This window comes from Cyrtonyx montezumae, unplaced genomic scaffold (assembly GCF_038088225.1).
Source record: "Cyrtonyx montezumae isolate F1298 unplaced genomic scaffold, pur_monq_1.0 scaffold_8, whole genome shotgun sequence".
Taxonomy (NCBI): Eukaryota; Metazoa; Chordata; class Aves; order Galliformes; family Odontophoridae; genus Cyrtonyx; species Cyrtonyx montezumae.
In genome coordinates, this window is record NW_027072089.1 from 8,194,701 (window position 1) to 8,483,058 (window position 288,358).

Consider the following 288,358-nt stretch of genomic DNA (forward strand, 5'->3'; position numbering starts at 1 on the left):
CAAGCTGGTGCTTTTTGATCTTCACCTTAAACAGCTGCAAATTTGCTGTTCCTTCCCCCAGTATTTCTGTACCAATTCTAAGTCATAAGGCATGGAAATGTCTGGCTTCTCCTGTTTGAGAACAAAATCTACCGAAGTTTAATGAATTGATATGAAGTGTTTACAGATTTTCTTGAATAAATGAAAAATAATAATTAAAAAAAATAAACAGAAAAATGCATTTCTCTTTTGGTCACTTTTAAATGGGAAAAAAAAGGAAATCATAATTTTTAAAATGCCACAACCAGACAAACACTTTACTCGGTGGTTACAGAAGCCAGTCAGGAGGCAGAAGCCTGGGATTCAGTTCCTACTTTTTACACAGAGATGTGAACCTTAAGAAGGAAGTTACAGCTATTGCACAGAGGAATATTCTGCTGAGAAATACTTGTTTTCTTTTTTTTTCCCTGTTGATGCTGTTCCACTCTATATAAAAATATTGAAATATTCATTAAGCCAGAGGGAAAAACTCTATATCATGGTGTTTAGGCTCTGCAGCAGAGAGGCAGGATATCTCTCTCATGAATATTTCAATATTGTAAACAAAGCAGAACATACTCTACTGGAGGTATTGATAAAACAACCTTTCTTCTGTCTCCCTCCTGCACTGGGAGATACCTGACAGACAGCGTGGTGATTACGGGCCCTTCCTGGGAAATTAGGCTCAGATCTCCTCAGGCAGATGAGGAAACTAAAGCCTTACTTCCTGCATTTTTAAATGAATTCCCTTGCCCAATGAACTACTGAAAGAAAGGGGACAGGTGGCTCTTAAGTAAAGTAATCAATCATTTATTATCTCATTCTCTTTTCTCCCTCTTTCCATCAAAAATGACAAATGAATTCTGGCTATTGAAACAGCTCTAAGTCCTCTGAAATGTTGCTTTGGGGCAGAATATTTAACCAAAATTTACTCAATTCTGAGCATTTTTATACTCTTACAGATTCAGGTGCAACTCAGAAATTAAGATTCTGCTTAATTCTACACCTCCTAAATCTTGATCAGTTTCTCATCCCTTATCTAGTGTGTGCTGCAGATCTGATTAGCAGACAGGAATGGAAGGAATGGTCCATTTGGAAGTAGAAATCTTGCATTTGGTGGAGATGTAGATGGATGAGTTCCAGGAAAGGAAATAGGTGCACTATTTTAATATGTAGCCACATGCATATTACTGTAAGTAAACAAAATTTTTGGAACTGGAACTCATGAAAAAATTAAAAAATGAAAATCATCTGATTTCTATGCTACAGAATTATAGCCTTTAAGTTGAAAGCAACTACTAACTTGTGCCAGAGGCTGCATATAGCTTCAAGAAACATTTTCCAGATATATTCACCTAGTTTTCAGAGAGCTTTTTTTAAGGATCCTCAGTGATAGAAGTTTCACATACATCTTCTTACTGCAATTTGCTCACCAGAGAACAGTCCCCAAGTTTATAAATAACAGAGAAGTCACTGATATTCTGGAAGACAAACTGTCATGTGGAGGCAGTGAACTTGCACATTTGCATGTGCTTCTTAGAGACGTACACAGCTTCTGGCTACGTCTGCATTTACAAGTGAGATGGTGCAACAAGAGCACCCAATTATCCTACTGCAGACCTAATACTGGACCTAATAGCCATCCTGCATTTTTTCTGTGGTTTTTAGAACAACTCTAACTTGATGCTCTGGACCACATGCCTTTTAATTGTTGGAACACCTTAGGTGCTGGTCTGGAGTGTATCTTTTCCCCTACTTTCAACTTAAGGGATCTGTCTGTTGTGAGGGCTCCATGACACATAGCCAAATATACAGAATGGGAGCAATAAAGAGGGTCAAAAGCATGTTCCTTCTCAAAGCTAAAAAGCTGAAGTAGTTGCAGCCACATGGTGAAACAAGCTTTCTTATTATTTACTTCCAAACTGTTGTATATATACTGTTCATTTTCATCTCAGAAAACTGCGTCCTTCATGAAAATATCCAATCTTCTTTCTCTCCAATCTGAATATAACCCAAGTCTTTGGGTTTCACTGAACCCCCTGGGAGTAGATGCCCATGCTAGCTGTGAGATGTGAGTCCTGAATGCCTTTGAGATGGCAGCTAAATTATTACAGGCTCCAGGTTGGGACAGATACACGTGGTGCTTCTCACTGGGGAGGACTGGATGAATTCATTCATGCAAAGCTCTCTGCTGAAATACACTGATGCTGGAGATGCCTCATCACACTGAAGAAACAGTTTAGATATTCTCTCAGGATTATCCAGGTATGTGAAGTCAAAATCCCAAAAGGCCTGAGTGTGGCTTTTCTGGTCAGTGAATATCCAAATGAACCTCAGACCAAATATACTAATGTGGAAAGAGAAACTATTAAAATTTAAGCTAATTATATTACAACTGGGACATGTCTGATGGCAAATTGGTGGTGGCTGTGGTAGTGGGAGTAATACTCCAATCAACACTTATCTAGTGGTTGTGCTGAAGGACAGAGTTCGTACTCTGGCAAACAGAGCCTTCCCTGTAATTCCTGAAGTGAGGGAATCAGATCATTCAGGCAGAATGCACTCTGCACTCAGCAGAAATGAAAAGAATCAAAATCATTTTCAGCGGCTGTACATCATGCACAGTAAGGATCAGATCTGACTTGCCTCTGGATGACGGCATCTTATAAATATTAAATATTAATAGTACTTTTATTGTTAATTTGGCAAAATGTGATACTGTGTAAATGGAAGTTTGTCTTCTTTGGCTGTGCTACAACAAGGAAAACACATGTTCTCAACATTTCTAGCTGAATGGCTTTCTCTTGCAACTGTTTGCTTTTCTTAAATTAACATACATGAGTGGGCTGGGAAGAGCTGTTGCCTTTACCTGAGTTCTTTCAGCCCCTTTTTTTTTTTTTTTTTTTTGTGAGCTGCTTTACCCCTATTGGAGATTTGGGCTTCAACAAGAGATTTTATTCATCGGATAAAAACTGGAGAGGACTATATAAACACTTTTATTTTGTGTGTCTTAATGCAGTTCTTGACACAAATATATGTCAGAGACCAAGTCTAGTGGCTCGAGAAATTAAGGGTTGTATCCAAGGCTATTGAAAATTAAAAAAAGCAACGCTCAAGTTCAGCATTATACACATTTTTCTTATGTTTTCTATGTTCTGTGATTGTGAAGTATTCATTTTCATGAAATCTAGAGCCACAATTACAGCAGTGATAAGCAATGTTTTTGAATATGACTATCAAGGTATTTGCCAACATTCTCTCTCCTTTAACATCATGAAAATGATTCTGCTTTACTTCTTGGTAAAGGTACTCAAATCTTGAATGATGAAGTACAGACTACAAGAAGAAGGAGTCTAGGGGAGGTGTCACTGTCTCTAAGTACATGCAGCTGAGTATGAACTGTACTCTTCAATAGCTCTGCTATTAATAGCTGTCTGAAAGTATGGGAGCATAAATGTTATTAGTTGCAACATAGTGCAAAAAGGTGAGGTCTTCTTGGCCCTAGGATGGAGACAAAATAAACAGAAAAATACTGGAATAGGTGTGACCTCTATAAAAGAAAAAAGAAAAAGGTTAAGGCATACTACAGAAGTGCAAACATGAAAAGAGTGAAAGCTTGTAGTGACTCTGTATTGTAGTGACGTTGTATTCAGAGCTCACAAGTGAGAAAATCATAGAAAACTCCTTTATTATCTCAGTAGGGAGAAGGAAGGAAACAACATACCATGGAAACAAATAACACTGTTTGAGGAGATATGTCGCAGATTAATCAGCCGAGATAACACTTGGGCACTTTGCAAACATGATGAGATAGAAGCAGCTGCCAAAATTGAGTATCCTTTGAAATGCCCAGGATCCGCAAGTGAAGGCCAAGCAGGGCATCCAATGATGTTTCAGACAGATACAGACACATTTTGATAGCAAGATAGCTAAATTTAGGTATTTGCTGGTGTGTTGGATGTCTAAAGTCCTACAGGACTTTAGTGGAGGATGACATGTCCCATAACTTTTCAGGTTCTGTGGACTATTTGGTGTTGTCTCCATTTGCTGCTCTCTGTCATATTGGCCAACCCACTGAAGATGTTCTAGATTTCCTAGGGGGTTTCACACAGCACTAGGCTAGTTTTAAGCAACAGCATTCCCTCCTTTATCACTACAGTAACATTGTGCTACACTGCAATGGAGATTGCAGTAGAGGTTGCCATTCAGTTGCTCAGCCTCAGAGTAGGTTCTCAGAGCTGGTCACCAAGTCCTTCTTTCAATTCCATTGATTCCAAGGACTGGACCTTCATTGATCATGAACCTTATATATCTGATGAACACATAGACACCTATACGTAGTGCACATTGAGGTGTTTTACTCTTGAGTTGACCATAAATAAACAAAAGCTTGGAGAAATAAGCCAAAATCTGGTGCAAATCTTGGAAAATTTTGAGGGCTGCTGATCTAACCAAGGGAAAGGATCAGACGGCAGCAGACATGAACACAGAAAAGACAGATTAAAGGAAAAGCTACTTAAGACACACAACAGAGACCAGAGTCAATTTGGTTGCCTTATGTGACCTCACATTGCCGGGAGAAGAAGGCTGCCAGCCACGCAACCACTACACCCACCACAAGGCTGCAGGATCAACAACTGATTCATTTCCATGCAAACAGTGAAGTCAGCTGCAGTGCTTGTCCTAGAAATAATAAACATCTATATAAGCTTGCAGAAATGTGGCTATGTGTTGGTGACACACAAAAAAAGCCATTCTAAAGCCATCAGATGAATACAAACCCCCAGCACGAAATTCTGACAGGGTGTACTGCCTGGGTTGTATAGCAGCAAGCATAACACCCAGCAGGAGGCAGGATGAGAAACACTGATCTGGTACAGCAGAGCCAGAAAATATCCTCAGGGAGAGACAGCAGCCACTGCAGGTCAAGCACTCTGAAGGACAAGGACACAAGACAAGGAAGTTAAGCTATAAATAGGATATCTGCAGCCAATGAGACTTGAGAAATGCAGAGGGCAGTTGCTGAAGAAGGAAGTTACAAGGCTACAAAGAAGATGGATCATTACACCTTTTGAAGCTTGCACAGACTGACTCACCAGTCTGATAGCACCGAAAGCCTTACAGATACTCAGGGTACTGCACTGATCCACGTACAAGGAACAGCACTGCAAAAGAAATGTCACTGCTGATTACTGATGAATGAAGCCAGAGCACTCGACTTGTTCTGTCTGCTGAATATTGCACCAAGAAAAGTCTTTTGGGGAAGGGCTATGGATAATGAATTTCTATGGGCTTGAGCTCAGCCTCAGTTAGCCCCAGGGAGGGTCTGGTGAACACTGAGTCCCTCACTGGGGGAAACTCAACTGGCAACATATACACATCCCTCAGAGAGCAACCAAGAGTTTGCTGTGCACAGGAATAAAACTCGATGGGATAACAGCAGAAGCAGTTGGCTACTTGGAATTATATCCTAATCACACAGAGTAATCCTCCTCGTGCTGACAGCATACAGAAAGAGAAAAGCATGCAAAAAATGTCCTAGCTTTAAAATACCAAAAAGGTTCCTGGAAAAGATCAACAAAGACTTTTAAGATGAGAATTACATCATAAGAGAGAACTTTCCCAGCTTCAAGTAGGTGGATAATTTGGAAAACATTCAGTCTAAACTCCGATGGGGAAACAGAAAACACATTTTGCAAGATATGACATAAGCAGGTTCAGTACTCAGGCAATTGAGCACATGACACAGTAGCAGAATTCAAGTGACTCAGCACTCCAGGAGAATTTTAATACAAAACCTCATCTCCTGGGTACACAGAAAGCAATAGGAAAACCATATCAGCACTAAATGGCCTGAGCTCAACATCCATCTGGACAAAAGAATAATCGTGCAGGCAGATCTGGCAGATGAAATAGCAACAGACTCAGAACAGCAGATGAAACGAAACCAGTAGCAACAGCAGAGTAATGCAGAGAGCTGGAGCCCTCGCACAGCCAAGGCCAGGAAAATGCTGCAAGATGCTCAGCAATCAGCTGAGCCAGAGGAAATGAGAGATGTGAGAAAAGCAGACCCAGAGAGGACTGCATTGAACTGCATGGGGTCACACACAGGAGGCCAAATCCTACACTGAAAGGGAGAAGTGTGAGTTGCAAAAGCAGACATTGGAGGAGTCACCAGAGAAGGCAATCTAGGTGCACATGACTGGGGCGTTGAGACAAAAAGAGGAAAGGAAACCATCTCAGGACCTCTAAGTCCCTGAAGATCAGATGCCTGTTTTCCTCTTCCTTTCTATATTCCCTCTTTGCTCTTGCAATGTGTGCTGCCTGGTTGTATGAAAACACAAATTCTGCTGGTCAGTGCACAAAGGCAATGCCACGTACTGAGCTGGAAATGCTGCTGTTTCTCATCTGCTGATAAAGCCACAGTAATGCATTCATTTTTTATAGCTCCTCTGCTTCAAACTGTGCTGAGGCACATCAGCACAGCCCTCTCTTGCTCAAACATCCCCTATTACTCAGGCACATTTAACTGCTTATTGGGCTGCTGCTACCTTAAGGTCAATCATGATTATGCTGTTTAAAATTTCCAAGTGTTTCTTTCCTATTGACTAACCACATCACACAACAGACTAATTAACCCACCAGGTTCTCATTAAGCAGTATTCCTTCAGTCTCCTCCAGGACCACCAGCTGTGCTGCAGATTTCCTCTAAGTTTAAGAAAATAACAAGATTCATTTTCAGAAATGGATTTCTTTTTCCCTTCAACATGTCACGTGGCCCATGGTTAGGTTTAAATTAGCAACCCCCAGATCCGTGGGTTCGGGGTAGGATTTAGACAGCCATGCACTGGAGAGAGAGATGATATTCCATCAACTCAGAGAGGAGTAAGGATGACAAAGCACTGGCACAAGCTGCCCAGAGAGGTGGTGAAGTCTCCTTCTCTGGAGATATTCAAGACCTGCTTGGATGCCTACCTGTGTAACCTGGGCTAGGGAGCTGCTTTGGCAGGGGGATTGGACTTGATGATCTCTGGAGGTCCCTTCCAACCCCTACAATTCTGTGATTCTGTGGTTCTTTGATTCTGTGGAAGGATGCCAGTAGAAGACCTGGTTTCTTCCCCACATGCCCACTGTGGAAGGGTAAGCATGATGTATACACCTCAAACACCAGTGCTTAAGGCAAACATTTCACTCTGGAGACCATAGCAAGCCTCCAAAAAACTTGGCCTGCTGTTCTTGGATGCCCACCAATCCCCTTGTTTTCCAGAGGAAAAATTGCAGTTCAGCTACCTGAGCCTATGAACAAGAAAAGGTGCTGAGCCCAAGCCAACCCCAGTTTCCTCACCCATTAGAATCATAGAGTCACAGAGGATGGAAAAGATGTCTAGGATCATCAGGCTCTACTATTTATCTACCACTGGTACTGTGCACTAAATCATGCCCCTAAGTACCATGTTAAGAGTGTGTAACAACTTCAGACACATCTCAGTCAGTTCACCTGAGCCATGCTCAGCCCATGGATGCATACCCAGCTTCAGGTCTTGCAACACAAATCATCTGGACAACAATGTTCCCTAGTTGGGAGGTTAAAATATTTCATTTTCGTCATACTTAACGCTGGTGTTGTACAAATCAGACACCAATGTGTTAATAGGTGTTGTAAGTATGAAATAGCTTTAGAACTGAAAAAAAAAAAAAGATAAGAAAAAAATTACAAAATCTTACTTATTCAAAGCATAATGGACATTTTTTGTGGTGTCTTCTCAGCTCCTAGGTCAACATGGCCAAGGTTTTTGCTATTGATTATAGGCAGTTTAAGAGAGGAAATTTCTCTTTCTCAAACATTAGCTTAGTGCTGTTATTTGGGTAACAATAAGAATGATTATTTGCCATTTAAAATAACACCAGTGTGTTTCTGTAATGAAATTATATGTTAATATGCATTAAGTGAAATAAAATACCTGCTGTAAACACAAATTTGTATAACTCTACTGTAAGAAAAAGGAAAAAAATGGGCATAGAAATGGGTTACTGATTTCAAGAGAATCAGAATCAATAAAAATTATGCAAACAGAAAAATATTGCATCAGAATGCAATAAAAAGGGGGGGGGGGAGGAGTAGGACTTTTCACTAACATACAGGAAAAAATGACTTTGATCCAACATGTCACTTCATCTCAGTTGCTTTGAAATATTTAATTTAAAATGTAATACTTACCTGTTTATGAAAATATATTATTTAAATATAAGAGTTGTGAAATAATTCACTCTCAGAGTATTTTCCTTATGAACTTTTTGTCTCTTTTTTCTTCTTCTTCTTCTTTTTTTTTTTTTTCTGGATACAACTCTTCTGAATGAATGATTTCCTTTATTTATACTATAACAGCTTTTTTCCCTATGTGAGTTATGAGAAAAGGGATACTGGGAGAATACAAGCCCATTTTTATCACCAAGAAAAAAACAGTCAGGATCAAGTAGTTCTATTTGAGAAATTTCTTGATCAAATGACCCCAGGGTGTGATCCGTAATAACATCAAATGCACAGACAATTCTTGTAAAAGTAGAATACATAAAAATGCAGTTCACTTAAACCAGACCAGCAAAAGGTGATGAAGCTAAAAGCTATAGTCTCTTAATTTTAAATGACAGTGGTTCACTTGTGCACCCTTAGAGTCACATCTAACCCAAATGGTGAACTCTGCTCCACTCTGATTACAGCATATTCTCCTTTACTACTTCATCAGCATATGGGAACAAGGATGGAGGAGGAGCCAGGAACATCTGCTCTCCTTGTCTTGGGCTTGCACTGTTGATGGTACAGATTTCTGCCTTGGGAGACTGTCGAACCTGTGGTAGTCATCAACCACTTGGATACAATGGTGTGCTCTGATGTTGTTGTTGTTTGTCTTCCTCCTGTGACTAGCACAGGAATTCTCTGCTTTTGACAGACTGTAGATGTGCCCAGCAGTTTGTTTGCTGCTGGCAGGGCAGGTGCCCAGGATCTCTGCACCACACATCCACTAGCCACCTTCTCTCCCATCGCTTTTACTGATGAAACAGCTATTTCTTATTAAAGTTGTCCAATTAAGTGATTTGGAAAACAAGTTTGTCAAGATCTACTCCTTTGCTGGCACTTTCTACATACATTTCTGAGGTAAGAGCATTATTTTCAAGAAAAAAAGCAGCACTTTCATTTCAGATGTGGTGGCGTGAGAGGGGAGGCAGCCAGATGTGGTGCTTGGCTTTGGAGTGCAATAAGGCTTGTGTCCAGCAGACAGAGCAGAGGTACAGCTCTATTTTGTGCTGCAGAGACTGGCTGGCTTCTGTCCAAAATGGAGATGTTGTTTACAAACTGTTGTCTCAAGAAAAAAAAAAAAGGCACAAATCTTATGCAAACAGCTTTTAGGATCTTAGAGAAATCTGGGTTTGATTTTTGCTGCCCTTTCAGCAGACAGTGCTGAGAGCAATGTGGTTAGTGTGCTGCCTCTTGTGCTCCATGGAGGTGGCAAAGAGCAGCTGACCTCACACCTGTACTACCATGGGGTTAAAGAAATACTCCTTCCATCTAGCCCTTGTGATTACATCTGTGAGTTCTTATCCTCAAAAATATCATTTGTTTGGAGGGTAGGAGGAACTTGGCCTTTGATTGATGAAACTGATGCCCCTGCATATGCAAGAGGAGACCACTCTGGTTTGCTTTCCATGGAGATCAATTGTGAATTCAGCCTCCCAAGGCACAACAGTAAGCACCAACTTACGTGTTAATTCACCGCAACAATGACCAGGAGAGATGGCTTTGAAGTTGCCAAGAGCACAGCTGACTTAAGGGTAAGAAAATGGAGGAGCTTCTATATTTCCCACAGGGCCAGACCCTGCCACCTTTCTCATGGAGGATCACTGCACGTAGATCATTAAAGAGTCAGCAGCTGACTTGGCTGTGTAGGTGAGTGGTGAAGCAAGTCAGGGCTGGGGAATAACCTTGAGGGAAAGAGGAAATTCATTCCTCAGACAGAAGCTCACTTGCAGGCTGCAGGACTGGGTTGTTCAGAGAGATACCCAGTGAGAAGCACCAGTCTGTGAACTGGAACTGATGCTGATTGTCCCAGGCAGAAAAAGACCCTTTCCTCTTTCTGGCCATCCTACTTCCCAGAGCGATTATCTGGGGCCTCTGAGCACCACGGGGTACCCATGTTCAGCAGGGAAATGGGATGAACTAGAAAATGGTTCTGTTGCTGCTACCAGAATGTTTGTGCTTCCCAAAGCAGTTTATGCTCCCAGCCATTTAAGCACAAGCTTGTCTGCTGCTCAAAACTATCAAAAGTCACTATTAATGATTGTCTTCAAAAAATGCTGCTATTTTCTGTCTTCATTTTGTGTCTCTCTCTCTTTATTTTAAATCTTTCTGGGTCACACACTGCCAAAGGATGTTATTTTGGTTGTCTTGCATGTTTTCTCTTAGTTCAGTGGATAAAAGTTTGCCCTAGATGCTGTCTTGTCCATAGCTTTGTCATTTTTCTGGCAGGTTATTTTCCACATTGCAAGGTCATCCTGTACTCTTCAAACCACTGAGCTGAAGGAGTGTTTGGTCACCACTGTTCCAGTAAGCAGCAGCTAGGATTGCAGCTGCAGAAAAACGAGCCTCTCTCAGGCTCTCCCAGCCCCAAACGGAAGCACTTTTCTGAGTGAAAAGTACAGACCAGGACACTGCCCCAGATGGTGTCATTTTTGTGCTATTTTTCACACGCTGTCGGAGAAGCAAATAACAAGGCAATGTGCTGCGCAAGCCCTCACTGAGTGTCATGACTCTGTCTTCCTGTCTCTCCACATTAAATTCAAGCTTCAAAACCCTGCCCTTCCTCCTGGCATATCCCCTCTTCACACCTGTGTGGGATCATATACTTCTTTTACATTGGTGATATGAAAACAGTTTCTCTGCTCTCTGTTTGTCAGCTTCTGGGGTCTACTGTACCTGAAGGAGGAGTGGGATGAGTCATGGAGATCACAGCCTGATGGATCAGGTAGAGCATAGTATTAGTGAGAAAAAGGATCACAGCCAAGAACTCCATCTTCAGTCTGAACTGCCTTGCTCCTGCATCCTCTCTGACTTTGTCCATGTATTCAAGTAGGTCTATCCAACAGTTTTCCTGTTAACAATTATCTCTCCTGTATTTTCCTGAGTAATTGTCTGAGTTGATGGGCTTTGGCACTGAAACAGCCAGCTCTGTTTAGTGATTATCACTGGGTTTCCTGAAAATGCATCTTTTCTTGGACTGTTGGAGTACATATAAAATCACAGTAAGAATTGGGTAGGAAGAGACATTACAGGCTCCCAATTCCAACCCCTTTGCCTTGGGAAGGATTACCACTCACAAGATTAGGCTGCCCAGAGCCCGATCCAACCTGCCCCCAGGAATGGGACTTTGGGCAGTCTGTGCCAGATCCCCACCATCCTCTAAGTAAAAAAACATCTTCCTAATATCTAATACAAATCTCCCCTCTTTTAGTTTAAATCCATTCCCCTTTGTTCTATCACTTTCAGACCATGTAAGTAGTGCTTTCCATCCTGTTTCTAAGCTTCTTTTAGGTACTTGAAGGCCACAACGAGGTCCCTGTGTTCACCCTGTGAGCCCACAGGGCAATTTCAGACAAATCTAGGAAGGAACAAAACATCCCAATGTTATCCATAGTAGAGGTGAGAGACTGAGCTAAGGAGAAGGCTGCAGAGCATGACCAGCTCTTGCTTGATACAGGAGGAACAATTCATTATTGCTTGAACCAACATCAAGAAATAAATACCAGTAAGCCCCAAGGCAGAAGAGGAATTTAGGCTTCTGGTCTTGACATTGCAACTTGCTTTTAAGTTGTTTTCAAGAAATCAGTCTCATCACAGCCCACTTATGATGTGCAACTATCTGTCTCTGTGATGACAAGACTGACTGCATTCTCACCATTCTCCCAGCACTGCTTTCTCCCATGCCCATCACACACGAGCTGTGCTGGGTCTGTCACACAGAGCACAACCCCACAGCCACCCCAGTAGTTCCTAAGTCCAAGACATCTCCACCTGCACCCATGGACCCCAAACAGTGCTCAGAAACAGCTTACACAGGATCAGTGTTTCACATGGGTTGACATGAGGATGTCAAGCTTGACACAGCTGCCAATAGAAGCTTTGCCACCTACCTCTGCAGGTCTGGGATTTTACCCTACAGACCAGCCAATTGTTACCACACACATTGCAGTACAGAAACCAGCCATAGGATAGACCTATGAAACCAGATTTTCACAATACAAAACTTGGCTCCAGTGATCTCCAGGCTTATCTGAAGGATTTTTCATTTTGTTTTCCACAAGGAATTACGTTTGGCTTCCTGTACTCTTGTGAAGGGGAAATCTGCTAGTTAGAAATGCTTCTAGGGAGAATGACAAATGAATATTTCTTTTCTGTCAACATCTTGGTTTCAGTCTTATTTAACATCTTTGAAATTTTCAGAGATGTTCCAGTTTTCAGCCCTTTCAGAGTCTTAACTTCCTTTGACGTTTTGCATCTCATTTTCTGCAGCCACAGTGGTAAGTGGAAGGCAGTGGGGAGGAAGATTGCAGATGATGACTGCAGAGTCTAGCACTCTTTGTTTCTCTTATCTGCAGTTATTTAATCACCTCAGTCCTGGCATTTCCTTTTTAAATAAGATTTTACTTATTGCCCAATGGTAAAGTTGTAAAAGAGAGACACTAAGTGACAAGGATTTTTCTCTCCCTTTCAGTGCCCTGCATGAGGCATTGATCCTTCTGTCCAGAAGGTGCTAGGTCTCAACAGGGTGTTTCCAAGCAACTAAATTACACACCAGATTGCTGAGAGTCAATGAAAAGAATGAGATCTCTCTGCAGCGAAAGCTCCAGCTTTTACTCACCAGGTGGGGAGTCACCAAAGTGAACCAGTCAGTAAAACCCCACTTCCACTCAGTTGCTCTTTTTTCCATGAAGATAATAATCTTTTATGAGAGTACTGGCAATCCAGGTTGAGGTTTTCCCTGGATCTGGGCATCCCAATTATGCAGCCATTAAATTATAGTAGTCTGTTTCTGAAAATTCATTTCCTATCCAGCATGTTTGTCTTTCCATCCTGGATGCTACGCCTGAACAGTGTGTGAACATTAACTGTTCTCTAAAAATTTTCTCAAATAATTTCACAAGCTGAATGACAGAGAAAAAATGCAAAACATTCTGACTCAGTCTGTGCTACCCTGAGTAAGCAACAGAGGAAATTTTGTAGCCTTAAGGATTTGTCAGATAATGAATAAAGCAACACGCAGATGTGTCCTCAGGAATATCTGCCGGTCTCAAAAGTTTGTGCATTTCTCCATCATGGTGGTTTTCTGACACCTTCAATAAGATCCCACTGTGTTCCCATGAGTAACTTCTACTTTTTGTACTATCTTTCCTTTATAACGTATCAAAGCCAGGCTGTTTCCTCTGCAGCCAGTGAGGAGGCATCTGAGCAGGCTTCTGGAGATATGGCCTGAGTCTTCACATTTCCCCTAAGGAAGTGCCTTTATCTGGACTGTTTTTTGAGCTTATACACTGGTGAAAGTGCATCCTTGGCCTTGGATTGGAAGGAACCTTCAAGATCATCTAGTTCCAACCCCCATGCTATCGTCAGGGAAACCTCCCACTAGAGCAAGTTGCTCAAAGCCCCATCCAGCCTGGCTTTGAACACCTCCAGAGAGGAATCATACACATCTTCCTGGGGCAATCTGTTCCAGTGTCTTACCACCATCACAGTAAAGAGTTTATTCCTAGTATCTAGTCTAAATCTATCCTCTTACAGTTTAAAGCCATTTCTCCTTCTGTCAATACACACCCTTTTGAAAAGTCCATCTTTCCAGTAGGCCCCTTTCAGGTACTGGAAGGCCATTATAAGGTCCACCAGAGCCTTCTTCAAGCTGAAGAGCCCTAGGTCTCTTCTCCTGCCCCCATAGGAGAGATGCTCCATCCATCTGATCATCTTCACTGGACTCCTCTGGACCTCCTCTGGACCCACTCCAACAACTCCGTGTTCTTCCTGTTCTGGGAGCCCTAGAACTGGACACAGTACTCCAGGTGGAGTTTCACAAGAACAGAGTAGAGGGGCAGAATCACCTCCCTCAACCTGCTGGTCATGATTCTCTTGATTTACCCCAGGATACAGTTGGCCTTCTGGGCTGCAAGCACACATCGCCGGCTTATGTTGAGTCTTCAAATCCTTCTCCTCAGGGCTGCTTTCAAGCCATTCTCCACCCAGCCTACTACTCCTGAACTAATGAGTTTGCAAAGCCATTTTCCAAACCAAGTAGAACTACTACCATGAAAGCAAACAAAGTGGGATGCTCTTCACTTGTACCAGAAATTCGATTAAACTTTCAGAGAAAACCAGCACCTCTGTGAACTGCAAGAAAAATATACAAAGAGCGCATAAATTACTGAAAGCAAGGTTTGACAGTAGAACAGTTCTGGTAGCAAATAAAGATCACTGCAGCTGTGTAATGCAAAATAATTATTTGATTGAAGATCCCTGTGCAATTCAAAATTTATTAAAAAAAAAACAAAAAACCCCGTGGTCGAGTTAACTTCATCTTGACAAGCTTTAGGCCAGAACAAGTAACCATCTGCTTAACTAGATGACAGATCTCTGCCATCTCAATGCCAAGATTTAACCCAAAATGAAAACACAAAGGCAGTATGAACTTCATGTTGGGTCCTCAGTTAATTCAGTGGAAAATCTTTCTCATGGTTGTATTTTTTTTTTCTTATTTCTTTCCTCTAATTGGTCTCAATCAAAACCAGTGCTGCTCAGTCATCCCTTAATGCAGGTTCTTAACAGTAGTGGGGCTGTGGGCTCTGTGCTTTCCTAACTCTGTCTCTGGTTTTGAAATAGTTGACATTTTTTTCCAGGGAATACTTTAGAAACATAAAGTGAACCAATGCCAAAATAGCAAGCAATTATCTTCACCAAAATTTTATCTCAGACTAAGGACTACATGGCAGTGAGGTGGATCTGCTGCTGTTCAGATTTTCCCCAGAAAGTTCACAGATGAAAGCCAGGGTTGAGTTAGCTGGTACTGTGCCACCTCACTGGCACAGCACTGAGTGAAAGCCACTTCCGCAGCATCCTATTAGCGTGCTCGAGCAGCCAGGTGATGAGAGAACAGCTGGCAGTTTAATGGACAGAGCGGGAGCAGAAGAGCAGAAGATACTGCTCAAACAAGCTTTTTAACCATTTCTGCCTGCAAATTTCTTCCTTTTTGTTCCCTATGGTAACGTAACTATTTTGGGAAACAAGGTAATGGGAAATGTGACAGACACCCACTGTTCTGCTGAGGTCCAATGTTTTTATTTGCAATCAAACTGTATGCCAACAATACATAACTAAGGCCATCACTAAAGTCTGAGAAAGCAGGAGCTCTTTGCAGTCTATAACAGTATTTTTCTCTTCCCAGGCCTCTATATTCAGTGTCTCAATGTCAGAGGTTGTTGATTTCTTCTTCTTTTGCCTGGCAGAGTGCAGGGTTACTTCTGAGATCAAGCAGATAAGTTCCTTTGACTGCCACCTGCCAGTAGAGCATTTCATAGGTAAAGAAAGATAAAAATCACACAACAGTTGGGAACTGTTCTTTAATGGATTTTGTTATCTAAACAGTTCATCCTAGGAAGAAATACAAATGCATTTTTGGCAGCAAGTGAAACTGGAATGGGCTATTGGACTCAATAAGTTTGATTTGGTTTATTCAATTTTGTGAAAACTGAGTGTGTGTGCAAAGCCCCTACAAGAGAAACCTGTTTAAACACATTCAAGTAGCTACCCTCCACCCTTCTCTTAGCTATTGCTTTTACCCCATCTCACACCATTTGCTTTTCCTCTATTCTTCGAGCATTGCTGGTTACAATTGCACTTTCCAGTTCTTCAGTAGAGCTGTGTGTGTGCTGTGTGTATGCTGCCAAATGACAAAGTATTTGGCAAATGAAAAATTATATGGGCATCTATGTTACCAATGAATAAGATACTGTAGGAGGGGAACATTGGAGGATGGTATCTCACTTGCAGGATACTTCATCACTCAGTTATCCCATTTCTAATGAGTGCTATAAACGATTAAGAAAACTTTTCTTCCACTGAAATATTTTCAGGAACTCAGAAAAATATCTCTATATGATTATAGAAAATTTGAAATTAATAGACAAAATAATAAATATGATTTATAGACTAAAAATCCTACAAATCTTTAGGTTGATAAAAAGATTTATTCTAGCTATTTAAAACATTTTGTATAATACTGACCTTATTTTCTTTTACTTCTTTCTTTTTAACCTATTAGTGCTCCATTACTAAACAATAATCAGTTACCTTATGTATGTGATGTACCCGGGAACTTCAGAAGAGAGCATCTCAGAAGTAGCTGTTTTGTGCAGCATGGTTCATTTAGTTTAATGCTACTAAAAGTATAAACAACAAAGGAAAACAGCAAGCTGGAGACTGATGATCAGGAGAATGCATTACTGCCATTATTAGTCAAACATTTAGCCTTTTACTGTTTCCCAATACCATGAATTTCCTTCAAACAATTCAACACACCTGGACCCAGTTAGAAAGAAAAATATAAAACACCTCCCAAGTACTGCAATTAGGTTTGTTCTGGCAATTTCTGCATCTGCATTTGAGTGTCAATTGGCTTTTGGTGTGAAAATTCAAGCCAAATGTAATGGGGTTTTTGCATACAACGTATAAAGCTTTTTTGTTGAATTCCACCAAGCAGCATGCTTCTGGTAAGGCAGCTGTCAGGCTTTAATTTCTGCTGGTGTTACCAAGGTGTTATCAGTGCTGCTAAAAGAGGAGAACAGCTGAGCCATGATCATAAGTCAGCGAAAAGGCTTTAAATGTGGTCAAAAATATTTGCTATTCAGAGGCTTCTATCAGGAAAATATTCTGATGTAAGTGTGACGGCTTTGAGCAACCTCAAGCCCAACATGTAGGGGCAGGGAGGAGATACTGAAATGTAACGGAAGGATAATTCTGAATTTGGAAAGGCTTGCAGACTGAGGCTGTACCTGAAAGAGGAAATCTGTGCATCACACTGTACATAGCACTACTTCTGGCTGCTATGTATGGTTTTGTAGTGACAAAGCCAAGGCCTTGAACACAAAAGATTTTCCTCACAAAGAGCTTTCAAACCACACAATGATATTGTTTTCAAAATATTTGCAGGGTTTCTGTTTCCTCTTAAATTTAAAGCACTTCTGGAGACCATTTTCAGGCTTCATTTATAATGCTGTCATATTAGCAAGGTCAATCCAAAGCACTTCCTTAGTAAAATTTTTTAGAAAATAAAAGTAAATTGCCATGAGGCAACATCAAAGCACTCATTCTGTTCTCATGTTTTCTCACCTGAGAGTGGCAAATGATCCTTGGAGGGGAAGAAGTATCCTGCCCACTCACCCACCTTTCAGCTGGTGATATTGGGCCTGAGGAACTTTGGTGAGATGTCACTTAACAGCTGGGTCCAGTTAAAGCAAACTAAATATGTTAAGAGCTTTGTTGTCTTTCCTCCCAGGCTGACAAAAACTCTGCTTTATTGATAATTTAATGGAAATGCACTTGTGGGAGTTAGCCTGACGCAGACTGGAGTGGTCCCAGATTGATCTGGAATTCCAGAGGAGGGAGGCCATAGTATTATAGAATCATTCAGTTGGAAAAGATCTCCAAGATCATCTAGTTCAACCATCTACCTACCACCAATATTGCCCATTAAACCATGTCCCCGTGTACCATGTCTACATGGTTCTTGAACACCTCTAGGAACAGTGAGTCCACTGCCTCTCTGGGCAGCTCATTTCAGTGCCCAGTCACTCTTTCAGAGAAATTTTTCATGTCTGCTGAGATCTGGATGAAAACATTCACATCCAAAGGTGGGAGAAAGCCTTTAAGAAGAAATCGGGGCTCTAGAAATGGTAGAATGGTCTGTCTGGAGAAAAAACTCAAGTCATTCAAACAGCACATGAAACAGTCCTTTCATGTCCAGAATCTGAGCCAGCCATTCCCAAAGAGATGTTATGAGTCAAATGGGAATCTGAAAGGCAGTTTCAAGATCTGAGGACCTTCAGGGAGTTCAGGGACAAAACCAGCGTGTGTGGCCTAGATGTGGAAGGCAGAAATGCCAGAACAAAGGCCTGGTCAGCTCAGTTCAGTAATGAGAAATTTGTTCTTTACCAACCCATCTGCTACAGCCTCTTTCTCTCCTGCAGGAGAAAGAGAGATGGAGCAGGAACTGATGTAGGCTGAGGAGATGTTAAGCCACAATGTGACGTTTGTGTTCACGTAAAGAATCTAGCAGTTGGCTTAAGAAAAGGAGTAGTAACAGCAAATGGAGACATAGCCATAATTTCCAAGTAATTTCAGTGACTTCCTAACACCCCTACAGAAGTGGTTTGTGTGTTGCTCCTTTGCAGGTGGAGTTTTCCGGTGTATGCAAAGCATTCTGTGCTGCAGAAGTAGGAAGCCATATTTTTTTCTGAGCAAATTGGCCTTTTTCAGACCTCTTGTTTGGCCTTGATTAATGCTTCAGTGGACACAACAGGCATCTCAAACAGTTCCAGGGGCATAAGATCTTCTGAAGGGCACCCAGGTTATATTGTATGTCCCTAGCTGCCTGGCTGAACTATCTTAGTCAACATATTTGGAAAATGCCATTTTATTTGTAGACTTTCAGCAAAAACAGTCTCATCTTCAGAATGTTTGCAAACCTGGGACACAGAATGGTTGGAGGGACATACAACAGAGAGGAGGAGAGAAAGCTGTACAACTGCTCCCTCTATATGGAATTTTCTAAGAGCTTCACTAGGGAGGGGATTTGATATCTCCAGACTTTTCCTGTGCAAATATGTGCATTAAATTTAAATTTTGTTTGCCATGCAGAGTCAATACAACAAAGGATTAATGAATCCAGTCTCAGTGAGATGAATGTTTAGCCTTTCTTCCTCTCTTTTTGTTCTTTTCTTTTTTTTTTAACCCCCAAATTTTTCTTTTAACTCCTGGGTTGGAAAAATAAGCCAGTAATGTTCACTTTAAAAAAATTGGCACAGTTAGAGGATAGTTTGAGAGTCTTAAAGCAGAGCTTGGCCTCAGCTCTGTTCCAGACCCCTTAATATTGCCATTGACTGAGGTAGTTTTAATAGGCATTTAAAAAAAATAAATACAAGAAAAGGGATGTTTTGATCAATGCACTATCTTTAATTCATCCCAATTGATTTTCAGTTCCAGGTCTCACTTCTGTATGAAACACGACATTGTGCTAAGGAAGTTGTGGGAAAACTTGTAGGTGTTGGCAGCTGGAGTGAGGGGAAACTGTGGTTTTTAGATTAGAGGAAGGTGTGGGAATCAGCTCTTCAGCTGGCGGTTAGAGCAGCAGGGTTTGTACATGTTTTTTGTGCGCCGTTTTGTTGCCAGTGCTTTGGAGCTGTCACCCTGTGGAGGGGAGCAGGATGCAAAGGCAGCCACTCACCCCCACTTCAGCCCCACCAGGCCCCACAGAGCTGCACCAGGATGAGGTTCCCTGTGCTGAGCCCCATCCTGAAGCACAGAGCAGGCAGAATAAACCATGAGAGCTAATACAAAATCTCCAGAGCAAATTGTTTTCTGGGAGCTGATTTCCAACCTGACTCCATGGCAAGAAAGGCCTTTGGCCTGGCCACACCTTCAGCCAGGTCTCCAGCAATGTGCAGGCTCACTGGGCAGGACAGTACCCTGCACAGGCCCCATTTCCTACAAGCCAAAATCCAAACCAAGCTACAGCCATGTCGAGATCTGCTTCATTTCCAGGTTGCTTTGATTTTTCCAGTCCTAACTGAGACCCCCTTCCTTCAGGCCAGGCCTTGGTCACTGTCCGCAGCAGCAATGGCACCAAGCCATCCCCACATTCCCAATCTGCTCCACAGTACTCCCCTGCCTCTAAATGAAGGCAAAGAATTTCCAGGCGCCATCCCAAACCTATGCCCACATCATCTGCCTGGGGAAAAGAAATCCCATTTCCCAGCTGGGACATCTCTGTTTACAAGGCTGCCAAGCTCCTTAGAACTGCAGCTCTCGGGCAAGCATATTTCCAGATCTTTTCTGCGGCTGTGCTATATACTTTGCAATTCAGCCTCATGAGATATGCAGGGCTTTCCATGGCAACCACAGAGATAACTTTCTTCTTAAAGAAACAGGGAACAACAGAAAATGAAAAGTTTAAAAAGCAACGCGTTTAAAGACATCAGGAAGACTATGAAAACAAACCCTGCTCCCAGGAACACAGCTCTGTCCCTGCAGGGAGCAGGAGGAGAGGAACTGCATGTGACAGATGGTTTCTGTGGTCCTGAACATGTTACAGAAAAAGGCAAACTGAAAGCAGGAGGAGCCAAGCAAACATGCCTGTGCCTCTCCTGGCTCCATACCTCCTCACCTCACAGAGCTCAGCCCATCCCAGTCCTTCACCAGCATCCTGGCATCTGCTTTTAAGTAGCATTTACATTCATTCCACAAAAAGCATGCTTTATTTGTGCTTCACTGTGATTGTCCAAATGCCAATTCAGATTGGCATCTTCATCATGAACCCAAGCAATCTCCATCTCTTCTTTCACAAACCATAAATAATCTTAATTTCTCTCTATCACCTTCAGAGGTCGCTCTTTGTGTGAAGCTCAACAACCTTATCTCAGCCACACCAATAGCTGTCATGGCAATCTCCAAAACATTTATAAAGGTCTGTGTAGTACTTTGCACTTTGCAACTCTGCTTATTTAATTAGAGATCCTTTGGAAAGGTGTCTGTACTTTGGGGTTTAGTGATAAAGGGAGAGAGCAATAACTCCTGAATGATTCTTCTGCCTGGTGTATAAGCTAGATATCATTTACAGCAGTAATGGAGAAAGGAAGCGCTAACAAAACAGACGGAAATTCAGAAAAGGACAGGAACAAAAAGAGACCAAAAATGGCTAATTTAAGATTACTGAAAGAGTCATAAATTCATAGAACTGTAGAATGGCCTGGATTGAAAAGGACCTCAAAGATCATCTAGTTTCAACCCCCTGCCAACCACTAGACCAGGCTGCTCAGAGCTACATCCAGACTTGCTTCAGTGATGGGGCATCCACAACCTCTCTCGTCACCACCCTGAGTGAAAACCTTCCTCCTAACATCCAACCTAAGTTTCCCATGTCTTATTTTAAAACCATTCCCCCTTGTCCTATTACTATTCACCCATGTAAACAGTCGTTTGCCCTCCTGTTCATAAGCTCCCTTCAAGTACTGGAAGGCCACAATGAGGTCTCATCTCCAAGCTAAACAAGCCCAGTTCCCTCAACCTTTCCTCACAGGAGAGGTGCTCCAGCCCTCAGATCATTTTAGTGGCCCTCCTCTGGACCCGTTCCAAGAGCTCTGCATCTTTCTTGTGCTGGGGCCCCAGGTCTGAACGTAGTACTCCAGATGGGGCCTCAGAAGAGCTGAGTAGAGGGGAACAATCACCTCTCTCTCCTTGCTGGACACCCATTTTTTAATGCAGCCCAGGATATAGGTGGCCTTCCAGGCTACAAGCGTGCACTGCTGACTCATGTCCAGCTTCTTGTCCACCAGGACCCCCAAGTCTTTCTCTGCAGGGCTGCTCTCCAAAGCTCTAAATATTCTCCCCAAGAAAGAATGTAGAAATTATTTGAGAAGTTTTCTAAGTCCAGAAAGTTGTAAGGGGGGCAAACAGGTGGAAAATATATAGAGTGAAGCTTGAAAAGCAAGTGAATTTTAGAGTATGGTATTAAGAAAAAAAACCTTAAGAGAAACTTTCCCCTTACTAATCTCTAGCAGCTCAAAGAGTTGTCACTATGGCAAGTAACAGGAATGTTCCTAATGATGCATTTCCTTATTACCAGTTTAAGGGTGTGATTCTGAGATGCTGTCCCTTGCTAACCAGATGAGAATCACAGCAAAGCCTTCTAGGATGGCACATCTTCAACCTCTCTTGTATGAAGCACATTCCTATCTGTAAAAAATGACACAAATTGACTCAATGATGTGAATTACCACTCACGTGCTACTGGTGCAGAGTACCTCCTCTCTCACGTGACACTGTGCTGTGCTGCAACTCAGTGCTTACTTCCCCCAGGGAAGCTCAGGAGTGAAACTCCCATGTCTGAAGTTATTTATCCTCCACCAGTGAGAGGTGAGGCTTCACCTAGATGGCTTCTGAGAGTGCTCTGCCCAAGGACTCAGCTTTCCATACCAACCTACACGTTATGAAGACCTTGATTATCTAAAACAAGAGCTTCCACAACTACACTCCTCCTTAAGGTAGCTGCTCTAATTTCACAATAACAGTCTCCCATATCCATAGATGCAGAGGATCTGGACCTAAAGTTGTCTGGACTGTACACCTGGAAATGAAATCTCAAGCTCTTTAGGATGCACCCTTACAAGAATGAGACCCCAAATTTCCATATGAGGCAAATAATCACCCTCCCTGCATACTTTACCTTCATAATATGGATGTTCTTGTTTTGGGGGTCAATCAGATAATCATTTTTCTACTCCAGTCAATGGATGCAGTTGCAGGATGGAATGGCATGACACACCAAGTGCTACCGAGCACTTTGGAAAGCAAGTTGCGCCATTTATTCCACATCACGTTAAAACCAGGATCAGGAACAGCAGCAGAACCCTGGCATCCCAGCTGCCAAATACAAGCTGTAACCACAAAACTATCCTTCCTTCCTCCCACAGCTCCTCTATGCAGCTTCACTGGGGGAGGGAAAAAAGCAGTCAGTGCTCCTAACCGGAAAATGAACTCAGTAGCAAAAGAAATTTTGCTTCCAAGTTTTAAACTGTGGAAGGACAAGGCAGAGAAGAAAGTAAATCTACAAAAAAAAAAAAAAAGACACCAGATAATCTAGAATGTTCTGCTTGCTGGAATATTTTATAATCTTTATGACACAAGTGTTTTCCAGCTACAATATTTATTTGTTCATTCTTACAAAATATCTGGAGTGAGAACCACAACAAATTGTTGCAGCTCCTTTGAAGACCACACAGCTTTTGCAAGCTGGGCAGGCTGAGGAGCAGCTCTGGAAAAGATTCCCTTCATCTGAATATTAAGAGGGCTAATAAAAGAACGAGGACATGGCAACTTCTGGAGGTTTTTCTTTAGTTGCCAAGGGACAATTTGGAAGCTAGTGTGGTTTTAAATAGTATTCTTCACTCTAGTCCGCTAGGCATACTTACAGAACAAGTCTCAAAGAACATCTCCTGCTGTTTCACAGATTAATTACCCAATGTTTGCATGAAGTGCTGTGTCAGTGCTAAGTGTTATCACTTCCAGTAGCACCAAACTGCAATGATTGTGAGCAACCACTTTGAGAGGAATTGCACTTCTGCAATGACTCCATGTTTCTCGCAGTTCTAACAATAACATGCTGCCCTCTGCTCCAGCAAGTGGCATTTCTCCAAAGAGCTGGAGGTCTGGATGCTTGATACAGGCAACCATGTGGTTGTACAGCCTCCATGCACATGGACAGGCTGACTACCATTTATCCAGGGTCAAAGACAGATGAACCAAACCCTGCCTCTCTACTGTGGTTGTCCGGGTTAGCTACCCACAGTGCTTTTGTTCTTTCACCTTCCATTTTCTGTGTAATTGGACCCTATGCAATCTTCTAAATAGGTTTCATACAGCCAAGGGGTCCAGCAACACTAAAATGTGAAGGGTGTCCTATATCCAGTGATGAATGCATAAATGCCATGGCTGTGGCTCCCTGCAGAATATCCCCAGTGCCTGAAAGCACTGAAAGCACAGAAAGAAGAATTATAGGGTATTTGCTTCTTACTGCCTAATGAGAACCACAACAAAGAATAATTTTCATTTTTCCCCACAGTTCTTTGGACAGCATGATCTTTTTCTGCAGAAGTGTGTATGCGTGTTTGCACAGTGAGAGAACATAAAGTCTTCTCTGCCCTTACCTGTTTTACTCAAAATCCAGCCATCACTACATCCTACATTTGAGGGACATGGACTGTGGTCTACTTGCATGTCCCCCTTTCTCCAGCCACCCTGAGCTCCTGTTTGCACTGATACCCTGGTAAGGCCTCGGGCGGTGCCACTCCACTTCTTCCATGTCAGACTATTATTTAAAACAATCTTGTTGGCAATTTTCTCTCCTCCAGTTGCTATGAACGAAGCTGTGCACATTCATCATAATTTCCAAGATACAGAGGAGTTGGGTATGGAACAGATCAGAATCTCTCTTTGTTTTCTTGCCACCGCTATAGCAGAAGTCTGAGGGAAAAGAGGAAATAGTTCTGAGACCTGAGGTTCCTCTTTATGTTTCTGTAGGAATTTCCTATATAATGAGAGTATATTTTCCAAGGAAATGAGTTACTCACTCAACACTTCCGATGGGAAAATCCTATTGAGAAGTAAGATGGAAAGGGAGCACTCATACATATCCATGCACAGAAAGCTTGTATTAATAAAAGGTCACAGCCTGTTGCTGAAATACATGTGGAAATAAAATCATATCACTTTTATACTGCTTGCTGATGATTATATTCCTAAGAGGATCATTACAGAGAAGATGGATCTAGACTTCTCTGAGGTGTGCTGCAGAAAGACAAGAGATGTTTTGATCCATCGTTGAAGCTGGCCCTGCTTTGCAAGACCTCTGGAGGTCTCTGCCAACCCCAGTTACTCCACAGCTCTATAATAAATAAAAACAAAATGTACACTACATAGAATGTCTATCAGAAGGTAAAACATGCCTTTTTAAAGATGTCTGATTTTTTTCACTACTTCATTACTCTATTTAAAATCATCAAATGTAAAAACGAATCAGCTGTTTCTGCATAAGAGCATGAGCTCTTTAAAAATGCCCTGATGCATCAGACCTGCCATCCATCTCCTCCATCAGTGATGGTAAAAGATGCTATTTAGGGAGAATACACAAGCCAGATACTCTGTAAATTTTTCCCCTAATACTTCCCCAGTCTCTACATTCTTTTGAATAGAAATGTTTAAGTATATATCTGTGCCTGTCCCCTCTGGTTGCTGTTCATGGACTGTTTCACTGTCTACCAAAGCAGTAACACCTGAAGCTCACTATGCCCTGCAATTTTTCTTCTATATGTTTGTAAAAGATCCTACACTGGTTTCAGTGAGTGCCCTGTAGTTCCAGTATTGTGGTATGTAATCATTATCAGTTCTGCAGTCACACTGCTAACCACCTCCCTGCATTTGTAAATCCTGATCCGATTTCCCTTCAGCCTTCTCTTTAGACAAAAAAGTCCCAGTGCTTCCTCACAATACAGCTTCTTCAGGTTATATTGGTTGCCTTCCTTAGTAGTTCCCCTAACACTTCTGCCTTTAATATAGAAACCATGATTGCAATCAAGACTCATGAGTAGGAGCACCAAAAATGTAATAGCAAAAATGACTCTTTGTCATGTTTGCAATATCCTTCCTGATTATGTCCAATATTTTATTGACTGTCTCAGTTAGAGAGAGCTGTCATTGATGGATCCAAGATATCTTTCCACATCTATAACACTATATTTATCTTTTTTTTTTTTCAAAAATACATAAAGATACCTAAGAGAAGAAAGGCCCTGTGAGTACACGGTGTGAAATCAAGACTTCACAGAACTACCCCACTCATTTTAAAATAGTGAGCTAATAAGATGAATAATTAAAAATTATTAGCTTATGACTACAGTAAGAACAGCTTAGCTGCACACTTTTAACTCTGTCCCTGCCTAAAAGGACTTGATGGTACTGGTGGATGGGAAGCTGGACACGAGCCAGCAAAATGCCTTTGAAGCCCAGAAATCCAATCAAATCCTGGGCTGCATCAAAAGCAGCATGGCCAGCCGGGAGAAGTAGGTGATCCCATTCCTCTGCTCTGTGCTGGTGAGGCCTCATCTGGAGTACCACATCACTTCATTCAGATGTGGAGTCTTCAGTACAAGGCAGACATAGATCTGTTGGAGCGCATCCAGAGGAGGACCACAAAAATGATCCAAGGAATGGAACACCTCTCCTATGAGGAGAGACTGAGAGAGCTGGGACTGTTGAGCATGGAGTGGTGACCTGAGAGCAGCCTTTCGGTACCTGAAGGGGACCATAAGAAGAAAGGACAGACTCTTTAGCAAGGACTGTTGTGACAGAACAAGGGGAAATGGTTTCAAACTTAAAGAAAGTAGATTTAGGTTGGATATATAGAAGAAGTCTTTTCACGTTGAGGGTGGTGAGGCACTGGTATGGGTTGCCCAGAGATGTGGTTGATGCCCCAACTCTGGAGACTTTCATGGTGAGGCTGGATGGGGCTCTGGGCAACCTGATGTAGTTGTGGATGTTCCTGTTCATTGCGGGGGAGTTGGACTATGTGCCCTTTAAACATCTCTTCCAACTCTAAGGATTCCATGATTCTATGATTGTATGGCTTGGTCTTTAATAACATTATCATGTATTACCTCTCAAGCACTACATTCACTTTGTTATTCAGCTTGTGTTTCCTGGAGATTTCTATTTTGTTCACTATACATTTTCCTTCAAAGTGTTTTCATACTTTACGTTCTTACAGTATTTAGAAGAAGTTATACACTCACTGTAAAGATGCTTAGAGTATCAACCTTAATCTGTAGCTTGTTCAAGCCATGTGCATTTGTTCTACCTGGACAACAGGGATATTTCTGTACATTGATCTGCAACATAGGCTATTTTTCATATTTGGTTACCATATGTTTTCTCTTTTCAAGCTCAGCACTTAAGCTTGATGGACTTATTTCTCCTGCAGAGTTTAGACTAAATAGTTGTCGAGTTAAATTTAAAAAAGATAGAAAATATGTACAGATATGTGCAGATCCACCCCATGACTGTTCAAAAGAGGATGGCCTTCTGGACACACACAAAAAAAAAGAGCAATAATTATAGACACCAAAAACAATATTAGAAATGTACTGCACACAAGGGCATGTGTAAGAAAAGCTAGACTAATACTCAGATAATAGACAACTGTAGCAATATAGAAATAAAAGAGTAGGAAAAGCTTTACAGAGCAATATTTACAGCAAAACTGAAGTAATGTCTTCTCTTTTGTGGTTATCACAGAATCATCATCCAGCTTGGGTTGGAAGGGACCTCAAAGATCATCTAGTTACAACCTCCTGCCATAAGCAAGGCTGCCAGGTACTCTATCAGACTGCCCAGGGCTTTATCTAGCCTGGCCTTGAGTATCTCCCTGGATGGGGCATTCCATCACAGTGGCCTGCTAATTGTGCAGGAGATATTCACCCTCCATTTTTGGCAACTACTGAGTTTTGAGCAGATCAGATAATGCAGCATAGTTGTTTTAGTGACTTTTGTTTTGCCATTGCCTACAATTATGAAAAATTTGTTCTGAAGAGATCTTAGTAGCTTTTCTCACTGCTGTCTTTCAGGAACATACACAACCTAAGGGTAAATTCTGCTCTGCGTTGGACGATATATAAGTTACTATGGAGAAAGTTGTGTCTGCAACTCATTTCAAAACCTGCCTCCAGGACCCAAACACAAATTTTAAAATGTTCTTATACTGATTTATCAGCTTGCGGAATAAACATGAAGGTGGGTGAAGGGCAGAGTCATCCATCCTGTGACTCAAACATCTCTCAAGGTAGTCCTGGTACAGCAAAACTGCAAACCTGAAGGTTGGTCTATCAAACCTTGATGCAGAAGCACAGCAAAAAAAAAAAAAAAAAAAAAAAAAACCATGAAAATAAAATCCTCCATGGTCTTCAGCATCAATGGGAAAAGATAACTCTTGTATAACCCAATTTTCTTTCTCCCCTGAGGAAGTCCAGCTCAATTCTGCCCTGGCAGTGTGCTGTTATGGCAGCAGCATTTCCCTTGTGCTGGTACACATGAGCACTCAGAGCAAAGCCCTCAGGGTCGGAACCCCTGAGGTCTCTAAATCTGTGCTCTGATTCCCGGTAAACTTCTTTGAAGTTGCCCTAATGGAGAATGACTCTGTGATATGACAGCAAGGAAAAGCACACACCCAAGTTCCCCAAGAGACCAGAACAGAGGAGTTATCTGTGATTGCTGCTAATTATGTCTCTGATGACAAGAAGGAGCTCAGATAACACAGAGGCATTAAAATCCTTGATGACAAATCACTTGTCTTTCTCAGTCCGAACTCCCAGGCTGGGGTCTCACCTGACCCTCACTGGTGCCAAGTATTGAACTTGGGTTTTGTCCAGAGGGGCTAATGTTCCCCTAAAACTCCATTTTTTGAAACAATCCTATCTTTGATAGGCAGCACACTTCTCTTTTTCATCCACTGGGCAGCATTCACAGGCATACACAGCATGCTAACACTGATCCTAGAAATCAGGCAGTGCAAGAAAGGGAGCTAGGACCTGGAGCTCCCTGATAGGCTGCAGTGAGGCTGCCTAAAAGCAATTAGCTCCTGCCTGAGCATGGATCTTGTCTCCTCTGTCTTTGAAATCACTGTTGGCAAGGCCTGCTTGGGCTACCCTTATGGCAAATAGCTTTAAAAAAAGATGATGATAATAACCACATTAGCATATTGACATGATAAACCCAGCTATATGTGAATGAAATACATCCATCCTGAAGCTGTGAAGTTACTTAAAACCACTGCACCAGCAAGGGGAGGAAATATCTATATGATCAAGACCTGGAGTGGTTGCAGCAGGCACTGCTGCTGCCATGCGAGTCACTGATTAAAACAAGATGATGGTTATTCAGAGCCAGCACTGAAACATGCTGTTTAAAGGGGAAGTTTGTTTACAGCACTGTAGTACCTGTACTCCTCCTGAATGCATTCTCTTTTCCAGGACCCATCTGCTCTGCAACTCAACATGGGGATATCCTGCTAGGAAGAGGTGATCCTCCCCCTCTACTCTGCTTTGATAAGGCCTCACATGGAGTATCGTGTCCAGTTCTGGGCTCCCCAGTACAAAAAAGAGAGGGATCTCCTGGAAAGAGTCCAGTGGAGGGCCACAAAGATGATAAAGGGTGTGCAGTACCTCTCTTACAGGGAAAGGCTGGGTGATCTGGGTCTGTTCAGCCTTGAGAAAAGACTCAGAGGGGATCTAATCCATGTGTATACGTATCTAAAGTGCAGGAGGTAAGGGACAAGGCCAGACTCTTCTCAGTGGTGCATGGTGAAAAGACGAGGGGAAATGGCCACAAACTGATGTATAGGAAGTTCTGCACAAATGTGCATGGGAACTTCTTTACAGTGAGGGTGACAGAGCACTGGCACAGGCTGCACAGAGAGGTGGTGGAGTTTCCTTCTCTGGAGATGTTCAAGGCCTGCCTGGAAGCCTACCTGTGCAACCTGGTCTAGGGAGCCTCATTTGGCAGAGGATTTGGACTCGATCTCTGGAGGTCCCTTTAAATCCCTACAGTTCTGTGATTCTGTGACCCCTAGCCCATCTCTTGGTATGAGGAAAGATCTGGCCATTTCAGCTTCACAAACTTTTTTTACGTCTATGTGCTATCCCTGTTTTCAGTGTACCTTTTGCATCGTAAGTTTTTTTGCATTCATGACTGCAATGAGAACAGAACAACAAGCCTCTTCAGAAACACAACTCCATCTTCTACTTTTGATTCGTTCACAACTCCATCTTCTATTTTCTGTTTATTCTCTGTATTTCAGTGCCATTTCAGCAGTGTAACATGATAATAGCCATCCTAAAAGATACTTCAGCTTTGTTTTTCTTTGCTTGGAGAAACGTATTTTGATTCAAGGGCTAACTATTGCGTGGTAGAGTCAACAGTTCTGCAAATAGCCTTTGCTGTATTTCCATCAGATTCACTCTGTTCTTACGAGGAAAACCATTTTTGTCTTCTATTAAACACCATTCTGTGCCTTGCCATTTACAGGCATGCAAAAACAAGTGATGTTATTGCACAAGCCCATATCATACCCAGCTGTGGACACTGTTCTAGTTCATTTAGAAAAACATACAGCACATCTGGCAAGACTGATATTCTTTTTATTAAAAACAATGAGCTATATTTTGGTCTGACTCCTGTTTCGCTAAAAATGTGCAGCTGTTAAATATAATGTATGTGAGTATTAAATAGTGCTTTTTCTGTCCTACTATGAGCAAATGCAATTGTGGAACTGGCAATTCACCTTGCCTTTTTTTTTCTTTTTTTTTTTCTTTTTTTTTTTTTTTGTCTTTTACAGACAAAAGGAAATGATTTTAGCTTAGGACAACTCAAGAAGAATTTGGGCAATTGAATGAATTTATGAGCAAGAGAGAAGTTCTTCCTGCTGTTCTGGGAAGCGTGGCCAGATAGCCTTGGGCAGACTTGTCACTATAACATGGAGAAAAACAACCCATCGTGCCTGAACTCAGTCATAATCTTTATCTGGCAAAGTAACATTCACCATATAAAATAACTACTGACACCATTCTATATTACCATAATGCAGACAATAGCCCTCAGAAGTCATGTCTGACACCAGGTGGTGGATGAGATAAGCAAAATGCTAGATGAAGACATCCCACGTCTGCCGTAGAAGCCTTTATGGCCCTTCTGCAGCACTTCCTGGCAGCAACAAACTCCAAAATAAACCAGGCTGCACATGAGAAAAAGTTCTCCAAGATTGAGCAACACTCTGCATGCCCATTGTGATCATATTCAACATCTTTGCCAGGCCACTGACTGCAGTGTCTTGACGTAAGAGAAGAGTCTTGGATTACCTCTACCTCAAGACTGATTTGCTTGTCAAATCCTCTTATTCTGATAGGTTTGCTGTCAAAGTTATCTTTATGTTGATGTAATAAAACAAATTCCTTGAGGAAAATAGCCTTTACCCTTTGAAGACCAGATTTTTCCAGGATAAAAATCCCTTTTTATGGTCCACTCTTTAAAGTCATTGCTTGAAATAAAGTCCTAGGCAACGTTTGGGGCAAAATATTCCATAAAACAGGGTCTGCTGTTCCCACTGCCCTATTGTTCCTTGCCTTGGGCCATTATCAGAAATGTACTGTCCTGCTGTCTAGACCTACCAAATAATAAATCTAGACTGCAGAAATTAAACATGAAATTTCTGAAGAAAGTACGTTCTTGGCCCAAGCAGCTGAAAGCAAAACTACTCCACATGTGATCCTCTTTAATTGGACTGCATCCTATATTCAGATTAGATATTTTCTCCTCTTCTAATCTCATCACAATAAAATATTAAGTTACATCTAACATAAATGTCAATTCTATTAATTCTTTCTGCACAGTCTAACGTAACAGAAACCTTACAATAATTTTATTATTATCATGGGCATATTCCTCACTGCTTAATTTCTTCTCATAGTTATTGCACATCCAGAAATCTCAGTCTCCCCTGGATCTCTGCAATGCTACCATGATCATGCAGTAAAAATACTGGGCTCAGCAGAAGTGCAAAGCAAAATATCTAGGGCAGCTTAGAATTTTTGAAACAGAAATAAGGCTTTGTTTGTCAGCCATATGCTTCTTTAAACTTAATTCTGAGGAGAAGAAAAAAAGCCTTACTGTTTAAAATCTTGCTCAGTCTGTGATCTGCCACTTAGGTAAGCTTGGTAAAGCAAGTATGTGGATAGAGAAACTAGGTCAAGTTTCTCTGAGATGTGAGCAAGGCCTCAGATGTTATTCTGCATCACAGGAGTCTGCAGTACTTCCAGACAGTGTGGAGGGGAGGGGACACAGAGGCAGAGCTGCTCTCCATGGGTACCACAGCAGACAGTGGTGGTGGCTGGGGAAAGTGTCGACAGATCTTTGATTTGCATGTCTCCCCTCCTTGACCCCAGAAAATCAGCTGCTGAGAGCTGTGTTGAGGTGCCTGCCCGGAAGAGCTATTTTGCATCTAGCAAACAGCAATAGAAAATGGAGATTTTCAGTTGCTTTATTTTGGTTTCATATGTCACCACCGGCTTAATCCAGAAAATAAGGGCAGCATGCAAAGCACTGCAAGGCTCACAGCAATATGGAAATGAGTTTCTTCAAAATGAGTCAAGACACATCAGATGGGACATAGCCCAGACAAGGACTACTTTCTCTATTGGAGACATGTGTCTCTCCTCTAACAGCTAGAAGACCATTATGAGGCCTTCTGGGCCTTGCACTCACTCTGCATGGCCATAGGACGGCCCTGAGAAATAGCCCTGGACACCTTCAGCCCAATCAAAACCTACTCCCTTTCACCTCAAACAGGAAGCTGGGTCATGCTGAGAGCAGGAGAGATGCTGTGATTTGACTGCAGAGCAACCTGGTTCCAAACAAAGCACTCTCCTCCAGGTTTCCACACAAGGATCAGAAGGACAGTAGAAGGCACCAGTGCTTCTCCAAAGGCACCAGTGCTTCTCCAGAGTCCCAATACAACTACCTGCTTCTGCTTTTCTGAGTTGCAGATGACACTGGGCTACAACCACCCCAAACTTCAGGGCATGTCATACTGTGACATGGATGTCAGATGTGCTACCCGTGCAAATTACCCAGGGAATCATATAATCATAGAATGGCTTGGGTTTGAAGGCACCTTAAAGATTGCCTAGTACCAATCCCACTGCTGTGAGCCAGGTAGCAATCTACTAGATCAGGTTGCCTAGGGTCTATATAACCTGGCCCTGAACACCTCCAGGAATGGGGTAAGGATAAGGGAACCTGAGCTAGAGGATGTCAGGGGCTGGACTGTGATAATTAAAAGATGGAGGAGCAAACACTGACTGTCTGTTGGGCCAAAGACTCTTTATAGAAGGGCACTGCCTCTGAGGACTGTTGTTTCCAACCCATTTGAGCTGACAGCTGAAGGATCTGCTCTTACTTCAGCAGCCTTTCCATTCAGGACTTGCTGACCCAGCCATGCTGGTGATGCATTTCCAGGCAAAAGCACTTTCTTGACTTAAAACCCATGACAGGAAAGCAGAATGAGCCTGTGAGCATGACCGTTCTTCATGCGCATGGCACATGACTCACCTTCTTTACAGATCTCTTTCCCAGAATAAGAAGAAAAAAAAAAAAGAAAAAGGAAGTACAGCAAGAAGAAACTCTCAGAAACAGAAAGAAAATAAACTAACGCTGAAGACATAAAAACAACTGTGTGTTACTGACAGCTCTACAAATCTTCATTACAATATTGTCACCTAAAATTATTGTGAAAAAGCACTGGAAATACCAACACCAGCATGGTGTAATGCAAGTTAGTGTATGCAAGGGGGGTAGTGGATCTCAGCAGGCAGAAGTCTGCTATTAATAAGGTATCTGTCAGGCCACATTTGGACTGCAAACATCTTAGTGACCTGCAAAAAGCATCTAAGAGAGAGTGTAAATGAGCTTCTGAGCTTTGTGTCACTGCAACTTATATCCTGCTAGCAGCAGAGTTAAACTAAGCTGAGTGCCTCTGCCAAGCCCCATCTCCTGCCTGCAGAACTCACACAATCAGCAGCCATGAAGCTAGGAAAAGCCATATCTCACCCATAGTGTTGTTGGTTGTAATAAAGGTTTTGGCCCCATTTTAGCTAGACATTTATTTGGAAAGGAAGACTGGGATTCACCCAAAGAGGTAAAAGTAAGCAGTACCCAGAGAAGTGCAACTCAGTTCATCAAGTCTCCTGTATTAACAAAAAGAGAGGAACTGGTGCTTGGAGGTGGTAGCTCACCCATCCTAAAGTAGGCAGCAGATCTAGGTGAGTTTGAGGAGTTGATGTCTCCCCATTTGTGATGCAGGGAGGCCACTCAGAAGCTCAGGTACAGATATTGAACAGGACAGGAGGATCCCCACGTGCTGGAATAACTTGCAGTACTGTTGCCTATGAAATCACTGACCCTTGCTCTGAGGAGATCCCAGTCACTAGGTTTCCATTTCAGTCAAAGGCATCAGTGATCTAGGGGAATGGAAATATATTGCTAGATGTGTCTGTTTTCATAATTTCCTAATATCTCTGCCAGTTTAAGCTTTTTCTTTATTCTATTGCTTGAAGCAGTGGGGTTTCCCCTCCTCTGCTGGGTCTGGAATGGGACACCTATCCAAAATCCAACATGTAAATCGACTTGCTGAAAGAAACTCAGTGGAAAATTATGGAGGGGAAAGAAAACACAGTACGGAAAAACAGCAAAATGAAACTGCTTCATCAGCCTTGAGCTTTTCATACTCGTGCTTGGAAAGATAAATCCCCTGGTCAATTCCAGAGTGCTGAGCAGATAGAAAGGGCTCTTTTTACCCTACACCTGAACTAAGTACAGATAAACACCAGCTGTCCCTTATGTAAGTCCATGGTCTGAGGAAAGTGTCCCTTCTCATTACAGCATCTCTGAGGATTCTGTACAGAGCAAACTTGCACCAACTATTGTGATCCTTTGGGAACCATGGAGGGTGGGGAGAGAAGACCTCTGCTCTCATTAGAATGGCAGAATATACTGCATTTATCCCAAGAGGAGAAAAACTCCCTAGACACCTTCCCCACTCCCCAAAAGAGAAAACAGCTTTTCCTCTAATAATGCTGCCTTGTGGTTTGGACTGAAATCCTGCAGCCTCCTCCTCCAGCAGCTGAGCAGACAAACCGCAGGCCAACCACTTTCTCCGTGTCTCCATTTTCCTCTTAGCAGAAAGGATAATAAAATTACCCAGCACTTGGGAATGCTGCAGCTTTATTTCATCAATATCTATAAGGAGCTTAGAGATCCTTTACAGTCAGAGGCTCTGGAAATGCCAGTGGAAATGCTATTGCTCTGTTTCGACTTTCAGAATTTCCCTACTGAATCTACCGGTTCGAACAATTTGAGTTCTGAATTTTCTGACTCGGCAAATTTGAATCAGCTTTTCACTGTGATCTGAGGGGTGAAAACATTCTCTTTGTCAGTGAGAGGAAATGGGGAGCAGCGCTAGTCTCTCTGCATGCCGCATGAGTCAGCCACAGTTTATGCACCTGCTGTGACTTACAGATCTGAATGCACTGAGTGCACTCGGAGATGCTGGCTTTGCAAACAGACGGATTTTGCAAATCCTGTTAATGTTTTCATGTGTAAAATCTTCCCAGCAGAAAAAGAGCATGTCCACATGAGTATTGGATCAACTTACCCTTATAGATTTTGAAATCGTATCTTCATTTTACTCAGGCTGGAGATATAAATAGATTCATTGTAGAGTGGGCACCCTGCAGAGTGCTTGTGAGAATGGTGACTTTCAGGAAATTAAATTTTAAATTGGCTGCTCTAAGCTACAAGAGAGGGAAAGTAGGAAGTATGTGTGTCTCCACCAACACATCAGCTCAGGAGGGCTCAGTTTAACCATACCCTGGCAAAATAACCAGCTTGGAGACAACGCAGGGTCTGTGTGCGTAAACGGCTTGTTGTGCTCTCTCTTGATCACAGGGATTTATTCCAAAAAAGTTACTGGAATGTGTTGTTCTCACAACGTGTAAGCAGCTTAGGCAGGGAAAATTGCATAACATTTTTCCTACGTAAGCTTCAGTATTTCACATGTACTGGACTGCTCTTGTTCCATGCATCTACCTCATGCATCCATTTGCATGGGAAGGGGCCAGAGAAGTAAACAAGGAAGTTGAACCTTCTTATCAAGAATGGGAAAAAGGGCTTGGAGCTGGGAATGCAGGAGAGATGCAGAGGGATTGCAGAAGTACAGCATGTAGATTCTTCCATTCATCTACCAGAAAGACTGCCTTAGGCCAGGGCAGGCAAACCCAAATGTACTGGCTGTCCTGAATTGACTCCGTAATACACAATAAAACAAGATAGAAATGGAATGCTGCAAAAATTAGCAATCTTCATCAGCCACAGCAAGAAAGTCTGTCACCCAAAGTGGCCCCTCATGGCTAGGAAGACTCAGTCAGTGGTTTAAGTTTGTCCATGCTTTGGGAAGACCAGGTGGGAATTTCTGGAAGACTTAGCTTTTTTTCTTTACTTAAGGGATCTTCATACCTCAGAAGGCACTGAGAGTGAGTGCTAAGGCAGGGAAATGGCAGATGGGTTGCGGTCTGACAGTGAAAGGAATAAGCAAATGTTGCTTCAGGTATTGGTATCCAACTGACAGAGCCCTCTTCTGAGACTCCATTAGGGAGATACAAAGCCCCAGTACTTCCCTTCATTTCTTGAAACCTGCTGTATACTGTAAAATCCTGACTGTTATTACTGAAATTTATTATATGGGCAATTAGTGTAGGCAATCCCATTATTGCTAATGGGATTTATCTGACTAAAATCTCACATGTTATTCTCCTAGAAAAACAAGCCATCAAGTTTTTGGCTTGGCCTAAGTTTCCAAAGATAAATGTATTCCCTCATTTATTACTAACTGCACAGCTTGTGGCCATGTGGTGTGAGTATAAACAAGCTGAACAAATGTCTAGTAGGGGAAGGAATAAAATGTTAATGCAAATAATTGATTTGGTGATCTCTTTGCAGCCAGTGAGACAGATATTTCATTGCCAGGAATGCCTATGTCAAGTAATGACTGTGAGAATAGTACTTAATGGCTAGTGATTGTTTCTTTTCCTTCCCAATCATAAAAGCTGTGTGAATCTACCCAGAACATACTGATAACTTCTAAATAGTTACGCAAGCAAATCTGAAAGCTAAGCTCAGGCTGTATTTATTTCTGTGCACTGACATGGAGCAGACCTCGGTGATAAAGATATTTACAGCAGAATGGGGCAGAGGACAAAGACCAAGGAGAAGGGCCAGCACTTGTGTTTTCACCTCTCAGTAATACAAAGTCATGAGGTTATATCCATCCAGAGGAGGATGGATGGGGCAATGCTTCAGTAAAAGTACAGGAATAATGTCATACACAGCTGCTGAGCACACAGAGCAGCCCTCGCTTGCTGCATGTTACATGTAGCTCCCACCCCCGAGCACAAATGTTAACCACATGGAGCTGTTGCAGCAAATCTCACCTGTGCAATACCCAAAACACTTCTCCAATACATTCTTGGCCCCCCAAAAAAACTTGCTTTGAGATGTGGTTTCCTGGTTCAACCCTCAAGACTTTCTGCAACATTTCAAAGCTTGCTGTGCAAGGCTTCATGCAAAGGGCCCAGTGTTTGAACTCTGCCTGTTAGCAACACCCTTCAGAACAGCATGGCTAGAGCTATTAGTTTGCTTTTGACTACTTCTGGAACAATTCCCAGTCCTGAAAGATCTGACCTTTCACGAACACTCATGCTGCTACAAGTGATGCTAGAAGTGTTGAGTACTATGTTTGGGATTTTTGAACATGTGGAGGGCTGGGTGCCCACCTCCTCATGCTTTTCAGAGAGAGAGGACAGTTCTGCAGACAGCATGTGACAAGGATGCACTCAGACATGCTGAGAACTGACCTATGTGAGTATGCTTACATTCTTACTCATCACATGGCCCCGGGGGTTGTGCCAAAATCATGCAGAGCTTCTTGTTCTGAAGGAAAGAAAACCTCAAAAAGGAACAAGCTAGAGGTGTGGATAAACATTCATCTGGTATTGAAAAAAAAAATACACAGAGGCATCTAGATTTGGTTTCTATCTGGTAGTGATGATCCAAGTATTGGCATTGAAAGCAGAACTCAAAAACCATATCTGATCCTATTGCATTATGTCTTAAATGCTGAAGTAAGAAAGCCTGTTTCCTGACTCAGGTCTGCCTTACAAGGTGAACCAGCTGCTGGGGTGATGGTCTTTGTTAGTGCCAATATTTTGGGAGACAGTGACCTCAGCAATTAGCAGTGTGGCATGGACAAAGGGACCCATGCATCCCTCATGGTCTCTTCAACCCTTCTGCAAACACTCATGAGTGTAGGAGCCAAACTCACCATGTAAGTTTGAAGCAGTGCTGTTATACAACCTTGATGTAAAAAGCAATGGCTGGGTTAAGGGAAAAATCAGCATTGGTAAAAAGAACAAGACAGGATGCTGTGGGTCCAGAGGGACACAGAAATGATCAGAGTGCTGGAATATCTCTCGCACAGAGAATGGCTGAAAGAGATGAGGGTTTTTAGCCAAGAGAAGAGAAGGCTCCTAGGAGACCATATAGAAGACTTTCAATACTTAAAGGGAGCTTATAGGAAAGATGGGAAGTGAGAAAGTGACTTTTTACTGAAGTCCGTAGTGTTAGTACAAGAGGTAATGCTTTTAAACTAAAAAGTATACGTTTAGATATGAGAAAGAAATTATTTACTATGAAGGCTGTGAGGAACGGAACAGGCTGTCCATAGAAGCTGTGGATGCTCCTTCTCTGTAAGCATTCCAGGTCAGGTTGGATGGGACTTCAGATCACCTTATATAGTGAATTATGTCTCTGCTTATGGAAAGGGGAAAAGGGGGTGGAGGATTGTTAAAGGCCCCTTCCAACACAAACCATTCTATGGTTCCAAGGGTTACATGTTCTTAAGTGCAAATGAGTAATGTAGCTTGTGTCCATTAAACTCAGCACCTCCAAAACAGAATAGGCACTTCCTTGCTACCTGGTGGCCCCTGAGCTGTGTCACTAGTCCTTGGGCAATGCTGATTGGGTCACATCAAAGCTTTTCAAGTGAACATGCTAATTAATAACTGATCAGGGACATTGTCTAGCTTGTGCCCTGGCCCTGAGTGGCTCTCTAGGTGTAGCTGAAGGGCCTGACTCAGGAATCACATCCAAAGCTCAAGTTTCTCAGCACTGTGAGTTGTGCTGAGGCTGTTAGTCTAAAGTGGGAATTCCCAGTGGGGTCAGAATTCCCCTGCACTTAGTGAGAGTCTAGAGACCATGTACTGTCCTGTTTACAGTCTATTTCCACTGGACAGGCAGTGAGCCCAGATGGCTGGTTTTGATACAGAACATGTTTTCCCTATTTTTGTCACTCCCTCTCTGCTGTTTGTGTGTTTGCTTCACCCAGCTGTGACTCCTTGCTCATTGCAGTCACGCAGATGTAATGAGACATCCATACATTCGGGACTTAATACCTGAGTTTGATCCTATGCAACTCTACAGGGCAGTACCAATCAGTAACATAAAACTGGGTACATAGTAAAGGAATTTGATAGAAATATTCTCTAAATTCATCCTTAGAAAACAGGAAAAAAAAAACTTGTGAATGTCACTTTTTTTCTGGTTTTCCATTTTCAATTGATACATCTGTAGGTGGACCTGCAAAAAATTGTAGGTGTCCTGCTGAATCAATTTTGGAGGCAACTGGTGATGCCATATTACATTATAAGTAACAACTCTCTAAAGCAGTTGAATTCATTCTTATAATGTGGTGGGTTTTTTTTTTTTTCTTAAAATGCTGGTGCCATGCTCAATGAAATGATAGAAGAACTCCCACTTCCTTCAGTGAGTTTTGGATGAACCCCTGCAGGATCAGCCCACGTGAGCTTTACAGAGCAAGCACTTGAAGACAGCAGCAACAGATTAATGAGGCCATTTCTGTGACCAAGTGTTTGCTGACAGGGGTTAAGTTTGTATGGCCAAGCACTAAAAGACTTAAGTCATCATCTTAATAGCCTGCACATTCATTACATTGAAAGTGAAATGAGCATATCTGGGGGCCTAGAATTGCAAATGCAAATGATTAATGCATAACTGAACATGTAAAGTGAAGGAACTATATGAAGAGTATGTGAGTGTCATTCAAAGAGTCCTCCTCAAAGCTTGGGAGTCTGTGGGTCCAATGAGTGGCACGTATTATTGCACAAACATGTCCCAGTGACATAAGCCCAGTGTTTGATGTCTATTTGATCTCTGGTATCAATGCTCACACAGAGATACTTTTCACTACAGTATGAGCTGCCTATACATAATGGACAGCAGAGCTTGAGCAGTAGGGCCAGTTTGAACCATCTAATGCGAGGAAATTGGGAGTTAACTCTAATAACTGACTGCAAGCACAGAGAGAAGGTTTAAATAAATACGCTTTAGTGCAGGGACAAGCGTTATGTTTGGAAATCTGGGCAGACTCTTTCTGCCGTCTGTGTTTTGTTTCTGAATCCAATGCTATCAAAATGAATAAGCTGTTTGCTCTTTCGACTGCACACCACATGACAGCTAGTTTCCATCCAAAAGCTTTGGCCCTTGCATGTAAATTGATCCTGTAAAGTTAACTCCTTTGTTCAAGAGGTTAAGTATGTGATGCATCAATTGAGATTTTTTGAGTAAAAGCCACAGGGCGATATACTTTCTGAGCCATATGTATATTGTGGAATAATTTGTAGTAAAGGTATGTGGAGGAGCAAAGAGGGATCATAGAAAAAAATGCAGGCTCCAGTTCAAGAAAGTATCCATTTAGAGCAGAATTTAAGCATATGCTTAACTCCCACTGAAATATGGCTTCTAATCACGTTTCAGGTTAACCATGTAGTTAATGCTGGCCCCGAGGGGAGGGATTTATGCAGATGCTTAAAACCTCTGAACTGGGCAGAGGTTGCAAAAATGCCTCTAAAATCTACACTGACAAGATTAGGGATCCAAACTCACACCCAACCTGTGGCAAACCAGAGAAAGCCACAAGGGAAAGAAAAAGTCTGAAAGAAGTAGGAACATCAGGAGACAGTTCAGAAAGTCCAAACATGCAAGCTGGGTTTGACCCTGACTGCAAAACACAGAGATTACTCCTTCCCAGGATGTAGCAGCACAGCTAGAAGATGAGGACACCAGGGGCTTCAGCAGCGTGCATGGAACCTTTGCTTACAGTCCGTGCCGGCTGAATGCTGAGGACACCAGCCAGGACTCTGGAGATCCATTTGTTTCTCTTACTCACACACTGGACATGACCTTGGGCTACATTCCCTCTGCATCATGGCAACTCTAACATCTATCCCAGACACCCATATGGTAATGGAGGACCAGGAGGTACTCACAGGCACGGAAGAGCTCAGAAGTCCCTTTTGTAGATGGAAAAATACCTCCTATCCTATATCCTGGTTGCTATCACCATAAATATATCCCAGGGAATACAAAGAGCTTCTATAAAAGTAGCTTTGCCACAGTGAAGAACCCAGAATGTAAGACAAGAAAAAGGAATCTTCCTGATAGGAAACAGCACTGTCTTTGCATTGTCTTCTTCGGTGAAATCGATGTTGCCTAGGTAGAATGACGTCTCCTCTGACATCTTAATCCCCACCGCCTACCCTTCTGGCAGTGGGATCATAAGCATCTTTGGCAACAGACAATTGGCATTTTCAAAACATGTTAAATTCTTCCCTTCTGCTGCAGTGCATCTGGACACAGAACATACTGGCAGACTCGCTCAACATTATCATTTTATTAGAAACTCTTGAAGGAGTATATTTGTCTTATGCCTTCAGATTTTTGTTATTTCTCTCTGGTAGCAAGAACCAACGGTGCTCAAGGTACTTCCCAAAGAAAATAAAGGCACAGCCTCTGCCCTGCAGAACCATCAATCCCCTTAAGATCCTTTGCAGTATTGTGAAATAGGAGAACCAGAAGTCTAACGTCAACGTTGTGAAAATGTGAAAGGTACTTTTAAATTTTCTCTTTTGTATGTCTGAGTGTGTGTGTGTGTGTTCAATCTTTATCTCTGTAATAATGAGGTTTATTTTTTTCACTTTAATGGGGTAGTCTTAGAGAAGTGATGCTCTCCATGATTTCACTGCCTTAATCCTGCTCCTGGTTCAAGGCAGAGCACTGCTGTATTGCTGAGCACCTACTGTGGTCTTCCTCCTTGGCACCTCAGACACCAGAGCAAAACCTGGGAGATTGCACTGACTCCATGAGCTTGCATTGATTTCAGGAGTATTATCAGGCTCTGGTCTGAACTGATACAGCACAGCTGCAATGCCTGCCAAGAGCCCTGCCAGTTCCTCTCAGGTGAAGATCTAGCCCTCAGTGTCCATTAATTATCAATATAATTCACAGATGCAGAATAAGTTTATCACAAAGCAGAGAGAGCTTGGTCAGCTACATGTGCTGACAAAAGGAAAAGTGCTCATCTTGGCTCCAAGGGGCAGCACCTCAGTGACACCGAGCACAGGTCTGCCAGGAGTAGGCTGCTCTCACTAATGCTAACCGGAGGCGATGGAAAGAGGCTACACAGCTCCTCTGAGCCCCACCCTGCCCTATATTTCTATGATGGCTCTTATTTAACCAGAAATCATGTCTTCCCTGTTGGTACCAATTATTTCATCTGTGGCCAGGCAGTGCATTACAGAAGCAGAGGGCTCAGCTCAGGCAGAGTTTTGAGAATGAAGTTCAGTTTCTGGGGCCAGGAACTACGGAGGGGGTTACCAGGAGCAATGGGGGGACTAGGGCTATGCATGATGAAGGCAGTGGGCAAATTCAGGCCAGCAGAATTTCCCTGTGCATTTCACTGACTGGTTTGCGAGGTTTTGCATGGATTAGGGTAGGATTTGTCAGGCTGCAGTGCCAAGCCAGTGTTGATTCACAGAATCCTTTTTATTTTTTAACTGTGTCAGTGTTCCCTAGCTGGCATCTCTCTCCCTGAATCTGCCCAGTCAGCAGGAAGATTTATTTCCAGCCTTTGTATTGTAGCAGGGGGTGAGGGGAGGCTTCTTTTGTCTGCTTTTAAGGAGACACCCCCTCCTCTTCAACATCCCGGGCTAAAGTAGGCGGGGGATGCTGGCAATTGTCCCTCAGCATGAGGGCATGGATACCAACACAAGGCCTCCCCAGATGCACGTGTGGCTGTCTGATGACTGCTGTGGGAGCTGCCTGCATATTTTAAGAGACAATTAGGCCAAGGCACTGCTGCCTTGTCTCCACCCCAGGGAGCAGGAGAAATTATTTCTTAAGGGAACAGACAAAGTCTTCTGGCTCTGATCAGCTGTGGTGTGAAAATAACTTCATTGAAGGCAATTAGTATCAAGCCCTAATTAAAACCAAAAGTGCAATAGTGGCTAGAGCGTGACCTCAGAGTGGGTGGGAAACAGGTGATGGGCAATGGGCAGGAGCAGAGCAGCAGCACAATAAGGTGGCTGCTCTCCCCCAGCACATGTGAGGGGAAAAGGTGGGCAGCCCCAGCCATGCTCATGTCCTCTCAGGGGCTTCTGCAGAAGAGGAAAATAGGAAAGCATCCACACTTGCTCTGCGGCAGCTGGCAGTGACCTGAAAGTCTGGAAGGAGTCTGACTAGGGTGGGCTGCCTGCATACATCCAGAGTAGGAGAGACTAGTGCTGCTCTCCACTCCAAATCCTCACTAATCCTCCAAAGGCAGAGACAAAAACTAAATAAGGGATGCAGCCTGACCTTGCTTGTGTGTTCAACTTTTGCTACCTGACCAAGAGGGGCTGGGTAATCCTCCAGGCTTCCTGCAAGGTTTGCACCAGCAGAAGGCCTGGCTTCTCCCAGGAACTGTGATGAGAATCACTGTGATAGAGCTCAACCCATTAAAAATATGCTTTTTCTGCCCTTGTGCCTGGCCCTGTGTCAGGTTCTTTAAAAGACAATGATCAAAACAACTACAGAGAGGGTGTTTTGTGACTTCTGTTTGGCCCTCCGAATCACTGTAACCTCTTCCAGGTGTCCTACTGCGAGGGGTGGCTGACCCACGCTAATTCCCAGGCTCTGCTGGGGAGTTTTCTAACAATATAACAGTGCTGACAAGTGCCAGCCCTAGGACAATCCCCTGGCAATGTATAATTTATTAGTCAAGATGTAGATTAGATGTCTTCAATACATTCGGGTCACTGCAGGACTTTTGTGATTGAAAGAGCAGCTCTGCAACACTAATGGTTTTGGAGAAATGTGTAGGGCAGCTTGTCTGGGGAAAGCAATCTTTGCTTGAGACAAAGCCACCATGTGCCCTCACCTCCCATGTCACCCCTTTGCACTGCACATGAAAAATCCCATGCATTCACCACACGCCAGACCTGAGAGTGGGCTGAGGAGGAATCCAGGGCAGTCTCAGCCTCCACGCTTTACAAATTGCTTCACGTAGTGGAAAATAAATTATTCCAAATGCTAGGGAAATTTATAACTGAAGTTTGCTTCTTGAGGTAATTTAGAGCTATGGTAAAATATTTCAGCTAAGTGTCTGTTTGCCTCATTGTAGCTTAGTAAATCAGATAACACATTGCAGTCAATTAAACCGACAGTAAACAGTAATGTACAGTGTGCAGTAGTACAGTATGCAGTCATGTCTACTGTGGTAAGAGAAACTCATCCACAAACGTGAACTAAAGCAAAGGCCTTCTGGCAAGATTTCCATATTAAGAAGAGGCTTCCTTATTTGAGGTTTCAATTATTAGGTTCCTGTTCCTAAAAGGATGTATGCCATCATCCATCCAAGTTATTCTGAGATGTTTTTCACTTCAGATCTGCCTGCATCTCAATGAATCATTTCCCCACAATTATGTGCATGTATTAAAAAAATGTTTAGTGTATTTAAAAACTTGAGCTAATTGCCAGTCTTGGGTTCCTTCAGCATAGATTACCAAAAAGATTTTTAAGATTAACTTTTATTATTATCAAGGATTGGCTCTTCAGCTGTATAAACTGGGCAGTATCGTTGCAAATTCCCAGATTCGATATTTATCACTCTAAAGCATGTTTTCAGCCTTAAGCAACAGTGGCTTTTTCCACATCCTGGGAGAAATGTACTGGGATGAACAGCATTCCAGTGTAGAGGAGATATTGTGGTAGCACCTGTGCTAGAGCCAATTGAAGAAAATAAAAAATGGTGTTTGAGTTTTAGGATCATGCCTAAGCTTGGTACAGCAAAGCACTGGTCAAGCAGGTAATAAACTTTAACCATGTACCCCAATTTCGGTGACTTCAGCATGAATTAGAAATGAGATTCTGGGAGGGAAGTTTGTCATTTTAATTTTAACAGGAAATTACTTTTAAAATGCTATTTAATAGAACAGAAAATGTGCTGATTTCAGAGGGCAGTTTTGATTTTTTTACAGTCCCTCATCCTTGAAGATCCTCACAGAATCACAAATATTAAATCCCACAGAGGAAATCTGTCATTTATTTTCTTTATGGTCCTTACTGAGCAAATACAGAGAAAATAAAGTTTACCGTGGCACAAGGGAGATTTATATTTGAAGTCCCTTTTCAATCATTAGATGTTAGAGATCTGGACCTGTGACTGATATCTCATGCACACAGCTGAGCATCTTTCTTGAAAAAACCCATGCTACATGAGTAAATGTGAAGGGGAGAACATGTTACTCAATTTACTTTTCTCTGTGTGTGTTTTTTTTTATTTCTTCTTTTGTTTACCTTGACTTCTGAGTCAGAAAAAAATATGCATTCGTGTATCCTCAAAATTATTATGCTTGGTCCAAACTTCAGCCATGCATGTTCTTCCTCCAAGTCTCAGAGTTTTCCAGGTTCAGGGTTGTGATTCAGACATGTCTTTCTATCTGGATGTGTTTACCTTTGAAATCAGAGCCCCTATATCAAAGCTGGTAAATAATGACAACTAAAAGAAAAATCAGATTCAAGAGCAGATTTTATGCCTAACATTCTCACAGCAGTTCTGGGGACCATGCATCGTTTATGAGTGCCTGCTTCAAACTGCATGTTTTGATTTACTGCCATGGTATTTCAAGTCTGCAGCTAACATTTCTTTTCCATTTATTGCTGTAAGTGGATTAAAATCTATTTTAATATCTTTGTGTTAAGAGTCTTACCTAGAAAGAGGGAGATATTTCCACTGCACTGCAAGATCATTACATTTATTTGCAAAATTCACTTAACTCTGGTCCGTGATATTGCCAGAAAACCTTGATGGAATTATAGTTCCATAATTATACCTTTATAAATTATAGGCCTTAATAACTTAAGAGCCAGGTACTCACTTGCAGTAAATCATCAAGACTTCATTGATTTTATTGAAGTATATGGAGGTATGTCAACTTATACCAGCTGAGAAGTCAGGTGAGCTCTTCATTCTTTGAAGTCACTGGGAGTTCTGCCATCAATTTAAAGGCAGCCAGAAATTAACCCTTGGTCCATGACTTTCATAGACACTTTGCTACCACTAACTGAATTGATACGATAAATTGTTGGAGATAAAGATATCACAAACCAAGATGACGTTGCTAATTAAAATCTATCATCACCTTTCACGATGTAAAAGGTTGAGCACTAATAGGGTATGATTTTCAACCACTCCGCAGCTTAGTCTCCCTTTGTACAGATTGAATGTAGTAATATATCCTGAATTCTAATATCATTTTATGGATGTTAACCATGCACACATATAAGTTTCAGAGTACGTCACTGCTCACTCTCAGCTAATTTATTGTTCATCCACGAGTCTAAGGGAGGGGAACAGATTAATTTCTGGAAGATAGCCAGCACTTCAAATGGCCAGCAAATTGATGTATCAGTGCATTCTGACTCCTCTGACAACCTGCACAGCCTTCTGCCAAGAAGCCAGACAGTGGAATAGATGCCAAAATACAGAGTACGAGAGAGGGCATCGCAATGGCTGAAATAAATGTAATGTATTTATTTATGTAGTGAAAGTCATTCACTGCCATGGGTCATATCTGACTTAGTGGTGATAATTCAGGATGGATATAACTATCATCCTCTTAAAGAGTAAGCAGAATATACTATTCAGTGTTCCTCATTAAAACAACATCTATAGCATTTATGTAGTGTTTGTTTGTTTTAATGACCAGAGTGCTTCTGTAGCTGAAATTTGGCTGTCTGGACATTCAGTTACAGAAACAGAGCTACTGAAATCCCAGGACATCTATTGACTTTTTGAGACCTAAAATTTGCACACTTGTGCTTTGCCCAGGATTCTGCAGAGAGTCAGTTTTGGCAGGCAAATCAGAGACCAGTGGTTCCTAAGTTCAAACACTGGATACTTGATCACAGTTTATTTCCTCTGAGTGTAACTCCCTTAAATATCAAAACAGATTCTCCAGAGTAGGATTATTAGGAGTCTGTTAAGGATAGGAAAGTATAGGCTTGAATTTGCCAAGAGATGAGATGGCTGTGGTGTAGGTAAAAGAAGGTATGAAATATTTATCCCTTTAAGCCAGAGTGACTGATGAAAGGTAAGCTTGAGAGAGTGCTCTCATAAGACTGTTCCTGTATTGCACTTCTCCAGGTTGTTTTGTTGTTTTTTTTTCCTCTCTGCTTACAGTTACAATTGTATTATTTGCCCCTCAGCTAAGATTAACATAAATTCCCCACTTTTGAATCTGTTACAACAAATTTACTGGTTTCACTCAGAAAAAAAAAGCTATCTGCTGCTTCTTGATAGCTTCACCACAGAAAGATAAGGGATAGCTGGTAGAAACATTGAGCTTCTCAGAACAACAATATTGATGGTCATATTTAGGCAGGCAGGCATATGATGACAAGCTCCTTGCCCCAGGGCAGGCTGTGCTCTGCTTGAAGGAAGCTGGGGCAACTGTTACACCATTTCAGCTATGATGCACCAAAGGTGGCATCTGGGAAAGTCATTGCTTCAAGTAGTGTCAGGACCATGACAAAGAAAAGCAGAGAGATAGAGTCAGGAAAACTGTAAAGAGCTGCAGCCAAGCTGTATCCAAGGAGTGAATAACTGAGAAGTTAATAGCAGGTGGCAAGATAGGACATTCAGTGGACATCTTAATTTAGACAACAACGTGCTAATGCCCTGAGCTAGGAGTAGAACGGCTTCATTGTGACAGGTCGCTTGAACCCTTCTGAATCCACTACAGCAACAAAGGCAATGACTTTGAGGAACCCACTCCAGGAAGCGGTCCTGAACACGTTTTCATATTATCATGGCCCTAGAAATAACATGACAATGATCTCAAAAGTGAATTGATAAAGTCAATCTAGAGATCTTCAAAGAAACACCTGAATGTGGTCCTGCTCTAGGTGGCCCTACTTGAGCAGGGATTCAGATGGTACCAGATGGACCCAGAGGTCCCTGCCAAACTGTTTGAAATTCTGTAATTAGGGGTCTGAGTTCTCCCATCAGTGCTTGGAGGATGTACTGACCTCAGTTTCATTTCAGTTTTTCAGTACCTACACATGCCTATTCATCAGAGTAGAATACATTTGGATGAGAGCGGAGTTTTCATGCAGAGATCACAGTTTCTCTAAACTACCTGCAAAGCTCTGATGAATACAAGCAAAAAGGGGGAATAGCTTTAAATGAAAAGATTTATGTTAGACGTTGAGAAGAAAGTTTTTACTCAGAGGATGGTGAGGCACTGGCATGGGTTGCCAAGAGAAGTTGAGGATGGCCCATGCTTGGAGGCATGCAGTGCCAGGCTGAATGGGACCCTGGGCAGCCTGATCTGGTTAGTGGCGACCTTGCTCATGGCAGGGGGGCTGGAACTAGATGATCATTAAGGTCCCTTCCAGCCTAAACCATTCTATGATTCTATGATGGTTCTATGAATACAGTTCCAAGGATTGCATTTTTCTTAGAACAGCACATTAATCAAGCATTAACCAGGAGAACACTAATTACACATTGTTGCTATTTACTCAGAAGGAATTCATTCTGGCAAAACACCATGTTAAAATGGAAGGCATTGGAACAAATGTATGCTTTTATGACATACATAAATGCCATTTTCATCCTGCCTTTGAAGGCTCCACAAGACCTGTGGGGCTTGCAGCTGACTGCCAAGGTCTCCACAGCACCATCAAACACACCCTCAGATGATGGTCCAGTGACTCTGATTTCCACTTAATGAGCACAGGCAGGAAGATCGGAAAAAAAGCCAAAATACAGTCTGGTAACTTTTCTAGAATTAAAACCTCCCATTCTGAAGAAGCCATAGACTTGAGCTCTTTTTCTCTTACTAATTCTGTTTTAGTCAGGCTTCAACTTTTCAGTGAACATGGGCCAAAACATCTGGGTCTCTGGGTTACCAATATGTTGTGAGTGCATGGCTGTCTGATTCTCTGCCCAGTTGCATCCCCAGAGCATCCCAACTTTCTTGAGTCCTTCTGTCTGCAGACAAGCCAGCGCTGTGCAACCCAGCCACCCATTTGCACTCATCCACCCTCCAGGGAAAGAGACAAAGAGGTCAGAGTCTGCCTAAGATGTCATGGCATGAGGAAACAACAAAGACTCCTCTCAGTTATGGAGGAGTACATTTGGTTTCTGCTCAGACCAGTTGTCTAATTGAACAATGATGGCATCCATCTCCAAGGCACTACAAACAAGACAATATCTATCATCACCACCACTACCAGATGGTTGAATTGCTCTTCAGGGCTGCAAAATGACTTACATTTCCAAATCTATACAAGAGATGCAGGAAGTTATGTTCAACAGCTAGCTGCTTTACCAAAATGGGATCATTGACAATTTATGCACATCCCCAGCATGCAGCCTGGTGTGAGTATTGTGATTTGGGTTAAAGCCACCCTCACTTTATGAACTGTGCACAGTCACTAGAAGTCTTTGCAAAATACAAAGTACAGTTTGCTCTCTCTTGCCTATTCTGCACAGCTTTCATTACAGAAACATCTGTTAGAAGCACTTTGGCTAAGGGTTTGTCAGAGTTTCCATTATAAACCCCTATATTCGAGGGGTTACTGCAACTCAGCCGTAAAAATTTGCTCCAGGCTCACACTTAGCATAAAAGGTCTCCAGAGGGAGGTTTTTTGTTTTTTGGTTTTTGTTTTTGTTTGTTTGTTTTTTGTTTTTTTTCTTTCCTAAAACCAAAATGTTAAAATACATGCAGTTAAACAAAAGAAATTAACTTTCCCTCAGAGACTGTCTCTCCCAAATCTGTATTAGGCATATAATATATACATTGTGTATCAGGCCTTAAATGTAAGCTATTTATTAATTAATTTATATAGCTATTTATTAAAACCCAGTCACTACCCTCATGGGCTTATGAATTCCTTTAAAAAAGAAGCAGCCAGGTGATTTCCAAAAAAAATCAACAACTACATAGAAAAGAAGACCAGTGTATGCTGCAAGGGCAGCGCTTTTTCATCTTCATCTGAAACTAACTTTCCTTTTACAATGTGTTTATTCTGGGCTGCCAGTGTAGGGTCTGCTGACCAAGATGACCCAAGGGTGAGCAGAGACAATATTTCTTTTAAGAGTCGGTCTGCTCCAGCAGGATGGAGGAGATTAGCAGAAAGATGTTAAGCGGGAGGAAATATCCTTGTTTAGAGAAGATAAGCAAGGAGGAAGGGTTCCTCATACTGCACTGATCAAAGTAGTTAAGGTGATCCACGAATAGTGGCAGACACAAAAATCCTCCATGAAGCCTGAGGCTGAGGAAGAGGCAGGAACCAAAAAAGACTTGAATTAGCTTTGCAGGTAAGGGGAGATTAAGTTAGGTATATTCAAGAGACCTTAGAAATGAGGTTTCACATTTGAGCTCATGAGCAATGAGAATGTTCAGCCAGTGCAGCCTCCTCAGTATTCCCCGAATTTCAAGCACATGGGAGAGCCAAGAGCCTCCGAGTCCAAAACAGTGGGGCAGCAGCAGCCCTTCTTCACCAAATAAGCAAAGCTCTTGTTACACCATTCATTGTGCAACGGGCAGCTGCAGCCTCAGAGCTCAGTGCTGATCCTGCAGGAATTTAAACCCAGGAGTAATCCCATTTAAATTAATGGGATTATGCCTCAAAAGTGTAGAGTTAAGCATATGTGTATTCATCTGCTGGAGCAGGCCGTGGGCAGCACGCACACTTTCAGAGTGCTGGGCCTGCAGTAATGTCCTCCATGTGTTCATCAGAGTGCCTTCTATTTGTCAGGCAGGATGGCACTGGAGTGAGTTTTGAGGTCTCTAAGGAATATCCTTAAACTGAGGGAAGTCACACAGTGATTCATCCAGTGGCACCCTTTCCTCTGAGTCAGTCCTGAACAAAAGTCTCAGCTTGGTCTTAAAGATGGGAAAGTGCTGTTGGATGTGCCGTCCCCTGGAGGAGATGGAAAACAAACATCCTGCCCATGACTGCCACTTAAGGTCTCAGCAGATCTCTCAGAGTTCAGTTTTTAGCCCTACTGCTTCTGGCCAAAATCCAGCTGCTATGATTTCAGCTTTCTGGTTCACGCTTTCGGTGTGGGTTCCTGTTCTCTCATGGCTTCGTCTGGATTTTTCTGAACACCAATAGGCAGCTACTGCAGCTCTGATGGATGAGGAAATTGCCTCTGGATACACAACAGATGACCTGGGATTAATCAAAGAATGAGCACGATATGAAGAAACAACACTACTAACCTCACTTGCACTGATTACTGCTTTGGTATACATGAAAATCAGATACTGATCAGCATGCTTGCCTCCAGCAGAATTGCACCCCAGCATTCACTGATGTTGGAATAACTGCTATTCTACATGTAAACGGTTCCATTCAACCAACTCAAAACAGTACAGCATCTTACATGGGTAACACATATATTGTGTTCTTCTACTCATTTATATAAGAGGAAAATTTCTCTGCTGCATTTTGTTGTCAGCATGCACAATACTTGGGAGACTTCTGATTCCTGGGAGCTGGCCAGCCTCCTTCAGCGCTCTGAAGTCAACAACACCATCATCTGATGCCCTGTTGCACAGCCCTACTTAAGCATCAGGATCCCCTCAGAAGGAAGAGCTCAGATAAGGAATCAGCCACTTAAGTCATAGTAACCTATGAAGTTAAGTTAACCTCTGAAGTTAAGGGACCCATGGCTTCCTTCCTTTTGCCCGTTTTCTGCAATCCTCTCATAAATCATCATCACATTTCTTAGATCAGTAATGCTTTGATGAACTCTCCTCATATTATTAATTATTCTTATAAGCTCATGAAAGTTTTCTTCATTAGAGAGAATGTCCCAGATGCCAAAGCTTTGACTGGATTACTTTTAGCTTTTGCTTTACTCCAATGATATAGGTACACATCTGGACTGATACAAAAACGATTCTTTAAAACATAAGTAAATATAAAAATTCTGATAACAAAGGTTGACATTAAGTAGCTGAGGATACAGAACAGCTAATAGGAGTTCCCTGCTATTACTACATGTACTGGAGCTTGACATTTGATCACTGTCACATTATTTTCTTATCCCAGTTTATCCTACATGGCATCAAAGGTTCAGACATCTGACAAGCCTAAAGAAGCCTTCTAGAATTGACCAGACAGTAAAGATTTGGCATTGTAAGAAGAGAAGAATGTTCGTAAAAATTATATTCATTTCCATGTAGTAAAATATGTTAATGGACAATCATAGCTAATATCAAGATGTGTATCTTTTTTTTTTTTTAATTTCCAACATGCCCATCTCCACAAGTCCAAGAAAAAATGTCCTTTTTTACACATTCCATACATAAAATGTATGAAAGCGCTGAATATCATGTATTTAAAATGAATGGGGGTTGATGTTAATTTGTTATGTTAACAAGAAACAGTTAGGTATTTGCATGTAATTAGACTATATTAATAGTCTACAATCTATCATGTCATGAAAGAGCAGAAGTAACATCTTAACTATATAAAAGTGTCAGGAATTTTGCTAGTGTTCCTTCAGAGGAACAATAACTCACACGTCCATCTGGATCCAACTCAGCTGCTCTTTCAGAGCAGCATCTGCAACCAGAACAGCAGAAACAGCAGAGAGTCAGAGTTCCAGTGCCATCCTGTTGTTTCCGTGAGAACAAGGATAGCGATACTGGAAAAATACAGCAGAATGCATCAGGAACAGGTATTACACTTGGCTGTAAAGTGCTTTCTGAAGTAACCACTGGAGGTTTTCATTTGCTTTTCTTTTATTTTGGTTGTTAAATATGATCTATGATTCTGTTAGCACTTTGCATGTCACATGGAAGATTCACAGCAGAGCAGGACTGGGAATTCGATTCCTCAGCTGTGGTATACAGCATGCCAGCGAGCTCACTGTTCTGTGGTATGCTGGCTTTCATCCTGGACTTCACCTGGGAGGAACAGAGCCAAAGGAAGGAGAAGAGATGAGATCAACAACAAAAGCAGAAACCATGGTCAACTTTTACGAGGGGGTCAATACCCATATTCCTCTAAAGATCTCTTAAGGAGAGGCCCAAATGCTTTTTCAGTACGCTTTTCCATGTAATGTCAATTGCATGGATGTTACACGATGACTCGGAGGATAAGTGGCCATGTGACAATTTCTTTATTGAGATGGGGAGCTCATCACGGAAAAATCTGGAAAACACCTGTAGGCGTGGGAATAAGTTTCTGCTCTTACTGGAATAAAATAAACCCTGGACATGGCGCAGGATTTTCAAGGCCCCATCATACAGCATTTATTCTGTCCTCTGAAAGGCCTTTTTTATTTTTCTCACCAATGAGAAAATTGATGTGGCTTCTAGCGGAAGGAAAAACACTGAACCACATAGTTAAGGTGACCCACAGCGAAGAGAAACTGAGTAATATTAGCAGTGTGGGGCCATGAAATGTATGAAATTCAAGTTTATGTGAAATACAGTGCTAGATTTGGTTTTTGATGTGCCAAGCTATTTTCTCCAACAACCATATTTGTCGTTTGCTCATGAACACAATTAAAAGCACAAAACAAAGAGGATTCGGACTGCGGACCTGAAGATCACAGAAGTTGAGGAAGAGATTCCTGCTGACTCCAGTGGCCTTTGGATGATGATTTTTGCAGGGAGCACCAACGATCAGTCAAGTAGCCTCCACTGCATCAAAATCAAGAGTAAATTAATTCACTAAATGGAATCTACTTGTGTCACATTTTCTACATTAGCTGCCTGTCTCAGGATGATCTATTTTAAATAGTTATTTTTCTATGGAAGTTTAAAAGCTTGAGTCATTCCAGATGATGAAGTTAGAGGGAAACCTCCCTCTCCACCCCCTCTCCACACCTCCATGTTCCATCCGTTAAAAGAACCTGAAGTTTGACAGTAAAATGGCTTTTCAGACAGGACTGGGTCTTTTGTCAGATCTTTGAACACCAGCATAAATGTAGCCAGAACTAGGTTGTAACAACCAAAATTGCCCCAAATACTTTTGGTACATAGTATTAGCTGGGTACTTGTCTGAGAGCTGCAAAACTCACCTCTGTCAAGGGAAAATCGGGGATGATACAAGGATTACAGGTGTGCATAACCAACAGGGATAGGAAGAAACTCAGTGTTCAAAGATAGGGAAGAGATGGGTTTGTAACAGCTCTGCCTGCACAGCTCCAAGCGTCCGGCCTACTCTCCTTTACAGCATGGCTTTGGTATAGAGTGTTCCACTGCGTGCATTGAATCTACATTTGTCAGTGCAGATTTTCACAACCTTTACTTCCTCCTGTGGCTTTTAGTACCCAAGAAGGAGTCATCTTGGTGAGGCAGCACAAAAAGCTGCAAACTGAAGGGAGTGTGGGAGTGACAGGGTTTATGCATGCTTTGATTTCAAAGCTTTGGCCTGAAAAGAGATATTTGCAATAACAGGCTACAGAAAAAGGATGATTTGCTGCACTGAAAAAGTTAGTAACTCCTGCAACGTCAACACAGTTCGTTGAAAGTTAAAAGAGGGGGGCGTGTTATTTTTAGGTGCTAAGTAATTCACATATTGTGTTTAAAATAAAATATTCAGCTGTATCATTATGAGTCATTTTTGCTCAGATAGTTTACTAAAATATTCTCCTTATGTAATATTATCATCCAACTTACCTGCGATCTCTGTTTTATTATAAAGTTAGCATACAACAGAAAGTCAACTGATGATCTTGTAGTCTACTACAAGTAGGCTACTAACAACGCAAAGCAATATTTCAGGCATAGTCACCATTAACAAGTTGTAAAATGTTGACTTCTCTAGCTATATTTTCAAATACTCTGTGTCTTCTCTATTATTGTTTTTCTTCTGCAGTTTATGTTCTGTATGCCTGCAGCCAGGAACATGTGTTTCCAATTATCTGAGCTTTCCAAACCAGCTTTGCATTCAATAGCAACTTCTTTTTTTTAAGGTACAGCTCCTCCTCCCACAGAAGTTAATATTCTTCTCCTTTTTCACGCAGCAAACAGCAGTGGGTCTTGATTCCAGGCCCATTTTAGAAATCATTTAATTTAGAGCTCCCCTAGACAAGAATGCATTTTTGTCTAAACTTCTTATACGTCTTATGAAACAAAAGCAAGTTTTCATATTGAATGTATACAAAGTGCTGAAGCAAGAGAGGGAAAACTGATGTCATCCAGACTGCCTTACATACATTTTCTCTGGTTTGCTAGTGAAGAATCATTTGACCATTAGAGCAGTAATAGCAGGAATGTTGGATAGCATCTCATGCTTACAGTACTTGCTTAGGCCTCACAAACCCCGTCTCTGGAGCACCTGTCCAGCCTGTGACCTGTAGCATACCTGAGTCACTCCTTGTAAGGTCTTAAATTGTGATAATCCCCATTTGTCCATAGAGAATTGAGACAAACACATATTTATGTCTCTGTGTTGGCTCAGGGCTTAAGTTTGTATTTGATGTTTCTGATCATCTGTATCACTGAGATGCAAGTCCAGCTTTGATGTGGTGGAAGAACATGGGTTCATCACCAAGAGAAATTCAGGCTCAAAGATGTGAATTGAAATGTAGTCCCTACTGACAGCTTAAATATAATCAACATAAAGCACAAAAGCAGAAAATCAACCTATCCCTGAGGCATAGTTAATAACGGTAAGAGACAGTCAGAGTAACCAGTGCCCCCTGAGCAGGAGGTATGGGGCTGTATGAGAAGTGTGTTAGTGCACATCACTGGATCTGGTTCTGGGTTAGGATGAAGCTAAAACGTAACTGGACACAAAAGATTAGAGGTGCCCTGAGGTGTGCAAGCCTAAATGTCTGAAGGTGTGAATCTGTTAGGAACAGATTGTAAACCCTTGGCATTTGGTCACTGAGTAACCAAAGATCAAACTGCAGTTCACTCATCTGACCACCATGTGAGGAAAATTGTATGATCTCTCATTTGTATGAGAAACACTGCATGAACGCTACTACGTGATTGCTTGAGCACCTGGGATACAGGAACCTCCTTCTTAAGCATGAAGCAAAAAAAGAAAAAAAAAGGTAGAAAAAGAAGATATTTACCTCAAAAGGAGTCAGTGTGTTGCTCAGCAGCAAACATGCTAACACAGCAGGTTGCAGAATGGGGTAATAAGCAGCCAAAAGGAGACTAAATTCGAGCATGATATCGCATGGCCCTCCTCCACACATGTGCTATATAGCCCTAAAACAGACACACAGTGAGTATTGTACACAGCAGTGTTTGAATTTTCTGATGATAATGCAGCAGAGTACAGATGAGACAGAGACATGTGTTTCCAAATGAGCAAGGATGTTCACTTCAGCCAGCAAACAGAGGGCAAGTGAGTGAGGTGAGGGCAGCCACTGCCTCCTGCAGACCTGAAGGCATCTTAGTAGCATAGAACCAGAGCATGACCAGCCAGAATAGTGAAGCAATAGGGTTGAGCAGGGAAATGAGACATCTACAGAGCGTGTTCCTCCTTCAGGGAAATGCTGCAGTCCTTCCATGACAGTAACGATGGTCATCAACTATTTCCAAACAAAAGCTATAATTGGGAGAGGAAGTCTCTTTTTTTTCTCTCTTGTGGCCTTTCCTTTTCCAGATCCTACTAATGTTCACTAGGCTAGTAGTCTTATATCCAGTCTGTGCTGTATACAAATATACTGTGTTTGTAGCATTTGAAATTTGTACTGCTTGTAGAAGTGACTCTCACAGCTCTATGACAAGTCTCATGACACCCGCCCATGCTTTTAAATGTACAGCTCATGATAATAAGAGATTTAAAGCATTTTTAGCACTAATTTCATGTGTCTCTCCTCTTCATTCCTAAAAAAAAAAAAATGCTTTAAATTGTTGCTCATATGACTTCCAAAGGCTCAGATCATGAGAAATTTGTATTTCTGTTTTTAAGAATACTCTAATTGCTACACCAACCCTGTGATCATCTGGGGCTTTGTCATAGTGTTTATTCACGAGTTCACATGATGTGTTTGTCATTTATCTGGATATAAAGAAAAAGTATTTTGCAGTGAGATTGGTCAGGCACTGGATCAGGTCACCCAGAGAGGTGGTGAATGCCCCATCTCTGGAGACACTCAGGGTCAGGCTGGACAGGGCTGTGAGCAACCTGCTCTAGCTGTGGATGTCCCTGTTCATTGCAGAGGCATTGGACTAGATGCCCTTTAAAGGTCTTTTCCAGCTCTAAGGATCCTATGACTCTATACATTTCCTGCCACAAATCAGTAACATAGTGGGAACGCACCTTTTTCACCAGTTTTTTGCCATGAAGCTGAGGAAAACATTGGTGGCAAAGTGGAAATAACTCAAGCCTGATGAAATGCTCATGGCATCCAATATATCCTAACGCGGCCCTTTCCGCACAGCTGCCAGCCTGGAGATTGATAGAGAAGGATGAAGAATGATAGTCAAAATTTCAGATATCAGATTTTTACTCATTCAGCAGCTTTTAATTGCTACTAGTACGTGTGGTGTAGAATCCAACTCGTATCTCAATATTATCTGAAATTTCCATGTACAATGAATGATGGAACCAGCAGCTGTGCTCACACCAAGAGAATATTGTTGTGTGAAAGCTGTTTCCTTATTACCTTTCATTGATTATACACTATTTTGAGCAGAATGATTGAAAAGAGGTGTGGCTTTTTGTGAATTTGACTTCAGTTCTCCCATGTCACTTTGGAAATGCAGGGGAAAAAGGGCATACTGTGAAAAAAATTCCCCCTTTTCTGTCGTTACACCAAAGAATGAAAAGGAAAGGGAAAAAACATAAATGCTTTGGATCTTCTTTTTTTCCTATGAAAAAGAAAACTATTAAAACATAAAAACAATTTAAAATGAAGTGCACACAGTCCTTGTGCATTGGTACAGCCTATAGTAACCACTGTGGGTCAAGTGCTTCTTGTCAAGGCAGTTTCTAATTCCCGGACCTTCTCCTAACATCAAGAGGTGTTATTTGCTTAATAAATGTGCAAACATGCTGTTAAACCTGTTAGCACAGAACTTCTGCTATATTTCACTGAATGAACAGTGGGGAAAACAGCAGTGTCTGTTGTTTAATGTCAGAGAACATGGCTTGCTGATGGATGATGGGGCTCAAAGCCTCAGTGGCTGCAGGAGTGCCAGCAGGGATGCAGATCTCAGGAGTAAACCTTCTTGACTGCGTTAGGAAGGAGCAGACCTTAATGAAATTGGCAGGGATCTCCAAGCAAACATGCTCAATTGAACATCAGCTCAATTGAATGGCCAGAAGTCTCTAAACTGGGTAATTACTGAAGTCGTGTGAGAAAAAAATAGTGTTTATAGCTTATGGCAGGCTGTGTCAGTATCAGTGAAATCCTTTTTGTTAGCATTTTCTAACAATTTGTTCTAATGTTTGCTAAGACAAATGTATGTGGTTGTAAATACAGATAGAGTGTGAATGTGGAAGTTGGTGGAATTGAGCTGCAATATTTCTCTGGCATCCAGTTTCTGGTAGCTATCAAAAGATGTGGTACTGCTGAGTGCTCAGGGAATGGCCCCACTCAGAAGGAAAAGTCAATTAGTTTCATGCAAATATATGAGGTCATTTTCTCAAGGGTATAAAGCCTCTGTGTGATGGAAGGGTGAAGAATGACAAAGCTGAGACCACTGATTTTTCCTCCAAATGTTTCCACTGTTCTGCCAAAGTCTTCTCCAAATCCAATTAGTAAGGTGGTGGAAGTTAAAGAGATGTTCTTTGTTTCTGATCTACACTGAAGAAATTTCCCAGTTTTTTATAATGATAAGGTTTGTGATTGAAATACAAAATATAACAGAGCCTCGCAGGTTAATGATAACTCATCTACAAGCATTTTGCTCACAAACTCAATTATAATTTCCTGTGCTTCACATACATTGCTAAACCCTTTTAATCTTTAATGAACTGATTTGTCTTAATTCAGTAGGTTTAGAGCTCTCTGCTGAAAAATGAGATTTTCATTCTCAGCTGTTGGTGTACAGAAGTTATATCCCAGGGAAACACATCCAGCTAGCAGGGAGCTCAGCTGCTGTGGATTCATTAAGGGAAGACAAAAAGTTTTTTCCAGTTTAAGAGTAAGCATCTCCATGTCTGCACTGGGTAAAGCCACTGCCTTTTTTTTTCTCAGGTGATAGTGGAGATTTTGCAGCTGCTGTGCCCTCTCAGGACTCCTCATCCACTTTTTAAGCTTCGATAACTGCTGGCCCGAGTCTGAAGTTTTCTTTCTACTGCTTCTGCCAAATATTTCTTTTAAGACTTTTTAATAAGTTGATAGTTGCCCGTTGAAAATAACTGATTTTTTTTCCCACTTTAAAATTTTTAAAGACAGAAAACCAGTTCTGCAGCAAGCACTCGCTCTTCAGCTCACAACCCATTGAAGGTGGCTGGAGGACGCTGGGCTTTTAATTACCACTTTATCCCTCTCACCTTGACCTAACTGTGTCCTGGCAGGGAATGTTTGCCTACCTTTAACTGATTTACAGCAGATGTTAGTGGTAATAAATTATATCCCACTTCCCCCAGCTCTTTTTTTTTTTTCCTAGAGCTGCTTGAATGTTTTCAAATGAAAAGTCTCTTCAACTTGAAACGGCGATTTCATACAATGTACATTTTGGGGGTTTATATAACTATTTCTCCTTTTTTTTTCCCAGTTAAGATGAAAATGAAGGCAATATTTTATTCTTTTTCTCTGTTTTTATTTTCCTTTGGTACTGGAAAGAGCGGCAATAAAAGGAGAACACAGAAGGAAAGGTGAAAAGTGACAACAGAAGAACTTCTATAGGAATAAGTGAATAACTGAAATAGCTCTCTGGCAAAATACATGGAAAAAAAAAAAAAGGAGAAGAAAAAAAAAAGCCTGAGATTTTAATTTTTCCCTGTTTTTCCAGCAATTCACTCCTGACATCATCAAGTAACCATTCAGTACTTGTTTCATGTAGCACGGGCTAGGCAAGGGGAATGACTTCATGCCTCCAAAGCAATGTCTTTGTTCTACCAGTACTGTGCACAGATGCTGCTGCCTGAGCTTCAACCATGTTGGCAGGGGTTGACCTCCATCAGCGGTATCACACATCCTAGAAAATAGTGGGAGAATGACCAGGAATGAGAGGATCTGACCTGGAAGTTGTGTCTTGACTCAGAGCCGGGCTGGAGACCAGAGGAGACAGGAGGCAGAGATGTCTTAAAATCCTGTTTCCATCCCAGTTTCACTGCCAGGTTCCCCACAGTATCACCTGGCCCATACAACCTATCTCAGCGGAGCAGGGGTGGTTTCCAAACTTGGCCACTTTCAGGGAACACTGTAACCAATGCTTGTGAAATCTTCCTGCAAACACCAAGAGGCTTTGTTTGGGGTTTCCCTATGGACTTCAATGGGGCGACTCTTAGGTAAACTTGATTTTATGAATTATATCTGCGGGAGTGAGGTGTCGGTTCTACACCTGTCTATCCACAGGTCATGGATCTACACAGGGAGGTGTTCAAGAATTGTGTAGATGTGGTTCTGAGGGACATGGTTCAGTGGGCGTGGTGGAGATGTGTTGATGGTTGGACTAGATGATCTTAGTGGCCTTTTCCAACCTTAATGACTCTATGATTCTATTTTGACAGGAAGAGCTATTGTATTCCCTTATTGTTGTAGCTGATAGAGCGTTTTACATTTATAGTTTAACCAAGGTAGATTATGTACATAAATAAAGCAAGTAAAGAGACTCAAAGGGAAACAAAAAAAAAAAAAAAAAAAGGATGTTCTTAATGTTATGGAGTGAACCAGAAGACACAAAGAGCCAAATCCATACTCAATAGCAGAAACAAGCAACACGCTTCATCTTAAGTGTCCTAAGGACTGCAGAGCTTGATCCTAAATTCCTTGACAACATCAGAGTTTTCAAACTCCTCTCCTCCTTTAAGAGCCCATAACTTCAGGGGTGCTCTTCCCTCCCCTGCTACACCAGCTCTACAGTAAATCATGACTGGGACCTTGCAATGTCCCACAAACAGACACATCAATCTTCTGTTACAGCCAAAGAGAGGGGGAGAAAAAGGAGGGAGAAACACAACTGGTTCAGGAGTCCCAGGTTGACGGCACTCAAATGTGCATTTGCACCCTGAGTGCAACATCACCCCCAGAGAAGGAAACCCTACCTAATAAGCACCATCTAGGAATAAAGAGAGGAAACTAACCCCGGCAGGATGTGAGGCTGGACTCAGCAAGGGGAGGGCTGGGAGCCCCCAGGGCAGCTCAGTGTTAGCAGGCACTGCAGCCAGGACTGCAGCCCGCCACGGGCAGCCGAAGGGTTAACCAGAGAGGCAGCACGTTAGCAGTATCTGTGGAGATTATGGCGTGTTTATCCAGTGTTCAGATTTCCTGTCTGAGTGTTTGGATTTCCTGAAATCCTTGCTATCAGCCCAAGTGCTGTCCACTGAGCAGACCTTATTCTCTCTCTCTTTTTTTCTTTTTTTTTTTAGAAAAAAACTTCCATTTTTTTTTTCACTTTGCTCACATGGTTGGCTTTCCTTCCTGCTCTCTTTCCAGTTGTAGTGCCTGTGTCTGCTCACCGGTCAGGACATTTATGGATGCAGAGCAACACCCTTAGCCTGCAGAACTCTGGGCTCACCGTGAATTGGATTTCCTCTCTGTTTCTTTGTCGATTTTTACTTTTGACTTTTATTTCATCTTTTTCATTTTGGGGGAAATAAAACTTGAAGAAACATGGTCTTTTCCAGCTAACCATGGGAGAATATTTTTTAGTCTAAGATGGAATAATGGCCTTAGGTCTGAGGAGCACATCTGGCATGGGAATTCAGCCCGCACACATCCCGGTGAGTCGCAGGCGTGGGCTGGGAGGGTGCTGGGTGCCGTGCAGGACAAAGACTGAGCGGGGCTGCAGAGCTGCAAAAAGCAGATGGGCGAAGCTGAAGGGAAAACTTTTTCAAAAGGAATCATTGAAGTCCATTTTTCATTCCTAAAAATGCATGTTGCTCTTCAGCCTAGATAACATCCAGGTAAGCTTTACGTATCAGGCCACATTCTACGAGTCCTAATGCATGTAAGAAACTTTTACTCACATAGGAAACTTCAGTGACTTTAGGAAGAGCTCTGTAAGAAAAGTTGTGCAGCATTAGTGCCACATGTAGTAAACTGCAAAGTCTCAATGTCTGTAAAAATAATCTTAAAAGAGAATTTTACGAGTGGTATTGTGTGCTTCCTTGGTATTTTGTGTTTTATTCTTGATCTACTTTTATATTTTAAAGAAAACTCATGTTCCAACTGTTTCTCCTATTGTCTCTTAACTAAGTTTGAAGTAGGGCTGGAAGTATATTTCATGCAGCAGTGTGCTGGGAGGCCAGAAAGGGGCTTTCGCTGTAGGAGGGAAAATGCTGAGTGCTGTGCTGCCCTAGCTGGAAAGTTGCATTCAAACATCAGGCTTAGCTGAGGTTTTCACTTTATTTTCAGATGTGAGAGCCCCTGGCAGCATTATTGCTAGCCTGAAGTGTTCTCAGTTAAACCATGGCCACAAGTGCAATGTGCTGACTGGTCTCAAAATCAGTGAATCAGCATTGAAAAGGAAAAAAGGATCTTCTTTTCAGACCTCTTGGCAGCAGATTTCATTGCCAGCACCCATGGAAGCACTGTGGCAGCGTGATGTGGAAGATAAAGCATCATCACTGCTGCAGCTTTTGTTGTGTCCCTCAGCTGGAGGCCGTGCTTCCACTTCATATTCCTGAGCTGCTCCCTGGACACGATCCAGGGATTTGGTTCTCTAATTTTAGGGAAAAGCCTCAATTCAGAAATTGCTTATATACTCAGAAACATCTACAGGGAAAACAGCTTTTATTTTAGCCCTGATTTTCATTAGACTACTGAAAATGTCCTGACCTCTACCGTATAATACTACATGTACTGATGCATTCTCAGAAGACTTTAAAGCTTCGTTTTCTTTTCAGTTCAACGGGACTCAATACCTTACTTTTTCATACCAACAAAGAAAAGAAACCATTCTACAAATTATTTCTGAGGCTTCCAAATTTGAAGTTTTAAACTTCATAACTGCCCGACTCCTGCACAACCCTTTGAGTGTGATCCTGCTGCTCTTCTTTAGGATTTTCTTCAGAATCTGAGGAAGGTTTGTGTGAGACCAGTCTGGCAAAGCTCACGTTTTGTTTTTTTGGGTTTTTTTTGCCTACAAGCCCTCAAGAATTTAATTATTAACATGGGGCAATACTGAAACTGATGGTATTTTGTGCATTGAAATGTTGGTTCATGGTGTGTACATAGGTGGGTACACTCAGGGTAAGGGAGTTGCCCAAGGCTGTAACTGAAGCGGATAGAGCTTGTCTAAAAGATGCGAAAAGGTTCAGAACATCATAAAACATCAGTTAAGTGCAAAACCAGAGTACTGATGAGGACAGAAGGGGAAATATAAATACTTCTATAGGTCTTCCCAGCTCCAGGTATGGACGTTTGGCTGTCTGATGAGCAGAAGCATTGTGACTGGCTCAATTGGCTTTTCCCTCCTTTTTGCAGGACAGTCAGAGCTTTCTGGTTTAAGTCAGATTGGAAATGCTGTGGGAACAGTTTTTCTGGTGGTATTTTGGTATTTCCTCTTCTGCTCACGCCCAGACCAGGAAGTGCAGAAGCACAACCTTCAGCTCATTGTGTGCAGGCTTCTTTTTATAAACGTGAATTCTCTTTCCTCCTTCCCCCCCGCTTTATTTTTTTCCTGTCCTAGTAGCCCTCACAAAGGTTTAAGTCTTCCTTTGATTTAGGCTGTGGGAATTCTTGTACTTTTAAATTGTTCCCTAATAAATTATTATCACATTAGTTTGAACCATCTAAATGCAATATTCCCACCTCAGCTCTCCATGCCCATGGCTTCCCATGCCAGTGTGGCCAGGCAGCTCTTTCCATGTTTCTGCTGCCATTCACTCCCATCCCTTCAGCAGCAGGATGAGGTCTGACTGGACATGAGGATTTATCTGTTCAGTTGCCAATAGAAATGTAGTGAAAAGCTGTTTTTTGATGACCAACTACACCATTAAACTTTCTAAGATAGATATGTCCTATGCTTTCTTTCCCTCCTTCTTCTTCCCCTTCTCCATCAGTGAGGAGTTTCAGCTGATACCTTCCCTCCAAATGTCTAACCCATTCACCATCACAACTGCCAGCCCTTCTGCCTTCTGTACTGATGTTGGCATGTGCAGATAGACAGTGTTGACAGCAACAGAGTTCTGCAGAGCTAACTTCATGCAGGTTTCTCTGCTCAGAGATGAATGGACCAGAGGAACTAAACCTCTTTCCCTGAAATTGTTCCTCACATTGTGAGGTTCTAACTCCTTCTTTTCATGTTATTTTCTGGAAAAAGCAAGGAATACAGTTTTGTCTCTTACCTAAGCAAGTAGAGTAAATTACTTGTGGATTGTTTCTTCAAACCTCTTCTAGACACTTTAATCAGCCATTATAAACAAAAATAAACTTAATCACGGAATCATAGAATCATTTGAGTTGTAAGAGATCCTTAAAGGTCATCTAGTCCAACTCTCCTGCGATGAACAGGGACACCTACAGCTAGAGCAGGTGCTGAGCCCCGTCCAGCCTGACCTTGATTGTCTCCAATGATGGAACATCCACCTCTACAGGCAACCTGTCCCAGTGCCCCACCACCCTTTTATTTAAATCTTCCTTTTAATCAGTCTAAATCTCCCCTCTTAGTTTGAAACCATTTCCTCTGTCCTGTCACAGCAGACCCTGCTGAAGAGTCTGTCCCCTTCCTTCTTATAGCCCCCTTTAGATACTGAAACATCACCGAGGAAGATCTTAAAGGTACATGGTGAAATAATTATCCGTATTTACATTTGGGTCCACTCTCATAAGCACTACATGAACAGATGTGCCAATCACATTTGAAAGCTGTCTCATATGGGACCTAGTTTGTAACACAATTTCTTCAGTGGTTTCACAGTCCTCAAAAATATGAGGAAATATAAGCAGAGAGCACTTTTCATAAAATAATCCTATAATTCTAGAAGACCTAAGTAGGAACAATGGAATTGACAAGGATTTTAGGGCCACAGGCTTCTTTGGAGTATTTGTTTTCCCTTTGCCCTTGGCTTTAAGGATTTCTCTCCTGCTTTTGGGAGCAGCAGTACAGAGGGTACCAGGTGAAGAGGGAAGAACTCTCCCTCTCATTATCCAGGCACTAATTAGTGCAAGAATGAGGAACAGCAGGGCTCAGCCTGGACTGCATACCATACCAAAGCTCCTCGCTCAGTTCCCCCAAACCACAAAGCCCAGCTGAGCCTTCCCTGAGACACAGCGATGTTTTCCCCACATCCTCCCCTATCTCAAGGCTGGAGTTAACAAAACCCATCTGCCTCTGTGAGTCAGCAGAAAAGTATTCAGCTTTTATAAGAGTTAAGGGATATGGGATAGGGCAATGTCAAAGTGCAGAAGTCTTCCCCCAGCTTTGGGTTCACACAGCACACACAGGGAGGAGGTCGTGTTTTTCGTTACCATTCACCAGGCAGGATGATTTACACCAAACTGACAATGCAACCCCCAGTGTTCAGGGACAGGGCTGTCCAACAGCCTCAGCAGCAGGAATTGCAAGCAAATGGGAAAATGCCAACAAGCAGCACACATCCCAAAGAGGAAGCCCCTATAACTGCTCTTCTGTCCCCTTTGCTATCACCCTGTCTCGAGCAAGTCAATCTGTAGGTATTTGTGTGGGGGGTTGTTCTCAGTGGTTAACCACAGAACAATTCCAAGCATGTGGCTAGATCAGAAGAAACTGCAGCAGTGGTAGAGAGAGTGGGGGGCTGCAGCAGGAAGCCCTGTACACCCCGCAGCACAAGGAGGAAAACAAAACAGAAGTTGTTTGTCTTCAAGCCTCCCTGCTGTCACTACATGGCAGCACTGGGCAGATGTACCCCACTCTGTGATTCATGTCTTTATTGGTGTACTGGGCAAAGCACCCAGCAGGAAGCATGAGGCAGAGAAACGAGGTGACAATCAAGGGGACAGCATTTCAACACTCAGCTTTCATAAATAAAGCAGGGGAAAAAAATAACAAACAAGTTGGGAGCTTTTGGGGAGAAGCAGAGCACTCTTGCAAGCATTAGGTGATCTCCGAGAGAAGTGAAATCAAGGTGGCACTGAGGAAGGTGCAGCAAGGGGAGTGCTGTAGGTTGGGGTGGTGAAAATGCCCCAGTGGAGATCTCCTGTCCCTAAAAACCTGAATGAGTTGGACAGAGAGGATGGGCAGGAGGGAGGATGGGCACATAAGAGGTGGAAATCACAGAATCACAGTCACAGAATTGTATGGGTTGGGAGATACCTCCACAGAGGTCTCTAGAGGGATGAGATGATCTTTGAGGTCCTCTCCAACCTAAGACATCATATAATTCTATACAAAGGAGGGCCTCTCTTTGAATGCAAACATACGTGTTTCTAAGTGATACTTGCACAAACAACGTAGTGCAACTAACCTTCTTCACCTAACTGCAAGCCTTATTTGTAATTCAGAAGGTAAAAATAACACATTTGTACCATCACCAGAATTGCCCTTAGACCAAGAAAGAAATTAACTTCAATTCAGGCCCTAAGGCTGTAAATTCAGTCTGCTCTGGAAAAAGGGCAAAAAAAGCCAACTGTTAAATCAGTTGAGCAATGCTCAACTGTGCATTGGAGCAGTTTCTTTGTGGCATGAAGATGGGGTGAGATTGCAGCTGGAAGCCAAGCTGTGTCCTCAGGGTCCTGAAGAGCCTACAATTGCATGCTCTTTGCCATTCATATTCCCCACTCTGGGGAGAAAATAGATCAGCTGTTAGTGGTCAAACCACAGCCCGCTCTCTTCACATTCATCCATGTAGTAGCCAGAAGGGAGCGAGTAAAGTGAGAAATGAGAGACACACAGCTGAGGTGCTCCTCAGCACTACTGGGGCAGGAAGAGGAAGATATCTCCTGCCAATGCTGGTGCAGCTGCATGCTCTTTTTAGTGCAGTTGGCCAAATGCATAGAAATCAATGTTTTTCTGGCCACAGCTGCCAGCCAGAGAGGCAGTAGGATGTTTCAGTCACTAGGACAATCCTTGTGGTACAGAGATTTGGTGTAACACCAAGGCCTTAGTGTGACATTATGGATCCATATCAGAACAGAAAACAGTCAAAGTTCAGGACTCTGTCCCCATAGTGGCTGAGAACATATGCAAAGGAAGCAAGAGCTGAGCTGGACTACATGCAGTGGTGTTTCCACAGATGACAATCCCTGCTTCCCAGAACCTTGTCTGAAGGATTTCTGGAATTAGAGATTGTGTTTGCATTGTACTTATCCTGGATAGACACTTGCAACATGGATTTGTGTTATTTTTCCCTTAAACTCAAGACATTTTTAGCACCCATGGAAAAAGCTTATTTGAGTTCAACATGCAATTAGACACATTCATGGAAGAAATTTCATCTTGAATTTACAGATGTTAAATCACTACTAACAGTAAGGGTCCAATCCTAATCTCCTACCTGATTTATAGTGCTGCTACAAAGTGAGTTTTGTGGTAATATTCCAGATTTATTTGTGAGTAAATAAGATCTATGCCAGCATCGTGGAGTGCATAGATTTATTTTATCTAATTTAGAGTGTAACTATGTTGCTGCTTTCCTTCTGCTTTCCAATCCAAGTTGCTTAATAGTCACACAAATTAGCATACTTACTGATATAATCATTTACCTAATGGTACATTTCCCATAAAATGTGGAAACTGCATTCTCTGCTGGTGTGGGATACTGCCTCCATCCATCTGATCAGTGGCAGGTTATAGTTGCACATCCTTTAATAATTATTTCAGCAGGTGTCTTTTTATTGCTGTTCATAATTAGTAGCTGAGTACTTAGCAAAACTTGGTAGGATCAGAAATTCCTACGGTTCAGAAGTCATCTATATTCATGAAGAAAGAAGATCTCTGTCTTGATAATTTCTGAAGGTATTTTATTAAGACTAATGGGTACTGTAATTTTGTATCGAAGGTACAGCTTTTAAATTAACGACCATCAAGGCAAAATTTTGATCTTACACTTGTCCTAGATTAATGTCACAATCTGAATCCAGATTTAATCAGTGGTATCAGCCACAGTCCTAATCTCATGGGTCACTTCTACTTTATCTTCTTGCTTTCTGTTTATGAAGTCGTGGTTGAGAAAGAGCCACGCGTTCACGTGTTGAATCCACTTCTGGCACAGGATGATCTATAGCTGTTATTTTTTCACACCACCTAGATCAACAAAGGAAACTGGACTCACAGATCTAATTTCATTACTATTGAGAATATCAGACTTAAAGGGAAGGTCTAAGGATTAAAAGGAGATTGCAAGTCATGTTTTCCTGCTGTGTGCTGAAGCCTCATGACAGCCTACCTGGCTCCTGGACTGAGCAAGAGAAATCACCTGGCTATTGGGATTTATCCTTTTCTTCTCGGGGCTCCCGTGGAGCTTAGAACAGTAATTATACTGTTACTTCTATTGGGTAGTAGATGCATGCACATGACTGTAAACTCTTGTGCTTCAAGCCTTTTAATACCTTTAAGTGCAGAGAACAGCCTGGCTGTGAGATTACTCTTCAGCCAAATCCCTCCCTGCCCCAAGGATCATTTCTAAGGCTACTTCTCACCCTTTGAAATCTGATTCTTTTCCCAAACAGACAGAAGCCCTAGGTTCTAGGCAGCTCCTTCTCAGGGCTGGGATATGCAAAGGGCTCATACCCCGTGAGTCATACTGGAGCCTCCCAAGCACAATTCTTCAATATCTGCAGCCTGAGTAAGGGTTCACAGACAAATGCCAATGATAGATCTGTGCACTGGGGAGAGGGGACATAACCCTAATCTGGGACTAAAACAGGAAGTCTTAGACAATGATTCTGAGTGATGCTTGATGGTGATGTACAAATTCTCATTTAGAAGAATAGAAGAGAATTTTCTTGTCCTTTATGTTCTGAGAAAAAAAAAAAAGGAAAAAGAGGAACTTAAATCACAGAAAATGTTGAAATGGAGTTTAAATGACATGTTAATGAGAAATCATGTGTTAATTGGAAATCTGTAGCATTGTCTGATCTCTGCACATGAGGCTGGGGCAATAGTACCATGTGTGTATGTACTCTTCAGTGACTTTGAGCCCTTCAGTCAATTCTGATGGAGGATCAGAGGACCCAAGTGCTTCTACATATTTTGTGACAACAGGCAGATGGAAATACACAGTTTGTGACCTGTGACTATCTCCTCCCCAGTAAAAAAGCCACATCTATGTTAGAAAATAAGAGAAAGAGAAGAGAAAGAGAAGAGAAGAGAAGAGAAGAGAAGAGAAGAGAAGAGAAGAGAAGAGAAGAGAAGAGAAGAGAAGAGAAGAGAAGAGAAGAGAAGAGAAGAGAAGAGAAGAGAAGAGAAGAGAAGAGAAGAGAAGAGAAGAGAAAAGAAAAGAAAAGAAAAGAAAAGAAAAGAAAAGAAAAGAAAAGAAAAGAAAAGAAAAGAAAAGAAAAGAAAAGAAAAGAAAAGAAAAGAAAAGAAAAGAAAAGAAAAGAAAAGAAAAGAAAAGAAAAGAAAAGAAAGGAAAGGAAAAGAAAGGAAAAGAAAGGAAAAGAAAGGAAAAGAAGAGAAGAGAAAAGAAAAGAAAAGAAAAGAAAAGAAAAGAAAAGAAAAGAAAAGAAAAGAAAAGAAAAGAAAAGAAAAGAAAAGAAAAGAAAAGAAAAGAAAAGAAAAGAAAAGAAAAGAAAAGAAAAGAAAAGAAAAGAAAAGAAAAGAAAAGAAAAGAAAAGAAAAGAAAAGAAAAAAGAAAGGAAAAGAAGAGAAGAGAAGAGAAAAGAAAGAAAAGAAAAGAAAAGAAAAGAAAAGAAAAGAAAAGAAAAGAAAAGAAAAGAAAAGAAAAGTAAAGAAAAGAAAAGAAAAGAAAAGAAAAGAAAAGAAAACAAAAGAAAAGAAAAGAAAAGAAAAGAAAAGAAAAGAAAAGAAAAGAAAAGAAAAGAAAAGAAAAGAAAGGAAAAGAAAGGAAAAGAAAGGAAAAGAAAGGAAAAGAAGAGAAGAGAAGAGAAAAGAAAGAAAAGAAAAGAAAAGAAAAGAAAAGAAAAGAAAAGAAAAGAAAAGAAAAGAAAAGAAAAGAAAAGAAAAGAAAAGAAAAGAAAAGAAAAGAAAAGAAAAGAAAAGAAAAGAAAAGAAAAGAAAAGAAAAGAAAAGAAAAGAAAAGAAAAGAAAAGAAAAGAAAAGAAAAGAAAAGAAAAGAAAAAAGAAAAAAAAAGAAATTCCATGGGATCAAGGCACTGTGCTCACCTGTGCTGGCTGCATTAAAGTGATCATGTTTTGTTCAGACAAGCGGTACCATAATAAGACTTTTCTTTGTAGATAAAAGCTTAAATAAGAAGCTGGTTGCCTAATATTCAGAGCCTCAGATTGTACCAAAGTCCTGGATAAATTATTTCAATATTCTTTTGAAAGTGTGGTTGTTATTTCAGCTCAGTAATTAGAATTTCAGCAGGCAAGGGCACACCCTCTCGAGTTTTCCAGTGCAGAACAATGCAACTCAATACTGAACTGCAAAACATTCATTTTTATAATCCAAATCCTTCCTAAATTGAAATCATCACCTGGTCCAGATCACTGAAAACAAGTCAACTTGTGCCTTGGAGAAAGACCCTTGGATCCCTCCAGAACGTGAACTTAGAAAGAAAAGCAACCCAAAGCCCCCAGAATCACACAGAATCACAGAATCATAGGGGTCGGAAGGGACCTCTAGAGATCATCAAGTCCAACCCCCTGCCAAAGCAGGTAGGTGTCCAGATGGGTCTTGAACATCTCCAGAGAAGGAGACTCCACCACCTCTCTGGGCAGCCTGTGCCAGTGCTCTGTCACTGCACTGTGAAGAATACAGTTCAGTGTTTTTACTCCTTAGCACCTCCAGCTATCTGCAACTTAGATTAGTTTACTAGATTAAGCAGGAGATTAGAAGTGGTCATGAAAACTAGAACTGTGAAGTCATACCCAGCTCCCACTCCAGATGCAAACTGCAGGGGATTTTGCTCTGGTTCCTACAGGCAGGAGAAGGGTAGATGACAGTGACCAGGCAGCATCTCTGTGAACCCCGGCAACACACTCTGATTTTGATTGCAGTCATTATGAGGAAATATGTTTCGGTTTGTCCTTTCCTGTGTGTATCAAAGACAAATAAGGTATTTGTTGGGATTTCTTCCCAAGGAGGAAATAGGTTCATTCTTGAATGCACTAGGCAGATCAGGTTCTTTTAAGTCTCAAAAGATACATATATGGGATTTCAACATTTATAAGCCTTCCTAGGATATTTGTTCAACATTATTTGTGTCTTTTACTGTGCTGGTATTACAGCAAAAAGTAGATCTAGTAGATATAAAGAAACCTGGCCTAATTTATGCTGTTAATAGAGTCTGTCTCAGAAGCAGAAGCTATTTACAAGACCATAATTTCCCTCACAGACACTATTTTCAACTGGAGTTCTCTCGGAAAAGTAATAGTCTTATATCTGTGTAGTATTTTCCCAATCAAGAGAAAGAGTTGCTCAAAGATCTGAGCAACTACTTCTTTAAGTAATAACGAACATAGAGTTTTACAGTAAATCATAACATACAATAAAATTTAAAAAGAAAAAATTTGGCGGGAGATTAATGACTGGAATGGGACTAACTGAATTAAATTGGATCAGATGTTTCCCGGAAAAAAAAATCTGAGTTAGATTCACAACGCTCTTTGGTTTTGTTTCTGTTCTCAAAGGAAGATTTAGCTTGATTGCTTCAGAGCTACTAACAACTTCTAGACCTTGTAGAAATGCTCTTAGCTACCTGCTGTAAATTTTGGTCTTGATCAAGCACGGCAGAAACAGAACTCAGAGCCTCCATGGCACACAATTTAATTATCTGTTGGAGTATGATAGACGACATTAAATATTTATAAGATATTAAAGGCTTGCTTTGTTTTCTCCATCCAAGGGCAGGTTCATATGTTTTTGTCTGTCACAAAGACAGAGTCCCCTGAATTGCTGAAGACTGCAGTCAAAGCCCAGTTGTGCCACTCATGGTCACTGTTCAGTGGCTCAGGTGGCTTTTCAGTGGTCTTTCTCTGTGAATCCCCTTTCAAGTGTCTAGCCTTCTTTTGGCTCTACGACAAAGGAATCTGGATCAAAATTTGGCTTGGTCTTTCAGTCCCAGATTTTCTTCATGACTCCAACCTCGAGCAGCAAAATATTTATGCTTCTAACACAGTTCACTGAAGAGACAGACTTAAAACTCTAAGCCAGGAACTGGGACTACAGCTTCCAGTTGGTGTTGGTGACTTTTTAAAATCAGAGATGTCTGTTCTTTTGTCAAGATTCAGACTCAATTCATGAATGTAATAGAGACAGAAAATCAAAGCTGCATAAGTCACTGACTGCGCTAGAGATATGAAAACTTTTTCTCCAGTTAATTAATAATTTTTGCTGACCCAAAAGTGAAGCATGTCCATAACCTGGCAGATAAAAAGGCTCAGTCAGGAGGTGCAGAGCTGGAGGTACTACACATCTGCCTCCTCATCTGTTCTTGTGCACCTGGCAGCTCTGCAGCTCTTGGCATAGTGGATCTGCCTTATTCACTCAGTTTCCTTAGGCTTTTGTAAAAAATGGACCTAACAACAGTTGCCTAGAGGCAGAAGAAGAGGAGAAAGTCTACATTATTAAAATCTGGAATGTAACACCATTTTAAAATTCATCAAAGTGCTCAGAAACAAATTCTCCTGAGATCAAGGGCTTAGTCATCCCAGGTTTCTCCAGCTCATTTAGATAATTGTCTCTAGAAATAGTTGTCTTTCTCTATCTTTCTCTCTTTTTATCTTTTAACATCGGTACTTGGCAAGTATTCACTTAGCAGGCAGCTCAGCTCTACTGCTGCAGAAGAGCAGAAGAAACCTCAAGGTTCACACCGTGTACATCTCTGCCTTCTGCAATCAGAAAAACGTGTACATCTGAGTGCATACAAAATACTCATCTCTCTGTCACTCACTGACAAAGTAGCTATGCGCCATCCAATTAAGCTAATTAATACATTGGTCAAATTTATTTCTCTGTGAAGCAATTTATTAAATAATAGGAGAGGCATGATGCATGAGTTAATCAGTATTTTTAACTATCAGGGCCTGGAGAGACTAAGCCTTGATGCTTTCCTATCTTCCTTCTTCAAGTTATGTGACTTGATTGCTTCTGTCTCAGCATAAATTCATGCTGTCACTAAAAAAAGCACTACCAGCATAGTCATGTGAGCTGAAAAAGGAAACTGATACAAAAGAAACTGAAAAACATGAGGTTTAACTTTCAGCTGCATCATTCTTCTCTCAGTAAAAATATCTAAATGTATATTACATCATATAATTTAATTGTATTTTATGAGTGTAATATCTTCTAGACAAATATATATGTGTGTGTGTGTGTGTGTATATATATATATATATATGCAAGGCCATTACAAGTTCTCAGCAGTTTGCCACTGGAAGATATGGCAAGATTTATGGTAGCATATTCAACAGATAACATTATCAGATGATAATGGAACCATTTGAGTTGAAAGAAACCCTGGGCAGGCTGGAGAGTTGGGCAGAAAGGAACCGGTTGATGTTTAACAACGGCAAAGGTAGAGTCTTGCACCTAGGGAGGAGTAACCGGTACAGACTGGGGGTTGACCTGCTGGAGAGGAGATCTGAGGAGAGGGACCTGGGTGTCCTGGTGGATGACAGGTTGGCCATGAGCCAGCAGAGTACCCTGGTGGACAAGAAGTCCAATGGCATCCTGGGGTGCATTAAGAAGGGCGTGGCCAGCAGGTCAAGGGAGGTGATCCTCCCCCTCTACTCTGCCCTGGTCAGGCCTCACCTGGAGTACTGTGTCCAGTTCTGGGCTCCCTGGTACAAAAAAGTCAGAGATCTCCTGGAAAGAGTCCAGTGGAGGGCTGCAAAGACGATAAAGGGAGTTGAACACCTCCCTTGTGAGGAGAGGCTGAGAGACCTGGATCTGTTCAGCCTTGAGAAAAGAAAACTCAGAGAGCATCTGATCCATATCTATAAATATCTAAGGAGCGGGAGGCCAAGGGACAAGGCTGGACTCTTCTCAGAAGTGTGTGGTGATAGGACAAGGGGAAATGGCCACAAACTGATGCATAGGATGTTCTGCACAAATGTGCATGGGCACTTCTTTACGGTGAGGGTGACAGAGCACTGGCACAGGCTGCACAGAGAAGTTGTAGAACCTCTTTCTCTGGAGACATTCAAGACCAGCCCCCTTTGGACACCTACCTCTGCAGCCTCCTGTAGGGAGCTGCTCTGGCAGGGAGATTGGAGTCAATCATCTCTAGAGGTCCCTTCCAACCCCTACAATTCTGTGATTCTGTGATTCTTAAAGGTCACCTAGTCCAACTCCCCTGCAATGAACAGCAACATCCACAGCTTATTATTTCCTGAGGGCTTCCATTAAAAGCTTATGGTTTAATTATTTTCCCTTTGTTTTAGCACCTCTTCTTGAATGTAGGATGAGGGCTATAGTCCTATATGTGCTCAGTTTATGGCTTGGGCAAGAAATAAGAAAACCCTGCCACATTGCACTTGGCACAAACAGCACCTTCAGGGTAGGTGTCTACCTTTGGGCTCAGTTCCTCACTCTCTCTTTTAGTCAGTAGAATGAAAGAGACAGTTTAGGCTGTGATTCATCCAACCTTTGTAGATATCTCCTTTTGTATCTGTATTTTAAACATCTGCTCTTGAGGGATGAGGTGAACTGCAACCTATTTTCAGTAACTAAAAAGGGAACTTGGGGAGAACAGTTCAGATAAAGGCACTGTGTCAGGTATATCCCATTCTGAAGTCTAAAAGTTGAGTCAGAGCTTACTGAAGTGGGTGTAAAGAGCCCCATTTACATGGACTCAGTCTGGATCAAAATTTAAAGGCTGTTCGGTCACTTGGTTTGAGATAATCTCATTTTTCAGTGCAAATAGTACATATAATTACAAACGACGTGCTCATGGATCTGTGCATGTCTCAATATAGCTGCAGATGTAGACAGGAGGAACAAAAGAATATGATACTTAGGAACATCTTTGTGTTCTTGTGGTGAGGTTTCCATGGGCCTTGTGTTTTATGATATTCCATAGAGATTCTTTAATAAATCTATACTTGACAGCCCTCAGCTGAAAGACCAACAGCAGTGTTAGCTGAAGGATGTGACACTGTCACAGGGTCCATAGCCAAAGGGGAAGGCAGGAACAACTTAGCAGTTTGAAGGAGTCCTCCTTCTGCTCAAAGCTTGGCTATGAGCTTGAAAAATGATCTGAGCACATAGGGTTCTGGTTCCTGGCTCAGACACAGACTGTCTGTGAGGGACTTGTCTCTGGAGGAGAATAAGCAACGATCGTTTCAGGAGGAAATACATTCATTAACTTTTGTGGGGTGTTCAAACAATACCAGACCAGATGAATGCCTGAATAATCCATAGTCAGCAAGTTGTGCTCCCTGCTCTGCTTGGGAGCTCCCACCATAGAGCAGAAAAGCTGCTATAGGGAGGATGTAGAGAGTTCAGAGGCAGCAGACTTCACATGCAGTGAGTTGATTTTTAACACATGTACCACAGGTTTAGTTGTTTCTAATTCATATGATGTCTCCATTCTGTAGATACATTCAACAAGTTGCTGATGTTGAATTCAACCCACCATCAGTAGCTGCTGAGAATGGATGGGGACACAGACGAGAGGACTCATGAGTTTCTCACAGGCTTCAGAAGCATGTTTCAAGTAACTAAAAATCTTGGTTTGTGGATGGCAACTATGTCATCAAACATAAGAAAATTATCCTTGTGAGGATTAGTGAAAGCTCCCCAGTGGTCTTAAGCTAGGAAGCAGACATTCCGATTATCTGCTACCTCCACAAAATGAAAATTCTTCCCTGAGCCCAAGGAACAGCTAATGGATATTGTAGGAAGTGACAAAAAGGTCACTCATAAGTGAATCCAAGGAGATTTAAGTCATAACACCATTATCCTGAAGCCTTTAGACAAATAACAAAAGACATGCAGGACTGGAGAGTCCTTCAGTCTAAATACTTACACAGATTTCTATGTCATATACCTGAGTTCTAAAGGAAATTAATCTTCAAAGGAGGTTGAAGAAAATTACCAAACGAGTACACTTAAACCATCTGGTCTTCTGTAACAATGTGTTGTAACATCATATAGTGGTGATATGTTACAAAACTGTTGGACTTTGGAATTATCATCCTTTGCAGGATGAATTCTTAAAACAGATTAAGGCTGTCCATAGCCCTTTGCACAGTTCAAATATCATGTCATGATCATTTCATGATCATGGGAGGGTTCTAGCATTGGACAAGAGTAGGAAATGAAATTCCTTTCTAACAGCAATGACAGCACCTAAAACTGCATTCTTTTAGTCACCTGTTAAAAAATGCTGTCCAAGAAGCGACTTGAATTTTGAAAGTTTATTTCCAATATTTTCAGTATGTATTCAAACACATGGATGTCTCAAGATGAATGGAAGAGAGCTTTTATTTGCCAGTATATTTAAGAGCTCAAAAGAATGACCTGGGGATCAGTAATCCTTTCAACCTGACATCAAATCACTGTAAAACACTGGCATGGCTAATTCCAGGCACTATCCATAAAGAATTAAAGAAAAGTAGTGCAATTCATGGCAGTCAGGTTGGAATTAAAGGAAATGTATTTTATTTCAAGAAAGCTATCTTGATATTTTTGAGGGTTTACATTTTCTTGAAAGAAATCAATATTATCGATGTAATAAGTATGAACTTTAGTAGAGCTTTCAGCACCAAACAGCATTTTGATTAAGAAACTAGAGTTATCTAAAGACATCGGCGTAATTATCTAATAGATTACAAACTGTGCAATTGACAGTCCACAGAAACCATTAGATATGGACTCAAAGAGAGCATCAGTCAGGTCTTTAGGGCTCTAAGCTATTAGACACTGTGATCCGTGACTTGTAAGGAACACAGAACTATCAGTGGTAAAGTGAGTGAAGATTGAATGGGGGCACCCCTGAACCCCAGCCAGGTGGTCTGCAACAATGTGCTCATAAAAAAAGGAAGTGCTCAAGGTGATATGAAATTGAAAGACAAGTCATAGATGCTGTGAGAAGAAATCCAGTCCGTCATCACCAGCTCCTGTGGCATTTGCTGACTGCTGCTTTTCCTGCCTTGAGCAGTCAGACCAGTCAATGACCATGTAACTCATCTTGCCCTTGGCTTCCCAGAGGGCAATTACAGCAATTCCCAAAATCCTGTTCAAGATTTAATGTAAGGACAGCTGTGTGTGGACACCCACAGTAGAACAGACTAGTTAACAAAGAGATATATGTGCAGCCTTGGTTAGTGCAAATCAATGGCAGTTCCTCTATTATTACTTCTTTGACAATTCAGCTCATACCCATAAGAATGCTTGTGCTTTGCTGCTGTAGCTTTATCAAAGCACTGAAAATACAGCTAATGCATGAGGTCAAGACAGGGTCTTCATTGCTTTGGATATATTAAAAAGGTCTGAGTTGACATGTCCAGACAAACATCCTCAGATTTCCTCCACTGACGGTCATTAGACCACATGCTAATAGTGTTATCCAAATCATGGATTAAAGTGAAACCAAAGAACATATGTTTCTCACATCCTGTTTGGATGATACCAACACAGACACAAACAAAACAACCCTTCAGCAGATTTTGGCATAAAATGAAAGATATTTTCTTTAATCTCATAGTTTATTCAAGAGCATGTCAGTTATTACATGGATTGAGTAATTTAATTCTGTATTTTGGTCCTGAAATTCGCTTCAATAACAGTTTCAAAATGTGATTTTGAAGATAGTCTTTAAATTTGTAAGAGGATTTTTAACAGAATTTAGATAGAGCAATAAATTGATTCCCTGTGGTTCAAGTTACCAGCTTAATTTTCTCATTTGCAGGAAATAAGATTTTCTCTACCTGTGTAATTTTAAAACTTCTTGGGACATAAAAGCTGAAATGCTCAGTCATTAGCTGTAAACTGCAGAATGAAGCAGTACCCTACAGCATTTCCAGATGAAGTAGTCTGTTTATACAGAAAGTACAAAAGCTATAATTACTCCATGATCACATTTGTATATCAAGGTCAGAATTCTGTGATTCATGCTATTGTTTGGACATAAAGGGAGTTGATTTTCAGCATGGTGGTGTACAACTACTATTATTGCCACATCAGTGAGTGTAGAAACAATATTAACTTTTGCTTGCTTTTTTTCTAGTTAGGTTAACTCCAGTTCAAACATTCATGAAAACTGGCTGGATAAAATTTCTCCTAAAATATTCATTAGACATGCAAAATATATACTTATATGTATTCCCCAGGTTGTTCTGACTGTGCATTCTATTATTAAAGCAAAAATAAATCCTCCAAAAATAAAGAAAAGCAAAATAGATCATTAAATGATTTATGCATGAAATCACTCAGAGTTTAAGCAATATCAAATGCAGGTAATTAAAGGCTGCAAAGAAGACTGCTGGTATTTTCTTCTCATCTGTAAAATATCTACCATAAAATTTTCTTCTTGCTATTATCCATTATACTCAGCAATTTTTATATCCTACTCTGAGAATTCATTGTCTTTTCATGCTCTTTTACCAGTTCTATGACCTTAAAAACATGGAGATTCAACTCATTATACTACTTAGTTATAAGCTGGGATTAGCCAAGCACTTAGATTTCACCAATTAATTCACTATGATTGTATATATTCATAATCAAGCACAAAAATAAGTGCTATCCTCCTATGAAGACTAATAGACCATACTAATGCATTAATACACTTAAGTTGACACCCAGCTTCCAAGTGTCCTCAACATCATCCTGCTCTTTGCCAGGCCTCTTAAGCTCCAACTAGTATTTCTCTCCTCAAGCGTAGGTTTCCCAAGACAAAAAACAGTCCTATTGGTCCAAGTTTACATTGCTCTCCACGCATTCTGGGTTCTTGTATTTCCTATTCACTCCCTGCTCTCTCTCACATGCTGTCATATATGAAGATTTTACATAAATCTTTCAATCTTAGCTTCACATTGCCAAGACCAATTGGGAAACACTGGGTTTATTCAGATGAGAAGCAAAGAGGCAAGAAGTCATCTTGGTACAGCCCAAATTCTACCACTGTCCTTGGGTTAAGAATTACTTCATTTATTTAGTCTTGAAAACTCCCCATATTCAGTCTAAACAGTCTCATAGATGCAAGGCCTGAAGAAATTGTCATCTGAATACAATTCTAATAACTGTCCAAGGTCACAGAGACAGGGATTTGAACCTCCTTGAGCATCTTCATCCCTAGGCTAACTCTTCTCTCTCAAGAGCCTTCGTATGTTTCCTCTCATTGCTCTTTCTCATCAGTCACTCCTGGTATCTTCAATCAGCTTGATTTCTTTAAAAATATTTTTCTGGATTTTTCCATATTTCTCTTCATTTGCTGATTAATTTAATACTGAGACCCGCAGAAATAGAGAACTAGCTCTGAGCCACTGAGATCCAAACACAAACACTGGCACTATAGAAGGGAGGGGTACACTCAAAAAGTGGGCTCACAAGAATCTAATGAGGTTTAACAAGGCCAAGTGCCTTGGGTCGAGGTAATTACAGATGTGTACAAACTGGGAGAAGAGCTCACTGAGATCAGCCCTCTAAAGAAGGACTTGAGGGTTCTGCACTTGTGAGGCCCCATCTGGAGTACTGTCTGATTCTGGGTTCCCCAGTACAGGAAAGATGTGGAGCTGCTGGAGAAGGTCCAGAGGAGGACCATGAAGATGATCAAAGGGCTGGAGCACCTCTCCTATGAACAAAAGGTTGAGAGGGTTTGGCTTGTTTGGCCTGGAGGCACTGGGGAGACTTCAGTGCAGCCTTCCAGTACTTGAAGGGAGCTTACAGGCAGGAGGGGGACCAGTCTGACCGTGGCAGGACAAGGGGGAATGGCTTTAAACTAAAAGAGGGAAGATTTAGGTTAGATGTTAGAAGAAGTTTTTTAATCAGAGTGTAGTGAGGCACTGGCTCAGGTTGCCCAGAGAAGTTTATGGATGCCCCATCTCTGGAAGGATTCAAGGCCAGGCTGCTGGAGCCCTGGGCAGCCTGATCTGGTGAGTGGAACCCTGTCCATAGCAAGGGGTTGGAACTATGTGATCTTTAAGTTTGCTTCCAACCTAAGCCATTCTATGATTCTATTAAATGCTGTAACACTGCCTATAACACATAGATAATTAAACAATCTTCAGTAGCTTTTTAGAGCAGAATTAAGGAAATTCTGTGACTTTTTTTGATTTATGAAAACTTGATTAAATACAAATATATTACCATAAATTCAAAACAGAATCTAATGTAAATCACAATTACCTATGTTCCTAGGTCAGCCTTTAATTTAAGAAGCACTAAGATATTATATTTTTTCTTTTTAATCTGATGCTGTTCAGATTTGAATAGCATGAACTTGCAATTATGAAGGCGATGGTTTTGCCTGAGGAGACAGATAATATTATTAAAAGGAACAGATGTGCTGCAATGTTAAACAACAAACAGACATGTCATCGTGGGTTGAGCCAGAACCAAGGTTGCCAATGGATGTGATTTTGTTGTAAGATTGTGGGACTGTTATTTGCTGGGGGAGGACTTTCCCAGCCTGTGAAATACTCAGGTTTTCTTCTAATACTTTTTTTTCCCCATAGATAATGCAATATTCAAGCATAATATTCTTAGTATAAGGTAAATAACTTATACTTTATTCTGTTTATAAGTTAGAAACCTTATATCCTTGCCTTCATATAGAAGAACACACCCCTTCCTTTAAGCTGCAGCTCAGTCTGATAGAGTTATGGGCAGAGCTGTAACTGTTTCTTCTCCTGTGCTGCCAAAATGGTGGCATATGTGGATCTTTTATGCATATATGTTAAAATCCAAAATCTGTTTGGTTAAGGAGTTGCTTAGTTCTCCTAATGGGCAAACAGATGTTGACCATATTATTTGAAAGTATCATAACGGATCAGAAACAGAAGGGAAAAGAAAGACAGTAACATCCTATCAAAAAACATGTATGTCGCAATTTTTAATTGAATCCCATATGTTTTCAAGACTGGGATTATCCTACGTTATTTTTAATGTTAAGGATTGGCAGACCTCCAGCCCCACATGACATATTTGGAAACATAAAACAAACAGGACAAAAACCATAAACAAACTACAGCAGCCTCTAGGTTGACAGCAGTAACAAGACATCTCTCTCAGTGAGGAAAACAAAAACTGATGGAAGAATTAAGTGGAGTGCTCAGATAGGAATGGTGAACTGGACACATGGGCTGTGCTCGGTACTCTCAGTGTCCCAGTCCTGTCCACCTCCTCCAGAGACTCTGAAGCATCTCTAGCACTTTTCTTCCCCATCAGCCTTAAACTGCAAATAATACAGAACATAGTGGTGAATAATACAGAACATAGTGGTTGGACAAAAGTTTGATGAAAAAGTTTATGTCCTGGTACAACCATCTTCTGGAAGAAAAGAAGGTTATCAGGAGTTATCAGCATGGGTTCATCAAAGAGAAATCATGCTCAACCAACCTAGTGGTTTTCTGCAAGGTCATAACTGGCTGGGTAGATGTGGGAAAAGAAGTGGATGCTGTCTACCTGGATTTCAGCAAAGTGTTTGACACTGTCTCCCGTAACACACTTCCTTGTAGATAAGCTTAGTAAGTGTGGGACAGATGAATGAACAGAAGCTGACTAAGAGCTGGCCAGCTGGCAGAGCTCAGAGGACTGTGATCAACAGTGCAGAGTCTACTTCGAGATTTGTAAGTAGCTGTACTCCCCAAGAATCAGAACTGGGTCTGGTCTTGTTTAACATCTTCATAAATGTCCTGGAGTCAGCAAGTTTACTGATGGTGTGAAGTTGGAAGGAGTGACTGATGCACCAGAAGGCTGTGCTGCCATCAGCAAGACTCGGATAGGCTGAGGAGTTGGAAAGAGAGGAATTAATAATGTTCAAGAAGGGCAAGTGCAGAGTCCTAGACCTGGGCAGGAATAACTGCATGCATCAGTACAGATTAGGGGCTAACCTACTAGGGAAGAGTTCTGCAGAGAGAGATCTGGAGTCTTGGTGCACACCTTTTTGATCATGAGCCAGCACTGTGCCTCTGTGACCGCCAATGGTATCCTAGGGTCCATAAAAAAGCGTGGCCAAGGCCTGCTGAGGCCACATCTGGAGTACTACATCCAGTTCTGGTTTTCTCGGTTCAAGAAAGACAGGGAACTACTGGAGACAGTCCAAGGAAAGGCCACAAAGATGATGAGGGGCCTGCAGCACCTACTGTGTGAGGAAAGGCTCAGAAACTTGTGGCTGTTCAGTCTGGAGAAGATAAGGCTATGGGAGGACGTTATCAATGCACATAAATATTTAAGGAGTGGAAGTCAAGTGGATGGGATGGTGTCCTGTGAGAGGACAAGGAGCAACTTGGACATTCCTGTGCAACCTGTTGTAGGGAAACTGCTTTAGCAGTGGGGTTGGACTGGACTAGATTATCTCCAGAGGTCCCTTTTAACCCCTCCAATTATGTGATCTTCCCTCTTCCCTTCTACATGCAGGATTCCTCCCTTCAATCCACTTTTTCCACCCAAACTCTTTGTCCTTCAAATCATATCTTTATCTTCCAAAAAAAGAATCAGCCCGATGTATGTACCTGACACAGAAATTTTCAGCCTGAATGGTTAATGTGAAGTTACAGCTGAAAACAGGATCTTCTAGAGAGAAGTGTCAGAGGAGCTGGGCAGGCTGTGCTCCCACTCTGCACATGGAGCAGCCAAGCGAGTACTTGCCACGTTTAGTTACACAAAGCGAGTTCTCCTAGTCAGCTGAATGAAGCTCTCACATAGCAGTTTTCAGCAAGGTGTTATTCTCAGTGGATTTCTAATGGGTCTGTTTACTCTAATGAAGCTCACAATATCAAATACAGTAATCAAATACTCTATGATAAATCGTCATCCCCGAAGAATTAATTAACAAACATTTTTTCAAACTGTGAGTAAGTGACCTTGTTAGTTCACAGCTCTGGACAATTTTATTCACTTGCACCACCTTTTCTCCTTATCTAGGTAGTTTTCTGGTCGTGACAGATGAGACATGAGATCTTCAGCTTCCAGGCTTTCAAGTTTTTCTTCAAGAGATTCATTATGGAATCGGTAAGAAAGAAGCAAGACAAATGTCTAAATAACAGGTTTAAAGTGTAAAAAAGCAGAAAAAAAATAATGTGAAAAGCCCCAAATAAATTGTTTTTATCAATTGCAATATGTGCTCCTTTGGACATGAGCACAGACACTTTTATCAGAAAATGTCTAAACTATTGATCCTTATGAGGATCACAGAATCCAATAAATCAGTAAATCCTTACAGAATACTGACTGCCCATGCATGTACTGGAACAAACAATAATACTTACGATGTATTTTGCTTTGCTTTCACAATTTTCAAAGTTGGATGGGGAGGGCGGGATATAAAAAGGACACTTTGTAAGTCCTCTGAAGTAATCCAGATCTGGTAACTGATGTTGTTTTAACTTTGCAAACAATACATCTATGAGATCAGCCCAAAAGCTCTATGGCAAGTTTTGTGCGGGGGCTTGAAAAACGAGGGACTCTCCTCTTCTAGTAATGCAAAACACAGAATAGCACACAGTTGTCTAAATATGCTCTTGTTTATTCAGTCACTGGATGGTGAATGCTCTTGTTTTAAGAGTTTTTGCTGTATTTTATTGAGCCACTAGAATGGCATTTGGATTGCCTGACTTGAACTCCCTAGAACAACATTTGCAGTACAGGCATTGGTTTGCTTTGTACCTGGTGCTCTGGATGGAGCTCTCCTAGCACAGGTCACTGCTCTCCACCCAGCAGCGTGAGCCTTTCATCTTCTTTTCATCTTCTCTTCTTCCCTGGGGAAAGGGTTGACCATACTGAACTCCAGTCCAGACAAGGGGCGTGAATCATAGCTGCTGATCTGAAAATTGAATAAATCTTCCTTTGGTGTATTTGCTCTGTCACATGGTTATGCATATTTTGGCTTTTTAAGCCCATGATGCCTGAATAAGCAAGAGTCCAGATGTCAAACAATTATCTTTAGAAAAGTATGAAGCAATTAAGCTGGATGTTTTCACTTGATTTTGAAACAAGATTTAGGTTTTTATCTCCTACTGATCCCAGATTTTCTTGAAGGAATAAAACAAAGCATCCCCACCAACAAGCAAATAAGTAGTGGTATAATCACTAAAACAAATGAAACCTTATTTCCTGAGGATTTGTCTTGACTGAACCTCCTGAGAAGGTGCAAACCATCAGTGAACCATTTATAGGGTCTTTTTCCTACACTCATTCTCTTGATACAAAGCAAAAGAAGTGCAAAGCTTTTCAGTCCACGAGGAAAATAAACACCTTTTTTCCTCTCCTCATTTTTATCTTCCCACAAAAATTGTGTGACTACAGAATTTTGAAAGCTTTCCTGCTCTTCTGTTAAATTGTCTGGCATTGGCAATACATTAAAAAATAATAAGGATAGATGGGCAGATGATCATCTTCTACTGTAGTCAATGGAAAACCAGTCAACTTAGGAAGTGGCAAGCTCATTTACAGTGGCCTAAAATAGTTAAAAATAGAAGCAAATGACTAGCCAGACAGAAGACCTGCTATAATGGAATTCCAGACCAATCTTCTGAAGCTCTTCATTTAATTTAGCATAGGCGAACACAGGCCTGATGGACTAGATCTGTATGGCAAGACCAGTTTCCAAAAGATGCTGACCAGAGTTTTAAAAGAATCCCACAGCTGTGACAATCAAATGTCTGCTTTAAAAGACAGACATAACCTAATTTTAAAACGGAGCCATTTTTGCTTCATGCTTCGAGCTTTAAAGCAAGTAAGGTTTTTAGAAAACTAAAGAACTAACAATATTTATTCAACACTGTAAGCCAGCCTTTGAACCTCAGCTCAGTAGATCCATGCATGTGCATACTTGTAAGATTATCTTAGAACTAAGTTCATGTAAAGGCACACGTGACTTCTGTATATCTGATTGGTGTGGCAGGGTCTCAGTCTCACTTCTGCCACGAGATACTGTTCAAGTGCTGACAAATTCATAAAAGAGAGATGGGTAAAAAAAAACCCTAAAAACTGGATCTCTGTCCTTTATATTTTCATAGCATGATCAACTAGAAGAAAGTCCTTTTATTTGCTTGCCAGTTGTTTTTTTCTGTCCAATAAAATGCTGATGAAATTGTTCGGCCTGAAAGCCCTTCTCATCATTCAGCTGTTTTTTAAAACTCATACAATAAAATGTACAGTAAAAACACTGTCCTGCTATGGCACTATTCAACTGGAGATCCCAGTGTGCTTTCACCCAGAAAAATAAATGTAATTGTCTGCATTCCAAAGATAGAGAAACAAAGCACGTAGCATGCCATGTCACAGCTGTGAGTGGCAGCTCAGGAACTAGATACCAGGTCTACAAAACCTTTATTTAGTTTTCGATCTGCTTCCCAGGTTCATTTTGGCCTGAATCATCAGTTTCACTGCAGGTGAGACACATACTGCCATCAGGATATATCCAGCACTTTAGCTAGATGTAGCTTAGAACGAGAAATGTGCCTGGAGAATGACAAAGCTGTATCATTTGCAGAGGGAAAGAGAAAATATTGAAATGTTTGCAGTGCGGGTTGAGGCTTTATTTCATTCTCTTTTTGTTTTGGAGAGCCTGCTATGCCAGCTGCCCTGCAACATGTTCATTTTTGCAGTATCAGTTACTGATCTTAGTCATTGCCATTTTCTATATTAGAAAAAAAAATGTATTCAGCTACTACTGATTCCTGCTTTACAGTGACTCTCATCTCTCTTGGTTTAATCACAGAGTACTCCTTCGTGCTACTTTGGCCTTGTCTTGCTCTTTGCAGCCCTTGCTCTCATGAAAGCCAACGTTAACTCCTCTGATTTCCTGCAAACATTTCTTCCATGCTCTGCCCAGTGATCTTGCAAGCACTCAGACAGAAGAACTATGGACATCCAGTATAACCATGCATCAGGGGGTGACACTGGGCCAGCAGCAAGCAACAGAGTTATGATTGCACCACAGGCAAGAGTTAGATTTGCTAGAGGTTCCTATGCTGTTCCCAAGAGTTTGATTTCTTTCAGCTGTCGTCTATAAGGCCTTATAGAAGAATATACTGCTATTTTTTAATATATTCTGTAAGATCTCTTCAATGAGCATCTCTAACAACAGAAGATCCTGCCTGAAATAAAAATACCAAATTTATCACATCTGCAACAAAAAGTGAGCATGTCTCCTGTCACCAGCCCATTGCCCCTTGCTGCAGGCTGATGCTTTGCTGTTTTTCTCATTGGAGGATGCAGAGGTTCCAGGGCCACTCTAGCTGTTGTTGCTGTGAGCCTGGAATGTCATTATGTGTTTGTCCGCATGGCTCCTGATCTTGCATGACAAAACCAAAACAACAAAGGCAAAACTGAATCAGCAACTTAGTTGGCTTAATCTTGTGTAACTCAATGCTCTGCTCTGTTTTCAGTGTTGTTTTCAGCTGGCCTTTGAGATAACTGTTTGGGCTTACTCATCACTCAGCTAAGCTCCTTGCACATAACACTCAAAACATACCATTCAGTTCTCTGCTTCTAATATTTCGATTTCTCATTTGGTACATACAGTGTTAAAAATGCAAATGTTACCAAAATGTCTTTTATAATGAGAACACAATGGATTCTCTTATTGCTATCATATTAATATTAAAAGAATGCAGAAAGAACCTTTTGTTTAAGCCACTGTTGCTAGTGCTAAAAGGCTATTAAATGAATACTGTAGTTTCTAAGACAGTCGCTTATGTTTTCTTAACTAATTTCAAATACCAGATGAAGAAGAATGCTTTGAAATGCCAGTATTAAAATTGAAATCAGCTGATTCTTTTATTCAAAACAGTCACAGTGGTAACAGAAATTGTTGATGCAGCTCGTCTATTTCATGAGCCTCATTGCTAGATACTGTAGCTTAAAAACACAGAATTGCAACCAGCATGTTTGCTGGATCTGGATTTTGGTTTTCTTCATAGAGAGAAATTATTTAGATATGAATGGCTTTCCCTGCCTGGAAATTTACCTGACTATTCTGTCTAAATAACAGTTTGTTTGCAAATGCCAAATCCAACTGCATTCTTTCTCAAGTAAAACATTTTTGCAGTTTACCATGCAAGTTCCCTTTGGCAAATTAGCACCAGTCACAATGTGTGATGTAGGCTTTGCTGTTTAAAATAGACTTTGCCTTTTCCTGTGAGTACATCATGCATTTATGTGATATTAAAAGCTCAGACATGCTGCAGGTTAGAATATGTAGCTGTTAAATTCCATACAAGGTTCAGTGAGCTGATGGGACCGTCCTCTGAGGGTGAAGGTCCTCCTGGCTGAATGTTTCCAGCTGCAATATGAAGGAGTGGTGCTCCACATCCCTGCATAAATTGGGTGGTTCTGTTTAATATAAAACTATGGGAGTTCCGTTAACAAAAAAGCTTTCCTGACTCTTAGCACAGGAGCTATTTCAAAATGAGCAGCCAAACTCACTCTGCTAAGATTTTTGTTAATTTGAGCTCCTTTTATCTTCTAAACTCATCACTCAATTCAAAGAAGAAGAGTTGAATTAGAAACATTTGCTCATGTTCTAACACCTCTTGCTGTAAATCTAAATGGGCATTTCTCATTAATTTTGTCAGAAGTCATCTGACAATAAACTTACAGAAATTTAACTATTTAATTTTATTTAATAGCAGCTGGCATGTACATGTTTTCCCAGGGAAGCTCAATCCAACAGAATAAATGCATTCTTTTGGGAGATCAAACTCCATGGCTGCCTTGTGCCCTGTAGAGCTCCTGTACAGTAGGTTGGGATAACAAAGTGGATCAGAAGAGATGCTGAGTACTATGTTTAGCTGAAATTCATGATTATAACACCAAACTACAAACTTGTCCAGAATATCAGTGTAGTTCAGTAGTATAGCCTAAGGATATTCTCCTGATGGTTCTTAGTGCTCCATTACTTCTGTCACTATTCTGATACTTTCCATATTTGTGAAGATGCAAAAGAACATAACAACTATATAGTTAACTAAGACATATCTAAAAGTGAATTATAAGAAAGAAAGAAACAGACTCTTTAGTACGGGTCTATAATGATAGGACAAGAAGAAATAGTTTCAGACTAAAAGTGGAGCACTTTATACTGGATACAATGAAAAAGGTTTTTACTGTAAGTGTGGTGAAGCACTGGAACAGATTGCCCAGAGAGGTACTGGATACCCCATCCCTGGAGACATTCAAGGCCAACTGGGCAGGGCTCTGAGCAACCTGCTCTAGCTGTAGGTATCCCTGATCACTACAGGGGAGTTGGACTAGATGGCCTCTGAGAGTCCCTTCCAACTCAGACAATTCTATGATTTGATGACATATACATTGCGATGATTTGTTGCATTCATTAAACATTAATGTCTGATCTACAGCAGTTTTCTCCACAGTAATAGCCAAGATGGGAAACTCGGAAGTAAAGAAATGAATGTAGGTGCAAAGTGGCATAACCTCTAAGAGGAAAAAAAAAAGAAAAAAATATTTGACATGAGGTCCTGACATGGTGATGTCCATACTGACAAAGGAGAGACATCCATGGATCAGCCATGCACTTCCTTCCCACCTCACAGCTCACTCCTCTGCCACATGGCTGTTTGCATGTGGGTGACAGCTTGCATGAGCATGTCTGGCACCATTTCAGTGCCTGGCCAGGGACAGGGTCACGCTGGGTTCCCAAAACCAAGAAGCAGTCTGCATGTGAGCCTGTGTAGCTGCAGCAGTGTTGGAGGCCTCGGGGCCTGGGGCTGCTTGGTGTGATCACAGCGGATTTAGGACAGCAGGGCCACAATGTCCCCTATCTGTCTCCTAATCTTTAGTGGACAAATAAAACCCCCGCACCGCTGTGGGGTTTGAACTCTTTGTGGGGCTGAAGCTGTAAGGAGCTGTGTGAGCTGCTCACTCCTGACCCAGATGGGTGGTGGTTGAAAATGTGCAGTGATGGCAAGAGTCATCATCACCTGATGACTACTGCCTGGCTCATGTGAATGAACTGTTGATCTCAATCTAAATATAAGATGACTGGAGTACTATAAAATGAAAAATGCCACAGTTGCTACTCAGCTGATTGCAAAACACCTGTGTTAGTAATTCCTGCTGTTGTTGCTATGCTGGCCAGCCTCTCCCTGAGCACGGTATCACAAATGCTACCAACTCGCTGAGGTGCACTTATAGCTTTAACTCTCCTGTTGGCAAACACGGTAAGGAAGGCCAAGGGAAACAAATGGGTTTGTAGACTGAATCACTGGGTGGGATGGAAAATCAGAACAAATTCCTTAACTGCGACGCATTGCCAGTCAATAGCTGTGTTTCCAGGGCTACTTGAACCCTACTTCCCCATTCCAGCCCTTCTGAGGATGGACACAGCAATGCCTTTCCCATTGTAACAGGGATTGAAGCACACAAAGCAAGGCAGCACAGCCTCCCCCAGCCCAGGCACAGGCATCCCGAGAGCAGACGCTGCGGAGCAGAACTTTCACAACCTGCTGATTATTCTATGCCATTTGTGATGTGAAACAGTGATTTCAGTTAGTGGCAATTTATAGAGAGGTGCATCTGACACGTTTAGAAGTGAATCTTAAATGCTCAAAACAGGAAACGTGGTTAAATCTGAAATCTGCTATGCTAGCTGAAACAGTTATATAATTTGACTACTTAAAATGCAAGCACATTTTCATAGGCAAGTTATGTCTTTTATTATTATTATTATTATTATTATTATTATTATTATTATTATTATTATTATTATTATTATTATTATTATATTAAATAGCTAATCCTTCTTCCAGGGAGTTTAAATGGAGATAATGTAAGCCTAAAGTGGTCATGCCCATAGGGTTATTTTCTGTATGAGCATTTGTACAGGGAATGATCAAATGCTGCTTCAAAGCAGCAGAACTGAGTACCACGTTCTCTTTAATATAGTGAACAATTTAAGAACTGTCAAAAAAAAAATAATCAGACTAACAGGCAATTATGATCAGTAGCATCTGATCTTCCTTTTTCATCTCTCAGTCCGGTTCTGTTGTCTTTATTTCCTGCGTTCATTCTACTTTTTATATACTTGGCATTTCATTTTAGAAGACTTTTTTTTTGCCTGATGAGGAAATGCATGCTTAGTGGCTTTAGCCCAGCCATGCCTTCACTTTGCCATTCTTGGGTGCTCCAGTTTCCCCCCCTGCCTTCTTCTCTTCCTTCTCTTCCTATGCCGAGAATGTTCTTTGACTCTGCAGTTCAATTTTTCTCTAAATAGTATGAAAGAACCTATCCTCGCTGCAATCTGTCCACACTCTTCATGTCAGCAACCATTTTCATCTCCTTGCTCTCTCTTCCTCCTCCACCGCACTTAAGAACACGATCATCAATTGATTTTCTTCCTACCTCCTCCATTTGCTCTCTCAATCTTCTTTTTTTCCTCTCGCTCCATTTTTTTAGTGCAACTCCTACACGCTTCTTTTCTCAGCAACCTCCTCCTCCTGCCCACCCTACCCTGAGTCTCCCAGCGTGCAGTGCTGGCCAGCCCTGAAATCTATCTCCTCTGAGGCAAGATGCATCCCTATTCCTATCTCCTCTTCCTATCCCTATTCCTATCCTTTTCCCCATTTCCATCCCCATCACTATCCCTATCCACATCCCAATTCCTATCCTTGTCCCCATTCCTATCCCTATCTCCATCCCCATCTTCATCTCCATTCTCATCTCTATCTCTCTCTCGCTGTCCCCAAACCCTCCTTAAAGCTATCCATCCCTATCCCCCATTCCACCTCTATCCCCAACCCCATCCCTATCCCCATCACATCATCCCTAAACCCATTCCTATTCCCACCCATCCTCATCCCTGTCCCCATCCCCATCCCTGCCCCTATCCCCAACCCCATCCAAATCCTTATCCCATTCCACCCCTACCCAGCAGTATGCAGGCAGCACCACATCTTGGAGCACTGGTCATGCTCTTGATGACAGGGCTGCATAAAAGTCCTGCTAAGGAAATCCTTTGTATGGGCATACACAAAGCAGGTCTCTCCTTTTAATGCTTACTCAGGCTCTGCAACTTTTTATTGGTGTTTTAAACTATTTCAGAGAGTTTTGTTAGAATTACACGTACAAGGTGCTGAAGTACAGGAGTAGGTGCTGACAGACAGAGCACTGAGCTGGACACATCCGTATCACACTGCTCATTTTCAGCTGTTCAGATGTCAGAGCCATGAAATTCTGGGCTTTTGTGGAGACAATCCCTAAGACAAAGAGAAGGAAAACCCATAGTAAGGTTCAATAAATCAGGCTGAACTGACAGATGACCATAATGCCTTGAGCCTCCTGAGACCCGGCCTTCTCTAAAGAGGCACATATGGGCCCCAACAGCCAAGCATAAAAGAAATCAAAGTAGAAAAAAACCAAAACACCTCATTATCGTTGTCTGTCAGTTCTCGGAGTTACACGATGCAGCAACGAATAAAGGGTACTCCCAGTTAGCAAGAAATGCCACTTTGGAAGGATGTGACATTGGTTCCAACCGGATGATCTTCAGTTTCCCTTATATCCCATTCAGTGAGCAGCACTCGGGGCGGGATGGGGGCTGTGGGGTCCCTGTGCCAGGCGGAAAGTGGGAAAGCAGGAGGAGCTGGGCAGTGCTGAGCCAGGGCAGGAGTTAGCTGGGTATGAGTGTGGCAGCAGCCGGCGTGCAGTGATGGCTTTGATCCGTACTGCGGTCGCTGTACGGTCCGCGATACCCTCGCGCTTCGTATCACGCAGCTCTCGCCCACCCACGCCCCCCCCAAAGCCGCGCCCCGCGGGTCAGGGGAGGGGGGCGGCACCGCCGGGGAGCGAGGAGAGGGGAGAGGCGGCGGCGGCGCATGCGCAAAGCACTTCCTCGTTGGCCCACGTAACAGCTGCGGGCGGGCGCCGGGCAGCGCGTGTCGCTCCGCGGTGACTGTCGGCGGCGGCGGCGGCGGCGGCGGCGCAGCCCCCGCCAGCCCCGGCTTCCCCCGGCCTCTTCCCCTCCTATCCCCGCGGCCGGGGGGCGCGACCGGAGCCCGCTCAAGTGCGTGCTCGACTCGGTGGGGTTGGAGGGGATACGGCGGTGGCGGTGGGTGGGGGCTCCTCCCCGCCTTCCCTCCCTCCGTCCGGGATCTCGCGTTCCCCGCAGCCGCCGGGGCTTGAGGGAGCGCCCCCCAGCGGCGGGGCGAGGAGCGGCCGCGCCCCCTGCACCCCCCGCCCCATTGCTCGGATGCTGCGGGGCTGCGCTGCCTGCTAACATCTGCCCTCTGCTTCTTCCCCCCCCCCCTCCCCTTCCTCCACGAACCGCTCTGCTTTCTCCGCTCTGGGCTCTCCCCCGGGCCAGGATCATGCCGGACCAGATCACCGTCTCGGAGTTCATCGCCGAGACCACGGAGGATTACAACTCGCCCACCACGTCCAGCTTCACCACTCGGCTGCAGAACTGCAGGAACACGGTCACGCTGCTGGAAGAGGTACGTCGGCCTTGTTTGGTTCTCTTTACGTTGGCTTTTGAGAAGGAGCACCGGGGAGCCCGAATCCCGGAGCTGGAGGCATCGGTGCGGTGTCATTTGTGGTGTTTTAACGGCGGGACTTGAAGCCGTCCTGCCCCGAAGGTCGGTGCCTGGAGTGCATTAACATCGCGCTTCTGAGCGATTTCGGTGGTTGTCGTGGTAGGAAAAACTGGATATTGGGGTTTGGGAGGGAGGATGGACGCTGGATTTTTGTCTGGGAGCAGTAGCAGAGGTTTCCCCATTCGTTGGATCAGGGCAGTGCTGAGTTCTGGCTGCGGGATGCTGCTGGGGAGCTTTGCTTCTGAATTGAGGTGAGGACAGCGGGATGGATTTGCGTTGAGGAAAACAGCATTAAAATAGAGTAGGTGTTGGAAGGAGAGCAAAGTAACGTGTAATAACGTGTAACGCTGCAAAATAATGCCCTGGGAGTAGTTGTGTTGTCTCATTGTCTCAACCTTGAAGCCTCAGCGTTGTGTTTTCCTTAGTGCTTATTATTGCCATCATTTACACGTGCATCCTGTTTCACATCATGAAACAAACGTGTGAAAATGGATCAAGTTACGGAGCTGGATTCTATAGGGTACCACTCACTGCATCCTACCTGAGGTTTCAGTGTGATTTTCTTGTGGACGAGGTCAGCAGTCAGAAGGAAATGCCTTCCAAAGGGTTTTAAAAAAGGAAAGTATAGCTCATTTCTTACCCTGCACTTGGTTGAAGGTGCATCATGATTTATTTTTTTTTTTGCTGTTTCACAGATATGTTGTGGGCTTGGATTATGTTTTTAGTTTCACAAATATCTGTCCTTACATGAGGAGCCAGTGCTTACATCGCAGATGGATTTCATAGATTCTTAGTTTTGCTGAACTGTTGGTAGGAGTGAAGCATTTGGTATGAAAGCCATGGCCTTCTGATGGACTGGAGTAAGGCAAATGTGATTTCATACAACAAACATGACTTAGCATTGATTTAGTAGAGAAAATGTCCACGTTCAGAATATTTGCAGCTCTGGTATATTTTTTTGCAGAAGCTGGTGAGGTAGTGGAATGATTGTGAGATTGCATTTAAAATTATGTGCTCTAATTATATAACTTTGAGTAACTTCTGCAGCTCTTCCATAATGGTAACTGCTTTTTTCTTTTTTTTTTCTTGTAGTTAAATTGTGCTTGCTTGTAGGCTCGTAAGAAATCAACCTGTTTTGGTTTGTGTTTGGCAGTGTTGCTGCCCCCTGGTCTTAGCTGTGTTCAGTAGGTGCAGTTACTGTGGGTTTATTAGGGCAAATGACAGCATTCATGGAGTTAAGTAACAGTATGTGTTCTCCCATCACTGGTGATTTCCAGGGTAAGGATACAGTTTTTATGGTTTGGAATACATGCTCAGAGTGCACAAATGTGGTAATGCCCTTCCAGATAAACCAAATGAGGGTGGTTTAATTCTAGAAGATAAATTGTACAGTTCTTCTGCACCGTTTTTGTAGATTGTGCATGTTTTCCAAGTTTAATATTTAATTTGACAGTAATAAAATTTGAGTGATAGAGAAGACTTTTCTAGTGCAGGTATTGCTATTTCTTGAATTTCTTTTCTGTAACAGTTCTGTGTAGCCCACTTAGCATGTTTGCTGCTTTCATCGATTCTGGACTTGTTTTGCTTTTTATCTGTCAATATAGGAAGGCTTTGCTTAATAGGAAGTGATACAGATACACTCTGCAAAAGATCTGCAGCTCTTCCAAATTGATCTGAATTAATTTGCATGAAGAGATGCAAATATGGCAAGCAGTGTGCTCCTTCACAGCCTTTGCGTCCTTTTTGTAGCTGTAGCTTTCATGCACAGCTCTCCTGCTCCAGTGTTAAAGCTCTGTTGGTTTCTGTCGATCTGCTTACCCAAGGCTGTGATTCATATGAAGCAGTGGATGGAAATTGAATGGCTGAAGTGGCTGTTATGTGGCTCTTCATGCAGCTGCTATTATCCCTGCATTCGTGGATGACTGAAGAGCTCTTCAAGCAGCTCCTGAGCTTCAATTCTGACCCCGTTGTATTAATGCAAACGGGATGGTCTCATCCTTGCAGATTTTTGATTTTTACACTAACGTTGCATGTGGGCTGGAGATCTCAGTGGGCTCTACAGGCAGTATCAAACTGTGCTCTTAGGGCTCTGCAGCTTGAACTGTCTTAGCTTGTTATTTTACAGTGAACTCATCTCAAAACAAACTGTGCCAACCTCAGTGACTGTGAGGTTGTTTGTGGATAAACTGATCATAATCTTATTTAGAATACAGTAAATAAAGTAAATCTGTTTTCTGAACAGAAGTTGTAGGGAAGTGAAACAAATGATCGAAAGTTAGATCTGTTTCATTGCTTCTCAGTCTGATGCAATTCCTGCTGTAGCTCAGGGCAGTGGTTAGGTCAGAGCCACCTTTTCATTAAGAATATGGCAAAAAGAAATAGTTGTGTGCGTATGTGTCTGTCTCTAGTTCCACGAAGGCTTTACAGAACTGTGAATTTACTGTTCCTTAATCACAGTTGAGGAAGTTTTATGAAACAATACAGTAGATTATGGAAGCACTTGCTGTTTCTTTCTTCATTTTATTTTCTTCCAATGAAAGGACAGTTTATTCAGCTAAGTGGGTTAACACAAATCCTCTCTCACTTATGACTCTTCAGATATGATTATTTTGAGATGAGGCTTTGTATGCAGCTAGATGCAATTGTGGGAAAAGGATTCAGATAAAATATCAGTGCAAGTATTTTTACTGATTAGGAGGACTTCACTTTTGGAAGTTGTTGATGGAAGGCCTAACAAAATGCAGAGACAGCTCAACAAATCAGAAGCTCAGGAAGGGTTTGCTGAAAGGTCTTGTGTGACTTATTTAAAATAGTAGAACTAAAATTTGAGTCTGTTGTAATATTATCAAGAAGGAGAAGAATATCCTAGTTAGGCAGCAGTTTATTGACTAGAAAGGCTTTCACATGCTATTTAAACATGTGAAAGCTTGCAAGTTAAAAAACTCATGTTCTAAGGAGACAGAGTTCATGCTTTTTGTCATCTAGTTGAACCAGAACAAAAAGACCCTGTAGCTAGGCTTAGGAGCCTACTGCTTGAGTAGTTATCAAAGAACTGCAAGACGTTTTTTAATCATCACTTTTTTTTTTTGTGTGTGCTATCTAATGGCTATCAGTAAACACAGATTCTTAAATGCATGCTTTCTAAGGCCAAAATAAGAAGTTTTTTCAAACTCCAAGCAGAGGGAGCAAAAACGTATACTGAGGTTTAGTTCAGGAGAATTTGTAATCTGTGCTTCTATCTTTGTTGTTTCCTTCAGTATTACAGTCATAGGGTGAAGACGTTTTTTTAACTTCCTATTTCTGTGTAAAACTGGGAGAAGTTTTGCTAATACCATTCACGTGAAAAGATGATTACTACATGCGGAGATGGGTGGGTAATAACTTAGGGTTTAAACAATTTCTCTTTGATCGTGGTATAGACAGATCACTGATACAGTATCTTAAAACGTATCCTCAGCTTCCTTCATAAGAAACCTGCTTTTGTAGTTTCAGCGTCTCCCTGATTTTTACCCATATAGATTTTTTGGAGAGTTGATTTTAATCCCTTAATTGGTACCACTGTGGGAACTAGTTTGAATTTCTAGATAATGATAATTTCTGTTTAGAGAATATGCTCTGTGCATGTGGGATCTCCACGAGATGCTCCTGATTACCATTCTTCTGTGTCCCCTCAGCTGGAGATGGGACACCTTTTCTCTGAAGGGACAGATTATCATGACCAGGCAGTTCTAAGGAAGGTGCTTGGTAGGACTGTCTTGAAATAGAGGTTAAGCTTAAATTCCCTTTTAGGCATACTGGCTAGATAAGAAGTGGCAGTACCTGGATCACTTGGAAGCTGATGGTCAAGAAATAGCCACAGTTGTTTCCATTGCCCATTTTACTGTTAAGCTCCTCTACTACTTGAACATTTTCAATTATTAAAATTATTATTATTATTGTTTACTCTTCATTGAGAAGTTGCAAACACAAAACATGCTTTCTGGCAATTAGATCTTGTCATATACTTCTTTTAATAAATGTTTACTAATAAGTGGGATACAAGATACAGCTGCAGATATATTGTAAACAAAACAAACAAAGAAACAAAAGAAAATCCTGCGATGGCTGTTGTTTCTTTGGTTATTCACTGTGCAGATCTGCTCTAGTTGAAAGGTCATGTATTGCATCAATAAGATAATTGCATTGGCTGAGCAGGAAACAGAAATCAGCTCAATTCTGGTGAATTCCCTACCTGGTGTAGGGAACCTGCTTTGGCAAGGGGGTTGGACTCGATCTTTTGAGGTCCCTTCCAACCCCTATGATTCTATTGCTTGCAATGCAAGTTTGGTATAATCTATCGTGACTTGAAGGGAGATTTTTTTCAAGTGCTCTTGATCATGTCATGGATGCTTCTGTAAGGTCAGAGTTGGGAAAGTCTTCTTGTTTGTGTGTAGAGTACTTGTTTGTTTTTAGTATAGCAGCCATTTTTCATAGTTTCTAATGAGTAACTTTCCCTTAGTTCCTTTAGTGAGAGTTGCTTATTCTACTGCATGGAAAGACTTTAAAGACAAGGGTAAGGCAGCAAGGTTTTTGCCTGCTTGTGATTTTGCTGGAACTTGTGTAGAACTAGTTAGCACTAAAACTGCCATACAGTCCGTTCATCTACAGTGATTTCATGTGTGTTTCTGTCATAAGATCCGTTTCAAGTGAAAAGGTATTCTGTCAAGGGAGGCAGAAGAAACCATGCAAGAGAACAGGAGCACTTTGTTTCTAAATCAGTTTTCTGTTTTAGTTGGCAACACGCTCAAGATTTTGTTCACTGGTCTGTGTTGTGAAAACTCACGAGATCTGTTTCGTGTGTTTGAAGTGAAATATGTTTTTCTGTAATTCATCTCTTCATTTCTGCTGAAGTATCACCTGCATATAATTGTAACAGAAAAGTCATAGCATCCTAGTTGGTTTTGTTTAAAAAAAAAACAAAACAAAAACAAACCTAAAAAAAAAAAAAGAGAGGGAATGTGGGAGACTGCAGCAGCACTAGACCCAAATCCAGCTTTTCCTAACCTTGTAGCCTATTTCATATAGCAGTTAGGAAGTCTTGCACCGTTCATTCTAAAGAGCTGGTTCTTAACGTAACTGATCACAAGCAACCTTCAGTTTTCTAAGAAGTGTGCTTTTGGTAGCAGAGCATGCTGAAATAAACAGGCAAGATAAGTTTCTTTGCCAAAAAAAATGAAGCTTAGGATACTTAAAATTATGATTTAAAATACCAAAGAAATAAAAATATGAATGGAAGCCACAGCGATAGGTTATGGGGATTGACTTCTGATCATGCAATTGAAAATGTGAAGAAAGAGAATTTACAGCAGCATCATATATTTATAGTTTCACAAATACTTAGTTGTAAATACCTTTATATTTATGCAAAGTCATAGTGTATACGAAGTTGGAAGGTACCCATAAGGATCATTGACTCCAACTCCTGGCTTCACACAGGACCACCCAAACCCCGATGTCTGAGAGTATCGTCCAAGCACTCTTTGAACTCCAGCAGCTTGGGGCTGTGATCACTGCCTGTTCCATGTCCCTGTGGTGCAGAAGCTCTTCTTAACCCCCTGATACAGCTCCATGCTGTTCCCTTGGGCCCTGTCGCTATCATGGAGAGCAGAGCTCAGTGCTGCCCTTCCTCTCCCTGTGAGGAGCTGTGGCCACCATCAGGCCTCCCCTCAGCTCCTCTGCTCTGGGCTGAACACACCTGGGGACTTCAGCTGCTCTTCATACATTTTGTGTTGCTTTTTTTTTGAACACTCAACAGGAGTCTTCATGTTTGCTCATCAGTTAGGAAACTGTGAAAGTATTCAGTGGTTCTCCCTGCTCCATTTGCTGTTTGGGTAAATCCCAGTAGAGTGTGTAGCACGTAGTCATGGGAACTTGGGTTCTACAGAATCCATAATCATGAAGGGAAACACATAACATTATTTGTTGCAAAGTTAGTTCTAGTTAATAGGCAGAAGTCAGTGAAAATGTGTTCTGTTACTGGTGTGTGAGAGTGAAAGCTCAGATAATCACAGGGCTTTTATTTCCTGCAGGAATACATCTGAAGGTACTGCATGGTATGAAGCAAGCAGTTGTGCTCTATTTCTAGGTGACAGTATTGATCTGCATTGTACCTATTGGTTTTTGAATACCTGTGGGCTAATGCTGAGGTTTTCTATAAGCAGTATGACAACGTTTTTGAGATGGACAATAGGTTTAATTGTGTTGAGTGACAAACTTCTCCTTTAAGGCTTCTGTGCAAAACCATGTTGGGACCACATGGCCTCACACAGTCGCTTTAGCCTCAGTGAAAGGACAGTCCTGAAGCTGTGTTGTTCCTATGGTTAAGCCAGATGTTGTATGCTTTTTTTTCTGCTGTTTGTTTTTAATCATCCCCTCTATTTTGACCTTACTTATTTTACCCCTTTTTTTTGTTTTTGTTTTTTGCATTTGCTGTTGAGAGAAATACAAAAGCCTTTTTGGTGCGGAAATTATTAGTGACTTGATAGGGCAATAGAGTCTTTATCTTATTAACCTAGAAACATTTCCACAGTATAAGCACTTGATCAGCCGTATGGGGAGGCTGGGGACCTTCAGAACTCCACTTGATGATAAAAGAAGCTGTCCTTACAGCGGGGCTGCATCATTGGATCTTTTTAGGGGATGTGCAGGCAGAGTGAATTGGTTTAGTTTCATTAATGCATTTTTTTGTTGGAAAGTTTACACTGAGCTGGTTCTTGGCAAGAAAGAGCCACTAAGCCCAATGAAACTAATGGAAGCAAAGTTGATAACTTCCTCTTTCAGTGAGAAAGTGACTCTCCTTTTTAAATAGAGGAAATGAAATGTTACGGGATTGTATTTCTACAAAGCTGTTTTTAAAAAAAATTATGAAATTTTCTATGTTATATTTGAAGAATAATTTGGTTACTGATTTTTTTTGGGACAGGTGTGTTTGTTTCTAAATAATGAACCTGTGACTCGAGGAAGTTGATTACTTTCACCCTCAGTGTGGTGATTATTACAGATTAATTGTCTCTGCTGGTTTAACTTGGCTTGCACAAGGAAAACGATGTGAACTTTGTATTCTAGGGAATCCATATTGAAATTAGTACTCGATTTTTATTGTGTTACAGTTTGTTTTTCAGATAAAGTATCTTCTTGATTTTTTAAGGTTCACAAAATATCAATTTGGAGCACTGGATGGGAAAATACTTGAAGAGATCCTGTTAGGGAACTTAGTAATTTCCATAGCATTTCAGAAAAGTTTTACAGAGGTGGGAGGGTGGGAGAGAACATAATGTATCAAGCTGTTTGCCAGGATAGTTGTGAGCTTGTTAGGAAACCACGAGGTTTTAACCTATTTCGGATTGAATTCTTAAGACTCTATCTCTTTAAAGAGTGAAACTCTTGAATAGATTACATGTGACTCATTTAACTCTTTTTCTTATGCTCCACATAGATATGCTGAAGTTCTATACTTACTTTAACTACAAATTCTAATTCAGAACTTAAAAATGATCATGTCGAGCATACTGCTGGGCATTCCAGTATTTAAACCTCAGTTTGTATACTTTTCATGTAATTGACAACTATTTGGTATTGTATTCAAGTTGTCTTGGATAGAATGAGAATGTGGTGTTATTGGTGCTTATAGAAACTTGGATTCCTAAGGTGCTTTACCTTCTATTTAATTAAGGCTATTTTTTTGCCAAGCAATATGTGGATTCTTACAAATCTTCTGGATAAGAGATACTTTTGCTATATTTAATTTAGATGGCATGGCATTTTTTGTAGAGTTCTTATTGGTGATTCTTAGGCATGAAATGGTATGTAGTATTTATTACAAAGGGACAAGCAGTTCTCCTAATGCTGAGCAGACAGTAGAAGTAGTTGAGCTGTTGTGTTGTCTCATGTGTCAGGGAAGTTAAAGCAGCTGTTAAAAAAGTGAACGTTAACACAAACTCCAGTGCTTCTATTCAATGCTGACAGTGTGCCTGCTTATGACCTTCAAAATCAATTTGTTTATTGTCACTGCAATGAGAGGGCATATGAAGCTGTTGAATTTTAATAAAGTTGAATGAGGCTGGGAATTCCAAGTCCCTTGACTTGTTGGACAAACCATTCTGCACTGGGGTTGTTGTCTGGGAACTCAAGGAAAGCAGTCTATAAAGTGTAACAGAATGTGCAAGCTGGTGCTGCCCTGAACAGTGCTTGGTAGTATGATTGTTCTTGTGTTCTTGATGTAGTACATAGTGTTGCTGGTAAGTGGTTTATGAGATGAGCAGAAATGGGATGACTTCTAATTAGGAGTCTTCAAGGAGGCAGTTTAAGTGTAAAATATAAGAAAGTTAGTATGCTGGTATATATATATATATATTTTTTCTTCCCTCACTAAGTGTCACAATTATGGAGCAGTATAAAAACCTATAAGGAATGATTCTGTGCACTTGGAATATCCTAAGTCTGCTGTCTAACCCGACCTCTTACCTTTGAGGAGTGCTTATACTATTTCTTAGTCATGAAGATGAGCTCAGTAACAAAATCATAACTAAACGTGCCTAATTAGCAAGACATTAATTCACATGATCTTAACAGTCCTACCAACTCTAAAGAGAAAGTTGAATGAAGTTGCCTTTAATGTTTTGGCAAAGGAGTTTGTTTTTATTGTAACACTGGTCTTGAATACTGCATTTTCCTAACCTTGTAAACAGTGCTTTGATTTCTTTTACAAATAGTTCTTGTTAAGAGGCCTTGCAAAAAATGAAGGTTTTTATGCTTTGTTCTGGGATTTTTTTTTTTGTATTGTCATTTTTGCAGCAACTTCACTGTCTTTCTAGGGAAGACTTTTCTTATTCCTGTTCTGAAGGTATGAAAGAAGTGTACTGAGACTCTTTGATGTGGAAAACTGTTCTTACTTAGTGTTAGGATACCAGTGCTCTCTGAACAGACTTTTGTTGGGGAAAGAAATATCCATATTGGACTTGGGTAATTGTGGTAACTTCAGCACACAGTATAAATAGCATCTCTCTGGAGATCACCTGCAGAAGCCTGCATGCCAGAACAGTGTTTGCTCACTAGTGCAGTTGTAGGGAAGATGGTGCTTGTTCTCTTAAAGCTTGCAGTTTAAAAACTGTTTGTAGTCCTTTGGTGGCAGTATACTTGCCAAGCTAGTACTGCTTTCACAGAACTTTCACAGAAGATGCTTGGAAGGAGCAACTGCATAGACTGACAAAGTAAATATAAGAAAAAAATAAGTTTCTTTCTTTGCTTTAGAGGTAATTAAGCTCTCTGTCATGCTGCTGACTTAAATCCTCAGATTGACCTCCTGCCCTTTTTTGTGCATCCAATTTGACTTTGAATGTTTCCTTGCTTGCTTTATTCCACCGTGTCTAGAACAGCTTCTTCCACAATGCATTATTTCAGTGCATGCGGTGGGTTCTGGTTAAAGTATCTGTCATGGTGTTGCTGGACTCTGGGAAGCCTAGTCTGTTTGCTGAACTCATCTGTAGTTCAGTACAGCTTCCTGTTTTTCTCATCTCATTTAATTGGGCAACAAGTTCCAGCGAAGCAGCTTCCTTCAAATTGAATCAGTGGATATCGTGCATATACTAAATAAGGAAGCAGCTACTGTCTTCTTGACTCTTGCAACATTTGTTGACATTGTTTTATTGCTTTATTCTTGCAGAAGGCCAAACCCAGGTATGGTTATTATTCCCCTTTCTGTATTTCTTTCCAACTTTACAACTTGGATATAGTTTTGCTTTATGTTGCTGACTTCAGGCAGGAAAAAAAAAAAAGACATCTCTTTATTGTTACTGTCACTTATTCCTACAAGTAATGGTGCTACTTCATTGAGTACAGATGTGTTCACTGCTGGAATAGTCTTAAGATAATCATGAAATAAAATCGACATGCAGAAGTATTTATTAAAGTTGTTCTGTTTGTTTTGCAGTGAGCATTGCATAGAGTAGTTTTTTTTTATAGTGTGGTTATATTATATATATTTCTCTGAAACACTTGCTTTTCTTCATGACAGAGGAACATACAAGGGGAAACAAGAAGAAAAAATGCAGAGAATCTGTTTAGAGTGTAGGGCACAGTCTTGCCTCAGTTTATAGGGTGAGCTGACTAGGGGATTAGTATGTAGTCATTGATTTCATGACTCAGGCTGTAAGGATGTGCTACTAAATGGAGGAATGATTCTCTGCTGGTAGTTGTATTGTTCTGAAGACAATGATATTTGGATGGATGCCTCCTCCCTGATAGGGAAAACTGCCCAGTATAAACATCCAGGCTGATCCTTTGTTCATATGCCAACAGTTAATGCGGAAGGTTTTGATTTATGACTTAAAAGGGCATTTTGAGTGTCTTCCATCAACTAGAATCTGTAATTTCAAAACTGTCCTGTGATCTGTGGTAGAGTAAGAAAACCTGAACTTGTTGGTTGTACATCAGCGTGAAGCAGAGCAGAAGCTTTGCTCAAGGTTTTAGTAGTAAGTGGAGTGCCTGTAAAGAATGCATTTGGTGCAAAAGACATGATAGCTGTTTGTGATTTCTGAGCTTTGGATTTCAAAAGTGTCATCTAGTGCTGGGCTTGAAGGACTCCACAGTCAGCATGAGCATGCTCTGAGCTAGCAGCCTGCTGAGTAACTCCACCATGTGGAGAGTTCATAATGCTTCTGTTGGAGTAATTTACAAAGAAGGTTTCAGCTTGATGATCATTGAGAATTTTTTAAATTGTGATTAGATCACCCTAAAACCAGGTTTAGTGATATTAAGCACTAGGTTCTGATAGGGGGATTCTTAAACTATTGTGAAACTTTTTAGTGTTGCTTGCTCTCTGGCCTTGAAACTGTATTACGGTAGTGGGGAAGAATAAACAAATTCTTGATTTTTAAATCAATCAAATGCTAGAGAACTTGGTTTGGATAATGAACTTGCCTAAGATGTGAGAAAATTCATGTAAACAACATGTTTTCCAAGTGATCAGTGATTGGCTTTTCTTTGGTCTGAGAACTCCCTGTGAGATTGAGTGGTCTGCTTGAATGGGCAGAATATTGAGGTAGAGACCTAAATGCAACTGAATGTATTCACTGAATGCATAAAATCCTATGGAAAGCCTGTTTACAGGACACTTAACTTTAATGGAAGCTTTTAACTCTTATCTGTTGTCTCACTGTTTTTGTCAGGAGTGCAGACAGGCACGTAGTAGGTGCAAAAATCTGCAGGAGGCAGTTTAATAATTTGTTTTCTGAGCTGGTTGTGAATGAAAAGCATGACTTTCTAACTGGAAGAAAAGATATAGCAATCCTAAATGTGTACGACCTTACTAGATGGTAAATGCTTAAAAAAAGAAAACCAAACCGAATCAAACCCCATAAACCTGTTCATTCACTTAGCACTCAGCCCATGTATATAAAATGGGCCAGCAATAGCTTGAAATACGTGGTCTACTTAGTGACTGTGTGTGTGTTACATGGTAATGAGTACTATGTGAATGGAGCCTGCAGTCGGGCTTCTGTGTTCTTTCACCTTATTGTTCTACTTCTGTTGTGTGAGTGTAGAATGCACGCATGCATCAGTACAGAACTACTGTCTGAATGGAGCTGCTGTTTTCTTGTTTCTGGCCTGTGAAGCAAAGCAAGTGTAGCATGTAGAGAAACAGTGCTTTTGCTTAGGTGATACAAGCATTTTGTTTGCATCAAGCTGATCTGTAAAGACGAAGCATTGCCCCAGGGATTTCACTTTCCTCCTGGAACTGAAGGACATTCTTAGCAGTTTGGGATGATACAGGTGCTCTGGTTTCACTGGATGGTATTTGTGGGCTCAGATGGACTTCCAGTAATCAGTAGTTGTATATGTGTTTGGTTACAATGGTGTGGATTCACCTTCAGGTTCATTTTGAGCCTTCCTAGGTAACTTGCAGTTGATTTTGAAGGCCTGCTTTGTTGCTTAATGCAAATGTGGATAAATGCATACTTCGTGTGTTTTTGGTGGCCCTGAAAGCCTGATTTGGATTTACTGTTGCACCACATCATGTTTGCAGCCTTTGAAGTGTTTCTTTCTTTTAATAGTAGTTGGCAAACTGGAACAGAGGAAAATGTGAACTGAAAAGAAAATGCAGATGGGACAATAACTGATCAAAGGCAGGCCAAGTGACGTGCTGCTGAGTGTTTATGATGTATTGGTATAATGGATTTTACTGTCTTCAATTCCAAAAAATAAGATGGTGTGAAGTGTATGGTAAAGTGTAATGCAAAAGGTAGATAGTAAAAGAATGTGGTCATGTTCCAGGAACTGCTGGGACTACATAGAGCTGAGTACTTAGCACGATGCTCCAGCTCACTGTTCTCCGTAACGTTGGAGGGGAAAAAAAGGAACTTAATTTCAGCTGAGGAAAAAGAAGCTGTGTTTAAAAGACTCGACCAGTATTTAACTTAAGCATTTCTTCATATTGAAGCTTTATGAATTTCTGCTCTGACATGGAGCAGCATGCTTGAGTGAACGCGAAGGATCTGAGTAGAGTTAGGAATAGTCAATAGTTTCATTGTTGATACAAGATTTACGTAAGATTCAATTCTGCTACTAAGTATAAAAGTCAGCTTCTTATCAGGAGAAATATTCTTTCTTCTATTGACTCAGGCTTATGTTGTAAATGTTTTTCATGCATTCTTTCCTTCCTTCTCTCCTACCATTTGTCCTCTTCCTTTTGGAGAGGAGTCTGATGTTGAGTGGAAAAACCTAATCTACTTGCAAGGATTTGAAATGCTGTAGTACCAGCAGTAAGAATTCCAAAAGGCTTGCTTGACAGCGTTTTATTTGAAAACATACTTTTATTTTGTGGATAGTTTAAAAAAAAATCTGATTTCTAACTTTGCAGAGTCTGTTTTACTGGTTAGTTTGTTCTGACAGTTCAGTCCCTTGGAATTATATTAGTTTTTATTGTTTTTCTATTTTTCACATCTGCTTTTACATAACTTAAAACTCACTGGCTTATGTGACTATGATCACCTGCATTAAAAATGAGGCAGGTGAACTGATAGGGAATAAAGTACTGTGTTGCAAAACACATTTGAACTATTACGATTGAAGCAGTAGAATCTTCATTTGCACTTGATATTCTTAACTGTTTTCTTGGTTGTCGTTTTTTCACCAGAAACAACTGCCATGTTGACTCAAACTCCTCAAAGACTTTTGAGTCCTCAAAAGACTCAAAGTTCACCTTTGTCAGCATCCCACCTCTTGATAGTCAGTGATCAGTAGCATATGCAGTGGGAAGAACACAAAGAACAGATAAATTTACTTTGATTCCAAATTCTCTTCAGAAATATCCTTTGCTGAAAGTGACAAGCTGAGGTATCTTGGATTTCTCTATCTCTGATTGCTTGAGTTCAGAAAGGATTTGTTACTATCTGTGGCAACCTACGTTTCACAGTTTAGCTGGGTGTTGCTTACGGGAAAATACAGCCTTTAAGTGAAGCCTGAATCTTGATGATAAAACTTGAAGTCTCTGGTTCTTGTAGTTTGAGAAAGTAAGTGATCATTCACTGTTTGTTTCTCCTATCCAGATTTTAGACCTCTTTTGTTCTATGTTTCTTCTGGAGGCTGAAGCATCTAAGAATGTGTGTTTAAACCCATCTCTCTTAGGAAATGTCACTGTAGTTTAGGTCAACCTAGCTGCCTTCCTTTAATCTCCTTTTATGTTAGCCTTTTTAAGATAAAAAGAACAAAATGCAGTTGTTGGTATAACAATCCCCTTTGCTCTGCTCTTACTCCATCCCTGATGACTTGCAATATTCTGATTTGATGTCTTGGTGTTCAGTAATATTCAATGACTAGTGCAGGAAAATGTAAAGTCATAGAATACTTTGGGTTGGAAGAGACCCTAAAGGCCGTGCAGTTCCAACCCTCTGCCATGGGCAGGTTGCTACCCACCAGCTCAGGCTGCCCAGGGCCCCATCCAACCTAGTGTTTGTGATGTTATCTGCTGCTACTCACAGCTAGTTGTTCAGGCTGCTTCTTTAACTGGAACTGTTAATATTGTTAGCAGACTTTGTCACCTCACTACTCACAGCCTTTTGTAGAATATTTATGAATAAACCGATCTGCAGATGATAGAACTACTTCCTGATGACTTCCCTTGAATGACAAAATTAATAATTTATCCCTAGTTTATTTTTTTTCTTAAACAATTACTGCTCCAGAAGAATGGTTTCCTTTCATCTCTTGTCTGTTTATTTTTTCCAAGAACCTTTGGTGATGAATGTTGTTAGTTTCTAGAAGTTCAAATGGTTTGCCAAGTCGGTTGCTAGCAAACCAATGGATGAGACATTCAGTGACTTGAATCTTGAGAGATCCCTTTTCAGAACTCATGGTTTTGGTATTCTGTTTATCGGTCCATGTCTCCCTTTGGTGTGTTGGTTTCTTTCAGTCTGAAATGAAAGGTAATGCACAGCATAATTAAGGCTGCACATCATCATTAATTTTTCCTATTAATGTTTAAAAGTACACTACTTTTAATGTATTGTGGAGGAATGTTTATTATGAATTTCTTATTTGTGGTTTTGAGTTTTGTTTTTATCATTTAATTTGCAGATACTGATATAATCTGCTTGTTTTCTCACAACTTTTATTTGTTGAAGGGTATTTTCTTTTAGCTGTCTTCCTTGCTGACTCTTTTGTTGCTGTCATCTGTCTGAAAGTATATGTTTTTGAAATGGCAACCATTCATTTACTTAGGTACAGTCACTTCACGTATTGTTGTCAATCAATCAGGGAGAAAGGGAAAAGGTCTCCTTCAGTGTATCTTAAACACTGTCACACTGAAAATTACATGTGAGCACCAGTTTGGTACTAAATATTTAAACTAAACAAACTGAACACTTATACTATTTCAGCAGGAATTTCATCTAGCACTGAGCTTAAGTTGAATGTACTTCCAAAAAGTTTATGTCTAAGTATAGTGTTAGCCATGCTGGTACATTTTCAAGGAAAAAAGATCTTCTTAATCATGGCTGTGGTACAGGACTGGAGTGCTTATTTAAGAGTTTTATTTTAGGAGCTTGCTGTAGAGATCAGCGTCTATGTTTCCTTTAATTATTTATGTGAAAAGCATCTGTCATCCATCCTCAGAATGGGTCAAGGGAACATGCTTTCCTGATGTTGTCCCTGTCCGTTGAGCTGATAATCAGAATGTCAGCAAACTTCCTGTGCTTTCCCTGTGGAAAGTTAGATAGCACTTCTTGTATTAGAATATCCTGCAACAGAAAAAATGGTCTGAGAGCTGGGCAGGTGCTTAAATAAACAATATTATTTCAAGATGATGTAGTCTGGTTAGTAAAATGGGAGGTGTAGTTCATGCTGTAGCTGGTTTTTCTCTTAGCTACTTTAATGAGCTGAATCAAAACAAGCCAAAACCCACCCCACAACAACAAAGCTTCTTTATTTCCAGTGTTTTCTTAGTGTACCTAGAATGCTGTGTTTACTTCTTCCCCTCCTCCTCCTCTGGGCACCTGACTGTCTTTAACACCTGCATTGCTGGAGCCTGCAGCAGCTGCAGCAGCACAGGAAACTGAACCTTTCACACGTGCACCGCAGGAAAACTGGTGACATGGGTTGTGTGGGTGGCACTGCTGGCATGAATCTCTGCCCTGCGACAGGAAGGAGGTGCCTGCTCTGCATTGCTCCTGAGCAGTGCTGACTGGGGAGGAAGGTTAGATTAAGCTTTCCAAGGGAGATTACCTTTTTGGCATGTAATAATGTTTAGCTGACTGCCTCTGATTCGGAGGAAAAAAAAAAAGGGTACATTTGATTTTCTGTATTCCCTTTGTGCATTTTTTTTCTGCTGTTTGTGTAAATCTAGAAATAAAACATCTGCTAAGCTTAACATGCTAGCCAGTGCCTTTCTTCCTTCTTTGTACAGTGCAGATTCTTATATCAGAGGTTAGGTGAGCTGCTGTGCTGGTTTTACACACCTTTCCTGCAGCTAGCAGTGGTCATGTGCCTGCTGCCTTTCTGCTGCAGTCTACTACTGCAGACTTGCTGAGATGCCCACAGGAGTGGGCAGTACTGCTCAGTGCAATTGCAAGGGCCCGCTCCTCAGCCCTGGCTGCCGGAGGAGATTTCCTGCCTCTCCTTGTGTTTGTTCCTGATGACTGGACACTTGTAGTTCCCTTCCAGTAGAGCGTCTGTATCCTGAAGCAGATATTTTGATTGCCAATTTTAAAGCATATAGAAAAATATCAAGAAGCACGTTCTTACCTTAAGTGGTATTGTGCTGGAAATGTGAAGTGGTGCAGTTCTGGGAAGTGAAAAAGAGAGAAGGGATGAAAAGGGAGCTGAAGTTCCAGGTTATCTTCAGTATGTGGTTTTCCTTATCTTGTTTCCTGCAGAGAGAAGGCAAAATGTATCACAAATTTAACTAGGAATTTGTGCAAGGCCTGGAAGTAGTGAAATCATTGCCTTTTGGGGGACCTTTGATGTTCATTAGAGTAGTTCTGTTTCTGTGGCAGGCAGTGTTTGCTTTATCTGGTTGTTTTTGTCATTTCCTTTGTGAACCACAGTCTTACTGTCTTTTAATTTCGCATTTAACTGTTAATGTTTTTTGTTTACTTTCTTTTCTACAGACAAGCTACAGTGTATTAGGAAATTTGATAATCTAGCTTGTGTGGGTATAAATTTAATACAAGTTAAAAATGGAGAATTTTTTAAATGATATTAGTGTTATTTCATTTTGTTTCAGAAGACTGTATTAACAGCATGGTAGTATTAAATTGCATATGGATGGACTGATTGTCCAGTTATTTTAATTGCTGGCTTAGTACCCATATTATGATCTTGATGTCTTGCTCCATGCTCTTGTTTTTTCTTATGATAGCCAGTAAGCTGTAAATTAATGTTAATTACTGTCGTGTTCTGAGTATTTCACTGTTTGACTTTCAGGTATTCTTAAAGGTCTGCTTTTAGGTATAGTGGATTTGCTTCAGAGTTTTAAGACTCTACAAGACTTCTCTTTGTTAAGCTAGCGAAACTCTACATTTCATGTCATATTCAAACTAAGCTGTAATTTAGGAGGAAGGAGACTAAAAATTCCTGGAGTTTCTATTTGTTCATTGACAACTTGCATTATTTTTAGCTTGCACAGGTTTGCCTGGCTGTTTGTTTTTTGTTCTGTACTCGTGTCAGTATTTGCCCTTTTCCAGTCCTCAAATTTTAGACTTCTGTATCCAGTACTATGGGGATGCTGTCACTGCAGCCAGGTGCAGGGCATGCTTACTAAGCAGATTAAAAGAAGCTGAAACAGAGAAATGAGCTTTCATAGGTCACAGTATTGCAGTAACATGAGCAACACATCACTGCATGGCTAGGAAGTTACCAGGTTTCAACTTAGGGCCAGAAGCAGAGGAAATGTTCATACCAAGTTTACTTTATGTGTCTGACAAGTTTGCTGCTTTAAGGTTGATGAATAACCTTGCCCACAGCAGGGGACTGAAGCCTGGTGATCTTTAAGGTCCCTTCCAACTGAAGCCATTCCATGAGTAATCAAGTGAATTCCTGGCTCTATTCATGTTAGAGCCAGGTCACAATGAACTGCTGGGGTAACTGAGAACAGTGGTGTGGTTTTCCTCCAGTCAGAAATGTGTTGTTCAACAAATGGCTTTGTAGGATTCTTGCTAGCCTTTCATTTTTCCTGTTTGTTTTTTTTTTAGGGGATAGCAATTAGTGATTGTTAGAGCTTCGTTAAAGGGAATTGTAAACAACATATCTGAAGAGCTTTACCAAGTTCTTGCTTAATAATTTTCATGCTTCACACAGTTTGATGTAATGCTTTTTGTAAGACTAATGTGAAATTGTGTACAACTATTTGCCAGGAACTAGTTTTTCTGAGAAGTGTATTTAAAGGACATTTAAATCACTTCTCCAAGATTGCTGCATATGTAGCAGATGTTAAAGTTTTGAGGAATGTGGCTTTTTTGTAGGCACTGGTCTGCAAATGTACAATAAAAGTAGTGCTTTAAGGAGTTACAGTGCATGCCTTGTAGATTTTGCAGGTGAGATGTAATGCGTGCTCCGGGTGAGGAGCTTTAGCCACCATGAGGCCTCTCCTCAGCTCTTCTGCTCTGGGCTGAACAAACCCAGGGACCTCAGCTACTCCTCAGATGTCTTCCCCTCCAGATCCTTCCCCATCTTTGTAGCCTTGCTTTGAACACTAATAGTTTTATGTCCTTTTTATGTAAGGTGGTGCCCAAACCTGCACACAGTACTCAAATTGAGGCTGACCTTGGGTGACATTGAGTCATAAAATCTTTGGAAACCTGGACAGCTGCAGAAGAACTTGAATTTGTGTGGTCAGAGCTTCAGAGCTCCCCAGAGTTCCTGCTGTACCGTTTTGCTGCCTGGGCTCTCAACTGAAATGCAGCTTATGTTTCTGTTAACCCCTTGCATACTCTGAAGGAACCAGCAGGCAGCTGGAGTGTACCCTTCTTCTGTAATTGCTTCATGGTGGAATGAGAAATTTCCTGCTACTGATTTGTACAAAGTGCCATTTTCAGGTAAACAGGAGTGAAGTGCAAATTTTAAAGCATTCACTCGTGACTAAGATAGACAAAATTACAAATGTTTCCAAATGATGTATGTGAAATAAACAATAGGGAGTGACATTTAGTCAGGTTGCAGCAGCCTTCACTTAGTGCTTTTATCCTTTCCCACATTAGTACGCTGCATCATCTGAGTAGGTGCCTGTCCTGGATTCTGCCTTTCATTTTTCCTTCTGCTGCACCTGGAGAAACACAGTACAGCCAGTCCCCATGCAGAGTTGTGGGCATTATGTATCGTAGCCTTGAAGTCCTGGGTAGAAAAGGGGAAAGGTGTCTCACCAATTATCTTTATCCAGATTTTTCTTTCTTCCTTGGAGATGCAAATATGGGTCATCATAGTCTGCAAGCTAGCCTGTTGTACAGCTAATTAGCAAATGTTGCCTGAGGGTGGAGTAAGATTTTCCTGTTCCTTTTTGGTGAATTGCTACAAGCATATTACATTGCAAGGGTTGTTTTTTGTGGTTTTTTTGATTGAACATTATATTCTGTGTTGACCATAATTAATATGAGCGACTGACTGAAATATACGTATCGTTTACTGGCATTGGGTGAATTCCAGCCTCAGTGAGATCTGTAGCTTTAGGGGTTAATACATAGCCCGCTTTTTTTTCTTGAACTCAACAGAAGAGTGGGAAGAAACCCATACCTGCTTATCAGGTGTGAAGGGGGCTGTGGAATGACCTGTCTCCTTGGTTTTAACTAAGCACCATCGATTGCTTTCATCCATCGTTGTCTCAGGATCGTGCACATCCAATTCTTTTAGTACAACTTCTATTAAAAGCATGAGCTTAAAAATGAATAACTAAAGCTTCATATTCTAAGGGTACTTCTAATATAATAAAGTGCAAAATTCAGGAGGAAAGAAGATTATATTAAACATTTTATTGGCGGTATTCCCGATCTCATGTCATTTACATGAATGAATTGTAGTACAAACTTTTAAAACACCAAGAAACAATTGTTTAATGATACCACTGTTAATTTTTATTTTTCACTTAAGCAGAAAAAAAAAATCAGGAACTGCCCCAGCGATGTCCTCTCTGATGATCAGAACATGTGGATGTGTTTAAGACACCTCAGATGATAGTATTTACAGGGGAGGCAGAGCAGTGGCCCTCTAGTTTTATATCCCCTTCTACCAGCAGCTTTGATCGATCTGACTCCAACCTGACAATTTTCATCTTCAGAGAGCGTAAAAGATACCTTTAGGATATATACATTTCAGTGTCTGTCTTGGTGTAATAACAGTCTGGGAAGTGCTGGGGGATTCGGAAAGTGTGATTTCTGTTTCTAATGCTACTTTATAATCTGTGGGGCAGATGTCCTCTAAGGTAGGTAGCTGCATTTAACTGTAATGTTAATGCAAGGTAACCTATGAAAATACGGTCTGAGCTACTTTGTGTTTGCTTCAGGCTAAGGACAGCTCAATTTCATTTTACCTGGTAGGGTGCTGCATGTTGGTTTCATGTCTAAGGTTTCTTTAAAAAAAAAAAAAAAAAGAAAAACAAAACAAACAAAAAAACCAGAAACCCACCCAACTTATATTGTGTGGACATGCATACGTTATTAATAATCTTGGTTTTCAGGGCTTGCTTTTATTTCTGTTGGGAAGAATGAATTCTTCAGGAGTTGATTTCTTGTGATACAGAGAATCAAAACACTTCAAAAGCTGCTGCTCGTGCAAATAACAAAAAGCTTTATACTAGCTTGAGGCATGAACAGAATAGAGGTCTCAAATGAGCGTGTGACTGTTCAGGCATAACACGGTCAAAGTTGGTTGAATAGCTTGTTGGTTTTTTCTTCTTACATGGTAACAACCTTGCCAAGACATCTGTGTTCTATAAGATGTTAAGGGGAGAGTTCAATTTTAAGTAGTGTTATTTCTGTATACCAAGTAGTGATAGGTTTTCATACAGATCCCTTACTCAAAAGCAAGTCTGTCGAGTTTCCATGGTCGAAAGGCACGATGCCATGTCTGTCCCTTCCTCTGGGATCATTCTAGATTGTGAAGTGGTTTAATAAGACTATTTTAATTCAAAGTGTCAGTTTAATATCAACCATCTCTTACCAAGCAGGAATGCATTTTGGATTCATTATGTTAATAGAACCAGCACTGAGTTTTGCCCTCAGAGAATTCAAGAAAAACCTCTTTTTGTTTTTCAGATTAGCTGTTGAACTGCAAAACTGAGAGATGTGCAAGGCATCTGATTTTTAGCTGTGAGTTTCAGAAATGTGTACTGGTAGTTTCTCGCAGAGTCTTTGCTGAAGTAGAAAATTGCCTCCAGCTAAATATTTTAATATGTTTATTCTTTCAGCTTCACATAAGCTTCTTATAAAGCTGAGGATTCTCGGCATTATCTGAACATAGCTGAAGTGCGTCGATGCTTCATCACAGCAATAATGCTTCATACATTCAGTATCCTAGACAAAATAAAGCTGTATAGTACCACAAAACTTCACAGGAAGTTTTAGTTCTTAGTCTCTAGATTTTTACAGAGGAAGTTTCTGTAGGGATCTGCTCTTGTAGTGTGAAGCACCGTGACTGGCTGAAGCCAATGGGAGTTTGTGCTGGCAATGAGTTGCACAATCCTGCCTGCCTTCAAGCACATGGCTGCAAGCTCACATGAAGCAAGAGTGAGCAGCAGTATGGTTTTGGGTTGGCTCAGCTGGAAACCATTTCTTTAAGAAAACTTGGAATTTTGAAGAAGTTCTGCATTTTCCCTTTTACTTACTTAATATGCTGGCACTCTAATGGTACCTAGGGAACCCTGAATTTTTAACTACAGTTGTAGGTAAAAGTTTATATTGCATTGTATTCGTTATATATTCAAAGACTAACTATTATGTTTGGTTAGCCTTTGAGAATATAATTTGTTTGTGGGATATTTTGGAGTTCTTTTGGATACATGTGTTAATTGTCTTTTATCTAGGTACGTAGTGGAATTAATATATGTTTTTCACTGAATTCTCAGTCATACCTTGTGCAGATAAATGTGTTTTGTAAACTATTTGTGACACACTGATCATTCCCAGAGTGAGAGGGTAGGGAGTAATCACAAAGTCCTGAAAGTGAAAGGAAGAGGCTTGTCTGGGGAAAGACTGTGTGTGCTGGGTTAGTTCAGACAGACAGGTTTTAAGAAAGTGGAGAACCTAGGAAGCTCCAGTGATAGGGGGAGAAGACAGCACAGGATTATGTCAGTGGACTTTTCTCACAGGTCAGCAAGATAAAAGGCTTATCACCAGAAGTGGTGAGTTGTGAATGATGTGCAAGGAGGGAACCAAGGTGCATGACATGCAGTGACTTGAGTCTGTGGGTCTTGCTGAGGTCTGGCTATGGCAAGAGTGGAAAAAAAATCCCTGCTTTTCCAGGGGTTTTTAAGGAGATTTTTTTTTTATCCAGTCCTTGATAAATGTATTGGTCTGTAGGATACAGGTGAAGAACACGCTTTATCTTTAAGACTGTTCTCATGAGGAATTTTTGTCTTCTGATTCTTATAAAATAGCTGTGGTAGCCTGTATAAACATTTTCATCTTTTTGTTTGTTTGTTTTTTTTTTTTTTCTGAATGAGTAGTCTTAGAACTTTTACTTTTTTTTACTGCCTCATACTTGCTGTCTTTTTGTGTCCATCCTTGATTCTAGCTGCCTGTGCTCATTTGCTTGTAAAATTAAAAGAAGTTTCTTTGACTTCTGTGATACCTGCTATGCTTGCTGGGAACTCCTTGTAGCGTGCTCTGATGTTATGTATTTCTCTTTCATGATGTCAGAAGAAACTTGAGAAGGCTGCTGTCTGTCATGCTATCAACTGCTGTCTTGTACTCCTATGTCAGAAACTGTATTCATTTTCTTTCTTGTGCTGCAGTTGTCTGATCAGGGCCTTTGTTCAGTGCTTGCAAGGTTCTTAAGCCCAAAGAAGTTTGATTTGTGATTTGCTCTCTCATAGCAGTGAGGTGCCCAGTCTTTATCCCATTGCAAATGAATTCGCCTTCAGATTTTTTAAGAGTCTCTGGATAATTCCAGAGTGTACATTTTTAGCAAGTTTCTCAATCGATTTGTGGCTTTAAAATAAGTATTTTTTTCATATCACAGCACTGTAACTTCTGACTCTTTTAAGTACAAAGTGTACACCAGTGCAGTCTGTCTGGCTTTACACCTTAGTGTAGATAATGGTAGGTTATGTGATAAGACTCATCTCTGCAAACACAAAGGGAGTCAGAGGTGCTATAAGGCAAGTGGGGAAATCTTACTAGTTGCAGAAATGGAACCTCCTGATCTGGTTCTTCTCGAGTCTGTTACAGAAAAATTGTCAGCTCCGTTGTCCCTATGTCAAACCCCTCAAAATGAATGAAAAGCTCATCACCTAAAGACCGTACTGTATGTCACAGGTCCCATTGGATGGAGAGGAAAAGCAACATAGGATTGTGAAGAACCAATGGACTTTTTAGGGGAAGGACCAAAGTTAGGGGAAGGGAAGATTTGAGGTTGTTCAGGGAGGAGAAAGCATAGGAAAAGAGAAGGATAAGGGGATAAAGGGGCTGGTCACACTTAAAAAAGATTGCTAGTCAGTATGCTTTTCTGGCCATACCCTGCATCTCATCAGTGCAGTCTGTCTGTTGTCTTATTAAACTAAAATTCTAACTATTCTCCTGGGTGAGGGGGCCCTCTTCTCTGCATACATAAGAGCACAGAGCTCCAAGTGTCAGTTCTGGACCACTGTCCATGGGTTATAGGGGCCTGTGTGCCTTGGAGTGCCAGTGGCTGGAGTGCATGCATACTGTGTATACTTCTGTGCAAATCAGTGTGCAATATTAAATTAACGAATCCTAAGAAGGACTATTATTAAGCTGTTAGATAGGTTAGATGTTTGGAAGACAGGTATTGAAGCAGCCATAAGAGTGACAGGGACCTGAAGGTCTGCCAGCTGGCTGCTGGAGGGACAAGCAGGTAGAAGCCAGCTACAGTGACACCATAAGGTCTCAGGATTTCTTGGGACACTCATTTGCATGTGTCTGTCTCTGCAAGAGGCATGTTATACTGCACAAATGCGTTTTTGTCCTGTCAGCTGTAGAGGAGAACAGCATAGAGCTGTTGTTGCTATTTGCACCATGTGGGAGTTGTATGCTCCCCCTTGGTACTGACTAGACCTTAGAATGAGGAGCTACAGAAGCCTCACCCTTGTCAAGCTGCTGCAATCAACAACCCGTAAGGATGCAGTTTGTATGCATTATTTTCATTTTCTTCTGCTTTCTTTTGGGTGTAGATGAAAGTAAAACGTGGTAGATTCTTGGGTTGTTGCCAGCATGTCAACAAAGCCATTTGGAATCTGATTCAGATGAAGTCCATTCACAGAATTTTATGGTTAGAGATACTAAATCGTTCCTAAATGCAACAAGAGTCATCTTTAGCTTTAATGGTGGGTTGGGTTGATTTGGTGTTGTTGGATGATATCTAGTACCAAAAGGAGCTCTTGCCTCATCCTATAATAGCCTGGTGATTGTAGGCCTTTTCTGTGCAGGCCGTGTATAGCCCACAGTTTGCACTTTCAAGGAGCAATGAATTGATAAAACAAGCACAAAACTTAATGAACTAGAGAATGAGTAAGCATATGGCAGTCTATCATCTGAAAATCGTGCTCATCTAACAAGAAATCTTGGCAGCCTCAGTTTTCAGCACTGTAAACTGTGTTCGTGTTAGGAGCCTGAGTGTTGTTTTGAAGCAGATTTCCTGGTTATCCCTCCTGCTATGCCATGTTTCATGTCATGGAGCATTTTATAGTAGTCAAAACTGGATTGCTTTTGGGTGAAAATAAATCGGATGATGCAGTCTGCAGAGCAGATCTGATGCATGTCAGGTGCCTTCCAGATCAGATGTAACATGCTCAGTCAGTGGTATAAACATACCTTTTATTTTATGTAGCACAGCTCAAATGTGTGTGGTGTTCTGTTATCTATTCCTTGAAATAACAGCAAAGCTTCACCTCCTTCTCTGAGGCAATTTTGTGTTCGTGCACTCTCCTGAAAAAGGGGGCTGCATGTGGAAGAAAAATACAACTTGAAAAGACTCCGGATGGCAAATTTTCTCCTTCGTCATTTCCTTATTATGGTGTGTATTTAAATACTTCACTGCTGTGCTGCTTTTTTTTTTTTTTTCACTGTATAATTTCCCTAACAACATTTTTTTTCTGTGCCTGCGACTTTCAGTTCAGTGTTTGTAGAAGAGTCCTTGTTAACGGCCCTCGGTTTCTTTCATCTTTTGATAGCTATTGTGAAATGTACCACACAATCACATCCACCATGGGGGATAGTTAGCTCTAGTTGCTGTTGCCTACCGTACTGCAGCTTTAATTTCTATTTGTGTACATAACGCAAGCTTTGTAACATTGGCATTAGATCAGTTTATATCCAAATTCTGGTGCTCTCCAATTTTGCGATTAGCAAATGTTACCTTTTACGTTAACTAAATATATAACTGAAGTTTGAATATGTTCCAAATGCCAGTGCTTAGAAAAATAGTTCTTTACTGAATCTTCTATTTATATTCCTCATTTGAATGAGCTGGAGGTTTTCTTACTTTCTTCCTCTTATTCAGGCAGAATACAAATCAGCAGTAGGACTTTTTTGCGTCGTTGCACACAGCTTCCTTTTCTCCTGCTCTGGTCTATTTGCGTCCTGCATTCAGCCCTGCTCAGATGCAGCCCTTAGCATTCTGTGCACTGCTTGGAGCCAGACAATGCAACATTCATGAAAAGCTTGAAGGACTGTAGTTGCCAGGTGTAGGATTTACTCTGTGCTTGCTAACTAAGACAGAAATAGAGTCCTGCAATGTTGTGTGAATTGCAAGGAAAGATTCATGCTCATGTGAACTTAAATACCTTTGCTTGTTGGGCCTGTAGCTGTCCCTAACAGAGGTGAGAAATAGATGAGTATGGAAAGCAAGTGGAGACAGTATGTGGTGATACTTGTCTTGCTATTCTGTTCTACCTGTTTATTGAACAGGGACATTTTGATCTGCAATTCCATAAAAGCTGTTGTGAATTGAGCCAGGTCTTTGACTTAAAAGAAACATCTTGGTACCATTTACCCTCTCCTATTACTATCTCTGTTTTCCCTAGCCTTCATGCACTCCAAACCTGCAATTATGTAAATGGGAGTATTATGGTTTTCTGGGCTGATTATTAATTGCCAATATTTTTGTTTTGTTAGTGTGTCAAGGAAGTTACTTTTCCACATGCTGTGCTTTGTTGTGGTCAATGGTAAGGAGATCAATAAAGGGCTGAAGTCAGCATGGTTATTCTCTTCAATGTTTGATGCACCAAGATTCTTGCCAAGGCACTGTGTGTGTAAAGAAATTCTATATTATTAAAATGGTATTTTAAAAAGGCTTGGAGCCAGCAGCCAGCTTAATGATGATCAGTTTGTTTTTCTGGAAAGTATTATGGATTTTAGCAAAACAAAATGGCCTGCCCAAAAGATTTTCCGTGCGCCTGGAGTTTCAATTGGATGCACTTATTCAGTAAGTTCCCTTTCAAAGATGGGATGGTCTGAAATAACAAAGTTAATTGACGACCAGACAGTGCAAAAAATGCCCTATCAAGCAGCTGTCCTTGTTAAGACTGGCAATAAATCAGAGCTGTAGTTTTTGTATAACTGTAAAAGCAAATGTTCTCCATTCTGTACATGAAACAAAATAGGCTTTCATTCTTCTTTTGGATTTGATGAGCTGTAAGATATGAAATGAAAACTTGAACCGAGTGTTTATTCTGTTGTGATCCCTTTCATTTGATTTTGCTGAAGCACATCAGTGTAACATGTGAAATATATAATAATAATAATAATAATAATAATAATGGCTACGTGTGTTTAAAAACCTGCATGTATGAAGTGTTTCTGTAGCCCGGTGAACAGAATTGCTCACTTAATACTTTGCTGCCAGACTTTTACTAAACCTCTCAGAAAACTTTCTACTTTCTACATTTAAGTGCCCTTCCTTGGGATTTTGCAGTGATGGGACTGATAAGGGATTGGACTACATGATCTCCAAAGTTTCCTTCCAACCTCTATGACTCTGTGATTCAGATCTGAAAATATACAATGAAAAAAAAACCTGTTTGTGATAGAGCTTTTCTTGTTTTGTTTATTTTATTCTTGTCTTATTTTCTCCAGCTTTTATTGTTGGGGTTTTTTTAATTCTTGTCTGTTCCTTGGTGGTGGGCTTTCATATAGTTACATTTGCTGTAATGAAGGGAATTCACCAAAAGGTAACAGCAATGCTATTACTGAATGAAAATGCAGCTGTACTGGGCTAGACAGGTAAAATCCCAAGATCTTATCTGACATTTCCCTTTTCCTTTGGTGTCTGCTATGGACTGAGATGCAAGGAAACCTTAGCAACAGTCTTTACCCTTTGGGATTTGTGCTCTATGGGGTGCCCTGGCAGGGCAGTGGGGAGCTCTGTGAAGGGAAACTCATCACTTGTGGAGTTCATGTTCTGTGTGAATTGACAGAGCATGTGGCAAGTTGTGTAGTGTCCTTTTTGGATGGTGCTTGGTTGGTGTTTTCAAGTCACTGTACCTCACTGCATATTGAAAACTTCAGTCTATTCCTTGATAATGGTTTATGTACTTCTGAAGATCACAAGAAAAATAATCAGCAACACCAGTGAGTGCTCCAGTTTAAGTAACTGACTGAGTATCTAAAGGATACAACCATTTTGAAATTAGGTGAAGGAATGTGAGATTAAAACAGGAAGGCTGAAGCCTAAGTCACCCCTGCAGGCAAAGGATAAAATTGAATCTCAACTTATCCCTTCATGTAATGGATCCTTAGAAATCAGATCTGTGAATAAGGAGCAAAGCTTTACAATTTCAGTGTGTATGTTCGTGGTTCAAATGTATGTGGACTGTAAGGGAAGCAATCTCTTTGGAAATGTTCTCAATTTAAGCATAATCTTTAATATTAGCGTCTTCTCAGGTTATGGTCGCATGGGGATTTTAATCTGGTAAAAATATATTTCAGATTGAATATTGGAAAAAAATTCCTGAAGAAAGGTGAGGTGTTGGATCAGGCTGCCCAGCAAGGTGGGGCAGTCACCATCCCTGGAGGTGTTCAGGGAATGTAGAGATGTGGCACATGGCTGAGTGGTATGGTGGGGATGGGTTGATGGTTGGATCAGGTGATCTTTGTGGTCTTTTATAGCCTCAATACTTCGTGTGCAAAATTGAAGTGGTATAGATGTGTAGCTGTCCGTTGTGCTGGCAGAAATGCAACAAAAGGGCAGGTTTCATAAGATTTCCTGATTTAGTGACTCTTTGGACATTAGCCTGCTGGTGCCTATGTGGTATGACAGTGAGTGGTTGGCAGAAGGAAACAGAAGAATATCTCCTTCAGATCCTACTGTAGCAGTGAGCACTGCTACTTATCACAGAAATTTGTAGGGACACTGCTGACCTGTAGCTTCTGTCCTGGTAGGCCACCTAGAGCATGGAATGATTGACATCATGCTATTGATTTTAGCCTGCCTTTAAGTATTTCATCTTTGCTGTCCACATTTTCTTACTACCATTTTTTCTATACATCCATTATGCATTCTAAAGAGGCTTTTAACCTTACACATGCACTTAATGTTTATTAGAAGATATGTATTGTATTTTGAATATGTAATTTGATTTTGCATTTATATTTTGCATATATGATATACATACAAAACAGTAATTTACTTTTACTTCCTAAGGAAAATAAGAAAAATCTATCATCTCTATGCTCTGTTGATCTAAATTCTTTGGGTGTTTTATGTGTTCAGTAAAAAAAAAATTTAGAACTTAAGGACATGGGGGAATGGGGTAAAGAAGTTCCCTTCTGGCCAAGTAAAAGTGGACATAAAAATGCGGTGCATTTATTGGTGGTGTTATTGTATCATATCCTGCATCATCTGAGTCTGAGAATGTTTGTTTGAGAGTACACTATTGCATAAATATAAATGTTAATGTTCTGATCGTATTTGGGACTTTGTGAGAGTTATTTTAACATTATTCAAGTATAGAATGCTGCACTACTAATCTACTCTTGCTTTAGTACTTTTATTTCACATAGAAGTGGAGTAGACCAATAGAATGAGCTTTTTGTGTGCCTTTATGATAGAAGTTATATGTTAAATTTATTTAAACACTATTTCTGTTAGGATTAATTGATATAATTTTGGAGTGAGCTGGAACTAAGAAATCATATTTGATAAGCAAGTAACTACTAGATAAATGCCATAAGTTAATGACTTTTGATGTCAGTCTTTAATTTTGTCCTTCAGAAAGGTGGGGAGGTGAATCACATACATAAAATAACGTAAAAAATCAAGCTAAATATATTTTATTATATAATTATGTCTATTTTGAGTGAGCTTTAAACTATGCCATTGATTCATCCTATGCTTAAGTCTAATGTATGATGTGCTCTATTTACATATTGAACAAGAGTGAAAAACTATCTGTCAGTGATGGGTTTTGTCCACACAGAGGCAATGTTAGTACTACTGGTTTTCAGCATCTTTCCCAGATGATTTTTTCAATCCTGAATCACAAATTATATTCTCCATTTTAGAGAAAGGAGTACTGCCAGTCTGTTCTCTTTTAAAGTACTGTATATCCTCTTCAGCTGTAAGGCTGCTGTTTGAAAAATGTAGGAATGGAAAAAAAAGCCTATATTTTCTTTCTAACTACTGTTTTCTCATTCTTGCTTTACCTGGAAGTGTTATTTATAGTTTTGCCTTTAGAGCTTTAATTTATATTGTAGCCAATTGTGCTGGAAATGCCATTTAGTGATTTACTGAAGCCAATTCTGCTTTCACCTTGCTTGCTTCTTGTTAAAGGAAAGGTAGTCCAGGGTCTGTGTGTTCTTAATGCTCCTAAATAAGAAACATCCTTCTGAAGTACTGATTTACGAAAGCCCCTCCTGGAAGGAAAGGAGAGTAAACAGACTGAAAACCTAGCATCTGAATGAAGTGATAAAATTAGGGATATTTCTTAGTTTCTTTCTATTTTTTCTTTCAAGTAATAAAAAATAATTCTAGCTGCAGCTAGAATGATTCTTGTTATGGAATAAACTTCCACTGCCCTTTAGTAGAGCAAGAATTTTGGTTTCCAGTCACTTCTATGACTAATTCTCTTATGACTGAGGTTTACTATCTGTGAGTTATCTAGAAAGTTTGTTTTATGTAACAAAAATGCATTGAAATAGTATTGGGTAGAACAGAGTTTTTGCATAATTAGTTGCTCTTCAGTGCGGATGAATTGCCTGGAGGCCTAGTGCAAAAATCTGTGCTATTTCAGGGAGATAGGGATAGCTCTGTGTGATGTGGTATTTTTCTACCTCCAGTGAGCTCAACCCTGGTACTTGGGTGCTGCATATGTGAGGAGGATGTTAGCTTTGAAAAATCCTTCTTTGGAACCTGCACAATTTGAATGCTCTAGAAGCCACAGCTTATCAAATTCCTCTTATCACAAGCTGCTTCATAATACCTCCCAAAATGATTACACTGATTGAAAAGCATCATAAGACTGTGACTTACTTGGAGAGGGGGAGGATGTTCAGTACTGCCTGACAAAAATATTAGTTGTTCAGCTTCTAGCACGACTGTATGCTGATGTTAGTGATGCTGCTAATACTCATTTAAATTTGTGATAAGACTAATTGTATTTTCTACACAGAATATAATGCAACTATTATGTCTGATGTTTGATATTCTTATGAAAATATATAAAATATTTGTGTTCTCTGATACGTTCTCAAAAGCGGTGTGGGGTAGGGTTAGGGTTAGGTTTTATTATTTTTACTATTTTTACTGAACCACAATGCTGTTAAAAATTGCTGTGAAATAAGGAATGATTAGGTTGAAGGGAACTCGTACTGCTTCCTATCATACTGGAAGTGTTACTGCTAAATTCCTTCTAGTTCTGTTGTGGATTTAAAACGATGCCTCTGAAAGCAAAAACTCTAAAATAACTGCATTTCAAAAACCCTTCCTCTGGAAGGAGAAATGGTAGCTTCTGTGTTGTCCCAGTAACTTTTTCAGGTCATATGTAAAGTTTAGGCAACTCTACCCTGTGAGGATTTTACACTACTTCGCACTGTAGGATTTCAGCACTGCTATTATACCTTTTTATTTCCTCCTTGATTGTAGCTTAATGTGTTTGTATGGAAGACATAAATTCCTTTATAAAATGCCTTTCTAAGCTTCAGTTTGCCAGTGACCGTAATGTGTGCCAGTGTCTCCAAATATGATTCTAGAGAATATAATTAGGTGGTAGATCTTCCTTTTAGCTTGGATATTCTTTCTCATTTCACTGTTTCTTGCCTTAGGATGAGATCTGCTTTTTCAATACTAAGTTGTATGTAGAATTATTCTGTCAATTAAAGCTTGTACATATGTATTTCACACATTTTGTGCCCTACATTTTTCTTAAAGGTCTGTTGATTTTTCTGTACCTAAGTGATGGGAGAAGACAACCCAACAACATTGTTTTTTTCCATCCCAAAGAAAAGGGGAAAATACTGGATGATGCAACTCGATTTATGAGAGGGAAGGAAGGATGCAAAGTAGCAGTGCCATTTTGAAATTGCTTGGCCTGCAGTGAATGTGTCCTTCATACTTCTGCTGGTTTTTGCTGCTAGATATCAGCAATAATACTGCTGATTCAGACTTACAGAGCTCAGAGGTGTAAGTGTACTGAATAATTTCAACAACACTGTGATGCTGATGATGGCTGAAAGACTGAGTATTTTATTCATTCTTGAATGTCATTTTTTTGAGCTGCTAAAAAAAAAAATATATATAGGAACTCTGTACCACATTTGAAGAATTTTCCTGCCTGAGAAGGTGGCATTAGCCATAACTCATGAGTCCTGATTGAGTTCCCCTTGCCTCCTTTGCAAGTAATACCTGTGAGTTACTGGGATAGCAAATACAAAGCATGCTGCAGAATATTTTGTGGCTTGAAAAGAAGAAAAGCGCTAACAGAGGGAAAATATTTTGTGGTATGTAACTGTGGCGTGGCAACTGAAGCACTCTCCTGGGAAATGTGCAGTCAAGAGTGGTGGGAGGGGAGCAACTGGGGACTTTTTTTTGTGCATTTTTTTTCCAATTCAAGTTGCTAAGAGTCAGATTTCTTTAACAAATTTGTCGGCTATCATGTCAGTTCTTTGATAGTGTTTTTGTTTATGCTGTTTGCATGTGGCCTTCTGTTCAGCTTGCTTACTTTTGTAAGACCTTACCTCAGCTACTGGATATTATTTTTGGTATTTTTAGAAAAAAAAGAAAGACTATTCTATTTGGAACTGTTCTTAATAGTATTTAGTTAGGCCTTTTAATATGAAGTGACACTATTCAGTGTATTGGGTTTGCGTGTGCAGCCTGGGAGAATCCTGTATAAAGGTGTCTGCAGGAGTTGGGGCCCAAAAGCTGTTGAGCTATAACCAGACTTCACTCTGTGTATCATGGTAATGTTTTCTTCTGGTGTTGGAGTATGAAATGAATGAGACTGTACTTCAGTGATATGAAAACTGCCAAATTTTCTTCATTATTCTTTCTGCCTTAGCTTTATAATTGGTTGCAGTAAAGCTGATGAGTGTGATGACTTGAGTTTGGATTTTGTGAGTGACAGTAGAGCTGTTCAGACTGTTGTTGTTAGTCTGCATCCAAAAGCGTGTAGTTGCCTTTATAAAGATAAGAATGTTCGTTGCCAGGATTACTTTATACCCAGGATGAGATGTTTTACTGCTTGTAGGGAGATCTGTTTTGTCACTGAATGTTTTCAAGCGCTGTTATTAAGAGAGGTCATTTAAGCATCTCCTGTACAACAGAAGTTAGAAGGTGGATCTGATCTGTCACATCATTGTATCTGGAAACATATCTCTATTTTTCAGTTAACTCTAAATGTACTTTATGCACAAAATTAGCTAATTTCATCTTAGCTAGAAGTAATTATATGTAGACAACAATTAGCAGCTCCATGTGTGCTGCTGCAGCCAAGGCTTCTGGGTAGGAGCATGCTTGCCTAGAGGAATCCAAAGGGCAGTTGTCAAGACAAATTAAAATTTAGCTATACTGGACTTTTTTTAGAGGGATTTTATAAGCAGTCTCAGCTATACTGCCATTTGGAAAGAAAAACTTGACATGTAATTTAGTGGCTATTTTTGCAGCTCTTTTTAGAGAGTAGACAAATGAGTTGCTCATATGATGTGACCTTTACAGCACTAAAAGGCTGTAACTTTTCTCACATTCACCAGGATGGAGAGTGGTCATTGTGTGGCCTGATGCAATGCTGGCAGCTGTGCTGAGATGGGGGTCTGGCTGGTGGGATGTCTGTAAAGCTTTGCATTGCTTGAAAAAATATTTTCTGAAGAATATATATATTTCTGGTTTGTGATTAAATGCTTTTCTGAAGATTGGAAAATTTACAGAAATTGCACTGTCTCCTTATATATAAAATTATCTTGGTCTTATTTGGGGAGAAACTGGTTCACTAAACTGTTGGTGGTGGTTTTTGCACTGGTAAGTGTGAGGTAAAACAGTGTCACCAAACGTTTGGACCCTTTGAGTTTTTACATAATTCAGAATGAGTTTGAATGTGCCCTTCCATATCCAGCTTTTACACAGACTTAAACGTGCCCTTGATTGTTGTCACTTAGTCATGCTGGGAGCAGCAGTTGGAAACAGGCTTCAAGCTTACGGTTGGCAGGGACAGAGCACAGGCTGGGTGTGGGAAAGAGGGCAGGGGATGCTGAGTCTCTTCCTATGCACAAGGAGTTTGGGGGTCTGCCTCTTTCTGGATAGGAAGGTTACAGGAAACCAGCACTTGACTTTCATCTTCCCTTTTGGTTAGGTTTCTCATGGGAATATATTAGGGCTTGCTCTGTTGGTAAATGCTATGGCTGTAACTTTGATGTAGTTGGAACTGGAGCAGGCAGGAGCCATATGTCCAAGCATAGACAGCAGAACTGTCAGTCACGTTAGTGCCAGGACTGGAGTAATGTATTGGTTGCTGAGTGAAAGAGTGGTTGCTTTGTTGTTTTCCTTTAGCTCCTTGAAGCCAGTGCATCGTCCTGTGGATTTTCTTAGAAATAGTTTAATCTTGTATTTGATGAAATGTGCAAGTGACTACCATTATTCTCTCTTACATGTATAACCTCAAAGAATTTATATCTTGCATGGATTACTCTGTATGGAAATTATTTCTTGCAATATGTGGAGTGTTCTATTGTCACGAATACATAAATCATGCATTTTCAGATGGCCTCAGGCTTCCATTGTGTGTTTGTCTTGAGCAAATATTGTAGCTGTTTAAAATGTTTTGGGTTCAGTGTATTATTTTTGTGGGTGGGCTTTGGTCATAAAGAAAACTTTGGGTTAACTTCCTAAGAACAGTGAAATTCAAAACCTTATCTGGTGCACAGACGAACCATTTGTTCTAGTTGGAAAAAGCATTTCCTTTAGATGATGTCTAATTGAAGAGAAAATATGATTGTGGATGTGCGTGTGATGGTCAGTGTCTTGAGCTGCTCATCTTTTATTATTGTAAATATAAAAAAGTTCAATTTTTTTCTTTTCCAACTGTAAGGGTTTGCAAAGCACGAAAGACAAATGTGGGGCTTTAGTGGTTTTATGGGACTGTAGCATTCTCTGTGCAAATGCTACAGTGATTTTAGGGCAATGTTGATTTCTAGCAGAGCTGAATTTGTACATATGAGATGCACTTTTGTGATCAGTGTCTGTATTATTAGTTTAAACATCGGTCAAGAAAGGAAGATTTTTGTGTTGATCAAACCACGTTTTCATGTTTGTTAGGATTAAGTACATAAAATGTTTTTAATTGTCTTTATGTGAACTTACACAGATCTGTGTCTGCACACATGCACACAAGCATGTATATTTGTACGTGTGTACATGCTTAGATGGAGACTTAAAAGGTGCAAGGTTATAAATAAGCAATTAGCAGCCTATCTGAATGCATATTTGGCAGGTGTTGGTACATCAAAAGTAGAAATCCAGCACTTGACACACTGCATGGTAGTATAACTGCTGTTTTAAATCGAGTAGTCACTATAATAAAACTTGATCAGAAAATGAAATATCATTATTGAGGAAGGGATGAGGTTCTAGGGGGTTGAAGAGAGTCAAAAGCAGCACCTGTGTGGAGTGCAGGAGAATTAAACCTTGACAGGACACATCTCAGGGATTATGCATAACAATCTGCTTATGTGAGGAGCTCTCCTTGATTAATTCTAATTATAAAAATAAAAAAAAGTGTTTCCCTTCAAAGAGACTTTTTTTTTTAATAAGAATGTTTACATTACTTTGAATGAAGATGACTGTTGTTTCCTAGATGACCTGACTTGGAAAAACAGCCTAGGATGTAGCAAACCTGTGTTGCAGGTACCTTTAGAAGAATATTTGCCTTCTCAAAATGTGGAAAAGTACTCTGAAGATGAGTATCTGAATAGAGACTGTTTGCAGAGCGTTCTTGGATCTCATCAGACATCTTGCTTTCTAATAGTATTAATGTACGGCACTTTTATTGGAACATCATCTTTAGTATTTTCTATGATGAAAAATAAAAGCATTTAGTATTCTACAGACTTCAAAATAGAATGAAAAAGTATTGCTAAAGCGTGATTTCATGTAACTGGGGAAAGCAAAGGCTGCTTCTTCCTAGTTACCCATATTTCATGGGTAATAAAAATTGAGCATTGAGTGCAGTGTAGTGCTTTGGCAGCAGAATGCAGCTGTAAATTATTAGCATAAGTCGTTCAAGGGGAATGTAATATATTTAGAAACAGACTGCATTTATATTTTTTAAATGCAATCATATATTCATACACATAAATAGGAAAAATATTAACTAAGTTTTTTCATGCCTGGAATTGGATGTAGCACTGGATTTCATCTTAGGAAGGTGCTTTCTACTTTGCTCTGATAGGTAATTGTAAGTGCTTGTGGATTTGTTTTAGTCAGAGAGTTTTGGGTTGTGACAAACTAGTTCACTTAAAGGTCGTATTTGCAAATAGAAGACTAAAAACTTGAGCTGTAGTGTCATCCTGATTTAGGTCTCTGTCTCCTTCAGGCAGTGGATGTCATCTCTGTACATGGCTTTGCTCAGTGACTGCTCTCAAAGTAATGAATGTTCCCCTTCTTCTCTCTTCCATACTAGTGCTAGATTTAATTGAATATCAAAATCCAGTTTGCAAGATTTTGCTTGCCTACTTGTTCTTTCTTTTTTCTTTTTCTTTTTTTTTAATGGTCTTTATGTGTAGGAAGCAAGTGACACTTTTCTTCCTTTTTGTTTTCTACTGGGTGTCCAGTCTGCTTTGGTACATCATGGGAAGTTTTACTTCTGAATCTCATCTACCTGAGCAACTGTCCATTCACAAATGTTGGTTGCAAATTCTTATACTGCCTGACATTCAAACTGCTAATAAACAAGTGATCATACCATCTCTTCTGGTAGATGGAGAAAACTTCAGTGGAAATAGATGATAAAAACTGTCTGGCGTAGCACACAGACAGAAGCAAAAGCTTTTGACAGCTTTTGCAATGGGATCTAAGAAGAATTGCCTGCTGTGCAGTCACTTGAAAAGGAACACAGAGTTCCTAATATTTTATTAAGTACCAAATGTTTAACCCTTTCTGTGAAGGTGTGAGTTGAGTAGAAGCCAGTGCTGTATTGTGGGGCGAAAGAAAATGTGAAATATTTCTCATTCTGAAAGTTTGGATCTGTCGTTCTGCTGCAAATAAAAATGGGGTAAATGGCTTCAGAAAACATTTGTGTAAATTGTTCCTAAACTTTCTGATTTTAGCTACTGCAGAAGTATTTGTTGGTGAAGGATATGGTGGTTTTCAACTAGACCTTAAAGAGCAGAAATATTGTTTCTTTTTGTTTCAGACTTTTGTGTAGGTGTGGTTGTAATTCTTGGCTTGGTTAAAAGTGAACTGCTCTAAGACAGAGCTGAGAGATTTTGATTGGTCTCTGTGTGGGCTCCTACTGTAAATGCACATACACGGAAGCTCTCGGTGTTGTGAATTCACCTCTGAGCCTTGCTGAGGATCACTTGTGCACCAGTCTGCCTCTGTTCAGATATCAGACCCACAGCAGCCTCAAGCTTTATGCTGTTTCCTCCAGCAAATAACACTGGCTGCCCAAGCATCTCTGCAGTGCGAGATTTGTGGTCTGCTCCAGCAAACAAATGAGCTGTGCTGCTGTCCTGACAAAAATTCTGAGCACAAGTTATCCATTCTTTGGTGATTTGAATATGAATATACGGTAAATACTGCGATTTCACTAGAGATTGAGATTATTATCTAGCATTGCTTCCATGAAATTGGCTGTGACCTAAATGAAGAAAAATAAAATACAAAGAAATGTTTAAATTCCTTCCTATACGTTCTCTGTGTATAGCAGTGACTGTGTAAAACGTGTTCTGAATGCAGAATGTCCAAGCTCACATGTAAGTGAAATTAAATTAACAGGAGCAGAGTACCAGTACCTGTAAAGATCTTGGTTCTACAAGCCTAGGCTACTGCTTACTTTATGGTAGCTTTATGTTATGCAAAATCACATCTTAAGTGTTTTTATTTAGTACTCTTCAGCTTCTATTAAAAAAAATTAATTTGTGGAGAAGGAGTTAGTATCACAGCTTGTGTGAACTTGTGGTACTTGTGAAAGTAATTTCCATGAGTTATTTATAACTGAATAAAAGGATTTTTCGTGGATTTCTTCCACATTCTTTTTTTTTTTCCAGTTACATTTACGTGCTCTTTACATACTTATGAGAATATAACTTGTGTCTGTAGGTGGAAGAGGACTAATAGGAGTAACCCATAGAAATGAACCAGCAGGAAGATTCTCTTTATTACAGTTGGTCATTATTGTGTGAAATATAACTTAAACACTTTTTTCCTGTTACAAAACTGGTACTTTTTCTTAGCTCTGTCAGTGCTGCTCTGTTTTGCCTTCAGACTATTTTCAGATCAGTTCTTTAATTCAACTTGAAGGGGCTGAGGGAGCTGAGACCTTCCTGCAGGCTGAATGCATTGTAATGATAGTTTTTTCCAACTTGTGAAACTACACATTTTGTGTTCTTAAATGATGTAGGACATTCTTCTGACCGATGAAATAGATATTTAAAGTTTCTTTGTTGTTGTTTTAGGCATTGGATCAAGATAGAACTGCACTACAGAAAGTAAAGAAGTCTGTGAAAGCAATATATAATTCGGGGCAAGGTAAGGGCATTATTTCCAGTTTTATGTGATTCCATAACGTTTGGCTTTAAGTTTGAAAAACATCTTGTAGTTGGTCCTGTTGAAGTATATAGTGTAAGAGATGCTTATCTGTTTACCATTTTTGGGATTAAACATGTAAAAATGTTATTTCGGTGCTGATTTTACATCAGATTACTGTGTTCTTTGATTCTTTCATCATTATAGTCTTTCCTAAGGGCTTCTAGGAGAATTTTCCAGCTGGAGATTTCAAGTAGTTACATTGGACTAGAGCTCCAGGACAGCGTCCTAAGGTGATATCTGGACTAATTTTATGGAGTGCACTTCCAGGTGAAATCAGCAGCATAGATTTTGTTTTTACTAAGCATGCTAAGTTTTAAGCATTACTTAGCATGCTAAGTTTACTCTATCCTAGTAATACATATAATAAAAGTTTTCCTATCTCCATTGTTAGCTAAAACAGTGGAGGTTTATTTTACTCATTTGCAGATGCTGATATTGTATTGATGCTGTAGTAACAACTTTGATGGGAAAACAGGCAGCTGAAGGACAAACTGACAATTACTTTGAGTTCACTAACAAATGGTGATCAAATGTAAACCAAAATGCAGACTGACTTTTTATTATATGAGTATATGACTTTTCTCTCTGTCCTTTTAAATGTCTAAAAAGATTGCCAAAAGTATGGTAGCAGAACTGAGAGCTTCAGATGACCAATTACACAGTCGTAAACACTGGGTTTTAGAAAATTCCATTTCCCCAGCAGTAGTAATCAGTTTAGCAAGGATTTTCCTTGTGCAAAGCCACTTCTTAGTGGCCGTAGTTTAAAAACAAGAAGACTGTTTTTGTTGCTTTGGTAGAGTTCGTCGTCACATTACCTCCAGTTTATGAGTGAGTGGGGCTTATAGTGGATTGTAGATTCTTAACTAGCAATCCCTAACATTGTTGCTCTACACTTACCCATTGCCTCACTTAATGAGTTTTTTCCCCATTGAAGCAAGATATAAAGTGAGAATAGTGTGTTTAAATACCTATTTGTTTTTATACTTTTGTAAGCACTGAGATGTTATAGCAGCTCTTTGTTTGATAGTGCCTACTTACTGTATTTCAAGGCTGCTTAAAGATCATAGAACACAAGTTTTTTTCATGTTTTGAAATATATAATTACACTTTGGATTTCATCTATCACGTGATTTCAGTTTTGTTTGTAATACCATTGTATTTTACACGATTATAAATGGCTTACTCTGTGTTAAGGACTTGGTCATGTTGTGCAAAAGTCATAGGAAGTTGGTCAATAGCTGTAATTGGCTGCTGTGGTACTTTAACGGGACCACAGATAATTAGTCAGCTGTTTTTTCTCTTCTTTTTTAACAAGTATGGTTTCATAAGTGCAAGATAGTATGAATTCTCTCGATCAAAAGAGACACCATCCTTAGTCCTCTAGCTCCCTCTTCAGAACGATTTTGTAGTAGGCCACAGTGCTCTTTGAAAAGGTGTACGGGCAGCAATTCATGCAGTCATTGATAAGCTAGGATTAGTAGGAGCAACACCAGAAGTGTGTGCTATAAGTATGAGACCTTGTGAATATAAAAATGGTGATCAGTTAGAGCTCAGACTTATTTTTCTTGTTTGCATTAAGAGAATTACTAAGATGGCTGTTTTGTTATGCTTCTGTGCTGAAAGGTGATTTTGCTGATGTTTAGCTTCGTGTAAGGCATGCTGCTAACTCTAAGTTAGCTGACTGCTTTTGTATTCCACAAGGGAAGCCTCTAAATATTTGGAAAAAAAAAAAAAAAAAGAAATTTAAACTCTGTTTCAGAAACTTTGTTTACGAGTAGAAACGTGGTTTCACCTTCTGGAGTAGCAATACTTTCATTGCTCCCCTGCTTCCTCATCTCCTTTGAGAACTCAAGCCAGGTAGTGATGAATGCTTATTCAGTGATAATAGAAATTTTTCTCTCTTGAGATCAGTAAAATGATTTAGATTCTACCAAAAGTCAGGGAGAGAATTTTAGGGACTGTATTGGGTCTTTTTTGTTGTTGTTTTCTCTGAAGTAACATTTAGTGCAACTCACATAGTACAATCTATGTTTAACACACAGTTCTTTAGAAAAACTTACACTCCAGCACTCAGGTGTTTCTCTTCTGTGCTGAATTATGAACCTCAGAAGGGATTCTCTTATGTAAGAACAGTTAAGTTCTCTTAGAAGTCTCTCATATACTTTTTGCCTTTTTTCTTATCCCTCGTGCATCTGTCAGATTTAGATTTGGTACAATTACAGTTCAGATGAACACATACCAACACAAATGTTGAGATGCCAAATAAAAGTTCCATCCTAATTTTTTCCTAAAAGAAACTACTGGTATGGAAAGTACTTTTTTATGAAATTCAAAGACCCAAATGGATATATTTTTGTTACCACTTCTTATATAGCTTACTCTTTTTTTCTGTCATGATACATTGAATCTGTAGGTAGGAACTTATCTTACATGACAGGTGCTTGAATGTCATGGGGAATCTGTTTTGACTCTTCACAATCAAAATGTAGAGCTCTAGGATGAGCCTCATCACGTTTACCGAGCTTTCATGTTAGAATGAGCTGAGCTGTAACTTTTTCTAATGGGTGTGAAGGAAAGGGTATACACCAAACTCCAGTATGGGTATTTTTGTTGTAGCTATCTGCTTTTGTTTCTGCTGCCCCGATTAAGCTGCAGTGCTGTATGTTAAAAGAACAGCAGAGTTTAACTGTGAAGCTTATTTCCTAGCTCATTAGATGCTGTTAGGCAATGTCAGCTTTATCATAAAGTGCTTCATTGGTAAACTCTTCTAAGAAAAGCAACTGTATTGCTTCCTTTCTCCCTGCCTCATCTATGTGAGCAGTTGTTCCTGTATGTGAGGCTTATCCCTGTTATCCTGTTTGCTTAGCTCCTGTTGTGGTTTTGGTGGTGGACGTGCCTTTTCAGATTCAGCACACTGTTTGATATCCAATGTTTTGTTCCCCACCTGTTGATTCCTTGGGAGAAAAACGATTTTTGAAGTAAATGTGAAACTTGTTTATCATTTTGTATTTATCTGCATTATCCACCAATTCTCTTCTGCACTGTAATTTCTACGAATCTGCCTGAGGAGGAATGTCAGCACTGCTGCTCTGGCAGTGAGTACCTGAATTCTCAGTCTCTCTGGAGCTCTTGTTAAAACTGTCTTATTTTCCCTGTTACACTGAGGCTGTAATAAACAAGACTTGACAATTTGCAGTTTACTTTTCTGTTACTTGTTGCTCATCTTTTTTTCAGCTTTGGTGAATTTGGCTGTTAGCATCTGTGCATCTTCTGAAGCAGCACTGAGAGAAATTCCTTACGTGAGAACTTCTTGAGACATGTTAGCAATGAACACAGATGCAAAGGTCATTTACTTCTCTGGTTTAGCTTGTCTTTTCCCATAATGTCAGATCTAGGGGACCTGTGACTCACTGAGATGCACGTTGTTCTCAATGACTTTGAAACAGACTCTTATTGCTTTCGTCTCCAAAAATCTCATTCCAGAAGCAAAGAAAAGAGTACGATGGTCTAAGATTTTCTTTTCTATTTGCTTCTTTTCAGCTTAAAAAAATAATAGTATGAGAGAGCATGCTTTATTTCAAGTATCTTCTTTTGCCATTCTCTTTAACCTTGCCAGCTTTCTTCTTCTTTGGTGTCTTTTTCATGTGTATATTTTTCCATTCATAAATGTGGCTTGGCTCTGACCTTTATTTTTCTTTTTTTTCCCCTTGGCTGCTCAGAGAACAAATCACTTCTTTAAGTATAACTTCAGAACAGTGTCAAGTTAACCAGAACTGAACTGTGATTCTTCTTTTCCAGACTTGATCAGATATGCCAACGTAGTTGTCAGTAAGTCAGTGTCAGCAAGGAGTTATTTGTGTATTTTCCTTCTGCAAACTGTTTAACTCTCTGTTCTTCGGTATTTGCAGTTTTATAGGTCAGAACAAAACTGCTCAAGATGAAGGAAAGTTAAGGCTTTAATTGTCAGGTCCCATTGGGGAGGGGACAATCAGGGAGCCCCGTCCTGCTGTGATGGGTGCAGAGCACAACCTAAAACATTTGTCTTCCCTGGGAGCTGCTGGAGGAGGAGGATGTCTGGGGAAGCTGATATCTTCACCACAATGTTGAGCTTTCTTTGCAATGATAAGAAGACAAGAGCTAGTTTTAGAAGGAAAGCAAAGATAATCTGCTGGCAGAGTTAGTGTCTCTCTGGGATCATTGAAGTCCTTCCTGCAGTACTTGTATATAAGGAAGTAAGCATCAAGTTGTGCACATTACAGCTTTCTTTATCCAGGAAGTTCTATTAGGGCTCTGGGAACTACTGTATTTGTGAGAGGGAGCTCATGTCATACTTGTTGCTGAAAGCAGGCTGAATCTTCCTACGTTCTGTTTTAGATAGGTCTCCATGAAGATTTAATTTTCCATCTGTATCTTTAAAATCACATACAGAGCTATAGAATCTCTGCATAAATTTAAAATATTTCTGCTCCTTTTACAAGAATATGTTGATACTTGTGTAAAAATTGGAAATATTTTGTTACTCAGTACTTGAATGTTTTTATACTTGTTTGCTGATTATGACACAGAAAGAATACATCTGTCATAAGTTTCATGCCTAGGTTTAGAGATGTGTGATATGGGATTACAGAGAACTTAATCATAGAGTTGGAAGGGACCTTTTAAAGATCACCTGGTCCAGCATCCCTGCAATGAACAGGGATGTGCACAGCTAGATCAGGTTGCTTGGGGCAACTTCCTATGGATTGATCCAGGACAATGATCTGCTTCCTTTTTCTGATTGTAGAAAGAGAACAGTTATTTGCAGATAAAGAAAATAGTCTTGAGCTTGTTCTTCATTATTCTCTTCCAAGAATTGTTCTTGTATGTCTGTGCTCTATGAAACAATGCAGTGCTTAAAATCAGTCTGCTAGGAAATATGCTGGAGTGCTGCAGTGTGACCAGTACAGGGACTTCATGATCTAACAGGTTTCTTTGTTCCATTGTCCTTCCCCTTCCCTGAGAACAGCAGGGTACATTTCAGCTTTATTAGCTCAAGACTGTGTAAGCCAAAGCTCCTTCTTACCTCAAGTCTTCTGTATATATTTATGCAGCAGCTTTTGCATCAAAACAAAATGTGTACTTTGTTATTGTATAGCAGCTTCCTTAGCTTTAATGCTAAGCAATTTGATCACAAAAATATACTTTTGAAACAGTTTTATTCTTATAAGGAGCATACCGTTCAAGGTACAATTTCATATTGATAACTTGGTTAAATATTTGGCCTTTTGTAAACTTGAGTGCTGGTGACTGGTGCTAGGATGTTACTCTGTCTCCTGTGGGTTTGGAGCCTTTTTTTTTTTGTTGTTGTTGTTAAATTGGCATTTCTGTTGTTTGGTGGAGGTGGTGGTGGTGTTTTATCTTCCAGTAGGAGATTCATGTTTCCGTTGTCACTAGTCCGTTAGCGGATTATTTTGGGTATCTGTAATGCTGCTGAAATGTTTAACTCTTAACCAGCTCTTAGCTAATGCTAACATAGATCTGTGTATTGTGGAACATTATCCACAAGCCTTTTTCGACGCTTAGGCACTTAATTTTTTCTTATTTTCAGTTTAAATTAAAAGTGCTCTCTGGCAATACAGCAACTTGAAGAAAATAGTTTTGCAGGTTTTCTGGGGAAAAACACAATACTTATTTTATATAGAAGTCAGTTGCCTATGTTTTTATGTAGTTTACGTATAGTTTATATAAATACATGTATTTTCATTGCAAAGAACGTGAAGTTGTTGGAATTGCTCTGTGCTTTTGTTTGTGGCTTACATAACTTCAGCAAGATTCCCAGCCTACCTTCTGTTAAATGTTTATGTAACTCATACCAAAATATTCCATAGAGAGATGGACACGATAAAATAGCCTCCAGTAGCTGAAGTGGTAGATTGTCATTTTGAAGACTCTGAAATGCAAGCAAGAAAATACATACATATATGTATGCAAAGTGATGCCAAAAAAGCATAGTAGAAGAAGCAGGAAAAAACATTTTCAGCGCAGTGATAATTCAGAATTTCCTTCATCCTTGAGTTAAGACTTTTGCTTGTTTACGTTGGCTTCGATTTCATCGTCTTGGTTCTGACCCCACACTGTCCAACTGGCTGTGTATTAAAACAAGGGTTTGGCTGTGAACCAGCAGACCCCATTCTGTGGGGGTAACTCAGTTTTACAAACAGGTGAAAAGGGAATATTTTTATGTCAGGCTGTTGAAAACTTGCAGCCTGATTCGCATCACTTTTGGTTAGTTATATATCTGATGCCTTTGACTTCTTGTTCTGTGAAAGCACCTCTACTGCAAGCAGTAATGCTTACATCAAAGCAGGTACAACTATGAATTCCTGTGTTAGTTAAACAACACAATGTTGTTTGATCTTTTATTGATCTTACTACTTTATTAATGCATGTAGAGCTTTTTAATACAATTACTCCCCAGCAATTCAAGTGGATGATTTGTCTTTTTGTGAAATAAGTATTTTTTAATATTAATTTAGTTCATTTTTTAGTGAATGCATTACATTGTGGCTTTTCTTTGAAGAGTGCTGTTTTGTCGTTATATCACAGTGTATTGCAGTAGCTTAAAGTAACAGACTGCAAGAAAGAAACTTCCTGACTCTTAATTTTTTTTACTTTGCAGACCATGTTCAAAATGAAGAAAACTATGCACAAGTGCTAGACAAATTTGGAAGTAATTTTTTAAGCCGGGATAATCCAGATCTTGGCACAGCTTTCGTTAAATTTTCCACGCTTACGAAAGAGTTATCGACGCTGCTGAAGAACCTGGTGAGGAGTTTCAATTTTTCTTAGCTTTCCAAAGTAAAACACAAAACCTACTTGCCGCATTCATTCTGCTTAATGTTTTTTCACAAACTAACACAGCAGAGATTGTCTGTAGAAAGGGAGCTCTTCCAAACTTGCTGTTTCCTTTTTAAGTGTCAGCTGAGAGGAAGGTGATGAAAATGTTGAGACGACAACTTGAGGTCTAATTCTGAAGTGATTGTGGGTGTTCTACAGGACTTAATGCTAACTCGTTCCTTGACTTGAAATCTTTCCAGTTAAAAATCCAATGCTGTTAGTTATGATTGTTTTGTCTTACTTCAGAAGGAGAAGCTTTCACCTTCTGGAGAGAACTTAATGATTTGTGGATAATGCTTAAATGGTGTTTGTCCGTTTTCCCTGTGATTTACAAAACATTTGTTGCTTAACTAGTAAGCTTATGAGGAAGTTTTAAAGCTTTTCCTTTTATTTTATTTTTTATAAAAGGGAAGGGTTTTTTTCCTCATCTAAAGTTAGTCTCAAACCTTTAGTAGTTTAGTGGGTAGGGATGGTCATAGGAGGATGGTTGGACTAAATGATCTCGTAGGTCCTTTCCAACCTTATGTATCTATGAATCTATGAATCCATGAAGCTTTCTCTTGAGATGAGAGCAGCAAGCAGATCTTTGAGCACTGAAACTAACAAAGCCACATTTCTTTTAAATACATAAGGTTTAAATGCTGTTACGTTCAGAAAGGGGAAGCATCAGTGTCATACTTTTCTTAGCTTTGTTTCTCTCCAAGCTTACTGGTGTGTAAGGTGTGGGCAATCTTACAGACTTTCTTTTAGCTGTGAAACTTCTGGCATCTTTCTTGCCATCACTGAAAGTGTTCAGTGTCAGGTTGCATGGGATTTACAGCAACATAAACTAGTGGATGTTGTCCCTGCCTAGGGTAGTTGTAACTAGATGACATTCAGAGGTCTCTTCCAACCAAAATAGTTCTATGATTTTTATGAATGACTTTTTGGTCTGTTAGGATCAGCTGTCCTGGCTGTATGTCCTGCAGACTTCTCCAGAACCTCCAGCCTTGGCTTGGCATAAGCAGTGCTCAGGAATGCTAAACTACTGGTGTGTAATCAACAGTGTGTTTTATCACAAATCTGAAATGTAGCACCTTAAGAGCTACAGTGAATAAAACTATCCCACTGCACAGAGGGGTGCAAATAAACTGATATCATTGTGGCAAACAGGTATATAGCTCATCGTGAGTGATTTGGTGTTGTTTATTTCTTCAGAATTCTGTATCTTCACGAATGAACTCCATGTTTTTTTCTATTCTTCTGTTATTTCCTGGATGAGAAATCTTCAACTGCTGTGAAGTGGAATTACATGGAAGCTAGTCCCTTCCTCAGCCCACGCAGTTCTTGATGGCTGCTTCTGCTTCAGATATGAGACCCCCAGCACAAATACTCGTGCTTATTTCTGCTTTGAATCTTGTATTCATCACTTGTTATGTCTGTGGGTGATCAGTTCACACTTTTCATTAGGATGAGCTTTGCTAAGCCCTCTTGCATATATCATCTCTTCTCTTGTTTAAGTGTTATGAGTTTTAAAGAACAGTATGTGTGCAAGAGACCTGCTTTCATCTCTGAAGACTTTGTCATTCTGGGTGATTTTGGTCTCAGTTACTCTTATTTTAGCACACCCTTAAGATCAGTATTTTAATATGCATATTAAAACATAGTTTGAGCCAAGAACTCATTGTTTCTTGGAAGCTCTCAGCGGGACCACAGCATTCCTTTAAGGACCTCCAGAGAAATTTTTAGTTCCTTTCAATTGGCAAGCAAGAATTACAGGATGATTATGGGATTTTTTTTTTTTAATGTAGTAGCATGTTTTAAGTAGTGCTGATTGAGAAGAAAAAGTTTTTCTAACTTAAGCCAGATGCATTCAAGGGTCCATCCTACTATTTCAGGTTGTCCATAAAGCGTTATCTACCTAAGTTCTTGTTTGTGGAACTTAAAATAGGCTATTCCATAGATTTCTTCACTTACCAGTGTCACAGGAGATTAAAGCCCTGCGCATGCACTGAGTAACCTCAGGAGGTGTCCCTCCTCAATGGGAGATTCTGGTGTGCTGCTTAGAATTGGTTCTTTTGAACCAGGTATGTTACCTAGTATCTCAGTGCCTGGTTTGAAGCAATAAGAAGATGCTTAACTTTCTCCAGTGAAACTTTGATTCCAGTTATTAGACCCAAGGACAAAGTCTTTTGCACCGTGTTGCATGCACTGAGCCTTGGACATGATGGCCGTGATGAGTGAAATTTAAACTTGTAAGAGTTTAAATGGATGCCAGACTTGCACACCAGGTGAGAAAAACAGATTTCCATAGTAGTTAGGAGCAGTACAGAGCTCATTGCAACTTTGTTCATAGGCGAGTTCACCTGTGTGAAAGTATGCTAATTCTTCCCAGACTTGAATTTACGATTAATTTGATGTTTTTTTCAGCTCCAGGGCTTAAGCCACAATGTTATTTTCACCTTGGATTCTCTCTTGAAAGGAGACTTGAAAGGTGTTAAGGGGGTAAGTGTTGAAAACAAACCTAGTATTTATGGAAATGCTTTTCAACTTTCTTATGACTTCTCCATTTACCATGAGACTATTTCTTACGTTGGCATCCATTAGTGTCTGTCTATATAAATGGCCTAAAGAAAAATCTCAAAATTCAGATTCATAATTTCAAATACTGCTTTAGAATTTCATTCTAAGGTCTTAAGATGCATGGAAAGTAATATTTCACAAGATTCAAAAATAATTTTTTTCCTAATGTATACTCAAAAAGTTTCACTTAAAAAGAAATTTTGTTGCTATTTATGATGTTATCTTTAAAGCTTAAAAAAATGATTCAAGGTTTGTTTGTTTGTTTTTGTTTTGTTTAAGGACCTCAAAAAGCCATTTGACAAAGCCTGGAAGGATTATGAAACCAAATTGTAAGTGCTTCTCTCACTCAATTTCTCTGTTGCTCCCCTTTTCCTCCTGGCTCCAAACTATGTACTTTATCTCTGGATGTAAAAATAAATATGTGAAAGGCAGCTTTTTTTTTTTTTTTTTTAAGTTGCATCATGATCTCTCATCTTTACTACTAGAAAGTAAAATATTTTTTCCTGTGTGAAATACTGAGTATCTCAGTTCTTATTTAGTGTAAGGAAGGAATTTAATGCTTGATGAATTTTGTCAAATGAACTGTGGGGTTTTCATAAGGCATTTACACAGTGTTATAACCATATGCAGAAGATGTATTGAATAATTAAAAAGAAATCTCTATTTTAAAAGTATTTTCTTACTCTTATTACCTATCTGTGGGTAAACAAAGCTTTGTAAAAATGAGAAGTTGGCAACAGGTGGCACCTTAGTTTCAGAAATGTCACTGGAGTGGTTCAGATTGCTCTCAAGTCAGTGGCAGTTACTTTAATAAGGAACTGATTATTTTCTTAAGTATTTTCTAAAAAGATTACAAAGGGGAATAGGAGGAAAAAAAAACCAAACCAAACAAAAAGGAGTAGAGAATTAAGACTTGCTGGATCATTATCAGCATAAAATTAATACCTGCACATAGTAGATTTCTACTTCGAATGTCGTTAACCCTACTGAGCTGAAAATACAGCCTTCTCCAAGCTAAACAAGCCCAATTCCTTTAACTGTCCTTCATAGGAGAAGGGCTCCAGCCCTCTGGTGATCTTCATGGCCCTTCTCTGGACCTGCTCCAGCAGTTCTGCATCTTTCTCATGCTGATGTCCCCAGGTCGGGACACAGTACTCCAGATGGGGCCTCACAAGGGCAGAGTAGAGGGGGACAGTCCTTTTCCTCCCTCTGCTGCCCAACCTCCTGTTGATGCAGCCCATGGTACTGTTGCCCTTCCATGCTGTGGGTGTGTACTGCTGGCTTATGTCCAGCTTTTCCTCTGCCGGGACCCTCGTGTCCTTCTCTTCAGGACTGCTGTCAAGGACTTCACCCAGTCTGTAATTACGTTGACTCAGGTGCAACTCCTTGCACTTGCCCTTGTTGAACTTCATTAGGATTTGTATCTTGGAAAGGCTGCTAGGGAGGAAGAGTATGCTGTTTAGGTCTTTACTGTTCTGAGAAGTACAGATCAATAATAGAGAAACTGCTCTGAAATCTAAGTAAGGAAAGTGACACTGTAATGCTATGACTAAGGGGTCACAGGATGACCTCTTACTTCCTTATTTAAATTCTGTTTCATACTTTCAGCACTGACTTGCTTAAGATGTAATGATTGGAAGTCATGCCATTTGGTATATGTGGTAAATTTCATATGCTGGCTCCTTACTTTTCCTGTGATTCATGTTTCCTAAAGCAGGAATTGTTTGGTTATTTTACTATTTTTTAGTGGAGTCATTAGGTTTACGCTGCAGTATAAAGAAATGGCAGCTATGGATAAGGTGATGTTGGAAAAAATACAGAGGGATTCCCCCTACCCCATCTACACAGCATACAAACTCTAGGGGAAAGAGTTCAAGAATTAAAGGAAGGAGAGGAAACTTCATAACTGTTGGTACCAGACACTTTTTTTTAGAAGGGGGAGGATTAAAAAAAAAAATGGGGATTTGATATCATAGGGGAACTCATCTGAATAATCTTTTTTTCTCTTAAAAAAAACCCTAGATCATGTGATAGAATAGGATCTCTAAAATAATATTCTAACTCATTTCAGTACAAAAATTGAAAAGGAAAAAAGAGAACATGCAAAACAACACGGGATGATACGGACTGAAATTACAGGAGCTGAGATTGCAGAAGAAATGGAGAAGGAAAGGCGACTCTTTCAGCTGCAGATGTGTGAAGTAGGGCAGAAGTTTCCTCTTAATTTTGACACTATAACATAAAGTGCTTTGTGGGTCTTAATTAGTGATTAAAATCCACCTTATTGTTTGGGGAAGGGAGACAGGAAATTATTTCAGTGTAACCTAGTACAGCAACATGGGTAATTCTTTTAGCAACTCTGTTAGACTGGGCTTCCTTTTTTTTTCTTATTCTTTTCCTTTACTATAGTAAGGTTTGTGGGCTGAAAATCCACCTTAGAGATATTTCTTATTTTTCAGGAAGTGTTTTTAATGTCTTTCATCCCATGTATTTTTTGGAATTTATGAAAAATTCCTGACAAAAAACTGACAAGAGATGGTGGTACATTAGTTTTGTAGAGCTGATTTTAGTGTTAATAGTTACCCTTATTCCATTTTAGTGACAATTGCTTTGAATTTCATCCTATTTGTGTTTGTAGATTGTCAGTAATTACTGCAGTAGAGTTTAAAGGGTGTGGGCCTTCACAGAGATGTAAAAAATGAAACCTTTCCCTGAATTTCATTTTAGGTGGTCATGAATTTTTTAGGTTAGTCCATATAAACTGCTGCCTAGTTCATATTTTGCTTAACTGTGTCAGACTTTTGGTTTGTGAGTCAACAAAAGTTAAACACGGTGATATTTAATTGATTGAGCAAATGTGATGTAATAGTGTTTGAAAACAGTTCAATGCTGTAATGTATGATAAACAGCATGCTTTTTCACTTTCTGCAGTATCTTATTAAGGTTAATGAAATCAAGACAAAAAAAGGTGTGGACCTTCTGCAGAATCTTATTAAATATTATCATGCACAATGCAAGTAAGTGTGGTACTTTTAAGCTTTATTTATGGTATTTCATTTGCTCAAGTGTGTTTCTCTTAATGCTGTGAATTTGTTCTGATGACATCAGGAGCATTTATCTACTAAGAGACTTGTTAGAATCATAGAATAGTTTGAGTTGTGAGAGACCTTTCAAAATCACATGGTCCAGCTCACATCAATGAAAGGATGTTGTGGCAGGGAGAGAAGAGGGGAGCAATGAAGGGACAGGCCAAGGAAAAGCCCTGCAAGTTGCATACAAAGTTAAGTTATTGAGGCATAGATCTAGAAGACAACTGTAGAAATAGTTTATTTTCTATTAAATAGTCTCATGTAAATTTAAAAATCATTGTGAAAGCCAGTAATTTTCTGGTTTCACCTCAGAGAGTATCAAAAAGTTATCACCTTGTCATTAATTGTCAAGACAAACATGAGAATTTCACTTGAGATATTTTAAATGCAGGAAATAGACTTCAACTGGGGAAACGTGTAGGCTAACAGTGATTTAAAATAAGCCAAACCATATTCTCTCTAATTCATTACCTCTTGAAGTTACAATGGATTAGCTGCATTTCAGAATGGTGTAGTACTTAAACTGCTGGGAAGGGTTTTCAAAGCAAACAAAAAAAATCAGCCTGGTCTAGAGGGAGGTGTCCCTCATAGCAGGGGGATTGGAACTAGGTGATCTGAAAGGTCCCTTCCAACCCAAACCACTCTAAGTTTTATTCAGAGATGAGTATCAAACTCCTTCATATTTCTATCCTCAAGTACTTATTTTAGATTAGAAGTCAAACTTCTATTTGTCTACAATAGCATGTGTGCCTTGTCATGAACTTCTAAGCAGTGATTTCAGCAGTGTGGATAATTTGAATGTGCAGTATTCATAACATTTTTACAAGGCTAACAGTTCAACTTTTACAAATACTAACTGGCGAGACTTGCCTATGTTCTCGGTGTTTCATATACTAACGTATTAAATTCTTGTTTAGCTCATTGTACTTTTATACGGTGAAGCTAAATTCCTGCAAGGTAAATGAGATATTTCTGGACTTTATGAAATATATTAATGCTAGAGGAATGTGGACTCTGACCATCTGATGATAGGCTGATAGTAAAATGGTTTAAATTCAATCAGGTTTGTTTTGCTCTGAACGTGGGAAGAGCTGTGTACATTTCATTGTCTTTGGGGAGGGTGGAATAAAGCAAAGCCAACCTACTTTGTTATGAGTTACGTGTATTCCTGATGAATCACTGGTATTTTTCATTGCAGTTTTTTCCAAGATGGCTTGAAAACAGCTGATAAACTTAAACAGTACATTGAAAAGTTGGCTGCTGATTTATATAATGTAAGTTTGCTTATAAATATTTTAATGTCTGAAAGCGGAAATTTTTTGTTCATCTAGATATAGAATATGATTCTTTTTAAATTAGAAGTGTATTCTTTGAAACGTTGCATGTAGTTGAAGTGAAGAAACACATCTCGATTTTACATCTAGTACTCTGTTGTTGCAGTTTTAAGGAAAAGCATCTGTCAATCTACTTCTAACTTCATTAAAATAAAGTCTCCCCTTTTAAGCCTTGTTTAAGTTCAATTACATTACTAGCCCCAATTTTGGCTGCTGCTTGCACTTTTTTTGTAACAGACTGCTTGATAGCATTACAGTTTGAGATAATTAACTTGGTGTGGTGTTAATGGGAGACAGGTAATAATAGAGAATCAAACTTCAGTTGTCACCCAAGTGCTTTTGTATTCTGTAATCAGAGTTACAGTAATTCTATTTGCTGTTCTAGTTGGTGGCTAGATTAGATAGCATTTTCATTCCTTAAGTAATATGTCAATCTTACTGGAGTTATTGAATTAATTTCAGTGACTGACTTAGTTAAATTAGACATAATGAAGCACTGAAGTCTAACAGAACAGGGTATACAGAGTTGTATATTCTTTCTAGATTGCTTTTGAAGTAACGCCCTCTTAGAGGGTGAATACATCACAAGAATCTAGTTCATGAAAGTGAAGTGGTATAATACAGAATAGTTGAGCTGGTTGCTCGGAACACTTGTATGATACATTAGAATGCATAGAAACTTTAAATTGTATCTAAAGTATAATAATTTTTTTCTGTAGATAAAGCAGACACAAGATGAGGAAAAGAAACAACTCACTGCTCTTCGTGATTTGATAAAATCTTCTCTGCAGCTTGACCAGAAGGAGGTAAATAATTTAGACATGTTATTGTCAGAGAAAACCTGGATTATGAATTCTGAATTCAAAAAATAATTCATACTTCATGAAAATTGCAAAATTAATGTTTAGAATTTTGATCTACACTTCAACAGATGGTGCTTAGAAGAAATACCCTCTTTTGTATTTTTACGTACTTTTGAGCTTACTTTAACAGTTGTTGTGGAACACATATATGCTGAGTGTTGCCCAGTGTCCTGTCCTTGTCAATGATCGAGTGTCCAGGAAGAAATACAAAGCGGTAATGGGTGCTGGTGGATGGCAAGCTGGACTTGAGTCAGAAATGCACCCTCACAGCCCAGAAAGCCAACCAAATCCTGGGCTGCATCAAGAGTAGTGTGGTCAACAGGGTGAGGGAGGTGATCCTGATCCCCTGCTCTGTGCTGGTGAGGCATCATCTGGAGTGCTGCGTCCAGATGTGGAGTCCTCAGTACAGGAGAGACATAGACCTGCTGGAGTGTGTCCAGAGGAGGGCCACAAAAATGACCCATGGGGTGGAACACCTCTCCTATGAGAACAGGCTGAGAGAGCTGGGGGCTGTTCAGCCTGGAGAAGAGAAGGCACTGGGGAGACCTGATAATGACCCTTCAATATCTAAAGGGGGCTGTAAGCAAGCAGGGGACAGACTCTTTATCAAGGTCTGTGGTGGTTGGACAAGGGGAAATGATTTCCAATGAAAAGAGAGGAAATTTAGACTGGATGTAAGGAAAAAATGTTGTACAGTAAGGGTAGTGAAGCATTGGAACAGGTTACCTGGAGATGCCACGGACATGCTGTCCTTGGAGACGTTCAAGGGAGAAACACTAATGCTCAAAGTGATGAGCATTATTCCTTGCTCTTCCAGTGTCATAATGCAATGCTCATTTTCACTTTTGTTTGCATTCAAGATACACATAGCATTACATCTGTAATGCTCTGACAGATTTTGCTGGAGTGCCTGTCCTTGCATCAATGCGAATTCATTACTGTAGTGTATGGAATTACCTGGTTCTTGGGAATATCTTAAGTCTTTGAATATGAAGCTTTGCAGAAGCACTCGTGCTGTAGATTCACAAATGAGTATAATTAGCAATGGCTCAGCTACATGGAACGTCTCATGTTGCTACTACTGCCTGTTGGTACTGCATTGTAGTGTCAAGTTTATGTAGTTTTGCACAAGAAGAATCTGATTTTGTAAAATGACTATGGCTTCAATTACCTATGTAGTTCTTACCTATGCTAACATAATAGAACCCTCATTTCAGTGGGGGGGTTCAAAATTGGCTTAAAACAGATTTGCACCATCACAGTAAGTAGCTAACCCTGATGGCATCCTACTGCATGCAGCCTTCTTTGTGCTGCTTCCAGCCACAACTACAGTTCTGCTGAATCACAGAATTGTAGGGGTTGGATGGGACCTCTGGAGATCATCAAATCCAACCCCCTGCCAAAGCAGCTCCCTAGCTCAGGTTGCACAGTTAGGTGTCCAGGCAGGACTTGAATGTCTCACTTCTTTCTAAACTCTTATGATTTATTGCAAAAAAAAAAAACAAAACAACAAACAAACAAAAAACAACCCTAACGCATTTGTAAGGATGCAGTCTAAAATTTGGGAATACAATCTTCAACATTGATTGTAGGATTTAAACTACGGAATATTGCCATGGAAATAATTTCATTTTTATTCTGTTTGTGCTGATGGTGGTTTGTTTGTTTTAGTTCTTTGGGGTTTTTTTGTCAGATGCCTTGTGAGGGGATGGTTCCACAGTTTTGTTCAAAATAATATTAATATATCCTTAATGATATTTCTTTTGCAAATACTTAAAACTAATTTTATCCTGATCTTCAGAATGATAGTTTCATGATAATACAATATAACTGTCATTTTTAGATGCTTCAAATATAATACAGGCTTGATGATAAAGATTTGCTCCTCAAGTTATTTTAGTTGATTGTATGTAGCCAATGTCAGATCTGCAACATTGCAGAGTTGTCATGCTTTATACTTGATGAGCCACCTAAGTAAAGTTTTCCTTCTCTCTAGTAGTGGCATTAGAAAGGAAAATTGTCTTATTAGATAGGAGGACTATAAATTTTATGTTCAATGTGTATATTTTTAAGTAAAACCTTGTTTTAAATTATTTGCTTTCTCTTTCTCTGTTGCTTTTGCTTTTCATGATCGAAGTCTAGGAGAGTAAGTCAATGTTTTAATGAACTTTTGTGGGTTTTTGTTGAATTTATAATGCGTTTATCCATTTCACCTGCTTGTTCCACTGCATCAGACACTGCTCTTTCAGTTGGCTAAAACTCATGCAGGCATTGCATATATATCTTTAGTTGGATAAAAAAGAAGTGATTACTGCCATTTGTTTTTATTTGGGTAAACTTGTGTATATCTGCATGCTTTATTCTATTGCTTTCTGTTTTAAGTTTGATATCAGCATTTTGCTCTTCATTTATAAGATTATGCCATTTTAAACTTCTGTATTTTAAAAAGGTATTATGTTTAGGTAGGTATTTGCCATTCGTAGTATACTCAAAACTCCTTATGAAGTAGCAGTCTTGAACATGCAGTTAACTTTACATCAGTTGTTGTAAAAGCAAACTCTTATAGATGTAAAACATGCATTAGGAGTTCTTTTTCTCAATCTTTTTCATGTGTGAGGTTTTGGTAGAGATAATGCATAATGATCAGGAAAGCTTACTGTGCACGTTAGGAAATGTTAATGGTGGTTTTGTTTTGTTTTAGGATTCACAGAGCAGGCAAGGAGGATATAGTATGCATCAACTTCAGGGCAATAAGGAATATGGCAGTGAGAAGAAAGGTTATCTTTTAAAGAAGAGCGATGGGTATGTTCTTGAAGCGCATAATATGCACTGAGAGCTCTTATGTTCAGGCACTGATTTTTACTGCTTCATATTGTGGACCTTTAAGGCACACTGTCATAATACATGTGCTATAGTGCTTGAGACTTGCTATCAGAAAATGGATATGAAATTGTCTAATAAATAGGATTTTGATTTTTTTATGTCAGTTTTTTTCAAAACCACAGTCTTCACAAATCCCTAAAGACTGATTAAGACCTGTCATGAATCTCCAACTTCTGTTGAGATGTTTTTAGTGACTTTGTCTGCTCCTGTTCATCAGGACAATCTTATAACTTTCATGACATGAAAATTTGTTTTTCAATTATGTTACTGATTTTTTTTTGTTGTTATTGTTGTTGATATTCTTGTGTAGGTTAAGGAAAGTATGGCAAAGAAGGAAGTGCACTGTTAAAAATGGAATTCTAACCATATCACATGCAACGGTAAGTTATTTTTATACCGCTTCATTAAAAAAGTAAATTTTGTTTCCACAGTGAATCTGTTGGTGAATCTGCACATACAAAACAAGATGACACTTTCAACTGTTAAACTTCTGTGGGTTGCCAGAAGTTGGCAGTTGAATCAAGAAAATATTGCTCAACTTGTTGCTGTGATCTTAGCGCTTTGTCTGTTAACGACCACTAGCAGGAACAGTGATTGTTGCTGTTATGAATGCAGGAAGGCTGGTCAAATTACACATAGTGTAAAGGCAAAAGCACCAGCACAAACAAGGAGATGTTACAAAAGGAAGGAAAAATGAATGCTCACCCATCACTGAGGATCTAGGCTCACAGGGGAAAGGACTTCTGAAGGAGGGATCTCCAAAAAGAGGTCCTTCCTCAGTGGCAGTCAGCCCTTAAGTGAGGTCTGAGAATTGCTTTTACCTGTGGGAGCTGACCAGGTCTTTCCTTCAGGTGCTCAGTCAGTGGTTCAGGCTGTGACTCAGCAGTCCCCATACACACAGATACCTGTATTACTGTTACTGTATTTCAACACAGGATGCGAAGGCACACACATTTATTTTGATTAAAAAAAAAGAAATCAGTCACTCAACTGATAAGTGTGATTTGAAAGTAGTCATTTGAATTTTTTTTTATTCCTTTAAGTGATTTAATTTCCTTCGATAAGGAAATGACAGATATATCAATTGCTTTTAAGGAAGTGTTATTGCTTTCATTTAGAAGTAAAAATTTCTTCCAGTTACTATTGTTAAAAGAGATGGATCCATTTCATCACACTTCCTTTATCTACTACCCAAATTCCACTGATGACTACAACGATCAGTGTCTAAACATAACTTTCTCAAATAACATGAGATTAGCTAGCAATTTTTAGGTTAGTTACTTTAAATATGTTTTTCTAGCTTAAATCTTCCCAATTAAGAATTCTTTGAATCATATAATTGGTTATAGTTTTCCTCTTCTTCTTTGTAACTGTTTGTAAAAGCAGTGCCAAATGGCAAGTAATATTTGTTTGCAATTATGAAAAGTTCAGATCATGACAATCTGTTCAAGTCTAAACTTTGAAAACCAAGAATCCAATCACATATTTAGTCCTTCCAGGAACTGTTCACTCCTTGAGTGTTAGAAGTACTGTACTGATGAGCTTGTTCAGCCAAACACTTGACAACGTAGGAAATACTTTTCTAGATACTTTTGGTTTGTTGATCTTGCACTACTTAATACTTGTTTTACGGCTTCTAACATGAACAACTTCCAAAACTCTGTTCAGAAGTGTTTACAGATAAGTGACATCTCATGTTTAGTTTATAGCTGCCAGCTATGATAAATTTAATTTAGCATGTCTACAGATTTTCATGAGTTTTATATATTCAAAATATTTTAGTCATATTTAGCCTAATGTGTCTTAAAATCTGTGCTGTAATCAGGTTATTTTAGTAGCTGTATTTATGCAAAGCTTGGAAACTTTGAGTCTCCAACTTTCCTCTTCCCTTTAAAATTTTAAAACTATTAAAAAGAAAGTTACTTAATAACACATGTTGTTTGTGAAATATAATTTAAAAAGTAGCATATTCTGAAGTAAGGCCTTCAAGAAATAAAGCCTTAAAAGTAGTCAGGAGGAGTTGCCATAAAGATTTAGCTTTGTTTTAAAGCTGGCCATTCCATCAGACCAGATCTATGTCATGCTAGTCTCCAGTGTTTTGAGGTTGTACATGTTTTCATGTACAAATTTTTAAACTAATATCACACGTGCACATTCCACAGAATGGAAAAGTAATCCTAAATCAAGACCTTTTTAAAGTAAAATAAATTTTCTTTTTAGTCCAACAGGCAACCAGCTAAACTGAATTTATTAACCTGCCAGGTGAAGCCAAATGCTGAAGATAAGAAGTCTTTTGATCTAATATCACGTATGTGGCAATTTATTAGTACTGTCTTGCATTATACTCAAATAGCTGAATGGGAAGTGAGGGATTAGAAGATGCAAAGGGGGCCCAACTTATCTTGTTCTCTTATCCTCCTTGCAAAATATTCAATTGTATTGTCTAAAATTGGAAGTGACATTTTCTCAGCATTAGAGCTTCAGTGATGTATCCTCTCCATCTTTTGGTCTTGGATTTTAAACCATTTTTAAAGTGAATTGGTCAACGTAATGATATCGATCTTTGCAAGTAAAATGTTAAATAGCAAGGAGTTCCAATGTTATGTATTTACAAGTACAGTCTTTGATACCTTTGAACATGAGGGTTAGCACCCAGTTCTAACTCATTCTTTAGTTAGCAGATAAGCTTCTTAACTAAAAAAAACAGGAAAAATATATAACAGGAATAAGTACTTTTTGCAGCTTTCACTTGGTATTTGTCTTCAGAACCATTTGTGAGACAGTTTGATTCATGTGCTTATTATTGTTTAGTATTTCTAAGCCTACAACTGCATATACTTAATGTAAGTCAATCTTCACATCTTCATTTTTTTGTTTTATGTATTAATTTCACAGGCTAAGACAAAATTGTTCTTAGACTTCAGTGTTTGAGTAGACTTAGTAACAGCTTTTGATATTAAATAATTTCATGTACCAAATGAAAAGATGTATTTATTTATTACAGATAACAGAACATACCATTTTCAAGCAGAAGATGAACAAGAATACGTAGCGTAAGAATGCTTACTTTCATTCTCTAGATTATTTTGTCTGTAAGAGATGTGTATGAAATCATTTAAGCAGTGAAATTTAGTTCTCACTTTATGCAAAAGTAGCACCCACTGTTTTTTCTGTTTTTGTGAATGTGTAAATGTAAACTGTTGGTGCTTATATTTGTGTTCCTACAAGGTGCTTTGAAAACCCTGTTACATTAAAAATACAAAAACAATCAATTGGAAACCCAATTGGGTTGTGTGTCTCTCTAGTACATTTTTCCTGTGCAGATGCTTGTTGTGATACAGTAGATGAGGTAAATAGGGTACAAATGAAATATTTTTAAATTCTTACCTTCCTTATTTCTGTAGTTACTACGTCTTTTGTAGTTACTACCTTCCCTCCTGATCCTATCTTTTTTCTCTGAATTAAAAATAACAAATACATAAAGGCCTCCATATAACATAGAGAAATCTCAAAGTAGTACATCTACTGTGGGCCTAGAAATGAGCAACATTACACATTTATGTTGGAGTACTTCAGAATCCAGTAACTTGGTTCATTAATGCATGTTTGCAAACAGATAATTTCCTTTAAAGCCGTCTTCCCTCCCTGATACACGCTGTTCTGAGAACCTTGTGTCGTTCTTGTATTTTTTCCTTTTGATTACTGCTTTCAGTCATCAAATTGTGTTGTAGAGAACATGACTGTTCAGTACATGTGACCTAACAGGACTTTAAGGAAAGATGGTCGCGAGTGCAGCAAGCCTGAACCTTCTAGGCTGCCTTATTCTTCAGTACTTTTCATTGCTTGTCCATCTTCAAATGGAAGACTGAGATGTTAGTTATGTATTTATTTTGTAATTACATGGGGTATTTGTAGCATGTTCAAGTTGGTAGGTAGCACTGGTAGATAACAACTGTGACAACTTATGGCTGCAGGCACAGATGAAGTGAGAAGGCTGGAGAATGTTGTCACGCAGTTGGGTCCTTCCAGAGGCTTCCATGGCAATATGTTGGCTGAATGCAAGGTTGTCAGGAGGGCCATGAGTTATGAGTGAAGCATTGGCTTGCCCAATTGTATTTATTGCAGTATTGTTTTGCCCAGTCGTGTTTATTGCATTCTTTCAGAAACTTAATTGTTCCAGTAAGTGTCATAGTAAAGAACAAAATACTGTTACTTCTCATTGCTAATGCACTTGAACAGCATGGCAGAGATTTTTGTGTCTGTGCCATAAATGAGCTCTTACTATGTTTGTTGGTTTAAAAGGGGACGACTTTTTTTTCTGTCTCAATGCATTAGCAAGATGTGTGTGAGGGAGAATACATTAGTAAAATAATTCTTATTATTGGCAGGTTAATAAACCCTATTTAGCTGGCTGCCTTTGAACTGTTTTGAAATTCCAAGCTGGTTTTGTTTCCTGTTACAAGTATAGTTCCCATCTGCTTTGTACTGGAGTCTGGTTTATCGCTTTAGAATCAGGAGGCTGGAAAAATTGCTTGCAGCAACATCAACATATTCCAGAGTGTGTTTTAAAATTCCCATTTAGCTTAAGAGACGTTAATTGTATCCCTGTGTTGGGACACATGTTCACAGAAACACAGAACTGTAGGGGTTGGAAGGGACCTCTAGAGATCATCGAGCCCAACCCCTCTGCCAAAGCAGCTCCCTAGCCCAGGTTGCTGACAATGGAAGCTAAGGGTATTCTGCCAGTGTTTTGGCACTATAGGCCAGGAGCGAAAAGATGCTGTTATGCTGCAAAGTTTCATATTTTTCCTTCACCTTGTTGCATTTTGTACTAATTCTAGTGCTACCACTGTTGGTTTTTTTTCCCTTGTGTGCCAGTTAAATAAAATAATAAATTCCAATAAATGTGGAAGAATATTTTCAAATCCCTTTCCTTCTAGCCTCATATCTAAATGAAAAAGCAAAATGCATTTTTTATTCTCTGCTTTAAATGACATTGTGTACTTTTCCCTAGTTATTGTTTTGAACTGCTGCCTAAGAGCTACTAAATTCATAAATAAGAACAGCAGACACTTTAAAACTTTAAAATCACTTTATCACTTTATCACTTTAAAATCACTGATGCCTGCATTCTGTTTTAGGTCCGTTACTATGTCCCCTTGAACTCTTCCCTTAGTTCAGTCCATTTCTTGATTCTTACCCAACTGGGGTATGAATGGTATTATGGTCTGGGGGGAAATGAGTATATTTAATTCTGTGTTAAAAGAAACCTACAGACATACGCAGAGTTCTAAAAAATAACCAAATACTTATTTTTAGCACACATAACAATAGGTGCTTTCTACTTTGTGATAATTGTGGATATGGCCAAACATACTGTGGATGTGACTTTTTGATTCTTTTTCTAACTTCCTTTTATTGGAGGTCAAGAGTATATCTGCTTCTGTAGAAAAAGGTTAAATTTAATAAAGCCAGATTCAGGAATTACACCACAATGCAAAACCGTCCAACTTGAGTCTAATGTTGAGCAACAGTTGTCAGAGGGCTTTTGGATTTTGGTTTTGTTGTTTTTTTCTTTGAGAAGACTTGAGTTGGAAGGTGTTCACGCTGTCTGTTCCTTGTTCCCTATTAAAAAAATGTTGTCTGAAAATTGGGAAGCTGCTGTGTTAAGGTTTGTGTTGGCTTACAAATACTGAAGAAATAAGTGCGGGTGAGAGTCTCTTGTACCCACAGTTAAAGAATAGTTCAGTTTCCTTCACTGGGCTCAGAGTTTACCTGTGACACCTCATTTTTGTTTAGCCTCATGAGTTTGTTGGGAATCCAACAAAATGCCTTAAAGCACTGTGGGAAAATAGCTGAGGTCCAGAAAAAGTGCAGTAGAAGACTGGACGACACATGGCACTGCGTTAGGTTGAAGGCAGAGCAATCACGTGAGACTCGAGTAACTGAAAAAGTATTTGAAAGAACGCTGAAGTATTAACAGAAGCTTTTTGACTGCTAGCTTGATGCTAGTAGTATTGAAAAAGAAAGCAAATTACTTTTTTTTTTCCATCAGCAATGGGGAAGGGTGATAAAAAGGAACATGAGGTACAGAGAAGAGGATGAGCAGCAGCGAGGGGGCTTTTCTTTTATTGACACCTGGTGTAGGGAGCCTGCTTTGGCAGGGGGGTTGGACTCGATGGTCTCTTGAGGTCCCTTCCAACCCCTATGATTCTATGACACTGAGTGAATATGACATATTTACTGATCAGATTTCTTTTTTTTTTTTTTTTTGAACGGACAGCATGCCAGGAAGTCACCAACTGGGAACTCCTTGTATAATTAGCATTAGCTATTGGAATAGGTCCATCCTTGTGTTTGTGTTAACTGGACCTGCTAATGGTGTCCGGGATGAGCTGTGGTGCCTCTTGCTTTGACTGACCCACAGATAACACTGCAGGTGTAGTCTTCAGCAGTAGGTTCCTTCTGGCTGGTGAAATGTGACTAAAATAATTAGTAGCTTTTATAATTTTAGAAGCTTTTAATATGAAAATGTGTGTCAAACTAACAGCTGGCTCAGTCGTGTCTTGTTTATTTTAATTACATCTCGTATATTTTGAATTGATACTGCACAAGTGAGTTTTATTCAAATTCTTCCTTTTTAATAAATTAATGAAAGTGTAACCTTGAAAAGAAATGCCAACAAAAATTGGGATAAATGCTGCTTCTCGGAATAATAATTTAATGATTATTTTACGCCGTGTGTTTAAGTCAACAGTAGTATGTCATCAGAAGCAAGGCATTGCCTCTCCGTATATTTGACTAACAAGAGGTTTTGTAAACACGTGGCAGAAGAGTGCCATCTAGTGGGTTCTACATTGCATCCTTTAACAGGAAAGAGGAATTTATGTTAATATGTTGTTTTCAGCATACTGACTGTTAGGCACTTTTATTTCCCAGTATTTCAATTTCTTTAAAGATTGATTTTTCACCAATTTTAAGGTATTTTCTTTTAGGTACAGTGATTTCAACTCTTAAATGTTTTGAGAAGCGTATGAAAATACATATAGAATATACACTCCCCATCTACTAGTTCAGGTTCTGAATCAGCATTGCAAGATTACATTGACAAGTTTGCCTCTGAAACCCTTTAAAATGTATCTGTTGTTATTTTAAGAGGAGATGATAAACGTCAGTCTGAACTTCTATCTGTGTTTAGATGACCATTGCCTTTTTAGCACATTTCAGGAAGCTGAATAATACTGTAATACTGTAAACAGGAAATGAACTGAGAACACTGCTAAACTATTTCTATGCAAAGTGATTATTTGCAGTAGTGCTAGATACATCTGAAATCGTTATAATTGAGAGGAGGTTTTTTATTTGCTCTTCTCCTAAATTAGCTAACATTACATCTGCAAAGTGCTCCTCTTTTGTATAATCATTTTCTCCTCTTCTGCCTTTAAGGCAACAGCCAGAGGGTTTTATTTTTTGTTAATTAAAACACAACTGTGTACTCCAAAACTGACAGAGTGTCTGGGTGGGGGGGAACTAATGTCTGAAATGCCAGTAAAGATTCTTGATTTCTTACAGCTGAAAAGAGCTCTTAGAATTTCATTAGCTTCTGGTATTGCTATTCTCCTATCATCTTCTTTTGGAACTCCTTACCCCATTTGTTGCCCTGTCTGTTTTCATTAATTCAGACCCTGTGCTCAGCTCTGGTTAGAGCACTGAGACTTGCATTTTGAGGCTCATGCTTTCTGAAATGTGCTTGCTCTCTCCTATACAAGGGAGAGGTGCATGTGTGAGAAAGTACTGGTTATAATTTCCTCTGCCAACAGGTAGATTTTAGGAAGATCTTAAGACACCTAAGGCAGCCATATTTACAGGAGCTTAATTGCACACTTTCTCTTCCACAGCTTCTGCTTATTTGAGGACCCTGAGAACTGTATTGCTTTAACTTGAAATTTGTTTTCTAAAGGGACAATAGAATTAAGTTATGCCTTTTTTTTCCATTCTTACTTCTTCTGAATTCTTTTCCTTTGTCTCTTGATTTTTCCCTACTTTGTTCTCCTTCACAATGATTCTTCCCTGTACTCCCACTAATATTTTGTTCCTGGCATCTTTTCTACTGTTTTATCTATAAACTTGTATTTGCAAATGCAGATCTTCATTAAGGTCTTTCTCTTGTGCTAGATGGATATCAGTATTGACTAACAGCAAAGAAGAAGCATTAAATATGGCATTCCGTGGAGAGCAGAGCACAGGGGAAAACAGTTTAGAGGATCTGACAAAAGCCATAATTGATGACATACAGAGATTACCCGGAAATGAAGTCTGTTGTGATTGTGGCTCACCAGGTATCTCAATTTTTTCATGTCATCAACTTCTTGTTGTGAGCACAGTGATTTCTTTAGAGGTGTTTGTAGAGTGCAAACTAATTTTTAAGCAATATGTTGATCAGTCTTCAAGCTGCTTTTAAAAGAACAAATATTGACTTTTATACATTAGTTCTGTTTAAGTCACTAAAATATTTTTGTGTGTCTGTGCTTACTTCCAGCAGTTCAAGCCCCTCTGGAGTTTGAACTGTTCTTGTTGCACTGTCTCTAGATGCTTGTTGCACTTGAATGGAAGTTGCTTGGCATCACTGATCCTGTGCATGCTACTAAGTAGAAGTGAGTAATGCTTAGACAATGACTGTGGAAAAATTGACCTGGCCCGGATCACACTCTGAGGTTTTGTCTTGGTATGAGACTACTGAAATTTCAGTATCAAAAGTCATCATAGAATAAGTAGTCTTGTGCTAAGAAGTGAGACCCGGAGTTAGGATCCTATCAGATTATCTTCAGAAGTATGGATACAGGTCAGTCATGGCTTGAGAAGAGTCAGCTTGTCAGACCTACTGAACTGACAGGGTAGTTGGTAGCTGTTGCAGCTTTCAGATCTAAAGAGATAACTCAAGAAGATGATATTCACTGGGAACTGAGTAGATAGAGTGTATCTTGGAGATGCTTACTGATGCAGAATCAATGCAAGTAAGAAATTCCTAGATGAAAGTACAAATTAGAATATTCCTAAATTGCTGTCAAGTCCTGGAATTGGTTTGTTCTATTATCTTGTGTAAACTTATTTATGTAAAGCTGCAGAAACTAATGCAAAGTTTTCATTCATCTCCTAATTAATACTGAAGTAATAAGCTTATATACCTTAGCTTGCAGCTTTTAAGTCTTGACTTAATACTTCATCAGCTGCTATTTGGGATAAGGGAGATATTTATTTGAAGATAAGTATACAAAATATGTATACATTCACTTACTTTCTTCTAAAGACTGATCATGGTCCTTATATAGCATTTGCAATGTAAAAATGCAGATCTCCATGACAGTGCATTTTTTAAAAATCAAACTGACCTTTTAGTTTCTTATATTTTCCACAACATATTTACTGCTTTGCATATTGGAATGTGTTACAGTCAATTTTTAATGAAAAAAAGCTATTTAAGAAGGAAATGTTAAAACTTTGGAAGTTGTCAGCAGTGGTATGTAGGAAGTCTGATTTTTTTAAAAAACAGGAAATAAAAGCTTTTCTTCTTTCTGCAAAAAAGAAACCTTAAGTGCATTTAATGGGGTCGTTCAGTATGGATTTAGTAATCTCAATTCAGTGCCATTGTGGCTGTTACTAAATCTGAAAAATGGAATTCAGTTGGTAGCAATGCGTGTGTTTGCACTGCAGTTTGGAGAAAAGTGTGAGATAGACTTGGTTTATTTCCATTTGTTAAAATATTAAATAAGGAATGACTCCAGTTTACATTGGCTTTCTTATCTCCGTAGAAAACTTTCTCTAATTTTTAATTATTTACATATTTTATTTTTCAATTTTACAGATCCAACATGGTTATCAACTAATTTGGGCATTCTAACCTGCATAGAGTGTTCTGGAATACACAGAGAAATGGGTGTCCATATTTCTCGAATCCAGTCTTTGGAATTAGACAAATTAGGAACGTCTGAACTCTTGGTAAGTTTCTTATGTTATGCATATATTAAACATTATTTTTAATTACGTGTGGGGTATTAGGAAAATTTCTTCTCCAAGAGTGTTGAGGCATTGGCACGGGCTGCCCAGTGAGGTGGTGGAGTCACTGTCCCTGGAACTACTCAGGGAGCATGGAGATGTGGTGCTGAGGAACATGGTTTGCTGAACAATTGGACTTGATGATCTTTCTTGTCTTTTCCAACTGTTGACCTGTAGTAGAATCCTTTAAATTCGTCACCTGGATGTTAATCATTTTCAATATGAGTTTTGCAGAATATTTTATTCATATATTTGTAAGTATTTTATGTGAGAGTTTCCACTATTATATATTGCTGACCCATCTCTCTGTCATTTTTATTCATTTCTCAAGACTTTACAGAATGAACATAAATAGCTGCTCTGAGTACATTAGAGTATTACCTCTTGCTGGCTGATCTTGACTCTAAATCAAGACAGCTTAAAATATCTGGTGATAATCCAACTTAACAGCTGAGAATGACTAATGCTAATTTTGACAGAAAAGTGGTGGATGAATCTTTAATTTTGTAGAAGGGAATCCTTTAAAGTATGGAAAGGAATTCTATGGAAAACTATTAGAAGGAAGTTATGGTGGGTTTATATCACAACCTGTGCTTGACCTGTGAGAAGACTCAGTGCAGAAACTTTGTAAAATATTTATTAATAATACAGAAACTTGTTGAAATATGGAGTTGCTCACAAACGTGCTATTTTTTTCCCAGTGAAAAGCACTAAGTATAAGTTTCCAGTAGTTCTGAGCTCGTTTCCAGAAGTAACTTTCTGATCAGAGTACTAGCACTGCTGCAGTGTTCGTGTCACTAGTTCATAAATCTGTTTTTGTATCAGAGGTAATCAAACTTTTGAAATGTAAATAATAAGCAGTGGTTGTGAAGCCTGTTTTACAATGAATTCTATAGGCTGATAGGATTCACACTTGAAATAATTTTGATTACTTTCCATTTCACTGTAATTACTGTACTTCTGTTTTGTAATCTGATGTGTGTTAACTTTTGTTAGCAGAGTGGAAAATGTGTGTTAATAGTCAAGGCTTTAGCTTACTTTTGGTTGTGGGGGGAAAGAAGCTCCATTATCTTTTTTTTCTTATTGCAGCTGGCCAAGAATGTAGGAAACAATAGTTTTAATGATATTATGGAAGGGAATTTACCTAGTCCTTCACCTAAGCCAAGTCCATCGAGCGATATGTAAGTTTTGAATCTTCCTAAGGTTTTCAATATTGAGTTTAATGTGAAATATACTTGTGGATGGGAAATGCTTTAAGCAATAAAAAAGCCAGAGGTGGACTCAGATGGCAGAACACTTTTTATTCATACTCCAACCATGGAGTTTCCTCAAAGTTTAGTTTTTCTGCCCTCTAGTCACATTTTAGCTACTTGATCTTCACAGTGTACAAAGCTGTAAGTTTGGGTTTCTGTAGAGAAATGCTACTGAATCTTGCATGCTTTTGTTTTTTTCTAGTACACCATCAAGTGATAAAACTGTTGAAGTAAATGGGCATTAAATTCATTGCCATCTTGATACCATGACATTTTTCTCTTCCTTTCTCAGATGCAGGAGTTGTTTGGAAAGCCTTCTAGCAAAATCACATTTGTTATGCTTTCTGAACTGTTACGTGTTTTATGTATTCCTGTTGCTGCTTTGGTACTGTTTCTTTTTAATCCTGTTTTATACTGCCTTTCATGCTTATCTTTTCAACACATAGGTACATTTTCACAGGAGACCATGTTTCAGGCTGAGCTTTCTTTCATCTTTGTTTCCGGAGTCAATAAAGTTAATGAACTTATGTTTGTAACAACAAAGCATGATACAATTGAAGGAATATCTTATTTGAGACTTGTTTGCAAAAAAGCAGAACAAAAAAGAAAGTATGCATTATAGTAATAAGCCTTTATCTGATAGTTTTCCTCCTTCTGAGTTCAAGTTAGATAACGTTATATTAAATTAAAACTATTGACCTATTTTTTCCTACAAACATCTAAACCAAGGTCTATTTTCATACCCCACAGGACTGCACGTAAAGAATTTATAACTGCTAAGTATGTAGATCATAAGTTTTCTAGGAAGACTTGTGCATCTTCAGCAGCTAAACTGAGTGAATTACTTGAGGCTGTCAAATCCAGGGATTTACTTGCACTAATTCAAGTCTATGCAGAGGGGGTAGAGCTAATGGAGCCACTGTTAGAGCCTGGACAGGTAAGCCTATCAGGTAAACAAGACTGAGTATTTTAAGTAAAATATATCTGTAAAATGTCAAATACCAGGGGCTGTTACCTTTAATACTAAAAGAAGAGAAATAACAGGTGTTTTTTTTTCTTGCTTTCCCTAATTTGACATTCTTCAGGAGGGAAAACAGAAGACCACATTTGCTGCCAGCAGTTAGTCTCAAAGTGCAGTTTTTCATCCAGGACAAGAATTGTGGTTTTGATTTGGTTTTAATAATGCGCTCAATGCTTCCAGTCCCTCCTTAAAATCTGTAGCAGGTTTCCTGAAATTTAGTCTTGTTTCACCTGAAGCATCTATGTAGGAATGTAACCTACTTTTATAGGGAACCAGTGCTGTGTACCCGCTCGGACAGCAGTGGTTTTTTTCCTGTCACTTTTAAATCCAACCCAGAGAGATCTAAGAGAGTTTTCAGTTAGCTCAGTGAAAACTGCCATCTTGGCAGAGGCTTGTCTGTGTGGAGTGGAGGGAGCTCAGTCTCAGCACTTGAGATAACACGGAGTGCTGGTTCACAGATCCTCTGACTGGGGCAAACTTACTATATTTGTGTCAGCAGTAACAAGAACCAAAGAGTTAGCCCTTAGTGTTTCACAGCTTCTGTAGTCAGTAATATGTATAAATATCCATTGAAACGTGGTCTGCATTTAGAACATTTATAGCAGCAGCTTCCCATGTTCTCTACTTAATAAAAACTTAACAGTCTCATTTAATTTTTTAAAATGCACTTAGTGATTTGTAGGAGTTGATGAAATTTGGTTTTAGAGTAAATTTCTCATGCAACTTGTAATCTGAATTGTTCTCACTTACATGTATCAAGGCAAATGTTATACATAGAAAATAAAGAATGATTCTGTTGGAGATGATCTAACTTTTATTTACGTGTGTTTAGGAGCCAGGTGAAACAGCACTTCACTTAGCAGTCCGGACTGCTGACCAAACTTCTCTCCATCTGGTTGACTTCCTTGTACAAAACTGGTACGGATTGCACGTTTTCCTTCAGTTGAGGATGCGAAATGAAGATGTTCAAGCCATTATTTCAATGTGTTGGATGGTGTTTGTTCATCACTTGTGTACTCATTCTCCTTAAATACGTTTCAGAGAAGCATAATTTAATACCTTGAATTGCCCTTTGTGTCTGCCCTCATTAGAGGGTGGGAAAATAAGAGTAGATTAACAGCACTGTGTAGTTTCATTTTTAATTGATGTAGAGCATAAAATATTGACGTAGAACATAAAAAAATATGAAACAGTGCAAATGCAAAATGAATTACTCAGATAAAGGAGAAACTGCAAGAGTTGGAGGACTTCTCATCAGAAAATGATAAATAGGAGATATCAACTTTGAAATAGATGTTCTAGTAGTTTAGAAAGCATGCTGAAGTTGTTTAGAGCATGGTCTTTTTAACTGGTAATTTTTAGCATCTAGTTTATTGTCTGAGCTACTTTTTGTTGTCAAGAAATGTTCACAGGAGTAAAATAATACCTATTTCTTGATGTGTTTTTTCTTAAATGAATGATCTAGTGGCACACTATTACTTGTTATTTATGTCCCAGTATAGGTGACAATTAAATGAAGTACATTCCAGTCCACTCCTGTAGCATGCTATGAAGTGAAAGAAGCACCAATCACTTGCTTTCTCAGAGTGATGGGATCACATTTGCAGAGGGATGAGAGAGGAGGAGTTGGGGGTGTTTGATTTGAGGAATTATTTCCCCCAAGCATATGAAATCCATCATACGTACTAGTTGATGTTCAGTGGAATGAATGCTTTCTTTCTTTCCCCTCTCTGTTTATAGAGGGCTGCATTTAGGCAGCGTCAGGGAGGAAGTTTTGTCTTTTGGTAACAGCAGAAACCTGGAATAGGTGTTTGTGTCATCATCTCTGGTACTGTGAAGATGAGCTGCATAACCTTCATATCACTTAGACCTCATTCTGTCACTGCTCCCTCAACTTAAATGGATTGCTGACCAAAATCAGTGTTATTTAAAAAAAAAAAAAAAAAAAACTATTTATAAGGCATTTGATTCTGTAATTGAGCAGAGTGTTAATATTTTCTTGAATTATTTTTCTTTTTCTTTCGTATATAGTGGAAACCTGGATAAGCAAACAGCATTGGGTAATACAGTTCTACACTACTGCAGTATATATAACAAGCCTGAGTGTTTGAAATTGCTTTTGAGGGGGAAGCCAACTATTGATGTAGGTAAGTTCATTAATTAACAGTAGGAAATTAAAAATACCTAACATTTCATTGTTTAACCACTTTTAATTATCACTAAAGTGAGCTTTTCTTCAGGAAAAATAAAAATTGTGTGTTAGAAAGATGAAGTTTCCTCATCAACAGGCCTGAAGGAAGCAATAAGAAATGAAACATAACAAAACATAAAAAATTAACGTAGAAAAGGCAATTGATAATTCCTAGTTTTAGTCCAGTGAGATGTCTTGCATGTTGTGAATACTGTGGTTTTTAGATGTGTTTGTATCGTAAAATTCATCCATTGCATGCTTCAGATGACTTCTCACATCACAGAATCACAGAATTGTAGGATTTGGAAGGGATTTCTAGAGATCGAGTCCAACCCCCCTGCCAAAGCAGCTCCCTAGCCCAGGTTGCACAGGCAGGCGTCCAGGCGGGTCTTGAACATCTTCATAGAAGGAGACCCCACCACCTCTCTGTGCAGCTGTGCCAGTGCTCTGTCACCTTCACTGTGAAGAAGTTCCCACACGCATTTGTGCAGAACTTCCTGTGCATCAGTTTGTGGCCATTTCCCCTTTTCCGTTGTCACACACTACAGAGAAGAGTCCAGCCCTGTCCCTTTGCCTTCCGCACTTTAGATATTTACATACGTGGATCAGATCCCCTCTGGGTCGTCTTTTTTTCATGGCTGAACAGACCTAGGTCTTTCAGACTCTCCTCATAAGAGAGGTGCTCCACACCCTTTGTCTTTGTAGCCCTCCACTGGACTCTTTCCAGGAGTTCTCTGTCTTCTTTGTACTGGGGAGCCCAGAACTGGACACAGTAGGTACAGAGTACACACAATACAGCAGGGCACAGTAGAGAGGGAGGATCACCTTCTTTGACCTGCTGGCCACGCTCTTTTTAATGCACTCCAGGATGCCATTGGCCTTCTTGGCCACCAGGGCACACTGCTGGCTCATGGCCAACCTATCACCCACCAAATAAATAAATACTCCAAATGCGTTTCTGCACACAACAGTTAATTTTGATTTTATTGTTAATGTTAGCTTGCATTGTGGTTTCACCCAGCACTCCCAAGACAGCACTGTAGGTGATGAGGGAAGAGATTTGCTTCGAGATGCCTTTCCTCCTCCTCTAATTACCATCTTCATGTGTAAGATGGATGTAAGACTTTCTGTACCTGCATCGGTCCATTTTTTCCATCATGTCTTAAAAGTTTTCATTAAGAATGGAAACTCTAAACTGTTTACTCACACTTAATACAATCTGTTGTCTACCAGATGTTCTTTTTCTTGTCTCAAAATATGGCAGGTAGTATGTTTTGAACCTTGCATGTCTGGCTCAGGAGCTTTGTCATCATGTCGATAAAGGTTTGCACTGTCAGTTGTGGTATAGGAGGCAAGTTTCCTAAATAGTGCAAGCTGGAGAGTATGCACTTTTGTTTCTCTTTTTTTTCCTCACTGCCATCATTTTTTCCTCTGATGGCTGGGCTGTTTCAAAGTTCAGTTCTTATCTCATTGGCAGAAGTCATTGCTTTCCTTCACTTTTATGTACACCCTTAAGTTATTATTTTGATATTCTAATATTAACATCTATGAGAATTTAATGCTATCGTTTTTTTAGCAGTCATGTCTCTAATTAATCAAATGGGAAAATTATCTGTTACTTAAACGTCTATGTTGTCCATTCTGTGGAACTCTGTTGTAGGCAGATGGCAGAAGTGTGCTCTTGCCATTCTGGAATTGCTTTTCCCATCTTCACACCTTGAGCTGTCAAATAGGAGCACCACCCCTTAGGCCTTAAAGCATCAGGTTTACTCCTACAGTCAGAAAATTTGGAATATATGCAGTCTCAATCTATGCGTGTTAAGAAATGCTCTGCTCTCATTTCTCAGTGCACCTCTGGTCTTTCCATAAGGAACGTTTTTGCAGCTAGAAAGTTTGTCAGTGACTCTTGTCATCTTTAGAACAGAACTTATTTGAAGTCTGAACTTGAAAACAGCTATATATTAATTGCTCCAAATAAAATGTGCTTGGATCAGTATATGCATCTTACCCTGTCTGCTTGCTTTGTCTGCTTACTGTAGGTTTTAGTGGCAGAGGAGTTGAGTGGAGATTGAAATGACTACTTTTCCATGTTCTCTCCTAGAATGAGCAGGAAGGTTATGGGATTTGGGAACTATCCTAGCAGAAAGAACCTGGTGATACATTAAATGCATGAATACTTGAAGAATTGTAGAGCTACAGCTGCTATAAACAGATGTTTTTGATCACTTTTAGAAGCTACTCTGCTAACAACAGTGAAACATAATCAATCGATTCTTTAAGCATCTCAATTATTGCTCTTTTTATTGTTGATTATTGTAGTTAATCAAGCTGGAGAGACGGCTCTGGACACAGCAAAAAGACTGAAAGCTGTCCAGTGTGAGGAACTGGTAAGAATGGGGTGAGCAGGGGAGAAGCTTACTTCTTTAAGATGTGCTCTACTTAATGTATCCCTTCCATGGTACCTCAGATTTGGTTTTGCTCCCAGCTGCCTGAAGTCTTACCATGCTTTCAGTTCCTGTTTGTTTTTTATCTTTGCAATACACTAACCATTTTCTTCGTAACTGTTCAAGTGAAAGAGCTCACTTCAGCTGGAAGTGCTCTAATATCTTAACCAGTATATTTGCACATAATAAATTAGAGAAGGTTAGGTACACAAATGCTAGTTAATGGCATTTGATGTTCAAAGACATCTGGGCTTCATCACCTCAAAGGTTCTTAGATACTTTTTTAGGAGTACAGAACAGCCCCAAAATACTGAATTTGCTGAGAGCTTTCAGCTGTGGATCTTTGTTTCCTGCTTTGAGTTCCAGTCAGTTTGATGGGTCAGTTAGATATTTCAGAGATGCTGAAAATCTTTTTACAGAAGAGTATTTAAGGCAATAATAAACCTCCTCAGAGAAGACAGCGAAGATGTAGATGCAAAATGGAGCCAGAAGAGTTTGCAAAAATGGCAGCCACTTGCTGCTTAATTGTATTTCTCAGAACTTTCCTGTCTCATTTTGACAAACCCAAAAAGCTATTTACTATTTCTCTGGTAAATTTAAAACACTTTATTTCACAACTGAAGGTTCTTGTCATGTATTAGTATGCAGTCAGGAAGGCTTATTCTTCATAGTTCAGAATCTTTTTTTTTAGTTCTTGGAATGCAAATCCACATTTTCCCATGGCTGATAGGAAGGGTGGTGCTCTTGCTGGCTTCTCCCATGTGTGCTATAGGCACTGGTTCCAGTTCAGTATTTTGAGTATTCCAGCAGCTGAGAAACAGATCAGCTGTACAATGTGCAATTGCAGTGCATTTTATTTGTAGTGCATACTTAGGTAACATGTGCCATTAGTGTGGACCAGCTGATTGTGGTAAAGAACAAACAAGAAATAGGATGTTATCAGCTTATCTAAGCAGTTAATTGCTTTAATTATTGTAATTGGAATTCTGCAAATACCCAACTCCACTATAGTTAACTGAGAGAATGAGAGCATTTACCAGTTTCATATTTTCTGTTCTTGAAGAGGAAAAATGTCTGTATTTTTTCCAAAAGTGCAGATGAAATGAAGGGAGGAGTAGGAAAAAAATGAGTGAACGTCTTGTTTACCACGGGCCAAAAAAATGATGAAATATCTCAGTGCTTGCAATATCACAAATAGCACTTATTGATATGTATTGATTTCTGTTGCTTGGAGTCTTAAGTGTGCAATTACATTCAGTTTCAGCTAAATAATTACTTACAGGTAATTATTAATACTTACATAACAGATTGCAGGTAGTTTTCTTCCAAATTTTATTTAGGGAGGATCTCATTTGGTTACAGGCTCTCCTGAGCCAGTTAGTACCCAGTAGCCTACATCTCAAAGGATGTGAGGGAATAAATAATGATGGGAAATAAAAGCAATGAATGCATGAATTCATCTCCTCATAAGGTGAACTGTGCTTTATTTTTCTTACCTGATAGGTGAAGTAGCAGTAGAATTTCAGAGAATGTGGATGTGTTGTTTAGACTGGCAAAGCAGAGTGGGGAATCTTCTGATCCCATTAAAGAGAAGGAGCATTTGAATGCTTAAACGAAAGTACTGTGATTCCACCACAGAGACTGTGGTTTTGGAGGGGTGATGGTTTTGTCCTAGAATTTATAAGTAATTTTTGCATTTCTGTCTTCCAGATGCCTGCTGCTTTTGTGCACGTATCTTTTCTCCCTGCCATCTTTTCAAATTCTTTTCAAATGTGGCAACTTCTACTCATTTTGAGAAAATCTTCCCTTTTTGGCTTTTAGCAGTTCTTCTTTTCCTCAAATAGCAGACTCCTGTGATTGTATTGAAATTTTACTTGTAATGCCTGGAAAACTTTAAAAACTAAGAATTTCAAGCAAATTGCTTGCTCTTAAAAAAACTGACTCGAGGGGCACTGAAGGAAGAGGCAGTGTGCCAATAAGAACTCTTATTTCTTTCAGCTTTCTCAAGCCAAGGCTGGAAAGCTGAATCCACATGTCCACGTAGAGTATGAATGGAATCTTCGGCAGGAAGAAATTGATGAAAGTGACGATGACTTAGATGATAAGGTAAACATGAAGTCCTGGTGTAGCCTTTCAAATTGGAAATGAATGGAAACTCCACACGCGTTTTTTTTCTTCTTCTTGCAGATATTGCAGCAGGAAAGCTGGTTTCAGGTTCTGTAGACTGACAAAAGTGCTTTTTGAATAGTTTTTTAACCTAGTTATTACAGAATTGAGTTTTAGAAGTTCTGCTTCAATAAGACATACTTGATAATACGAATCAGTAAATGTAGATTACTTGTGGTCATTTTTTTTCCTTTCTGAATTCTTGGTTTTGCGTTTCTAGCTGAAGGAAATCCACAGATAACATACTTAGTTCTTTCATGATTTGACAACAAGGATTTTAATTAAATTAGTAACTTGATGTAGAACTGTGCTGTATGTTTTATTCCTGGTAGAAAAAGAGGTAATGGAAAGGCAAAACTTGAGGGCATAGAATAATTGCCATTTGAGATGATGTGAAAACTTAGCTTCAGTGTCCTACTTTAGCAAGTGAGATAATTATTCTGTGCTCTCTTTTTGTAGTAAATGAGAAAATGCATCTCATATTTTACATGGGTGCTGTAGAAAGAAATGTGGTCAGCTTTATTATCTGTGACATTTGGGACTGAGAAATTCAGAAACCCAAATAATTTACGTATCCTCAAGGACAGTAGAGAACAAAATGATTATCTGTGTGAGGAGCCTCAGGAGAATGACTAATGCTATATTGGATGTAATAAAGCCTGCGTGAACCAGAACTACAATGAGGCAGATTGTGTAGCTCTACTTGCAGCTGTTAAGAACAGCTATGTGCATTCAGAAGATGAGCTGTACCGCTGAATGTATTTCAGGTTCAGTAAGCAAACCTGATGTGTCAGAAGTGGTTATTTAATTTTTAGTATTTATTAATGAGGTATTTTTGATCTTTGAAGCTGTCTAGTCTAAGTAAGTGCTATTTGAACTGCAAAAATTACCCTTAGCTTCTGAAAACTTCTAGGTTTTAATTAGTATATTATTTTGTATATTGTATATCTACTGCTTTAAGAATGAATCCGACTTTACTTGATGTTACAGTCTTTAATTTTCAGTTACAGAGATCAAATCTTTCAGGTTTGATCCTGAGCAAGTAAGGAATATGAAGTTATTTTGTATGCTTGTGTCCTATAGAATATGTTCTGTTTTATTCTTTCTCAGCTGTATGAACTGTATCTAGTGTTTAGACAGCCCTATAATGTATGCATTTTTATTCACAGCCTAGTCCTATAAAAAAAGAAAGATCTCCAAGACCCCAAAGTTTTTGTCACTCTTCAAGCATTTCCCCCCAAGACAAAATGACTCTTCCTGGATTTAGCACTCCTAGAGACAAACAAAGACTCTCCTACGGAGCTTTTACCAATCAGATTTTTGCTTCTACAAGCACAGATTCACCCACTTCTCCAACTGCAGATGCTCCTCCTCTTCCTCCTAGAAATGCTGGCAAAGGTAAGTCTATCTTTAAACTGAGGTGCAAACAGTAATTTTTCCACGATTGTCCTTCCTTTAAAATCAAGTGTATTACATTTAAGATGTAGCATAGTTTTCTTATCTTAATGTTTTAATATGGTCCAATACATGTTCTTATCTTTAGAAAAAAAAGAAACAAGGAGTGGGTGCTTTGTAATGGACTTATGTTCATAACAATATACATGAACTGATGAAAGATTATAAAGTAAAACTGATAAATAAAGTTGGTTTATTTCACATAGAATTTCTGCTTATATTTTGGAGAAATCTCTTAAAACAATTTTCATCACAAGTCTGTGAATCTTTTTAGAAGAATGTTGCTGATATGTGGTGCTACAGGATGATGTGGTGTTCAGTGTCTGTCAGAGGGCCAAGAAGCATTGAAGGAAAGGAGGTGCAAGGTGGCATTGATGCATTAAGGAAGGATGGGAAACTGGTGTTGTTTACCTGGACTTGTGCAAGGCCTTTGATGTGGTCCTGCACGACATCCTTATCTGTAAATTGAAGAGATGAATTCGAAGACTGCACTGTTAGGTAGATAAGGAGTTGGTTGCATGGTTGTAGCCAGAGGGTTGTTTTCAGTGGCTCTATGTCCAGGTGGAAGCTGATCCACCAGCAGTGGGACCAGTGCTCTTCAATATCTTTATCAGTACATGGGTAGTGGGATTGCGTGTACTCTCAGCAAGTTTGCTGAGGACACCAAGATGAGTGGTACAAATGACACAGTAGAAGAAACACCATCCAGAGGGACCTGGACTCTCAAAAAGTGGGCACCCAGGAATCAAATGAGGTTTAACAAGGCCAAGAGCAAGATGCTCCACTTGGGTTGAGGCAATCCCAGGTTTGAGTATTCAATGAGAGCAGCTGTCCAGAGAAGAACTTGAAGGTTCTGTTGGTTGAAAAGCTGGACATGAGCCAGCAGCTTGTGCTTGCAGCCCAGAAAGTCAGCAATATCCTGGGTTGCATCAAAAGACAAGTGGTCAGCAGGGAGAGGGAGGTGATTGTTTCAAAACTGCTCTGCACTTGGGAGGCCCCTTCTGGAGTACTGTGTCCCCAGTAAAGGAACTATGTGGAGCTGTTGGAACGGGCCCAGAGGAGGGCCACAAAGATTATCAGAGGGCCCGAGAACCTTTCCTATAAGAAATGTTGAGGGAGTTAAGAATTGTTTAGGTTGGAGAAGGGGAGATCTCATTACAGCTTTCCAGTACTTGAAATACTCCAGTGAGGAGGGGGCTGACTTTTGACATGGTCTCCTAGTGATAGGATAACTGGGAATGGCCTTAAACTAAAAGAGGGGAAATTTAGGTTAGATGTTTGGGGATATTTTTTAACTAGAGGATGGCGAGGCACTGGCACAGGTTTCCAAGAGAGATTGTGGGTGCCCTATCTCTGGAGGCATCCAAATCCAAGTTGCCTGGCAATTCTGCCCATGGCAGGGGGATTAGAACTCGGTGGTCTTTAGAGTTCCCTCCAACCTAAACCATTCTGTGATATGATTCAAGGCTCCCTCTCCTTGCAGTCACTGTGGATAATGAAAAAATACCAGATTGACCTGGGAAGGTCTAAGCAGGTTGGTATGAAAGTTTGTTCCCTCTCTGCATCAAGACACTCCTTTTTCATCTTGGTAAGCACCATATAAATGTGAATGTCAGTGAAAAAATACCCACTCTATTGCCAGATGCTTAACAAGTGACATATTGAGAAGCTGCATGAAATGTCACCTGTTCTTCCCTGAGAGAAACAACAGTTATGGTCCTGTAGAATTACCTCTAAGGAAGATATGTGATATGGGTTGATGGATTTGGCAGTTAAATCAATAGTTTTTTCTTGAAAGAGAAGAGAGCTTACAGGACTTTATTTTGCAGTTGTAATAGATAATGACTCTGTCTGTAGCCTAGATTTAAACTTCAAAATTAGAGGACATACTTGTGAAATGAAACCTGTTGCTGTAATATAATATGTGCAAATCTAGCTTCAGAGCAGCAATGGCACCTACTTTTTTTTGTTTTGTTCCTCCAATTTATTTTAGGAACTTTATTGTGAAAATTTTATTGCTCATGAAGGCTACAATGTAGTTTAAGGTTTTAATGGTTGTAAGTTCTTCTTTAATTTTTTAAACTTTTAGTAAACTTTGTTCTTAGTTGAGAGCTCTTCACCATTATTTCTAACACATAAACAGTTAAAAGGGACAGAACAGAATCAGCTGACATCAGAGGTCTGCTTTTACACAGTGCAAGTGCTGTGTTTAAGAACTACTGTTTCACCATCTATCTTTTGTCGTGTACTGGCAACTTCAGAATCCCTTGACTCTTATGTAAAAAGGCTTCTTTTCCACTAAAAGGCAAAGCAATTTTGCCAGAGTATACTTTCTTGATGAGATTTCATGATCTGAGCTTATGTCAGTGTAATTTGGAACTCATTTGTACTGCTTGTGACTTTACACTGTTGACCTTCCTGTTGGTATCTGAGATAGAGTAAGCCCTCTGCAACACCTAAAATAACATTATCAGCAATAATCTCACCCTAAATCCAAAGCACAGAACCACACCAGAAAGAAAATTTATTCTAAGTCGGAGATTTTCTAGCTTCTCATGCAATCCTGCCATTGAGGAACTGGGGGGTGCTCAAGGAGCTGGTAGGGAACAGAACCAGGACCCCAGCTGACCCAAGGTTGCTGGGTTAAACTACAGCAGTCCTTTTGGAGCCCAGCATGGGATTCTTCAGGTTGAGATAATGACATATCTGACCAGAGCGTGTTAGAACAAATTTGTTGCAAGTATTGTAGTAGTCTAATAGCTGCTGGTCAGAGTGTTGATCTTTTTGCTCTGAGTTGTTGTGCTTGTTCTCGTAGTTGTGTTATGGAACACACTTGCTGTCTGTTCTCTCTGTCGTGCTATTTCTTGCCTTTTGGGGAGGGATGAAGGTTGTCATTTTGCTGTACGGTGTGCTGCTGGCTGGCAGTATGTTAATGTGACTGGTTGTGAGGCCAACCTGGCATTTGTGCTCATTTCCATGTTTCAGGAACCATTTCTCTGAAACTATTAATAATTTCACTCTTTACCTTTTCTCCTTGGAAGGCTGATTAGTGATAAGTGGCATGTAGTGAGGGATGGCATGGGCAGATGCCTGGAACAGTGAGCACTTCTGTTCTGTAACCAGACTTGCCATGGTTCTAAAGGAACTGGTTAAGGTAGTTGCCAAGCCACTCTCCATCATATTAAGATCATGGTTGTCAGGTGAAGTCCTTAGTGACTGGAGGAAGGGAAACTTCACTCCCATTTCTAAGGAAGGGAGAAAGGAAGAGCCAGGGAACTACAGACTGGTGAGTCTCACATCTGTGCCTGGGAAGATGGTGGAAGAAATCCTCTTGGAAGCTACACTGAAGTGCATTTGAGATGATGAGGTGATCTGAGGCCGCCAGCACAGCTTCACTAAGGGTACCTCATGCCTGACCAATCTTTTGGTCTTCTATGAAGAAATGTCCATCAGAGGACGAGGACTGATTTTTGTTTGCTTGGATTTATGCAGGGCCTTTGACTTGTAAACCCTCAGCAAATGTGCAGGCGTTGCTAAGCTGAGGGGTGCAGTTGATGCAACTGAAGGAAGGAATGCCATCCGAAGGCACCTGGGCAAGCTTGAGTGTGGGCCCTCAGGAACCAAATGAGGCTCATCAAGGACAAGTGCAAATGTTTTTGTGCTTGTGTCTGGGGCAATCCCAGGTATCTGAACAATGAAAGAAGAAATCCCTAAGAGCAGCCCTGCCAAGAAGGACTTGGGAGTCCTGGTGGACAAAATACTGGATGTGAGCAGCAGTGCGTGCTTGCAGCATGGGGGGCCAATAGTATCCTGAGCTGTGTCAAAACAGGGCAATGGAGGTCACTGTCCTCTTCTACTCTACCCTCATGTGGCCCCATCTGTGGAGTACTGCATCCAGGCCTGGGGCTCCCATCAAGAGACAGACATAGAGCTGCTGGAGCAGGTCCAGAGGAGGCCATGAAGATGATCAGGTGGCCGGAGTGCCTTTCTTATGAAGAAAGGTTGTGGGAGCTGGAGAAAATGAAGCTTCAGGGAGACTTGGTCACCACCTTTCAGTACTTGAAATGAGATTATGGACAAGATGGAGACTGACTTTTTACATGGTTTGTTAGTGATAAGACAAAGGAAAAGCTGTTTTAATCTAAAAGAGAAAAGATTTAGGTTAGATGGTAGGAAAAAAATTCCGTACTCAGAGTGCACTGGAACAGGTTGCCACTCTGTGATTCTGAGTCTAGGTTTCCTCGTTTGATAACTGTTAATTAAAAAAATCCGAAAGTCAAGATAATTTGTTATTGGGTTTACTTATGCTCTCAAAGCTGAGAGTCAGAATAATTAATTTGTTATATCATAAGCATTTGGTATCAGGTCTCAAGTGAAGGTTCCTCCAGCAATGGCTTTACAAGCATACCTATCAGCTGTACCTACCTGCATGCCCGTATCTAAACAAAACAGCTTATTTCATTAACTCATGACTTCTGAAAGTTGTCAGCCTGCATTGCTCACAGGATCAGAGATCTTCTAGAAGTCCAATGAATTAATTTGTTCACGTGATAGCTTTTTTTCAGCTGTTGGTGCTGCCTGGAAAGCAATCATACAGGTCTTTATTTTGCTTTTCTTAAACTAAACAAAATGAACCTTTTTTGATGGAGTATTTGAATTCTGTCATTGAAGTTTCTTTTCATCATACTAACCCTTCTTTGTACGTTGCTGTTTAAATCAGCTTTCTGGAATACAGGTGACTGGAAGTTTAAGGTCTGTTGGGGTACAATTTTAACGTTGTGTATATAATCTTGTATTCTTCAGCCTTCAAGGTCATCCAGATTCTTCTATTTATTTTGAATGCTGTTAGGATTCTACAGCTCTCTTGCCTATACTTAGACCTTTTTTTTACATATTTTTATAAATTTGTTGTATATTTTAGTAAGCAATACTACTAATCTCAGTCCAGTTCTATATGTTTGAGTACTGTAATAGGAAGGGAAGGCTAGCTGGCAACTGTAGTTCTCATGTCGTTACATTTGTGCTACAACCCAATCTATGTAATTGTTTAATATAAATGTTGGCACTTTTTTTTTCTCAAACAGGATTTTTTAGCATTAATTATAGAGTACTCTTCATATGCTAATATTGGATCAGTTTGTTTTCCTAGCTTTCATATTTGGAATGACTGATCAGCTTCTTTAATTATGGTTTTATTTTCAATACTAAGGATATATTGTCTACAATAAGACAAAATGAAGATGGCTTTTGGTAGCATCTGCAAAAATTGTCATCGTTGTAAGTGGCAAAAATAGCAATAACTTTTGTTAATGAAAGTACTATTTTTAATATAAACTTAACTTTCCTTTGCAGTACCTGTTCTACCATTAACTGGAATACTGGTTCTACCATATCTCTCATTAAGTGGTAAAAAATACATAATATGAAGTTTCTACACTATAAAAACCACAGTTTAAGTGGATGGTAGCAGCTTTGCATGTTTTCACTAGAACACAAATTAATATACTAACTGCACAAAGGCCAAAAGAAAGAAATGCACTATTAATTGCAGATATTACCTAGCTGTTTATCATAGTACTGTAAGTTTGAGATGAAGCAGAGTCAAGGTGTTTTGAGGTTGCTTTTTTTTTAATGTTTATTTGAGGGGAGGAAAAATGTTCTTCATGAAATGTTTTCTTACATCATTGTGAATCTCACATCATTAAGATGACTGTGGAGAAGAATTGGCTGACTTTTTTGCTGCCTGGTTAGAATTTCAGAATACTTTTGATCTAGAAAAGTTCTCTGATTATTATTTAGAAATACCTATCTAGCCTTGTATAATTGAAAGAAAAAAAATAGCATTTTTTTTGAGACTTCATGTAGTATGAAACATTTTAGAATAATTTTACCAGAGTAGTTTTACCAGCAATTAATATGGCATCAGATCTTTATAGTGTTTCATCAGCTGTTTCCATGGACTGATTTAAATTTGAGAACATTTCCCACGTTTACTCTAATCAGTGTCATGTGACTTACATCTCTTCCTGAAAAGATGCTTACCCTTATTTGTTGTTTATTTGAAAGTAAATTTTGTGTTTCGGCCATCTAATCATTAGTGGATATCTTGTAAATGATTATTTATTCCTTCCATTTAAGTGCCTGTGAAATTTTTGTAGTAATATGTGCTAGGAGTCAGAAAAACTGCATCATTTTCAATACTTTATCACCTTTTCCCTGTAATTGCAATACACCATGTGAATTCTTTAATTCTAGGAGGGAATAATGTTTTTAAATTCTTTGTTGTCTGGAAACATACTACTGGTGTGAAGTGTGAAATACTTCATTATGCTTGTAAAGCTTTGTAGGATTAGAAACTATTCATAGAGGAGAAATCTCTGTTCTGTTGGTAATAAAAACCTCAGGTTTTACTTCATTTAGCAATAAACATAGTATCGTGCATTTCCAACGCTTTAAGCAAAGTTGGCTCTATTTCTCACCTACAAGGAAAGGCTTTGTGACCTGGGTCTGTTCAGACGAAAACGCAGAGGTGATCTAATTGCTGTTTATAGATATCTTGTGGGAGTCAAATGGACATGGCCAACCTTTTTTCAGCGGTCCGTGTGATGTACAACTTGTGGGGAGGGGGAGGCCGTGGCTGTACGGGGCGGTGAGGCTGTAGTGCAGTTCACCCCACAGGGCGCTAGGTGGCGGCACACTTGAATCCGTGGGTCGTTGCCACCTGCGGACGTTCCGGAAGTGAGCGCCTCCTTTCGCAGATCTGAGTAGAGTACGTCTCACCCATCCTGACATACCATTTATACTTTCAGCGTTTTTAAAAATGATGTTATTGTTAACACTGTATTTCTACCTCTTTTTCATTTTACCACCCCCACTCTTGTATATAAACTCATGAGGTAGTTTCTAGTGGACACTGGTTTGTGTTTAAGTGCATTAGCAGATTCCAAACTTGGAGAAGTTAAAAGGAACTTCAGTCAAAACTTGCATTGGGAGATGATTTTTCTTTTTTTTTGTTTTTTAATCATTTTCGTCATTGACTTGGATGAAGAAATAGAGTCCGCTCTCAGCAAGTTGGCTGATGATACAAATCTAGGAGGAATGGCTGGCATGCAAGTAGGCTGTGCTGCTGTCAGTACAGGTTAGGGGATGAGCTGTTTAGAGAGGAGCTCTGCAGAGAAGGACCTGTGTGCTCTTCTGGACAGTGGGTTGGCTATGAGCCAGTAGTGTGCCTTGGTGGCCAAGAAGGCCAATGGGATCTGAGAGTGCATTAAAAAGAGCCTGGCCAGCAGGTGTAGGGGTGTTTTCCTCCCCCCTCTGCTCTGCCCTGGTGAGGCCACATCTGAAGAGCTGTGTCCATTTCTGGGTCCTCAGTTCAAGACAGGGTAATTCTTGAAAGAGTCCGTCCAGTGGAGGGTGAAAAAGATAATTAAGGGCTAGGAACATCTCCTGTGTAAGGAAAGGCTGAGAGGCCTGGGGAATTGAAGACTAACAGAATTAATTGAGATAAGTGTCACAAATAATTTACTTTGGCAGTAATGGTGACTGACTGAAGCAGTTGTCTCCTCACTGCATGTTTGTGCCCTGCACTGCTGGCTTTCTTGAGCTTCCTATGAAGATATTTTTAGTGGTGAATGATGAAGTTGAATAGGGGAAACTCATTTTCCCCTGTGGTAACTGTTCCCTTTACCCAGCACTTGTTTCCATGTTCTGTAAAATACATGTGTTGAATAATACTTGTGCCAACATCGATTCAGGGGAAGTACAGGCTTTAGGGTAAAGTTGACCACAGAAACCACTAGAAGCACGTTAAACAATCTCAGCCTGATAAAGGGCCTTTCTAATATTAACTTCATATAGGCAACATACAACAATTTGTATTGCTCTAAGAATGTGTATTCTGGTGTGTTTAGATCGAAGTTAAAATGAAAAATAACTATGGAAAATTTTCCATAGTTTATTTCCAAATTATAAAGTAAAGGAAATTTGAAGATATCTATTTCTACAGCCTACTCCAATTTACTGATATAGTGTACTCTAGAGGAAAAAAACAAGACCAAAAAGCCTAGCCATGTAATTGAACATCTGGAAAGCTATTTCATTCTGATGTGAAATAATAGTAATTGGAAACCCTACTGCTAAATGTTAACTTAAGATTTCTTTTTAAACACCTAAGATTAAGATTCCTGGAGTGATTAATCCTGTATTTTTAAATGGTATATGTGTCATTCTGTTGTCAAGTTGCTTATATTCCCACAGCTGAAAAGATTAACAGTGTGGTGATTGTGTTGTTTGATTCAAACAGTGTTTTGGCATGGCTTATCTTTTGATTTTTTTTCACTGCACTTCGCTGTGGTCTGTGATTTATTTTTTTTCGGTGCTGCTTTGCTGTTGATGCACATGTATTTGTAAGAAGGTTGTTTGTTATCTTGCAGGCCCACCTTCAACCCTCCCTCTAAGCACTCAACCCTCTAGTGGCAGCTCCACTCTTTCCAAGAAGAGGCCACCTCCCCCACCCCCAGGACACAAAAGAACCCTCTCTGACCCACCAAGCCCACTACCTCACGGACCCCAGAATAAGGGCCCAGTTCCTTGGGGTGAGTTTTGAAACGCAAGACAAAAGGGCAGGGGCAAACCTTTATGATGATATATATATAATATTTGGTTTCTTTTACCTGCTGCTTGCTTTCCTGCAGCTTGATGTGATGTCAGCTTAGAGAAATCAAGTCTGTCTGTCACTGTAGCTTCCAGGCTTCTGTGTCTGAATCTCACTTGAGAAAACTGAAAATACTCCCCACTTCCCTGGGACCCCGTTCAGTTTCTCTGCCGCCTCCCTCTCTCTGCCTTGGCTTCCCAGGCTGCTTCACCCACATCTGCTGCATCCTGCCTGCACCTCCTCCCTCAGCCCTGCTGCTGCTGTGAGCAGCTCACTGAGCTGGATGGATCTCGCATTGGGGCAGGTACACCTCAGTGAGTCCATGCAGCTCACCCAGTTCCCAGAACTGCTCATCTCCTTGGGGCTCTGCTCCACGTTTCCCCTGTGAAGTATTCACATCTAACTGGTGGGATGTGTTGTCTTTCATGTTTTCAGGTTGTGTGATGGAATCTGTGCACGTGCAAAGACTGATAAGTTTGCATCCTTCTATCAGCAGAAGTTATAAAGGATCAGTGCTTTATTTCTTTTTAACAGGACACCTTTCTGGCAGAAGCTTTTTTGGAAGTATTTTCTGTGCTTCTCAAATCCTCTGTTTTTGTGACAGTCACTTCTCTATGCATGCAGCTTTTCCCTGTAGCTGTAGATCTTGGGCCCACATAACTTTCTGTAATTCTAGTCTTGTTGGCAGAATCTTCATAAATCCATAAACTGGAGTCTCATGCTTACAAAAAGGGGTCATCCATATACCACTCATCTTAAAGACTATTTTCTTTTTGTTCTAATCTAAGCACAAAATGGAGATGAAGCCTAAAAGCGCTTTTTTTTCCCCCAGCAAGTTGAGTTACTTGTTAAGTCACGTAGGATGTGTGATTTGATAAAATACTTAATCTGAAGGAGAAGTATGGGGTTGAATGTAAAGCCTTTTTCTCAAGAAATGCAAATACTGGCAATACTCTCAATTACCTATTTCAGATACGTGGAGAAAAAGTGTTTCCTAGAGCAGCTCTGTGCTGCTTCACAGGCAGTAAAAACATTGGAAGAGCTTGGGCTTCAACGATGATTTTTTGTTTTTCTAACTTTTAAGTCCAAATCAGCACCTGAAATATTATAATAGATACTACGTAATGTGACTCGAGCAGAACGGAAGGTGTGGTGGAACCTGAGAAGTTGGTGGCAACTGTTCTTTAAAAATACTACATAACAATTGAAGGAAAAATAAAGTACTGGAAGGCGCAAGTGCAGAACTAACCTGTGCTGCGGTTGCAAGCAGAACAATCTTTAGCTTATGTGTAAGCAAGCTAAGTTACTGTTACATATGTTTCAGAAATGCCTTTTAGGTTATTTTGGATTTCCATGGTGACCATGAGGTTTTCCTTTCTTAGACACATATGATCTACATGGTAAAGGTTTATTGTTTGTTTTAGTCTTACTTTTGTACTTCTCCATTTTTTTGTACAAAAGTATTTTTAGGAAGGCTCAGTGTTAGTCTGCTGTTTCATTTAGACTTCAATGCAAAGAATGGTATCTAGCAAGACACGTTATCCTTTTGCTTAGGAAGTATTTTGCATTCCTGGATCATTAAATGTTGCTTCAGTAAATTTTATCTCCAAGATGAATGTAATGTTTATGAATTTGATTCTAAGACTGTTCAGGTGAGCTACAATAGAAGAGGGAATGATAAAGGCACTGAAAGAGGAGTTACCTGATGATTAGTGAAAGTTTCCTGTTAGTGGTGGGTTGGCAGTAGGACTAGATGATCTTAGGGATCTTTTTTTCAACCTTTATGATTCCATGAAGGAGTTCAGAGTCAGTTGGGTTTGGATTTTGATACCTTTTTAAAAGTTGTATATACCTAGGAATCTTGTCTTTAACAGGAGTTAATGTTTATGGTAATGCTGTGGTGACAAGGCTTGAAGAACTGCCTTTGCTGTTTTAATGACTATACAATAAAATATCAATGATCAGAAACTTGATTTGATTCATAAAAATAATGATTTAAAAATGTTTTGTTATGAAGCACATCTGTCATAAATATATTCAGATAATGGCCCACGGTATCTCCTGTTCAGAGAAAAGTGAAACGCTGTATTCAAAACAAGTGCCTTACAGCATAAACTCAGAGCAGTGTAATTCAGTCTTCCCTTGCAGGAGGCGTGAGCTACCAGTGAATTCTGAAACACGTTATGTGAAAGGTCAGGTTGGATCATTACGGTCCCTTTTTCAGCTACAAAATGGTTAGTGAGAATGATCTTTGCACTCTTCAGTCACGTCTTATAGGGCACACTTGAAAGAGTGCTGACTTAGCACACTCTCTGCTGCTGATGTTTCAGTTACCATAATGTTCAGTTACCCTAATGTTTATTTTTGTGTGTGTGTTTTTTCGTTTCAGGTAATGATTTGGGCCCACCTTCAACTAAGGCTGCAAACAAGTTTGAGGGGATGTCTCAGCAGTCAAGGTAAAAGTCTGTATATGAAAGTGAAGGTGAAAACTTATTTAGGATATAAATAATATATTTAAGTGCTGCTACACTTGACATTCATAAGAGGAGGGTAGCTGCGCAAATCTGATGCTGGATGTTGTTAGTGAAAAGTCTAGGTAGCTATATATTAAAGATTGACTGGGTCTGTTCTTTCAGTTTTATGTCACGATGTATTTTAATTCCTAAAAAAAAAAGGATAGGGATTAAGCTTTGGTGTTTCATTGTATTCATTTTGAAAAGTTAGCTGCACAGAAAAATGGTGCTGGAATCAGGGCTGCTGATACAGCAGAACACTTTCTGCTTTGAACATATTCTGACAAGCTCATCACTTTTTTCCTTATTTTTTGAGTAATTTTTCAGACATAACACTTTTTTTTTTTACTCACTGGGTTTTCATGCCTTGATTCTCCCTGTTTGCAATTATTTTTTTTTTAAGATAGTTGGAATGAATGTAAGTATCTCCCCAGGAAGCAGAGCTAGGAATCACCTTGTTATCACCTGTGCTTGCAGAGCCTCCCACTGTGGTGAGCTGGAGTTCCCTTAGCAAAATGTTCAACAGGCTGACGTCCAAAGGCACAAATCTCATCAGAATTGTAATTCACGACAGCAGAGTTACCTGTCATCATTTTCTTCTTTATGTTACGTGGTTAAATGGTGCCAGGCCAGATGGTAGTTGAGGATTAAATTGAGTTAAGGAAGCAAGTATCTTATGAGATTGCTTGTTTGAGGAAACAGATGTCACTCTTGTATCTTGATTGGGGTGAAACATTTTCAACAAACAACTTATTTTCATAAAGATCAGGTCTTCCTTGCTTTAAAATGAAATTTGAATGTAAGCAGAACTCCTGAGGATCCTCTTTTCTCATTGACAGTAGAGAGTAAAATGAATTGCAACCATTTATATGTACTTGTAACTGATATTTTCAAACTTCTTAGTTTAAGCTGAAGATAATGTGTCCAAAGGAGAGCTGGCTGTGATGTGGGTTGACTTACATGTTGGCAAGAAATTGTGGGAGTATAATTCAGTGTCTAATTAATTAATTAAAATGAGCTTCTTGGAGATGTGCAAATTAACTAAATTAAAATTGGATTTTTACCAGAAGATTCTGAGCTCTTTTTCAAGATGTGGTCATTTTACAAGTATCATCTTTGTTTCCTACTGTATGGTGCAAGAATGATTCTAAAAACCATAAAGTATATGAACAGAATTGTGTATTTTTTTTTCCACAGCCTTTTTCTATTAAAAAAATGACTTGTTGGAAGGAACGTGATGCTTTTTGTTCAAAATTATAAGAAGTTTTACCCTCAGAAGCCATATTTGCATTGAGCCTGGTGTTAATTCTTAAAAAATAAGTCCACAGTGGAAAGCATCAGTAGAAAGCTTTGGTGGTGCACAGCTGTCTGAAAGTTTGATGCTGTACTGAAAATACTCCTGCCTTACTTGTGCTGTTGCATCCGGGGCTGTAACACAGCTTACCACAGCGAAGCGTGTTGCTTGCCCACAGCTGCCCGTGTTTCCCTTGGAGCAGCAGGAACACCATCTCCTGATGCAGTTGCATTCTGTGTGTAGTTATACTCACACGAGGCAAAGACTTAATCCTGGAAAACTTCAAACCCTTGGCGTAAGAGCCAGAGGATGTTTTGAATGATTCAGGCAAGTTATTTAAATATTTAAAGAGCAGAATTTCTTTTAAGTTCAGGATCTGTGCTGCTCTTTCAGCTTCGTCCATTTTCAGAGTGTTTTTCCACACAGCTCAGTCTGCAGAATTAATCTGCTGTGTAGCATTAGAGCTGCTGTAGGGTTCATGTATCAATTCCTGTTTGAATAAGTGGTCCTTTCTTAGTAGTGTTTTGAGCTTCAGGCCTGATGCACACACTAGATGACAAGTTGGTTATACGGCAGAAAAAATGTGGATTTTTTTCTAAATTATGGATGTATAGAGGAAAAAAATGGGAAAGAAAAAGTACATTTTGTAGCGATTGTAAGCGCTAATAATTCACATCTGTTGCTTTAGCACTGGGACTGCAAAGACTGCACTTGGCCCTAGAGTTCTTCCCAAACTACCTCAGAAAGGTAAGTGATTTTTGTGGGTGTTAAATGTATGCAAGAGCAAATACTTAGTTTTCAGCAAGTTTCATTTTTAAATTACCACAAACAATGAAACTTTAGCGAAACTGAAAGGATTTTGGAAATCAGGAGGCTTTTATTAAACTAAAAAGTAATTTGATCTGTAGAATGTAGTGAAGGGGAAAAGAAAGAAACAGAAAAGTTGGAAGAGAAGTCATGAGGCCATCCAGTCCAATTTCCCCCTCAGAACAGGCCTAACTTCTTGACACGGGTGCACGTTGCTCAGTGCTGTCTGCAGTCATGTTTTGGAAGTCTTGGTGGATATTCTCTGGGCTCCTGTTTCCATCTTTGACTGATCTCATTGGTAATTTTTTTCTTCTTGATAACCATATGTCAAGTTTCTTAATATCTCTAAAACGCTCCCATTGCCGTGTTCAAGAATCAGGCTTGTACTTCTTACAGTACTTGGTTCCTTTCAAGTAGTTAGACGCTCATTTAAATATATCAGTGACAAACTTGCTGAGACCATCATCCTTCCTCAGTGGTCTTTTATTTTTAGAAGTAGTTTTAGCCTCTCTAAATAAAACCTTATGAATTCGAAGGCTTTTTGCATTTCATCATCAGTAGGCTAAAAAGTAGTAAGCAGACCTGCATATACATACAAGTTCACTTCTTGTCCTCCTGAAGATTTTACTGATACCAGTCCTGAAACTAGACTTTTCTTTATATGAAGTTCCGTTGTGTGTATGTATGAGTAACTGGCATTAATGACAATTTTCATTACAGTCACGTCAGCGGGCTGATGGCTTTTTTGCAAAGTCCATCTTTTTCTTATATCCACTGCGTTTGTTAGGTCTAAAAAGCAGTCATGTTATTTCACCGTAAGCAGTTAATCTCTGAATGTAATTCTCAGTTCTTTAATGTTTGAAGGGGGTTGTGAATGAACTTTGTTCTTTTTGTTTTAGTGGCACTAAGAAAAATAGAAACCAGTCATCATCTTTCAATAGATAAATCCAGTCAGCACTCGGAAATGTTTAAGCCTTCACTGTCCATCGATATACCACAGAAACCACAACCTGGAGATTTGCCCCCAAAGCCTCTTCCTCTGGAACTAACTCAGAAGCCTCAAGTAGGAGATTTACCCCCGAAGCCTGGAGAACTACCCCCAAAACCTCAGCTAGGAGACTTGCCACCAAAACCGCAACTTGGAGACTTACCTCCAAAGCCGCAAATAAAGGACCTTCCTCCAAAACCTCAGCTGGGAGAGCTGCTGGCTAAAACACAAGCTGGAGAAGCATCACCAAAGCCTCAGCCCTCAGAGGCAAATCAGAAATCTCACTCCTTAGATCTTTCTCCAAACGTACAATCTAGAGACGCCGTCCAAAAGCAGGCATCTGAAGAGTCTAATGACGTAACGCATACCCTGCCAGAAACGCCTGTGCCGCTTCCCAGGAAGATCAATATGGTGGGTATTATTGCAGCTACCCAAACGTTTCCATGCAAGGCTATGAAGTTTCTCTAGGACTGTCTGTGCAAAAAAGAAAGCCCTTGAGCTGTACACAAAAGCAGGTGATGTTATGGGCTAGGATGGGGAATTGTGTGCTCTTCCTGTACATCCAAGCTGCTTCAGCAAATACTTAGTGTTTACAAGGCCTCTTGCGTGCCGGCACAAGTACGTCATGTAAGATAGTCTTGGGAAGATGAATGGTGTATTCTGATTTACTAGGGAATTTGGCTATTTTTGTGTGTGCCAGTCATGCTTCTGAATAGGCATTTTCCTCTCCTGTCTTTGTTGCTATATAGATTACTACATTTGTTTGATTTTATTTTTAATTATGAGCACCTATTAATGCAAACCTGCTGGTCAGTAGATAAAAATGTAGTTTCTAGATCAACTGTGACAAACAGGTGAACATCCCTGTCATGAATATTTAATGTTGGTGTACTTAAGTGGTTAACAAAGGTTCAGATGCATTGCTCAATTGGCAAAATGGACGTGGCTGTGTGGTGTGTGGTAACAGAGCTGGGACTATAACTAGATTCCAAGTCTGCTTGTTCAATCCCCAGTTCATCTAGCTATTTATCTTGTGAGCCAGTGCAATTTCCTTCGAGTGGAGATTTCTTCATGCATATGTATACTGAAATCATTCTATGAAACTCCAGAGTGCTCTCAGGATTTTTCGTCATTAAGAATGCATCAAAAAGGAGATGTTTTTGCTTGTCAGATTGGCAATGCAAAGCGCTTATGTGAAAGGAAATGTGACTTCCGTTCCACTAGTGAAAGCAGAGGGTGAGTTTCTCCTTTCTTGTGCTCGTCTGAGAAAGAACACTCTCTGCAGAGCCATTATTCTCTTGGCTTCTGTGATTGACTGCTCTGTACGTTCGTATTTGAACAGAAATTGAGAGCTGTTGCTTGAATTTCCCAATGTTGTATAGATTAGGTGAAAGAAAGTATGAAGATCATAAGGTGCCTGCAACTATGATTTTTTTTGATGCACTTAAATATAAAGAAGGAAATAACACTGGGCATTCTCAGCTATTGTTTCCTTCTAATAGAGTGAAAGAAAGCAAACAGTGCATTTGATTTTTTTGATATCGTGTTTAAAATCTCCTGTTTTGTGAGAAAGATCACAAGTAAAAATTCAGTGCTCTCCAAATTGAACCATTTTTGTCTATTTGTCTATAGTTAATTAGGTAATTTCACTGTTTGGAAGTGATCCAAGTGATGATGTATTTATGATAAATTATACTGCAGTTTTTTGTGTCGTTGTGTGCGTGCTTGTTCACTGCACGCCTCTCAAGCAGTGATGTGCAGGTGTTCATCTTAAACGTGTTTGTGCTTTCAGCCTGTCGCTGTGTTCTCACAGCACAAGCTGAGGAAATGCTGTGTCACAGTTCATTAAGTCCTGTGACAACAGCCAGCAATGCTTTTGCTACTGCAGTCTTGACTTTGAGTAGCCACTGGGAAACAAAAAAGGCAAAAATTGGCATAAATTCCTGCATTGGAATTTGTAGAGAATCAGTTATTCAAAATTATTAGGTATAAATACTGGTGGAATATAAGGAATTGAAAGGATATTTTGGAAGAAATTAATCCTATTCTGAAATATCACTCAACACCTGAGTGGATTCAGCCCCATTCTTTTGTGAACCTTCCCAAGGTTAATACCAGCCCAGGCTTGAGTTCTCCTTTCTCCTAGGTGAAAGGAACAGAATGTTAAACCTTCATCTGTGGTATTAATCAGAACCAGGAGGAACTGCAGGCATTTTGTTGTGTTCTCACAAGCTGAGTTGCCTGCAGCCCTCAAAGGTTAGAGGAACATATCTTTCTTCTCCCTCCTGACTGAAGGAAAATTTCTGTGAGGCAGAAGCTGTTTCCCTTCATCACTGGAGCATCGATTGGAAGTTCTCGTAGTTTGCAAAGCTTCTCTGGAGTTGAGAGCGGGGACTGGTTCCAAACATCCATATTAATATTGCATTCCAGTCCCTTGTGATAGTTGAGATTTTTGTTCACGTTATCTGAATTTGTTTAAAAAAAAAAAAAAGAAAGAAGAAAGCATTCTTTGAAGTAACTTCTTGCTGCAGTAAATCCTTGCTGGGGAAAAAAAAAAAAAAGGACAAAAAAAGGACAAAAAAAGTCCTTTGATCTCATACAAATTTCACCTAAGGTATTTCTGTTCATTTGTTTCAATAGTACATTTTTCCAGTCCTCTGTAGTGTTAACTGCATCGTCCCTTACATATATCACTGTTATTCTTCTATAAGTTGACTTTACTGTGGGTGCTCCTTGCTGTGTGCCTGTTCTGCCATTGAGCTGCAGGCATTTTTTTGCCAGAATATGGAGGTACTTCAAATGGGAAGGTAACAGCAAAGAGAAGACTCCCTAGGAAATTTCCTCTGTCAACTTACTTCTGGCACAAATCCCTCTAAACCTGCTGACTTTTCCTTCGTACCCTCCTGCTTCTCATCTCCTTCTGCTCTTCTTGTTTGCGTTCTTGTTATCTGACTCCCTCTGTTCAAAGAGGAACTGTAGTTTTTGAAGAAGCGCAGAGTATAAAAATACAGGAATATGGAGTAGCAGTGTATTTCTGCGAGTATTAAGTAGCAGCAAATTCGCTAGTGTTGCTTACTAACTCTTTTTGGAAATAATTTAAAGCATTTCTCCTGCCATGGGGAACATATGTTCAGGGAGGAGTCCGTGGCTCAGGCTTTTTTTTTTTTAATGTGAGTTGATAGTATGCAGCAAAATATGACCTAGAAAATGCTTGGATGCAGAACAGCAAAGTTGTGAGAATATTTCTTATGAATTGTCATCACAAAATGGTACTGCCATCTGAAGTTAGCAATTATTTAGTAAGAAATTGCTAACGCTCTGGTTTGGAAGTCATTCAAAAAATAATTTCCTGATACATTCCTATAAGCATGTCTGAATTCAAAGAGCACTGCTTTCCTGGTAGACTCCAAAACTGCACGGAATGCTGGGATTTCAATATGCTATTTTCCTCAGCCTTTAGCTCTCTCTTAATGCTCAAAGGAGCCTGGATTTCAGTTGGTTCATGTGGTAGTGCTGTTCCTGGGCTTTTTGTTGAGGTTCGGTGTTTGTTTGGCTCTTTTTGTTGTTGTTTAATTGTGTATGATAAGACAGAATTGATACAATATGTTTCCTGTCTCCCTCATGTCTTCCATCTCAAACTTTGCTGTATTTTTAGGGGAAGAACAAGGTTAGGCGAGTGAAGACAATTTATGACTGCCAGGCAGATAACGATGATGAGCTCACCTTTGTTGAAGGAGAAGTAATTATTGTAACTGGGGAAGAGGACCAAGAGTGGTGGGTACGTATCTTTTTCTTTTATAGTTCCACGTTACTTCCTTATCACTCTTACAAGAAAGCTGCTTTCTTTTTTTTTCCAATTTTTTGCTGTTTTTCTATTTCTGCTTGTATGTTCAGGGGTTGGGAGGGGGAAGAAACCATAATATGCAGCATTTAAATTTGTATTAGAGGAGACACCCTTTTTAATGTCTCCTTCTTCTGAGGAGTCTGCTGGCCCCTGCTTGGTTTGGCTTCATTGCTGGATCACAGTAACACATCTGTATTTATGTTCAGGCAGTAATGCACCCTAGCCTTCCATCAAATATAAAGAGATGGTGTCCTATCATCACTCCATTTAGCGTGCTTATACTTTTCTATGAAAAATGAGGTGTGTAATTATCTCCAGTACTGCAGGAACATTAAGTTTTAACTGTAGAGGCTGCTGGGAGTCTGAAAAACTTTGTAATTAGCACCGTAAGCTGCTGATTTTCTTCCCTAAATGAGAGGTAGTTAATCAACGTTTTCTTCCCTCCTTTGGCATAGTTTTGTATCATGACCTCCCCTTCACTAGACTGCATATTGTCTTTGGTTCTTTCATTGCTAACCTCAGGCTTTCCCAGCCCTCTTGGAGGCTCCAGTCCTCCCATGACAGTCTGCTTGCTGCCTCCTACCTCATACTTCCCCACCTAGCAGCTATTACTGGGAAAAAATAGACAGATTCAATTCAGATTTGATTAAAATAAATTCTTATTGCAATGCTGCCTATCAGTTCCTAATCTGAGTGCAGTGCAGCCCTTGCTGCTGTGGTCCTAGCTACACGGTTTCCTTCCATTCATCAGTGAGACATTTAAGTGCGGAAAAGCTTTGACTGAAAAGATGGTATCAGAAGAGCAGCGTGCAGTGAGGAGCTGCTGTATTAACAGCATCGTCCAATCCTTGATTATACTTTCATTAGTTGCTGAATCTGTTTGTGAAGTACCCAGGGGGTTTAAAAAGCCAGGTGCCCAGCAGATTCCTTCATGTTCTCCAGTTGGAGCATTTCTGTGAAGGGAAATGAGGGCTGCTGACTCATTTGCTTCAAAAATTTGGCTCTATGAGAGGAAATGGCCAGCCCTGCACGCTTCCCCTTCCCATTTTGTTAGCTCATGGCAGAGGAAGGAGGTACGATATTCTGAAAGTAGTGAGCAGCTCTGGAGCTGGACAAGAGTGTGGACAACCAAGGCTGCTAGTCCAGTGCTGTCAGTTTGGACAGCTGTTGATAGTAAGGTTTTTTTAAATGTGAAAAGTTCACATAAGAAGTGCCATTTTTGTTAGAGATTGCTTGGATATTTCCTTATAAATGATTATGATGTAAAGTGCTTAAGAAATTGTATGTGGAGGATGCTTAATCAAACAGTGCTGTTATTTGTTATAAGCACATAAGTCATTAGGAAGTCATAGAGGAAGATAGTCGGGCCTGTATCTCTTTGAGGGAAATTTTGCTAGGATTTCTTCTCTCCAGCCATGCAGTTTATCAAAAGTAACTTCACAACCATAAGTAGTTATGTGGGATGTTCAGGATTTACACAGTTAACTAAGATGAAGGAGTTTGAGAGATGTGACTTGATACTGCAAGTCAGTCCATCAATGAAAGAAAGTAGGGCTTCGGTTGTGGGGAGATCCTTGAAATTCAGCAGTGTGCATTGTCCCTGTGGGTTTTCAAATTCAACTGTAACTGCTTTGTTCTCTTTAGATGCAGTTGCTTTGCCTCATAAATAAGCTTGTAGGGTTTTATTTTGTTCCTTTGCACAAAGTTGCATGTTAACCAAGGATGCCTTAAGCTTGCAGAGGCCCCATAGCATCTCTGCAATGCTGCTGGTTTTGAATAGAGTTAATGCTGTCTGTGAATGTTCTTTGCGTGTATGGCCATTGATTTGTTTATTTCTCCTGTGTTGCAGATTGGACACATTGAAGGACAACCAGAGAGGAAAGGGGTCTTTCCAGTGTCCTTTGTGCACATTCTGTCAGACTAGTAAAAACAAATAAAAAACCCCAAACTTAAGCATTGCACATTCTTCATGCAAGACGGGCTTTTTAGCAAAAGCGAACGCTGCTGCCTCCCTGTAATCCTGTGCACAATTGTATATATAGCTGCTGTTACAAATTAAGAATTCATTTAAGTTTCACCTCATGAGGTTGAGTTATATGTATTGTAAATATACTGTGTTATTCTGCCTTTGCCAGTATTATGGTAGCCTTGGAACCTGGCACGCCTTATTGGGTTTGTTGAAGCCATCCTGGGCATCTAGCACTTACATCTCTGTCTATGCTGTTACAGATACGTATGAACTGCCAGCTTTCCCAACATAGGTGGTCTCCATCAACCATGTAACTGTACAGAAATGACTGTTCCTAATAACTCGATATTCTCAATATACAATTAGCAGAAAGTTAGAATGAGTGAATGGTTTTGGACAATTTATAAATCAGTCTGCAGTTTATAAGTGTATGCAGTTTACAGCTATGAAACCCACTTTGTTATTTATTTAATATAGTGCTCAGTTAAGTGTAATTATGAAGACAAATATTCACTGACTTTACAGATAACAGTAATGTTTTATGGTGTGCATACAGCATTTCATGTTTATATTCTGTGGACCTATGCCAAACTGTGATTGCAGTTCCCCTGTGATATTACCTCACTATGAAAAAGTTGCAAAATTATTTCATTCAAAAACTTATTTTAATGAAAATTAGTCATATTGTACTTTAGTAGGTATATGTGAAATTTGCTGGTTTCTTTCACGGAACTCTTAGTAACCAAGGACTTATATAAAACGTTGACTGTTGACATTATGCATGCATTTAGATGCTTACTTGAAACCTGCCTTTGTACAAAAGTAGTACTGTAGTCATATAGCTACATTTGAAGAAGAAAAGAAAACATTTTAACTTAATTGTTATTCAGATTAATGTGAGCTTGCAACCGTATTTGTTTATAGCTGAATTGGCTCTTTGGAAATGATTTGTGGGTTCTTTTTCCTCTGTCTTCAACCTCGCTAAAAGTTAGTTCTCTGAATAAAATTTCTTAAGTGGTGGTAGAAGGATAAATTTAAATTATTTTTAATGGCTTTGAGGAGTGGATGTGACCTCTCATGCATCTGATCAGGCCATTAGCGGTACGGCTCAGACAACAGCTATGGAGTTGCTTTTAGGAGCTGTAGTAGTCTCAATTCAAAGCACCAGCTAGCAATTAGTACTGTTCCAATTAGAAAGCTGATTTGTAGAAAAACCAGGAAAGGCTGCGTTTGACCTGAGGTTTCTAGAAAGTTGGTATAAAGCTGCATTGCCAGAAGACACTTAAATGTATTACCAAAAACTGTCATTTCCTCTGTTACTCTCAACGTTATTTCTTTTAGACTTTGAAGCACAATGCAGTCGTGTGTTTCTCCCATAGTTGGTCTGTGGCGAGTTCCATAACTTCCAAACATAGCTTTGTGTTCTTACGTTAAATGTTCTGTTGGCTTCAGCACCTGGCCCTGTTATTTCAAAGCAGGTTGTCTTGGCTGCATGGAAAGATTTTCATTTCATAAAAGCACATTTCAGGCTTTGAGAGCTTTCCTTTCTAATTCAGTTTTACTAGACTGTAGTCAGTGAATATTTAATTCTGTTTGTGGTAATATGGAAACAAATAACAGTCCAAACCCCAAATGGAAAAAAAAATAAAAATGGAAACAAATGTATCAACTGATATCAACTGATAATGGCTTTATCATTCATGGCAAAAGCTTATTAAAAATAGAAGTAAAACATTGCACAAGGAGTGAGCGAGCCTGCTGGCATCTAATCTGCAGTATTACCAGTTCCAGTATTTCAGAATCTACTCTGTTTTCTATGGCAAGGAAGTCAGGATTAGCATTTATTTAGCATTCCATATTATCCATTAATACAATGTTTTAAGTCGCATTAAAGAACAAAACCTATTCACTTTTGTGGTCAATTGTATTTTTAAATGATCTTGAAATAAACTGATAAAAAGCAAACCATATAAAGAAAATCTAGGCATGTAAAATTATGTAGAATCAAATGTCTATTCTTTTCTATGCTCTTTAAAATAGTATACATATGCATTTTATAAAATTAAATGCGTTCCATCGGGAACAATAGTTCTGTTTATTCTGGCTTATTGTGGGTCATAAGAAATCTGAAAATGTATGATATTGATTGAGTTTAAGTACAGTATTATATTTGAACTCAATGAGCCACTGTCTGCAATTTTGTACATGACATAGTATTTGGAAAGTCTAAATCTTTATGGAAAACTAGCTGATAAGGGGCTGGGGGGTGGGCAGGGGAAGGTGCTCCCCGAGGGGGAAGTATGCTCTGCAGATGATGTCTTATTTACTGTTGAACAACAGTTGCTATTTATTTTTTTATTACATAGTACATCAACATGTACAGAAATCAGATCTGGTTGTGCCACTAGTTAAAATCTTGACTTCTCATTGAATGTTAAGGTAAAAACATCAGTACACATGTCTATTCACATGTATTTAATGTGACAGTTTTTTGAGTACTGTATGTGTTAATTTCTACTTTTTTAATATTTAAGATTGCTTTTAAATAAATGTATTCAGTTGATCCCAGATATCTGAACGAGGCCCTTTTGTCAACTGGAATATCACCCAGGGAGAAAATCTGGATCCCAAGCAGGTAGAACTTCAACACTTGAAATGTTTTCTCTTGGATATAAAGCACCCCTTAAACAATGCAATTAAACGTGTTGAACAGTTGTTAAATACGTATGTGGTTGCCTTTATCTGGAGAACTTTACTTACTGCACTTAGCGTCAGAGCACTTTGTCCATGGGTTTCTCTGCAGCACTGTGTGAAGCCAAGCCTGCCAGAGCTGGCCCTAAAGGTTGGAAAGAGCTGCCCAGCGTGGCCCTTGGTTGCACTGCTTCCCAGCTCCACGAGCAGGATTCCCAAACCCAACAGCAGCCCTCAAATGGACTCGAGCAGTACTTACCTCTCCTGCATGGAGGTGACCGTATTGCTTTGCACTTTAGTGCTGATCCAGTGTGTGGATGTTCTGACTCGGTTCTTGAAGGTTTCTCAATTAACACCCAGCTGCTCCAACAAGTCACTTGAAATTACTTTCTCATCTTTTAGCCAGAGGAAAAGTTAGTGTGTAGAGTTATTAGATCCAGTTTGTATCAAAAGCTGTAGCTGCAACAGCACAGGGCTCAGGAGACTGCTGTGGTAGGATAAATTCTTGAGCACTGTACATTGCCTCAGTTCTTCACAGAATATTCTGCTCAGTTAGTTCTGGGCTTTTTGATTTCCAAAGGTTATGTATTTTGGAGAAGGGGGAGTGAAGTACAGAGGAGGGAGAACAGGAAGCACTCTAGTTAAATACTCCACTTGTGCTCATTTTTTACCCTGTTGCAGTATTTCAGATGTTAGCATTCAGAGATCTGCTGATGTCAGTGACCTCAATCTTTGTCCTACCTCTATTACTTGTTCTTCAGTGACATATGGTTTCCTTTTGCAAGCCAAACTTGAGGTAGATATTTCATATACCGACAAGCTTGTGTCCAGAGAATAGCCTGGATGTTCACTCTTTTCATGGCAAACTTGGCACATAGTTGAACACAGACTTGTAGTCAGCACGCATGAAAGTGGCAAAAATCTTAAATATACCAAAACTCTGAAATACTCTTCCCTCTGAATACCAAATGCTCCAACATAAATATGATTTTAATGGTTTTCAGATTCTTCTCCTCGTCTCGGTCTTTGTAGTTCTGAGTGATGGTGGGCATCAATAAAAAAGTAACTTCTCCATCCTTCTCAACACACTGCCCTGGTCCAAGTTCACAGCTTTAGGCCATATGCCCCAGACAGGTGACCCTGCAAAGTGCTGCTGTCTTCTGTGGTGCAGCAGTTGTGTCCATGGTAGGGAGAATAGTCTTCTACAGCAGTGTGCACGACTCTAGACCATGCATCACCAAAAAAAAAAAAGAGTATCTCATTACCTCTGCTTCTCTCACTCACCTGCAAATATTGAAGTTTTTTAAATAATTAATTTGTTTTAACCGCAATAAACCTGAACATTAATGGCTGAATACACCCACTAATGACCATTTTGTCACTGGCACTGGGAAACCAGAATGCAATGGGTGCAGATGTCCCCTTAATATGCAAAGTTCAGCTGCAGATGTGAGCTCCGTACAGGCGAGCTGCTGGCTCACTCCTGAGTTTAAGGCTGGTTGGGGATGCTTTTATTAGATGCTTATTTTAGCCCTACTAAAATGCACCCAGAAGCTCTTCAGATCAATACAGAACGTACACAGGACTCTGAGATGTTCTCGTCCATATAGCTGTAAGCCAGAAATTGTATCTAATACAAACTATTTCAAGTTGTGTTACTGATACTTTCAGGGCTATAGAGAAAATGATTGAAAATGATTTAGGGCTCAGCCATCTGCTGAGGCAGTGCTCAAGTTTCTTCTTGGAGAAGCTGAGTGCTGTTTGTCAGCTTGCACTTAACTCACAGCGCCTTGTGCTGCAGCACATGTGGGACCTGTGAGTTTGGGCTGGTTCTCATCAGCTGGCATTCAGGCAGCACTAAAACCGATAGTGTGTCACTGCACAGGCTTTCCTTGTTCCTCTACAATCACAGAACAGACCCTGGTGTATGCAGCGAGGCAAGCATCTGCTCCAGTCTTTTGTCATAGTGGGGGTGAGGGACGAGCAATTAGTGATGGCCATCACATCTGCTGGCCTCACTAGAGCAGAGGAGCAGCTAGTCAGCGGCACGCTGTGCTGCCCCACAGCTGAGAGCAAGCTGCAGACTTACCTGGGACTTGAAATAATGCAGCTGTGCAGCTCCTGCCTGTCTGGTCCTGGTTCAGGCCTTTTGTGACTGGAAACTGCCCTTAACTCTTGTTACATGTTGCTGAAGATCCTTTGCTTGTTTCTTGTGTGAAGATTTTTTTCCTCTTGCATTTTTTCCCTGAGGCCTGAAGGTGCTTCTCTTACCACCAAAAATTCAGAAATCCTATTATATTCCACAGTCATACTGTGTAAATGATTCACTCCCAAGTACTCAAGACTGCCCTGGAATGCCTGCACTTAGACATTACTTCAGTATAGTTACCTCCGTTCAGTCCATGCTGTAGCGTTGTTTTCCTGATTCCCTCAGTCCGATTCCCAGGAAATACTGTATGAAGAACTTAGTACAGCTCTCTGGGAACTTTAAAACAGCAAGGAGTAGTGTGCTGTAGCTTAGCATTGCCTTTAGGTGGGTCACACACTCACCCTGGAGTTCAAGTACTCTATAAGTGATGAGAAGTGTGGGTCCCTCATCTGGGAGAAGTCCGTTCAGCAACAGTAGGGCAGTCAGACCACCAGGGCAGCTGCTGGAGCTCAGCACCATTGAGGGAGCAGAAGGCACCGAGGTGGTGTGAGCAGGAGCCTGTGGCTGTATGCAAGGAGGTGCTGCACAGAGCCCACCTTGGGGCTTAGCTACAGGGGCAGCATCTCTGTCCTTCTGCATGACTTCACAGCCTTTACAACCGTTGCACATGGGACATAGGGAAAGACAGGCAAAAAAAATGCCTTTTAAAGAAATTGCCTTAAGAGGTGTTAGCCTCTCTAATCCCTATCAATTTCTGAAACAGAGTGGGGGGGCAGGAGAACAACAGCATCTGTTGCTGGAGGCAGAGCTTATGTGCACCCTGATCAGCTTTTCCCCTGGTCAGTGGGGATAAGGTTGGCTGGCTCCCTACTGCAAGCAAGCTGCAAGCCACAGTTGGCATAAACCCAAGGAGAAAGGGAGAGGTGCCTCAGGGAGGTCACAATCACAGAATCAGTAAGGTTGGGAAGACCACTAAAATCATGAAGTCCAACCACAGCCCTTCCCCACTGTGCCCACTAAACACCTCCAGGGACAGCAGCTTCATCAGCTCCCTGGGCAGCCTTTCCAGCACCTCACCACTCTTCTGGAGAATAAATTTTTCCTGACATCCAATCTGAATCTCCTCTGACCCAACTTGGGGCCACTGCCTTTAGTTGTATTGTTGCTACCTGGGAGATGAGGCTGACCCCGATTTTGCCACAACCTCCTTTCAGGGAGTTGTAGTGAGTGATAAGGTCTGCCATGAGCTTCCTCTTCTCCAGACTGAACAATCCCAGTTTCCTCAGCCAGTTTCCTAAGCCCTATGCTCCAGACCCTTTACACCTTCAGCGCCCTTTGCTGGACATGCTCCACAGCTTCAACATCTCGTAGTGAGGAATCCCAAACTCGAGGTGTACCAGAGCTGAGCACGGGGACGATCACGTTCCTGCTCCTGCTGGCTGGGTTTATACAAGCCGGGATGCCATTGGCCTTCTTGGCCACCTGGGCACACTGCTGGCTCATGTTCAGCCAGCTGTCAGCTAACATTCCCAGCTTATTTCTTCCATGTGCTCTGCCCCGAGCCTGTAGCAATATATGGGATTGCTGTGTGACTTGTTAAAGCTCACAGGATCAGCCTCAGCCCATCAATCCGGGCCTGTGCAGCCCTCCATCCACTCTATCCGCATCCAAGTAGCACCAGAGCCGTCTGGGTTTGAAGGTCCAGTCCAGCTTTGTTTATGTTTTACTGGGTGGGGAGGATCAGGCTCAAACAACACCGCTGAAGTGCTTCAGGGGCCGGGACCTCCTCTTCCTCCCCCCCTCGCCGCTTCCTTTTATAGCGATGCAGCACGGCGCTCGCAGCCCCGCAGCCAACCTGTGGCGGTGACGGCGGCAGCAGAGGCGGGAAGCCGGGCTGCCCCGCTCCAGGTAGGCGCGGGCCGAGGGCTATGGCGGCCGCGGTCGTTGGCGCGAACGCAGCACCCAGCGAGGGGCGAGCGGAGCCCGGGAGGAGGGGGGATGGAAAGGGAATGGGGGTGCTGCCGAGCTGCAGCACCCGCCCGTGACTGAGGGATCTGTGCTGCATGAATCGTTGTTTCGCGTAGACGAGCGGCGATTGCGCAGGGAAAGACGCTGTGCCTCTGCGTCCCCGCCCCGAGCCGCGCTCCGAAGGGTGCGGGGATCCGTGGGATGCGCGGTGCCGGCTTTGTGTCAGCCCTTGGGGCGTGCAGGGCACGGCCGCTGTTCGCCGTTTCTTTTACTCGGAGGCGTCAGGGGCTGAGCGGTGCCCGAGGCCGCTGTTCAGCTCAGACGTTTCCTGTGCTTGCTGGGGAAGAACGAGAGCGTTTTGAAAGCACGAGCTTATTTCCTGTGAAGTTGTGCTGCAGTGAGCGGGAAGGTCGCTGTGCAGTGGCAGCTGTGGGGTTTGGGTCCGAACCTGTGCTGGGAGCATCGTGTGCTCTTGCTGCACCCAGAGCCCCAACGGAGCTCTCTGCCATCTGCTGCGAACGGTGCTCGGTCGGCACACAGCTGCTCTGCAAGCACAGACTGTGTGTGTGCTCTCGTCCACCCAAGCAAAGGGTATTCTGGAGTTCAGTCCCGTCGTGGTACTGCTCCTGTAAGCTGAAGGTCATTCCTACAGTGCCTGTCCCTGAGACTAGCTCCTGCTGAGACCTGTCTTCTGGTTTAGGTTTTCCTGTAGTGCTTGCTGATCAGCTGCATCACTGCAGGCATGCACAGTCCCACCCGGAGCTCAACCACGCTTCCAAGCACCATGCAGCCTCACTCCTTCCAGTGTCTAGGACAAGGGGAAATGGCTTCAAAATAAATGATGGGACATTTAGATTGAACATAAGGAGGTTCTGTATAATGAGGGCGGTGAAGCACTGGAACAGGTTGTACAGAGAGGTGGTGGATGCTCTGTCCCCAGAGGCATTCAAGGTAAGGCTGGACAGAGCTCTGAACACCTGCTGTAGCTGTAGGTGTCCTGTTCAGTGCAGAGGAATAGGACTAGATGACCTTTAAGGCTCCTTTCCAACTGAAATGGTTCTGTGATTCTGCAAGAGCATGGCCATGGGCACAGAGGTGGCCTCGGAGCAACCCAGGCTTCTGCAGTCCAGCTGTTGGAGCAGGGATGTCCCATCTGCAGCCAGGCTGTGCTCTGTGATGGGTAGCAAGCACATTGCATGGTGCCTGCAGCTACCCAGCTCTTCAGAACCTTTTGTTTTGCACTGTGCTGTGCGGGTCTGGATGTAGCGTGGGTTTTCTTTTAGTTCCTGAGCCATGCAGGGTGTATTTTTAAAAACTCTTTCACCCTTGGTTTATTTATTTATTTATTTATTCGTGTATTTGTTTGGGATTTTCTAATGCAGGACACTTTATTTCCTTAATTTTCTTTCTTTCTGCAATGGAGATACTCAGAGGGAGTGCATGCGTGACCTTGTGGAATGAGGTGAGTTAAATCTAGCAGATAGCTTTGGTTTCCATTCCCAGCATTTTTTTATGTGCTACCAGATGTTTTTCTATTATCAAAAAAAAAAAAAACCAACAAAAAACAACACAACCAAGAACACAAAAATGCTGCTTTTCATATCTGCTTTGCAGAACTGCTGTAACATCTACCCCAGGCTATCTAGTGAACAAATTCTTGTTTTCTCAAAGGCCTGCTGGGTAGAAAGGAAGAATATCAAACCTCCTCCTAACTGCAGCAGCGAAGGAGGAGTTTTATGAGTGTCACTAGGACAGTCTTTGTCTCAGCCTGAACCAGGGGGCCCTGTTGCCAATCCTGAGCCCAAACCTCTCGGCTACAGCTGTATTTAAGAAAAAAATCAGTGGCAGTAGCTGTAATCTGCACTATGAAAATCTAATCTGTGACCTAATTTGTTGTGATACCATGAAGAACCTGTCAGTAGCAATCACTGTAACCCATGGAGCAGACGCTGCTTTCCAAGAGCTCTCCGCGTAGCAGCCTCAGAGGCAGCAGTGCTGGGTCGAGCATGTATGTCTGAAATCTTCCACTCCCAAATTTTAGGAATAACACACAGACGATTCTGTTACTCTTCTAAAATGAAAGTGGCATTCCTGCGTGTGGAACAACCCCTTGTGCAGGCGATCAGAGCACAGGATTGACCCCTGAAGATCTGATTGCTTTGAGGTATGAGGAAGAAAATGAGCTCCAAGCAGAGCTGGACAATGTTGTGTGTTTTCCATAATTGCTGTTTACCTGGTGATTACTCCTGCTCAGCTGTGGCACACATGCAGCTGGATTGGAGGGTGGTCACAAGTGTGACTTGTGGGAACTGACTGCTAACCTTTCACGAGCTGATCTCAGAGATCACAATGGGCCTGGGTTTGGCTGTCCCTTTTAGTCAAGTTTGTTATCTTCCAATGGAAAAAAAAAGACCTTCATGGATGTTGTTTCGGTGATTTGGTTATTTATGGTTGGCTTGAAACTTAGTCCACTTTCTGTAATGTTTTGATTTTCCTGTATTGTATTTCTTGTGAGTATTGCTAGATGGAAGAGGGTCCCAGGTAACAGCAACAGGACGAGAGGTAATGGCCCTAAGTGGCATTCAGGTCGGATATTAGGTAAGAAACGTTATTTGAAAGAGAGTTCAGGCATTGGCACAGGCTGCCCAGGGAGGTGGTGCAGTCACTGACCCTGGAGGTGATCAAGAAATGTGGCAGTGTGGCACTGAGGGAGAGCTCGGTGGGCATGGTGGGGATGGGTTGATGGCTGGACTGCATGATCATAGTGGTCTTTTGCAACCTCAGTGATTCTCTTCTGTGATTCTGTACATTACTGAAACTGTAGCACTGACAACCTTGTTCCACAAGGACAAGGCAGGAAGGTTCAGGTCTGAACACCTCTCCATCAGACTGGGAGAAATATTAATGGAGGAACTATTGCCCTATCAAAAACTGACAGCAGAGCTGGGCTTCCTGTTTGATTGTTCTAGAAATAACAGTTCCCTTTTTTTAAAAATATTGCCTTCATAGTTCCTTACTTGAAAGTACTAAATTAAAATGTGCAGGGGCAGTCTATTAATAACAGCTAAAATTTGTGTCTGTGCTTAGTGAGATGGCATCATTCCACTGGGCTTGGAGAGCCTCCTGGTCCCTAGCATACATTAGACATGTCTGCATAGACTACATGGATTTGCATAGTATTTTGCAAATTCTCTGTCCATTTGCCCATGCTTGGCACTCGGTGCTCATGTTTCAGTGCGTAATTTGTTCACTCCAGGCTTTCTCCTCCACCCACTTGCTTCCTCTCCCAGATGTTTTCCACTTACCAGTACCTTTATGTGCAGGATCACTGTGTCTTCAGGTGGGCTCAGCACTGCCATCCGCTCAGTTCTGCAGGAGAGGAGAAACGGATCTGTGGGTGAGAGGAGGAGCAGAGGCAGGGAGCAGATACCTGCACGTGTCAGGAGGATCCTTCCTTCTCTGCTCAGCCCTGCTCAGCCTCACCCCTGAGGCTGAGGACAGTGCTCTGTCCAGTGCTGGGATCTCCAGTACAGGCAAGAGACCTGGATGTACTAATGAGAGCCCAGTGTAGGGCCACCAAGATGGTCAGAGGACTGGAGTATCTCTCCTGGGAGTAGAGGCTGAGAGAGCTGGGACTGTTCAGCCTGGAGAAGAGGAGGCTCAGTGGGATCTTGTCAGTGCCCAGAGATGTTTGAAAGGAAGTCAGAGACAGGTTCTTGTCAGTAGTGTCAGAACAAGAGGCAGTGAGCACAAACGAACACTGTAGTACCAGGAAGCACTTGTGTGCTGTGCAGGTGACGGAGCCCTGGCACAGGTTGCCCAGAGGCTCCTCCTTGGAGACCTCCAAAAGCCACCTGGACATGGTCCTAGACACCCTGCCAACCTCAACCATGCTATAGTTGTGTGAAGGTGAGCAGGAGGAAGAGGGGCTGTGGGATGCTTTTGCTCCTCTTCTTGCCCTAAAAGAGACCAGCAAGTGACAGGAAGCAGGGCAGAGGGAGTGAAAACAATAGAGGAAGGATGGCATTGTGCGAGTTCATGTCATGTGTGTGTGGCTGCAGCTGTGGAAGGCAGGACAGTGGGCTGGCTTGTGTGTAGAGCATGAGAGTGCATGCTCCAACCCCAGCCCAGGTACCTGGCAGAGTGCAGCCAGGCTGGAGGCCTCGCTCCCTTCCTCAGCCCAGCACATTGCAGCTTAATAGCATGTTTTAATGGGTAATTTTTCTCCATTTCCTTTTTTCTAACAGAAGTTTCCCACCTCCCCTTGGACAAAACCAATTTCTCAACTATGCAGGGTGCATGTGGCAGTTTACAATCCATCAAAAAGAGAAGAAAACCCCATGAAAATAGCATGCCTGCAGGTTTAAATTAGGCAAAGGCTAAAATTAGAAGGAACAGGCCTATCTGTGGCTATGCAAATAAGCTGAGAATTAATATTCAGCTGACTGCTGAGGAGGGCAGGCAGAGGTTTGCAGCTTGCACTTCCTTTTCCTTGTCCCACTTGTGTCCTTGCAGCCTCTCTCCTCTGCAGAGCTTTGCCAGTAGTTAATGGAGAGCTACACAAAAGCTGCTAGCACCGTGCCAAAGTAAAGTGTCAGCAATGGTTGGTGTTTTTGCCACTCCAGTTTATTTGCCTGAGTGCCGTGGATGGATGCAGCACACCGGGGTCACTCATCACCAGAGCCCACCTGGGGGCTGGTTCCACCTCTGGTTTCCTGGGCGAGAGAAGTGTCCCCCAAATGCTCGCTCTTGTTTCATTTCCCCAGATGTGGTTCGCTTTCCACTGCTGTAACTGTGTTGCTATTAATGGGGCTGCAGTATAAACCCATTGCTGAAATAATTCACATTACAAGAATAGCTCTTGGGCTGCGTGGTTCCTGGCAGGTTCTCTTTTCACTTTACATCCTGCCATCATTTTCACTTGCAGCATGAGCCATGCAAACAGTTTTATTTGCACGAGTTAGGGGGCATTAGACTGGTAGGAAAGAGTGGAAGTTTCCCAGTGAAGAGGAAAGTGATAAGAAAACGAGGTCTTGAAGTGCTGAGGAGGGAGCATAGTGGCGAGGTGGTGGTGAAGTTGTTTGGTACTGATGGTAGAGGTGACTGTGTGTGTGTTTGGGGGGGGTTGTGTATGTGCTTGGGGCAGGGAGATTTTGAAACCCAGAGCCAGGAGAGCTGCAGTTAGTCTGCAACTGAATTAGTCTGAAATACAGTCAGGGCTTGGTGCAGAGCTGCGAGCAGGCAGCGAGAGTCCTGGCCAGGAGATGAACTCCTGGGAGTGGATGTTCTGCCTTCCCTCCAAGTGAATTGGAGGTCACTTGGAAATGAAAATTAAACAATGCCTTACTGCAGCTTTGAAAAGTTTACTCAAAGCACTGGCGTTGTTCCAGTGCAGTTAAACCAAGGAGCTGCCTCACGGAACAGCTCAAGGCAGTTTAGCCACCGATGGTCCTACGTGCAAGGCCTGCTCCTGCTCTGCCACCTTGCTGCCACTAAGACACACGGGGTGCAGGGGTGGGCAGGCCTGCACTGTGTGCCCCACAGCCTGCCCAGCACCTCTGTCAGTGATGGAGCGATGGGCAGTGCTGAGGGAGCAGCCCAAAATGGCACCCACCATTTATCGTGTCACAGGGTCATATGTGCCCTATGCCCATGCCCCCTGGAGGCATGGGATGATGGACTGGGTTTTTATGATGGCGGGTCTGAACAAATTGAATAAGTTAGAGGAGTGAAAACAAATGGCAGCCCCCCAGATCCTAGGAATGGTTGTAAAGTAAAAAAGAGGAGATTTAGGTTAGATGTTAGGAAAGATTACTTCAGTGTGTGGTGAGGCACCGGCATGGGTTGCCCAGAGAAGCTGTGGATGCCCTATCCCTGGAGGGATTCAAGACCAGGTTGGGTGAGGCCCTGGGCAGCCTGAGCTGATGGATGGTAAGCAGCCCACAGCAGGAGGTTGGAGTTAGGTGATCTTTCAAGTCCCTTCCAACCTAAGCCATTTGATGATCCTGTGACATCCTGTTTTGTCACAGAACTGAATAGGGCAAGTGCTCCTGCCTTTGAAAGCTGAGGTGGCAAACTCCCTCTGAAGTACTGGCTGAATGACCAAATATGATCTGCTGTGCTTTAGTAGTTTTGTCTGGCATCCTGCTTATGTTGAAGCCTTAGGAACTATTTACTGTATGTGTCAGTGTTCTCTTTCGTGTGCCCAGAGTGTCGTAGAGATCCCGTGGCAGTGGCCTACATCAGCCTGTCAGATGGGAACATTGGTCAAATTCCCTGTGAATGAGGAAGCCACTCTCAAGAATCTCTAAGAGCTGGGACCAGGATTCTTTCCTGCTTTGAAAGGAGATGCTTTATTTTAGGAATGGTTCCAGGCTGGACAGTTTGTACCAGGACTTCTTGTACCCACAACTGAAGGGGCACCTGGTTATTGGTGTTACTATCGTTACTCTTATGAGCAGAGATTGCACCTATTCTAAGTGCCCTGCTACCTAACTATCCCTGGATCTCACAGGAGTCATAATACCTCTAAAATACACTTATGCCTTCAAGCTGTGATTATGTCTAGGAGTTGCCATGCATACCAAAAAATGCTTTATTTTAGCTTGTTGAGGTTCTGTTTGATATATCTTTTTTCTTTTAATAAATCACTTGATGTAAGAAGCAAGCAGTCAGTATGCTCTCAGTGACATTCAGCTTGGAAGTGCTGCTCAGGTGTGTTGTGCTTCTGCAAGGTGCTTTTGGGAGATGGTGCAGCTGATGCAGGACCAGCAAATGCTTCTCCTGCAGAGTCCAGCAGCACCGCAGCCAGTCTGAGGCAGCAAGAGAAGGGATCAGGATCTAGGAGGAAAATGCTGTGCTCAAGTGAGCATGTTGTGTCCTGTGGGAAAGGCCTGATTCTGACAGCTTTGTACCCTGGTGTGCTGAAGTGTAGGAAGCCCATGGAGATCTTCTAATACAAAGCCACCAAAATGATCATGGGTGATCAGTTACACACCACTGCGCAGGGCTGGGGTTGTTCCTAGGCAGTTGTTTTCATAGAGCTGAATAAGGTCATTTACATATTACATAGGGTTTGGGGCTTTTCCACTTCCTCTTGACAGTCTGTGTGTCTGTGTATCATTCTCAGTTAGAGCTCGAATTTGTGCAACTTCCTCTGAGCAGCAGCTCCCAGAAATGCAACCACCTTTGGGGAAAGGGACCTCAGAGGGGAACTTACAGAGCACTTATCCTCCTCTGCTGGTTCCTCATGGGCAAGATCATAGCCTCTTCTCTCCCCTGCGTGGTGGAAAACAAGCCCTGTGTTCTGCCCCCTCTAGGCTGTTGGTGCAGCTGTGCCAGTTCAGTCCACTTGCTGGTCAAAGCAAGGTGCTGGTGGTTGGTTCAACCAGTTGGCCAGTTGGCCTCCTGAGCTGTCCTCCCCTCTTCTGCAGGATGTTAGCCCAAACCAATGCTCAGGCTTCCGAAGGTGAAGTTTTGAGCCACTAGGAACTCGCTGTCTGCAAGACAATTGTAGGTCTGCCCTGAACATCTCTTTAGATTGCCTTTTGCACAGTGTGCTAAATAATGGCTGTGCTGGAAGAGTGGCCAGAGCCCTGCTGGGGACCCAGATGAACTGCCCTCTCTAAGTGCATTTTGTTTTGGCTTGTACACTGTTTTTCCAGGCTCTGGTCCTGGGGTGGATTGCACTGACATCAACAAAGCACTGCCAAACCCCCCAGGTGTTGATCAGCAGAATCAGGGCACTTTGGAGATAAAAGCATGCAAACGAGGTATTTTTAGAGGTCACTAAAACCTGATTCTTTATCTCAAAGCTTTCTTTTGGCCTAAACACCACTAATGCAAGTAAAATAAGTGAATTTAGGTTCCAGCCTCATCTGAAGACATACCAGTACATTCAGAGAATTTCAGAAATTGCTCTTGCTTTCTCTGTTGTCACTTTAAACCCTTGAGTATACAGACATTAAAAGACACTTGATGGATGTACTAAGCATTACTCGCACACTTCTCTTCCAGCACCCAACTGACCTCAAATCCTGAATGAAATGAATTTGCATTTGTTTTTAAAAATGTCTCATTTCGTGAATCAAAATGTCAACACTTCTGAAAATGGTACCGCAAGAGACATTTGTATCTCTTGGAGTTTAAATTGCTGGATCAGTTTCCCATTAATACTAAGGGTGTTTAAAGGACAAATTCTCTGCCTACTGCAGTGAAAATTTACCCCGGGGTGTGACATTTCACCTGCCACTGAGTGCAAGGTAGTTGATTATAATGGACTGGAGTAGCTAGATTTGCACATACTGGTAACCAGAGAGGGTAAGCATTACAGGAAACCTTGTCTTTCCTCAAGAGTTTTTGCTTTTTTTGGCTGTGGAAATTTGCATGCTCTTTGCAATTCATATTACTGCACTACTTGGAAGCCACTGCATGAATTTGAGCACAGTTTAATTGTGTGCCATAGAAGCGTGGAGAGAGCCCTGAAGAGTTTCCACTCAAAAAGGCGTGAAGAAACTGGAGCATCTGAGCATGTCTGAGGGTTTGTAGCTGAGCAGCAGCCACAGTGCCTGGTTCCAGCTTTCCCAGTTCCTACACTGGACCACAGAGCTGTGAGCTCGGTCATGTGTTCTTTTGCTTGCAGCTGTGCTGATGGCCCACAGGGCTTCACCACAGCTAATGTGCACTCCTCAGCACAGCTTGGCTTGTGTTCGAAGGGAGGAGGACAGTTGGCAAGCTTCAATCCCTTCCTCCTCAAAGGAAACAGGGAGGCAACTGCAATGAGCTATCAGCCAGCTGGTAGCGGTGTGGAAGGTAGAAAGTGTGGCTGCAGATTATTTGAACCCAGGGGCACAGTGGTCCTGAGCCTGCACTAAGGCATGTTACCTGACCAGTGCCAACAGAACCTGGGAGAGCACACGATAAAATTGCACCACGATGTCCCTCCCATGCGCCATCACAGAAACCGAATGCCAGGACGGAAAAGCACCAGGGGCTGAATAAAAGAGCTTTGGTGTCAGAAAGCCTTACTCAGTTCCCCGTCTTCTGCTGCAGGCCATCTCTGCTTCCCAGAATTCCCTAGTCTCTTGCCAGTTCCCATCAGCAGCTGCGGTTTGTGGTTGCTCAGCATTTGTCTCCTCTTTGTGCATGAAGACCTGGATCAGTGTGTAACAGTTCAGGAGTCCCAGGCCTCTCAGAACAGCCCTCCAAGCATGAAATCAAATTCCTCTTTATCTAACCTGAGATCTGAGATGTTGCAAGTGTGAGTTTGCAAGTCTTCTGAGTCCTTCTGATGGGGTTTGTGAGAAAAGGTTCTGACAAGCAGACAAGACTGTCAGGAAAGTTCCCTGGAAAAAGGAAAACATCACCTCCATATTCTAAAAACAGGAGAAAGGAAGACCTGAGGAACTAGAAACTGTGAGGGCTTGCATGTGTGCCTGGGAAGGTCATGGAGCAGATCATCCTGGAAGAGATGTTAAGTCACATGGGAGATGAGGAGGTGAGTTGGGACAGCCTGCATAGCTTCAGCAAGGGCAGATCGTGGCTGACCAATCTGGTGGCCTTCTATGATGGGGTGATGGCATCGGTGGAGAAGGGAAAGGCAACTGATGTCATCTACCTGGACTTGTACAAGGTTTTTGATGTGGTCCCACACCACGCCCTTATCTCTAAATTGGTGAGAGGTGGATTTGGAGGCTGAACTGTTAGGTGGATAAAGATAGGTTGGATGGCCTCAGCCAGGGGGTGGTGGTGGTCAGTGGCTCTGTGTCCCAGTGGAGGTTGGCCACAAGTGGCGTCCCCCTGGGTCAGCGTTGAGACCGATGCTCATCAGCATCTTTATCAATGACACAGTGGGATTCAGTTCAATCACAGCAAGTCTGTGGATAACACCAAGCTGAGTGGTGTAGTTGACGCACTACTGCGGAACGGATCACATCCAGAGTGACCTGGTCAGGCTTGAAAAGTGGGCCCTCAAGAACCTAATGAAGTTTAATGAGGCCAAGTGCAAGGTGTTCAACCTGGAGAAGAGAAGGCTGTGGGGAAACCTCGTTGCAGCCTTCCAGTATCTGAAGGGAGGCCTATAAACAGGAGGGGCACTGACTTTTTACACAGATAAAAAGTGATGATAGGACATTTACATAAACTAAAAGTGGGGAGATTTAAGGTAAATGTTAGGGGGAAATTCTTTACTCAGGGAGTGGTGAAGCACTGGAACAGGCTGCCCAGAGAAGTTGCAGATGCCATCTCAGGAGGTGTTCAAGGCCAAGGTGGAGTGGTAGTAAATCTAAAGCTGGACTGCCTGCCTGGAGGAAGCCTACTTTCTGACTTAGCAGATGAAACATTCTTCAGTCTGCCCTGGTGTTTTGTTTTGTTTTGTTTTATTTTCAGAAAGGATCATTGAGTTCCTGTCTCTGTGTATTTCTATAGAGATTGCAGTTTGAGTAGGAGCGGCTCCAGAATGTAAGTAAGTGTCTGATAGGAATGTGACTCCTTGCTTTAGGAGCCTCAGAAGTTCATTAGATGTTTAATAGCTTCCAGTCAGAGCTATGCTAGATGGATCTGAACTGGTGACCGAGAGGGGAAAGGTTCCCTCGCACATTTACAAACCCTGAGGCATCTGTTCCCCAGACACAGATTTGTCCAATTTCACTGCACCACTGATGACCTGCCCTGAAATGATACTCCCATTCCCTTAGGATATCCCTTGGGTTGATATCAAGTAGATAGTTATTTTTGGGTCCTTTCCCAGAGAGAGAGAGAGCATGCTGTATTGCTCTGATCCCTACACACCAAATAAATATATCATCAGACTGTAGTAAAGGACGAGAAAGCTTTATTGAAGGGGAAACAGATGATTAATAATTGAGGATAGTTCACTGTATTGTTTTTGAGCCAAGTAAAGCTAATAGAGCTTTTCTATAGCAGAGATAAAAGAGTTAGAGTATCAGAACTGAATTGATTGCCACATTTAATGGGAACATAAAATTCAATTAATGAATTGCAATGGTTAAATCTGCATTAAAGTGAAACGTGCGTCTCCCAATCAGTGTATTAAGCATTTTTAAAGATTACATAAAGTAAACAGAAAAACAACAACAACAACAAACCCCCCACACCTTATTGACTTGTAAATACTTGTATGGTTTTTTTTTTTTTCCCTGGGGGAGAAGCTCGTGTGACCATGTTTTTAGTCCATTTATCCAAAAGCTCTGGGTGCATGCGTATGCATGTGATTTTCCCTCAGCACCTTTCAGAATTAAACAAAGCCTTTCCAAGACGTTGATGAGGGATTAATTCTAACAAAATTCTCTGATGGCTGTCTGCAGTGTCTGGTTGCAGGAAGGACTGTAGTGCAGAGAGAACAGGCTCCAGAGATGTGTTTGTGATGAAGGCTCTGGAGGAGGAGAGTCCCCAGCTGCTAGGTGGCTCAGTGTTATCCACCCAACGTGCAGCTTCCTAATTGATATGTATATTCTCTATTTCTCTACAATAACAGAAGAACATAGAATATTGAAAAGGGAAAACTGAATCACTGGATAGAACAGCTGAACTTCTGGTGGGTGAGGAAGGTTTTAAAGCGTCCTGCATTGAATAACTTAAAGGTTTATTGCAGAATAAACTGGCAGCCATTCCTTCTCAGTGACAGTCATTGTGTTCTGATGCTTTCTCCCTCTGCAGCCTTTTTAAAGCCATCCATTTGTTCTTCTGAAACCTTTGTCCAAGTCAAGCACGATGCCTTTCCCGCCCAGAAATCTATCAGTCTTCTTTCACGGTCACCACTCAATCTTCTGGTGGGGACACATCCCCCGCTTGGCCATCTGGCCACACTTGGGTCCAGTTTGAGCACAGTCCCCTCTGCGCTAAGCCCAAGCTTGTTAAACTCATCTGCAAAACCTTTGACAAGCTCAGGGACAGAGTCTGTCATCTGAACTGTGGTGCGTTATGCCTTAGGACAGAAGTGACCCCATTAAAACCACTTAGAAGCATGCATACTTAGGACTTATGTTCATCTGCTCCCACGTGGTTCCCCTGATCATTTCCTATCCCTGCCAGCCCTCTCTGAGCAAACCACAGATGCGATTTTTGCCTACATCCATCCCCCCCATCTTTAAAAGTAAAGGCCAACAAATAAATAATTAGGATTAATGTAAAAATGGAAACATACTAGAAGCATGGAGGAAGGCCACAGAAATGGTCGAAGCTCTTCTGAGCTGCAGCCTGATACCTCACAGGAGAAGAGTATTTTGCTTCTTTAACTTTTCTGGCTCATTTGCTGCCTGAGACAGGAATCCTTTAGCATGATGAGTACACGACCACACATTAAAAAGAGGATTTATGACGCATTCCTGTAGAGGCAATGTGGTCATGGTGGGAAGCTGCTTGTTCAGTACCACACTGTACCTCAGCTATGACTCAGAAATCCACGTATCTCAAGTGGAACTGCATCCAGCTTGGTGTAAGCAGAATATTTCCCAGCCCGTGCAAGGAGTTTATCAACTGTATGTGAAAGAATATTATCTTTCCATTCATTGAGTGAGCTCAGAATGTGGTTAAGCAATTGAGATGTGCAGTGTCAGCTTTGCTCCCTTTTCTTGCTAACTGAATATTACACAGCTGCGCTTGGTGCTAGATTTAGCCCTAGGTGCCATGTTCATGCTCAGGAAAACGGAAGAAAAAGATGTCTGGTGTGCAGCGTTTCTGCTGCTCAGTAAAGGAAATGCTGAAGTGCATGCCTAAATGCTTTGTTTTACTGCAGCCTTCATCAGTTCCCAGTCTGTCCCTCACAGATTACAGCATGGGAAGAAGTCCTGGCTTTCTATTTCCTCTGCTAGCAATTTGTCTTTGCAGTTAGAGAGACCTTTGCTTGCATGAGCAGCAGGGACTCTGTTTTTGTCATTTGAGCTACCCAGGCTTCTTAAAATGATCACTCTCAAAGTCTTTGGATAGGAAAACTCTCCCACTGATAAGAGAGCTGCTTCCTTGCTTATTGAGGTCAGTGGATGATCTACAGGAAAATGTGTGCAGGGGGCTTCTTCAACATTTTTTACATTCAGCAGTTGGGCACAAATGTCTGTTGCTTTCAGGAGCACAACAGTGGAACTGCATGAAAATCATGGTCATCTAGCAGATGACTGTAGCATAATATTTTAAAGAGGGAGATACAGTTGGTGAGCCAAAAACTAAACCATCGTCGTCTTTTCTTTCATTATTCAGCAGCCTTGTACTTAACACCACTCAGATCATAAATGAAATTTATAGTAGTTTAAGTGGATGTTACAAAACCAGTCCCAAGCTTTGATCAGCTAATGCTGCATTTCAGATGGGAATAAACAGCCAGATCCCTACAAGGTCAGAGTAGCCTCAGAAATGGCACTGCAGCCCTGTGAGGTGCTGAGCACCACCAGATCGCAGCCATGCCACCAGGAATAGGGTGACCCACAGTGGGGGATGCAGCCTGGGACCTCAGCTTGTCCTTGCTTCCACCAGCGCCTTACACTCTTGCGTTGCCAACTCTGCATTCCTATGTTGAATTCTGAAATTGGCCTCTCTGGGACTGACTCTCCAGAACCTTTCTCTGAGATGCTTTAATTAATTTACCAATTTCCCTGCTGAAAATGTTCACCATCCCCTGTGATCCCGAGAGGAAGCTAATACCACTGCAGCACAGGGATCTGCTGAGGCACCACGAAAAGCTCTCTTGCCAGTGTCCCCTGCTAATAACTAGAAACAGACCAAAAACCACTTATAGACCAGATGCTGATCTAAAGGTTCCTAATGACCATTGGGTTGAACACTTCAAGAGAAGGGGGAAAAATTAAAAACAAAAGAACAACAACAAAAAAAAGAAAGACAATGATTACATCACTACAAATGATGTGATCGAAGTAAAACACAGGTCTCATGTTTCTGAGGTAGGTAGAATTTTCAATGGAATCAATGAATATTTGTTTCCTCCGGGGTGGCACAATTATCTTTGCTTAAAATCAAACAAAAATCAGTCTCTCTTCCAGAAAGTAATGAAGCAGTCTAGCTTTCTTAAATATTGCCTTTCCTGTTCTCTGAAACATTGATTCTGTCCATTAACTGGAACACCATTACACTGCTGATTGACCCGAAACATTTTGTGCAAAAAGAGAAGAGGCTGCTGCAGGGCTTCCAGCTCAGATGCACTGTTTGTTTCCCGTGGTGGTTCTGGTGGTCAGCTTTGTTTTATGAGCTGACTTGACCAAGGGTTTGATGGGAGGTCGAGTGAAGCACCTTGCACCCATCACACCTCAATTCTGCAGCCTCTTCGGACCTACTGAAGCTCTTAAATGTTCTTAGCTGCCACCTGGAGTAATTAAGTGCAGTGGCATTTGGGTGCCTTCAGAGAGAAGTGATGACCCAGCACCTTGAAGAGGTTGTTGTTCTGCCAGCACATGGGGTGAATCGAAGCAGGCTTTTGCTGAACAGATCACAAAAAAATCTGTGTTAGGATTTTATTTATTTATTTTTCTCATCTGAGTACCATAAGCTGGAAGCTGCAGTCAGTGGCCATGATGCCATTGTCCCCACTGCTTGGCAGGCTTCTTGCTGTCCAGCTCACCAGCTTGCTAACAAAATTATTTAGCACCGCAGTTGTTCAAAGCATTGAGCACAATGGTATCCATGCATTGGCTAGTGAAGAAGTTCTGTATCTTGCAAAAGAAAAACAAAAAGCTGAAGATCTCAGCATCTAATGCTGTGTGCTGCTCTGTTCTCTAACAGGTCTCTTACTGTAATTTCAGTTTTCATCAGAGATAAAATATGATTAAAAAAGAAGCTGCAGTTCCTCTTTCCCTTATGCTTACTGGTCTACAGTCTTCTTTCTAATGCAGGCTTAACACCTGCCATTTTCTGTTTATTCCCCTTTCTGCTTCCTTGTCTTATATGGGTAAGCTGCACTGCTGAGAAAAGGCAATAAAATGTAAAAACAAAAGGGCTTTATTTTGTAAAGTCTCCATTATCTTTGATCACAGTCCAACGCTGAACTCTCCTGCGTCATCTGACTTAAAGGAGCTGCTCATTAATCGAGCGTGTTACAGATCTCAGCTGAGGCATGCTGCACCAAGAGGCTGTGCTGATCATTTGCAGGGAGCAACTGCATCAACAGATGAGCAAGCTTGAAAATCAGCTCAGACTTCGTAGAGGCAGAAGAGATGACTCACGCAGCTATAGGCATGTGAAGTGACTGGGGCACAAGCACTGGGAAGCTGCTTTTGGCCAGAGAGGTTTGGATGCCCCTTCCCTGGAGACATTCAAGGTCAGGTAGGATGGGGCTCTGAGCAACCTCATCCAGCTCTAGGTGTCCCTGTGTGTTGCAGGGGAGTTGGTCTAGTTGGCCTTTAGGGGTCCCTTCCAACCCAATGATACTAAGCTTCTCCAAGTTAGTTAAGTGTGAAAAGACAGTACAAAAATACATTGGTTCCCCACTTGCCACTCAAACATGAGAATGACCTTTGAGGGGGAACAGGACATAGTCAGATTACAAGTGCTTGTCTCTGTGCAAGTGTAAAACATTGTAATTGTTTGCTCTTACAGTATCTGGAAGCACTTCAGGCATCCTTGTAAGCACAGAACGATTTGACCTTGCCATTTTGTTTTGTCTGTGCTGTTTTGAATTTTATGCTGAACATATTTTGTTGCAACTGTATTTCTGAAGAGCTACATTTATATCAGAGGATTTCTGCTACCTAAAATAAGAGCCTTAAAGGACACTGTAAGTGTGAATGTGACTGCTTCTGCAATCCCTCATCAGAGGTGAAGAAATCTGGAAGGGGGAGGGCAGAACCTGATGTTAGCTTTATCTGATCTGAAAGGTGCTATGAACCACAGCAGCGTAACAAAGGATCTCTGCAAAGCTGCTGCTGTTTTCCAGCCCTGAAGTGTGGCTGTAAGAAAACTTGTCTCTTTAAATATATGTGTACATAGATCTGTATGGATATGGGATGCTTCCCATTTTTATCCACAGAATGGAAAAGTTAGTGCTGTTCCCCCACCAGACAAACAGCGGTGTTGCCAATGGACAGTGCAGGCTGTTGTTTCTGCTGAGTACAAATGAGAGAAGATGACTTCCTTTTTTACTTTGGACTTTCCCCTCTAGGCTACCATTAAGCCTAAAAGTAGCCAGATTATTCTAACTGTGCGTGGTACCCAAGGGCAGCTTTGCTTCTCTGCTTTTATTTAACTATGTAGCTGTCTGTATCTAAAATAAATTCATCTTTTGTCACTGGTACATATATATATATATATATATATATATACACAGTACATACTAGATATGCATTTCCAATATTGCATTTGGAGCTTAATAATCTTTGCTCTATGAGCCTGCTCTGACCCATTTTCTCTCCTAAGGGTCAGTTTACGTACCTGGCAACAATACTCCTACTACCAAAACAATCCACAGGCATTCAGGAGCATAAGAGCACTTTTGTTCTATTGCCACTCCTCATTTTACAGTACTAACTGGCAAATATCATCTCTTATTATTATTATTATTTTTAATGTTTATCGGAGTAATAACCTGGTAAAGTCATCTACTATTCAGAAGGAGCAATTAAGAAATTAAAAGCGAAGGCAGAACTAATAGAAAATTAGTGGGTTTTTAAGTCATGCAGCATTTTCCAGATTGTTCAGTAATTTTTATGCTTCAGTTATTACGTGGGATGTGGATGTCTTAGCATGCAGCTGCTGTTGAATGCTTAGGTTCTGGTACTGCTGTACTCCTGAAGGGTGAGAGGTCCAACTCAAGGGTACCTTAACATTTGGGAGAGCCCAAAAGAGTAAACACTGCTTACAGTAGCACTAGGAGAGGATGTTTTTTTCCCCTTCCCCTTCCTCCCCAACACTCCAAACCCCAAGCGGTGTATGATGTTATGAACATCAAAAATCACTCACGCCTGAGGCTGTCTGCATTGTGTCCTTAGCTCTGTATGAAACAGAACAAAGTTCTCTGTAAGAGAGTCGCATTAAGCCCGCAGATGATGAGTCCAACATTATCTTGGAGCATGATTCTGCTTCCTTTGAGTGCAGCTCAGTGGGACCTGGATCTCTCCTTGCCTGGCACACAGACTGCTGACTACAGAGACGAGAGAAAAGGTGGTAGTGACCTGCTAGCATCTTGGGTAGGAGGCTGCAAACATCTACGGTGCAGATTTTTTTATCTGCTGATTGCAAAAAAATTCTTCCTGCAGCACAAGTGAAAGGTCACGTCAAGCACTTCAATTCAGCCTATCCACCTATACACATCAAACACAAGCAGAACTAGGACTTCTGGTCTTCTGCCAATCTGCTCATAAACTTGTGCTGTGAAAATCTGCTTTCATATCTTCTTGGACATCTCACCTATTTACTTAATCTGCACTAACCTGCAACAGCCCCCCAGGCTTCTCTGAGCACCTTCCCTGCTCAGGTGGAGGCAGCAGACAATTAGGAACGTGGTTTACCAGCCCTGGTGTTTTCTGAATGCTATTTGAGGATGCTCTTTACAGTGCAGTGAATTCTTCTGATTGCATCAGGCAGATTTTGGAGCTGGATTGCACTCCCAGCCTGCATCCTTTGTATCCCAGGAGGCTATTTTATCCATAATGCTTTGTTTTAGTTTATTAAAGCCGTATTTCTTATCAAGTTATGAAAGAAACTGATATCAATTTAACATATATACAGCTAATGAAGAGAGATACATTGTCGTATATAAATCCCCGAAGTCCTTTCCATTTTTCTTCTTTCTCAAAGTGTGTCTGGGGGAGCTCAGCATTCACTGTTATTTTATGGTTCTCAAACTGGCATCTGGCTTCAAGAGGAGAAAGTAGCTGATGTGGTTAGACTTTCAGGTGGCTTGTGTGGCTCTCTTCATGCTGACTGTGTGAAGTTTCAAGGTCAGCCAGCCACCTTTTTTGTCTTGGTTGTATCTGTGCATTCCTGCTGGCTGTCCTGCTCCTTCTCAGAACTGTTCCTAGCACAGAGTATGTGGCAGCACCAGATTTTCAGTGGTGAGGCCTTGAAATCAGAAGTTCCTTTGCGTTTACTGAGGTAGTTATTTTACATGGATCAGTCTCACCAAATGTAAACTGAGCTTTGGCTTCTTCAGCCATATTTGTGTAATTTTCCTATAGAAGCAGGCCTGAAAACAGGATACTGATGCTATCCTGCTGCTTTTGCAAATTAGAAGCAAAGGTAATTTGGGGTGTGTTTCCCTCTGCAGAGTGATTGGTGGAGTCACCATCCCCGGAGGTGTTCAAGAAACATGGAGATGTGGCAGTGAGAGACATAGTTGAGTGGACAATATTGGTGGTAGGTGGATGGTTGGACTAGATGATCCTAGAGGTCATTCCCAACCTTAATGATATCCAGTGTTCAGTGATACCACAATCTGAGTGATGAAATGGGTGTGGAAAAGGTGAAACGTTCAGAACTTACTTTTTTTAAAGGAAGATGTGCATGTGGAAAGGAAATGACCTAAGTCAGTGAACAAGATGTCATTAAAGTACATTTTTGTATTCCTTACCACAATTTGCATACCATTTGCTTTATGGGAGACGGAGAACACGATATTGGCCATCGGATGCTCCTTCTACAGGAGGCTCTGTCAGCTCAGAGCTCATCAAAGGATTTAACTTTTCCCCTTCTGTTTTTGCTTACATCTTAAAACATGACCCACCTGGGAGGAGACGTATGCATTACTTTAGTCAGCAATCCTAAGAAGGAGCTTTATGCTCTTTCCCATCACAGTTTTGGCCACGGTGAGTGTTTAAAACCCCCGAGTCAGACCTTACAAAATAAATAAGTAAGCCATACAGCTGACTTAAGACGTGATGCGTGTCTTGCTGGCTTTTTATTTCAGGATGTTTAGCCTTAACCCTTAGCCCAGGAAGGCCATTACCAGCAGATGCTGTCTCTCCATACGTGGCCAAAAGCTCTGGGCGGAGATGCTCTCAGCTGATGAGATTTCATGGCTTGCGTTGGAAGGAACCTTTAACATCACAGAGTTCAACCTCCCTGCTATAGGCAGGGACACCTTCCTCTTGACCAAGTTGCTCAAAACCCCATCCAGCCTGGCCTTGAGTGCTTCCAGGGAGGTGGCATCCACAACCTCACTGTGAACACAACCTGTTCCAGTGCCTCACCACCATAAATATGTGTGTATATATACAGAGAGATGTCCCCTGTGCTTGCAGCACGAGGCTGCGGGGGTGAGGCGTGGCTGGGATGCCCTGACTGCCCCTCATTCCTCCACACATTTTCAGTTCGGAGCCCGAAAAGCTGCAGAGGAGGGTCGGGAGACGCGAGGAAGACGGCTGTGCTGGGGACTGCGGACTCCTGGCGGCCCCTTTAAGAAGCAGAACCCACAGCCGGCTCGCCCGCCCGCTTCTGTTTCGCTTCCCCCGCCCTGCCCGAGACACTGGGAGTCAAAGCAGGTGCATGCGCAGTGCGCTGGCAGCCGGGCGCGCGTGCGCAGTCACCTGCTGGATGCCACCCTTCCCTCCGCGCTCCTCCCCGCCGGTACATCCGGGTCACCGCCGCCCGCCCGCCCGGTCCCCTGTGGTGCTTTGCAGCTCGCCCCCTCCCCCTCCTCCCCCCCTCCCCTCAGCGCGGGCGGCTCCGGCGCTGTCGCCATATCCGCCCCAGCCCTGCGCGGGGTCCGGCCCGGCCCGGCCCAGGGAGGCGGCGGCTCCGGCACCGTCCGCGTCGCCGGGCGGCTCGGTGAGTGCGGGGTGGGGCGGGTCGGGCTCGCCGCAACCTCCGCGCCTCTCAGCTTCAGCGGCGCGACCCCTTCCTCATCTGTTGCTCCTCCGCAACTTGCCGGGGCTCTGCCCGTCCCGCCGCGGGGCCGTGCGCTGAGCGGAGCGGATTTGGCGTAGGGACGGGCCGAGGGGCGAGGTGAACGCGGCGCTCCGCAGGTAGTCCTGATGGAATCCGGTCGGCTGCGGTTGCGGGTTTGGATTCGGGAATACGGGAGCGCGCAGCTCGGCTCCGCCGTGCCGGTTTGGAGTGCGGTGTCATGCGTCGTCGGGGTCGTAAAATACGGCAGCCCGCGTCAAGGAGCCGGCACGCTGCTGGCTGCGGAGGATCGCGAGGGGGTTTCCTCTTCTGTTCCATTGCACGCAGGGCTCAGTGCGGCGGCGACGGCAGCGTGTCACCTCTTAAACCCTGAAGTCCCATCAACACGCGTGTCGCTCCTTAAGCCCGCACAGCATTGAGGCAAATGCAGCCATCTGCCTTCCTCCCTATTCCCACTTCTGCAAAGTTTGTTTTCCTCCAGCTTCTTTGCTTTTCCTTTTTTGCACAGTCCCGTGTCGGTTCGTTGGGTCGCGTTTATGCAGCACGCGAGTGCTTTCTGCAGTAGGCTGTGGCAGGTTTTGGGCAGGAGACGTCCAGCTACTGAGCTGAGCTTTCTGCTATCAGAGCTGGAGTCTGCACCAGACCTGTCAGGTGCAGCCTGATGTGTATTGCTCTAGCGATCAAAAAACATCTTCAGCTCTGTGTCGTAAGGGTAATGGTGAAACCAAAACCATGGGAATAAAACACTGCTGTGCTGTGAGACAGGAATGGGTTTTGTTTGACATGCAGAGAGCACTGCATTATTGAAACAGAAGCTTTTAGTGGAAGCGTAGATAGCGTTTTATTGAAGTCAAGCTGTGAGGTTTCTTCTTGCATACATTAGCTGTCAGAGAATAGGGACAGCAGAAAGAAACAATCCCAGGATCAGTTCTGAAATACCTCTGTCGTGAAGCATTGCCATTGTATGAAAGTGAGCAGCGAATTGGAGCCTTTCTGTTATATAACTCCCATTTGTCATCAGGTGCTCTAGATTTTCCTCATTGTTTGCAGTTTAGCTGAGGCCACCTGAGGTGAGTGATTATTGAAAGTCTCTTCTGAAATCCTCCGTCTCCTCGCATGAAACCCTTCCTGCAGGAGCCTTGCTGTCTCTAGAAACGGTGTTAGCTGGCTCTTTTCTTGCAGACTTCACTGCTCTGTTGTAGTTCTTGAGTTTTGCATCAGTTCTGTAACATCTGCATATTAAGAAAGTATTATATCTCGTGCCCCCATGTAATTGCAGTGTTTACAACTTAGCAGAAGTGTTAATTTGAAATGAATTGAATGCAGTAGTTTAAATCAGTCCAGGGAAAGGTACATGAAGAGCTCTATTAGAAGTCTGCAGACAGACACCTTGAATGATGCTTCCTGGACACCAATAGAAAGGGTGGAGAATGTGTTGCTAACTACTGTGCTATTGAATGATACAGTAATAGAGGTTGACTCTGCTATTTGGAAAATGTTATGTTGGGGGCCACTTTGGGTTTCTGTACCTGCTTAGATGTGGTAAATGTAAACACTGTTGGGTTTTTTTCCCCTCTGTGCTGGATCTAGGAGAATACAGGTGTGCAGGCAGCCTGCAGCACTGTTTTGTTGTTGGCAGCTGTGAGCATGGATGGAGGAAAACATCAAGGAGAGGTGAAACTTATATGCAGGAAGTCAGATTTGGTTTTTAGTCATTGAGTACTTGTTACTTCTTAAGCAACGGTGCTAAAGTAAGGTTATCACCTTTACTTGATCTTGCTGAAAGTTTGTTCTTCTGAAATTACAGCAAGAGTTCTACTCATCAGTGTTGGTGGGTTTGAGAAGCTCAACTCCTGGCTCTTAAAGCTCATGTTAACTACCCTGAAGTACATTATAAATAAATATGAGACTTATAAAAAAAATAATGAAAACACATCTTCAAAGCTGAATATTTTGAGTGCTGTGAAATTGCATCTCCTGGAGTATTAGTTGTTAAGAAAGCGTGCTGCAGGTGAGGTTTGAAGCCCAAGTGAACCTAAGTGCTGAATCCTTGCACGTGTCAGCTCTTGAGGTTGGAGCTGGGATGCAGAGATGAGGGATCCTCCTGGCACGTGTTGTGGTCTGGCTGAGTCCCTCTGGATCTATCAGAATGGCTTCAAGGGGGATGTTGCAAGGAGTTAAGCACTGGCACTTAGTGGCCCTGGCACCTGGAAATGGTGCATCATGCAGGCAGGGTAAGATGAATTTCAGTGCATTTTTAGCTGTAAGCAGTGAGCAGTTGTCTGTACCTTTTGATATCTTTTCAATATCTGTTTTTTTGTGTGTGTGTCAGAAACACTTGTGCAAAATTACCGTCAATGTAATCTTAAGTCTGTCTTCAGTATTATTCTGTGTATATATAAGCACTGCACAGATGATGTGTTTTTGTCGCTGGATAATTTAACACCTCTAATACAAAGTCTACTTTTCATGTGTGCTAAGACAGTGGCTTGTTTGATCGCTGTCGATCTTTTCTCAATCCACCTCTTTCTCTTCTGTGGTTCAGGAATGTTCTCTTGAGTGCCATGAGCTGGCTGCTGCAGCTGGCAGAACGTTTCAAACTGTCTGAAATTTGCTGAGTGTAACAGGCTGTCTTCTATAGGTGGTGTTTTACATTTGCAGTTCCACTGCCTATTGGAGGTAGAAGTACTGCAATTATATAAACAGCAGAGCTTAGCAGAAACCACCAACAAACAGTGAATGGCTGTGGAATTGTCGAGGTAAAGCTGGAAGTGTTTTTAGTTACACCACTTTCTCCCGTGTTCCCCATCTCCTGTGGTTTTAATTGCATTCTTCTTTTTGGAGCTAGCATTTTGTCTCCTGTCACGTGAGAGCCTGACGCGCACAGAATACCTTCACTGTGGAGGCAGTGAAAGCAGTTGCAGGCAAAGCAATTGAAAGGTGAAAGTAAAATGGTGCGCTGTGCCTTTTGCTCCTGATGACCTGAGTTTCAAGGTAGTTCAGAGACAGGCACAGATAAGAGGTAAAGACTGTGTCCTCTCCATTCCTCCAACCTTTGTTGTTGGCTTATGCTGTCGTCTTAGTTTGCTATTGCTACCAACTGTATGTTCTTCATTAAATGCTTTATGATTATATCCTTGGTTAACTTAAGAGATGTAAAGACTGGTCACTAAGTTACGTTTTCTGAAATGACTTGAGGTACCAGACTCCTTTTTTCAGCATTCTGTAACTATTAAATGTGTTTTGGGAAATTCTGTTGTCTACCTGTTTTACTCTACCCTGAATTCTTGTACTGCATTTCTGATTTGGGGAACACTTTGTGACTTACTGTCAGTGCTTTTTCTCCTATGCAGAATCATTATGGCTCTGTAGGATGAATTAAAGACTGAATGTCTCTGAAATAAGCAGTAACTCCAAGCATGTAGAAACTGATATTTCTACAGGAAGCTTTTTTTCTCTTGTTTTAGTGGAAGTGCACTATGCTTGTGATCTTGCAAAGTGTTTGACTGATGCTCTGGCTTATGGATCTACAGCACTTGGGATCCCCAGGTGGTCTCTATGCAAATAGTAATTGGGTCTGGGACAGCTTAGCTTGTGAGATCGAGTGCATTCAGTTTGGTGTGGCTGTACTTACTAAAATAGCCTGCCTTGCAAAACAGGCCTTCTGTCTGCCACCCACACCAAACCCTAAAGCCTCATCTCGTAGGAGTTAATTGGTCTGGAAGGCCGGTTCTCAGCAACATATGCTCCACCTGAAGTGGTGACCACCAGACAAAAGAAGGTCGGTAGCAACGACCAGTTTATGTATGAGGAAGTGGGGCAGGAGGCTGTCCTAGATACATCCTTAAAAGCCCTTTTTACATCCGCCTGCATGCTTAACCATTCTCTGGTAGCACGAAGCTGCTCTGTGAGCGACTTCTGTTCAGCTGGAGCTGTTCAGAAGCCTCTTAAATTCAGCCAGGAGGCAATTCTGGTTCTCCTTCAGCACTAGATGATTAAATTAAATGGAGTGTTAGGGTGAGTAACTTCTGCTGCTGCGCTATACGAGGTAATAGATGAGTTCCTAGGAACCCGGGTTGTAAATTAGCTGACTGGTAAGCCCTGTTCCTTTGAGGAGTGGATCTAGCCACTGTATAACTTCAGAAGTCAGATGTAATTGAATGTGCTTCCAGTCAGGTGTGGCACTGGGGCACTACTGGCTCTCTCTTTGTTTGGCTTTACAGGACTCTGGAGGGTAACATCCTCACACACGAGGGAATCTTTGTGTTGGACAACAAGGTGCTTGTTGCTGCTGATGCACAGGATTCATTTTTTTAGTGCAAAAAGTATAGTTTTCTGAATTCTAGTCTGTCTGTTCAAAGGCATTGATAGACTGAAATCAACTTAGAAGAATGACTAAAATATAAAGCTATTTCTTGAAAACAAAACGAACCTCCCTCCCTGGTTTAGTGGCTGCCTGAGAGGTTGTGCTCTCACAGAGTATGTTCCCGGCAAGAGCTGGAAAAGCCAGTTCATTTCTTTTTTGTTACATTTGCACCTTCCATGTGCTGAGGCATATGGTTATTTGAAACTGTTCCTTCTTAATGTGGAAGTGAAATATGTAACCACTACAACAAGCTTTGTCTTGAAGGTAAAATTGCTGACCTCTTACATGAAAGAGGGTTGTATGGACAAAACAGAGCACTGTATGGGGTGGGTAATGAACAGTATCTAACTGATGTACTATTTAGATTTCCTGCTTTTGTTTTGTGAGAAGGTGTTTGTCAGTCAAACGTCCAGTTGAATTGCAATAATAGTTTTGTGGTTTATTACACTGGGTGCTTCTCGTGCTTGCCTGCAGCTGGCTAAAGCCTTACTCTTGTGAATGCTGAAGCAGTGCTCATATGCTTTAGCAGGGCTTACCTCTGCATCTCTGCGTTCAGAGCTGAATTCATTTCTGAGCAGTAGTAACAGGGTAACGTTGCCCTAGTTGACATCTCCTAGTCTGAAGTTTAAAGGATAATATTCCAAGAACTTTAAAGCATCCAAACAAATCCAAAGTTTTCTTTTCAGGATTTTCTGTTCTTAGCAGCATTCGAACTTGTCCTGAGGAATTTTCCAGTACTTATTAATAAGCGTGGGGTAGAGCTGCGTCCCAGGAGGTGATTGTTGCAGGTGAAACTGGCATCAAGGAGATGTCAGCATAATATGCTATTGATTAAGGCTTCGAGCAAATACTATTATATACCGATGTTAATATTGTGTCAGGTGTTCAAAAGGATTTCAGGGAAAGTACTTCAGTAGCTGCCAAAAGTGAGAGTTGGGAACAGATGTTCTAACTGTATTCTTGAAATTTTTTTGACAGCTTTTCAAACATCTCTGGTGTGCCTGAGCTCAGCAGCAGGGTGTTTTTGTGGGGTTTGTGCCTCTTGCTTTGCTTGTCTTTCCTAGTGCAGGATATGCCTTGCTTTGACCCCATTGCAGTCCTATGAAAACTCATTTCTAATCAGCGTTCATCCGGTTAGTCGGTGTGGGGGAAGGAAAGAGCTTGGATGGAGATTGTGCCTGAGGTGAGGAGTGGTAGCAGTAAGCTAGGAGGAGGAGCATCTTATTTTGAGCTGAAAGGAGAAAATGGGAGCCAGAGTTTGGGACTGAGTTGGGGCCAACTTGTTCAAAAGCTAGTGGAGAGAAAGAGCTGGGAGCTTGTGGGCAGTGTGGGGGCTGTCAGTGAGGTACTGACTGCGGGAGCGTGTAGGAATTACGGTGCTCATCTGTTTCAGCAAGCTGGGGTCATCAAGGGAAATGGGAAATTGCTGGACAAAATAAATACAGGATGAGAAAGGCTGACAGGAGAAGCAAGAGGGATTTGGGGCTCTTGGACAAGGAAGTCTTGGAAGAAAAATGAGGGTCAGAAAAGCTGTAGATTGGACAGCAGTTAAAGAAAACATCTCAGCCTTCTACCATTGGTAGATGGCATATCTTTGCACTTGAACCTGATATGTGGTGAAGCGATAGAAAGCAGTGCAGTGAGCAGATGGCTCTGATTCCATTCATGTGCCACTTAGCTACAAGGATGAGCTGCCTGGATTCATCTCCTAGTTAAGGGTATAGACTTGTTTTTATTTTTTCTGTGAGGTTGGGAACAGAACACTGGGAAGGCAGCCTGCAGTGCACAGCTGTACCTATTGCTTCAGGCAGGACCCCTGCTTTACCTCTAGGACAAAGTGGCTTGTGCTCATTCTGTTCTGTCCTTCAGTATCTTGCCATATTTTCATAAATTCTTGCTCCAGAGGTGCAATTAGTTTTCTCTTGAATAGTCTGGTACTATTTTCTGTACAGTTATTTGTTGCCAGAATGGTCTAGTGAGATGAGGAAGTGGTTTGCTTCCTATTTTACACATGAGCAAAGGCACGAAGAAGAGAAGTTCAGATAGTTCTGCATGCATGGCTAGAAATGACTGAAGCCCTGAGCCCTTTTAGAATAGTTTACGTATTACAGCCACATCCCTATCAGATTTGCTGCTGTTTTCTTGTTGTGGTTCAATTTTAAGAGGTTTTTTTTTGTCTCTTTGGACTTAAAGCCACCATAACTGAACTGGAGAATGCAGCAGTGAGTGGACTCTTTCAGATTACTGAAGCAGCAGAACTCAGTTGTTTCATTTTGCTAGAAAGGCAGAGTTGTTTCTAGTATTATTTTTTCCTCAGGTAAATTTTTGCTTGCTCAGAGAAATGAGGAAGGGTTAATTCTGGCACTGTGTGACTCTCAAGAACTCTGGTATTAGGAACTCCTGCAAATGTTTGATATTGATGCAGATAGTGTTGTTTCCTGCATTCCTAAGCTCTACTGTAGTCACGCAGCTTAAGGGCCAAGCTTGAAGGGTCAGACTTTCAGGTGCTGTCAGTAGATACCTGTTAGTAATCAGATGGTGTGGCAGAGTCATGGTGGTAGTGCAGTGCAGCTTTATTGGCAGAATGTGGGGTAACTAATTCCTTTCTCTCCTGTGTGGTGAGGGAGGAAGGGATGAGCTTGTTTCTTTTTCAGTTGAGGCTCTGAGTCTTCCATATTGCTTTGCTTAGCTGGATAATTTGCTAGGCAGCCCTGCTGGATGTAGCCACTGGAAGGGAAGAACTGTGAGTAGAGCCCTGTGGCTTCTCACGTTTCTTTTAGAAGACCCATATCTGTTTATTCTGTCACTGAAAGGAAGGGTAAAACGCCTTTCCTATTCTTTTTCAGATCCTCCTACCAACTCATCATCCAGAGTTGCCTGGGGAGCTTCTGCTTATGATAAGTACTATGAATGTGGCTTATCCTGGTTAGAAAGCTGCATAGTCTTTTAAAGAGAGGAAAAAGAGTTTACTCCTGGGTAAAGAAAAGAACAGCAGCCTCTGCTGATGGAGCTGTGGTTTTTTTTGCCTTTTCTTGCCAGGCCTACTGTGTTGGCTTCTGTTCAGTTAATGTCTGGCTGATCAGCTCTGCAGCTAGCAGGGCTAGGAATGCTTTGGCTGTAGGTTTCTCTTGAAGGCTTTGCATTCACTGGCAGCGAATGTCTTGAGTCTCTAAAGTAGAAATTTCTGTGCCCTTTTAGGGAGGAAATGATCCCAGGTATAGTTTTGATCTGAAAACTCATGGGGTCCTCAACATTTTTTAGAAGCACAGTTGGCTGCTGATGGCCGGCTATGTGACAAGCAAATTGAAGGACCTTCAGGTTGAACAGTAACGTTTACGTTTCTAAAGGGCACCGAAACAAAAACTTGAAACAGGCAGAACCTTGGGTGCTGTTTTCTGGCCTTATGCAGGCTGTCTGTGTGCTTAGTTTTGTGATCTGTCAGCTCTACCCACCTTCACTTCTGTGGGTGGATTTATGCAGTTTGAATATCTTCGGTTCAAGTAAGAATTGTAGTGACACTTGGTAAAGGAACACGAAGTGCAACATGCTGAAGCATAGCTACATGTGGGTGAGTCAGGCAGGAGCTGGGAGTAGCAGCCCTAAAAAAGAAGAGGAAGTACAGTCATTATAAAACTTCATTTAAAAAAGAAAAGAGAAACAAACAAACCCCGGCAGCCATCCGTCAAAAGAGGATAGGAATGCAGTGAACTAATACACTTGGTATCTTTGAGTTTTGCTCTGTATATAGACCGTGTGTATGTAAATACATATATATATAAATATACAGACATCAGACATGCATCCACATACTAGCATTCGTGCCCACGTACTGTACAGTACAGTTAGCTATATCTTAATATAGTACTCCAGTAGGGCAGTTTGGAGCCCAAACAAACCTGAGCTGATGTAGAACTACATGTATCTCTGGAAAACGAGTATCTTAATTGCTGGGCAAAATTCTGAAGTGATTCTCAGGCCTCTGTTTTGCTGTGCTGCTGATAGAGGCTTTGCTTATGCTCTTGTTCCATCTGTTGAGGGCAGGTCTTTTTTGCCAGGGAACAAGCACGTGTACACTCATCAGAGCGTGCTGTGTGTTGTTGACAGTTGTCAGGAAATAAAACACACTGACTGCAGTAAAGTGCAATTTTCACAATGTGTCAGTTTTACGATGATTCAATGCTGCTTAATTCCATCTTGTTGTATATGTAATAGATTCAGAACAAGAACTGAAAATCACTTCGTACCTTCAGGTAATTTGTATTTCATTTCCACAACTGTAAAGCTTTGTCTTGCTTAGGGAGCATCATCTTCAGTCCTCGTGCTGAAGCCAAATGGCTTCTTTAAAATGAAAAGCACAGTTGTTGTGCTTAGGACTGGTTTAGTTCCTGGCTTCAAATCAGAGCTTTGGAAAAGCAAACAGCAAACAAAAAACAACTGAAGATATTTGCTTTAACCCTGGTAAAATGCTGTTCTTGGCAAATGATAGTGTTTCGTTTTTGTCATGTGTTTGTACCTCAGGAGAAACTTCATGTAACAGTGCAAGGTACTTAAATATCATTTTGTTCTTCTGATTGTTGTTTTATGGTGATTCTTAATTATATCTTTTTTCCAACGACAGCATTCAGTGTTAATGAAAGCAAGTGTTTCAGTTCCTTTTTGGAAGTTCAGAGAGAAAAAACGAAGATAATGAATAAAATCCTTGTTAGATGACTGAATAGTCATCTTTCTTATTTAGGATAGCGTTTAATAAATGACCTATTTCTTCAAAGTACTTTGGACACTCGTGTTGTTTTTTGTTTGATTTAAAGCTGGTCTAGTTAAGGCATTCCTTTTTTTCCCCGTTTCCTTAGGAGGTCACGGAGCTCTGGTTTCTACACTTCATCTGCTGCCCTTCACTGAAGGAGAGCACCTAATAAAAGTATTTTTTATTTCATCCACCGGTTATTGTGTGTAACATCATCTCTTCATTACTACTGTCAGCTGTGCTGAGCTTCCTGAGTTGCTGAGACTGCTATTACAGCGTGAGCTTATAATGGAAACTTGAAGTCTGTGCTGCTTGTGGGCAGTGAAATAGAAGTAAGTGGAAGGTAGGCTTCGTGCCCTTGTCTCATGTCTGATCGGGTGGTTTCGTTCTTATTGCTCTGTCCTTTCTAATCCTCTTTTATTTGACATTTATTTAGAACGTTCTTCTTGCTCATACCTCAGGAAATATCTGTCATAGGGAACATTCCTTGTGTTTTCTTTCTGACCCACCAAGCTTTTCTCTGCTTTTGTTCTCCTCTTTATATTCTTAGCAACAAAATGTTTGGGGTAACTGCTACTTGCAGTAGCTAATTTGGTTGTGTGATAAGCCTGGTTGTTATCCAGGCACTTCCTTCATTGAGCACTATTAGTGCTTGTAATCATCTCTGTAGAACTGAGGCTAAAACTGCCTGAAAATGGAAATGGTTTGAATTTCGTCTTCAACTTTTCTGTTTTTATTTTATTTCTGCCACCTTCTGACCACACAGGTTTTGAAATGGAAGCATACTCACTGGGATCTGTTCTTCAGCTCCTCACATGGGGCAGGTCTGGTCAGAATGCCAGACTGGTTCCTGTTAGAGCTGTGCACGTTGAACTGGAGGTGGCTTTTTCCTTTCCACGGTGGTTCTCAGGGTTTCTCAATACTTGTAATCAGGGTAGACTGTGCCTGCAGGAGTTTGGCTTTCTGACAGGAGCTCCTTTTGGGTGTGAGTAGGTTTTATGATGCAGAAGTGAACCTTTATTTCTTCCTCGCTGAAGAGCAACAAGCACCACTCTTATCCTTTCTAAAACAGGGCTTCCAGGGTTGAAAATAATTTCCTCTTTTTCAGTGAAACCAATCTTCAAGGTCAAAAACTCAAATTTTTCTGATGGCGGTAGAAACAACCTCAGTATCTTATTTTTTCATTGATTAGGATAAGTAGTGTTTATCACAGGCTGTAGGTAACACTTGTTGAAAGATGCAGATCTCCTTTGTTATCTCCTGATCTTCATAATGACAGAGTTCTGAGTTACATCAGAATAATCCTGAAGATGTGGTTGGGCTGAGCATTTAAGTGCCTTTTTTTGTATACCCTTGTTGTGCAGGTTAATTATGAGGACAGAACTTCTGCGGATGTTTCTCTCTCACAGTAACTGTGTCCTCAGTACAGGAAACTGAGTGATCACTTCCTCCTCCACTGTAGCACCTGCTCCGAATAATTGATGGCATACTTTACTTTACACTGATTTCATCTTTACATAGAAATAGCGTGGTCATTGTTTTAAATATACTGCATTGTTGTTCTGTAACTTCAGAGAAATAAATTTGGAAAACACTTCTGAAAGCTGCAGCCCCAGAACTGCCTCATGCTTAATGAGCCATGCACCAACTGCAGTTGATTTACATGTATCAATTTGATCTAAATCCAATGCAGTTTATAGAATACCAGAGTGCATACCAAGACTGAAGTGGTGCATTAGGGCCCTTAGCCTGTCCAGAGCAGGAAGGATGGAAACACTTTGTCTGTTTGCCTGGTAATGGGATGAGTTCTGTCTAGCTATCACGTTTATAAGAAAGGGATTAATTTGTGTGTCTCATTTGACTCTTTGGAAGGTAAATCCCAGATGCTGAATTGTTTCGATCGTGCAGGTATGTAATTTAGATGATTTGAAGAGATCTGTCTATTCTGGTGTGATGAATGGGACTAGAGCAGTACATTGCATAAACAGAAGTAGCTGTCAAAGGTTTAAAGTTAGTTGTTTTCACTTCATAGTTTCGCTTGTTCCAGTTCATATACCAGCTACCTTGCTCTAAATTGACTTAAGGAATTGACATCCAAATGTCAAACAAGGGGACGCTCTCCATGTTAACCCAGGTGTGTTTGTTGGTGCAATGGAGGAAACAAGACAAGGAATGTTCTGCTGGCAGGCACAGCTTAAAATAAAATAGTATAAAAGCCTTAGTTTATCTGAAGTTTTGGAGGGACCAAAGGAAACAAATATTTATATCAGTTTTATACTGAATGTGCTCTTTAGAAAGGCATTCTGTTGCAATAGTTGAACTTCCTCCTTTCTCGCTGTAATAGGATGGAAAGTACCATAATAATAGTGGGGTGGCAAAGTCTTTGGCTTTTTCTTTGGCAAAAGGAGACAAGCCCAAATGCAGCAGCCAGGGATGCAGAAATGAAGGAGAGGAGCTGTTTGCCTTCAGAAGGCCTCAGGTAGACAGGGATCTCCAGCAAGAGGTGCCCTCACCTCCACTGCCAACCTTTTAATGAGGTCTTGGAAGGGATGGATCCTGGCTCCACTCCTTCCAGTTACTCGGGTACACTGCGTGCACCAGAGCTCCCCTGGGTTGGCCCTACCTTCCCACCAGGTGCTCGATCTCTGTTTCAGGCTGTGACTTAACATTTCTGCTACACTCCTGGTTTGTTTTTAATGAAGTCATTATAAGGAATTGGTTTGCCCTAATTCAGTCCTAATAAATGTTAAGGCCTTTCATTTGTCTGTGAAATCCTTTGACATAAGTGGGAAGTCAGGCTTTGCTTCTGGCAGGAAAAAAGGTGTGCAGTCCTCCTGTCCATACCATTGTAGAAAATGAGCCAGGGAATCAAACTGTGGCCTGTGTCAGTGCTGTGCTCTCTTGAATGTGAGACTTTTCCATGAAAGATATTTTTTTCTTTCAACATGGTTTGTTAGCTTTCTAAAAGGAGACCTAAGGATGTGACTCAACTTTGCTGAAGGAAGGAAACAAGAAATGTAGCTGTTCTCCTGTTCTGAGCTTACAGCAGACCTTTGCAGAGGGCTCAGTATTGTTGCTAAAAAATGTGAAACTGCTCATGGGAAATGAGGAAAGCATAGCTAAGAGGATGTTCTTGGCTTTATGAAAAAGACACAGCCATTAATGCCATCTTGTATGCAATTAAAACAAAAAGCATCTCTACGCTTCATTTAAATCCTTAGAATCTGTAGGAGTCTGAAGGCCTGTTTCCTCTCTTCACTCCACATATGTACCACTGAGTGCCATGATCCCTGTGTGCTGTCAGACTGGAGTGTCATCACCCTGTGTGCTGGAGGTGGTTGGTGCAGTTCAGCTGACGTATCAGCAAGCAGGTGAGCTGTGGACAGGACAGCAGTGGTGCTAGCCCTGCTTCTTTGCAGTGGTCTAAATCGCTTTCATTTGCAGGACTGAACTCAATTGGTGGTGCTTTGAAGTGCAGCCTTACAATAAAGAAAAATAACCATTAAAACCCCAAATAATCAAAAAGCCCCAAACCTTTGTGGCTTTGAAGCATTAGCTCCACCCACTCCTTAGGTGAGGTGTGAAGGGGGTTGTCATGTATAATGTACAGGCACCAGTGACTGATTGAACTAATGTTGCTTATCCCAAAACCTGGCTCCCCTAACTAGACTAAGGAAATCTTACTGACCGTTGATCACTGAACTGCCTCTGGCACTGCCATTTGAAATTGTCTATTGAAAGCAGGGTTTTATTTGTTTGTAAAATGCAACTTGTAGCTCCTGTAAGCAGGGAAGATACATGCTCAACCACGCTAACAGTCTTAACATTCAGTGCAGCTGAGGAAAGTGGAAGTGCCCGGTGTTCGGTGTGCAAACAAAGTTGTGATACGATTGAATGGCTGATACAGGACTTCTGCCCTGTGAGCTTATTCTTCATCTGTTTTGGTGCTTCACAAGTTTGTTCTTTGAGCCGTAGACAAAGTGAAGAAAGAGACCTTCAGGAAAGGAGAGCTGGGAAGAGAGTAGGTGGCAGAGCAGGGGCTTCTCTTAAAGCGCACCACTGTACCATCATCACCTTTCTCTGCTTGTTTGTACAGAATCTGTGTGGTGCTCAGAAAATGGTTGACCTAGTTTCTTGGTTCATGAATTAGTGTATGTGCCTGCTTTCAATAAAGCCTACTCATAGACCAATCTGATGTTGGAAACTTTAAAATCTGGAAGTGTAAGAGATGGGATACTAACCTGCTTATCTTAGGCTTTGATTTCAAGGCACTTGAGAGGTAGTGTGATAAAGGTATATAAAATAAATAACATGGCTCAAGCTAATGGGAAATGAATAGCTCTTCATGGCATGTGAAGCTGACATCCAGTTTTCAGACCGTAGGTTTAAAATAAATCAGACTTTTTTCCACACAGTAACTAATTTAACTTCGGCACTTGCTGTCAGTGTTGGTTGAAGAGGCTGAAGATGTTCAGAGCTATCCAAAATGCAGATATGAGTTCTGGTCCAAAAAGTCTTTTAGTTACCTCTGAAAGAGCACTGAACATCTTTTGTTGAGTACCTGCTGTTGGGCTTAGGTGGACATTTGGTGTGGATCATTTGGGCTGCTGTTCCCTTGCCAGAAAACCCCCATCTGGATTCTTTCAGTGCGAGTGTAGTCGATAGTTGTTTAAGTTCACTGTCAGCATTGTGCTGCAATATAAAAATCCTTTAACTTTAAGAGAAAAATTGGGGGCTTGGGTTTCTCCTCTGTTTTTAGGAAGAATAAAAAGCAAAATAGGTATTTTATTTTTTCTTTTTTCTTAAAGAAAAAGTGCCTTCAAGTAAGAAGATACTCATCTTTGATAAGTGATGCTTTCCCTATGACTTCTGTTTGAAAAAGAAAAAAAAGAGAACACTTCACTGCTTGTTCTCTTGGCAGTGCTGAAAACCAGTGTATTTATACAGTAAGTGCTGGTTGTGTTATCAGTTGTGAGGTTTCGTTTTAACACCAAAAAATAACATAGGAGAGAAACCATTCTTAGCTTTATTAAGAGCACTGGGTATGAAGCCCTTTACCTTGAGGGCTGCTTCTAGAGGTATCCTAAATCAGAATTAAGTAACCCCCTGTAGTGGCCTACTTGTTAGTAAAGATGCCAAAGGGTTATTCATGTTCCACTATCTCATGTGTAAGGTGGCTTTGTAAAGCTGCTGATGTGGGGCTGTTTACATAGAGATATTTTTTTCTCCCACGCTGCTTTCATTAGTCTACTAGCTAGCATCTCTTGCTCGGCAGATCCAAACTGTGTGATGGCATTAGGCTTCCCTTAGTCTTTTTGCTGCTGCATTCAGCAGGAGAAGCTCCAGTTAACCTGCTGAATGGAGGGGATGAAACTTCTCTGTCCACTTTATGTAAAGCCCATAGTACTGAGGCAGGTGTTGGGGGCAGGAAAAAGCTGCCAGTTAGCAGCTAAAGCAGCTTTCAGAGTGCTGTTCTTAACGTTATTCATTGCTATACAGCCTTGTTTTGACTGGAATTTTACAGTCCTGCTGAAAGATAATGCACTGCTTATTGGGTAGCACTCTGCTTTTCTCCCCCTTATGTGCATACTGTAAAGTTCGACTGTTGATACTGTTTGCACGAAACTGGGGTTATTTTGCTGGTTGAAAATGGGACATCACTTCAAGCAGGCTTGGATCAGACTGGTTTTGTTGAAGCGATTCTTGCTTTTATTCAAATACTCTGCCAACTGATTTTCTAAAGTTACATTGGTGGCTTTACATCTAACCAAAGCTAATAGCCCTGCGTGTAGTTGGGGTGCCTTGCAGCAGTAATGCGGGCTTGGGAAAGCTTGTTTTGGGGTTGTTCTTATAGTCTGGTGATTTCAGTTTGCAAATTCTCATCTCTCACAGACTGAATCATGTGTTTCCATCTGTTTTTTCTAAGGTGAGTAGGTCATCAGAATCAGAACCACCACTGAAAAGTGCAATATGGATCAGATTTGGAATGTGTTTTAGTCACTGATGCATCTCGTAGGCTCCTTTAGTGTCAGTAAGAGGGGAGCAGTTTAGCGAACAAATTAGTTGGCTGTGCATGTACAGCTAAATCAAAATGAACTTAACCTTTTTCTGACTAAAATCTGTGTATGTATTTTCCTTATCTGAAGCACATCCAGAGGTGGTAAGATGTATTGAAGTAAGCCAGAATTTAACTTGACTGCACATGCTAATACTGCTTCTTTTTTTCTATGCTGTTAGTGTAAGTAGCATAGATGGAAACTATAGCCATAAGTGATGCTGGCAGTTAGTGGGTAAAGGGTACTCTGAAGATCCAGGGCTTCAGTGACTTCATAGCTTTGAAGAATGTTGGCTGCCAAGCAGGGGCTTGTGTGTGTGTGTGTGTGTGTAAAGATGAGAAGGGCATGGCTGCACTTACAGCTGTGCAGCACACTGTTGTGCTAGCTCCTTTTGAAATAATGGATGGAGTGGTACAGTGGTTCCTGGTGAAATACTTTGTATTTTTCTAATATTTTGTAGTTTTTTAATTTCAGCAAATTCTTTTTCTGTGTACTGACAAACTGTTGTTTTTTTTTTTTCCTCTGGTGTATCTCAGTGATCATTAAACATTGTTTGATCAGATCTGCCTCATGAGAATGGGTGGTATTTTCTTTCCATGATACAGCTGAAAGTTAGGTTAACTGGAAAGGCTGGGGCATGGGAGATAGAGTGGAAGGCTATTAAATGGGTAAAATTAGTAGCTGACAATAAATCTCTGGTCTGGAAACTCAGATGATAAGGCAATCTCACTGTGTGAGCTTAGTGTTCCCTGTGGTGCAACTGGGCTATCTGAGGAACTTCAGAGAATTTACAGTCCTGGTGTCACTACAGTGCTTCAAGGGTAAGTTGAATAGGAGAGCTCTTTTATTCGTGGGAGCCAGGAGGAACTGTGTTGAATTAATTAAACAGAAGTCTCTTTGAGTATCTGTAATGGTAATGTGTTGACTGGGTGTCATGTGTTTTGAGTTCAGGGCTGTTCTTGTGAGTGAGGTTACTCTGAAGCATGGCTATTTGTCTGAATGATAAAGCCTTTCAAATAAAAAGGGAGCGATGAAAGTTGCTGACAAGAAAGCTGAGATTATTTTAATGGTAAGATGAAGGAAAGCTCTAGGTGTACACAGATATTAAGTCCTGCAATAATGCTTGACAAGCAGGACTTGTGCATTACACCACGTAGTTCAAGAGGCTGGTGAGAGCTTGGCTCCAGCAAAAAGGCAGAGCACTCTTTGGCCTGTAGCTACAGCTGCTTCACTGGGACTGGTTACAGTCCTGTTCTAACAGTAAACTTCTATCTGTCTTCCTGATAAAACAGCCTGCCCTCCCCCTCTCCAGTTCTTAGCAAGTTATTTCTTTAATTTCCTGCTATTTCTCACAGCAAACCTGTTTGTGCTCTACAGCAATATGTGCTTCCTGTCCCCCTTGGGAAATAATGAGGGTGAGTGATAAAGTGGTTGGTGTTACCTCATGCCACCATCACTGTCCAGTCGTTCTGAGCTTACGTGCTTTTCAGCAGTTCTTCTCAAGACTTCTTAGTTTGTTAATTTTCAACCTAAAATACGTTTAGATCTATGTTTCTCAAGGCTTCTGACATTTATCACCCTTACATAGTAGCAACGATAATTCTTAGCAATCCAGTTTCAGTAAATTGTTGTCACGTTGCTCATGGGAGACTTGAAGAGGTTATGTCTGCAGCTGTCTTAGGCAGTTCTGGTGTCACTCTGACTTTTGGGCAGTTCTTAATTTTGGTTTTTAGAAGTTGGTGATTTTGGCCAACTGTTTTCCTATGGGGAGTGGAAGCAGGTGGTTTCATGTCTGATAACAGAACAGCTCCAAGAAAGGAGCCATTGAGTGTCCTGCAGATATCTTTCAAAGGCTCTCTTCCCTTCAGGGCTGTGAAGGCAAATATCCGTGTAAAAGTTAAGAGAGAAATCTAATCCCATGATCTCTATCACAAGCAATTCCTCTGTCTGTGTGTGCTCAGAAGTAAGATGGGACTGATGGCCTTGATGCCTGCCTTTGAATTCTGTGCATTTGTACCATTTCTTTGTTTTTCAGTACTGTTCTTGGCATCTGCTTTAGGAGATACCTCAGCTATGAGGTGTTTCATCAAGCCTTTTGCTTATGAGTGGTGTTCATATGCATGGAAGCTTGCTTTCGTAGTTCACACGAGTGGCATTCCTTGATTATATTGTCATCTCTCTTAACTAGTGGAAAGGAACTATCTGCCAAGATCTCCCTACCAGTAAATAATACTGTTCTGCAGTTCTGTGAGTATAGCTAGACGGAAACTGTGTGAATTAGTCAGTGTTAAACAGAAGCAGATTAATCTGGACCGAGGGAGCAAATAGGTTGTAACTTCCTCGTTTAGCAATGTAACAGAAGTAGGCATTTCACTGTTAGCATAGTCCAGCTGTATAACTTAAAACATTAAGTGGTTCCAAGTATAAGACCAAGACTAGTAATTGCACATACCTCTTTGTTCTTCCATAGCACCTTGGGTGAGCTCCAAGTTGACTTCATAGGTCATTTGACTAATGTGCTCATGAAACTTTGGACAAGGCCTTGGGGTAAAGTGTGAAGCTTCAGTATGCTGAGATTTCTCCCAGAATTGTGTTACTTTGGCCAGATTAGTTCTCTTCAGATAATTCAAGGACAGGTTTGTTTGGGTTGGTTTTTCTTGTCTGTTTGTTTTTGCTTGTCTTTCCAAACTAAAGCCAGCCTTGTGGCTTGGATTCCTTGACAGCCTTATTGGTGATTATCGATTTCCAAGTGACAGGAGTGGAAATATCTGAGTATAGGTGACTGTTACTTGTACGTTCATGCTCAGAATTGCTGCATCTGGAACTGCTTGTGCTCTGCTTCCACAAATGGAGGAAAAAAACAACAAAGCTGTGTGTGTGGACAGATTTTGGTTTCTCAAAATTACAGTAAGTGTCTATTTTAGTCCCCTAGAGTATCTATTTTGTAAATGGGGAAAGATGCAGTTGGTTAGAATTTTTGAAAGCAGAAACAAAGTCCTGAAGATCAATTACTTCAGAAGTGCTCATTTTTTCCTTAAAACACTCAGGCATTTTAAGGAGTAAGCAGGACAGAAATAAGCTTTTATTCTTCAGCAAAGAGGTGCAAGTGAAAGGAAAGATTGAAAGTAACAGATTTGTATGCCAAGATTGTTTATATAAGTAACATTGAACTGTTGCAACATTTCTGAACATCTTAGTGATAGGAGTGTTTCTGATAACAATGCCTGCACATCAGAGGAGCATGCTAAGGGTAAGTGTGCAGCTTGATAGATAAAATTTGCTCTTGACAGACTGGAGTACAGTGATACAAATAAAATCACTTCAAACTGTTGTTAACTTGTAAGCTACCAAAATATTTTATTACTTAAAGAAATCCAACACAACTTCAGAGGAGCTCTTCAGTTGTGACGAATTGCACTTACGAATTCTGATGAAAACATTATACTCTTACGTTCTCTTGTAAAATGTGTTTCTGACTGTCAGCTTGTGAAAGTACTGATGTGACTGAGTGAAATGCAGAGGAATTTATAGTGAAAAAGAAACAGCCCTAAACAACTACGTCTTGGCACAGATTTGTGTAGGGTCGTTTCTTTTTCTCCATTGGAAATGTATAAAATGGTGAAAGACACAAAATGTGTGCCTTTTCAGCATTTTATTCACTTAACAAAACACAGAACTAAGCAGACACATTTATTGATATTGTGAAACCTTAATTCAATTTTAATTGGAAGTTTTCCAGCTCTTGTGTGACAGCACCTGTGTGGAAGTCCAGGATACTGTCAGGTACTGTGACTCCAGATGGAAATCCATTCCAACAACAGAAGCATTCAGAAGGGTAGAATAGATGACAGTATCTGTCTATACATCAAGGCATATCCATTGGGAGGTTGGTCACTCAGTGCACTTATTTTTGCTGTGTTTCTCCCAGCTTTCTGTTTCCTTAAGTGTAAATGTATCATAGTTTTCCTTGCAGTTGGGTGCTGAATGGTGACCCTTGTGCCATTCAGGTGCTCTTAGCAGAGACACACAAGTCTAAAAGAAAATAGGTAATTCTGCCTTTGGCTTTACAGCATGTAGGCTTATGAGAGAGTAGGAAAGAGCTGTGGTTGGAAAAAGGTTGAGCCACTCCTTTGGGCAGCAGCTCTTGCTGGCTAGAAGAGCTGCAGTTAGGTTTTTTTTTTTTTTTGGTGCAAGTATCTCATTAGCTCAGCCCTACCCTGCTGTGCCTTTTCAGGGCAGTGGTCCTTGAGGTAAGTTAGTGCTTATGCAGCTCTTTGGTATTACCAGCACTGTGTTCAGTTGCAGAAACCAAGTGTCTGTGAAATGTTGTTTGTGACATTTCTTACAGTAAGCAAAGTTCAGCATGTGTATAGTGGAATTTATGGAAGTAATGAAGCTGCCTCCTCATAGTTGAGCTTCCTATTGTGGGTTGCTTTCCCACTGCTGTGCTCTTAGCTGTTGTAAGCACAATGTTTGTGAGCCCTGAGTGTGCACTGGATGACTGCAAGACCATGAAGTTGGTTGTACTTTCTAGGAGTGGTTTCTTCTTCAGACTTATGGTATATAGCAGAGGGTAGAGGTGGTGGATTTGTTCTTAATTTTTTTTTAAATGTTTTGTAATCTCTGTGGAAAGGATGATTTGGTCAGCAATTTCAGATGTTTGTATGACATTTTTTTTTAATTCAAATTAGTTCTAATAAAGCATTTTTTGGTAGAATATTAATCTGCATATTGAAGTAAAGTTACTGCTAATGACAGAGGTTAGAATGGACTGTCTCAAATTACTTTTTAATATCTGCAGAGCATGGGAATGTTGGGTTTGCAGCAGTTAAACAATTCATTATCTTTCAGACTGAGGCATGAGTGTTATCCTGAATGTTTGCAGCAAAACACAAATGCACAATTTTATTTTTGGAGCTGTGCCATTTCAGCACCTTGTTTTTTTTATAATGTGAGGTAGTAGTGAGATCTCAGTGTTACCCTGTGTGTGTACTTCATGTGATGTATCCTCAGTGGCTCTCTGAAGGGTCAGCAAACAGCCTGTTGTGTGCTTATCCCCTTCCAGATGTGTCCTATTGTACCTTAACCAAATCTTGCTGCTGTAGCTGAGTTCCAGGACTCAGCTCACCCTGTGATGCATGTTGTTTTATGTTTAGCCTTGCTATAGACGACAGGTGCAGCAGTGTTCATTACCTGAAAGCAATCAAAAAGTTTTAACCAAATTATCAAAACACGTTTGTCTAGCTACTGAACTCTTAGGTTTAATTTCTGTAGTTCAGTCGCTCCTAAATAAATGATACCTCAAAGATAGGAGCAAGGTTAATAATTATCTGTGGAAGCTTTATTTTCCTCTGCAATTATACACTGACTGTAAGTACAGCCAAGTGGAAAACTTTCCTTCTCTTGGATCTGGTAAATCTCAGTCAAATTTTAGCACTACTTTTGCTGATAGTTGTATTTTTAAGTATATAACTGTATTACCAGGTAGATATGGGAGATACAGGCCCAAAAGAACAGCATCCATTTCTGTATTTGGATAATTAAGAGACTATACAGAATCAAAATATTCAGTGTTTCTAAATCTGTGAAAGCCATATGTACTGAAAGACTGAAAAGTCTCTGAAAGGCACTCAGTTGGCCAAAGTGATTTTATATTGCTCTTGTGAAGTCTGCTTACTTGTTTTAGTTTTTCTGTGATGCTCATGACAGTGTCGTAATGCTAAAGTAATTTTCTAGCTTAGGCCTTGTGACAAGCATATCTTTATTAATGAGATTTATAGTTATGTGTATCTTTTCACTTCCTCTGTCTTGTTTGTGTCATATTCTAATAGTTTGAGACTGCTGGCAAACGTCTGCTGTGTCAGAAAGTTCCTGCTATAGGAAGTTCTGCTGAAGGATCACCAATAAATCATCCAGTTCTTTGGCAGTGTCTGTGCCACGTGAGATGTCCCTGATAAATTGCATAAGTTCATGAATGGCAACGCAAATAATTCCATAGTAGGTAATGTTTGTTCTGTCCCATGCTAGACGTGACAAGCCTTGAGCTCCATCCTGCCTATCGTGTGAGTTAACCAGCTTCTTTTATTCTGAGGGGTTTTAAACAACAAAAACAAAAAACAGATGATACAGAAGATTTCTGTGGTTGCTCTGGATGAATCTGAAAGCAAAGAGACCTGATTGTGCAGCACTGTTTGACTTCTCTGAGTGCTCTTAACTATGTGTGTGTAGCCCTTCCCTGTCAGCAGCCAGACACGTCTGTTGTGTACAATTAATCAGTGCAGCTGTACCAAATCCAACACACCCTGTAGGCACTGAATCATAGTCCTTGTACAGCTCTGCAGGCACTGAATCACAGTCCTTGAGCAGATGAGTACACAGCACTACATGACAGATCAGTTTCTTCCTAGAAGGTATGCGTGTACGATGCATGTGCGTGCTTTTGTTTGCACCTCTCGCCAAGCTGGAGCTTGCTTCCAGGCTCGTGTTGCACAAAGCAAGTAACACTCCTCTGGATACTGAGCTTCTGAAGAGCTTGGGAGGCTCTGACTGTTGTTGGGTTGAACGCTGGCTCATATGCAATACTGCTTCTCCTCTGGGTGGTAATGTGGGTAAGGGCCCTATGGTTTCTCACAGAGGAGCAGCCTAGGGCATATTTCACCTGTAGAGCAGCTGGCTTGTCACATAGCTTTAAAACACTTTGCAGATGAAGTCCCTGCTGTAGGTTTGGGAACTGCAACAGTTAGGCACTTTAAATTTTGAGTCTAGTTATGCATTATTAGTGCCATTTATTGCTCTCACTCTGTTACTCTTGAAATCTGTGGTCCTGGAGCTTTGTCTCAAAATTTGTAAGCAAACACAGTGTTTGCAGTTGTGATACTCTGGTGAGGTGTGCTTGCATTCACTCACAAAGGTAATGGCAAGAAGATGGAAAAGAGCTGTATGTCTCTTACTGCATTCCAAGCTGCACATAGCAACTTTGCATCTACCAACATGTGTGCTGGATTGACTCTTCAACATGAATTTTATTAGATAAAGTGCCTTTCTTTCATCTGCGTTTTTAACTTCAGATTTTTTACTACTTTTCCCCATGAAAACCACAAAAATTACCCTAAAAGCTGATAATCTTGAAACAAGTATTTCTAACCTTACAGGAGCAAAAAAAAAAAACTTTAGTCTGACCTGTTTGTAAACGTAAATTGATTATATTTTTTTTCCTACTTATCTGCTAATCCAAGGATAGTCTGATTTGGAAAAGATGAATTGGCTCCCTTATTGCAGCCTGCAGAACATACATGTGATCATTTCAGTGTTGGTACTTTGCTTCTGCAGAGGAATGTGAGAATTGTTCTAAAATACCTTGTTTTTAGCCTCAGGTACGAAGCAGTGCAGAACGTTTGTGAAACTCCTGCACTGACGTAAGTTATAACATATGCATCAGATGTAGGAAAAGGGAGATTAAAGCCTCTGATGGTGGCTCCTCCAACTATGCTTTCAACGAAGGTCTTTTACTGTGTAGGTACAGACTGAAGTTTGGGGAGGATGTGAGAGTGTAAGAATGGCTTAAAGTTCATCAGATTTCCTGTGCAGCGTAAGAGTCCACTTGCCTTTAATGTCTAGTGAGAAGCGGATGTGAAACCTGAAACAGTCTGTCAACAGCTTTCTGGGAGTGAGACCTGCTACTCAGCGTCGCAAACAAGAGCACTGTGGTATCTTTTAAGCAAAAGAAAGAAAAATACTATTCACAGGCTAAGAGCTTGGGCTACTTTAAACTTCAGGTAGAGAAAGTTAGGTCTTGTAAACGTGGCTTCAAATAAGTTTCAAATAAGGCCTGGGCTTCTATAGACTAGATATAGACTTGATTAGGAAGCAGGAAAAAAAGGATAAACTAACCAGATACCCATACCCGTGGCTTCAGAGAACCTTCTCTTTCTCCTGCTACCTGCTTTCAAATAGTAAGACTTTTTAAATGGCACCTCATGCAGAAGAAGTAGGCTCTCTTGCATGGTTGTCTGATCCATGCACATTGGAAGCCTGACTCTGATCTGTTTGTGCAGTCCTGAAATCGGTGTTAGTGTGTGAGCTGGGGGGGTGCCTTGCTCAGCTGGAGCTGGGGCACTTTGCAAGTAGAGGTTGGAGGAGTGGATCCAGGAAAGGCTGAGGGCTGTCTGGTGAGAAGGAATTTTTATGGCATGGGAAAGTCCTCACTTCCAGTCTTAACTCACAGTAGGTCTTTGTCTAGCGGAGAACTGAAACTGTTCTTTGGAGCCTGGATGAGCAACTGCAATCTTCTTGCTGTATGCCTTACTTAGGAAGAGTTCTTGTAGATTGTTTATATATTGAACCTTTGAATTAGAGTCAGTAGCAGTTGTGCTGTTCTGCTGATTTGTGTCACATACAGAGCTTCTTTTATTTCACCTCTTCAGAAAGCAGAAAAATTAAGACTGGTCCTGTGTTCATCCCATAGGCCGATTCCTGGTTTCAGAGTATTTTATTCTGTCCCTAGGCCAGACCTAATATCAGTCAAATACCAAACGTAGTAGTTGAGATGTAAGGTATGAAGGTATAGCAGCTTTGCTTCAGAATGAAGAAATCTCTCAGTTTTCTTGTCCTGCATGTCATCCTTTTCTGCTGTGTGTCAAGAGCCATCCTCTCAGCAGTACTAAAAAGGATTATTTCTGTGGTAGCATACAGAACCAGGGCATAGGACGCAGTTGCTGTGAGCCATCTGAAGGGGGATCTTATCAACACCGACAAATTCCTAAAGATCAGGAGAAGAGAGTGGGGCCAAGCTCTTTTCAGTGGTGCCCTGTGACAGGATGAGGGACAGCAGGCTCAAACTGAAGCACAGAAAGTTCTGTCTGAACATGAGGAGGAACTTCTTTACTTTGAAGGTGATAGAGCCTTGGAACAAACTGCCCAGAGAGGCTGTGGAGTCTGAAGATATTTAAACCTGCTTGAATGCTTTCCTATGTGATCTACTGTAGAGATCCTGCTTTCAGCATTGAGTCCAGAAGTCCCTTCCAGCCCCTTTAATTCTTTGTAACTGTTTTAAAGGGGAGTGAAATGGGGGTGGAGTGGGTGGTAATACTGGCAAGGATGTTATTCTTCTATTCAGAGCCTCCAACTTAAAGTAGTTGTGAGAACTTGCATTTTAAGGGAAAGTGGCAAAACCGTGTAGCTCTGCTAAGCTCAGAATGTCAAGTGCAGTGTTGGAAACAAAAATTACACTGAAAGGAGAGAGAATCATAGGAAATGGTTACAGCTGAAAAATCTTTTCTTCTATGACTTCAGAGTGATTAACAGAGGAAAAGCTGGTCAGGGTTCTGTGTGGTAAATATGGTAAATTACACTTCAGTTCAAGCATTGTCTTGGATTGATGATGCTTTAAACCTGTGCCAAATGTTTGCTTTGGGAACAACAAAGGTGATGTGTGTTTTTTGTCTGCCTTTGCAACTTTTTCTTCACAAATTAATAACCTTCCCTTTACTCACATTGTGTTCTCAGTACCATTGTTACTGTGTGATCTCCAGTTGAAGCTCTGACTACTGAGGTTTAGTATCATTTCTTTTGATCTTAAGTAGTTTCATTACTCTCCTGAAAGCAGAGAAATGAGAACTTACCTTTTCAGCTGTGTAGATGCAAACTTCTGGGGATATTTTAATAGCTCCCTGACCAGCAATTCATAACATCACAGGACAGTTTCCTCTTCCAACTGTAAATTTTTGTTTTGTCAGTGTAAGTTGGAAAGGAAAACAAACTACATATCATTTAAGTGACCAATAGAGTTGTCACGTTTCGCTTTCTGTTACAGCTGTCCATATGAATTTTAGTGTGTATAGGTTTCCCTGCTTTTATAGGAGTCTGGATGTCTTGCTTTTTTTTTTTTTTTTCCTTTTAGGAGGTCTTTTAGAATCATCAGGGTTGGAAAAGACCTCCAAGGTCATCTAGTCTAGCTGTCCACTTACCACCAGTATGTCCCAAAGTAAAATATCTATGTGTTTCTTGAACACCTCCCAGGACAGTGACTCCACCAGCTCCATGGGCAGCCTGTTCCAGCACCTCACCTCTCATCTAAAGAAGAAATTTTTCCTCAAATTCAATCTGAACCTCCCCTGGTGCAACTTAAGGCCACTATTTCTCATCCAGTTGCTAGTTACACGGGAGAAGAGGCAGACTCCCCCTTGCCAGAGCCTCCTTTCAGCTTGTCATAGGGAGCTGTAAGTTCTTTGTCCTCCAGACCCCTCTCCAGCTTTGTTGCCCTTCTCTAGACATGCTGTTGATGGGCTTTCAGTCCTGTTGTGATCTGCCTTGAGGATGCATCACCTCAAATCTCTCCTACTGTCCTCCTTTGCTTTCTACATTTAGGCCTAAGCAAAGTTGAACACAGACAAAGATGTGTGCAGTGATTCTGAATGTGGTTCATGTCTGTGCAATAGTGTTGGCTAAATAGGTTAATGTTAGGTGCTGTTATTGCTAAACGTAATTTAGACCAAGCTCTTTAGTAACAATTACTTGGCTGCGTTAAGCTGTGAAATTCACATTTCTGTGGGCTTTTGAATGTGCTGCATAAGCTGTTAATCTGCAGTAAGAGGGTGGGTTTTTTTCCACAGTATTTCATCAAACTATCTTGCATAGGGCACCCTGATTTTTTTTTCCATTAACACCTTAGCCCTGGTGTTACTGTTGCTTGTTTTCCCCTGAGAAAGCTGCCTTAATCTTTTAAACTGTTGTCTTTTGTGGCTCAGATAAGAGCAACACCTTGGAGGCTGGGGAAGCCGTGGCTTAGTGTCTGCATGTTGAAACACATAACACCAGAGAAAAACAAACACTGTGCCACTCACGGAAGACTCTTTGCATCCTGGTGGTTATTTTTCCTTGAGTGAATTTTGAATGGGAAACAAGATTGAGTTGGGTGTTGTACTAATTCCACCTTCTCCTTAAGTGACAAAACAAATAAAGTAAGGGATGGTTACTGTAATGAACAGGTGAGGTCTCCCTCCTTTAGGCTTACTGCCTGCATCGTTTTGGATTACACAGCATGTGGAGGGCAGGCTGGGATGTTTTCTGAGAGCGAGCAAATTCCTCTGTCATTCACCAGCTATGCTAATTAGCTCGTCAGAAAGGCAGCGTTAATTTAGTTCAGTACACCTATGTGAAGTAAAGAAAATTAATTTTTGAAGTAGCACTGATGAAAAGCTAAGATGGCAGCTACTTAATTCTTCTGCGTTGTCATTTGTATCGCAGGTTACAAGCTCTTGACAGGCTGTATCAACTGAAACAACACAAGGATTGTTACACTGGAAACTGGAGGTTTGTTTCCATGCTTTTGTAGGACCAGACATCTGTGCGTGCCCCCACATCAGCCCCTGTTGTGTTGTGTGGTGTTGCAGAGCTGCTGGAGGCACGCTCAGGCCCAGCAGTGCCTCTCTTTGCATGTCACCAGTCATTATTCTCTGTCCAGTTCCAGATCACACTATGGAAGCAGATGTTTCCATGAGCTGTCTCCTCTGCAGTACCTGCTGCTGTTCTGCCACTTCCCACCCAGAATTGCTCTTGAGCTCCAATTCGTGGCACTTCTCCCCCTTCTTGCTGAAGGGCCAGTGTGCAGGCATGGCTCATCAGGGAGAAACTGCAGTGTGTTGATGGAGAGGAGAGCAGCACTGCTGAGCTGTACAGGGGAAGCACGGGATTGAGGGATGGGTGGATCCAAGTTCTGGAGGAAATTACAGGTGTTGCAGTTGCCTAAGTGGTCATTCAGTTGAGAACTTTGAGATGCAGTTGTCCATGCTGTTCTGCTCAGCGAGGTACCAAGCAGCCTGTGAGTATAATACCTTACATCTCTCAGTCAGGGCTTTGTAACTGAATTGTATGTAACTGGTGACTTTATAGAGCTTTTTGGCAGGAGGAGCCATGATTTAAACAATCATGGAATGGCTTGGAAGAGACTTCACACGTTAACTATTTCCAGCCCCAGTATGGCACAGTTAGAACAACTGTTGAAACAAATCCTGTGATTTAACGAAGCAAGTAACGTGTCCTGGATATCTTTTTAGATTTCCTGCCTCAAGAGAATTTGTACTTTATACAGGAACACTTGCAGGGAAAACAAAAACATGAGGTTTTTCAGGCACCCGCAAGTTTTGCCTTTGACTCAAATTGGTGAAAATTATCATTGATTGACATGTCTTTTTCCTTTAAACTTACGAACTGTCGCAACAGACAGGATGGAAGTGAGATTGATTTTTATCAGTTAAATTTTGCATAATGACCTTCTGTGGATCTTCAGAATCCTTGTCTTCTCCTAGTGATGCTGCTTGGGGGTGCAGGATTCTTCTGTGGGAAAAGGGGAGGAACTTTTGATGACAGATTTCCTAAAACTGAAATCATGCCAGAGCCTTCATACTGCAGAGCTTTCCCTCCCCCCTTCTCACAAGGGGCAGTACTACTGTGGCTTTTTTGATCAGGAGTTTCACTGCAAAGCTGTGTATTTTTGTGCTAAATGCTTGTTAATCAGGATTATGTAATCTAAAGGAGCTGCTGATAACTGAAGTAGTACAAACGAGCACTGAATATTTCATACCTCTTCAGCTGGATCTGCAGATGTCATTGACTTGACAGGAATTTGTTATTTCTAAACCAAATCTCTAAAGCTAATTTGTAAACCAATTTCTAAAAACAGATGCACTGCAGAATGCAGTTGGCTTTCTATTTGAACTAACAGAATTAAAGTACAAGATAGGAGGGTTGCTCCTTAAAAGAAGAAGAAAACCCAGTATTGGCAGGGTGGATTCTGGTAACAGGAGCAGAGCCTGTGGTAGGAGCTAAACTGGGTTTTCTGGAGACAGGTCAGGTGAAAACACTTGAACACATTTATGTTTGCTGAAATCTCTGAAGCAGAAGCTTACCAAGCCCCAGATGGAACAGACTTATGTAATACCACCGTGGAAAGATGTTCATGTTGGCTAGTTCATCATCCCATTATTGCAGTATGATAAGGTAGATGTTTGTATAAACCTACTCCAGATGGACCAAAATCCACTCGCAGTGGATCTCAGTGGAACATTTCCATAGGAAGTGCTGTTCTCTTGTACTGTACAAGACTAAATTTCTAAGCCAGAAATTTTACTTACATCTCTTACTTCAAAATTATCTTAGGATAAGTTCCCAAAAGTAAATGCTGTCATTGACCATTTTTGTCTTTAGCTGTTGGAAACTGTCCTGATAAACCATTTTTCCCTATAAGCAGTATATGATAAACCAAGACCTACTTTTCTCTGCTGCAACCAAATGCAAGTTGGCTCAGAAATGCTGAGATGTAATGCTCTATTTCTGATGCTTGTGATCATGGATAGCTAATTGCCTTACTGACTCACAGAAGAGTTTGTCAGGATGCCTCTTTATTTGCTTGTACTGTCAGTTCCATAAAATTACAAGTGCTTCGTTTTATTTGGATTCCTGAAGAACTGCATTTGTTTCTTGGCTTCACAGTATTAACATTGATTTACCTCTTGCTCTGTCTGATGTAATTGAAGGGCTGTGTATTGTTTAGTTTTAATGGTATTGTTCTGTTTGTTCAGATTCTGAAAACAAGCTGCTGCTGCACTGGTAACCTGGGGAAGAGGAGTTCTCTGTAAAGACTGCAAGAAGATACTACCAACTGGTAAACTTTTTTTAGATGTCTGCTTGTCAATTATTTCTGTTTTCTGTAGTATTCTAAAAGAAGTACAAATTACTTTGATGTATTAAAAGCAGAATGTAGTCCGTGCAATAATTCTTCTATGCTTAACTGTAGAAAAAAGGCACAGTATTGGTAGATAGCATGCAGATATTTAAATAGAATGCAAAATGACTCAGTTCTCCCAGAAGTAGAGGGGAAAAAAAGGAGTCTTTTATCTGTGGTGGAATGATAAGCATTGTCTTTTTGCATTTTCCAGTGAGACTAATACAATATGTCTGTACCTTTTTACTATACCAGAGCTATTTACTTGAAGAGTGATAGCACAAACACTGAAGCTTCAAATCTTATGCTCCAGAGCTTTGAGGGAAAGAAAAAAGAAGACTTTAAAGAAAGCTGATTTAGAAGCTGAACCTGCTAAGTGTTCTAATTAAAATTTCCAGGTGCTTTAGAAAAATGTCATTAGTGTTCTTTACATTATTTGAAGGGTGTACATTTGCTAGAAATGATACATGATAGTGTAGCTGAAGATGTATGATATTTCACAGGCCTTTAAAGCTAGATGGAGGTTACCTATGGTTCAGAACAGTAAAAGAATTGTTGGTGAAGAGCTGTAACTTCTTGCTAACAGTTTGTCTGTCAGCCCATAAGTTAAGGGGTTGAGCCACGCTGTTGTGAGCCACTCACAAAGAAACCAGAGAATTCAGGACATCCAGATGTGACTTAACATAGCTAAATCATGTATGCATCCGTAGGAGGTACTAGGTCTACTTCTCACTTCTCAAATGCTCAGTGAAAGAAGTAATAGCCTTTAGTGTGTGGGGGGGAAAACATCCATGAGATGTAAACTAAACTTGCATTCAATTTTCTTCCAGCTTCCGCTTCCTATATACTTTCTATACAAGTTTAATCCTTATTTTGAGCAATAGGGCTAAGTAAACCAGGAGACATTTCTCAGCATGGAATGAGTAGCTGGATCCAAGGACAAATGTGAAGTGAAGCAGTATCTTAGCCAGTTAGGAAACATTAAGCTTTTATTACCCAAATATTTATGGATGCTTTATTAAGCTTCTCATACCACTTAATTTATCTAAATTTTATAAACAAATGAGGCTAGTATGAAGTTGTGTTGTGTAGTTTTTCCTCATTATCAGAACTGACTGTTTCAACTCATTGCTCTACTAATCTCATATGCCTTTAAAAGTTTGATATCATTAATATATCATTAATGTATGTCCATCTGATGGAAATGACATAGTGACTTAAAAGTAGCCTCAGACTCTAAAATGCATGGAAAGCTTCTTCCCATATTCCCAGTTTAAAACTATGTCCCTTCAGTTTACCACAGAGGGTACCTGTGGTTGTAACACGTCACAGCTTGGGATACAGGAACAGTTTAGTATTACCACCAGTTCTGAGCTGCACTGTTGCTGTCTGATAATGATTGAGCCAGCAGTGCGTTCTTGCAGCCAGGAAGGCCAACTGTATACTGGGCTGCATCAAAGGAGGGGAGGCTGAAAGCAAGGTGAGAGAGATGTCTGTCTTGCTGTGCTTTGCCCTCATGAGCCCACACTGGAAGTACAGCGTCCAGGCCTGTGGCCCCTGTTGCAGGAAGGATGTGGAGCTGTTAGATTGGGTCCAGAGGAGGGCCATGGAGATAATCAGAGAGCTCGAGCACTTCTCCTGTGAAGAAAGGTTGAGGGAACTGGGCTTGTTTAGCTTGGAGAACAGGAGGCTCCAAGGAGACCTCATTGCAGTCTTTCCAGTGCTATGAAAGGAGGAGAGCATCTCTGCATGGACTGAAAGTGCTAGGACAAGGGGGAATCATTTTAAACTAAATGGGAGGAGATTTTTTTTCCTTGAAGAGTGGTGAGGCACTGGAATAGGTTTCCCAGAGCGACTGTCTGCCTCATCCCTAGAGGCATTACATGCCAGGTTGGATCCTGGGCTGCCTGTTCTGATGGTTGGCAACCTTGCCTGTGGCAGGTGAGTTGGAACTAGATGATCTTTAAGGTCTCCCCTCCAGCCAAAGCCAATCTATGATATGAAGAAATCATGCATTTCTACCTGAATTTGAGTGTATAGCTTGCTATATACAGAGAACTGAAAAGCTCATTAGCCTAGCAGTGAGGGGAGTGCTAGGACCATCTATTTTCTTCTCTTCCCATCCCCTCACTCTCATCCCTTACCAAGAGAATTTAAAACAGGATGGCCATGCTGAGTGAAGCAGTAGTTGTAGAAGGGAGCTCTTTGTCTGCAGTTGTGGTAAAATAGTCATCTTTCTTCAGTATTTCCTCCATGTAGCATGGGAGAGTGCCTTTATCTTGCTGGATCTTGGCTCTGAGATAGCTGCAGCTGACTGACTTTTTCTTAGTGTGGTGCTGCCCAAGTGACTCTATGGGAGTAACATGTGCCTATTCTATCCAGATATTGTTCTAGGTGCACATTTTCTTTTGGCTATGTTTCAGAAGTCCGTTACCACAGATTCATAGGGCATCTAACATTTTAGTAGTTGCCTTGTTTTTCCTGTGGTGACTTTTTCAGAATGTTACCTTGTAAAGGATTATTTTTTCTGAGTACCAATCATTCAGAAAAATCTTGATATCTATCTCCTACTTGAATATAACACGTGAAAATTATTCACTCTTAATTTATAGCTGCATTCTCTCAGCTGCAGCTTGAATTTGTTTACATGCTTGAAAATATGAAAATCTGTGCAACTTAGAATGGTTCCCCTGTAATTAGGGAGGAATGATGGTGGGGAGGTGTTTGAAGCAAAGTGTTGAGTGTATTGTGGAGTCTGCCCCAGCACTGATGTTGAACTGTTTGTGGATTAACAGGTTCTGCATTTATGTTAATTTTAATACATTTGGAAACACCTTCAGTATTATGTTTGCAAAGTGAAAGCAAATGTATACGTGTAACCTTAGTATTAACATTGAGAACACTTTGGTGTGGCTTGTTTAGTTCTTACAAGAGTAGTATTTGTCTGACTGACATGATTTCATATGTTCTGCTTGATTGTGGGTAGAGTCTTTCAAATTTCTTCAGTAATTATTTCTGCTGTTTAATGCAAATCCCTTAATATCATAGAATCATACATAGGTGTTGTAAGAGATCTCTGCAGATCACGTATCCCTCACCTGCTAAAAGCACTCTCTATAATAGCTTGAGCAGGAAAGCTCTAGTCTTGAACAGGGGAAGTTTTTCTAGTTGTCCCAATACCTGTCTGCCTTCAAAAAGTTAGTAGTGAAGAATGTGGTCCAGAAGATGGGATTTGTTGAGTTAGGCTGTAGTGTGATAGACTTCTGTGTGTCTTTGTCAGGAAGTTTATGCAAAACTTAAATGTACTGCTAGAGCTAGAAAACAGTGTTCCGTTTTGGTTTGGTCAGTGCCAAGTGTTTCCTCTATTAAACAAGGAAATAGGTGTTTAAAAAAACAAAACAAAAAAAAACTGGAGCTGTTAACGTGCTCTTTCAGAAACTTTTCCATTTGGGAAAATGTCCTGTCATGAATTTAGAAGATAGTGGAGTTACAAGTGCTTATGAGCAGCATGAAAAGCTTTCACCACAGAGCTGCCGGGTAGCAGCAGGAGGACAATGTGAGAACCACGAGGATGGGAGAATAATCCATCACATTGAGGTCGTATGCTGTAAATACATAAAGAAAAATGAATGTCTTTTTGACAGCTGAAGCCACTTTGACTTCCCATGTGAGCCACAAGCTTAGAAATAAGAAAAATATTCTCTGTTGGTGGTATTGCTCTGAATAGATTGTGGTAGGTTTGCTTATAAATTGTTTGCAGCACGGCTGAGCTCAAATTGATCCACTGTCTGTGTCACAGTGGGTTTGTGGAAATTTTGCTAAGAAAATAAAGGTGAGGTGCACACATCTTTTTGTGTTACCACTTAGAAAATATTTTGGTAGAAGTCCTGATTGTTTTATTCATGTTCTACCGGCATGCCTTTGTTTTGTTTTAATGCTGCTGTCTGAAGCAAGGAACAGGAATGGCTGGCAGCCTTTTGGCCTAATTGAGCTGTCTCCTGTTTATCAGCTGGATTTTCTTAGGGCTTGTTTAATGTGGCTTGTTTAATATGGCTGCTTGCAATCGTTGGGCAAAGATTGAGGGCTTAAACACTTCTGTGCAATCCTGTTGTTAAAGTCTTACCAGGTGCCCATCGGCAATGAATATTAATAGTTTGCCTGTGCTGATGCAGCATAACATGGTATCTTTTCTCCCACAGTGCATGTACAATAATTTAAACCTTGAATGAAGACAGTAATAACCTGCTAATGACTGGTGACAGGTTTTTGACTCATCAAGTGCAGAGCTCTCCCAAAATACTCTGACTTTATATGTTACAGTCTTGCTTCATCACTTACTAGAGTAAGTTGAAAAAAGTGAGTTTTGAATGTGGTTTAAAGGCTTGTGCAGCACACCCTGTGTTCTGCTGGAGCCTTGAGCTGTGCTGCTTTGTTTATGAAGGAGAAGCTGCTGTGTTTTCTTCACCTGTAAATAATCACTCAGGACAACACCAGCTCTTCAGTTCTGTTTGTTCAGTGAACTTTCAAATCGAAGTCATTAATTTCAGGGTTGTTTTGACTTCTCAAAAAGTCACTTTTAAACAGACCTGCAAAATATGTAAACTTTTCTCAGGCCAAATGTTGCTCTAATGAAAAGCTGTTTGTTGAGCCTGATGATTGAGATTTCACATTACGTTTTGTAAGGTCTGTCCTTTAAGGCTCATGTTAGGTGTTGCCTTTTTTTTTTTTTTTTTTTGCTTGACTTGTGGGAAGAGAACTTCTAAATGCTTGTTAAATGAAATTTTTTCTTTTTATGTATGTTATTTTTTTTAGAAGCGCCATAGGCAGCTGGGTTGCTAACATATATTCCTTCTGACTGGATTAATGCTCAGCCTACTACTTGGCCACAACTGCAGTTTTATTTTTTCCATTTTAATGCCATCTTGGAAGTAGTTTTGGAAGTTACTGAGCAGAAATGCTTTCCTTGGTGTCATTGAATTACAGTGCAGCAATTACGACCCTGTCCCATGGCTCCTTGCTTTTTTTCTCCCATCTATTTGATAAAGCTGTTTAATGCACGTAACAGTCCCTAGAAGCAAGGCCCAGACTTCAGTATTCCCATATTCTGTCTTCTGCATTATGCAACTGCTGTGCATGGTTTTATCTTAAAAGCTGCTCAATAAATATTTGAGATACAGGTTAAAATGATCTGATAGGTTCTTCCTTTCTGGTGCATGTGACTGGCACAGTTGCTTTGAGTATTCTCCTTTATCAGTTTTCACGGGCATATAATCACCCATGTTTTTATTGGAGTAACCCTGATCTTCTGTTGGTAGAATATTACTGTTTAGCAGATACAATAAGCTTCCTTTCTTTTAATTCTAGCTGAAACAGTTACAGCTCTTTCAGTACAGGACACTGTGGAACTGCAGGCAGAGCTGAGCAGACCAGCGTTGCTTTCAGGACTCTCAGCACAGTGCAGAGCTGCTGTGGACATTGCCAGCACCACAGGCTGCTCTTCCAGGGCTTTGCCATGTGTTTGGGCTCCTGCGTGATGTTGCCTCTGATGTGTGCATGACAGTAGCTCCTGCCAATGGCACCTTCTGTGAAATGCTTGGGGAGCTAGTGGATGGGTTAAAGCAAGCTTCGTAGGTATCCCCTTGGGTCTGAGGGAAGCACACAGCACAACTTACTGCTGGTAGTTCTAGTTGGAGTGAATTTCCAAGATCAAAGTCTGTGTTCTTTGAAATCTGGAATAAAGAAATCCATTGTGACCAAGAAGCAGAAAATGCTGCTTTTGTACTTCTGTAGTTCCAGCCTAATCTGATTAAGGGTTCATCCTACAGTTCTACCTGCTGGGGCATTTACTAGAACTTCAGCTCTCAATACTGTTGAGGATTATGATTAAAATTCATAAAAAAAAAAAAAAAGTCAGTAGAAAGACATTGTGAAATTGGTCTGTTTCCTTTCATGATAGAAATTCCCTTCTGCTGATATCTAGTGCTAGTGTAGTTCTATACTTAAGGTAAATCACTTTCCTCAGAAGTCCAGATGTTTTTTTAAAAATGGGCCCTCCTGTTACTGAAGCGTTACTGAATGGAGCTGTGGGTTTTTAGATTGCTCAGAGCTGATAACATGCTACTATTAAATGATTTTGAAGGGAAAGGCCCTTTTGTCCTAATGTTTTTATTGTTTGCAGCTCATATGCTTGCATTTCCTGGGACTGAGTATGGTTTTGTTTCTGTTACTCTGATATTAGTGAGTCAGAACTCTTTCTTAAATTCATATTTCTTAAAAAAAAAAAAAAACAATCCCCTTGCATCATTATTTATGGCTCACGTAGCAAGCTGTTGAATCACTTGGCTGGAATTCAGGAGCACTTCACAAATGGGTGATATAACGATATAACTTCAAAGGAATCATTAATTGCAGAAAAAATAGCAATGTTAAGTAGCTATAGGGAAGTCAGATGTGCAGTAGATAGCAAACAGCAACATCACTTTATGTTGTAAAAGTAGTGAATACCTTGAATGCTTTTCAGGGAGGGAAAACATGAATGCTACATATCTCTTCAGAATTCTGCTCGTGTGTAACGTGGTACTGTAACTCTTCAGGTTTTAAGCTTATGGATGTTGGAAAGACAAACAGGGTATAATAAGCCATCAGAAATGGTACTTCAGTTGTGTACGTAATTCAGTTCACTATCAGACACAGGACTTGCTACAATACTTACTGCATGCCTTTTTTCAACCTCTCCCTTTCCCTTCCTGCAGTAAAACATATAGATGCTCAGCCTGGAGTGTAAGAGTTTCTGTTACCTAGGCCATGTTCTCTCATACCTAGCTCTTATTTTTTTCCTCCAAAAGTCCAGTCTCTATTTTCCTAAAAGCCCTGACTTGGTGTTCTCTATGTCTAATATTGAATATCCTCACTTGCTTAGAGAAGTTTTAAGAGTTGTTTGGAAATTATTTTTTTTCATCTGGGTGAAAGAGCCTTTGTACTCAGACTTCAACTTAGGTTTTATTTCCTATGTAAAACTTCTGAAGTGATGGAAATGAAGTGTGTGGTAGTTCATTTTACTGTTGCTAGTAAGCCAAAGTTGGAAGCATACTTGTAAGTGGAGGAAATACTACATTTCATGGTCTTTTTTAGTTTTGTATGTACGTGAATACATTCTTATGCTATATGCATTAACTTTGCCACATTACTTGAAGCCAAGTCTTTGGACTAAGCCTTAAGGAAGTTGAAATGCTGAGTAATCAGCTACACTTGTAGATGAGCATGTGGACCTGAGCTTAACAACATGTTCAGGTGAAGTGCTGAATGCTAATACAGCTGCACAGTTACGTTAGCGTAAATGCACTTTTCCCAGTGAACAGAAGACAAAGTGTTTTACATGCTTTTGGCAGGTGTCCAGCACAGTCTGAGAAAGCTTTCATATCAGACTGCCATCTCTGATGTGAAATTATATGATGGAACAGTTTGGGTTGGAAGGGACCTTCAAGATCATCCAGTTCCAACCCCCTTGCTATAGGCACGGGCACCTCCCTCTAGACCAGTTTGCTCACAGCCCCATCTAGCCTGGCTTGAAATGTGCTTGATACAGCTTTGAACATAGCAATATGTAATACTGTCAAACAGTATTGAGGAATGATGAACATTTGTGGAGGGCTTAGTATAACACATGGACTGTAAAGATCCAATTTAGCTTTAGAGGGATAATTAGAAAGCAACAGAGGAAAAAGATCCCGACTGATGCTCTTGACAACATGAGGTCAGAAAGGTACTTTATAGCAGGCTGCTAGCAGGTTTGCTTTGTGAGAAGAGCCAAGATAAATTTGTAGCAGTGATGGAGTACCACTGCAGATTGCCATGCAGTTTTAGCAGAGTATTTTTATCATCACCAGTGTTAGTATTGGAGTTTGTGTCCACTTAGCACTGAATCTGAGTTCATCTGCAGATGTCCTGAAACTTTTTGAAACATGATCTTAGCTGTAATTTATTTTCTACAGCTTAGCCATCTGTTATTTTTACTGAGGTAAAAATCAAGTTTTATTGCTAAAAATTTCTTGCTATTCTTTTTTTTTTAATACCTACAACATGTGGGATGTATTTGACTTACAGTTCTGTATTAAACTGGGCTTATTTTTCTTTTTAAGATGTACTTCCAATTTGAAAAGTAACCAATTTTTGGCGTTAATTTCAAGGCTGTAACTGAAGCAGTAGAGCAGGAGTATGTGCAAAATGCACACACGAGCAGTGCTGTCTTCAAGCTAGGTCCTACTCTCATCACTGTGATGGGTAGTTCACATTTCTGGACTGGGAACATGCCTACCACAGTCCACCTCTGGCTTGCACAAGGCCCCAGTTGGCAGTACTTAACAAGGGGAATCCCAGTGCAGTCTTGTTCTCTGAAGAATGCTAAAGCCTGGGTGCCTTGTGATTCAGATGAAGTATGGGAATTCTGCGTGAGCTTTCTTTGATAGTGCTGTAAGCTTTATGGCTTCATGAGGTAATTCTTTTGTGAAGTTTCCTTATGAGCTGTGGCGTACCGATCTAGTGCACAAAAAGTAATTTGGGCTCTCATTAGAAAAATGGTTTCTTAATGCTTGGTGTGTGTTTCTGCCTGTTAAGAACTCAAAACAAGCGTTGGAAAGCTGCAAAATCACCTTTCTTATCTGTCAAAATCTGCTGTTTGATGCCAAATCTGTGCTTTTGTGTAGGGGCCGTAAGTTCTGAGGGAGCTGAGCAGATGATGTTGATTCCATACTGGAAGTTACTGGTGAGCTTGTGCTGTTCTGAAACTTTTCCATGCACTTCTGAGCATTATCAGTTCCAATCTGAGATGGATGCCCCAAACCCAGAGCTTATTCAGCTGCTGGCCTGTTAACAATCTTTTCAAGTCCTATTATTGACAAGATGTGACATTTACTTGTTTCATCTTTTATTTGGATGGTGTTTGACTTCTGTCAGCTCCAAGCCTTTCCTGACTTGGTGATTCACTTCCTATTTCTGATGGCTGTAGAAGCTTTTCCCCATCTGTTTCCCAACTGTTCTGATAACTCTTTCAGTTTCTGTTCTAGCTGGCATCTGAAGTTAGCACGTGCTTTGGCCTCTTTCTGAGGTGAGGAGGTTAGACTGCAGTCCAAGAGGTGTGCCTGTGCATGACAGGGGTTCCAGAAATTAGGTGCATTACTCTTCCTGCTGTTTGTCTCCTTATTTAAAAAAGAAATAATCCACGAACTGTTAGCCTATTGAATAAAAAGTAGTTTTCCTTAAAAGCTACTTATCTTTATCTTAATTGATTGACATGACCAACCTCTCTTTGCCCGTCTGTGGGGACGGGACAAGGGGAAACAGCCGTAAACTTGAGCATAGGAAGTTATGCGCCAGTATGCTAAGGAACTTCTTTACAGTGAAGGTGACAGAGCACTGGCACAGGCTGCCCAGAGAGGTGGTGGAGTCTCTTCTGGAGATGTTCAGGACCTGCCTGGATGCCTATCTGTGCAGCCTGCTGTAGGAAGCCTGCTTTGCAGAGGAGTTGGACTTGGTCTCTAGAGGTGCCTTCCAACTCCCACAACTCTGTGATTCTGTGTTCTCTGCAACATAGCATTCAGTACTTGCTTGAATCAGAATTGCAAAATGTAGGACAAAAATGATTTTTTCACTACTTATTATATAGTAAATGCCTTATCTTGTGCCTGCTAGTGTTTTTCTCTATCAGTCTTTAAAATCTAAACCTCGAGACTCAGTCAGATGGGAGCTCATATATTGCAGGTTATCTCCACTGAGTGGGAGAATGGAGGTGATGCCCTCTGAAGCTGACAGCTTATGGTTCTTCATTCAGATACTCTTGTGTCTGAGCTGAGGTGCATCTGGAAGTACAAATTCAGTCACGTAAGGAATCCATCAAAGCTTTAATCTGACATGCTGCCGTTTGTAATGGATGTTCAGTGATGACTTCCCACTGACTACCAGAGACGTACAAATCTAGTCCTTACCAATTTAGGCTGTGCTTTATCATATAGCTTCATGCAAACATTAAAATTTCAAGTATTATGTGATATTTGATTTTTGCACTATATGGTTTCATATTCCATTAGCTTGCCAGCGTAAGCAAAGTTCATAGCATCAGATGCACTCAGGCTGTTTTGCACGAAGGTATACTGACTGCTACTAAATTAGGATTTGAGGATGCTGGTGCACAGCCAGCTGAACGTGAGCCAGCACTGTGCCCAGGTGGACAAGAAAGCCAATGGCATCCTGGCAGGAATGGCCAGCAGGACTAGGGAGGGGATTGTTCCCTTGTATGTGTCACTAGTGACCACACCTTGAGTTTGTGTTCTGTTTTGGGCCTCTCACTGCAAGAATAACTTGGAGTTGCTTGAGCGCGTGCAGTATGGTGAAGAGACTGGAGAATGAGAATTAGGAGAGGCAGCTGGGGGAACTGGAGGAGAGGCATCTGAGGTGGGAGCTTGTTGCTTTCTACAGCTGCCTGAAAGAAGCTTGCAGTGAAAATGGTATCTGGACATGAGGAAATGTCCACAGTTCTGAAAGAGGGGTTCAAATTGGATTTTGGGAAGAGTTTATTCACGGAGAAGGTGCTCAAGCATTGGTATGGGCTTCCCAGAGAAGTGAGGGAATCCCCATCCCAGGAGGTATTGAAAAAGCCTGTGAACATGGTACAAAGGGACATGGGATAGTGATGGGACTGTGTAGGTTGGGTTGAATTTGGTGATCTTGAATGTCTCTTTCAACTTAGGTGACTCTGTGAAAAACATGGGAATCCAATTAGTGGATTCCTGTGCTAGCATCTTTTTGTCTGTTGTTTGACAAAGTTAGTTTTTGACAAAGTTAGAGCTTTCCTAGTTGTTTCCCTTTTGCCTAATGGCTCTAAATGTCTGTCCTTCTGCCTTCCTCATCATAAGAGTCCTGGAAAGACTATGTGTGTTAATAATCAGCTTTCACTCATTTCTTCACTCAGTGCATCAGCACACTTTTCTTGAGAGTGTTAAGTGTTTGTGATTATAGAAGCAATATTCTGTCTGGAAAGATACAAAGAGCTGATCCATTCATGATTTGGCTAAAGATGGTATCAGTTAGAAGCTTAGAGGTATGCATATAACAGTCAACTAACATGTTTGGGGAACTTCTTTAAAAGATCCATATCTTTGCTGCTGTAGTGTTTTTTACTGTACTTTCACATTCATTTCTGTATTGTAGTCATTCTAATAATGAGTTTGGACTTGTCCTGATTGCTAATAGCTCAGTGAACTTTCAGTCAGCATGATCTCAACCAGTGTTCTTGACTGCTCACAAATCTGGTTTCATGTAGAAACTTCTGTGTTGTTAAACGTTAGCGTTCTTTTCCTACTTGATTTTTACATCATTTATTTTCTTATTTCAGGAAATGAGCATTTTTGAAGGCATGTTTTTGTTGCATCTGATTGCTTTTGATATCTGTTGACAGCGTGTATTGTGTTCAGCCCTGACCTGTACATAATTAATGTTTTCCAGTTTTGCTTTTAGTTGCTTTGCCTCCAGTTCAGCAGTCTGCAGTCATGGGAAAGGGAAACAAATATTTGTAAGGTTACCTAGTTAGAGTAAGTGGAATTTAGGGGAATCTAAATCTGATTTTTCCACTGATGTCCTGTTGTAGCTTTGACCTTCTAGTAATTAAATTTGTTATGGTATGTGTTCTTTTAAATTACCTGTCACCAACAGCCTGTTTTCCTAGAAACAAATTATTTGATAGATGATTGTGTTCCTTATTTATATCTCTGGAGATTGAAAGTTGCATTAAAAAATGAGAATGCAGAATTGTTCTAAAGTCAAATTGACATATGTGTCTGGGACCATAGTTATGAAGTAGATTCTGAAGAGTAGTGCAGTGTCTGAAACAGATGCTTGCTTTTGTAAGGCTGCATAGCATTACACTGAAGACTGCTGGTGCAAAAAAATGTATTTTCATAATCTGCTTTTCTTTTGAAACAGATTGGAGGCCAAGAACAGAGTGCAGCACTGGCTGTAGGTAAGAATTGAAACTTAACCTGCTTGAAAACTCTCCTGAATTAAAACTATAATGTGGGCTGGAAAATTCACTCTGCTGAATACTAGCAGCTTTCTCTTCAATTTCTTTTCCCAAAATTGTAAAAGATGCTTCTGCAAAATTGTTGTCTTTACTTTGAAGACTTTGATCTGTAGCCTGATACAGAATCATGGAATCGCCAAGGTTGGAAGAGACCTCTAAGATCATCAAGTCCAACTGTCCATCTGACACCAATATTTTGAACTAAACTGTGTTTCTCAGTATAACTTCTACATCTTAAACACCTCAGGGATGGTGACTCCACCACCTTCCTGGGCAGCCCACTCCAGCACCTGACCACTCACACAGAGAAGTATTTTCTGACATCCAATCTGAATCTGCCTTGCTGCAACTTGAGGCCATTCCTTCTAGTCTTATTGCTGGTTATCTGGGAGAAGAGGATGACCCCCACCTCACCACAACCGTCTTTTTGGGTAGTTGTAGAGATCTACAAGGTCACCTCTGAGCCTTCTCCAGACTGAACAATCCCAGCTCCCTCAGCTGTTCCTCATAAGATTTGTGCTCCAGAACATTCACCAGCTCGTTACCCTTCTCTGAATGCACTCTGGGGCCTCAATGTCACTCTCATGATGAGAGTCCCAAAAGGGAATGCAGTACTCGAGGTGTGGCCTTACCAGGGCTGAGTATTGAGGGACAGTCACCTCTCTGCTGTGCTGGCTGCACTGTTTCTGTTACAAGCCATGGTGCTCTTGGTCTTCTTGGCTACCTGAGCACACTGCTGACTCATGTTCAAGTACCCCCAGGTCTGTTTCCTTTGCTCAGTGTTCAGTCACTCTGCCTCAAGCCTGTAGCATTGCCTGGGGTTGTCCTGGCTGTATATACGTGTCCATGGTTAAAGATGCTAATTATGTTGCAAGTGTTCAGATTTTTGTTTCTGAAGTACCTCACCACACAGTCTTAGTAATGATTTGAAGAATCTCCATTACAGAAATGTGAGTAAATATCATTGCTTTAAAAAGGGATTTTTAGTGTATAGTTTAGCAACATTTGTGATGAGTCAAGGGGGAAGAATTTTGGACTAAAAGAGGGAAGGTTTAGGCTAGATGTTAGGAGGAAATTATTTTCTGAGAGAGTGTTGAGGTGCTGAAGCAGGCTGCCCAGAGAAGATATGGATGCCCCATCCCTGGAGGTGTTCAAGGCCAGGTTGGATGGGGGCTCAGGGCTGCCTGATCCAGTGGAAGGTGTCCCTGCATATGGCAGAGGGATTGGAACTGGATGATCTTTAGGGTCCATTCCAACACAAGTTATTCTGTTACTTTAAACGTGATCTTCCAAGACAAGTTTTAAGTTCTTGGAAGTTTTGAATTCAGAAATAATGTTACTGTGTTGTTTTTCTTTCCCCAATATTGATTTTGTATACATATTAATGTTACTATTTAACTTCGAGTCTTTCCTGAACCAGGTGCCTTAAACCAGAAACCAGAACTCTTGAGAAGGTTTGTAAGACTGGAGTGGTGGCATGTGCTTCTGTGAAGGTTTTTCCCTTACGTACTTTTGTTATTTCTGCTTACCTAAGCTACTTCATGCAGTTTGTGTTATTCTTCATGTTTATTGTGCTGTGCCAGCATAGCTATCTTTCATCTGTCACACTGGAAAGGTAATGCTGCCAAATGTGAATTAGTATTTATTTACCTTACACTTCTGATGAATCAGCAAAAAGCTCATTAAATTCTGAGATGTTTAAATTGATTTGTCATCAATTTTGTTGACAGTAGTGGAAAACATTTGAGTTCCATGTCCTAAACCTCTGATAACCCACTGAGAAATGAAGAATATTTAATAATAAGCTATTATATATGTCACTGAAACAGTTGCCCCTGATTTTCAGACCAGATCCATATATTGAAATAATAGTTTTTCAAATTCACTGACTTCATTGAAATGCCTATTAGTTTTTTGTTGTAGATCCTAGGAGAGCTCGTCATGATGCTAGGTCATACCAACAGTTACTCTAGCCTACTGTCCTGCCTCTCTGGAGTTACAGAATGAGTAGTAGGATATGGGCAGGCATACTGTAATACTTTCCCAATCTGCAGCAAATGAGTGGAAGAACATCTAGTGCTAGCAGTCATAGGATTTACATCCAAAATCATGGATTAGTACATGAGCAAAGTTAACATTTCAACTAGTGCAAACCTTTAGAGCACGTGTATGTTTGCAAAGGGTACTGTGTTAGAGTCACTAAATTGAATCAGATCATGTGTCTGTCTCGACAAGTATACCTGTTCTAGGAATCATCCTTTTATTTTCCTCTGGATGTATGCTCTTGCTTTTGTTTGTTTTTTCATGCTCACTTATTCCTCTACTAGGATGGTGCTTCAGCTGCTCAGGAAGGTGAGCATCTCACAAAGCTAGCAAATCTCAGGTGACACTACTGGGAGAGGTACTGCCTGCAGGAGGAAGGCTGTCCAGAGAACAGCTACAGCACATGGCAAGAAACTTCTATTTTCTTTGAAACAACAATGTTTCTGGTGCTGAAGGGAAATTCCTTACAGAGACGATGTTGGCCACTAAATTGAGAAGCAGCCCTAAATTGAGTGTCTCTGAGTGTTGTAACCTTTTCCAGCTGTGCTGAGACAAAGCATCTGCCAAATGTTTGACAGCATCTTAACCAGCTGGGAATCAGCAGTCTAAGAGGTGTAAAGGGCCAGGCAGAAGCCCTACCCAAGCAATGCTTTAAATGGGTAAACACCAATAAGATAACAATGCTAAAGTTCTGGAGATTGTAGAAAGCCTCAAAGAATGAGACAGATCTAACCAGGTGGCACTTTCTGAATAAGGTTAAAAGTTAAAGCTGAAAATCTAGTAAAACTTGAACCCTTAATGTAAGCAGGTGTCTAGGGAAAAGCAGAAACAAGGAGATAATGTATTTGTGGTGGTTCTAATGTATAAGTATTGTCAAGTATTTCTGAGTCGGATGTAATTATTAAGTGTGTTCTTTTCTAATGGTTTTCAGTTCAAGATATGTATCTGTTTTCAGCTGAAGATACGTGTCTGTTTTCCCCTATGATTGCTGCAGGCTTCTAGTACCCTTTCCCTGTGAACTAATCTGCATAGAGAGCCATCAGCTTGTTACTTTAGCCTCAATTCTTCTAGTTTTGTTCAGTGTAACAAATGCACATGAAGGGTCTGCATTTTGGATCTTTGTGATCTCTGTATCTCTAGTGATTGGGAAGTTCTGTATTTTTCCCAATTCAGATTTTTTTTTTCAGATGAGGAATTCAAGAGAGCTAAGTTGATAGGACTTCAATGCAAGAAACAGAGTTTTGATCATCAATGTACACCTTCATTAACTTTTCTCCTATTCTTCCATATCCTTAAGGGACCAGAATTTTCTTGAATGTGTTGCTCATTCAATACTGAGACATAATGATGTTCCCTGTTTCTGAACACATAATTGGTGTTTCCTTTAGCTGTTCATGAGCTTAACTACATGCAAACCCTATCTAAATTGAACGTGACTCAAAGGTCTCATTCCAGAATTGTAATAGCCAGCTTGGAGCAGCTAATCTTCAGTTTGAAGTTAGGATTGTTTCTCCCTTGGTTCATCACTGTATACTTGCACAATTATGTTTTATTGTCAAGTGACACTAGCCTTCTGAGGTTCTTTTGTGTCATGCCTGCTGCATGCTTCCTTGCTATCATGTGTAGCAGCATTAGTAGCAGACTTTCTCACTTTGCAGCTCACTGTGTTTCGTTAGCCTTCCATATTCTGCAAATGTAGTTTGACTGTTGTCTTGGAGAACGAGTGCTCTATGGACTAATGAGAAAGCTTTCCTGAAGTGCGTGGATCTGTCTTTCCAGTTATGTGATTTGGAAGGCCAGAGGGCTTCTCTTCCTCTCTGGGGCTCCAGAGCAAGCGTGTCACTGAAATGAATTACCAGATTCACAGTCAGCATCAGCTCCATATGCACAAGAGTTGCATTTCAGTACTGACGTGCCCAAAAAATCTTTTTAGACTAGTACGTGAGAATATTTATCTCCATCAGCTTGGTGCCTAGGTAGTACCTTAACGTTGTTAGTGTCCAAGATGTGAGCCAAGGCACTAAAGGCGTGCTGTGGAATGCTTAATTTGAATATTGTTTTAAGAGCAGTGTAGCTGAGTGTACTCCTTGCAGTAGTACATTAGATGGCAGTAGTAGCCAGGCTGTTTGATAGAGCCTCAGAGGAAGCTATTCTGCTTGGTAACTGAAGTCTATGGCAGTTTTATTAATATAGATGGCAATTGAGTTACTTTGAAAGAAAGCACACTTCCCAATTTAAAAAAAAAAAAACCCTGCAGGGGACTGTTTTTTCACAGGTGCAATACTGAAATGTGGTAGATCACTTCTTCTGGACTTTGAAGTTAAAGATTGAAAATATCTTTAAAGTGTTGCCCAGAAAAAAAGTAAAACTTGCAGATTTGGTGTTTGTGTAGTGCTTTTATTTATTTATTGTTCTGAGATGAAAATCTGGCAGGAGTCGTATTTAGTGCACAGACTGTATTTTAGTTGTATGGGGTCTTAGTTTTGTTTTCTGGGAGGGACTGAGGGGGAAGAAGGGAGTTTGGTAGCTCTTGAACTATGTAAGCTACAGGGTGGTAGCCTTTGTATACTAAACTTAGTAATGTGGAAGTGTGGCATAGTTTTAATATCATCTTAAGTAGCATACGAAACTTCCTTGTAAAATATGTTTGTAAATGTTACTAATCTCTCCCTGAATGTGGATTTTCGCTTTTTCATCTTGATGCATCTTCCACATTTCCTTTTTTAAAAGAAATCTGAGATCAAAACACATGCACACAAGCCATTGTGGCCGTGGTAGTCCCAGCTGGTTAAGTGCAGTCTTTGGGCTGGAAGGGAATTGCTGGCTCCCTGACATGGAAGGCACTGATGTGGTTGCGAGCACATTTGGTCAGAGCTTCCCTTCTGGCAGATCACATTGTAAGGCAGTGACCTCTGTTGGTGAAGTTACAGCTCTGCAAAAGGCTTCTAAGATCTCAAAGCACTCAAGTGTAAATAGCTGTAAACAGTCTTTTTTTTTTTCTTCCTAATAATTGTAAAATAAATCAAACGTGGTGTTTCTCAGAATTAAGTTTGAAAGAAGACTGACTTTCATTGAAAAAGGGAAACACGTTTAATGATGGTTATTATTGTTTGTTTGTTTGTTCTTTTACCTCTAGACTTGCTCTTAGAAGAATTGCTTAAAGTAAACCAGAGTAGATTTTCCAGAGCCTAGTTTCTCCCCTTTTCAATCCAGTTTGCTTTTAAAATAAGAATAATCTTTTGAAGCAAATTGGGTCAGACTGTGAAGTTTTGACACACTTACCTGATCTGAGCTCTGATAAAATAACAAAAGTTACTCAGTGTTGGTTATGCCACTAAAATGTTCCTGATTTAACAAGGCTTTAAGGGTGCTTTTTCTAAAGTAACTGCAGAGTATTCAGTGCCTTTCCCTTGATTTCCTTCAAATGGAAAAATGGACTGAATAAACACTGACCTGACCATATTTTACAGTTCTGGTTTCAAAGAATGTGAACCTTTTTCTTGCTAGACTGTTTTCCCTGGCAGAGCTCCGTTTACTGGATGTGACTGAATTTAAGACTCATTTTTGTTCAGAAAACAGCCTTTATTGATGATGTGTGATCTTCAGAAGGTACCCTCACTTTTAGCTGAAGAAGTTAATTGTACCAAAGTCAGCTGAGCCAAAAGACCTGACCTCTGGAGCACCTCTGGACACCTTTTAAGTTGTGCTTTTATTGAATAGGCTGAATGCCTATTCAAATACTGTTTGTTAGTACAAATTGTTTTATAGTTATTCAAGCCCCAGGAATTCAATGTTGTGTTTTTTCTTTTTCAGTTTATTAAGAGAAAAAGTCTGGCAGATTTTGCTGATAAGTGATATGTTGAAGAATCTCCACTAGAGGTCAGGAGAGAAAAGCAGTGCGTGGATCTTTGCCTAAGTTTAGATTGAAGTATGCTGCAACAGTTTGTATGAAACTAATGAAGTCCTCTCTAATGAAATTGTCTAGTGGTGAATGTAGTAGCTGTTTTATGTGGAATTGGTGACTGGAGTACCACTTCCCATATGTTTGATTCAACAGCAATATTCAGATGTCAGGATCAAACTGATACACTTGATATTGATTACATTAATATAGCTACGATGAATCTTGAACATGAGAGAGTCTTCAAGATCTAGCTCATTTCAAACTAACAGTACCAGACTTCTGAGTCTAAACCTAATAATTTTCACTTGCTGGTCTTTTTTTTTACTTCAATGATCATTTGTTGTCTGGGCAGTGTTATTTTGGGACTTCGTTTAGTGGCAGATATTTTAATTACTTTAAGCACCGTGATCACTAACAGTAGTAGGATCATGTCAGAAGGTATCTATACTTCCCAGCACTGATCCGAATGGAAATAAATCTGGATCAGACTGGGAAAAACATGTTTGGATCCAGGGAAAAATGAAGACTCTCTGAAAAGAGTGATTCCTACATTTCAGTTCACAAGCCTATTTCCAGCTCTGCAGCCTTTGCTGGCTTTTGAGGTTGAGGGCAGATGTATTCTCACTGACTGCAAGGCTTAACTGCTTCATTGGAGTAGAAAATAACACTTGATCCAATGGGCCATCCTCTTTGTGAGCTCATGTGTTGTTGCTAAGGGCTTCCTTTGATTCCACTATTGCGGGCAACCACTTATTCGCTGGCTTTTTTTGTTACTGCCCAGATACTGTAGGCAGAGAATGTTCAGTAAGCCTTGAAACAATTGCTGGGCTAATGGGATTATCATTTTAGAGAAACAGTGCGGGGAGACATCCAGTGAGGTTTTTGTTTGAGGTAGCACTACATTTATAGCATCATATGTAGCACTTTGTGTCATGCTGCAATGTTATATTTTTCACCCTTTGTCTTTCACTTACAAAAATCTTTTGAGATAAGAGTTTTGTGCCATGTACATCTGACTGAAAATTGTACATCTGTGTAAGAAAATGTTTATGCTTTGTGTTCTTCACATATGGTGTTGTGCTTAACTTTCTTCCTCATGACACCAGATTTTAACAGGGTACAGTTTGGGTACTCTGAGTGACCAGTCTTAAATTTCATTAAAATAAGTCATGGCAATGATGTATACTTTCTCAAACGGAGATCAGGTATTTTCTTATAGCAGGCATTATTTGGGTGATACAAATGTGTTTTTTTTTTCTAACGTTTGTTTATTTAAATTATTATTATTAGTTTGGAAATGTGCTATTTGTCTTAACAGAAACAAAGCAAAATCCAAAATGTCACGTGATCATCTGTGTTGTATTTTACATCTAAAGAGTAAGTTTTCCAGTTGTTCAACAGTTGCAAACAGGATCTTTGTTAATGTACATTTTTCCTTTCAGGTGAGAGGGAGAAATGTCTTCGGTGCTTGCCTGAATTAAGTTGCATTGTGGATTTCTATTAAATTTCCCCTGGGCTTAGATTAGGGAAAAAAAATACTGAAATGTGTCAGAAATGTTTTCAGCATGAAGGGCATGCGTGCAAGACTTGTTTTGAAAATATGCCTTTGCTTTCCGCTTGTCTGATCATGGCACTGCACTCAAAATCATACAACCCCACAAGGCTGTAAGGGGCCAAATCACTGTAATCAAATGTGGCATTCCGTATGTCTTGCTCTGTGCAAGTAGGTCAAGTTTAACCCACGTTCCTGGCTCGTGCTGTGATGTCCCACCACCTGCTCCACGTGGCTCACGCGTTGTGCTGCCGTACGCAGCGTGGCCGGGCGGGTTCTGGGCTGCTTCACAGGGATGCTCACCTTTTGGACCCAAAGAAAAGGAGCGTAGTTTTCTTCTATTCTGATGTTACAGTAATGGCTTCATGTCAACAGGAAGCCTCAGTTATCTAATCTACTGAATCATTGCTGATTTTCCTAACGACCTTTGACCAATGTTCTTTAAAAGGGTAATGAAGACCCCTGAGAGGGGGAAGAAGAATTGCTGACTTATAACCAAACTTCGGTCTGAATGAGAGTAACAGAGCTTGATGCAGCTTGACAGTCTGAAGCTGTGGGAGTACAAAAAGGTTGTGATGTAAACTGTACTTAGGACTGGACTTCTTGATTTTATGGCTGCAAGGAGCGAATTTCCTCCTTGATAAGGATAATGTAAGCATGGATTGTGTTCCAGTGACACGGGAATGATTGTGGATCGGAAGATATTAGCACCCACAAAAGTCCCCTCCATTGTGACATAGCTAAACTGCAGGATGGAAAGTGCAGTCACTAGCAGTGCTTGCTGTTGGCTTTGGCCATTACACAGTGTTAAGACTGCTTGAGTATGCTTAATGCATTAGAGGTCTGATGTTACTAAGACGTGTATGTACAGCTTTATGTCCTTTTGTATTTCTCTAGCATGTCTTCTTGTTGCTGTCATGTATTCTCATCTCTCATTTATCTCTTTTCTGAGAGAGATGGTTCACTGGACTGCTGCCATTAGGTAGATGAGTCGTATCTTTTGCTTCAGTCTGTTTTATATCTATTGTTTCACGGTAGGGTTTGATATTGGTTAACCTTATTCCTAGAAAAGAAACAATATCTCAACGTAAGCAAACTTTTCTGGGAGATGAAGGTCAGAATGGAAGTACTTGTATGGCAAAACTGAGACCCTGACCCCTTACTCCCATTTTAGGCAGTGGTAGCGATTCAATTAGGTGAGCTGTTCTGCAGTGGCTATATACTTTTCTGTAACCTTACTAACTTGCCCCTGATCTGGCATTCAGAAGTAATGTTATCCAATGTTTATACCACACGCATGACCCTGTAAGCTTTGTGAGACTGATTAATATCAAAAATGAAGGCAGAATTACGCAGAGGAATTTGTATGAGGTGTTGAAAATATTTTTGTGGATGGGCGGATGTTGCAGCTGAAGAACTGATGTGTGCCAATAATTTGTAATTTTAGGTGTAGCTAAAGTTCTTCTTAGGCTCTTAGTACTCTTTACTTTTACTTGCTACTTTTCTGTTAGCATTGGAATTGCAGTGCTTAAGGCACTGTTGGAGATTTGGCTCTCAGTCTCAGTCTACAGGCTCACTTGGCATTACGCTGCTTGTACTTCTGCCATTGTAATGCCCTTGGTGAATGTGCTTAAGAATGTCTCTATTTCAGTGTTTTCCAGATTATGAATGTCCTTGCTGAGGCATGGGCCGTGTGACTCTTTCAGTCCTTTGTTTTGGAATATGCTTGTGAGATAGAGAAAAGTAATTCTTCGCTTTCTAGTGCTGCTTGTTTACACAGTGTTGGCACAGAGCTGCTCGGTAAGCTCTGGAGTAGAAAGCTGTAGAAAAGCACTTGTTTTGATAATTTATTTTCAAGGTGTGTCTCGACCGAACACTAATCTTAAACTTCCTTAAATAGAATCATGGAATGAGAAAATGCTGCAATCTAGAACAAAATAAAGGCTGAGAGATGTGATCAGATTTCTGAATGAAGTTCAAATTATTTGGAAACAGGACTTGCATTTTTCAAGGAAGAAGCTGAACGCTTGGAAAGGAGCATATATAATTTTTTATAAGTGGAAGCCTCTGTAATCAAGGTTGTTTTTCTTCAGATCTAGGTTTGCACCTGCTGCTTGGTCATTCTGCAGAAGTTGTTAGGTTAATGTTACTAATTTAGCAGCACATGTTGTAAAGACTTGGTTTGCCAAACATTTTGTTTAAACATCACATTGCTTTTTTATTTTTTTTAAATTCCTCATAAACTCACAATTCCTAATGTCATGCTCCTTCCCTCAAGTAAACATCACTTTTAAAGCAGAAGACAGAAGACAATGGTAGACTGACATAATTAGGCTAATTTTAAGCTTCATTTTTTAGATTGTATGCTTGGGACCAAGTGTTTGTTCTTAAAGGAAAGGCTGCCTCTTCATGAAGTGTTATTTTCATAGTCCTATGGAAGGTAAACTTACTCATGTTTGGAAATGTTTTATCTGACTACATTAACGACTGCTCGATTTTCTTTCTACTTTTCATTTCTTTTTAGCTGCAGTGTGACAGCAAACATAAGAACAACTTTTTATACTTGATTCTCTTTATTTTTGGAAGACTTTTAACAAATGTTGGACTTGTAACTTTACCTCATTTGATGGGAAGAACTGTTCATTGACCACAGATTACTACTGCTGGGACACTTACCAAATTTTGTTTTGAATGATGGAAAGAGAGTCAAAATCAGGCTTAAAACAGCACTAGTCCTTTTGAGAGTTCACTGTTCTAAGTGGTAATAACTTTATTGGCTGTAGGTTGCAGCAAAGCGATCAGTTATCATAGGTAGCATAATTCTTTAATTCTGTTAAGCTAAGAGGGAGAAGAGAAGGCCATTCAGAACTTTACATTTATCAAAACTATCACTCTTCGTGTTTTCAATAATCAATGAGAAGAAGAGAAGAAATGCACTGTCTACTGCTTCCCACCAGGAGGTGGTGGATATGCAGTGTGCAAACCAGGATGGATGCCCCCTCCAGCTAATCCAGGCGTGTACTGAAAATAGGAAATGGTTATTGGAACTAAATTATTTTGCCATTTTTATTTTTAGGTTTGCTGGCATGGGTAATCTCATTAAGGTGCTAACCAGGGACATAGACCACAATGCAGCACATTTTTTCTTGGATTTTGAAAGTAAGTCTCTCAGCCCTTCACAGCTGGTGCATTTGAAATGGTATGAAGAGGGTTGCTTATACCTGCTGCAATGAAGGCTAGGGGACTCAGTTGCAAATCTGCAAATTGAAAAAGGGTTGCATGTGGTTTGTTGGTTGTTTTTTTTTTTTTTTGCTTTTGTTTTTGTTGTTTTTTTTTTTTTTTCAGTAGGAGCCAAGCCACCATCATGCTACTGTGTAAATTTTATTTTCTCGTGCTTAGTCATCTTGGGTCTCTGTGGTCGGTGATGTCCATCCATCTGCCTGCAAATCAAGTAATCATACAATGAAAAAATTCTGTCAGTATGCCATGGTAATCTGTGCTGAGCAGTTGTTCACTATAATCCTGTCTTATATACCAGTGAATACTAAACTATTCTTGATTTCAGTTTATTCATTCATGGTGCAGTTAATGTGTACTTTTACATCCAGAAGTCCAGTGGAGAATTGCCTGAACTTCTCAGATGTTCTAGGCACCTTGTGTGAGAGAACTGGAACCTACCTGTGTTGACATTTTCTGCACGATGAAATGATGCATCTTGGTTCACCTTTCTATAATGGTCATCTGACAAGATTATAAGAGCTGACAAATTTAAACTCTTTCCCTCTGTCGTCAGGTAAAATCCTGTAGTATTCCTACCGTGTCAGTGCTGGCAAATAATGGTATTAGCCCTCAGTATGGTACTCCTGCTCAGGATGCTGGTGCTAAGGTGTACTGGGACAGAATTAGTCACAAGGCCTCCAATTGGAGTTGTTCCCCTTTCTTGGAGGGGAGGCTGTGAAGGTGTTGATGTACATCACTTCTAACAGGAAAGCTGCATTGCATCTCTGGGATCACCAGCTGGACGGCCCTGAGGTGGGCTCTCCTCCCCCTGGCAAAGAGGGAGCCTGAAAGGATGGGTCCGTGCCTGATGGAACTCTTTGGTCTTCTTCCCCACCACTTCATTCAACTATATTTGGGCTGTTCCTTCTTATAAAGGAAAATTTTCTTTTCTCTCATTCTTGTCTTGGCAGGTACCTTAACATGGGGAACCTTCTTAAAGTTTTGACATGCACAGACCTTGAGCAGGGGCCAAATTTTTTCCTTGATTTTGAAAGTGAGAAGATGATTTTATATATCTATTACTCTTTGCCTGCAGTAGACTGCATTTGTCATGTACTAAATGTATGTTTTCACTTTGCCATCTTTCTAACAGCTTTGCATGCCTGAGCTATGAAAAGTTCAGTGAACTTCTGACCAAAGTAGTAATCTGCTTTAAAATAACCTGAGTTTCTTAGAAAGTAAAATCTTTGTTTCATGGAATACTTCCAAAGTACATTTTACAGCTGGAATCTGCTATAGTTCCCATTTTTAAAACCAGTATTCTGTTGGACTTTTAACTAAAACTTCAATTTTTAATAGAACTTGAATTTTTTGAAGACCTACTGAGATTGCGAGTGTCTTAAAGACAAAATATGAAATTCAGTCACTTGCGTTGAGCATCTACAGGCATACTGGATTGTGTACCAGTTGGCTCACAACAGCTTTTCATAGCTCTCCAGCATCACAACAGAAGAGGTGTGTATGTGAACCTTACTTGAACTGGCATTGAAATTTGACAGTAAACCTCATCCTAAAAAACCTTAAAAGGAGGCTAAACAAGCTCAGAGATGAAATTGGCTTTGAAGATAAGAGAGTTATACCGTTGTCTGATCAATGCCAAGTGTTGGGGAAGGTTCACATGGTGTTGGCATTTCTGCTTTTAGTTTTTTGTTGCATGATATAATGAAGCCTAAGAATGGCAGGTAAGTGGTGTTGGCTGCTGCTCTGCATGTTTAATCACTTTATTTTGGGATGTGCTTTTACCCAGCTGTGCATCAGCTAGCGTAAAATAAGAAAAATAATGTTCATTTTAACTTGTATCAAAATACTATAATAAAAAAAGCCCCACGAAGTATTAAGATATGGATAATACAAGATTCATCTTTTCCCCTAAATTGTTTTTCAGTTGTTTGATGAAACAGTGCAAATTGTTGTATTATTTCTAACATAAAAGAGAATGCTTGGAGAAATACGGTTACACTTTAATACCGTTTGGAGTTGAATGTTTCTAAACCCTTATCACGTAGTGTTGATTTCATCCTCTGTCTTTTCTGAGCATTTAGTTTAATGGATAATAGTAGCCATACGGGTTAGCCATAAAAGGAAGATATTCAAGGGCTGCATTCAAGAACTGGAAAACAAAACTTGTTAGGAAAGTTTCAAGTTTCACATGATCTCAGAGTAGATGTGACATAGCAAAGAAGGGAGCAATGATACAGGAGAATACTGGAGTGTTGGAGCTCCAGCTTAATCTGAAAATACAAACCATTTAAAAGAACCACATTAGTTCAAGGTAGCTGAATGCAAGAGGCCTAATTCTGGAATCATTTGTGATGATAATTGCTGCTAATTTTTCAAAAGTTTCTTTTTTACCTTTAGCCATCACATTTTTTTTAAGTGCATGTTTTGAGCATGAACAAGATTTGGCATGAGAGTAAGCAGGTTGCTGACAAGAGATGTTCATACCTGCAGTCAAATTAAGTGACTTACACTATGGCTGAATTGTTAGACTGTTCTTTATTCATTTTGAACTCTGTCCTATGTGTGTTTCTGCTGCTGTACTATATACCCATATTTCTTTCTACTCTATTTCAGATAGCTTGCCTTGACAGAATCTTGACTCTGACACAGTCAAGATCTTTCTTCAAGACTTGGCACTTAATCTTGGGATACTTAAGAGTTTGTTTTTATGGGGAAGAGCAAGTAAGCTCAGTATTAAAAACAAATTTACCTATGCTTTATTACCTGCCTGGTCCAATAATACACAGGCCTAGATCTTTTGTTTTTGAATCCAGGTATGCCCTTGGAATGAACAGGCCAGTTAAATGTTCTTTAACACAATACTATAGCAACAAAATCTAATCTCTGAAACGCTTTATAGGGATACAGGTGCTGAATTTAAAAAGGTAGTGAATCGGTTTCCAGGACTTCCAGATATTTAGCTTGGTGCTAGTTTGCAGTGATTTCAGTGACCAGCTATGACAACACAGACAAAAAATGATGTAATGGGCTGTTGGCTTTTCCCTGCATTGACCTGGGTTAAGTTCCTGTTTTCTTTGGTCATTCAGCTCAGCTGTTTGAAACAAATAATTATTTTAAGCATTCTGCTTAAATCTCTGCAGTGCCACTTCAACAGCCACATACAACATGGGAAACAGATTGATGTCACTGCTGTCGCAGTGCAATCCTTTTCAAATTTACTGATTTGAATGGTAGCTGAGCTGCAGAGTACTTCTGCTTGCAGGTGGTGATCTCCAGCTGGCACTGAAAGGATTCTGGATTACCTCTGAAAATCCTGACTAGGTATCTTAGCAGCCATGAAGTCAGCTTTCTCCAGAGCCATTATGGTAGAGATGCATAAGCAATTTCCTAGAATCGTGGAATGGTTTGGGTTGAGAGGAGGGACCTTTAGGACCATCCAGTTCCAACCCCACTGCTATAGGCAGGGGCACCTCCTCTAGGCCAGGTTGCTCATCTCCAGCAGGCTGGAATTTCTCTCTCCCCTGCTGGTGACTTTTCTCCCATCTGGTTTCAGGTGACCTGATGTGTTCTTCCAAGATGCTTTTAAATAGCCACAGAATGTGTGTTCCTAGCATGCAACACGTTGTCATATTTTTCATAGTGTTTAGTACACATGACAGCGTTGGTACATTGCTGCAGTCCGGTCTCTTGTCTTTAACATGTTATTGTGTGAGCATTCTGAACTCTAAATGTATGTTGCATTTAGTGCAGTAATGTTCTGATTTAATCCCAAATTACCTCCTCATTTGTTTGGAGAACGTCAGTCTGTGCTTATTGTTGGATTAAACATAGGAAGGCTGCACTGTACAACCAGAGGCCAGCTCCCTTGACAAAAACATTAAACCTCAGAAGTGCTCAGCAGGCTGTGCTGTGCTTGCTCTATTTGTCCGTGTTATAGGAGATGTTGCTAGGTAAAAGCAAAGCGTTGTCATACAATTGTGACATGAATGTACGTTTCCTGTAAGAGGAAAGAGGAAATCCCTGAAGTTACCAACATGCTGCTGTTTGGATGCTTGGCATTGCTGGCTGCTCGTTCTCAGGTATCAAGACAAGTTCCAGAAGTAGGTCTTTCATTCCTGCCCTATGTCCTTTGTAGTGAGGAAAACAAGTTTCACAGTGACTCAAAAGAAGTTTCCACAGCTTGAGTCCTCAGATGCATGCAAGTGTATGGAAATGCTGCCTGCCTATTGAGGCTTTCAGGAGTGCTGGAGAGAGGAACCTTTCCCTCTCCTTTCTCTTTGGCTTTTCACAATGCACTGTCTTACAAAGCCGATAAGTCAAGTACTCTGAGCCAGCCTGCACTGTGGCTTGAAGCTTTTCTACAGTGTATTTTGTAAGCCCGTCTTATCCCATTCTGAATTATTTTACATACACTTCACACTCTCATTGGGTTTACTTTTTATATTTGCACTCTTTACTAACTAAAATTGTAGTTCTTCATTGCATGTCTTGGCAATGAAGAATTACAGGTGGGAGAGGAGTTTAGTTGGGACACAGCAAGTTATGGTTTTGTCTGTTGAAAATGTACCAAAATAAGATAGGTGCCAGAAGAAATAATCCAGTGCCTGCTGGATTTTAAAATGTGTATTCAGAAGTTTGTTACTTATAAACAATAAAAGGAACACCCCCAACAAATAAAGTCTTTGTCTTAGGTTTCCTGAAACATTCTAGGGAAGTGAAATACAGTTATTGCCTTACATCTGAAGTGAAACAGACTCGTGGAGATAAAAGGGTTGCCATACATGGCCAGCCACTCAGCAAAAGCTACATAAATTTGTATTCAGATGATGATTCATTTATAAACTTGGAAGGTCACAGTATCACATCTGTTCTGTTTGTACTCTGGCTTTAAAAAAAGGAGTTCTCGTGAGCCCTTCTGCTGCACAGCCCCTCACCCCCAGTGCTGAAAAATGACTGTCCTTAGTAGAGAGGGTCAAGAAAAAATGTCATGAAAAATTAAGTAGGCAGGAGGGGTTCTCAGCGTCAGACAATCCAAGTGGCAAGTCTTGATTGCATTATTTAACAACACAATCTGGAATGCTACAGAGCTTCACATTTTAGTCTGTATTTCACTATAGCATTTCATGTTTGTGCATGAACTGCTGCCAGTCGACTTGTGCTTACCTGTCTGCTATATTCCTTCATTTTTTTTGTCTTCATTTCTTACAGCAGTCTTCAGCAGCTTTCAAAATTATAAATGTGACCTTTGTGATGACCCGAAAAGCACTGGCCAATTTTAAGCAATGCCTAATCAATGTGGTGCTCTTGTACATAATTTTTTTTTCTTTTTTAAGGACTGACCTGCTTAACTTTACCCACGATAATTTTTGATGATTCTCAAAATAGCACAGTTAAACCGTTGCAAAGACTATATAAGCATGTTTGCTAATAATGTCTACTCTCCCTATGAAATGAACCATAAAATTATGAAATATGGAAAAATTAAAACAATATCCAGACAGGCAATGCATGTGAAACTTAATTTCTTCTAATGCAAACTGCTTTATAATGATTTTCTATTGTGTTACATTGATACTGGGTTTTTTATTATTATTTTTTTTTAACTTGATTGTTCCTGATTTCCATCACCATTATTGAGTGCTGTATATATGGATCACAGGAAAATCACTTTCATTAAAGATTTTTTTTCTGGGCCTTTTAAACTGCACAAAATCATGAGGCTATATTGTCCATAAGTTAGCTTCTGTTTGTCACTTTAGATGGGTAGTAATGATAGTAACAATAAACCCTTTGACTTTCGTCCATGGAAATTCTAGATTAAAATATCCTGATATTTATTTAATACCATATTTTGACCACTTAAATGGATGAACATTATTTTTTTTTTGTATTAACCTTTTTATATCAGACTAAGAGGACCTAACTTTAGAGCTTGGGTCAGAATTTTGTAAGAAAGAATTGCATCAGATAAAACAAGACTGAGATATCTACACAAAGTGATTGTATTTAAATGTTAAAGCCTTTTCTTGGTTTTCTCAAAGCATACTTCCTGTAGAACGAAATTTCTTTAAGTGCTTAATAGAGCTTTCCGAAATGATAATCAAACATACTGCTGGGAAGACAGTTAAATCCTTAAGATTAAAAGGCAAAAAAGAAAACAAAACAGAGAACAAGTTTACACTAGATCTTCTCAACTATGGCTTTGCACTTAGTGCATTAAACATTTGTGTTTTGTGGGTGTTCAGAGGTAAAAGATACAGCAGCTCTTTTCCCAAGCAATAGCATACAGGGAAAGTAGAGGAGAAGTAAAATATTCCTAGATAACCTTCAGGTGTTCATTTCCACTGTTAGTATATGTGCAGTGAGTGTGCTAAACCTCTTAGTGTACTGAGGTTTACTCAGTTACACTGAGTTTGCACTGCACTCTGTGGTGAGGGTTGGTTATCGTTATACATCACTTATCAGTCAGTCATCCTGACAGGATTTCTAGTAAATAAATCAGAGTAGCCTTCAGGGGGATTTTTGGGAGTGCTGATTATGGTTAAAAAAAAAAAAAAAAAACCTACTAAAACAAATGCAATTTGTTCTCTTTGAGAGTTCCTAATACACAGTAGTACAGTTGTTAGTGAGTTGTATGAAGAATTCATCCCCTAGGTGACGGTGTGCCTCTTGAATTCCATAATGTTGTTAAAATATATATATATATTTAATATGTTCTACTGTTTAGATGCCCAACCTACAGAATCTGAAAAGGAAATTTATAATCAGGTGAATGTAGTGTTAAAGGATGCAGAAGGAATACTGGAAGACTTGCAGTCATATAGAGGAGCTGGCCATGAAATACGAGAGGTGAGCCAGAGTGTTCCGATTGTGCACAGCCTGTGATTGTTCATTGATCCTAACAGTACCACTGGAATTTAACTTTGCTTGCAGGAGCTGTCTTGGCAGAGCATGTTGCCTGTTAAAATTGCTGTCTTGAATTTCTCCTTTGGAATGTTCCTTTTAACAGCCAAATGGATGTCACTTGTTGCAGTAATATTAACGCACGTGTGTAACAGCGAACTTCTCAGAGACGTTACGGAATTGTTGCAGTTGGATTTCTTTATAATTCCACATTAACTGTTCCCAAGGTAGTGGGCATTTGACAAGATTGTAGCATGACAGCAATACAGGATCAACATCTTCTTGTGTGCTAATTGGAAAAGTCTGATGTGTGGGAACCTTAATGCAAAGGGCTTCTCCATACCTTCTAAGAGGCTTTTGTTTACTAAAGTAGGTGTTTGGAATGGAAACAGGGTTTCTGTACAGCACGTCACTCCGTTTTTCCTTTAATTTCAGGAAGAAGTAGAATAAATGCTCCTTCAGTTCCCTCTTCTGGTTCAGATGCAAGAGTAGGGGCTGCTTGGCTCCTAAAAGTGAGGAGATTCTCAGTGTAACGTGCTTTAAGAAACCCTGCTAGACACAAGTCTCTGATCACTCCATATACACTGGGGAAACTCATAGCTATTCAGCTTTCATAAGTAGCATGTGTTTTTATTCAGTCCCTCTGAAGTCCTGAGTCAGGTTTAAGAATGGTAAGACTGTCACACCTCCCTGGGGAGGGGAGATGGCTTATTCCTTCCTTTAAGGAGGGATTGTGGTCAAGGAGAAGCTGTGACAGGAATGTGTGTCACAGCACCAAGGCCTGAAAAATCATGTGGAGAATGAGACGTGCAGCTGAGAGGAGGGGTAGGCAAGGCAGAAGGAAGCTTTTTAGAGACTAGTCCTTTCAAGGACTTAACTGAAGAAGGTGGAAAGAGAGTTAAAAGCTTTTTTTTTTTTCCTGTTTTCTTAATAAATTTCAGTTGCAGAAAAGTCCAGGTTTTTAAGGCAGAAACAGGAGAGATTGAATTTAAGGTGGTACCTGTCTTGAAAACTTACTGTAAAGGCAAAGTCTAGGCATATATGCCTTAAAGTTCTGGCATATGCCATATCTTTATGTTGCTGATCCTATCACGGTGTCTCTACTGTAACGTTTAGCCTAAATTTTGTAGTGAATGTGTTGTGGCTTGTTTCTTCACGGTTTCTGAAATTGGTGGTGGATAATATTAGAAAATGTGATCACTGAATTGCCTTGCTTGCAAGTAAAGTTCTTGATTTCACTTAACTACATCTGGTTGTGTAGATTTTCACACTCTGAATAGTTTAATTTTTAACAGTTTATTTATATAATCTCAAGGTGCTTTTTGTTTTGCTTTTTTTCTCTCCTGTGCTGGTTACTTGCCTTCAACACAAATGTTTAGCGTTTTTTGGAACAGTCTTTGTTTAGTGTCCCTTTACTAGTAAGTGCTCAGTATCTAGAAAGCTAGATTACTACTTCTTTAAACGTTCACCCTGGATAGTTATTTTTTTTCAGTGGAGCCTCAGACATTCTTAATCTAAGCATATTCTTCTCTTTGTTTTACCCTAATATAAGGCAATACAGCATCCCAATGATGAGAAGCTGCAAGAGAAGGCATGGGGTGCCGTTGTTCCACTAGTAGGCAAACTAAAGAAATTCTATGAATTTTCTCAAAGACTAGGTAAGTTGAATGGTGTGAACTTATTTTTTGTCTTCATTAGGTTTGTGCACTTGATATATAGAGACATAGATCACATATAGCTCAACCATTTGTTGCAAGAGAAAAGCCCTTATTGCATGGATTCCTTCCATGCACTTTTTTTTTTGTGTGTGTGCCACCTTTTTCATGTAAAAGTGAACTTACTTTAGTGGATATTTGAGAGAAGAGAGGTTCATAGGTTCATTAGGTTGGAAAGGACCTACAAGATCATCTAGTCCAACCACCCTCCTAACACCATCCCTATCCACTGAACTACTAAATCAAATCCCTTAGCACCTCATCTAAACGCTTCTTGAACAGCGCTAGGGATGGTGCCTCAACCACCTCCCTAGGCAGGCCATTCCAGTGCCTGACCACTCTTTCAGGGAAAAAATGTTTCCTCAAATCTAATCTAAATCTTCCCCGGTGCAACTTGTGGCCATTCCCTCTCGTCCTGTCGTTATTTATCAGGGAGAAGAGGCCCACCCCCTCCTCACCACAACCCCCCTTCAGGAAGTGGGAGAGTGCAATAAGGTCTCCTCTGAGCCTCCTCTTCTCCAGACTGAACAATCCCAGCTCCCTCAGCCGCTCCTCATAAGACTTGTGCTCCAGACCCCTCACCAGTTTTGTTGCCCTTCTCTGAACACGCTCCAGGGCCTCAATGTCCTTCTTGTAGTGAGGGGCCCAAAACTGAACACAGTACTCGAGGTGCGGCCGTACCAGAGCTGAGTACAGGGGGAATGATCACCTCCCTGCTCCTGCTGGCTACACTATTTCTAATACAGGCCAGGATGCTGTTGGCCTTCTTGGCCACCTGGGCACACTGATGGCTCATGTTAAGCCGAGCATCAACCAACACCCCCAGGTCCTTTTCCTCTCTACATTCTTCAAGCCATTAGGAGTATACTTGACATCTCTTGTCCCTATGGTAACCCAGGAGGCCACTAAGATATTGAGTGTGAGTTTATCTTAAAAGCAGGCAAATAAAATGGGATGATAAATATCTACCTAGGATTTCATTTCATCTTCTTGAAGATAACTTGCACGTGTTGCTGACAAAGCTGAAATAAAGCTTTTTGAAAAGCATTTCATCACTGTCATCGGTGCTGATTAGGTGTAGTTTCCATGGCAGTTTGTAAGTGAACATGATAACATTGGCACATAGAAACCATTCCCAAAGTCTTTGTTTTATTAATTGCTGTATGTTTTAGCAGATTGATATGGTAAGTCTGTGCAAAGTATCAGATACAAGAAGCAGGTGCAGTTGTATATTGTGAAATATTCTCTTCTGATTTAAGAGGCAGGATTGAGAGGTCTGTTGGGAGCCCTGACAAGCACTCCTTATTCACCAACACAACACTTGGAGCGAGAGCAGGCTCTTGCTAAGCAGTTTGCAGAAATTCTTCACTTCACCCTGCGGTTTGATGAGCTCAAGGTAAGAACTTGGTGTAATCTTATAGGTAGGTTAGAAAAAGAAAGAAAATTCTATTTTGTGAAGCTTGGGTTGTGTTCTGTTCAAGAATAGGGCATGTAGGAAATGTTCAGATGTAGGTATGGTTGGTTCCCGTAACCTATGGTTAAAGTGGAATACAGAAGAAATATTATATTAGCTTTAGAAGCTGTTACATTTCAGTCCATTTTAATCATGTTTCTTCAGCAGAATTTGGCACATCTCTTGGGATAATGTTACTGTTAATAGCTGGGCACATACTTTTTGCTGATTCAGCTCAAGATGATACGAATGTATTGGTCTGATCCTTGGAATCAAGCATGCAAAAGTTTTTTTCATCCTATTAATTTCAAATTTCTGTTAGAAAACCTCCTTTTCTTGTTAAATCTTATATTGAAGAATTTGAGTATTTAATAAGAAAGGTTTGTTCTGTATATTCACAATTTCATATGTCTTTTTACTTCAGAAATTCAAATATTTTCTTTTTCTTGGTACTAAATTTTATGAAGTTTATATATTTTTCTTGAAAAGTTTCTCTCAGCTCTTTTGTTTCCATATCCACATAGATGACAAATCCTGCTATACAGAATGACTTCAGCTACTACAGAAGAACACTGAGCCGTATGAGGATTAATAATGTCCCAGTAGGTAACCTCTAGATGATATGAAATGTAACCTTCTGCTACTACTGAGTTTTTCATTTACAGAACAATTGAATTTTTCTTTCCTTTTGCTTTATAGGCAGAAGGAGAAAATGAAGTAAATAACGAGTTGGCAAACAGAATGTCTTTATTTTATGCTGAAGCAACACCAATGTTGAAAACCTTAAGTGATGCTACAACAAAATTTGTGTCAGAGGTAAGAACATATGTGAATGGGTTGAATAATGTACTTAAGCTTTCCAGGTCCAGGCATCATTTTAGCAACAGAACTACCAGGCAAGATTAACTTGCATCCAAAAATCCAACTTATTTTTTTGGACCTTCAAGAAATGAGAAGCTGTGGAGGTGAACATTATCAGCTAGCATTACAAACAATGAGCAAGCAGCACTACAACAATGGTAGTGAAAGATTTCTCCCAGTAGTACCTAGGGAGGTAGGCATGTTGCCTGTGTTTTTTTTATTAATTTTTTTTTTGGTACTTGAATCAGAATCATCATGAAATTTCAGAGGAAACAGTTGGATTTTTTGCTTAAAATAGACAGGGAATTGCACTGCAGCTTCCTTTTCTCCTTCTGAAAGCAATTCTGTTTTGCTGTTTAGGGTCAGCAAAGGTTAATGGAAGAGAGAATGGGACCTGAATCAAAAGAATTCAAATGTTGTAGTATGTTCCTGTTTCGCTTTATCTAAATATCAGTGATACTTTAAAAGTAGTGATTGTATTCTGATGGACACTTGATAATTACAATGTGATAATTACAATGCTTTGTCTCAAGTGGAAGAGACCATTTTTAATTAAAAAAGTACATCATATGCTTATATTGTGAAACTAATTGTGTTAGAATACTAATATAAAGTGGTATTTGTATTTCAATAAATCTTCATTCGTTCTGCTTTACACTTGACATGTCTTGAAAAGTTACCTCTCATTTTAAATTTCTGTGACTGAGATATTTGCCTAAAAAAAATCCCTATACTTAGAGAACAGGTGAGATTTTTTTTTTTTCCTTAAGAACCACCTAAAAGTCTGTAGTGTCAGTGGTGGCTGTATTGGAAGCAAAATGGATACGGTAAGCATTAGTTTTGTAGACTTCGCTCTTCAGGTTGCCAGCTTTTGATGTAATGTTTAAAACGCAGAACAACAAAAGCAAAAACACAAACCACAACTGTGCAACAGAACTTAACTTTAACATAATTGTGTTGAAGTTTTTAATTCCTCCATATTGCCATGCCAACAGGTCACTGACTTGATTTATGTTTTGCATTATAATCTAGCACAGTAATTGAATTGAAAATTGTTTATCTTCTTTTGCAGAATAAAAATTTACCAATAGAGAATACTACAGATTGTTTAAGCACCATGGCTAGTGTGTGTAGGGTCATGCTGGAAACCCCGTGAGTATGAACAGTACTAATATTGTGTATTAATCATATCCATGCCATTAAATGTGACTTGTGATTCGTAAGGAGGAAAATTATTTGGGCAACAAGGAATTTTGGTGTTTTCTTTTGACCAACTTAGTTTTATGTCAGGATTAACAACTAACTTGTTTTATTTTGCTAGCCATGCAAATCATGTGGTCTACTTTTCTGATCACATTAATATTTTAAACTAGAACGGCTATGAAAGCTAGACAACCTCTTGGTACTTCTTATAAATGGTTTTCTCATATATAATTCAGGAAAATATACCGTTTGAGCATGATTGCCTAGGGCCTCTTAGAAGAGAGGTTATCAGCAACTGTGCTTAATGGTATCTCCTTGCAAGTTGGCTTGGCTGAAGGCTGTAACAAAGTTACAGTGCCCTTGCCCGGGGAATTTGAGATTAATTTAGGCATGAGGACATTCTATCGTCTACTCTAAATTTGAGAGGCAATGGGAGTACAAAGTCAAAATCAGGTTTGTGTTTCTTCTGTGATGTAAATCGTTTCCCACTGGTAAAACTCCTTGGACAAGAGGCGTGATGGCAAATTAAAAGAAGTTCAGACCTAGCTCAGTACATATGTTTTGAAATGCATTACTATATCTAAATGTTTATGTCATTACTCTGGGAACGGTCATCTAATTCAAGAAAGTAGTTTACCATTGGGCTTTCATTTCCCTCCTTTCCCCACATCAGAAGTTTGGGTTGCTTGTATGTTAGGGAGTAGAGGGGAGACAGGATAAGGCATGCTGAAAGCAAGATTGGTATGTTTTTAATTTTTTTGGTGGGGGGAGGAGGTTTGAAACATAGCAGCAGTGTGTTGTTTTAGAGTTGAGAGTTTAGCTTCCAGCTATCACTTTCTAAGCAGTGGTTTTGCTTTTGTGGTCAGATTGCTGAAAGGAAAAGGGAAAACTCTCAGAACTGTTCTTTCTTTAAAGATTTATGGCAAGACTTTATAGAATACCCTGCTCTGAAAGGGACCCACAGGGGTCATTGACTCCAACCTCTGGTGCCACACAGGACTACCCAGAATTTCAGACCTTATGTCTGAGAGCATTGTCCAAATGTTCCTTCAACTCTGGAACTCTGAGGATGTGACCACTGCGCTGGGCAGCCTGTTCCATGTCTGACCACCCTCTGGTGAAGAAGCTTTTCCTCACACCCAACCTGACCCTATTCTGATGCAGGTCCAGGCCGTTTCCTTGGGTCCTATTGCTCTGTTCCCCTTGTGGAAAAGCTGCAGAGCACCATGACATCTCCTTTCAGCCTCCTCTGGGCTGAACAAACCATAAGACTTCAGCCACTCCTCATATGTTTTGCCCTCTAGAACCTCCCCATCTTTATAGCCTTACCTTTGGACACTCATAATAGTTTTAGTCCTTCTTACATTGCTGTGTCTGAAACTGCACTCTGTACTCAAGATGAGGGTGCACCACAGCAAAGCAGAGTGCGGAGTTTTTAATCTTCTTGGGCATTATGAGGAATTATCTTGGTCTTGTTTGATGAGTAATTTTCCATGCTTTTCAATTGCAGTGAATACAGAAGCAGGTTTACAAATGAGGAAACAGTATCGTTCTGTCTGAGGGTAATGGTGGGTGTCATCATACTCTATGACCACGTGCATCCGGTGGGCGCTTTTGCCAAAACTTCAAAAATTGATGTAAGTTTATTTTGTTTCTGGCTGATCTTTTGAGTATTTGAACTGTTTTGTAGGGCTTTCTTTTTATTTTTTCTGTGTGGATTTTGTTAGTGAAGGTTTTAGTGGCAGATGTGCCCTTCGGTTTGATGGTGAAAGGGTAGTGTGAACTGCCAGCAAAACATACACGTATGTAGTGAGAAATGTAAAACAGGCATTCAGATGCTTAGTGGCTATTGTAGGGCCATTAAAAATGTGATGGAGTTTAGGTGGTGACTTGAAATACTTGTGAACAGTCATTTGTGTTGAAAGGTACAAATAAGAACTAGTGAAAATACTGGTGGCACCTGGCTGGTTCCTCACTCCTGTGAGATGTTTCATTCCTTGCTAGTCTAACTTGCTTTTGTTTGGTAGCAGTCTGTGAAATGCATGCTGATAGCATATGCTGCTTAGTGGTTATTTGAAATGGACTGTTATCCAATTGTCATTTTGTCATTATTTCACAGGCTGAATTGAGTTGTTCACAATAAATCTATTACAGGCAAGGATTGTGCTTACAATTACTTATTCTTAATATCGATGCCTCGGAGTTTCACATCAATGTGTTGTATAAAAATGAGCAGATTTTAAATTATCCAAGTCATTCTGTTAGAAGAAAACATAGTACTGAAAGCTTAATTCCTTTCCAATATCAAGGAAGTACCTGATGCGATTTTTAAGTTTTTAATTTTTAAACTTCTGTAAGCCCACAAGGCATTTGGATGAAAAAAGTCATCTTTTTTTTTTTGACTTCTAGATGAAAGGATGCATCAAAGTTCTTAAAGACCAGCCTCCTAACAGTGTAGAAGGCCTTCTAAATGCTCTCAGGTAATCTTTTTTCTTTTTTTTTAATTTGAAATCTTTGTGAACTTTCAAAGATTGTCCAGGGTCTTCCTTTCAGCAGTGAAGTGTTCAGTGCTGGAGGTAAAAGCTGAATGTGGTTATTACAGGCTTCTTTCCCATTGTGTTTGGAGACATGGGCACATGAAGAAGCTGTTGTGTTTGAAAGGCTAGGTTGTAAATTTGTTCTAAGATAGCTCTTTACATGCATCGGTTGCATGCAGGGTAGGAGTGAGTGTAAAGATGTGTGACAGAGTAGCCATGAAGGCAAAATTGTTGTTTAATTAGTTTGTATTGGCCGTATCCTCAGCTGTGTGGTTTGATAATGAATTTATATATTATTAGCAGAGTCTGATTGCAATTTAACACAATTTTGTGTTTCACAGGTAGTTTCAGACCTATAAGGTAGATAGAAGAACAGTTTCTATTTAAATACCAGAATCTGTTGCATAGTGTTTATAAAGCTGAACTTGAGGAGCAAGTATCTGTGTCTTTGCGTAGAATATACAAGACAAGTGGTTGATACATAAACTAGAAAGATAAAAAGAGCAAGGAACTCAGCATAGATGCCTAAAAACTGCTAATTGGGTCATATAGCTGTATCTCCATGTGTTCTTCATGTTGGTGTCAAGCATCAGAGGATCTGCAGGACGGAATGAAACATAGATAGGTGGAGGCTTTGCTTCTGTGCTTGCTTGAAAAAGTACTATATTCATTAGTATAAGTTAATTACAATTAACTATGGCTGTTTGTACATTTGAAATGTGGAAGCTTTAGTTGATCTTGCTCAAAGTGTTAGTTTAACACATTAAACATTTGAATTACACAATAAGATCAGGGACAGGAATTGTGCACAGATCACAGCACAGTATACACAATACTTTAACATAAGATCAGACAAAGTTTTTTGCAGTGAAAAGACATGAAAATGCCCTACAGAATTTAAAGAGAAAAGGAAAAAAAACATTTGCATATATACTTTTTATAGATGTAATTGGTTAATTAAGTTAGCAGTGAATTAAGCCATTACCCTTGAAGGAATCTTAAGTGGTTTAGTTACTGAAAGTTCAGAAGAGAAATTTCAGAAGCAGTGTTTTAGTTGGAGATGTTCCCCGTGAACTCCGAGTCGGTCTCAGTGCTTGCCTCCCAATGGAAATGTGACTTTCCTGGGAAGAGGCATATGAGCATGAGCCAACATCCAGCTGAGGCTTTTTTCTTTCCTCTCAGTGCAGGGCTGTTGAGGTTTAGATCTGATAATAGCAGCGTGTTCAGAACAGAAAGTCTGATTTGTGTTCCTGGTAACGGGATGGGTGATGATCACTGACTGTGGGGATTTCTGTAGCTTAAACTGAGGTTGTTCGGTTATGCCTCAACCTGTCTGTACCAAAACAAAGTCGTTTGTGTTTTCCTAAACTTGATCTTTATTTCTGTGCTTAGGTACACAACAAAGCATTTGAATGATGAGACTACCTCCAAGCAAATTAAATCCATGTTGCAATAACAAATACCTGGAACTCGCACCTGCTGTAGACAGACAGTATTCTGCAATGACTGATATGCACAGATTTTTTTTTTAGTGATTGCAACTACTATCTCATTCATTCTTGCTTTGTATTTTTTTTCTCTTTTCCTGTTTACTTTTTTTTTTTAATCACTTTCTTGTTCTTAAGTAAGCTCAGACTTCTTTTCTGTGCCAAATCAACAATTACAATTCTGGAAAGTTTTTACATTTCAGAATAGCCATCCTAAGTGGCAGCTAATTATGCGTTGTATTTGGATTTCTCTGTACTGGGGAAAGATTTGTGACTTGAACTAAATATTTTTAAACTTGTGGTTTTTTTCTTTTTTTGAAAAACTAATATTTAATATTGCTTCTTCTGCATGGCAAGACTGCCTACTTCTGCTATTTAAAAATCCCTTGATGACTTCATTTTCTATTGCAGCTTATTTTCATGTGCGACCATGAGGAAACTAAAAGCAGATTTGTTTAAATTAACTGTGTTTGTACAAAATGGTACCCAACACAAAGGTTTTTTTAAATGAGTAAAAACTGTTTTGTTTAAAAGTTACGTTTGCATTTTGACTCATTTTTGTAAGGATGTATGTTGTATGTTTAACCTTTAATAACTAACGTTAAACTGTGGTGTGTGCGTAGCAAAATTACGTATGCATGTTCATGTCAAATGATTGGCTGTGGATAAGATAATAAAATCAGCTTTCATTTTTCTAAGTGTGGTTTGATTTACCAGTATTTTGAGTGAGATGTCTTCGTGCTCTTTGGATTTTTACAAAAAAATAAATTTATAAATTTTATATAGTGAAAACTCTGCTGTTTCATTACCAGTAACCCCTGGAGTCTAGTGAACTGACTTTAATCCTAGCACATTTCAGGGCTCTTGCTTTCTTCTCTGCTGATTTCTTGTCCCCAGAAGTACAGAACCATCAGAACGGTGTTCAGGATACCAGTCTGGATCCTTCCATAACTCGGCTGGGGAGGTTAGTTTCTCTCCTGGTATTTACTAGTGTCAACTTTTACAGATCTGTAGATATTTGAACAGTGTGAACTGATCTGAGTCATCTTAACATACTAAATGATGTTGCCTTGGTGCTGGTGTAGTGTTTTTCCAGAGTTAAGTGTTGAGCCTTGGTGAAGAAAATCAAGCTTGAATGGGAAAACAAGAAATGAAAGCTGCTGGAGAAAACGTATCCAGAAGATGGCATCTTTTTGTATCAGTTGGGCAAACAGTAATGCACCTTATACATACCTACTTTGTGGTTATGCTTAAGACAAATTGTCAGCATTCTAGAAAGGCCATTTAAAACCTGCATGCAAACAAGAGCACACTCTGCTTTGTTTGTTGGACAGTGTGACTCCAACTTTCACATACCAGCGTGACCGTGCTCAATGTCTTCTGGTTACACTTCTGCATCATCAGGAAGGATTTTTCCTTTTAATTTGTTTCTTGTCAGGGATTCTTAGTAGAAACCCCTGCTAAAGAGAAAAGAGAAAGCAAACCATGTGCTGTGCTTTATGCAGGAATAAACTTCTCTTACTTAGACCTGCTACTGCTCTCTAGTCCTTCTGGCAGTGTCTGTTATTGAAGGACTAGCAACATAGATTTCCTTTTTTTTTTTTTGTCTTATCTCAGTGGCTACGGATGAAAACAATACAACAATTTCTTACATCGACTGTTTTGGACAGCTCTTCTTTTCTGCTGCCCTGCCAATATCTGTGCTTTTAGCCGTGGTTGCTCTTGTGGTCTGAGAATAATTGGAGCTTTCCTCTTTTTTTCCTCCGGTGTTTGCGTTCTGCAGTTTCTGTGTACACAGCTGGGGAAGGAGATTACAGCTGGCATGCCTTCTGTTTGGCTGGCCTCAACTCAGCGAGCTCCTCTCCATGTGAACCTTCCCAGAGAAGAAGATCAGGCCTTTGCTTCATGAGGTATCAGCTGCTCACATTTCTGGGCTGGCGCAGCTGGTGTTTGATACTTGAGCTTGGTTGCATGTTCCTTGCAAAAGCACTCTTTTGTCTTCTCCCCATGTTTTAATTCTTCATGGCCATTATCAGGCTGTTTGCTTACAGCCTTTATTTTGGTCTTTTTTTGCAACTTCTTTCGTTCCTTTTCCTGTTTTCCTGATGTGGTGCCCAGAGTGATGTCTGTTTGCTGTTCAGTGCTTACAGGTGACTCTGTAGTGGATTGCTGTCACGTGGGGTATTTGAATCTGGGTTTGGATTGCATCCAGCTGTGGATCTGGGACACGGCTTTGTTCCTTCTATCTCACTGCTGTGTTTCTTGAGGTTGGTTTTGTTCTTAAGAAACAAAGGTGCCCAGTCAGGCTTATCACATCCATGGAAACTAAAACGTGAGAAGTGCTGTACTCCGTGAACAAATCTAGCCAGGTAAAATCCAATCCTTTGGGTTATTAGAGTCTGAACAGTGAAATGTTCTAGTCCCCTTTGGGGTCTGCTGCAGTACCAGGAAGCTTGGAAGGTCCCATGGGGAGAGATGATCAGTGCTGTTCTATGAGCACTGGGCAGGGAACAGACTAAAGCTTTCAGAGGACTGCAGTTATTTCACTGGCAATGCTCAAGTGTGTGGCAGCCTGGTAACAAGGCACGGGGACTTGTTAGATGTTGGTGTCATCTGCAGAGTTGCTGAGGGTGCTCTCGATCCCACTGGACTTGTCTCTGTCCAGATACAGAGAACAAGGAACTGGTTGCAAGATCATATCTGGAGAGCAGTTCCTTGTTGCATGCAGTTCACCTATCAATCCTTACATTTCCAATTTGGAGACTGAAACCATAGAATCACAAAATGGTTTGGGTTGGAAGGGACATCATAGCCCACCCTACTCCAACCCCATGCCATGGGCAGGGTGTCCCCCAGCAGCTCAGGCTGCCCAGGGCCCTGTCCCCCCCCTGGCCTTGAACACCTCCAGGGATGGGGCACCCACAGCTGCTCTGTGCAGATGCCTCTTAGAGAGGCATCAGCTGGCTGTGTTCACGCTACACAAGCATGGCTTAAAACCAAGGGAAAGAAAGGTGGCTGGTGTCAAAAGTTTCTTAGCAAATCTCTTACGCTACTGTGAACATCTTTCTTGCAAGAGATGGGAAAGGAGGTGGTTCCTGTGGAATATTGAAGTAAGGCAGAGTGCAATGCAAGAGCTGCCTGTTAGGGAGTAATACTGCACTGATGTGGGCTGGACCAGCCCTTTCCATCTTAAACTGAAGCTTACACGGGGAGCTGTGGCTCTGTTCCTCTGTGCCGAAGTTCAGAAGCAGAGAGGCATTGGACCAAGCCCTGCTCTGCAGTGTCCGTAATAACTACAAACAGAACGTTGGCAGGAGCTGCAGGAAATGCATTGCACCAATGAAAAGATGCCCTGGGAAAGCTGTTGCATCTCAGTGAAGATGACGCGTCCGTCCTGAAGATGGCAGTGATGCTCTTCCCAAGCGAGCCTTGTTTCCTGGCTGACGGCCACTGAGAGCGGCTGTCTCACCCACCGACTCTTCCTTCTATAAATTACTGCAATGTTACTTTTCCCTTCAAAGGCGTGCTGTGCTGATCCATTACTCTCTTTATTTCTCCCCTCCTTTCGACACATTAACACGACTTGCTTCATGCTCCGCCTTTGCCAGTAGGGGACGAGCAGTGCTGCGGTGTCATTGCGTGTCCGCTCTGAAACGGGGAACAGAACCAGCAGCCCCGACCCCAAGTTCTGCCTCTGCGAGTCTCCACTTCTGAAATACGCTGTTCATGGAGGCTGATTGAACACTTTAACGAGTTTGTGCAGGATGGGTTTGCTTATGGGAGATGCCATTGTGGTCTTCGTGGCACGGGGAGCTCTTGCGAGTGAGACGCTTCGATGTAGGACCTTCAGCCTCACAGGGCACCATCATCTTCAGTGCCTGTTCCCCTTCACCCCTAGCAGAGATGGTTGCCCATTAGTGAGGCTTTGGGGATGCTGCCTCAAGACTGCTTCTAACAGAAACCACTGGGGCCCAGCTAGCCTGGTTAGTGCTACCTCCCTAACAGTGACGCTCGGTTTCTCCTGTGAGCAAAGAGCTGTGTGCTGGGCTGCACAGAGCAGCTCTGGGGCTGCGTAAGGAGATCGGAATTTGGGCAGTCTGCACTGCTTCCGCTGTGGGAGGGTGTGACTGCAGGAGCTGAAGTTCAAGTGATGTCCAGGTGCATAAGTCACGGATCAATTTGGGGCACCCTTCTTAAGCTGATTTTCTTGTGCAAGGGTAATGCATGCTGCCAAGCGTGGGGTGATCTGTAAATGAGGAGAGCAGACAAATTTGCACTGTGGTGGTTTCTAGGGATGCTGTGAATCTCCTGTTACACATATTGAGTTTGGATTCAGGCTAGGTGAAAGGGGCGATATTTCTTTAGTAATCCTCTTCTGGAAGATGGCACTGAGTGCTGATAGGTGATAAATGCTGCTTCCTGTTTCATAGGAGGTGTCTTGTGCTGCTGACTGTCTTGCTGAGGAGCTGTTTCAGGTGAACGTTTTGAGTTTTTCATAGGCAGCTTCTCACTGTGAACAGCAATTGCAAGGCCATATCCGCTGCTGTCCTACTGTGGCTTGGGCACAGCACAGTGCAGCCTCTCACCAGAGCAAAAGCCTTGGTTTGTGTTGCTGGGCCTGTGCTGGTTGGCCAAGTACATCTACCTTGGCTCCTTCCCTGTGTGCTGTTTTCTCATCTCATCTCTTCTCCAGGACATGTGTGCTCACTATGATTCATAGAATCAAAGTTGGAAAGACCACTACGATGACCTAGTCCAAGCATCCACCCAAGCCCGTGTCCTCTCTAGACCGCGTCACTCAGTGTGACATCCACTCTTCTCTTGAACACCTGCAAGGACTGTGACTACACCACCTCCCTGGGCAGCCCGTTCCAGTGCCCCACCAGTCCTGAAAGATCATACTACCGTCACCAAAGATCATTAGCTGTTGAGAGGTTTGTGGCTGACCATTAATTTCCTTTGAC

General features: G+C 40.7%; 2 protein-coding genes across 4 annotated transcripts; both read left to right on the forward strand.

Moving 5' to 3' along the window:
- The first annotated feature begins 41,478 nt into the window (after positions 1-41,478).
- On the forward strand, positions 41,479-190,020 carry ASAP1 (ArfGAP with SH3 domain, ankyrin repeat and PH domain 1). 3 transcript variants are annotated; one of them, XM_065753174.1, is made up of 30 exons: positions 41,479-41,497; positions 83,114-83,200; positions 92,514-92,643; positions 130,542-130,614; positions 137,333-137,478; positions 139,960-140,034; positions 140,392-140,441; positions 142,184-142,313; positions 143,044-143,129; positions 144,400-144,475; positions 145,255-145,341; positions 148,100-148,200; positions 148,592-148,661; positions 150,502-150,589; positions 151,286-151,334; positions 156,457-156,620; positions 158,144-158,277; positions 159,424-159,515; positions 160,338-160,524; positions 161,441-161,526; positions 162,640-162,755; positions 165,119-165,186; positions 167,242-167,349; positions 168,579-168,807; positions 177,297-177,458; positions 179,907-179,973; positions 182,013-182,071; positions 183,031-183,530; positions 186,775-186,897; positions 188,813-190,020. In XM_065753174.1, exons 2-30 carry the CDS (start codon positions 83,142-83,144, stop codon positions 188,885-188,887), a joined length of 3,390 nt encoding a protein of 1,129 aa, XP_065609246.1. In that variant the 5' UTR covers positions 41,479-41,497; positions 83,114-83,141; the 3' UTR covers positions 188,888-190,020. The 3 variants fall into 3 exon arrangements, with proteins under 3 accessions (XP_065609246.1, XP_065609247.1, XP_065609245.1); XM_065753173.1 differs by lacking the exon at positions 41,479-41,497 and adding an exon at positions 61,522-61,759; XM_065753175.1 differs by lacking the exons at positions 41,479-41,497; positions 177,297-177,458 and adding an exon at positions 61,520-61,759.
- A 25,145-nt stretch (positions 190,021-215,165) lies between these two features.
- CYRIB (CYFIP related Rac1 interactor B) lies at positions 215,166-284,175 on the forward strand. Its single transcript, XM_065753180.1, is given in 14 exon segments — positions 215,166-215,278; positions 215,280-215,334; positions 215,336-215,462; positions 244,284-244,366; positions 256,400-256,436; positions 273,963-274,084; positions 275,691-275,796; positions 277,113-277,249; positions 277,831-277,908; positions 278,006-278,122; positions 279,240-279,319; positions 280,881-281,007; positions 281,780-281,850; positions 283,300-284,175. Coding segments are annotated over 14 exon segments (1,302 nt in total). The 5' UTR covers positions 215,166-215,180; the 3' UTR covers positions 283,364-284,175.
- Positions 284,176-288,358: the final 4,183 nt, after the last annotated feature.

Coding starts and splice junctions, on each gene's coding strand:
- ASAP1 (XM_065753174.1), top strand. CDS start 83,142: ATGAGATCTTCAGCTTCCAGGCTTTCAAGTTTTTCTTCAAGAGATTCA. Junction 145,342..148,099: donor TGCAGCTTGACCAGAAGGAG/GTAAATAATTTA, acceptor GTTTTGTTTTAG/GATTCACAGAGCAGGCAAGG. Junction 165,187..167,241: donor CTGTCCAGTGTGAGGAACTG/GTAAGAATGGGG, acceptor TATTTCTTTCAG/CTTTCTCAAGCCAAGGCTGG.